This window comes from Pomacea canaliculata, linkage group LG3, assembly GCF_003073045.1.
Source record: "Pomacea canaliculata isolate SZHN2017 linkage group LG3, ASM307304v1, whole genome shotgun sequence".
Classification (NCBI taxonomy): Eukaryota; Metazoa; Mollusca; class Gastropoda; order Architaenioglossa; family Ampullariidae; genus Pomacea; species Pomacea canaliculata.
Genome location: NC_037592.1, coordinates 31,977,079 through 32,262,974, shown reverse-complemented (window position 1 = coordinate 32,262,974; position 285,896 = coordinate 31,977,079). Strand labels below are relative to the sequence as shown.

Sequence of the window (285,896 nt, the reverse complement as noted above, 5' to 3'; positions counted from 1 at the left end):
GTTGACCCTTTGCCTATCTTATATTAGTAAAGTTTGGGTAGCTTGTCGCTATTGATACTAGTAATGAAAGTATATTGTGCCATAGTTCTTTAGGTGGGTTGGCAGTTATTAAGGTTTAGCGAGTGCCAGTCTGTATTTAAAACGTTTTAGTTCTTCTTTTTTTGTTTTGTTTTCATTGCACTCCAACAGCACATGTGAGGTGCTAAGTGTATACCCACAGCCACATGAAGGAGGCTCTTTACATCTTGTTAGCCTCATTCTAGCTATTTTGGTTTGTTCAGACCTCTTCGACTTTAAGAACATCAAAGTGTGACTAGGCTGGTCGTCTAGTACCCTTACCTTCATTTTTGTATTCTCTTCGCACCTTATTTTTAGTGCTGGTTTTATGGCTATTCTTCTATCTGCTGGTGAAATAAGGATGTTTAGGTTGGTGACTTAGGGTTTTTTGTTGTTGTTGTTTTTTTGTTTTGCTGCAAGTCTTCCTAGAGCAGTGGTTCTTAACCGGGGTTCGATCGAACCCTAGGGGTTCGGCGAGTCGGCCTCAGGTCAAGACACACCCACAACTCGTGATGAAACTAAAGAAGGGTTCGGTACCTCAAACAAGGTTAAGAACCACTGACCTAGCGCATCATGTTCCGTCAGTTACCTCCCTCTTATGTGCCTTCCGTTACCTCCCTTGGGTCCCTGTGTCAACCTATTTTCTCCCTCCTACCTCACCGCCTCACCGGGAGGTACTGCGTCAAGCGCCGTCGTGGGTTCCGCGGAGCAAAGTCTTCTGTCGCCGAGCTTTAATGTGGATCTCGCGTGCCGTGAGTCACACAGTGACATGTGCGCCAGTCCTCACTCACTCCCCTTTTCCCCTTTTCCAATCTTTCCTTTTCTTCGCGTCCACCTTCTGTTCCGGTGTTTGCTGCGGAGAGTGTTTCAGCCAAACAGCTTCCTACAGCGCCACCTACAGTCCTGCTGCTCGCAAGAAAATGCAAGAATGAGTGTCGCGTAACACACTGACGACTTGTGGAAGGGAGAAGGGAAAGGAATAGAGGAGAGAGGGAAGTGTGCGGAGATGCGGAGAGAGCAGATGGACACTGGAAACATGTCCTTCTTGGAGGCGGAGCTGAGAGTACACTAAGGTCAAGTAATCAGCGCAAGGAGCATCGCGGAAACAAGGTGAGCGATACAATCCGTTTTTTTTCCATCCGTCCTTCCCTCTGAAACTCTGTTACTAATGTCAGCTTGTACACACAGAAGGGAAGAGGCTGGAGGAGAGAAAGAAGAAGAGAAAATAAACAACAACAAAAACGAGAGGGTAGGGAGAGGTAGAGAGAAGGAAGGGAGGAAGAAAGAAAAGAAGATGTAGGACCAGCAGTCCTCGGCACACATTTATTTAAAGCACAACCTTCAAAAAGTCCCGCTCCCCAGCCGCACATTTATCACGGAGGCAAATCTGCGCAGAAAGTTGTGGCAGCGGCCCGCTAGCTAATCAATTGGTAGGCGCGCTTATTACGAGCATCCAAGTGTTATGCCAGGGGCTCTCGGCCCTCACTCCGGCCGCTGGAGTGATTATGCTGTAGGCAGGAGGGCTCGCAGCTCAGCGCCCCTTCTGGCAGAATACATTTCCTGAACAGAGAGAGAGACAAAAAAAAAAAAAATCAGCAGCCAATGTTCTGTAGCATTTAAGTTTCGGGCAGATTTGCTTCCCTTCTTTTTTTTTTCCATCCTAAACTTAAAAACTCACTCTATTTATTTATCGGTTTGGTCCATTTCTAGAAACGGGATGTCGACGAGAACACGTTTGATGATCCTTTTTCCCCCGCGAGATAAGACGATGCGCCGTAAGACAGGAGAACATCATTGTATTTGGAAGAAGACGGGAAGACAGGAGGACGATTAGGCGTTGAGGAAACATCAAGGATGTTAGGGGATGACAGAAAGATGGTAGCGCAGGTGACGCGTTGTCATCTTGTCAATACTTCTGACTGACCTTTAAGCCCCTCTCCTCCCTAAGGTGTATTTTTGGAATGTTTTTTTCCCTTTTACATTCAGGCAATGGACTGTAAACTTTCTTGTTTAAGGCATTGCGATTCTGTGTATCATGTTGGCTGTGTGTTCCGCAATCCTAAAATTTGGTTATGTTTATGTTTATGTTTATGTTCCATATGTTTAGTGCGTTTATCACTGTGCCACAATCTGAACCTATCTATATTACCTCTTTTGCAATTTAAAAAACTGCTCTTCTCACTTCTGCCACGGTGAAATATTTTGTTAATCGACTTCTACACAACAGTCTAAGGGTATGTAGCTCTAGTGTTCAACAGTCTGAAGACATTACCCAAGTCCAGTCCAAAGGTATTAATCTTGAGTCCAACAGTCTGAAAGAATAGTCATTATATTGTCATGGTTTCCGACAGTCTGAATGCATAAGGCTACTACTGTCTGACACTCTGAAGGTATAATCTTAGTGTCCAACAGTCTGAAGACATTACCCAAGTCCAGTCCAAAGGCATTATTCTTGAGTCCAACAGTCTGAAGGAGTAGTCATCATATCCATGTGTTAAGAAAAAGTCGTAAAGTTTAACACTGTGAAGGTATTGTTGTCATGGTTTCCGACAGTGTGAATGCAAAAAGCTGCTGTTCGACACTCTGAAGGTATAATCTTATGTCCAACAGTCCGACACCACTGCCGTATAGCAACCAACAACCTGAAGGCACAGCCCGTACGTGCAGCAATTAAAACAATCTTTTTCAGGCTTTAGCATCCTTCACCTGCTTGAGTCTGACAATTGTCCAGAAGGACGGAGACGCCGACACTGTTGAAGAGCAGGTGGCGCCACTTGACACTGACGACGCGAACGAGACCGTCACGCGCAGCCCAGACATCCCTCCTCAGCGTGACGTCATGCTCGCTGCTGTCCGACTGACGGCGCTAATGAATCAATTTGCTCGGCAAGTAAAAGGTCCCGCCACAAGTGATGTTTCTTTACATGGCGATCGAAGAAAGGCACCATGGCGACCACAGACCCGACCGTGGTGACTGAGAAAGAAGGGTGAGACGGTAGGGGAGGAGGAAGGAGAAGAAATATCGGGGAAAGGGGGTTAGGCAGAAATCGCTCCGATTGTATCAGCCCGCGTATACCTCCCATCTGCAACCACCCTACCTTCAGATCCAGCAGTGTAAAAAAATTTTTTTTTCTTTTGAGCGGTAGGGTGGCATAAGACTCGATCGAGAGATATAGGGTAGAGGCTGCGCTCACAAAAGGGGGAAAGAAAAGCTCGTTGGCTCTCCCCGAAGAAAGTTTGTCTCAACACTTAGACTGTACCGACTGTTCCAGCTGCGCAGCAACAGCTCTTGAAGCAAAATCGATGCGACATCGCCGGCCACCTCGCGGTCTACTTTTGCAGAACCGCGGTCTGGAACAGGATGGGTAGGCAATGGCCACGAGGCGCTTCCCCGCCCGCAGCTGATTGGCTGGCGCTGACATGCGATTCACGCAAGTTGCTGAAGTAGCCCACCCAGGAGGGAGCGTCGGTCCCGGCTTGGCCCCCCTTCGTCGGACCTGGGCCATTGGACAACTGTCTACATCGGAGTTGCACCCGCAAAGTTGTCCGTGGTCCACACACCTGCAGTGACCAAGACTCCTTTTTTATTATTATGTTTTTGTCAAGCTGCTTCCAGAGACTTTCTTTTCAAAGTGTTACTTCATCTTATTCACGGTGAGGACTTAACTTTTTTTAAAAAAATAATTTTTAAGTGAATGTTTTGTTCTAACATTAAGAAACTGTTTTAATTAACTCGAATTCCTTTCAAAAAACTAAATTAATCTACAAGAAAAGTCTGGTTTTGAAAGGTTACGATTCAATCGAAGGCTAATTATATATATTGCAACTTTGGTTTATCATAATATCTGAGATTATTAGCATGAGTAAGACTGCAGTTGCAATGTTAACATGGCGTAAGATTCTCTTCCACGAACAGTTGTGAACGTTTAGAAAGAAGTCACTTCAAAGGGACAGATGCAGTAAGAACATCAGTCTCACTTGGTTTTCTTGTTAAACACGCCATCAAAGCATGATGCTTGTTATGCGCTTGTTTACCGAGGGCCCGGAGAAAGCTGCTTAACTACACAAGACGACGACAGTTGCTGGTGGGCGTGCAACCAATGGTGTGGGTGTTGGCACACCGGGTGTTTCAGCTAAAGTAGCTTTTCTCCATTTGGGACAAAAGTGTTGTTATCAGGTTTTATTTCTGGCTGACACTTTTCAATTATGGTTGTGGAGGAGAGGGAAAACGAAGAGGAAGAGGATTGTTTGCTGCATCAGTTTGCAGCCTTGACTGAACGAGAAGCTCTCCATCGGTACATAGTCTTTTTTTTATTTTCTAAACTGTTTTCATTTTCTCCAGCCTTAGACGACGTCCATGTCGTTCTTGGATGTCGTGGGTCTTTTTTTTAATGAGTATAATCTTGTCTTGGGGCATGTCTAACAACTTATGACGGTAGTTCTCTTCTTTATTTCCTAAAGGGGTGTGTGTGGAGATTTTCAGTTCCTGAAGGTGGCCATCTTTAGATTTTTAAATGAGGGTTGGGGGAACCTCTTCAGTTCTTTACGAAGTCGCGATGTCCTCTATAGTTCCAAACATTTGTTGTCTGAAAATGGCTCAACACAGTCTTTCTACTACTCTTTTTGTGGTGGTGGTGGTGGGTGGGGAGGGAGGGCAGAGTTCAGGCCTGTTCTGTCCATTTTCATTTCTGAGGCAGCAGACGTCCCTAGCGTCAGTCGCTGATTTCTGCTGCAGACACCGCGCCATCTCGGTTTGGCTGGAGTCAGAGGCCATTCTATCCTTCTTAGTACTCATGGTCATCTTGGTCATTGCTACGGACAAAGCGATTTTTTTGTAGACACAACAGTCTCTTAACTTTAACAACCCCCGCCACCACCAAAAAAAAATCGACATCATCAGCAATGTTGTATTATCAGGAGAATTTTGACCTCGAGCTGGTGGTGATGATGACCACAGAAACACAAAAAGTAATGGAAAAGATTCGAAAGAAACAGACCTTATGCAAGTTATAAATATTAGAGTAGAGAATATGAACTGTGTGCACTTCATTATTCTAAGCAAATAATTCATTTGGTTTGTAGCAGGCAACGATTCATCACAAATACACGAACACTGCTGTTTAATTTATCAATAATCAAACACCTGTTTGCTTAAAACACAGAAAGATACTACGTTCTGAAAAGTTTCTGTTGGTTGGTCGGTTGATTTGAAAATGGGATTTGAAGCTGCAAAGAAAGGGGTGATAGTGATGAAAGATAAAGAAACCGGAGTATGAAGGAGGAAAATCAGGCGTGTAAACAGGTTCCGAACACAGGAGGCTCGACCTTTCAAGTTCTTCACAGCTCGCACCATACGTTAACGTGCTAACGCGATATCATACATTCTTTGCTGTTTTAATGTTCGATGGCTTGGCGTTTATAACTACAATCATAATTTACACCTTACTGACCTACCACTAATTGTTGTGTTATTTATTTAGGGCCCAATGAGGTTTTTTTAAGAGCTTATATTGACAGAGAAGATGTCAGAATGATGCTAAGGATGGTGATGACCACAAGGATGTGCTCTTTCTTCAAGATGGTTTTTGTGTGTGTGAGGGGGCAGCTACACGATAACTGACTAGGTGGCTCTTATTCTCGGATTCAAAAGTCGTCCAATTTAATAGTTTTCTCGCTTTCCTGAAGCAATGTTTCATAGGATATCTTCTATATTTATTCTACCTTCCACAACACACACGCAGTACATGTAAGTGTCGAATTGTACATCGTCGTCTATCATCGATTGGGAAAATTGCGAATGGATACACGAGAACGAACCACGAAAAGTCTTCGAGACCGGTTCATATTTGCGGACTCACACGAGAAAACTTAAAGACCGAGCTCGGATTTCTGGACGTAAAAGGTTAACGTGTCATTCACCTTCCTGTCGCGCGCAGTAGTCGCCTCAGCTTCTCTGTCAGCTTCGTTTCCGTTGGCGCGTGGCTGCTTCACGCGACCGGTCTGTTAACAGGATGCTCTTCCTCCTCCCTTGGTCCTTCGTATCCCCTGCCCCCTCAACAACGATGAGACTGGGAAAAATATCCAGGGAGGTTTTTCATCCTCCCTCAATCTCCCGTCCTTGTCTACCCACCCCCATGTCTCTTACACTGTACTTCTCACCCGCCTCCTTCCCCAGACCCTGTCACCTCCTGGGTCCTTGCGCCGGCAGGTCACGTGGGTGGTTGCGTGCACTGGCCTGAAGCTACCAGCGGCTTTCGTCATCTTTTTTGTCAACAGTTAAAGGCTAACCCGAGTACAGGATAAATTTAAAAGGCTGCGATTGGTTCATTAAAGAGTACGGGTTCCCTAACCCTGAGCAATTAACTCAGTTCGGTTCCAGGGATATATTATTACCCGCGGCTTTGCAGGAGTAGAGATATTGTTTTGGCAATTCCTGGTTAACATGTGTCCACAGAACTGACATTGAGTCCAACCTTAAATGGCGCCAGAATATACCACTGAAGACAATGCGCATGCGTACACAGGTCTTTACACGGTCATAATCTGTCTTCCTGTCTTCAAGATTTTATTCCAAGTTCTCGTGACGCCCAGCGTGAAGACACCTGCCTAATCCTCAGAGCAGGAGGTCCGTTGGTGTTGGTCATAGCCTCGTAAGGACATCAGACATCTGCGACAAGCGCCGTGTTCTCCCACCCCTCTTCCCTTATTTGTTTTTCTTTCTTCATTAGAGGACAGGAACTGCCGATTATAATCATTTATTTAACAGTCTACAGTGTATATGTTTATATTGTAAATTTAGCAATATGTAAAAGGTATCAACATTATATCATGTTTGACGAATATGTCGTTCTATGTCCATCAACCTATTCACCTCTTCTGTCCACTTTCTTTATCACTGCCCATGTGCCTTTCCCTACTCTACCTCGACTCCATTTGCACGAACTTTTGACATGAATGTTTCTCTATTGACTAGAAAGTCGAATTTGGTTAATCCTTGATGTTTGACATTATAATTTGTTCAATATCTGACATTTGCTTTAAGTCTCTCTTCTTCCATCCCTTCATCTCTTCCCCCACCACATTTCTCCCTCTCGCGCGAGTGTTCCCTCTTTCTAGTTCTCGTTGCCTTAGCCCTGTGTATCAAGTGTAGCAAGCAGGCTGCAACGATCTGCCTTTTAGGAGTTCATCAAGGCTTAGTATGTGTTGTCTGGTCAAATGGAATGACAGAGAAGCTTGCTCGTCTGTCTTCCTCTCAAGTCTGGATCACTCGCGGTCCTTATCTCTGACCACACTATCATGTCCTAACATCTTACCCAAGCAGGACTTAACAAGGGACTTAATGTCGGATTTTATTATCCTTATTCTCAGACGGATGATTGCACTTATTTATTTATTTTGGATGCTGTACACCCGTGAAACTTGGTCCTTGGCGTCTTTGCTGGAGTTGGTAAATTGCCAGCGCAGCTAAATCTTACCACGATGACATTCTTTTGTAACGGCTTCTGAAGACACCCGTTGACTTCAGTGACAACAACATAGTACAAGAGTTGTGCCGACCACCGGACACACGCTAACAATTGTAACAAAAGTTTGTCTAGGATGTGGCAGCAGTGAACTTTTCTAGATTCTCTGTACACAGGACGCTTCAGAGGAAAATTACAAAAATATATTTTGTGTCTTGTGACGGATGTTGTCACGAGAAGGCTTTTGTAGAATGACCTGCTTGCTGACCTGGAGCTGTTTAGCTGAGCCACGCCCACAACTGACGATTCCGAGAAAGCTTTAATCACCAATAATGACATGTTTTCTTTCGGCGCATTTCCTCGACTTTCGAAGGCGAAACACGGAATATGAAAAGAAAGCATCAGCCACAGCAGAACTACACCAAACTTCATCACTTGTCTCACTGTGGAAACAAATTTACAGGCTGTGGCCACTTCAGCATCTTTCACTCTTGTGTGGAAAGCTGTCCAGGCCACCCGTGATTTTCTCCTGCTTCTCGTGAAGCAGCTCTCCTCACTGTTCAATGCCACTTCAGACATTTTTTTTTTATCTTGATCCTTTAAGCATCCCAGATTTGACAGTTCTGAGAAGGTCTTTGTTTCTTTTGGCAGAAATATTGCCTGGTGGGGCTGTAGCTTTGTGTAGGTGCACATGGAGGTCGGGTACTGGGTACATGCTACTAGCTTACAACTTGAGTGAAGAATCATGGACGCAGTGAGACTTTCGGATTTTCTTTCATTAGAGAGCGAGAATTGAGAGAACCTCAATTAAAATAGAAGCCGAAGGATGGGTGGGGTAATAAGGATGTTGTTAAATGAAATTGTGACATTTTATTCATCTAATCTCTTGATTGATACTTAAATATGTTCTTAGGTTTTTGAGGCATCACTGAAATCTGAAAGCGATGCACCCTGCTTCAAAAGAAATAAAAAAAATTAAAATAAAATAACTCGACGGTATATTTAAAAAGGGAGAGATAAAACTGTTTTGACACATTTCAGTATTTGCCATTCTTAAAACACTTGCTAAAAATGTAAAACATGTATCTTCAGCCATGTGTCAAATATTACACACAATAAAAAATAAATAGGAAAGTACGAACGACCAAACTAGCAAAAAGGAACGAACGAACAAACGAATGGAATAACGAACAAAAAATAAGTACAATAATTTCGATTATCTAAAGGGAAAAGGAGAAAGAAAAATTAAATTAATGAAGGGGATGCAACTTTGGAAAAACAAGAATGTTATTATCAGGTCTAGATTGTCTGCCCGTCAGAGATCATTATCATTATCTTTTTATGTCCACAGGGAGCAGTCATCAGCGCCAAGAGCTCGGCGGGCCCAGCCATCTTGACATGAGATGTCTTGAGTGATTTCAGTGGCAGGACTACAACTTCTTACAAAATGCTCGTTTTTCTTGCGCGATCAACGGAAAAACAAAAAATCTTGACATTCAAAAAGCAAGAGGGGAACAGTTCTGGCTTCTTTCTCCATAACAAAATCTTGGTGGAAACAAGCAGAACGGAAGTAGGTCTGAAAACAAAGCGTCAAGATTTGAAATCATGTCATATTCAAGCTAGTCAGTCCATCTGCAGAAAAGAGGTTTTCTGCGAAGAGGTTGCGCATTAAAGAGCATGAATTTTTCATGTCATCCTGTCCAGTAATGGACCCTTGAAACAACGTTGGTCGTACATAATGCAGCTTTGAGTGCCTATGGATTTATGAGTTCTGGTGAGCAAATTATCACCCACACGCTTTACGAAAACTTTCATTCTATGCACATAAATATTCCAATTGTTCTCTGGAGATTAAGATTGTGTACTTTGATGCCACTCCATCATAGTGTTAAACCCGTTTTCATAATTTGTGTATCTGCAGTATCTCCAATGTGATATTTAAAAAAGTTATGCAAAATCAAAACAAGTTAACTTTGTGATAGGAACCTAGTTTGTCTTCTACTTATTATGACATCAAGACTGTGCTTTGACCTGAAGACATCGTCTCCTTAATCTCATAAAGATCGCCGTACTCACAGGACACAAGTTTCTTTCGTTGGAGAGTGTGAGAATCTTCTAGAAGACTTTAAAATCTCTTGCTACTCGACATTCTCACCTTTCCTTGATGCATTTGACTAACAAGTTCCGAGCGACAGCCGAGCGAACTGGTCAGCACCACGTCACATAGATGACATTACGTTACACGACCTCGACACGGGCTGTAACCCATCTACAAACCACGTGGACAGCGGTGTGGAGACACTGTACGTCACCGACGGTGTTCGTCACTGGAGGATTCCTGACTCTCTGACAAAGATTTCATACCCAGCGACACAGGATCTGTTGTGACAGTAGTGGTCAGACCTGAGAGGAGTTGGTCACACATTTCTGCTGCAGGTGTTTGAGGACTACTGCCGTTGTGGGTGTCAACATGGCGGGGACTCTCTACACCTTGTATCCCGCCATGCTCCTCTTTCTTCTTCCTCATCAATCAGGTGAGTACTGAAAGCGAAGGAGCTGTACTCTTATATCTCTTTACGATATCATTTTCCCTTAATTGTCTTTTCTTGAAAAAAATGGCTACAATCTTTATAAAATTTTTGTTCATCGACAGCATCATCTGGAATGCCAGATCATTGGTAACGTCTATCCTTCTGTCTTCTGTAGATTATTTTCTCTCGATCACTATAGGTTGCAACAGACAACGACGACAACGATGATGTGGTGATGGTGAAGTAGGTGGTGATAGTGGCAGTGGTGACTGCAATCTAAAATTAACTTTTTTGTACATTCTATGCTATTTTTCTTAATTTTTTTTAGAGGGGGGCAGGGTATTGGAAAAATACTTTCTCATTAGCAGTCTGAACAACACAAGAGCAATTCGCTGGATCACAACACAGTCGCGCCGAGGTAGACAATCAGACAACTTGTCCTCGGGCAGATCTCACCTCACATTGTTTTTTTCTGGAATAGGAAACTCGAACCATCTTCGACAAGGCGAAGCACGGGCAGGCTATTAAAAAGCCACTGAAAGATGTATGGCTCAGACACACGCACGTATCCACACACACATACATCGCCAGACTTTCAGACAAACCAATCCAGCTGCCATCTCTTGTCTAGAGGCAGACTCGCGGGCTTCAGATGATAACCTTTATGTACTTCTTGAACCACACTGAACCCACTCATGTACTGAAATGTCGAGCTGCAAAAAAGAAGAATTTGTTTTGATTGTCTACCAACAATGACGACGAGGTGTAATAATAAAAAAAGGCACAGTCACAAGAACAATCCAACCACATTTTGACTAAGTTCTTATTATTTATGTTTCAAACAAAAAATTACATTTTTCTTTTAGAAATTTCCAGAGAATATGCTTCTTCCATGGAATTTAAATTTCTAAGTTGATCAGTTAACAAATTGACGTGTGAACTCACAAGTTAGTCCGACTTGTTGGATGGGATTCAGTTATAAAAGGTGCTATGAACTTTGTAGGCGAAGAAACTGGGAAAAGATTCAGGCCTGGTTTTTTTTGCCATGGATTGACATCAACTACATAGGCCACAACATACTTTTAAATGATTAATGACCTCCTTGATGCACGTCGCCTGAAAGTCTGCATCCCGACTGGCAGCGACATGCAGCGAACTAGCACGAGCTCAGCCGTGCAGGAATCACACTGTCTTTTCTTTTTTATATTTCCTTTCTCTCAGCTTTTTTTTTTACATTCTTTATTTTGTATTTTGTAAAAATTTCTCTTTGTTTCTTTCTCCTTTTTTCTTTATTTTTGCCTTTTTTACTTTCTTATACTTTGCTTTTCTCTCTGTTTCTAATCTTTTCCACGCTTGTTTCTTTCATGAATAAATACATGAGTGAACAAACGAATACGACGAGCAGGTTCCCGCAATACTTATTTTGACATCTGCCCCTTGCATTGTGTGCTGATGGCTTGTTTACAGGATTGTGTCTGAAATTTCAGGAATCTCGCGTCTCAGAGGATTATCAGTATGACAAATTTTGAGAATTTTTTTTTTTAGCCTATCTGAAGGCCGAAGATCATGCAATGTTTGGAGTAATGTAACTACGCTAAAATATAAAATCATGATTTAACTGGTAGCACCTTTTTATCAAAGTCCACGGCGTGGACCAACACTTGACGCATGACGCACTGATTTGTGTAGGCAAGTCTCCTGTCACGTGATCTGTATAACAGTTTAGTCTGCTTGTCACGTGATTTTTACAAGATTCAAGATTCTTTATTTATCTTTATTAATATACTGAGGGGTATTGAGATATTACAATGTATATTTATTCACACATTAATGTACATCTCTCTCTCTCTATCTCTCTCACACATACATTTCACTGGTCGGTTTATAAAATCTAATATATTAAAACCTAATTTTCTATATCACTGACTCTCATTGTTTCGTTCTTCTAGCCCTTTAATGTATATCTGCGTATGTAATCAAATAATTCAAAGCGTATAAACACATGTAAGCTTTTGTCATGTAAAGCTTCTGCCCTTCTCGTTTTAAGTCACAGATGCTTATACATACCCACTCATATATATAAAATCTTTCTCGCACACACATTAATTCTTCTAAGTCGCCGAACTCAGTAATAATTTTAGAAATCGAGCTAATCGATTTTATTTTTTTGGAGTTAACAACGAATGGAATTTCTGTGCACTAGAATGTGATAAATTATTTTTACGTTGGTCAGCAAATTTTTATAATTAAATAGAAAATGAAATTCATCCCATACATCATTAGTGCTGCGAAGCCTTTCATTTCTAGGGATCTCAGTTTGCCTACATTTATTCACTGAAAAGTAATTACTCGACATCCTAAATTTTATTAAAGGGAGGTAATTATGGGAGTATTTTTTTTTTTTTAAAGCATAAGTTTCTAGTGAAAAGATACTTTTGACTATTGTATAATTTGAGAATATTTGAAGTCTAGTTCTTTTAGCAAACTCTAGGGATACTAGTCATGAAGGGACCTATTTTCTTCTGAACCCAGTCACATAATCTATTTACGCTTTTATGGTTTATTTATATTCCATCTTGCAGAGTTGTCTGGACAATATTTAAACACCAAGACTTCATGATATTTCTTTCATGTAAATTTAGAAACATTTTATATTTATATACAACACTTGAAAGATTATTACATTTATTTGCAAGAAATAATTTATACGAACGAACAAACAAAAACAATAATAATAAAAAAAGACCAACAGATCTGTGTGACAGTTAGATCTGCTTGTCACGTGATCTCTATGAAATGTCAGAACCTACTCGCTTGTGGTGCACAGATATATGTATCTTTTGTCTAGAGAAAAGTGATAATCTTTACTTGAGAAAAGTGAAAAATTGTATTACTTATTTCATCGTAATGATGGCTGAAAAAATGTTGATATTGTTTTTAGCAACTAAGTCTAAGAAGTTTTCGTTAAACATGGCGACACCACGGCACGACCGTAATGTTGGACTCTTTTTTTTTTCTTTGCTCTTCTGTCGAGCTTCAACAGTTTATTCTATTTTGGATCAAGTTTTGGCAAGTTTTGTAGTTTGAGCCACACAGTCTCTCTTTTAACTTTTAACTGCTTGCTATTCCCATCCCGTGAGGTCTGTCATAGGGTCACGTGACGCAGAATGAGATTACGCCGAAGCAAAGTTTCAAGAAAGAGTGCATGCTGTGCATTTTGTCTCATGAAAACGACCGTATCTCTATTTCATTTTTACATTTGCTTTTTTTATACTACAAATTGAACTGATCGCCTGTACACGCTGAAATCGTCTCACTGTTTCCAAAATCTTGAACACTCTGACTTCGAAGTTACAGTCCCTTTTTGTTTATTCGAAATGCGCAAGATTCCTATCACCACCGGCACCACAAACAGCTCCATCCCTCCATGACCATCCCAGCAGCAGCAGTCCTCTCAGCCGGCACCAATAGAGCTGATCGGAAAGGAGGCGAAGAATCACTGGACTTTTGATGGAGAGGGGTGTGGTGGTGATGGTGGTGTGTGTGTAGGGGGGAGATGTCACTGGCTCACCCCTTCATGGCAGCAAATGGAGGCGGGCCTAATTACATTGAAGTGTCTGGTCAGGGAGCGAAACAAGAACGCACGAGACAAATTTTGACCCCCAGCTACACGTGGGGTCCGGGCGGGTGTTGTGAGGGAGCGGTCTTTGCGGGACCTCAATCACACTCGGGGCTGAATGACGTGGACGCTGCACCCCCTGCTTGAAAACTGTTAAGTGTGTATGTGTGTGTATGCAGGATTTGTATGCATGTATGTGTGTGTATTCTTCATTTCACTGATCACATATTTTTCTTGTGATAAAGTTCGAATTTCCCACGACATACTCACAAGTTTTTAACTGAAATAACTTTTTTTCTTGCTGTAATTTTGACGATGGACTGTTTACCTGCTGTTTCCGCTTTCCATAGAATATCCGAATTAGCTTTTTAGCGGAATGCCTCTCAAGTTGTGCAATTATGAAGAATTAAGAATTAAAAGAATTCGGAATCAAGAATTAAACTTCCTCTTATGCCTTCACAGCAATGTTTTCCATCAATACTCATCACGCCTTTGGAAGTCACATCAGAGTCAGGGCAAGTTATTTTTTAACGCCACCAAACTGTGTGCTCCAGAAACTCTTACATGTGTCTCGAGTAATGTATCACAGTATCGCACAAAATACAAAGAAGAAAAGATAAAAAAGAAGAAAGCAAAACATGGCCCTTCAGATCATAGACTGTGCAAGATTACAAATATTCTCGCCTTGTGTTCTTCACGTTGACGATTCATGCGACGAATGCCGATGTTAATATTGGTGTCTACTCAAGGCTGACAGCAAATTATAATTACAGAAAAACATGAAGAAACAAAATGGAAGAGTGGAGAACAACTATTTGTAAGGTCGTCTTTATCACTCTGACTCTTCTCTTATTTTACCTTAAATGTTTTTCTCGCTAGGAACATAAGACATGCGCAATGGACGCAGAAAGCCCATCCTTTGCTGAAACAAAGTTAGCTCCCCTTGTGTAGCCCCCAACTTCCTTTTTGGCCGAGCTGTTTGATAGCTTACTTCAACCACATCTGACGATGCTTATTGATCTGTTGCCCGAGCATCTCGCTATTTGTTGGCGCCTCATTGCGCTTGGATTCCACGCCGATTCCTCACTTCGACAAATCTTGTCAACCACCACTCCTGGTAACCTACCCTGCGCCAGTCCCGCTTTTTTCTTGTGCTTTTCCCTGTGCCCTCTCTCTCACACTTTGAAGATGTCAGAGTCTGCAATGTAACCATGACTGATTGTGGCACAAAGTATCTGAATTAACGTTTCTTAGGACGGATCGGTTGCGCGGTGGTTTTGGCCAAGTCATGCAAATCCCAAGAAAGCAGTTTTATTGCCTGAAAACGGTGTGTCATCCATGCGGGATCTGGGGAAAATTTATATCCTTCATGTGTAGAGCGTGAACAGCACACTTGCCACCGTCCAGCAATGCTTTAGCCTAAGGTCAAAGGGTAAAAGTAGTCGCGTTTATGCGTCAGTCAACGAGAGTAAACGAGAGACGGAGAGAGAGATCAAGCTTGTTAAGGGAGAGAGAGCAAAAACGCAAATGTTTGAAACATAAGTACTTCAGTCTCAGATGGTGATATCAATGTATCATAATTTTTTCAGAATTAAAGCCGCTAATGATTTAGCAAACTATAATACAAAAACGTTTAATTTTAGGGATAAACCTTCGAAGAAGACAAATGAGCATGTCTGCTGGACAGTCAGATTCGCTGAACTCCCAACGGTCGGGTAAGGAGGGTCAAAGGTCATGTACGTTTTCTGTGTTTTTTGTAAACACATACAGGCGATGAGAGGTTCAGTGTTGAACCATTTTATTCATCTTCATCCACCACTGGAGATGCCTTGAGAGTAAGCCGATCTGAAACTCATTTACCTACTGTTGTGTCAACTGTTATGAATGTCGGGCCTCAGTCTGGTGCCATGTTTGAACTGTCATGGCTTTCTGCCCAGTCGGCGACTTGTTGAGAGGAAACACCCAGGGTGTTGGGGGGAAGGTTCGCAGGCAACGAGCACAGACTGGAGGTACTGTGATGCTAATCTCTGCTGCCAGCGTAACTTTCTATCAATAAATGACGAATGCATGTCTCAGACGGATTTCTTATCTTTCAGTCCCTGTCCCTTCACGGGCCTGCCATCTTGAAACATTCATCGGCCGGGAGAAGAATTTGCGCACAGGAATCAGTGTGTGTTGTGGTTGGGCGGAAGTAGCATCAAACACCGAGAACAATATGGAAAATGTGAACTTAGTGGAACTGTGTGTTTGTCTCTCTCTGTAGCTATGTATGTGTGTGCGAGAGTACGTCCGAACGTGTGTGAAAGAGAGAAAGTATTGTCTATACAAGTGATAATTAACTGTCTTTCTTTTGCTTATTTTCCTATTTATATTGATGAACATAATCTGCACTGCTTTGGTCTTGAGATCCTTTATGAAGCAAACATTGTCATGGACTATCATATTCATCCTTTCAGACCCGTTCTTTAGCCATGTCCTCACAGAACGGAAGGAGGGCTGTAGTTTTATCGGCAAATGGCTCGAGTTTTTTTTTCCCCTGAGTCATCCCGTTAGTGCTTATTATTTTGGGCCCTTAAGTTTGATTTTCATCAAAATTTTCCCCGTCTTCTATCTTCGGCGTCCACTAATCTGAAATTTCTTTCAATAAAATCCCTTTGGAAGAAATGGGGGCATAAACTATAAAAAAAAGTTGATGTAGCCGTAGCACTTCAGTCGCGCGTGTTTGCTAGTGTGTGTTCTCCAGATTAGAACAAGAACCAAAAGCCATCTCCACTGAGTTGTTTTTACCCACCACGTGTGTTCTGCCGTAGGGAAGTGAGCGATGTCTTTTTTTTTTTCAAACTGACTTGAAAACATCATTAGCGAGAAGCTGGAGAGAGTAAGGATGGTACTGTCACTGTCCTTTTCTCAATTTAGAAGCATTTAGACTAACCCCCTCCTCCATCTCCACCACCACCACCACCACCACCACTGCACCACTACCACCACCACACCACCACAACCACCACCACCACCACCACCACCACCACCACCACCACCACCACCACCACACCACCACCACCACCACCACCACCACCACCACACACCACCACCACCACCACCACCACCACCACACCACCACCACCACACCACCACCACCACCACCACCACCACCACCACCACCACCACCACCACCACCACCACCACCACCACCACCACCACCACCACCGCCACCACCACCACCACCACCACCACCACCACCACCACCACCACCACCACCACCACCACCACCACCAAGAGCACCACCACCACACCACCACCACCACCACCACCACCACCACCACCACCACCACCACCACCACCACCACACAGCAGCAGTCCCCCTTTCCGCCGGGCATGTGGTACACGGGGTTATCACCCAAACCGATCTGCCCTCTACATCGCCACGCTAGGTTTCGAGGTCTGGTAATCAAAGTTCTGCGACAAACTTTCTTTTCACGCTCCGCTGAAATCTTGGCGAGACGGGCAAGCTAGCACTTACATCTCACCATTACCGCCATCTTGATCATTGGAGAGATTAAAGACCCTACCGCGAGCTGCACGTGAAGTGAAGCTCGAGTCTGCTGGATCCTAGCCCTATCATCAGCTTGTTATAAAAATGCATTGTGGGTTTTTTTCAAACTGCTTATTTTTTGAGGAAGGGAACGCACTCGCGTGTTGACCTGTATTCTACTTCCTGTAGAGGCCAGAGCCAATAGAAAGAGAGCTTTGCTTTCAAAGTGAACTGACGTTTGTGACGTCGACGGCTCACAAAATGACAGTTACTGGCTGGTAGAGACTTTCCTCAGTCTATTGAAGTTAAATCCCTGAAACTAGCAGATTCCTTTTTGAATTGGTATCTACACCGGGAAGGTGCCTGGATTAGATAACATAAAGCTGATGTCATTTTTTTACTATCATTTTGAGAAAAAGGCCATTTACTCTCTCTGTACCCCACCTCCCACACACACACAAAAGCAGATTGTTCCTTACTTGGACAAAAAAGAAATATACAACACATAATATACCATTTTCTATTCAGCCACTTCCATGTGAACTTCCGGAAATTTAAAAAAAAAAACGTCTCTGACGGTCGCAATGAAATTATTTAAAGATCGCAAAGTTTGTTATAAAATTCGAATCAAAGAGTAATATGGTTTTCGTATGCTTATTTAGAAAGGTCTAGTTGATGATAGAACTTTATAATGATCGTAGGATTAACTTTAAAACTCCGTTCCAATGAAGTGACAGAAATCGTTACAGTCTTGCCTTCTACTTCTACTACTACAACTGTTACTCCTGTTACAACAGATGCTGCTCTCACCTCTTAGTCTTGATATATCTGTGCATTTTTGTTATGTATTTTTGACTGTGCTTTAATTGTGACAGTAAAGAAAGAGAATAATGAAAGTAAGTGACCTTTTGTAATTTATTCTTGTAATAAAGTCTGCCTCAGCGGCGAAAAGGTTTAAAGACTATACAGCCACCGCTCCCCTTTACTTCTTTTTCATTATAATTAACAACAACAATCTGTTGATTACTACAGATGTTAAGCTCTCACGACTGCTCAAGTGAATTACTGAATAAAAATATCAAAGACGATTGCTGAATATGTTTCAGTGGCTCTGGGGTCTTCGCCATGGCATGACTGGTGGTCGTATGAAGGAATAAGTGGTAAGTATAAAACAAGTTTACTAAATATATACATACTACAATACACTCGATGGTAAGCAGATATACCAGGTTGTGCACTTTGATGAGCCGGCAGTCTACACTAGGCACAGTCGTAAACAAAGATGCCAGACTTTCCACCGGAATACAATAGTGATGACAATGTTAAAGGCAAGTGTACTACAGTAAGCACAGTAGCCAACCAGTCCACAAGTAATTTTCAATAGTTTCCAAACCAACTAAGGTATGGCTGTTCATTAGTGGCTCCACATTAATTAGCTGTAATGATTTAACAGTATTTTGTTTATCAATAACAAAGCAGAATGCTGCGCCTTCCCTGTTTTGTACAAGTGTGTTTATTTAATAAAAGAACACACAAGATAAGTTTATTAACTCACATCATGTACTTTCCTTTTCCACGAAAAGAGCAAATTAATTGCCTGCCTTTGAGCACAAACGAAAAACACACCACGTGTCCTTTCCCTGCTGCACCCTTCAAGTTTTCTCAAGTTGAAATCTTTTATATTTCTACCTGGCTCGAAGTATATGCAAGCAGTGTGAGATCACGGGGAACGTTTATAAGACCGAAGTCTGGTGTTTCCAGCAAATGTTTGGTTAGTTTATACTTTTGTCTGATGCTTCATCAACGAGCAAAGGGCATGAACATAGAAGCGTGTGTGTGAGTGTGAGAGAGAGAAAGAGTTTCCTCCTTTCTTTAGTCTTTAACATTTACAAATATTGCCTGAAGGTGGATGGTGGTTAGACGGGAATTTGTTTAGCTTGGGATGGTATTAACCATTCTGACATTATTGCAAGAAGACGAGCGTTTAATTAAATAGCCTACAGCAGCAGCGGTAAGGAGGACTATGCCTGTAATGTTTACATTCACTGAGGTGTAAACAGGTCATAGTCACACAGTTTACCCTTGGATGTCTGTTCTAAATATTTTTAAGTCTTTAGAGTCCCTCACTTTTTTGTCTTTTCTGCTATTTAAAGCATGTTTGTTATGGAGGCCTTGTGATTACTGATCTGCTGTGACTGAACCTGTGTTTGTTTGAATGTTTTTACCTTTGTGTACGATCCGTTTCACATAAACATTTCTTCTTCTTTTCTCTCTGTGTGACCTGATGCGTGTTTACTCGCCTGAGCGCGGATTGTAAGAACGCAGAAAAGAAGATTTCCCATGTCGTGCGTGGGTTCCAGACCATCCTCCGCCCAGGAACCTCTTCCGGTCCGTTCCGTTACTTTGCGTGGGTGTCTCCCTTGACTCCTTGTCTCCCCGTGACGTCAGCAAGCAGACAGTTTACTGATTTTGTGGTGGCGTGTGCTCAGTCTCAAGGCAGTTTCAAGTCGAAAATAACCGCTCGTTATGTCACTCAGCCCCTTTCGGGCTTAGCAGTTATTATTCGCAATCCTTCTAGTTTGTGTCTTGCCTTACTGAAAATATTTGTTTACAATTGCAAGTTATTAATAGTACAGGAAGATTGAAGACTGATTTAAGAGGGTGAATGTTAAGGGGGACAAACAAACGTGTATTAAGTGGTGTGCATGTGTGGGAGACAGAGAAGGGGTGTCATCATCATGCCCGTGTCAGTGTCATCATCATAATCATGGTCAGTGTACATGTCCTCATCAGTGTCGTATCTTTTCATCGTGTTATCTCATCATCAGCCAGTTCGGTCTACTGTTGGATGTCTGCTCTTGTGCATTATGTGTATTGATTGTGTTTCTTGCCTCAGACACTAGGGAAACTGAAAGAAAAGTCCAGCATTCTGTTTTCGTCTTCAGGTCCAGATTACTGGGGAACCATCAACCCTGAATGGGCCTTGTGCCACAAGGGGAAACAACAGTCGCCCATCGACATCGAACCCTCCCGTCTCCTGTACGACCCAAACCTCAAACACCTGAAGATAGAGTCAACATATGTGAGTACAAACAGTTTTAAAATACAACCTGATGACATACATATAAACATGAGGAAGAACAGGGGTCAAGGGACAAACAACCAAGACTACGCCCCTTTCCCAGACATGCACACGAAGTGAGAGATATGACAATAACAATTCTTTATGTCCGAGGGTGGTAGGATAAGTCTTTTTTTACGTCTTGCCCTCGCCATAAAGAAGAAAACTATTAAACTGCTCGACTGTGCAAGAAGAGAAAGAGAGAGCGGAGAAAAGATAGAGAGGAGAGAGAAGGAGTGGGACGGGGAAACATTTTACACCTTTGAAGAGATCGAGTGTGTGAAGGGCCACTACGGTTGTTTAAATATATATCAGTCAGACTATTCTTGCTAAGCAGGTAGGAAATGTAATAGCAATTAAACGTCCAGAGCCATCGCAAATATGTTTTGTGGGTCTGGGCAAACAGATGCATAACTTGCTGTATTCTGAACATTCGTGACGAATTAGAACGTGTAAACAAACGGGCGTCGGCACTACACTTCTCTCTGATCCGCTAGGTGGCCCCGAACTTTTCTTTTTTTCCTCGTGCACGACACGTTAGATCCTTGTGCAACTCCATATCCAGTTCTGTGCCCCTATCCCCAGATCTTTTCAATCCGAAAAGCTCCATCGCAACGATTGGCTAACGGAGTTTCTTGAATACCGTCCCAGGTCGAGTACTCTCTGACCTTATCCATTTCCACTACCCTTAAGTCAACATTTATCTCTTTTAATTTTTAGAGACCTCCCACCTCCCCACAAAAAACCCTCCATCCTTTCCACCTGCAGTTCCACAGCCGCACTTTTCCTTACCAGCTCCCTAACCCTGTCCTTTCTTGGCGGTCATCCCAACTCCCTCCTTCTCTCTCTCTCAGCCTATCCCTGTACACGATAGCTGTGCCTTTGCTTGCCATTGACCCTTCATCAGGTTGTAAAGTACAATGAGTGAGTAATTGTTTGCTCGATTCCCGACCCCAAGTAGCTCTCCAAAGCCTCGTTTTCAATCAGCGTAAGTGCAAACACCAGCGAGCATCACGCAAACATGGCGCCGCTTCGACAGGCCCGCCGAGATGGATTGTGGTCTAGATGTGGGCATCCACGATATTTCGTCTTGGTAAAAATTACTTTTTCTTGTTTCTAGCCAACCTTTCAGAAAAGTCTGAGAACTGGGAAGATAAGAGCATCTGACCCGTTTCCCGTTTCTTGGCGAGTTGTGTCGTCGAAATCGTGAAACCCTGTCATGCACGCTATCCCTTAGCTCTGTCTTTAGATGTCCTGTAGTTCTCAGATTTAGCTCTGTGAAATGTATTGACAATAATAAGTTCTGGAGCTGTTTGACTGTCTGACACCGGAGACAGAAAATTTAGCCCTAAAACCTGCTTAGTCCTCTACATGCTTCTGCAGTAGCTTTGCTCATTTGCATGTCCATGAATTCAATGTTCAGGGCTTTGAACGGTCAGTGTTGAGCTCTTCATACAATGCAATACATCTTTATTATTTATCTTGTACGTTTAGAACTGATAAAGAAACTCTGTGGAGCTAGCAAGAACTATTGCTAAACAACATAAGTCGCATCTACACACCCGGACAATTAATATACTCTGATGTTTTCGAACACTGACGATACACAGGTGTGACTTGTTGACAGGTTTCACACGATTATGTCACAACACACAACAATTAGACACACAGTCTGTGACCTTTAGTTTTAACTTGCTTATGGTCACAACGATGACTACACATGTCTGTACGAACTTCGGGTGGATTTTGAGTTGTCGCTTTTCTTTGGCCGGAAAATTTACTTCAGTAAAACGAAGCTGATGCACGAGATTTACAGAACGGCTGTCGAGAACTGTTGCTAGTCAATAGATTTTATATATATATATCATCCGCTTTATAGCGAACAGATAGTGCTTTTCCGTGGTTGTCCATACGTTTCTGTCTGTTGAACATCAGACTGTAAGACTGTACCCGATCGGACTGAGTGCCGATAGTCTTTCTGTCTTTTTTCACTGCCATAGTTGTGCGTGGGAAATGCTAAAAAAAATATATATAAAAAAAAATAGTACATTTGGTTCCTCAGCCTGAACATCTGAAAACACCAACAACTTTCTTTTAAAGATGAAATCTTTGCGATGTCCCTTTCCCTGCGTTTCCTTTTCTGTGCGATTGTGTGTACACGTTCTGTGAGTGAGCGGGTAGTGATGACATAATCTTGATCGAAAAATTTTGTAATTAAATCACTACTTTAGTCACAAAACCTTATTACTAAAGTCAGCTCTATGAAAAAAAAAGAGAGTGAGTTCAACTGAAAGAAAAATATTACAAGGTTTTGTAGTAGAATGAAACTCAGACAACCCCTCCCTCCCAAACTATGGAAGACCCACCCGCGAGGCATAAGGTATCAGACAAACCACTAAAGGACTGCAAAAGTAAACGATGGTTGGCAGCGGACGTTGTCTGCCGCTTGCGATTGATTGTCTCCCCTGCTGGTGTGATTGCTTTCCGTGTGCCGCCTGCAGGGGAGGCGAGAAGCTCCATTTCTCACGTCACCCACGACCCTCGGCTCATCAACATGTCCAATGTACGCCTCCCTACCCTTGATTCCTTCACTCTTTATGGTCCCGCTCTTGACAGTGTCCTTCAGATTAATTTGCGATCTTCCCCAGGGAGACATGCGCAGGGTTAAGCTACTGGGTGGGCGGCGGGGCCTGCAGCTATCACCATACACGCCACTTGTGTGGACATATTGTCACCCAGTTGATTTTGCCGGGATTTATTGTGCACTCACACGTAGATATCATGGGCTTTAAGTCGGCTTATATGAATAATAGGAGTAGAAAGATCTTAAAAATAAGTACAGACTGTCAGATACGCAGGTTTAAGTCCTTTACTTAATATCAAGACACAACAAACATGGATTCAAGTATTGAAGAGTTTCTGGTTCTTTCGTGACCAAAAGCAGCGAAATTTGATCTTGTGGTAGGAAGAGGAAAGTAATTAACTTTGAAAATTCTCACTAAGCCAAAGAATACATATTGGATGGCCAGTTCAGTTCTTTGCACTCTTGCTCACAATCTTTGGTATGAGAGCTTGCCATCACCACCATCGTCGATGTCTTTTTTATTCTCTTTGTCTTTCATTTGTGGTTTTCCTCTTTCTTCCTCACCCTGTTGACCTTTGGCATTTTGCTTCTGTTGTGTCACCTGGTGCAGACATTTTCTGCGAAAGATGAAAATAAACATGCACGGATTCATCCGCCGCTGTTTCAATTGAACTTAAACATTTTTTCAAGTGCAGATAATCGACTGGCTCGAGCCCAATGACCCCGTGTTTTGACAGGAACCGCGGTGGTTATGTTCACATGTTCATATACCGACATTGTTATGTATTCCTGGTCTCTATGTTTACAAGCAATCTTTGTTAGGTCCATATATCTTTGTAGTTATTTCACATGCCATATTTATAGTTATCTTCACATACAGTCTTTTTCTTTATGTTCACATGTAGTCTTTTAGTTATGTCCACACAGTCTCTAAGATACTTTCACATTGCATCTTTGTGGTTATGTTCATATATCATCTGTACCTGTCAGCCATGTTGTATTCACTATGTCTCTGTAGACTTATGTCTGTTGACTGCCTGTTCACAAATCAGCCGTTGGTTACGTCACGTGTGAGTCTGACGTTCACAAGTCTACCTTGCGGTTATATTCACCTGTCAGCCTTCTAGATCCTCCGAGTCGACGCGAAGGACAAACGGTTGAAGAAGCACATCGATTGACAAAACGTTGCTTGATACCATAAATAACTAAGGATGGGCTCTGTTTCTGCAGCAATGTCGAAAAGGCATTCGCAAGGGAGCAGGACGTGGTTCCCCTCGTTAGCCCAAGCCTCGCGTGATTTGACCAATCAGCCGACACAGCCTGTCGAGCAGCATTCCAAGACTCCCCCAAGTTTCCCCTTTTCTGGTAAAAAAAAAAGCAGCATTTGTGCAAAATCTTTCCCATGGAGCAGCTTAAGTGATAATATGCTCTCCTACACCAAGGGTCCTCTCTCTTCAGCGCCAACTCTCTATTCTAAGCTCTTAATAAAAGGCTGGCGAAGTTGTCGAGTTAATTTTAAAATTCCGAGAGGAAGAGCTTCATTAGTTCACAGATGTAAAGTATGTGTTTTTAATCCTTTACTGTAATCCTTTGACTAATATAGAATCAAAGACTTACTATTCGTAACATTATTCGATTGGCATAAGTGTAAGAACACGGGGAAGAGCTATAGCCTAGAAGTATGGACGACAAGCTTCAGAAACAAGCGAAAGGAGAGAATGTCTTTGTTCATATCTTCCCTCTCGAGTCCCGAGACCACATGAAGAAAATCCGAGAACTTCCATAGCTGATGATGATGACGTCCTTCTTGCGAAATTGTTTGTGACAATGGACGATCTAAAACATTTAACACACACTTAAAGAAAAAAACTTGAAAACATTTGATGCTTTTGTCTTTATTTATACAAACAGACTCTACGATGGTCAGTAATTAACCGAATCCTGATTTTGTACTTGTTTGCTGTTTGTTGCCTGCTACATATCAATTTGCCAGAGTTGATGCTGCTGGTGGTGTTGGTGACTTGATTGATGATGAGGGAGATACAACAGTGGAGAAGGTGTGAAAGCGACTCCATCACGAAATTCTGAAGGAATTGTTATTATGTGCGAAGTACGCAGACAGATATTGTGGCGGTTTGCCAGTTATTTCACTGCCACGAGAAGCTGCGCAAGGAAATAGGAACCGACCGATGAGGCTAGAAGACCAGCCACAGACAACCCTCGGCTGACCTTCCGGACACGAAATCCCATCACAGATGACCCCGACTAGACCTGGTCCAAGTGTGTGCGGCTTTTTGTAGCGGCCATGAAGCCCTAGCCCACTAGATTTGTAGGAGAAGACACAACCCAGATGAAGACACAATCGCTCACTCGGAGCGTGTAAACTCGGGTGCTCACAAGACGGGTAGCGGGTACTCCGGAAGGAGCGGAAAACGAGTGGACATGCATTAATACAATTTATTTTACAATTAATATCTCACGTCCATGTTTAGTATATCTTACAATCAGTCATGCAGTCTAGTCTTCTGTCTTTCAGTTTACCTCTTCTCTGCAGACATGAAAAAAAAAACCTAACCATTATCAAAGTTACCACTAAAAAAGTTATAATGAAAAACTTTGTTGACTACTTTTTTGGCCTACATGCTTCATGATGAATGGTATCTTGCTGTCTGCATTGATCAGATAACTCTCTCTCTCTCTCTGTTTCTCTCCTCCTGTCTCTCTCAGAAACCGGCGCCAGGGCAAAGATTTGCCCACAGGCAACGAACGTGAACGGAATTTTTCACCAGCAGTCCGCCCATTTCAGAAGAAAAATGGTTGAGCGTATGCCGACTGGCTGGCATCTCTGGCTGCAAACGTTGATCGAAAAAGGCGATAGTTTGACAATTCAGGGGAGATAAACTCCGGGGAGGGAAGTAGCCAGTGATCTATAGCCAGTCCAGCGTATTGTGAAGATTTATTTAAAGTTCTGAGGGACTGAAAAAAAATTCACAGTTAAGTATCTAGAAATCAAAGTAGCATTCAAGAAAACCTAAAAATGAAACAAAAAAAAAGTGATGATCCTCCGCTAGGCACAGGATCAGTCATGGATGATAAAATAAACTTCAAAGCTAAATATTTATAAATGAAAATTATTAAAATTTCTGGAATATAATTTTGAAAACTAGTTCTTCATGTAGTTCTCTAGTTTCTGACACAATCACTGCTAGACTTGTCCTTGGAGCAAGCACATCTTGCTAGAAGTTATTTCATCTGACAACCCTTAGGGTGATCTTGACGACAGTCGTTCGAAGTTGAGATGTCCTGTTGGGGAGGAGGGGCTGAGCAGCTCTAGAGTGTGCTTTATGTTTGTTTGTCTCATTGGTTTGACTTGTGTGTGTGTGTGTGAACACTCAGACTTCTAGGGAAACAGATTAGTTAATATCTACATTAACATGTCATTGCAAAGTTATGCTTATTCTTGACAATTACTATTGTTCGAGTTCATGAGATTACTATTTTATTAGAAAACACCTAGGTTGTATTTTGAAATACTTGAACTTTTTCCACAAGATACTTACCATTTGTATATCTGTCCAGATTTTTCTCTGGACATCTAGAATTCTAGACCGTTCTTGACATACTCTAAAAACGAGAAGCCAGCAGTTCTTCTCATCCTGAGAATGTGACTTTCTTTTTCGTTGTGTGCATAATTTATTCCCAGTGGACTTTAACTGGAAGAAGAAAATTTCTTGAAACGAACTTTATGCAAATGTGTTTGTTTAACCGATTTAAACACGCGAAATAAGGGGAGAATGCCGGCACAGAATAGACTTCTAAAGGGTTGGATGCCGAACATTCTCATTTCTCCCATCACTGAGCTAGCGAGGATACTCCAGTTACGAAGTAATGAAGAGAAGAGTGATTGAAGTGACTGGTAATGCAAGAAGAAGAAAAGAATAACCATGGCCAACGGTTGTAGGAGGTGCTGTGTACTAACCACATTTTACCATTGTGGAACATGCATCTGTCACCACGTGACCCAGCTTTACTACAAGGACCTCGGCCACCTGGGTCATTACAGCTCTAATGGAGTAGACTGGCAAGTCAGCTGACACGTCCTCTACATCATCATCCTCTTTTATTTACCACTTTCTTTCGAGCGTTCTCTAACATCGCCATCGGCGAAACAAGTCCCTAATTCATTATTTGTGATGTTGCAGATGAAGGGCTTGTTGAGGAACACAGGTCGTGACATCACGGTGGAACTACAAGGTGAAGGCTACAGCAGCATCAACATCAGCCTCGGTCCGCTGTCCTACCGCTACCGCGCCGTCAAGCTGCAGTTCCACTTCGCCAACAAGGACACCAACGGCTCCGAGCACCGCATCGGCGGCACGTCATTTCCGGTGGAGGTGAGCAAAGTTTACTGGTCAAAGGAATAAAGGAATGAAATGATCTATGAGGATAGAAGGCTCGCCTGGGGCGCCCTCGTGGCTTTCTTTAGAACCTGGGGTGTCGTATGAGATGCAAGCAATCTGGGAAAGTGAGCAGGCAAGTATTTACTCAAAGATTCTTGTCTCGTTGCCTGGCGACAGATGGCATCAGGAAAATACAGTTTATATTTTTTCCGCATCATTGCCTAAGTGTTAATAACTAGAAAACATAAGCAAAGTAAATTACAGTCGAGACCATAATAAACTGAACAAAGACTGGCACAAATTGTTCGTCAGTGCCATTTTGTCGAACGCATATACGGCAATAAAGCATTAAAGGCAATAATACAATGCATAAAAGCAAAGTTAGGAAAGTTGTAGTAAGTCTAAGACCTTGTCTACCTTCACACAAAACCTTTTACTCATACAGCCGTTGACCTCCGGAAGTGTTCTGTGTCTCGAGTGCAAGTTCGTGGCTGGGGTCAATCCAGAAGACAGATTTAAACTCGACTCGTCTGCACGTGCAGGCCAGAGCCGCGGAGCATTTACAATCTGAGAAAGCCAAGGAGACCGTAATAAAGTGACAGACGCCATATTTTTATGACCGGTTCTGTTCTCTTCATCCCGCGCAACGTGCTTCCCAGGATCTGCCAGAAATCCCGGGACCACGAAAGGTCCCAATGTAAAGCGCGCCATCACACCGAGACAGACCAGCCAGAAGGCGAGGGTATTTGTTTATCCCCCCTCGACCCCGACCCTACCCCCGACCCTACCCCCGACCCTACCCCTTCTCCAGCGCCGGCGGAGATCGAAGTTAATCCGAGCGGCAAGACTGTGCGTCGGCGATTAGATGATGCAGGGCTTCCGCTCGTTTGTTGGAGCCGGCCACAGATCACGTGACGTGACGTGGGCCAATCTCTGTGGCCGCAGAAAGCTCGAACGTTAAGAACCGTTATGACCTGGGATTGACTCGTGTTTTTGTCGTGGCACAGCTTATGTGTTTTCTTTCACTTTTGTTATGTTGTTGTTGTTGTTGTTGTTGTTGTTGTTGTTGCGATAGTAGCGACATGCGGAAAAGACGGTTTAGTGTCTGTGTTTTATTTGTGTGTGTGTGTGCTTGATGTGCTGACAGAGAATCGAAAGCAGCCCGCGAAATGAGATGTTTATCGACGACGAAAAACAGTTTACAGTCGACAGATGACTCAATGAGCGGGCGCGGTAAATTTGAGCTGTTCGTTTTCTCTCCTTACTCCATTCCAGTCTTTAGAGTTGGTTGAATGATAATGTTTCTGTACTGTCAAAAGGCTGCAAGAGTAACATGTTGTCATATTCAATCCATAGTTATCTAACAGTTTTTATTTAAAGTTAACGATAGATAACTCAATAGCAAGTGAGAAGCAAAGAGAGGGATAGGCTAAGTCTGGGAGACAGAGTGATAGAACAATAAAGAAAGAGGCAAAAGATAACAGAAATAAAAAAAATTGAAGCATGAGGGGTCAGTCAATCGAGAGTCGGTTATTGAATAAGCTTGCAATGCTAGTTGGATATCATGGAAAAAAAGAATACACACACACACACGTAGGGAACAGAATATAGGATTCAACAGCCGCCTCATCTCTTTGTGTATGTGTGCGTGCGCGCATGTGTAATTAAGCTTAATTTGCAGTTTCATGTGTTCGTGACTAGATGTGCTGAAGAATGTTTGTTTACAAGGCTGGTAGCTAAGTGATGGTGTGAAGCGCTCCCATCTCGCTCTCGAGTCTTGTATTTGTCTGTGAGAGAGCTGGAAAGGGGAAGACGAGTGCGAGACTAACGGGTCGGTTAGACAAATACAGCAATAGAAAGATGGACAAAAGCGGAAACAGCGGATGGGTGATGTCGATGTGTGTGTGAGAATGCATGGGGGGAGATGTTTACCCAGATTAGTATCTTGTACTGCGTGTTATCCAGACTCGAGAAAAAAGTATTACACCCAAGTCGACCTTTAAGTCGGTATCTCCAGCAACAGTCGACCACCACTGTCCTTCCTGTAACTTGGGACAACAAACTTATTTCATCCACGACCGCGAGGTAGGGGTCACTGGCGGTAGTCTTCACTTCAGCTCGCATCTTCTTTTAATCTCTGGCATCAGTTCTCTCCTCTGATTGCACCTTTGAGGGAGGGCAGCCGGCTGTTTGCCTGCCGTCTAGAAGTCCTTCGATCTGAGCATTCAAAGTGATCTCGTAAATCTAGTGAAAACAAATCGACTTCTTCTGGAAACGGAAAGCGCTGGGTAAGAAAATCCATTTCCAGTTGTCTCATTACCGACGTTGCATGTTTTGGTTGAGGGTCTGGCGCCGGACGCTCAAAGACTAATGTTTGTTTACCAGCCTGAGAATCGATCCCCTTACAGTTACCGTGGAGGCGTTAACTCTTTTGACGCTCACAGGCGGCGACCACTTGCTGACGGAAAGATGAATGAATGATTGACAAACGGGAACCGTTTTCAAAAGATAAGAGGAAATGTCTGATATAAGGCGGCAAATACAACTCACAAAAGATGATTTGGAACCCGTCTTAAAGGTGTAGTATGGAGTAAAACTTTTTTTCTATCACTGAAACGAGCTCAGTTACAAAATACACTTTCTAAAAAAAATGTGGGGGAATAACTTACCTTCGGTCTGAGGGTGGAGGTCTAGAATTATCACAACACAAGGAACGAGGTCCAATCCATATTGGCTTTGACAAAGAAGAAAAAAAGATGCTTTGCTAGTTAATGGCTGTTGATGTATGCTGAGCAAGCTGCTGATGCTGTCAGGTAAAGTAGTCCAGCCCTGTGTACAGATATACCACGTCTAGAGAGAAATGACTTGTGCCGGAGGCGAGATCTGAACCTGTGGCCAGTATCCCCGCTGATAGACCTTTTTCTCATTTTCTCACGGGACCTCTTCGAAAAGAGAGGTAGAAAGATATGGAAAGACAGAAAGAATGAAAAAGGGAGGGTAAGATCACTTCAAACTGAATTATTTGTTTGCTGTCGTATACTCATCAGCTGAGTTATTTGTCTGAGACGACACGCACGTTGACGGAATTGTTTGAGGCGACAGTCTCGTTAGCTCAATTATTTGTTTTGGCGATGCTTCATGAGCTGAATTGCTATCTGAGGCGCCTGGCTGATTAGCTGCCCGATCAGGTCCTACGGAAATTTTCCGAGACCTTACAATTAGTTACACAGAATAGCTCCGCAGCAACATTCACACCCTCGCCCACAAACCAAGATGCGCTTGTTAATTGTTCTCTTCTGAACACATACATGGAGTACTTAAATGCACGAATGTACAAATACACAGATACGTTCTTACATTATCGAGGACATTTTCTTATTAAAAAAATCCACAAAACATCTTCTGTGGTTTTTGAACATATGCAATGTACACATGTACGTGCATGCAGCAAATGTTCAAGCGGCGCTGACACGCAGGCTAACAAAATGTCATTTTGTCGTGCTAAATCTCCCCAGACATGCCCGAAATGAAGTTTTCCCGGGAATTATCTCACACCCAGGCCAGTAACCCGTATGTGGGGCAGACAACCGGTGACAAAACTATTCCCGCGAGGTGTCACTAGGTTTGTGTGCATGACGTCACGTGCAGTAAGCTGCGCCGAGGACTTGTGTCGGCAGCTTCATGACCGCCCGCCATACAGGCTGCAGCAGGAAATCTTTCATCCGGGCTTTTTTTCTTTCCTGTAAATGTCTTTGACACGTAGGTCTGCTGGGAGCGAGCAGCGAAGATTGTTTCTGTGCGCTCCATTAGTGTGGAAAGAGCCGCTTGATGAGGTCCACTTGTGTCTTGGGGCTGGCGACCGTTTGTGGAGGAAGCAGTCAACGGCAGTGTAGAGGAATGTAGAGGAATGTACTCAAGGAATAGGCAGATGCTTTGCAAGAGATCATAGGCGGTTCATAAATGACAGAAGGTGATGTGACGACAAGATGTCGGTGTTCAACGGACCGTGTCCTCAGCACGAACAACCATCCGCAGTCCAAATATCAAAACACCATACAAGCCCATTATGAGTAAGGTTACTGGAAATCTGATTCAAATATCAGAATGATAAAAAGACCACCAAATACACGTAAAATGGCGGAGAAGCGAATAATAATAATAATAAAAAAAAGATCAGGAGAGGAGGAAGAAGAAGACGATGAAAAGTATGTTTGCATTGTGACTTATGCTTTCGGCAAGGTTTCTCTGCGAGGCCGTGGAGTTGGACACGTAGTCAACAGATTCTCTCTCAACTCACTGTCACAAACAAATACTTTCCGGGGATCACTCGCCACGGCCACCTCTCGTTGTCAACAAACCTCAAGGCCGCTGAATGAGAAACCCTTCTTAGTTCTGACAAATCACGATTTTTCCGTGTGCTTCCAGCATGGAGAAATATAATTCTTAAAAAAAAAAAAAATGTCGCATTTTTCTCCAAGGAAAATTTATACACTAGTTTTTATTTTTTAGATTATCTGTTTCTAGCAGGTTTTACATAAAAGCTTGTTGTCCATGTTCCATCCATCTTTGACGCAAACATTTACTGTCAGACAAATTCTCCGGATCTTTTGCATAACTTAACAACATTTCATCCCCACCCACCCGCGTCTTAAAGAAGCTGAAGGAAAAAATAAAAAAAGGCAGCCAATACATCCTCGTCCAAACGGTCCGCCCTCATCCCCTCATCCCCTCTCCCCTCCCCCCAGCAAAGCATTCGTTCCGACAAGTCTGACAAAGCGGCACCAACGGCTTAGTGAATGCTTAGCTACGCCTGTCTCTGCAGTCGATATTTTCATGAAGTTATCAGAATTTCCTTAGACTGCCAGAAAGGATGCGAGGAGGTCTTCGTGATGGGGAAAGGCCGGTGTGGGGGATTGGGGAGGGAGGACGACGAGTAGGAGGAGGGGGAGGAAGCGCGAGAGCTTTTCACGAGACGTACGTGCAACTCCGTGCAGCGTCGTCGAGGCTGCGGCAAGGTCTTGACGCATGCGCAGAGATGGGGTCCAGGGCCATCAGGAAGGTCAAGAGAGGACGAAGACCAAGCCTAGCAACGTTCTCATGTAAGGTTGGCAAGGGTGGGGGAAGGAGCTGGGCTGTCTGCGAGGGGATATCAGCATCAGCAGCTGGAAGACTACACACAGACACGAAGGAAGGATAGAGGACCCCAAGATATGTTGGCAGTTGAATAAGGTGGAATTAACAGAACAAAGTGGCGAAATATATGATCGGGAGTTATTCTTATAATTTTTTCTATACCTACTGGACAAGGCGACCAATTATTTTAACTGTTTGGTACCAAGATTAATGTCCCAACGCTGTTTTTGTGCGAGTAAATTTATGTTGGCTACAAAACATAGTAAGAGGGATTCTCTTGTTCTTACATATTGGAGTTATAAGATCTTTAAACTGTGCCCCTCATCCTATTATTTATTTTTTATTTAATTTTATCACTGGGTGTGGTTGTACATTTAGTCTCAGATCCTGCCCTTTGTGAAACCTCTTTGTTTTGAAATCATCTGCCACTTTCTCGATGTCCGCAGGGAAATATGCTGACTCAACCACCTCAACAAACCTCGGTAAACGGAAACACATTTTGGGTCTCAAGCGGAAGCAACAAATCACACGACTGTCCATCATTTTTATCATCTCAACATTCGCTTCTCAGAATCGTCATTCGAGCGGTCGTCAGCAGTAGCCAGTGTTTCGAACCTCACTTTACAGCGTTCGACCTTCCATCGACTCTGGACTTTCGTCCCCATTACTCCTTTCCCTTCTCTGACCACTTCCGGTATTGGTCCCCGTGGAGGGGGATTTATTAAGCTGGACGCGGATTCAATCACAACAAATCTGCGACGCCTCTCTCGTCCCCGCCGTCTCCAGAGAGGCGACAAAGGGCAATCAGCAAAAGAGTCAACGCCTCGCGAGTTCTCTTTCCTGGGTAATGGTCACTTTGCTGGAGGTTGCCGGGGCCACTGGGGGTTAAGGCCTGACGTCTCATCCGTTTGTTCCAATAGGGGGATGCATATAAAAACAAGCCATGTCCTGCGCATGCCCGCTGTTAGTGTTGGAGGAACGTGAAAAAAGCAGATCAATGGTTTGTTTTTAAGTCCGTCTGCTCGCAAGGGAGGGATGTTTTAATAGAAAGTAGGAGAATGGACAGAAATAAAAGGTTGATGTTCAGTTACGCTGGCACTAGAGAGAAAAGTTGATGAACACAGAAAGTAATATTAAGCAAACAAGGAATACAAATAGAAGAAAGCAGATCGTTTGGTTCCAGAAGGAAGGGGAAAAGCAGAGATGGAGCGAGGGAAACAAAGCAAGAAAGAGAACACAAATAAGAGAGATATAATAGAAACAATGGAAATATTAAATAAATATAACACAGGAAAAACTGTACACAGATAAATCCAGAGTTAGGTGAAATTTCTCACATTTTAGGATGAAGATAGACAGTTATTATGAGACAGTACAGATTATATATATATTGTAAGATAGAGTATAAAAACGACGCTTGTACAGATTATATCTATAAAATATACACAATAAATAGGTAATCCAAAAGAAAATTCAAAACGTGCATGGAAGCAGGAACTAATATCACTAATAATATAAAATTTAATAGATATATTAATCGATTACAGAAGAATGTTTAATTGCGGTTTTCACGTTATTGTTGTTGTTGTTGTTTTTTTTTTTATTTTTAAGAGGTAGATTCCTCCAAAACTCGTGCTTCAAATACACGGCACAAGAAAGCGAAGAGAGACAGTAGTACAGTCTTAGCCCCACATATATATTTTAGTTTCTTCTTGCCAGCCGCGACCAAGTGGCGCCATTGGCAGGAAGAAGTAAGCCACAGGGGAAGCCACCCTCGCCTTAATCTTGATTTGCAGAACTCACGCCAGCAAATCGAATTTTTGTTTCCAGGTGATTACCCAGTTAACTTGCTTGACCGTGGCTTCTCTCGAGACGAACCTTTCTGTGATCCGAATGTTTTCCCAGATGATCTTATTTTGCATGGAAACTAAAGAAAGGGCGATCACTCTAAAGCGTAGGGCCACGCCAACTCCAAAGCATAGCGGGGATTAGACAACAGCAATCTGAGAGTAGGTAGACATTCCAACCTGGGACTTGTGCAAACTTATAGAGAAAATTGGCTTAACAATGAGGGACATGTAGACTGTGTGTGTGTGTGGTTAATTCTAGTTTGATGGGTTGGAATGTATAAGGGAGGAGAGAGAGAGGGAGGAACAAATGCCAGAGGGTCGAGAGCACAAGAAACCTGTTGACAAATAAGTGTTAGACAGTTCTTGACACGAAGGTAGTCTTGGAAGTGCACGGAAGTGCCAGACATACATCAAAGACACATCAATACAGTCCCTCATATAATTGTCAGGTTCCCATGTTATTTTTGAATTTATTTGCTTTGGAATTCAGATTTTGTTGAACTAGAAGTTTCTGTCTTGATGGCCAGACATCTCTGCTCCACAGAAGCAGCATTCTGTCTGCGCATGCTCGTAGTATCCGTGGTGATCCTATCTCCATCGGTGACGGCGTTGACGACAGTTGGTCTTTAAGGCTGTAGATATATTATGATAATCGTTCTGTCCGCCCCTATAAACTCTACAGCAAACAGAAACCTCAGCAGCATGCATCCAGAACATTGAGAAATCCTCGACAATTAGATTAACCCTTTTTACGGTAAAGTTGTGCTGCACAAACAGCGGGGCGAGGATCGATTGAATGGCTTTTCGGCGGAGGAGTTAAGATTCATCCGCGCGGTCAACAATCGCCTTGAGAGTGGGACTTCTTTTGTGTGCTTAAAAGCAGGCTGCCTGGTATTTTTCAATCAGTGTTGGCATATGTTGGGTATCGTGATGTACATCTTTCTTACCAATTTTTTAAAGCAGCGTTAGAAAAGTGTAAAGGGTTTTAGAAACTAATGACCAACAGGAAGTGAGGACAACATTAACACAAAGCACGAAAATTAAGTGCCGCCATGTCTAACAGGTCTCTGCTCATTTCTCATTGTTTTTCTTTTTAAACCAGATTCTTGAGTTCATTTGATTCTGTAGAATAGTTCTAAGTTTGTAGACACGAGGTGTGCAGCTACCCGTGGACTGCTGGCGGTCTACCGAGACCAACTTTCAGCCACACGCGAAGTTGTAGAATGGAAGGTCTCGGTGAACTAGTTATAAGTTAAATAAATATTTAGAATCTCTGAAATAAAATGTAAACTTTCAGTTTTTAAAAGCACAAGACAAAAAAAGACATTGAAAATTTTGTTTTAGATTTTCTTTCTGTCGCTCGCTCGCACGCACGCACGAGCACACAAGCACACATATTTAGTGATGGAGGAACAGAAGTAATGGCTAATATAATTATGACGAATGAACAGTTCATACTGTTCTGTATATTTTTCTTGATCTCTTACTAATTTTTTTGTAGTAGACATTGTTGTTCAGTGTTCATTCGTTCAGAGCAATGGTGTCTTTGAGAAAATAGTTTCTTATGTCATCTGAAACCGAAATTATACGGACACAATAGTGCCAGCGTAACAAATAATTTGTTCTCGAGAAATGATATCGAAAAACTAATATATCATGGAAGTATTTGTAGCGAGCGCTCACAAGGGTCTCTGGACTTGCGGACAAGCGTTACGTCACTGCAGTCCGCTTGACGAGTATGGCGAGCCGCTGGAGGCGGTCCTGGTCCACGTCTGGCTGCAAGATACGAGCCCTCGCCAGATATGTCGCAAAAATCAACACCCTTTGTAAATTAAACATGGCTTCTGCTGTATCCTCCCATCCCCCAACCTCCTCCCCAAGTCTTCTTCACGCAGCCTCTTGCACCACATAACCCTTCCCTCCCAAAGTCAGGCATCGTCGATGAGGACGGGCTTGCTGCTCCTTGTCACGAGGCGCCTGCGGTGCTGCGAGGCGTTTGATTGGTGGAGTGATGATGTCACAGGGCGCGCGCATGCGCACGATCTACAAGGTGGACGACGGACTACATGCTTGCACAGCACGTAAAGCAAACACGGAGCCGCGCAGTGCTCGCGTCACCAATTTATCTGCCGTCACCGTTAGCTCACTTTGAGGTGACAGGTCCTCCGAGATTACAGCGAACTCGGGCAAAAATCAGGATGTTAAAATAACAAGAGTGGTCGAAGGTTGTGGAGTTGTTCTGACAGACTCTTTGATGTTTAGTTTTATGCCGAGAGAGAGAGAGTGTGTGTGGATGTCTGTCTTTCTGTGTGTCTGTGTGTCTGTGTGTGTGTGAACGAGTGCGAAGAGGCGATGGCTCGACTAGATAGGATCTGGCATAGTCATACGATCAGGTTCGTCACCTGTACCTGTACAGTCTGTACTAATCTCCGATCCAAGAGTAGGGGGGGAGCGGTATTTATCTTTCGCATAGGGTACAGCACAGCCCTGATCTGGCTCTGAAAATAATATTTACAAACAATTAGAGCAAAATAAGGAAACAAGTAAAAATTCGACAATATGCAGCAAAATGGAAACTGAACAAATACCTTTAATAATTAAATATATGTGTGTGTGTGTTTGAGAGAGAGAGAGAGAGAGAGAGAGCTACTATAATTTGAATAATGGTAAACGAATTTGAAAAAGCTTTTGATTTCTATTAATTCCTGTGTGTTCATGTCACCGCATGTGTGAAGCGCTTTGAGCCTGCCTTCGTTGGCGGGGAAGGTGATGATATCAATAAAGATTATTATTGTTATAAATTTTGATAGTGTAACTCCTCACACACACACACAGATGAGGGGAGAGGAGTGAGTGATGTCACGTGAGCTCGTCTGTGTGCAGATGCATGTGGTGGCGTATAACACCGACCTGTACGATGACTTTGCTTCTGCCGTCAAAGGGGTCAAAGGTATCGCCGTCATCGCTGTCTTCATGCAGGTAAGAGTTGTCTCTCTCTCTCTCTCCTTCCAATTGTCATTGTCTCTTTCCTTCTCTCCATCTCTCTCTTTCTTTCTTTCGATGAGATGAGGCCAACTCCAGAACCCTTCTAAATATTTTTTTTTATTAACCAACACTTTTGTACATATTCACCTTCCACTCTCCTTTGATATCTTACCTTATGTTCACTGCTAATTATTCTTATAGTACTTAATTAATTTAATTATAAAAGGAAATTTTTTAGCTTATTTTACCTCTCGTTAATAAAGACTTGTCATTGTCTAACCTGAGTGAAACAACCCCGCTAACCCCTTGTATCAAGTAAGCATGCAGTTCCTCAGGAATAACACATTTGGTACATGACAGAAATCCTGTCGACACCCTTCTGTGCAATTGTGTGTGTTTGTGTGTATGTGTTTGTGTGTGTGTGTGTGTGTGTGAGAGAGAGAGGCTGCGTCTGTATTGTTTGATTAATTGTCTGGGTGGCTGGTTGGTCACTGATAGACTGACAGTTTTAGTCTCTTGGTGTGAATCGTTAGCCACCGGGTGGCTTTCTCTTTTCATGCTTTCCACACCTTTGTGTGTATGTGTGATATATATATATACTTTAGCCGATTGATAATGTTAAAGTGCATTGTGCGTTACATCATCGTTATCATCTTCTTTCTCTACAATGCAGGTCGGCAAAGAAGCGAACAAACCATTCCAAGAGATATCTAAAGAGATGAAGAGATTACTGAAAAAGGGTAAGCTGACAATACTTTTTTCTCCTATTATTATTGATATATTATATATCTGGTTAAAGAGAATTTTAAACATGTCGTTTCTCTTAACTGTGAGCGTCATTTGAACGAACGGTAACAGTAGTCACAGTCGTTGCCGCTGAACGCCACATGATCTACCACGTGGTCAGATACAATAACACAAGAAGCTGGCAAAAACTGTTTTCGATTTCTACCACATGGTGACGATGATACCGACCATACCCGAGAGGTATCCACTTTGGTACACAGAGGATGATTACGGGAGTCCATTTTCTGGAGAGAATCAGCCGGTGACCTGTGAAGGTAATCAGGTAATTAGCAGACGACAGGGCTACTGTGTTTTGTTTGAATTTTTTTTTTTTTGAGCGCACGTTACTGGGTAGGTGTTTCAGTCCTGTATACCATGCCCATGACAAGTGATAACTGTTAAGCTTTGCTCTTGACACAGATGACAAGGTCATGGTTTACCATCTTGACCTTAACCAGCTTCTCCCCAGCACGGAGCATTACATTACCTACGACGGGTCATTGACATACCCGGGGTGCTATGAGACCGTGACGTGGATTATCCTCAACAAGCCAGCTATCATTTCCACCGATCAGGTATCTCACCAAAATGTCTTCACTTCTGCTTCTCATTTTCTCTCTCTCTTTTAATTGACACAGACACGTGACCGGCACTATATTATGGTTCCATGTATCATCGCCGGGGGACAGTGGATGGTGTTGTCGATGTGCGTTGATGTCGTGCAGAAATATGTCAGTGAGAGAGGAATTGGGGGCGTGGGGAGAAGGTTATGTTGATTCATACCCACCCTGTGGCTGTAGTTACAAAACGAGGGTAAATCGTTCTCCCCCTTTAGTAACATGGGTAGTTCATACACAATTATCTTGTCTCCATATTTATTTTTTAAAAATATGTCCAGGCACCGCAAATGTACCTTTACCCAACTCCCCAAGTTCTGTAGTTCTAAAGCAGTGGCATAGATGTATTGTGTGTGTGGCTTTGATTACAGCGTGGTTCTGTGGGTATTTGGACCATCACACCGATGACAGGAAGTGACAAAACCTTTCTACGAGTGAAGTGCTAAGTCTTGACTTGAGCAGCCTCAGACCTTAGACGGATTTACTGGTCAATATACGGTCAGGGCGAGTGTCTATGGTTACAAGATAATGTCTATGGTGGGACAGAGGTAGTAGTCAGCGTCCTGGTGGCGGAAGGATACATCTGTCAAAGAGTCCAGACCTGACGGCACCGGCCAGGACGCCATAGGGCAGGAGCCGGCGAGGTTAATCAAATCTCGGGCTTCGGCATTGCGAGGGTCCCGTCGTGTTCACTCAGCTCTCGGCTCAATGATGACAAACGCTCAGCTCTCGATACACGACTGCATCACCACCCCTCACCACCACCACCAACCCACGACTACACCGTCCACACCCCGACACACTCCTTTCCCCGCCCACTGCCATCCCTAAATAAGATTCCAGATTTCGTTAAGTAAAGGTTCAGGGATTACGAGTAACAAAAACCCTTGCTGCGCCTATATAACACCCTTCATTGCTCTCGTCACATCTGACATACCCGTAAATAATTTTCTGCATGCAAAATAAATAAATTACCTACTTGAGCACACGTTACAGAGTTCGCCGCATATAAAAGCATCAGAATAGTTCAGGACTTACACGAAACAGCGATTTCTTATGTTCAAACCTTACACAGTGTACCCGCCCTCACATCTCAGCACGTGCACAGACACGTGGAAGCAGCCACACTCATGTCCTTAGTGAAATTTAGGGGTTGGAGGGTAGAGGATGGGGTAAGGAGGAAAAGTAGAGAAAGTAGTGCCCCCCATCCTCATGATCGCTTCTCTAAAATAGGAAAACAATAACAGCTCGATCTTACTGGTTGATTGGTTGATGTAGTGGAAAAGTGCTTCCACCTTGAGGTGATTTCGCACAGCTGAAAAACGTGTCCGTATTCGGGGACAATTTTTGTACGCGGAGCTATCATAAAGAATAGAGACTACATGTACAGGAAAATGGACCGGGTGGCTTGGACTCTAGTAGGATTGTTAACGTATTTGTAAATCAGTTAAACTGTGATTGTGAGCGCTGAAGTTTCGGGCTGCATCTGAAACAGTTCATGGTTCGTATCTTAAGAGGGACAGGGTGGGGGGAGTCTTTTTGTGGTTGTGTGTGCGCACGCGTGTAAGTGTGTGTGCACGGCTCTCGTAGAGTATGCTGCAGGAGTCCACCCGATTAAATCAATGAAGGCAAAACCAGGGGGCGCCAGTTGTCGGCAAATGTAGCGCCTGTGGACAAGGTAAGCGGCGCATCAGTGAGGAGACCCGCGTATCACCGGAGACAAGAGATCCCAATTTCCTGCCTGTATCAAGTGCGGGCCGAGAGGTGTAACACTAGCACACCGCCAAGTGGACATAACGGCCCTTGGCGCTGCTCAAGAGCTCTCGGATATAGCGAGAGATGGGTGGGGAGGCGGATTGGGGAGGGGTACAGCGGCGAGAAGCTACAGACATGGGTGTAGGGAGGGGAGACGAGTTGTGGGAGGTAAAGTGGGGAACGAAGATGGGTGGGAGGGCAGGCACCATGTGACCAGCTCGCGCTGAGACAACACTCAGCATGTCTCTATCTTCTACTTCCCCTTATCACCCTTCTTCCCTCCCTTACACGTTCCCCACCCACTGACTTCCCTCTCCCCCCACACCCGCTACCCACACTTCTCTTCACCCCCTCTCCGTAGCTCCCCGTCGACGAAGTCTTCCTAAGGAAAAGATCGATAAGGGGACCTCACGTTAGCCTCCCGCTACTCTCCACGCTTTGGACGATGTCTCGTCGACCCAAGCACCGAATCATTCTCTCCCCTGTTCGTCCCCTCCCACCCCATTCCCTCCCTTGAATCGCAACCCTGGGTTCAGCCTGCTTCACAATCCGATGTTGGAGTTGTTTCTTTTCCTTTTTATTTTTTTGTTTCAATCTCGAGCACAGGGAAGTGGGGGGTGAGCACAAGGAAGGGGGGTGAGCACAGGGGGCGCTGATTACTTAAGTTTGAATCCGGCTCCCACGGGCTTGATTTGTGAGGCGTAGAATTAAAAGCGAGGCAACTGTTCGCAATTCTTTCCGCTCATAGATCCCAACGAAATGTTTGTTGACGATCGTAAACATCGCATAAAGAAAACTGCCAGGGTTGTGGCCCTTGACTAGAGGGATCGAAGTATTGAATTCTTGGCAGGTTACGATTGGCTGTGATTACCGCAATAACATTACCGGGACAAGGAGGAAGGGGCTATGAAAACTTGGGAGGAGCCTGTGACATTTCTCTTCTCTTTCACACACACACACAACCCTCCACACACACACTCCGCCCGTACACACCACGCACCTCTACACTCACACACCTTCCACACACACACACTCCACAAATTCTACCCACACACACACCTCAGCACTTACATACACACTCTACACTCGCACACAACCTTCATTTTTTGGTTCATCCACCCAAGATCAAAGACTGGGAGGGGGAGTGCGAAATCGCATTCCAGTTTATCCAGCCGAGATCAAAGGTTTCTTTTTTCTTTTTTTTTTTTTTTTTACGACATCCAGTCAAAATAAACAGTTTTTAAAAGCAAATTTCTTTTTATTCTATTCCGTCGAGATAAATCGTTCAGGAAAAAAAAAACAACTTGCTGATAATGTGTCGTCTGCAGCTGTCGTCGCTGCGCGTGCTGTACAACGGACGAGAGAACCAGGCCGAGCTGCGGGTGGCTGTGAACGCCAGACCGATCATGCCCCTGAACCATCGGGTGGTGAGGACCAACATCAACATGAAGAAACGGGTACATGCTGGCTGATTGCGTCTGTTTATCTTAATACAACAGGAATGGGTGTGAGCACGAAGGAGGAAAGGTTGGGAGGGGAGGAGTGCAGCGACTTGAAGGAAGCATAAACAGAAACAGATAAAGAAAAAAAAAATGATTGGGATAAGATATGGGGACGACATGAAGAAGGATTTAAAATCACGGGACACCAAAGGAGGAAAATGGAGACTGAGCAGGGGGAGAGATATTGGTGTTGTACGCCGAGCCAGAAACTAAGGGTATATCAGGACAAGGGTATTAAGGGTAGATGTGTGGTGGTGATTAAGGGTAAATGTGATGTGTGGTGGTGCTTAAGGGTAAATGTGATGTGTGGTGGCGATGAAGGGTATATGTGTGGTGGTGATTAAGGGTAGATGCGTGTGCAGATGCTGACATGAGTGTGTGACGATGTTCAGATGTGTGCGCATGCTTGATGAGCTTCATTGACATTTTGATCATTAACATTTGATAAATGTCTTCATTTCCTCTGCTTCCTGCCAGTCGAGACTGTGTTCGATGGAGAGAGAGATGTTCTATCAAGGTGAGTAGCCTTCACTCTCCAATAACATATATAACGTACAACTTACATAGAATGACACGATAAACGACATACGACATCATCATCGTCGTCATCATCACCACCATCATTGCCGTCATCATTACTCACGTAAGCTGCTATCGTAGTGGGTTTTTCCAGTGTAACCCAAACTCGTTTTTATTTTTCTTTTCGACAGTCAACGAGGCGTACCTGAAATCATGACGATGCACTGCACTCTCGGCCTGCTAACGAACCAGAACAGGGGACGGCTGCCCCTGTCCAGCCAGACTGGTGGTCAGACTCCTGTCTTGAGCTACTCAAGTGCCAACACAATTTTCGTCGTGATCTGCTTTGAACTTGAAGAGTTTGCTGGAACTACGTTAAAATAAAAGCTAGATAGAAATATTGCTGTTATACCGTCAACGCTTCCATTGAAAGATAACAGCTCATCCTAGGGTAGTATAGGATCACGTGACCTGAAAAAAAGTCATTTATCTTAAGACGTTTTCATTTGGCGCGAGGGAGCGGGTGGTCAGCAACACCCAGTATGTGATCTGACTCACCTGCTATACCCGAGACAAAGAAGCATGTTTTATTTTAAACCAAGCAAAACAAAATTCACAATTACAACTACGAGAAAAAAAAATCGAAACAAATATTGCTGTTTGATTACCCATGGACTCATTGTTGAAATCCATGCGCAGAACAGTTTATCTTCAATACCTTAGCTGTAAGAATTGATGTGGGCAATGATCCGGTCAGATTAACCGATCTGCGTAATCCAAGCAGGTCAGATAATCTGATCTGCTTCACCTTGAGGTCAAAGCAACTACGGCCTTACTTGTTGTTAGATTAATCAACCCACCTGAGCTGCGGGCTTAGCAGACAAACCGACCCTCATTACTGGGCGGTACAGGTGCCCATACAGTCGGTCACATGCCAACTGCATTGCCAGGCGGTCAGAGGTGGACGCATTGACGTCAGCCAGGTGAAAGGAGCAAGCCCTCGGTGACATCAGTGCTACTTGTTTACGCAAACCAGTGCTTCCAGCGCGCGCAGCGCTCACCTTTTGTCGCCTTTCTTTCTTCTCGTCCAGTCTCATTCAAGACGCCATGCTCAAGAGGTTTGCATGAAGAATAAAGCTTCTCGCCACCTTCTACACTCTTTTCATCCATGCCAGGCTTTGTGTGTCTCTGCCGCGACTATTCAGCTCGACTCCGCGGTCTGGCGGCGTCTTTGTGGAGACCGCCTCGCTTGACGAGGTCCTTAGAAACATGTCATCGCATGGCGGTCCGTAGGTCAACCAGTCGCAGTGTCAGTGCAGGTAAACTTGCAAATATCCTGCAATATCGTGCTAGATCTTCTTTTTTTTTTTTTTTTTTAACGACTTCCATTGGGTGTAAAATCTTGAGGTGTGACACGCGAAGTGACCTGTCGGGACATGTTGAACACACCTTCTCGTTGAGCCGTGTCGGTCGAAAGATAAAAAAAAAAAAAAAAAAAAAAAGGGAACACGGATATGGATGTATATTTGTGATAAGGGTGAAGGTGTGTGGCAGTCAGCTTACAGTTCATCAAAGCTTACAGCCAGGTAACTCAACTGAAAGGTGAATCCAGGACAGCGGAACAGGTGTCGCCATTAACTACAAATATTCCAAAATCCAAACCATTCGTGTCCAGTCAATGACACATGCAAACTTTAATAGACCTTGTTTCTAATCCGTCAAAGTTCGTGCATAATTAGTAATATCAACACACAAAATAATGTTTGTTATTTTAAACATCTTAAGCTCCTCCTTTTCGAAAGACCAAAGACAAAAATATTAGAAACTCAGATCATAGACTGAGATAACAACATTGACATAAATCACCTCGCAGAAATGTTTTGTAGCTTCGTAAACAAGATTCAGCCTATATGCGATAGTGGATTGTGTAGAGGGGTGGTTAGATAGGGGTGGGAGCTGAAGCTTTTGAGTCTGGCGTCTTCCTGTGTTTATGTCGTCGACCGTTGCAAATGATTAACTGGCGATTGTCTCCGATGATATGTCATCCGTGCTTTGCAGACATGGGACGAACGGTCTGTGTTCCAGAAGAGCGATCAAGCCTTCTAACATATATTTTAATTACCTATTGTGACTTGTACTTTGACATTTCTTGTTTGTTAGTTAATATGATTGTACTATAGAGGTATTTTGTGTACAGGTTACTAGCAAAGATTGTTTTGCTTGTCTCTTTGTGGCAATTCTTTTATAAAAAGAGAATTTCTTTAAGCGTTTTCTGTTAAAATGTGTCTGAATACCTGCCACAGCTTGAATTTTAAAAAAAAGATGTTGCTGTAAAATAAAATTTTTCTCTTAAGAAATAACGCAGCTCGTTAATCAGGAGAGAGAGAGGGAGAGGAAGAGAGGAAAAGGTATTACTCGGTGTTTAGAGATGGCTGTCACTTGTGTGTTTATGTTGTCTGCGAACGTGTCTCCCTGTGTTTGTTGGTCTGTATTATTATTATTAAACTCCAAAAATTTTTAAAGTAAACATGTAATTGCAAGACTAAAACACGGATACACAAGCATGCTACAGACTGACAACGACACAGGAGTCAGTGACACAAACACAGGGACTTGGAGACATGATGGCGGGGGAGTCGGGAAAATGCAAAGCAAAGACATTAAAGACAAAATGTGGCCGGCCCTGTGTCTGGCGTCCGGAAACGTGAGGGAGTTTGGGGGCCATAAAAGGCATGCTTTTCATAGCTGAATCATTTCCCTTAGTTTCAACTCACCCTAACCATCATCACACGGAAAACAGGAGAAAGTTTCCAAAGTTTATAGTGTCTAGCATCTAGCGACAGACATTGTTCTAGTCTGGACTATCTACTCTCAAATGCAGTGAATCCACAAAGACTACTTGAGATGTAAGAACGAACAGTTAGGAAAGCAGGCATGAGCGAATGCTAAACAACAAAGAAAGCAGGGGTTCAAACTGCAAATGTTCCAACTATAAAATCCAGTTACGGCTATCAACTAAAGACTGTTAACAGATGATAATCATGGACATGGATACGCTTCTACAATAGATATTCGAGACACGAGGATACCGAAGTAACAGTAAATTAAGATAAAAAACACTACACCAGGTGCCACACACCGCAGCTGAATCGGGCTTAAAATTATTTTCTTGTTTTCCCTCTCGCTGTAAGAATGCCAGTGTAGTTGTGTAGTGTCTGTATGATTTTCGTTGGCCTGTGGCAATTCATTGTCATAAACGGAAACACGGAGAGATAGCAGGGGGCAAGATCCACTTGGCAATGAATATTCATGAGGACAACTACCTGTAAGGTAGCTCCGCCGGTGTGAAGGTAGGGCAGTAGTCGCTTCTACCTGTGCAGCGCTATGTGTCCACCTGTCGGTAGCTATGGCGTCCGGCCATTCCACCCGGGTGCTCGGATGTAAAAACAGGATACACAGGAATGTACAAGTATTCAATCTCAATTTCTTGGATATAACACAATCTGCGGTAAGACACAATTTCTTTGTCAACCATACTTGTCACCGTGTCTTTCATTTGCTTACATCTCATCTCATTTTCCATTTCGTCGTTCGCGAAGAACATTTACCTTATGAGAAAATAAATTATTTTTGTTTCCTCAAAATTTTACCGTTACTTTTGATGCGACACTGTGACAATGTAGCTCGCTGTGCTCTCTTGTGTTCTTTTTCTCGATAGGCTGGGCCCGGACAACCTGGATTAATGTTACAACACGGGGGTGACACAAGATAAGGGGCTGGGCGTTTTCTAGAGAGCAATAGTATCTCACCTTTCGTTACCTAGCATGAATCACCTGTGTACAACACACACACAGAGTTTTTTAATTGTTGTCCTCGCTGATAATTTTCACCCCATACTCAGCTATAATTTTTTTCCCTGGGTGTTTTTGTCAGTTTATCAACGTCATCAAAAAAAATATTATTCTGTTTACTCAGATTTAACACGGACGAGAGATTTCATGGAGGTGAGTTGGCATTGTAAATATCAAAACCACTCCTAAAGATAGTCGAAGAAGGTAAACCATGGGCATCTGGCAGAGATCATTTTTATTTCTTTTTTTTTCCCCTCCTACTTTTTTTTCTTTCTTCTCTGTTCTGCTACCAGTAACTGTGTCACCTTAGTCTCAAAATAGTGACCGAGCTGGAGTAAGTCCTTCACCAGTGAATGTTGAGAAAACATTGCTCGATGTAATTCTAATGTCCATCAGTGGACTTATTAGTGTGACATTTTGCTGTTTACTGCATCCTATTGCCAGCAACTGCAGGTCAGCTTCTTTTTTCGCAAACTCTTATTGCTGTATGTCATTCTGCAATGTGTTTTGTGTGTGACTGCTATCTGAACTGTCTTAAAAGTCTCTCAGACACTATTTATAGCCGTACTAAAGATGTCAACAGGTGTTTGTGGAGTCGGTGGTTGAAGTAAGAGCTGCGCAGGTGTGACGGAGGTGTGTGCCGCGAAGGGAAGACAAATGTGTTCAGATCAGTTTCTCCCTTGTAATCGTGGTGGGGAGGGAGAGGGGTGGTTTGCTGGGTGGATTGTTTTGCTGGATGTGGAATTGTTTTATTTTATATCTCGTCGCATGTCTTTCCGAGGAGAACATCTTTCGGGTGACAGCGAATAATTAAGGGAGGCTGGAAGGATGCATGGAGGGACTTATGATGATGGGAGAGACAGATCGGGAGACATGCGGAGTGACACGGTGTAGATTCTGTACTTGCTGTGTTGGATACCTTTAACCTCTCTACTATTCCAGGGGCGACTGTGGGTTTTTCCCCCAACTGGTAACTGCCGTGTGTAGTTACTGGCTCCAACAGTGTGTGGTTCTCCCTGGATCTGTTAATATCTGCTTTGTCTTTTACTCAACTACTGTGTGCTGGATTTCATCTCAATTTTGGATACCTCAGATGCCAGAGCGCCTGTGAAGACCTGGGTATATGAAATTTAGTATTTATCTTCTCTTGGCTTTGTAAACTCCATATATCTTTCTATAAAATTCTATAAAATTCACATTCCTACCATAACTCAGGGGCTCTCGTGCCTTTGTGCAGTGACCCCTGAGGCTTTGAGTAGAGTTTGTGCATATAGGCATTAATAATTTGTCTGGTTTTTCTTTTTTAATTTGTTCAGTAGTTATATTTGTGTTTAGACAGCCTAAAGGCAGTTGTTTGTGTTATGTGGAAAGAATACGCGAGTGACATGCGATGTAGGACACCAGCAGAATTCCTAGCAGCGCCACAGTCTCTCTAGAAACACAATGTTATTGACATTATTATTAATGGCAACTGCTTTTAATTGATAACTTTCTTCTTCTGATATCATGTTAGAATTGTTAAAGCAGAACACCAAAATTTATAAAATAACAAACAAACAACCAAACAAAAGATAATGGGAAATTCCTAAATATAGCAGCTGCTTAATCAGACACCCCTTCTCCTATTTTCTGATTTTAAAAAATCGCACCTGTTATTAAAGTGAAAAGGACGAGCAAAACATCGAGCGACCGGCCAACATTTGGACATTTGATGATGTGGAAAAATGACCAAAATCCAAAAGAAGTCTGGAGATATACAAACACTTTCTCCCTGTCAGCCCTGTGCCACTTGGCATTCATGCCCGCGCACTTCGTGTCAGCAGACAAAGGGTTCGGTGTCAGCTGTGGACCGGCACTTTGTCATCGTGTGTGTCAAACACATCTATCTGGCTTACTTTCCTCGCTGTGCTTGAGTTGGCCCGTGAATGGCTGAGACCGTGAATGTAGGGTTTGTGATTGTGGGGAGGAGAGGGAGCGGGCAGAGTATAGAAACTGGACCTCACCGCAGGGCGTCACAGGGTATTACAGACAAGCCAGTTCAGCCATCCAGCCATTCAGCCATCCAGCCCCTCCTAAGCCCTGAAAAGAGAAAGGTTTTGTTCGGCGACCCTCCCCTCCGTCTTTCCATGATCGAAGCATAAAGAGTGACCGCCCTTGTGTGCTCAGGCAAACGAAGTCCAGAAAGTGGTGTTCGCCATCTTTGTCGAGTAGACGGGGAGTCGTAAGGACAGCTGGGTCAGAGTTCATTATGAACCTAAGCTGCAGGATTGTGTCATGCAGTGCGAAGACGACAAAGACACAGTGTTGATTTATCCACTACGAAATCTCTAATAATTCTAGCAAAAAATTATATTCGAAACGAAAAATTTATTACGGAGGGGAGAAAGGATTGGGTTACAAGAAATACTTTATCCACATGACTCAATAAAATCATTGAGAGTACTGATACAGCAATTCAAAAATAGTTCAATGATGGTAAATTGTTGTGTGTTTTATTTATTTATCGTTTATCTTATTTCATAACACTTAGTGTTTTCTTGATTGTGTTTATGCAAGTAGTGGTAGCGTCTGTAAAACATCCATTGCTCCAGCAGGTCCGTTACACTAACCTATCTATAACGGTTCCAGCTATACTTTTGGGTTGTCTTTGAAAGGATTTTTCCGAATAGCTGAAGGTTGAGAATCCCAGAAAGAAGACCTAGCTACAAAAGAACAGAAACAAAAACATGTTATCTGATATTCTGAAGAACTATGTGTGTGCAGATCCCTGAACAAAGTGAATCCACTGGCGTTTGTAGACGGTATCTCTAGGATATGACAATGTATACAAACATCATCTGAATGTTGAAGAGAACTTTCAGCAACAGCACATTGTGTCCTGGTCTCTCTTCTTTTGTTTTCTTTTACCGAGGATGGCATCTTTTCGAATTCAGCGTATGCAGACGACACTAGTTTTAGAAATGCTACCCTTTCATCACTTCCTGTTTTCTCTTAAGAAAGAAAGATTAATAATATTTTTCTTGCCTCTTCTTCATAAAATACCACCGGAATATGTTTTGTGATGCTTTATGCTGTATTTCTAGTAATTTTCGCTGGGCGTTTGTGTTGCTTTTTAACTTTGCTCTCGTCAGTGATGATGTCCATCCTTCATGCGCCTTCGTTGTCCTTCGAGGATGTTGGTGTGTGTCTCCAGTGGGAGGTTGTACAAGTCGTTGCCATATTCAATCCATCGGTTAAATATTCATTTTTTTCTGTGAGAAGATGATCATTTCTGTCTTCTGCTGACCAGTATTAGTGAGGGCTTAACGCAACTGATAGGCCCTCTTGTTGCCCTCCCGTCAGCCACCCACCCTCCCGGCTACCCTCTTCGTCCGTCTCGCATCATCTCTTCTCTGTCAATTTTCCTTATCTGCCTTCATCCTTTTCCTAACATCGCTTTTTGTCTTTCTGTATTTGTTGGCTGGTTTATGGTTACAGGTGTGAAGCTTATCTTTATTGTACTTCTCGACATAAGTGTTTCTCCTTGAGATTTGGTGTTCGAGACATTAATAAGTGATATTGAAGAAGTTTTTGAGCGTGTTATGTCACCACTTGATAAGCTCTGTAACCTTTGAGAAAATAATTATGTTCTTAATGCATTCCTTTTACTTCATCTCCTTGTTGTGGTTGCTAGCTCTTGCACCAAAAATTGAATTCAGGGATCTATAAAAACTTTTCATCTAACTTAATTGAGTAGACTGCCTGTCCGTATCAGTCTTCCAGTTCCTACAACCAGTCTTTTTCAACCAGCTTTCAACTTGTTTTCGCTACATCCCTGTAGGTCTTGCTCAGTTTGTAAGGGAACGAGGTCTTGTCGCAGCCTCCACAAATATCACAGGTGGGAGGAGTCACATATTTGTCACTGTCAAGCACGTAACACATGCAAGGTAGTGGAAAGGGTGACGGGTTGGGCGGAGAGGGAGGACGGAGGAATGGGATGGGTGACTTACAGTGTGAACATCGCCAGGACGTTTGTCGTTCAGTTCTATGGAATGAAAGAAAGCGAGAGATCCGGCTGATTTTTAATCACTGTGGGAAAATGTTTTGAACATAAAACTAGCATCCGGACACAAATCAGACTGCATGCCAGCAGGTTTATCTTCGTTGGTTTTTAATGACAACAACTCTCCGAGTGAACAACATGTTCTTGTTGAACCCCATTTATAGTTCATTATACAGATCTTTCCTGTGCACCACTGAATTCTCTGTCTGCTTTGCTGCCTTGTATGCAAATTCTTTTATGCTCTCTCTCTCTCTCAGTATGGGTGGAGGGTATTTCATAGTCTACCATCTTTTTTTTTCTACTACTATCCTCGAAACGGAATATACGTCAGACTGATTTATGTTCTGAAGCATACATTAACCGAGACACAAAAACATCGAGTTGATCTGTCGGTTCGGCTGAACAACGATTTTGGGACTTTTCTTCTATCATTCGTGTATTTGCATCCTGTTTTGCACGCAGCCTCACCAAGCAACTAGGTCAAAGGTCACGAACATGAATGTCATCCAGGTGCGTGCATTGACTGTAGGTGTTCTTCTGACCACGTGCACAGTTTCTCACCTGCTTACCTTGAGAATTTCATTTTATTTAATGCTTTACTTACATTTTATTAAATACCTGGCATGAGACACCACTTGTGTTCTGTTGTGGTTGGTTGCGATGAGGAGAGTTGGATGTTGAAGTTTGTGTGTGTGTGTCACACGATTATTGTTTTGTTTATACATTGCGTCTAGGGTCCTGTCCCACAGGAGCAATTTCTTTTTCCATTTCACCTTATCAGACCTCAGTTTGGGGCTGAATGACCCATTCGTATCTTATGAGGCGCAAAGGGAAGAAATCGCCTTTTATAAGGCCCAATGTCAAACCAACAAATGAAATAGTTGAAAAATGTTAATGACAGATAAAGCACAATCATATTTAGGAAACTATTAATATTTTCGTGTTTAATTCATACGGTGTTTGGGTTGTAAAAGTTGGGAGCCCTGTAGGGTAGATTCTTTCTCTTGTCGCCTGATCACTTATTCACTCAGGTAGGCAAATATAACGACACACCTGTCGTGAGCCTCACTCAACATGTCGCCCGTGAGAGTGGTTTTGCACGCACGTGGACACACACGTAAACACGAGCAAACCCTATTACCTTGTGTACGGTCAATGGAGAAAAAATGCCACAGGATTTTCTACAAAAAAACAAAACAAAACAAAAAAACACCACTTAGGCGGACGTACGAAAGAATAATTAGGCCAATAATTAATTAGGCCTTACTTCCTGTCTACCGTGAAAAGACGCGAGCTGAAGTGGTATAAGCACAACTCAAGATCACCTTAGTCACAGGGAACAGTAGAGGGAGGTAGAGGTAAAGACAGATAACAGAAACAATGAGTAGACAACATCCAAGAGTACAGCGGAGAATTCGTGGTTGAGTTGTATACACAAGTGTTTTGGAGTGAGGATCTCAGAAATGTAATAACCATCAGCTGGTGGATTTTATAGGAAATACTTTTGCAGTTGTGTTTGTGGCAGAGATGTGCTGGGAAAATGATAGGTTATTTATTGTCAGTGTGTAAACAATAAGAAGAGGAGGAGTTTATGTGAGTAAAGATTAGCAAGGCTCCAGATGGATTCTGTGCGAATCAACATGGAGACATTTTAACACCTTTTCAGCATTCTCTGGATTTGTGCCCAATCCCGTCTGCTTGAAAATCGTCTGCCACTTCAGAGTTTTTGCGATGGCTGATGTTGAGTTTTAAAATTTTGTTGTCAATGTTTTCGGGGCCCTCTTGTGTTTGTTTCTTTTAGTTGAGTAAGTGTTTGGTACACCTCCATTACACAAATTGGGAAAATATGTTAACGAGGGTTAACTTGCACAAACCTTGTAGTTTATCTCACTTGTTTTCTTGAGTGACTACTATCGTGTATCTACTCTGGTTGCAACACCTGAAAAATATTAATATGTTTAATATGTTAACAATAACATATATTGTAATTATGTGTGTGGAGGGTGTGAGTGAGAGAAAAAGATGATTTAAAAGGCTAAAGAACAGCTTATTTTTAATGACTAAATCTTTCTTTGTGATCTTATTCAGGTTGGAAAATGACAACGCCCAGGAAATCCATGTCAGTCTGTTGCTGCAGTAAGTTCTATAGACTAGCAGTAGTAACTCAGTTGATGAATATCTGTCGCCACCACCACCAGTGACGCGCGCTCAAAGCGCTTTTACAAAAAAACACGGATCAACACGAACACCCTCGGCCAAGTCAAATAATCCTCGCTATATTTATGCGTGTAATCCTCTGGCACTTAACCTTTTATTAACCTTTGTTACATTGTTACATGCACTGACTGTACTGACGACTTCGCTTAGGCCTCTAACACAAAACTGTTTTCTGACTCTGGTGACGGCAAAGATAAACACGAGAAATTTGAACTTATATAATCCATCACCTGAGTTTAAGGTTTGATGTTTTAAAAGTCTGTCATGATGACGACGACGACGACGACGACGATGATGATGATAATAATGATGATGATGATGCACGGCAGAGATGCGCAGGGCGTGGCCAGTGATCATGCTAGTGCTGGTGCTGTTGGTCTCTACCGAGTTCTTCCTGGGTGGCCTGAGTCTGCTGACCAGAAGCAAGGCAGACGTGAACGTGGAGCTGCAGGACGGGTACTCTGACGTCAAGTCTCTCATCGACTTGACGCCGGGCCGTGTCGGTAACCGGGGTACGTCTGGCCAGGTCCAGCAACCCGAGCGGAAGGATAACCTCCCTGCGGGTACAGGCGATGGTTTCCCGAGGGCAGGGGTCAAAGGTGGTGCAGCCAGCAACAAGAGGGCGCAGCCAACGTCGGCAGCAGTTTCCTCGGGGAGCAGCAGGTAAGTCGTCCACCACCTTTTGACTCCCCTGATAAACAAGTACCCTAGTCCTGAACAAACAAGTGTCCCAATGCTGGATGGGCACGTCAGTCAATACGCACGCACCAGCCCAGTGCACGTACACAAAGACTCACTCACACACCACCATCCACGAATCAGATCACAAGAATTTGATTAAATAGTAGCGGAACTTGGCCTCAGGGAGCTGAAGGTGCTAAGGGTCAGCTTGCTGGATTTTTTTTTAAAGAGTACACCATGGAAGTAGGAATTCTGCATAATTTAGTTATTGGAGAAATACACCCAAAGATAATTCATTCATAACCAACATGGTGATCTTGCCTCACCCTTACTTTTGTGTGTACCTCAGGAATTCCACGTCGAAGGAGCCTCACGGAAACTGGATTGTGGTGGATTTTTCCAGCAAAGATTGTCCCTCCCGTCAAATGTTCCCTCCGGACTGGAAAGTTCTGGTTGTAGGACGCGATACACCGCCCTCCGGTTGTGTGTGAGTACATGTGTACCCGGAACAGTTCTTGGCCGGGTGGTATGGTCTTGGGCAAGGATGGGATGGTCGCTAGTTGATTTTCTCCATCCGGCTTTGCCACAAACCTAGGGACGTGGCTTATCCACGCATATGAAGATGTTGTTTCTTTTGTGTTTTGTCACTGAGCACCTGTCATTTGCGCTTTTTAAAATCTCTCGTCAACTCTCATGTTCATTAAAAATAATACTGCATTTTCTAACGAATTTCCTTTGTTCATTTTCACAAAAGATCGTGTAAATTTGTAGAATTCTATATATCATACTGCGCTCAAATATGAATTTAAAACATTGCTTTTTCATTTTGTTTAACAATGGAGAATAGAGAACCAAACGTGGATATAAACGAACGGGGGTTGAGGGAATTCATGAGTCGGGAGGGGCAGGGTATGTGAAGCAAAGCAAAAACTGCAACTTGTCAGGGGAGCGAACACATTTCTTTAAAACATACGCTCGCCTGCTTTATAAACAATTTAACAAGTGGCAAACGCTTCTTTGTCTTGAAGTTAGTTTATTATTTTTGTTGTGACTAGCTCACCACTGTGCACAGTTTTTAACCCCGCCCCTCCTGCTACCCGCAAGAAGCCCTCACCGCTGGAGAAGGTGGCGTGGCAGCTAAACAAGGCGTACCTGTGGGCCATCACTCAGGGGGCTGAGCAGCTCCTGGACTCGGACTGTCTGGCAGCCTCCAGCGATGCCCTGCAGATCCTCAGCCTGGACTCGACGACGGCAACGGGGCTGTTGTACAACGCCACCCGCCACTTCAACCCATACGAGCACTTCGGCGCGTGGGGTGCAGTATCGCGCGCTCGGCACGAGTCCCGGAACTTCACCTCGTCCTGGAACTCCCGCCAGTACGTCCTGCGCGACTTCACCAACGTGCTGGTCAAGCACGGCCTCAGCGACGGCGCCCACGACATGGTTCAACGAGAGCAGTTTGTCGCTGGTGGGGAGCTGGACCCCAGCGACATGAGGTGCGTGGGTTTCCATCAGGTGTTGCTATGTGCATCCTCCTGTATATCCTGGACAAGAGACTCGCTGACCAACAGATGCGAGGTCATATATCGACACCCGATACATATAATTTATAGTTGCATGCAGTCAATATAGTCGTTCGGTTTCCCCTCAAAATAATTCGTACTGATAAAAAGTGATTACAGGCGTGTCAAACTTTGAATAAAAACACAAGAGTCTATGTCGGTAGTGACAGTCTTTGTGGTAGTTATTGTAGTAAATATTGAGGTATGGGCTGTGTGGTCTGGCGTGCATGACGGGAAGAAGGCGAGTCACATGTACGATGGCTTGAAAATTACTCCTTCACTTTTCTCCTTTCTTTCTTAACAGTTTCGACTCGTCGGCGCCTCCTGTGTTCATAGGTCACGAGACCTACTCGTCAGCTATCTCCCATTTCACCATGTATCACCAGAAGGCCTTCTGGGGCCTGCTGTTTCCCTGTCGGACACTATCCCTGCGGTGCCGGGTCATCCGCCAGGTCATGACCCAGCGCATGTTCAGGGAGCTCGACGCCTTCGCAGGCTTCTACCGCGTGACGACCACAGTCAGACCGCGGCGTGTCCGCCTGCCAGGTATGTTGGGCACACACCTGCACAAGCTGGAAGAGGATGTGAACCGCTGGGTGTGCCGCAATCAGGCTTCTTTCTCCGAGTGCTTTGCGGATTTGGCCAAGGTGCTGTGCACGCTGGACGACCTGGACTGCGGCGACCTGCAGATCGTGGTCACGTGGCTGAGCGACCTGAAGGCTGCTGGACTTACAGAACCTGCTCGTGTCACCCGTGCATGGCGTGGGGTCCGAAAGACTGGTGAAGTTACGGTAGCCCTGGGTAGTCTGAAGTTCAGTCTGGGTAGTGGGAGACAAGCCACAAAGCTTTTTCTTCAGACCGAGCTGGTCCAGCCGCTTCAAGCTGCGTGCAAAGGCAGTGACAGCGCCCAGAGCCTGCCGCCTGTGTCCCAGTGGACTTCGCCTGTCTACGACGACATCGTGCTCGTGGTGGTCTTCAACTACAACAAGTTTCTGCTGGAAAATCTGCCTTACCTGGAAGCTACGCACAGACCTTACTTCAAGTAAATTGCATCTTTTTCTGGTATCTGTCATGTAAGCCCAGTCCGATCTTAAATATCTAACTTGTATGTATTCAACTTTTGAAAGCTAGCCTACGACACACAACTGGTAAATCTTTTCTTTCACAGAACTTCTTTTCTTTCACGATTTTCCTTCCTTCCTTTTTGAAGATTTAAACAAAATGGTTACTTAAAAGTCTATTTAAGTGTTATATTTCGAATGACTGAGCTAATAGTATTTCCAAAAACCGAGAGAATACACCCTACCATAAAAAAATCTGCCATCAGGAGTGTTTGCATGGATATGTTTCAGCCAATAGGACAGCTTGGACCACATGTGACTTAGGTGTTTCGGTTAACATTTGGGATGCCACAGTTTTCTGTGCATGGCTTGTATCTCGAGAACGAACAGTGTTTATTCACTCAGATTTTAAGAAGTGGCATTTTGTAGTGAGCGCAACTCAATGATTTGCAAACATTTTGGGAGCTCTTTTGGCCTTTAATGGACGAAGTTTATATCGAAATTATTTGTTTATGTTGTAAGGCATGAATGATCCTTCTCCTTAGACATATCGTGTACTGTATACCAAACGTGACGGAGATGATCGAGGAGCAAACCCTGCACCACGTGATACTGATCGAGGGTCTCAGCGTGGCCTGGTACTTGATGTACGAGTGTCTAACCAACGCCGCCCGCATCAACCTCCAGGTAAGCTTAGAGAAAACGATAACGACTTTACATAAGCAATTGGACTTGTTGTCGAGGACCTCTCCCTCTCCTTTGTCATGCTGCCTTTATGATTTAAACCCTGACACACTGTCTGCTTTCTGCCACCAGGGGGTGAGAGGCTACCTGCAGATCGGCGACGACACTTTGCTGAGCACGTGGACGCTGCGGGACCTCCCGCTAGACTCGATGTGGATCCCACAGGGCACGTCCACGGAGCGTGCTGCGAATGCCGAGCACCACTGGAAGTGGTACTGGTGGTCCAAGCCACATGGCCGTCCTGGCGTCGTGCACGCGCTGGCCGAGCTGGAGGCCCTCAGCGGGCTGCTCAAGCAAGAGAAAGGATTGGTCTGCCCCTCCTACTCCAATGGTTTGTCCTCCCGCACCAACGCTAGCGCCTCCTGGAGGCTGACTACGAAAGGCCAGAGAACCTTCTCGGATTTGCTCCATCGCGGCAACATCTCGCGGCCCAGGGAGCTGCCTGGGTCAGGGAGCTGGGCTCGACCTTCGACTGAGGACGCCACCCGGTTTGTATGCAACTACTACGGTGCCAACCACATGGCAGGCAAAGTGGTGCACCGCGCCGTGGACCTTTTCTACGTGCCGCAGACCATGCGGGACTACTTCGTGGCCTTAGCGCGCCACTTCATGCGCCATCAGGTGCTGATCGAGCTGGCCGTGCCGGTCATCGCCAGCGGCCTGGATGTCAAAGGTGGGCAAGTGCTGCACGTGAGTGTCAGCAGCCTGTGGAGCGCCGCCCGTGACCGCCCGCAAAACTTCTACAACGCCAAGAACGTCTTCCTGCATCCCTTCAAGATGCACGCCCAACTCTCCCAGCAGGACGGTAAGGACTTCTTTTGCGACGCGTACCTCGTCGACTTGTTTCGCAAGGACTGGCGAAAGCGGCGACCAGACTGAGGTGGATGGATTGGGATAGGAAACAAAGTCATCTGTGAAACTCTAAGCCAAGTACACATGTGGGCTTACGTGAAATCCAGGAAGTTCGACGGGTATAAACTCGGTCCTCTTCAAAATACCACTTCTGCTCATGTCGTTATCTTTATAAGAGTTGCACGCAAAATAAAGAAGGAAGAGGTACCGTTACATTCCATACACAGCGGCATCTGTGGTGTCCGGACGGAGCGAATACTTTCACATTCCACACCTGGCAAAGCATCCGATGCTTAGGTAAAAATAATGACAGTCCACGCATGGCCATGGTCAGTGCTTACTTCCTCAAGTATCAGACGCTTACCTTTCACGTGTAGCAGCTTATCGTCAGACATCAGAAAGCAACATGGAATCCATTTGCAGCCTGAAAAAAAGATAACTTGTCTTAATCTTACCAGAACAATATCACATGAACATTCCGTAGAGTGACAGGAAATGCACGAAAATAATTGCTTTTGTGGTCAATTATATTTTTGACGATGTTTCGGGGCGGACAGGTGAGTGAATGCATAAGGTAGACGAAATAATTAAGGCAAAATCGAGAGTCAAGTGCCAGAGCCTCGGTTTCTCAACCGTCATGATGTTAGACCAGACCTGGGCAAACGCCGGCCCGCGGGCCGGATCCGGCCCGCCTCCTGTCTCTGACCGGCCCGCCCGCTGGCCGCCCACCAGTAAATATACTATATATACAGTATTGGGTAAAACTGAGTTAACTATATTAGTCCGGCCCTCTAGAACCATCCCAGTTTCTCATCCGGCCCTCTAGAACCATTCCAGTTTCTCATCCGGCCCCTTGGGAAAATTAATTGCCCACCCGTGTTAGACCCTCAACCTCCGAATCCCTGCCGCTCGCGATTGGTCAAACATTCCACACCCTTACTCCAATCATTCTCTTACCTAACTACGACGGATCACTACCTGACTAGTACATGATGGACAGGTGGTCATTCTGACTTTCTTTTCCCGCCTACTACCACCCCCCTAAAAAAATCACTTTCTTCCCCCTTCCCAGCACTAAGACAAGAGGGAAAAGAAGCCCCACAAAGTCTGGCTTCCTGTTGATGTATATATATATAAACTACACAAACGTGCCTTGCAGGTCTGCTATGTCTGACCAACAGGCTAGGATACAATGATTGTCGGCGTGTTGCTCTACCAGGAGTTGTGTTCATGGAACGATCTGATTGTTCAGTGAAAGTTCTGCCACTCCACCAGAGGTTGGAACTGAGCTTCCAAAAACTGTCATAATAGCGTTCACCTACTTTTACAGAGCTTTCTTGACATATCGAAGATTGCATACAATGACAAAGACAGTGAAAGCATCTATGCTGATGGCATTCACCTGATCTCAACACGATTGGCCACACTAACCAGGAACGCAATGAACATTTTGCTTTGAGACCAGTTTCCATTTATTAGTATTATGTCTGTGTTTTTATTTTTTAAGCGCTTTGAGATAGCTTATGATGGTGGGGTGAAGCGCTGTATAAACTGACTTCATTATTATTGTGATTCAACAAAACAAGAAAACAAAAAATATCGGCTGTCCCACAGGATGCAGACCTGTATGTCTTTCGATTTCCTAATGACCCACTCGGTCTACTTTGTCTTGCAACATCTGTTTGTTTGGGCTTGCTTTTGTTTTGCTTTTCTTTTTGGCAAAGTCTTTCAAATATCACTTTAAAATCTGAATATGATACAAGTGATTTTACAGTTATCAGCGTTTGCTGTTTTATTTTTACGTCTATTTGGTTTTTGTTAAATACAGCGAGTTGTTGAATATGTCTTCTGTATCTTATCGTTGATTATACAAAGGACACTAATTGTTAACATCCATGGATAATTACCACGACACTGTCTTGCATTCAGTGACAGTGCATGTGTGAGTGTGGCTGTTTGTGTTTGTTTGTTTAGATATACTTATATAGCCTAATATAGGCTCGAGTGTTTGAACGTGTGTCTGTGTGTTTGTGTGCGCGCGCCTGGAGAGATTTGCGATGTATTCACAATGAAGTGGCTTTGAAGGGATATATCGAGTATACACTACTTTTAAAAAAGGCGCTGCTCCAATTAACTGATTAGTGTTTAAATACGTTTTGCACAATTAAGTAAGTTTCATCTGTAGTGCAAACTACTAACCTCACACTGTGCAAGACTGTTGTCACAAAAAAAAACAACTGACAACAGAACGTGTGAGAACGCTTTCTTTATTTTATTTTACGATTTCGTCGTTCGCTTGTCTTGCTTGCAGACCTGTTTTTACTCCTCAGGAAGCATACTAACGATAGTACCACTAACCTAACGATAGTCTTGAAATGTCAAGAAGGTCTGTCATCAGGGATAATAACATTAAATGACGAAAGTCCAGATTGTGATAATGCAAAGTATAGTTTCATTAATGGCGTCTGTAGTGCTTACATCTAGTCACCAATTTCTCACTAGAATCCATTCAGTGCCCTCCTCCTAAATGTGTCATTATTTCTGACGACCGGCCGGCGTTGTCTCCGTAGGTCATAACTGTCGTCTTGCAACAGAACTACTCAAGCTGCTATCGCATTTCTTCCCCCGACTATACGGCTAAATCAGTCTATTAAATCAGTCAGCAATAAATACCTTTTTATTTCTTCAGCTGTTGCTTGCAACAGCTTCGTTTCCGAGTGGTGGTATTATCGAAAAAAAGAACGTTTGACCCTATACAGTACAGCTGACCCCATGCCTCAGCGCAGCCATTCCACCTGAGATTTCTGCTTACCTGCTTAGACGCCCCTCGCTATTCGTTGCCCCTTCACTACAGATTTTCAAGTTAGTTGAAATACAGAAAGAAAATCTAGCGTGCAGTGGTGTGCACATTACAGCCAGAACCAATATACTTACCTACTGAGCAGTGAATTATTTTGAAAGTTTGTTACTTACTCAGGAGGTTCATGTGTATGGTTATAGATGTGTGTGCGTTGAATGTCGTGCATGGGTATGTCTACGTGTTATGTTTATATCGCTATGCTCATACTATCTTTGTAGGTGTGTAGTGATTGTGAGCAAAAGAAACATTTCTGTCTTGTACAGACAATAAAGTTTGATTTGATTTGACCCTCCTTGCACACTTTCTTGCTAACATCCCTGTTTGTTTTGCAAGCGCCCCCAAGGCATCATTTTAACAAATTCGTTACCCTGCATTCTTAGACACACGTTTTTCCTGCGTAGTGTTTTTTAATTGCTCTTTCTTAACACGCACAATTTTTGACAACATGCGAAGACCTAGGAGATATCTGATAACCTTCGAACCAACCGACACGGAGTACACACTCTTGCTCCTACGCAGTTTATAGAAGAGTTCACAGCTCACATCCTATCCCTGTCTCACTGCAGCAACGATTATTTATTTTAGGCGTTATTAGTCTTGTCTTTTCTTTTTCGCTTTCGAGAGCACTTTGCTTGGCCTTTGCGTACTCCATGCTAAGAATCTTCATGACCTGCGCATGCCCTATGCCGCGCTCTCTCATCTTCACGACTGAATAGTGAGTCTTGACGAAAATGGAAAAGCGGTTGATGGCCCTTGAGTTCCTGACACTGTAGGCGCTCGGCTCACGCCTAAAAATGCCGGACTTGGACTGGCGGCACAGCGCGTAACGGCTACCGCACTGCCGACACGAAGACATGTCCAGTGATCTGGAGTGTCGCCCAACGCTGAAACCACAGGGTCAGCTCACAACAATTTGCTCTATGAGAGTTTTAGCCTGCTAAAACACACACACATTTATATATACATTTATATATACACACGCATATTCATATGAACACACACATACACTCACACATACTCTCAGATATACATACTCTCATAAATAATTTTCAAATCGATGTTTAAATTACCTATGGAGGTGTCATGGACAGTCAAAGGCAAGTAAAGTGCACAGGCATATTAGCAACATTTTTAAAATTAAAACCAAGACTGTCTCTATGAGACGCTTTAAAAAAAAACCTTCACAAGAATACCAAGGATAACTAGTAAATATCATTTTAAAATTTAATAGAGTAAGAAGAGAGATAAAGACTCGGGTTATCTGGGACATTCATTAGTCGAGGCTGCTGTTCAACGTGGAACTGCTGAAGAAGCAGCAGAGCGTAAAGAAAGGAAAGAGCAGCTAGGCGGTCAAGGGGAGACCAGGCAAACACACCTGATGTTGCAGTTAGTACAGACGTAAATATATTTGGTAGCCACGCTGTAGCTGTGCAAGCGACTGATAGGCGGCAGCTCTGGCAGACGCTGGTTGGCCCAGTCTGCCCTGTCAACACAAATATGCACTGACCTGTCACCAGCCCCTCGTGTCGCCCTTGATTACCTCCACTATCCTACAACGCCATTAAGGTACCAACATTCTAACATGCCTTCTCCCGACAGGCAGCACGACTAGTACAGACACAACGCCTCGCAGACACGTTATTACTTAGTGGACAATCATTAACATGCATGTATGTAATCTCCTGTTTTATAGATAAATCAGTTTGTCTACTAGTATTACATGTAAGGTCAAGCATACATGATGTCTCATACATAAAGAAAGAATAAGTGAATACAGTCGGCCTTCAGCATCCGTGGGTTTCACTTTCGTGGTTTTGATTATTCGCGGGTTTGCTAACAATAATTAAATGGGAGTTATTTATCAAGCTTTGCGGCAACTGCTGAAAATCACAGACTACTTGCGTAGACTAGAAAATACAAAGAAAACAAAATAATACTGCACCCTAGCCCTTGCGACTTCTGAGGGCCGACTGTATTAGCCAAGTCTCAGTGACACTAGAATAGTAGAGGACCGGCTGTACGAAATTTTAACTCCGAGCCTCCGTGACAATAAAGGGTCGACTGTATTAACCTAAACGCCAAGCCTCTGCGACACTAAAGAAGAAAAACTGTTCGGGTTCCAATGTATAATTAGGCCTGTTCTTAATCCAGTAAAGATTGCATTACGTTCACAATCCATGACTGCAATCCATATTATAAAAGTCATCTTCCGCTAAAAATGTGAGAGAGCAAGGACACGCCAGTGCTAAACTCGTGTAAATCCCTTATCCGGTCTATGTGCATACAGGGCGCCTCCAACCAGTTAAATGCCATTACTGACAACTAATCGCTGCAATTTTTATTGTTTCCCATTTGTCGATGGTTTCCATCCCATCACGTGGACCAATATTCTAATACCTTTATATTATTGCTATTACTTTTGATGTCTCAGATTGAATGATTGCTAGTTTTACAATTTCAGAAAGAGCAATACTTGGCAAAAAAAAAGTCAATAAAAAGTAAGATAAATAAACGCGCAAATCAGTAAAATTGTAAAAATCTTAAAGAGATGTATGACTATAAAATAAAAAAAAAATTAACAACCATAGCTTCCACAAAGGTCCGTGGCCTTGTTTCTCGCCATTGATGACCCAAACAGCTGCGTGACACATCTCGTGCACCAGCGTATCGCGAACCCGCTCTGCGGAGAAGAGTGACAAAAGCTGATGAACATAAACCCTGTGTCCATCCTAAGTCAACATAACAGCACCACTGCATTAGGTGGGAATCATGGAAGTCAAAACACTGTTTAGAGTAACAAGAATAAACTCGTGAATGGAGAGCTTAGAAACAAACACGCAAGATAAAGGACATCCGACCATTAGCAGCACAAATCAGATTATATAATGAAAGTACCGTAAATTTCGGTCTATTGAGCGCACCCACTGAATTGTTTTTTAAATCTCTACTTTTTCCACAAATAAGCCAAACTGGTCTATAAGCCGCATATATATATATACAACTTGAAAGCTGCATCGTAGGCATTTCGTCTCGTTTTCGGCATGAGCGGTGTGTGCTTCCGTAACTGATCTGGATGCTTAAACTGCTTTGATTTTAAAATGTGAAATAGTTAACGGCGTTAACAGTGAACACTTTAACATGGGACTCATAAAAAAATTAATCGGCATCTGAAAAATCAAAAAAAAAAAAAAAACCCGCATCGCTGTTCAAGCCGCATGGGTTTAAAGACCAGCTTGGAACGGTTTGAGTTTCTTTTCAGATATCAGTAGATATAGGCGATATAAACATAACTTGTAAATGACAGTCTCCAAAACCCATCCGTTAATTAATTATCCGCTACGATTCGCACATGTGACCAACCAGTGCAGGTAACGGTAGTGTTGTCCATAGGAATGGGAATCCCATGGGAAACGTCCCATGGGATGGGATGGGACAGCACACATTTGTATTTCCCATGGTAGTCGATACTTGATATTGTAAAATAAATTTACGCTGAAATTTGCAGTTGCGTAAGTAAATTATTGGAAAAATGAACATAGATTTCCACTGCTAAAAGCAAGTGCGAAAATTGTTTTGGCCGTACCAGCAGTGTTGTCCATAGGAATGTTATTACCATAGGAATCCCATGGGATGGGATGGGATGGGATAGGCATAAATTGCCATGGGATGGGATGGGATAGAAAATATGTCCCATGGACAACCCTGGGTAACGGTGTACTACGTCACGTTAGTGAACCATTTACAAGGCTGCCACCAGTCAACACCAATGAGCGACAGACGTATCCATGAGACAGGCACATACCTGCTGTGTCGCACACCTTGTTAGAGAGTTCGATTGTTACTGTTCGCTTTCCTCCATTCAAATGCAAGACGCACCACCCGGCGGTCCGCAGAAGCCGGTTGTTCCAAGTGAGATCTACGTACCTTCGGCAGCTGAGAAAAACAGAAACATGAACGGTTTGGCTGTAGGTTGACCCTTCACGGTCTGTACACTTGGCTTATTCAGTAGACTTGACTGAAGTACTTGTCACATGTTTTAATTACAAACCAGTTGCGTGACAAATGAGTGAAAAATTGAATTGAATGATGAAAACCTCATCTACTTAAAAGACATAATTTGAAATTGATAGAAACTAGACTCTATCTCTAGGAAAGAGTTGTGAGCTGTGCACAGCATACTTCGTGCAGATCATCAAGTCAAACCATAGATGTCTCCGACACTTTTTTTTTTTTTTTTTGCACTGACATTGGTGACCCACCTGTTTAACGCAAGCGTTTTTGTTTAACACCCACAAGTACGCTCTGCCTGGGCACTTACTGCTTCATTCGCTTACTCCTCCACGCCCAACCCCCACCATGCAGTGCTAGACTCCCCCCCCCCCCATTGCACGCGTGCATCACAGGCCGAGCCTTCGTCTTTCTCACCTTCGAGTTAAAGACAGTTTGTTGAAATATCTGTAGAGCTGCCGCGCAGCTTCATCTCTTCTGTCAGGGAATAAATGTACTATTCTGCAAGTTGAGAAATAAATCACACATCAATAATAAAAAAAAATTAATCAAGTAAGCCTTTTCTTGCCTTGATTTCATTTCTGGTTGTGAATGACAGTGAAAATTGGTCGGCCTAGTCTTTTTTTTCGGACCTCTTGCATTAATATGCTCAAACAAACAACAAAAATGGTTCGAGTATAACCTTGTCTGATCTTTAGTATTTTCGTGCTATATTTACAGTATGTATCCATTGTCGATACCATCCCAATATTACCGGTCAAATGTTGCTTAGCGGTAACAAGTTGAATCTTCACAAATGATTCCTAACCTTTCGCGATAAAATAGGCATTTCTGCAAGCACAGTTTGGTACGAACTTATTATATTAACTATTTAGGTGAAGCAATTGATGAAGTAAAAAATCGACACTCACTCTATATCTCTTACTGGTTTCCTGAAAAATTTGTAACAAGCAGCCACTCCGGGCTATGCAACAATAAGATCAAAGCATGCGAAGGAATGAGGATTTAGTGCACCTTCTCGCGTTGGGCAGTCGTAGGTGATCAGGGACTTGTTCATCCAAGGACTCGAGGAAGGTGTACCGTCTCTTATTCTTACTCCCACAACTGCATAAACTCGTTTTCGAAGGCCTGCCCTCGACATAGGAGCGATCGTGTATATCCACAATTGAAGGCATGGTATTTCTGAAACATGGATCTAGTGTTATTTTGCTGGAGACCTGGAGTTATCTATTAGATCATTTCTATCTACCAAAAATTACAACTAACCAAGTTATGTTTCCTTCCGAGTCGATACTAGCTAACTGTTTGACAGAAATGGAAGTAATAAAACATAACCACGAACTTGTATGACTGCAGGGCTTCTGCTAAGGCTAAATTCTTTGGGGTCCCAGGGACCCCTTCTTCAGATTTTTAAGGGGTCCCTGTTCTTCGCCCAAATTTGAATGGGACCCCATTGACGAAAACTGAAGGGGTCCTCCGAACTTTTAATGCGCACTGTACGCAATTTTTTGCGGAAGCAGAAGCCCTGGACTGGACTGCTGGCAAACGATTTTTTTCCAGTTAACTACTAAAACGAGGCAGTTGTGCACAAAGCTGTTGGTTTATTCACATTTCAGATTAACTACTAAAACGAGGCCTGCTAGTACAAAGCTTCCAGTTTAGTCATTTTCTTTGTTTAGGCTTGTCGAGACTAACAGCAGAGAACTTCGCAAGAGGCTAAGCGTTGGTCTTGGCAGACAGACAGCAATCCACCTATACACAACTGCCGAGCGTGAACTTTAACGAGCCAATCTTTTTCGTATATTCTTACCAGAATCGGAAATCTTATTCTTGTTTCAGGGACCTTCAGTCTGCAAATTAAACGAAGATGTGGGCTAAGCAAAGTACTTTTAAAAAAGAAATGCACGTAGCTAAAAAGGCGCTAAAAATAGTGCAAAAAGCACTCATACACATGAGCGGGTGAACGGTGACAATATACATGGCACTTTTCACATGTCGACCCTATGCTGAAATCCCCCTTTCCCCAGCATCTGTCGAGACTCTTGTCGGTCTTATTTTTAAGAGGGCGGGTGAAGATGATTCGACTGCGTTTGGATTATACTGTGTGGGACAGGCGTTTCATATAATACATTTTACCAGAAATTTAGATATATGTCAAGAGTTCCGTCGCCTACAAAAAAGAACGTTGTAATTTAGAGGTTAACTGCAAGCATACAATAAAATTTCATCTAACTTCTAATCTACAAGTTACAGACCTTTAGATAGATGACATCGTAAGATCTAGCATGACTAAAGCCTTTAGTTGGCGAATACAGTGCTTGAAAATTGAACACGCAGGCGATATTCTGCACTAGCAAGGCTTCCCTTATTCATATTCTTACGACAGGCTCATTCTGAAGGAATCCATAATTTTTTTTGAAACCACTGCAGTGATCGATCATTCGTTGTAGTTTGAGCCTGCCGCCATTAACTTTATGAAGGGAAATAACTTCTATGCGGCTTTTGTGATTACTGAACTTGAACACAGAAGAAAACATACGGCAATTTAAATCCCTAAATGCTATCAAGAAAGAATCAAATGAAACATTTTAGATCATGCAGTCCATTAGATTTTGGACAGAATAGTCACATAAAAAGTGAATTCTAAGAAATCTGTCATATTTTAGTTGATCAAATCAGCATTACTCATCCACCAATCTGCATAATGCTAGTCCATTTTCAAACCTTTTTGATCGTCTATCGACTAGTTCCCCTGTTCGTCTTCCTCAACAGATTTAAGAAACTTAATGGTTACTGTTCCACCCCCTTCCCCCATCTTCACTCCCGATTCCTTTTTTATTACTTGTCTGCATGGTTGTTCATCCTTCCCATACTGCCCATGCCTCAAACGCTGAGAGTATACTCCATGTGGCGTGATCATACGATCTATAAATCACATATTTATTAATATTACTAAGATCATCTTACCAATCAGCTAAAATGTGTAGGACGTGTCAGTCATCCAACTAGTGTTCCTTCGGCTCATGGTTAACGCGTAGCAGAGCTAAAATACTTTTAACATAGGAATTTACTGGTACTGTATTAATGTGAACTGACTCTGAAGGCTCATATTTATACATATTCACACCATATTTTCCGCGTCAGTTTTTCATGTTACACACAAGTGTTTCAATCTCACAAGTTTCTTTTACACAAAGTCAGGTAAGAATTTTTAATGTACTAACCACAAAACAAATTCTGGTTAAGAAAATATAACAAAGCAATACATTTACACATAGAGAGAAAAAATGAATTGACTATCAACAAACACCAGTACAAAGTATAATCAAACAGTGTTTTTTTAAGTTTCCAAGATTTTTAAATCAAATTCTTATTTATGATTAACGTCTTAAACTTTAATCCCATGATGCAGACGATATTTGATGCATAGCAATTTGTCAATAAAACAGAAAAATTCAGATTTTATTTTTCTCAGAAAAGTCTTTGCTTAGGATGTTCATTATCTCTTTGTGAGATATGCCTTTTTTCTGTTTTTTTATGATCCCATAGTGTTCTTTGACAAATAATGCAAAACGGCCTGGGGTGCGTGGAGTTTGACCAGGATTGGTAACACCTTTAGGCATTGATGCCAGAAAGACCTGAAAGTGACCACCACATCGTCCGCAGATGGTCCTTTTGGTATCCAATGATTTTGAATGGCGGCCGATCCTGTGCAAATGTTCCAGAAAACACTGAGATCAGAAATGTTTTTATAAACTTGACCTGTGTATGTTTAGGTACTGATTTTGAAAATACACTTTTTTCACAATGTGCTACTCAGGGATTGAATCAGCTAATGTTCCCCTAAGAACTAAGCATTATATTAGGTTTAAAGCTGAAAACGCAAGCCTAAATAAGATGTGTAGCATGCTAAGGTCTATGTTTATGCAAAAGTATAGAGGCAAAATATAAAAGATGAACGTACTGTTGACCACATTTGTCGCATTTGTAGATAAACTTGGTGCTAATCTTGTAATCATGGCAACGACCAATTAGGGGTATTTCTGGATGGCTTTTCCTTGCTCTGCTTGCCCTACAACGCCAAAGAACCAATAAATTAATCAGCAAATTTTAAAAACTTTTCAAATGACTGAATAGTGTTTAAAAACATTGTTCCTACTGAACGTTCCTTAAGTCTTTGTTTGAAATGGTTTTTGAGTCTGTACACTAATATCACACCATTCTGTTTACGGTTGCGGCGGATTCGAATTAGTTGTCTCGATGTCAGCATTCATAAAATCATAGTAAAGAGAAAGCTTCCTCAAAATGTTAATTAAACAGGTTGGAAGTTTAAGAGTAGCAAGGGAATTCAATAATGCTAACTGAGAAGTCGTGTAGACAAACTGTAAAGTCATAATGCAACATCTGTAGCGAAAGTGTTGGTGAGAAGGTTTGGAAAAATTAAAAACTATTATAAAAGTAAAATTAAAAGGGATTTCGAAAATATAAATCAAGACAAACACAATAATAGATAATAGATACTAGAGGAGAATCTAAAGTGAGGCTAAGGTTCAGAAAATAGAAAACGAACAGCAATAATTAGATCTAAAGTAATGGCGGAAAACATAACCGTTTCCACAGAAACAATAAGCAATTCAATACAAGCAGTAAAACAGTAACAAATGAAAGTTTATGAGAAACAAATGCAATTTGTAACTGAAAGAAATATATGGATACAAATAAGCTAAGACCCTGCACAAGAAAGCAGAAAAAAATCACTGGAGAACAGCAACTCAGCCTGTCATGCCTAGCCTCGTTTTCCAATATCACAATGCCCACAAGAAATCGAGGACGGCAACTTGGCACTCAGCAGATAGGGTGTTTTTCAAAGCCAATTTGACTTCATACTGCTGCCTGGACACTTTAAACACAACAAGGCAACAACAAGGCCAAGACAAAGACATACCCAGGTGCTGACAAAAGGTATCGACCATGACCTTGTCTTAACGAGTCTGACTTTGAAGCACCACGCAAATATTTCCCAAATTCCCTTTAATTAGATGGTCCAAAAACAAAACGTTAAAATCTTCAAGGCCAAAATCAGCAGTGAACATGGTGGACTCTGATACAGACACCCTTGCTGCGAACATTAAAGACGTGCTACTGTCAATAGCCCAGAAAGTGCTGAGGTGAGAAAGAAGAAGTACCCCTTGGTCATGAGAAATCTCTGTGACCAAAAAAGGGCCTTGCAGAAAAAGAGGAAATGCAACCCAAAAGCAGCTTCCAAGTACAAAGTGAATTATACCACCAGGAAAGGGATAAAAGCAGCTAGTGAGATTGAGGGCAAATGACAGATCATAAAGGAGGAAATGAAATGGGGTAACACCATAAAGGCTTACCTACTGCTAAAGACCCTCACCAAGACAGGTCAGCATAAGACAAGTCTTTGAAAACTAGAACCTGCGATCCTGTTGGCCTACTAGTCCTTCAAAAAGAGGTCAGAAGAGCAACATGCAGTTAGAAGGGAGGAAAGTCGCCTGGAATTGGCAATGTCCTACCTCAGCTGCTCAAGCAGGGATTGAGATGAAACAACAAAGGCACTTACTTTTCCATGCAAAATTTGGGAATGCAAAGAATGGCCAAAAATATGGTCACTGGTCACATCCATTCTAAAGTTTAAAAAAAATAAAAAAACAAAAAAAAAAAACAACAAAAAACAAAAAACCATCAAACAGTGCTAAAACTGCAGAACCATAAGCCTGATCAGCCACCCAGATAGAGAAGCATCTTCAACATGAGCGGGACCTTGGTCACAACTTCACGAGGCACGAGGGGTTATGGCAAGTGATGCAAAAATTCAACATTGAAGAGGGTATTGTTCAAGCCATTGAAGCCCTGTATAAGAGCTCGATGAGAACAGTGCTTTCTATAGTAGCTGTCTGTCAAGGGTGCCCCCTATCACCTGTACTGTTCAGCATCTTTTAGTAAAACATCATGAAAGAAACTCTCCATAGCCATCACATTTTCATTTCCATTGGTAGAAGATCAATATGCTTCCTGCATTTTGCAGACATTTGTCTAATAACAGAAACCAGCTGATTGATTGGTTGCTTACGTTTTACGCCGTGCCAGCAATTAAGGCTATATCACGGCGACAGAAAGTAATCTTACCTTAAAATGTTTAGGGGAAAAAAAAAACCAATGATATAACATCTAAAACAATAAAAGCCAATACAAGAAGCACGCTGTGGTCCAAAAACACCACGGTAAGTAGGGTTTCCAGGGTGAATTTTCAAGTGACATTGGATAGCATGAGTTTCAGACGACGGAGAGAAAGTGGGGGCTCACCAGCTTCTGTGTACACACTTTGTACAGGAGTGGTGCGGAAGGCACCCAGACAGATGCGGAGCCCTTGATGGTGAATAGGATCCAGAATTTTGAGGTAGGACTCTTGAGCAGAGCCATAGATGATGGAACCATAGTCTAGCTTGGAGCATACCAGGCCAGGATTCAGGCGAAGCTGAAATGACGAACTACTCGGAGAATGTCCAAGGCTTTCTGACAAGAAAGGCGTAGAGATTTGATTTGAGCAAGAAAAAATAGTTTATGGCCAAAGATAACCCAAAGGAATTTTACTTCCTTGACCACTTTGAATATCGTGCCACTGACAGAAATTGATGGATCAAACATACCTCATAGTTTACAAAAGTGGATGAATTCGCAGGAGAAAATCTGAAGCTATATTCTGTCACCAATCTTTGCATACCGTTTACGCACAGTTGAAGGCGGCGTTCAAGCCATGGTAGGAATCGACCCCGAAGAGAGCAAAGTCATCTACATATAACGAGGCCTCCTGGACAGACAGATTTCAAGATTTAATCTTTGATGTTGGTGAAAGAATTTTGCCCTGAAGGACGCCCATTTCCTGTTCCTGAGGATCAGACAGGATAGACCATATAACCATATATGGACTTGAAAAAGGTGGTGCAAATGAAAATTCTTGATGAAGTGTGGCATATGACCCCAGAAGCCAAGGGTATGAAGGTCCAATAGAATACCTTGCTTCCAGGTAGTGGTGTATGCCTTCTCCACGGGTGGTCCTGCACAGCAAACGCGTGGGGGGGGGGCCTAAAGGAGGCTACAGAGAAAAGAGCTATATCAAAAGAAAGGCATGATGGAAAGAAGGCAGGAAACAGATTAGTGTAGACAGAAGATAGGAAAGATAAAACTGTAGTATGACAAGGAGATGGTTGGTTAGAAAAAGAGTATAGGTGAAAGGGTCAGTGAGGGAGAAAAAAGCATAAGAGAAAGGGATGGGCCAGCTTAGTCACCCAGCCAGAGAGAGGCTGGGTGTTCACCCCTGGCACGAGAACCCAGGCCCGTGGGGGCAGACACCAGTTGAGAACTGCAAGATCCTACAACACACTAACAGTTTAAATGTATATGAGAATGAAGACCAGAACAAATTCATGGTCAGTCGCAATGACAAAGCATCTCTACATGAACAGAGTACAGTTCAAAGTGGTAAACGGTTTCAAGAACTTGGGAGCCACTCTCTCCAAAGACAGCAGTTCCATAACATATTTGCATTAGGATAGCAGCAGCAACAGTGGCAATGGCTAGGCTGAACAAGGTCTGAAGCAGTCATAACATCAGGTTTACTATGAAATACAGTCTATACACATCCTTCATAGCAATGATCCTGCTTTAAGGATTTAAAACGTGGACTCTGCTTGTTGGACAGGAGAAGCCAGGATTCAAGAACAAGAGCCTGAGAAGGTTGCTCCTGATCTTTTACAGAGAAAAAAACAAATTATTTTGTATAAAGCATGATCACCACACTCATGACGCCAGGAATCTCTTCTGATAAAGGGTCAAACAGTGTAAACTGGTCTGGCTTGACACTGCAGTGACCAGGGGCAGTAGTTATAAAGCAAGGGTAAGTCTTTGCCCTGAAGCAACATGGGTAACTCAAGGACAAGGGTCTTCTAAAATTATCAAACGGTATTTAGACCCCACAGATGTTTTACACATGGAATAGTAGATGTAAAAAGGTAGAAAAGGCACCCTTGGGTAAAGTAACATGAAGACGTGTCTATGGGGTCTCAACAACACTTTTTAACTTTGGAAACAAGACTTTTCCTTGAGTTCCCCATTTTGGTCCAGGGGAAAGATTTATCCTTGCTTCATAATAACTGCCCCAGAGAAGAACTAGTTTATGAACATGAAAGAATGGACTGGTCATCCTGCGCATGACCTGCTCACCATCACCCAAAGACAGGCTTGAGTGACCTTGTCAGCTACAGTCTATCCATGTGTTCCAACAACCAGTTCCCCTCAAGAAACCAACAAATGAATGGATGAATCATACCATTCTGCCACTGGGTCTCGTAAGTAAACAGGAGGCTGAAACCAGCAACTTCTGTTAATATGAATTGGTTTAAATACTAATAACCATACAAGACAAATTTAAAGCAGATATAAGTGTACACGACCCTTACCATACCAGTTACCACAATTGAACATTTATTGATCAGTGGATTGCATGTAATAATAATATGAAAAAATGTAATTATGCTACTTATGTATGCCAAATGGACTGACCAGTATCGCCATAGTGGTCCATGGCCTTCGTTTTTCTCATGCACCAACCACACAGCAGCATGACACATCTCATGTATCAGTGTGTCTCGAACTCGCTCTTTGGTAACAAAACATTGATGATAAAATGTAAGGTTTAATGTCTTCTAAAATTGTATAATTTCTCTTATTATTAATTTCTGAGATTTCTATGACTAGCTTGGCAGAAAGAGCCTTAACACTCAGACTCAAAGCATCACACAAGCCATGGCTCCAGAAAGATACAGAAGCAAAGTGCTAAGAAAGCACCTGGTTTGAATTTTAAGAAAAAACTCCACTGTATAGCTCTAATCATGATATTAATAATGATGACAACAATGAAGTACTTTTATTTAGCGCTACTCCTACTAAGGCTGAACACACTTTACAATCCTCAGATACTCAGACTTAACAAACATGCATAGATAACAGAAAATGATATTCCTACATACAATTGTGCAAATGCACAAACAATTGCATAGCAAAAACATATGAATGTATATGTTATATAACAAGCAAATAAAGAACTAGTTAAGAAAATGCCAGACAAATGGAATACATTTTAAGCTGCTACTGCATTTCTCAGCACAATGAGCAGTGAGTTCCAAATACTCATGGCAACAAAAGTGAAGGTACAGCATCTAAACGATAAGACGATCGGGAATTAGTACCACAATGAGTTTCTCTGCTGCAGAGCAGAGATAGTGGGTGAGATGCTAAGTAAGTATAGAAGCTGAGGCAGAGAGGACTCAAAATGATGGTAGCCAAGGATTACCTGCTGTGTCACACACTTTAAGTGAGAGCTCAATGCAGGCATAATGCTGGCCACCAACACGTTTCTGCTTGCAGCGCCCTGCTGTCTTCAGCAGCCGCTTGTTCCATATAATCTGCATATTCTCAGGCAGCTGGAATAATCAGAACAGTTGAAGTTAATGACAAGAAGAAGAAGAAAGTAGAGCTCAAAGCACTTTACATAAAAACATGCATACAGTACAGATGGGAATCAAATACACCGTGTTTAGTCTCTTTCATTGAAACATTAAGCACACAAAACTGGAGTGCCCAAAGAAAACCATGGACAGGTGTCACATTTACAGAGGGATAAGTCACAACTGAGATTCAAACCCAATTTTAGTAAGTGTGGAACCAGCCAACCAACCAACCCAACCCAACCAAACCAAACCAAAAAAAGCGAACAACTGTTAGGCTCTTTTGGTCATTCTAGAAGGGTAATCCTCCTATACTTTTAATGAATAAGGACATTTTTTAAAATGTTTTTTACCAAGATAAGGCGATTAAGCATTTTGTAAACATTTAATTATGCATTTTGTGCAGCTTTAAATGCTTTCATTGGAAGATGAAAATTGTCTCTTCTCACATAAGCTCTACACACACACACAGAGATGAATCTGAAGTATTTGAACTAACTATACTACATTTACCAAACACCTATTTTACACTGTGTAGTAGATGCTGCAACACCTGCAGTGGGTAGTCAGCTCAAATCCATGTGACAAGCAGGAGCTAATGACTTAATTACTTTGCTCTCAAAATACTATGGAAAGATTATTTACCTTATTTTCAAAGACTGTAGAATTGAAGAGTTTGAAAAGCTTGGAGGAAAGTTCCTCTCTCCGCTTTCTAAACTGGGACATAAAACTGCAAAAAGAAGAGTAACATTCTATGAACATCTTTCTTTTTTAACATTTACTAAGTATGTGTCAGCAAAATTCCTAACCATTCACTCACACAATCTTATAAATAGATGACATTAGATTTTGAGTCCTCTTTGCATTTTTGTTGGCTTTACATTATTTTTGGCATTCACTGTTGGACTGATTAGATTTGTGGTAATCATCTGTGCTACCAAATTGTGATGTCTTTTGGCCTGCAGTGGACCTTCCTTGCTTGTCCTTGAAGTCAACTGTTGTCAACTGCCCAGTCTTCAGCTATGGCTTAGGCAAAAAGATTTGTTACAATTTCTTTCCTTTGATTGTGGACCTGATTCTAATGCAATGTGGTCCTATTAAATAGATTGTCACTGCAGTAAGCTATGCTTATGTCGACCACTGTCATGGTGCTCTAACAAGAGTTGTGTTGATGGAGGGACATTTTTCTCTGCAAAAGTTAGGCCACTGTACCACAGATTGTGAGTTGAGCTTCAGTAAAAACATCATAACTTTCAGAAGCAGAACACTTTACTGATTTAGCATAGATTCCATCCAATGGAAAGAATGCACACTGCATCTGTGCTAATAATAACTTCTTTGCTTTTATTATTATATATTATTATTGTTACTAATTTGTGTGTGCATTTATTTTTGTAAATCCCTTTGATAATGAGGTAAAGTCCTACATAAATCTACATCATCATCCATCATCCCCCCACCACCCCCATCATCATTATTATTATAGAGTGTGATGTTTGTGGCAGGCAGGTAAAGGGTAAATGATAATTAGGGAACATTAGACAGAATCTAATCCTTGTCAAATTTAGCAAGCATACATCTGTGGTCTGTTGTTAGTATATATTACTCTGAAACATGTTTATTTTCTACGCTCTAAAATGTTACTGGTGGCTCCAAATGAAAAAAAAAACTCCAACACAGTGCCAGTGGCAGCATACCCCTACTATGCAACAAATTTTGATATAATTTTTGAGAGCACCCCATGTAAGACTGAAAAGAAAAGAGGGGAGCAAGAAAGATAACTGGTGGGCGGCTGGCACATACATTTTCCCTCCCTTCACTCCAAACACCATGCTCCTGTTGCTAACCATGAACTGTCAGCCTGTCAAACTAAAGAAGGGCATCCAAAGTACAAGTGGTTCACTGTTTTGCTTTGTCAATGCCAGGTATGCATAAGCTTAACTCAAATAAAGCAGTTTATCAAAAGTTGACTTAAAGTCATAGATGGAAGAGTAAAGGTTGATGTACCATGTCAAGTGTAATCTACATAAATGCAGATTTACCTTCTTGCTTCAGGATGGCATAAGGAATCAGGAGTTTCTGCATTCAAAGATTGTAGGAAAGTAAGGTGTCTGACAATACCAGCACTTGTGGCACCAATCCGACTATTAGCAGCATTTTGTGCAGCTGAAATACTGACAACTGTGGATTCAACTCCTGCATTGGTATTGGAGAAATCTTTGCTTTTTGATTTGATTGATGTAGAAGGAGTGAACCACTGAGATGAACCTGCCATGAAACTCAATCAATGAACATATAATTCCTGGAAAATACCTGGGACAGAAATTATATGTCAAGCCTGCAAACCATTTTTAGGCTGGTCAAGCAGAAAACTTTCTATTTTGCATTTTGTTAACATGTGTGCATGACTGGCTCTCTGACCTTCAGTTTTTAAGCTTCCATAGCGAATAAACATGCTTCAGTACATGAGATGGCTTATCCATTTGTAAAGCTTTTAAAATGGGTTACATGTTCAACATGAACTCTAGCCTGACATCTAGGGGCAATAATATAGCAAATCACATTAAAAAAAAATCATACACAATCTTAAAAAGTGCCATGTTTGCATGTCCCACTTCCAGGATAAATTTAATTAAATTATGACTTAAAATTAATGTTTGGCTTAAGACAAGAAATGATTTGAAAAAAGAGAAATTAAAAGTTGTGTAATACTAGAATCATTTGTCATGGACATAATGAACATGATATTCACATCATATTATTCAAGCACAGATCAAGAAGCTGCATTATGCATTTGACAATAAGCAGGTTAATGAATGTGCATACTTCTAGTCAGAAAATCCAATAAATTTCCCATCAATAACAGTTGTACCTTCATCAGATGAAGTTTTGCTCCATGACTTTTTGACATGCAAAGGGGTTGAGAACGTATCACTGCATTCGTCACTGCTGGTTTCTGTATCTTTATCAGCATACTCTTGGCCGCTATCATCCTCACTGTCGCTGGATTTGAAAACATCGCTGTAAGAACAATCACCTAAGTTTTCCTTGCTCACTAGAGCAGATTTCCTGCAAGAAAAAGCATTTCGCTAATAGAGACATTTTAAACAGACACAACACATACTTCAGTATTTCTAATCTTTAAAAAGACACTTTATACAATTGGAATCTATTATTGTTTTCCAAAGCCCCTTGAAATTCTATGAAACTGAAGAAAGCATAGCTTCTAGCAATGTACTTCTCATCCAGAAAAAACAAAAACAAACTTAAGAACAGTGTACATCTGATTGATGTCTGTACTATTCCTTCAAGGTAGGCAGTTTTAAACAGATCACTCATAGATGGGGAGCCTGCAGACACCCATACGCACATGACTGATTGTGCACAATGCTTGGCTACAATTCCCTTACATGTTCTTCCCTAGTTACAAACCCAGGCACTCGGTCAGCAAACTCCAGCTTGTGTGTGAGGTGACCATGGAACTCTTCTTCAGATTCAGACAAATCCGAGTCATTTACAATAAAATTGTCCATATCATCATCTGCATCATTGTCTTCGTCTGCTACCTGCTGCATTTGAGATCGGTTCTTCTTGAAAACTGAAAATTGTAAAAGCCTTATCAACAGGGAGAAGTGATCTACTCAGCAGAAGATATAAAGAAATCAAGCAAGCGAGTCTGACTGATCTTATTGTATCATGTACCAAAAAGAAGTTTCTTGTCCCCTGATTTTACATTACAATAAATTTGCTGCTTTTCCACTGCATTTTGTAAATTACTGAAATGTAAATAGTGTTAAGTTGTTAAAAGACTACCACCTCTTCATAATAATAATAATGATAATAAAAGATCAAAAGCAGAATTAACGTTTCGTTAATAAGAGTTTTAAGTCTGAAAATGTTTGTGAAGCCTTAATTCCTTCACATTTATCTTAGAAAGATGAAGCCCCAAAAAGAGTTACAATGTCAAGATTGCAATGATCAATGACAAATGTTTGTTTATACATGCTTCCAGAAGTTCATCTGCATCTTCATCACTGCTCACACTTATCCTTTGCCTCCAGCCATGTGAGCTTGTCCTAAAAACAAGAATATGTTAACGCTTGCATGCATCACTACCACACCATTTTTTTAAAGAGAAAAAAAAGTGAAAGATTGTTTTATTCCAGGATGCAGACTTTTTGACTGTATAAGGGTTGAGGAAGTATAGCCTCTTGCTCCACGAATTTTCTCAACTCACTGCAATCACTAATACTTCCTTGGTTCTAAAACTGATGACCTTGTGACCTTAGTGTATGTGTGTTCTTGTTTTTGTAAAGTGCTTTGAACCCTCCTTGATGGTGGAGAAAGGTGCTACAGAAATCAAAATTATCATTATTTTCTGGAAAACAAAATATCTACTAAGACATTTAAAAAAAAAGAAACTTTCAAAATTACAACAATGTGGAAAACTTTATAAAAAATGTATATTAAAAAAACAGAGATCTGACTAAAAAGAACTATACACACAAGATGGGAAAACGTTTATATCAACAGTTTTTATCATACTTTTTAAAGTTTATAATCAAAAGACATCCCACGGTTATTATTTCTGTCAACCAAACATACCTCATGTTTTCAAAGCTTTCCTTGTCAACCATACTAGGCAGAAAAAGGTCTTCAGTCACCTCTTCATCTGTTTTGCCAGACCGGGTGCTGATGTTGATAGTATCTGCAGCGGTTATTTGTTCATTTATCCGACTGTCTGAGGGTGATTCTATTCCATGCAGCAAGATGCTGCCCAGTGAGCATTTAGATCTGTTACACTCTTTTTTTAGGACATCTGAGACACCACATACGTCAATTCCATTCTGAGTGAAATAATTTGAATCAGAACCAAGCCATTCAGAGTTGCTCAGTTCCTGACTTGAAGAATCATTTTTTTGTTAGCTTTGAGATCCTCATGGAGTGTTTCACCATGCATTTTTTTATGGTTTGATAATTTTCTGACTTCTTTGTCATTAGTCCAGAAGTCCTGCTTAGAGTGTTCACAGCACAAACCATGACCTGCTCTTTCAAAGTCAGGGGAATGATTTGAACAAATGTCCCTTAGGTTTTGGGTCTGCTTCATCTTACAGCTGTTACTACATTTCTCAGCACAGTCATCTGAACCAGGTGTTGATTCTTCCATAAAATCAACCTGATCCATATGTTTCATGGCATCCTCACTTTTTACTGTCTCACAAATGAAACTTGTCTGAACAGATACATCCACAGCTTCATAAAATGACACCTCTTCCTCCGACATTAAGCAAGTTTCATACTGAGAGTCTATTTTGCTCTTCACTTCTTCTTCTGCTGTTTGAAACTGAAGTTCTTCTGATGCAATGGAAGTATTTGGTTCTAAGATATTCTTGAAATGTGAAGGTTCATCTTCCTGAAGTCTGTCCTTTTCATGTACACAGTGAATAGTTTCAATATTTTGTGGACTTTCATTGTCAGTCTTGGGCAAGCTGCCAGGAGAATATTCTTCAGATCTTAGAAAAAATTGATTTTTATCTTTAGAATGGTTATCCTGCTTTGCATGCTCACATGGGTTGGCTTTGCTCTGTTCAATAGCCAGATATAGTCGGAAGTTCTGCTTTGAATCACAGGAAGTGCTTTCTAGCATGTCTGCTTGCATGGATTCCAAAAAGGGAAGGATGGACTCTTCAGCCAAGCCAGCATCATTTGAAACAGACATGGTTTTTGTTGGGAATGCCCATTTTGTCTCTTTAAAATTTATTTCTGTCTCATTTGAATTGTCAGTGACACATTGCTTTTCTCTAGCATGGATTTCTGAAACTGACAGGTCGTATCTACTTGACTCTCTCTGTTTTGTCTCAGAATGAAGTGGGGTTGATGTTCTTGTAACACAAGGTACATCATTTACTGCTTCTTTTTCAGATTTAAGTACAAGTCCACCATTTGATAACTCAGCCATTTTCAGACTAGTAAGATTTTTGCTAAAAGATGCAATATTAAACTTTCTCTGAGAATATCTGCCACACTCAGATGCCAATCTCTTAGACTGTTCGCTTTCAACACTTGGCATGTCATTAGGTCTTTCTTTCATATACTCAGTGTTTGAGTTAAACTCATCATGTCTCCTTGTGTTACATGAAACATTGTCCTCGCTTAAAACTGGTGTCATTAATGGTGGAAGGTCATTTACCTGAACTTGATTTTTATGGACATCATTATCTGAGTCATCCGAAAAATCAAAATTAATCCCCAAATTTGCTAATGTTTTGTTCTGAGAAAACTTTCCTTTTCTTGATTTTGGCTTATGCTTTGGCTGCAAGGCAGAATCTGGAGTACCTTTCTTGCCTAATGTCTGTACACACCCAGTAATCTTCATTGCCTTGTCAGTCTGATTTCCTACCAGAGCCTTCACTGTGGCAGTCAAATTCACAGACTTAATACGGCAACCAACTTGTGGCCTTGTTGGACCAAAATGTTTGGAGTCTGGGTCAGGTTCAAGTACCATTCTGTGTCCATCTTCTTGCTTAGTTTTATTCAATCCTTGACAATAGTTATGTTTAGATGGCTTCTCTGTCTCCCTTAAACATGTTATATTTGAAGTTAGCACATTTTCCTTCCCTTGAGATAATATGGAATTCAGGAAATCTTTATGTTTAAGTTTAGAAGTCACTACTGCTGATCTGTTTTTGTAATGCTTTCCTTCTGCTGTAATTTGTGATGTGTGATAATTACCCAACATTGTGGAACAGATGTCTTTGTCAAATGATTCTTCTCGCTGGCTACACTTTTGTTGTGTAGAGTAATTATTTTCATTCCATCTTGAGGGGGCAGGGTATTCTGGGTTGATAGATTCATCATCTGAACTTTGGGAAAAATCTGCTAGATCCTGAATGACTCTCTGGAGTTGTTGCTTTTTCTTTTTACCCTCTAGTGGAAGTCCAGTGGAGAATGGTTGCAATGATTGGTCCATCTCAGAAAGGAATATGCAACTGCAACACAGGAATTCAATGCAAAATTCCAGACACATACATCAGTAGCATTAGACTAATTACAGAATGAATTATTTCATGATTGAATGATTGCAGATATTTATGTGTCCACATAAGCACAGAATGGTGTTTTCAAATGCACCAGTCACGTTCTTCTGTCTACTTACATGTTTAGATTAAGTAAGATTTAAACAATACAATAGTTACATATTTCTATCTTTTTATTGAATTACATTGCTTTGAAAATAGTAATCAAAACGCAAAAATTCCAAATGGTGAAGACTGAAGATATTTATATTACATGGTCTCACGTTCGTCTCCAGCTTAAAAAAAAAAAAATCACAATGTTCATGCTGACATGTCGTTCTGATCGCCTGCCGTTTTCCTCAGTAAATTTTACAACACTCATTACTGCTTATGACATAGAATATCTGTTTTTCAACACTTCTCATAGACAACAAGAAATAACTTACTCCAGGTTAACAAGCTGCCGTCAAACTGAATGTTGAAAAAGCGATCGAACTTCAAGCACAGTGTCGATAAACATTGAATGAACAATGCTTGAACTGTGTAGTCACTACATTTAAAATTTACACGAGCCTTATTAAAGGAAATAGTCTTTGTAACATGCCAACTCACGGAATAGCTTATAAAAAGCAAGTTACGTTTTAGGCACACATTTATTTTAAATTAACCGCCGTGGAGCGAAACAAGGCGCATAACTCTTGTCGCAATCGATAACCCTGGTCGGCCCAACCCAGTGTCGACCAACAGAGCAAGCGATACAAAAACAATCATATATGTTAAGCATTATGGTTCGTGACTATTTATTTTATATTGGACAAAAATAAGTTGTTTAGAGGTACGTGACGCCATGAGCCTCACCTACCGGGCCTAATTTTAACCAATGGAAAACAACAAGAAGAAGTAAATTAAAGCAAGCTCGACCCCTAAAATGGGCCGGAGGGGGGGGAATTAATTTCAATATGTTTGTTTTTCTGGCTATATTTGTTAAAAGTATGTGGTATGAACTGTCCATAAATGTAGTATTAAAGATAACTGCTTATCTGCAGGTTCTTATGCAATTACATATTTAGTGTGACGTCTGATGGGTGTCATATGCGAGGACAAAAAAGTGCAGCGATTACTCGATCGATCAGTATTGCTATCAAAGAAAACCCACAGCACTGATTCATTAATACTGTTCATTCATAAATTTCAAAGTGAAATACTTAGCAACAGCCTAGTGCATTTAAAGCATATTTAAAGAAGGATTTATTTTTGTCCCTGTAACAACCATGTATCAGATACAAAAATTTCTTTTTTTTTTTTTTCTCAAGTGTTCCACTCTGCCGCAAGCACCAAAAATGATAAAGCACTACTTATATGTTGCATGCTTTTTTACACGTGTTATATTCCACGAAAAAAAAAAAAAAAAAACAAAAAAGACTTTTTGTCCCACACTCCCATCGGGCGTATTATCTGAAAGGTTTACAAGACTTATAAATGACGCTTATAAAAGACTTATATAAATGACAGAAAAACAGATAGCATATGAACTAAAAAAAATAAATAAATAAACAACCGTACTAAACGAAGAATAAAATCAAATACAGAAAACACAAAGAGGAGCAAAAAAAAAAAATAAGAACAAGAGCTGAGAGTAACATGATATTTCAAAAGGGTGTGAAAAAAGAACTTGCATTATATAGGAAAGAGTGTTAATTAGGAGTAATGTTTACGGAAGAGGTGCGTTTTCAGTGCACATTTAAAGGATTCAATAGTGGGTATAAAAAGTGGCGGATATGGAAAGGAAGAGAGATTCATTGTTTCAATGCAAAATAACTAAAAATCCTGTGGCCATATGATTATCTTTAATTCGTCCTGCCAACAGGACCTTTTGCGTTTTAGCACGATGACCAATAAGGAAAGATATGGTACAGGAAAATCCGTCTGACATTTTGAAAGGAAAGTCAGCCAGCAATGACAGCGTGACAGAAATACCTTTATTTTAAAGTAATTGATAACAATCGCTTATTCATGCCATGCCGCACACATCGTTAGCATGATACTTTTGTAACGATACACATTTTATTGCATCTTTTCTCAACCCTATTCACAATATCCCCCCCCCCCATCTCTCTCTCATACACATACACACGTGTCAACACTTTGCCTGAGTTAATATGTACACTGTAGTGATTTCTCTCCTAAAGCTTCTATTGACGTTGAGGCCTGGTGTCCATCAAAATGTTTTTCCCGCCTGGCATCGATCCGGCACAAGCTTGGACGCGGGGTACAGACTGAAGAGCACTTTGTGTCTGTGGTAAGAAGCCGATGCGCGAAACAACTGGTCAGTACCGTGAAGCCTGTCCAGCAGCCCCAACACGCCATAACAGTTGTTGAACCTGCAGTTAACACAAGATGTTCCTTCATCCATTTTTCCCCACACCCATCACATAAACATCCACTCGTTCTCCTATGTGTATCACTTGTCTGTAAGGGTGTGGATGTATTCGTGCGTGCTTTCATGTGTTCATATGTTTACACAGAATCAATTTTTAATAGCAGTAGTCTAAACAACTTCTAATTTAAAAAATACTGCTTCACCTGGCACCTTAAAACTTGCAATTTTCAACCACTATGACCATCACGAAGAAATGTCTTTAGAACTACTAGGGAAGATCGCAATGAATTCGTCTCTGTTACCTGACTTGCTCGAAAGTTCAACTGACGTAAGACTCACTTGAGGTGGTGGAAGTCGTGGAACTCTGGAGAGGACATGAAGGGGAAGTGGTAGCCGCTGTGGTGAATCACGGTGGTGACGATGACAATCCCCAGCCACAGCCACAGCATGGCTACATGTGCGCCCATCAACAGCGGGCCAGCCACCGCCGGCACCAGGTTAGCCAGCACGTGTTCTATGGGGTGGGCGTAGATAGCTACAACTCCTACTGGCGCCGTCCATTCATGGTGCAGCTTGTGGATCTCCTTGTACAGAGCCGGGTGGTGCAACAATCTACACAAAAAGAATGGGGTTAAGTGGGTAAGTCAGGTGCACATCAACATCTACAACTATTACCATCACTGCTTCTACTATCACCAACAGCATCTTAAATCCTCCTCTCTAGTGTAACAAATAAGAGTGAGGTAAGATCTTTTTGAGAATATAAAGATACTGCAAAAAACTATTAGAATGAACCAAAAATGGTGTGTATCGGAATGGATGTCGTTGGATGGCAGGAAGTAAAGAGAGATGAAAACGTAACAGTACACTTTTTTGTCATGGACATGTTGCCGAGAAAACTGCTGACAACGTCCTTAGATGGGTGGCATAAGCGAATGCATTTGCAAGCGTGTAAGCACGGGCGCACGCAATAGCCACATTATGGGACGTGAACGGTAAACCTACCTGTGAAAATAGTAAAATCCTATCTCCTCTACCGCTACAAACACAACCATTTCCATTAACGCCCGTTGGTACGAGGGGAGAGACGATGGTTCGAATCCACACCCTCGCCAGACCAGGGCCTTGTAGAGGCACAGGACAAAGGGCCCGCCCACGACGGTCTGGTTAAACAGCGCCACTCTGATCGCCCTCAGCAAGGAGTCGGAAGACACCTGAGAGGGATCGAAAACGACTTACAACAGTCGCCAGCACATAAATATTAGCTCCAAATGTTTTTGGCCCATTTCTGCGGGTAATTTAAGATTTAGGCCAGGCAACAACACGGCGATTTTTTCCGTTCAGGTGGGAGAGACATATAATTATCTACCAACATCCAAAACATCCATCTTGCTCCGGCTGACTAAACGGAGAGTGAATGTTGATTGTTATAAGGAGTATCGAATTTCGTACGAAAACGCATTTTAAAAGGACTGTATAAATATGACTTCTCCTCGGAAAGGCTCACCGGTCTATTTTTGTCTGGCTGCACCTTGTAGCGAAGGAGCACGGCTGGTTTTCCAGTAACATCCAAGACTATAAAGAAAATATTGATCAGCCAGAAGACTGCAGATGTGAACACAACTGTTCCTACAAAAAAAATGAAAGTATTAGGTTAAAAGTAAGTGAAAATACAATCACTGTATAAAAATTTCCTTCCCCCTCCCCCCAACCCACTCAACCTTTGTTTAAACGTAAGCTGGAAAAGTGTACTATATTAAATTTTGTTATTTTAACTTATTCCTGCTGAAGAACAAAAAGTAGCCGTGACATGAAGTCTCACCTGTATGCTGAGCGCTGTTCGCGTAAGCGAAAAAACAAAAAAGAAAAATCAGCTTTAGGCTTACAAACTGTTTATTATTTTTTTTTATCCCACTCTTAATTATTTATATATGATCGTTAACAAATGTAGGCAATTGATAATATCGGCTTCTGTATAAGACAACGCGATGTTAGACTGAGTTTTTCTTGGAAAGCAAACGAGAAATCCATTTATTTGCACAGGACCTACCCACAACACTTGTGAAAAAGGCGTCCCTGCCGAAGAGTTCATACACGCTGTCCCATTGTCGCATCCAGACATTTGGAGAGAGTCCAGCCAGCTGCTCTTCAGAATCCCTGTCACAAGAAAAGACTACCTTTACCTTAGTACACTGCCATTCTTCACTTTCGTGCAAAGTGGAACAAATTATGAGACACAGAAACAGGAGCAACTTTAGTGATGTAGTGGAAAAAACAAAGAAAGATTGAATTTTGTTCTCTGACGATTATTTTGTTTTCTTCAGCAGCGGTATTGCTAATTCCTTTTTTTTGTTCCTCGTTGGCTGAGATTAGAATCTTGTTTCATCTTGAATTGTATTCATGTGATGCGTTCTATGATATTTCTGATTTTGTAACGGTCTTCGTTTAGCAGGTCACCGCCATAATTCTGGTTATCTAGAATCTAGACCAACGTCTGCTTCTTATAATTAGGTATAATCTTCATGCTATTGCTCACTCTATAAATACTGTAACAGTAACCGACAAGTTCGCTATAGTGCTCTTGATTCTTTTAAACCTTTTTAGCTGAGTACTTCAGAAAGTGGTGAAAGTGCATAAGAAATCCTTTGAACTCGAGCCTGTTCCCCAAAGGTTATTCTTCCAGACTAGAAGAGCGTATACCTTCAATTGAAGATATTATGAATACTGTACCTCTCTTTTGCATTGAACTGTTCCTCTCGGTTACAAACATGTACTAGTTTTCAAGCAACTCAGTCACATTGTACTGACAAATTCATTGGCAATCTAACAACAAAGTCCGGACTTAACATGTTGACCGAAGTTCCAATACCCCAAGGTTCACTGTGACATACGCACTCAATTTGGTGAATTGTTCGACTGTATCCGATTAAGATCAAGGTGGCGCCGGGTACAAACTTCTCTCAGTTCTATATCCTCCACCGCTATAGGCCTCTTCCAAACAATAAACCAGCCATTGTTTTCGAGGTACTTACATGGTGGCGTCCGCTCAGCGTAGGCCACACCGCAGGAATGCCACGCTACGTTTCAGCGACGTCGACGACACCCTGCGCCAGTTGTACTGGCCTTTGGTCAGGCTTAACTCGTCACACGCTTACATTAATCAGTAAACGACAACATCCCTTTGATCATGAGCGTTTGCGTGTGTGTGGTGCACACGTACTCTTGGCTCGGTACACTTGTCCCAAAATTTTGACCGACACGTCTGTGTCAACCTGGTGATAACCCTTGCATAGCGATACCCTTTTTTTAAAACCCAAAATACACCCGTAGTTTCCGACTGCTGCGCGTGCAAACCTTGACACAATATCTGTGTGATAACACATATATGATAGAGACCAGTAGGGTGACCGATAATTTTGACTTTCTTTTTTCAATTCTCTACCATGATTTTTTAAATGCTGCAAGTTGTGTCGAGACGTTTCTTCAAACACAGTATTCTTAGTGGTTTGTCCACCCTAAGCTATGAAAAACATAATTGAATATACTGCAAGGCTTGTATTAAGCCAAGGTCCTCCACCGTCGTGCAATATACGGTGGGATTTTGTCTTCTTAACTGAAAGGTCTGGCATAACACATGCTAGAGCTAGTCCCTAGAATGTCTTGTACATTATCCTAAGCCACCCAAAACCTCATCTTGGTCCAGATAGCCACAGGAAAGCGTCAGGTGTCACACAGTAGGCCTCTGCAGTGCAGCCGCCTTACCTCAATGTGCTCCAAGTACCCCATACATATCCTTCCTCAGCTAAGGTCTGTGTTTAGTACCTTGAGGAAAGACTGCTCACAAATTTTGTCTTCAAACTCACATTAAAGAAAATGCACACACCTGATCGCTGAACTGAGAAGTTAAAGAGACAATTAATTTTGCAATATCATGTCAAAGAACAACTCCGCCAAGGACGGTCCCAAGCCCGGCTGAAAAAGGAGGAGGGTTGGGCGTGGGGCTAGCACCCCCACCCCGTAAAACAAACCCTTGCTACAAAAACATCGACAACAGCAAAACAATGGCCAACAGTCCTGGAAGAGGAAGGGCCTCCACCCAGAGGGAGTATGACGTGTTGCGGTGAAAGCCGATCTTCGGAAGCTACAACACCGACCACCCTTCTATCGACCAGGAAAACACTTTCCATGGGCACGTGGAACGTGCGAACTATGTTCGAGGCAGGAAAGGCAGCCCAGATAGCAGCAGAAATGCGGAACTACAAACTGTCACTCCTCGGACTTTGTGAAACTAGATGGACGCAGTCAGGACAACAGCGATTGGCAACAGGCGAGCTGATCCTCTTCTCGGGGCATGAGGAAGACGGCGCACCACACACAGAGGGCGTAGCGTTCATGCTGGAGAAGGAAGCACAGAAGGCGCTTATTGGCTGGGAGGCAAGAGGTCCCCGATTCATCACAGCGTCCTTCTCTACAAAGAAGAAGAGACTAAAGATGATGTGATCCTGTGCTATGCCAACCAACGACAGCAGTGAAGACGTCAAGGAGCACTTCTACGACGAATTGCAGAGCATCCTGAACAGACTGAGTGACAGAGACATCAATATCCTCATGGGAGACTTCAATGCTAAGATTGGAGCAGACAATACAGGATATGAAGAAGTGATGGGGAAGCACGGTCTAGGAGACATGAACGACAACGGGAGCTGTTTTGCTGACATCTGTGCCATGAACAACTACGTGATTGGTGGAAGCGTGTTCCCACACAAGAAGATCCACCGAGCAACATGGGTTTCACCAGACCATGTGACAGAGAACCAAATAGACACATATGCATCGCAAAAAAGTTCAGAAGATCGTTGATGGATGTCAGGGTCAAGAGAGGAGCAGATGTGGCGTCCGACCACCACCTTGTGACAGCAAAGCTTAAACTAAAGCTGAAGAAGAACTGGACAGACCACGAAAGAAGAAAAGCAAGATACAACGTGAACTACCTGAAAGACCCCAAGATGAAAGAAGAATACAAGACAGCAGTCCACAACAGATTTCAAGCACTCCAAGAACTACTTGACGAAGAGACACCCCCAAATATCGAGACCCAGTGGAACAACATCAGAGAGTCTTTCAATACAGCATGCGAGGAAGTCCTTGGAAGAAGGAAACCAAAACAGAAAGAATGGATCACACCAGAAACACAGAAGAAGATCCTCGAAAGAAAGAGAAAGAAAACTGAAATCAACAACAGTAGAACTAGATCGGAGAAGGCAATAGCGCAGAAAGAGTATAGCACAGCGAATGCCGAAGTGAAGCGGAGCATCAAACAAGACAAGAGGAACCACATAGAGGAGCTAGCAACAGAAGCAGAAGAGGCAGCAGCAAGTAGGAACACGAAGAGACTGTACGATACGACCAAAAAGCTGACAGGAAAGATTAGACATTCAGAGAGACCAGTCAAGGACGGAAGCGGCAACACACTGATAGGAACAGACCAGCAGCTGAACAGATGGGCCGAACACTTTGAGGAACTGCTCAACCGACCACCACCAGTAAATCCACCAGACATCGAAGAAGCAGCGAGAGACCTACCGATCAACTGCAACAAACCAACCAAAACCGAGATCAGAAGAGCCATAACACAACTGAAGAATAGTAAAGCCCCAGGACCAGACGAGATACCAGCAGAGGCACTGAAAGCCGATCCTGACCTATCCGTCAACATGTTGCACAGACTGTTTGAGAGGGTTTGGAAAGAGGAACAGGTCCCGGCAGACTGGAAAGAAGGACATCTCATAAAGATCCCCAAGAAGGGGGACCTCAGCCGATGCGAGAACTACAGAGGCATCACTCTTTTGTCCGTGCCTGGCAAGGTCTTCAACAGAGTCATACTGGAGAGACTGAAGGGCCCAGTGGACCAGATACTTCGAGAGCAGCAGGCAGGCTTCAGACAAGACCGATCATGCACAGACCAGATAGCAACACTGCGGATCATCGTAGAACAGTCTATAGAGTGGAACTCGCCTCTCTACGTCAATTTCGTGGACTACGAGAAGGCATTCGACAGTGTGGACCGAGAGACGCTGTGGAAACTGCTGAGACACTATGGCATCCCGAGGAAGATCGTCAACCTGATCCGCAACTCATATGAGGGAATGACGTGCCGAGTAGTGCATGAAAGACAGCTAACAAGAAGCTTCGAGGTGAGGACAGGGGTCAGGCAAGGCTGCCTGCTTTCACCGTTGCTGTTCCTGATCGCAATCGACTGGGTGATGAAGCAAGCCACCAATGAAAGGCGAAATGGAATCCAGTGGACTCTGTGGAACCAACTAGACGACCTTGACTTTGCAGACGATCTGGCACTCCTGTCCACAGCCACCGACAGATGCAAGAAAAGACATCAGAGATCCAGTCAGCCTCGGCACAAGTGGGGCTACACATCCATAAGGGCAAGACCAAGATCCTGAAGGTCAACACTGACTGCGAAGAGCCAATCAGGTTGGATGGGGAGCCGCTAGAAGAAGTCGACACCTTTACATACCTCGGGAGTGTGGTGGACAAACAGGGAGGGACAGACGCGGATGTAAAGACAAGAATTAACAAGGCAAGAGGCGCTTTCATAAAGCTTGGAAGGGTCTGGAACTCTGGGAGCATAGGCTACACGACAAAGATCCGTCTCTTCAACTCCAACGTCAAGTCAGTCCTACTATACGGAGCAGAGACGTGGAGGACGACCAAGGGCACAACGAAGAAGATCCAAACGTTTGTGAACCAGTGCCTGCGCAGAATCCTCAGAATTCACTGGCCAGAGAAAATAAGCAACACCGACCTGTGGCAGAGAACGAAACAGCAGACTATAGAGGAGGAAATCCTGCGGAGAAGATGGGGTTGGCTAGGACACACCCTAAGGAAACCAACATCACAAGACAATCGCTGACGTGGAACCCCCAGGGAAAGAGAAAGCGAGGAAGGCCGAGAAACACCTGGAGACGGGACCTCGCCGCCGACACCAAGCTCACCGGATTTGGATGGGGTCAGCTGGTGACGGTAGCCCAGGACAGGAGGCGTTGGAGGGCGGTCGTCGATGGCCTATGCACCAGGAGGGGCGAAGGGCATAACTAACTAATGTCAAAGAACAATGAGATCTCCACAGCTCCTCGCTCTTGCATCACTCTGCTACTGAATCATTTTAAGGGAAGAAATATATTTCTTCTTTATCACTCTCTCAATCTCTCTCTTTCTCTCACATACCCACACATCTGAGGAATATGTAGACATAACTTTAATATAAGTAAACTTCAATACATTGAACAAAATTGCATTGACATTGCAGGACATATCTCAAATCTAGGTAAAAATTCTATTGCCAAACAAGTAAAATTGACTAAAAGATTCACTGACTGACAAAATCTAAGCTGAAAGTACACATTTTAACAAATTACTGGAGCAAAGAAAACAGAATCATCCACACACAAATGCTCTCTCTCACACACACAGACAATTATTGGTACAGAATGGTAGGATGTTTAAAACAAAGCACAATTTTGATCTACACTTTGACTTTTTAGGCTTTATCACAGCTCTGCCTTATTTAATGGAAATCGATCTTATCATAGTTATATGGTACTTTCTGTTCAATGTTAACATTATATGGGGTTTATGACTTCATAAAAATGTTTGAAACATTTATAATTAGCTTTTCATTTTAAAATCTTGTCATGACAGCCCTATTTCACTGCTTGTCTTTCATGCACTTCTGTTTGATAGACCTTTGTCTAAACAGACTTGTTTAAAAACTCTCTGAATTAACATTATGTAGTGCTAGTCCCAAACCACTTGACATCCAGAAGTGTGCCATATTTATCCGGATTACAGCACTGGCATCCAAACCCAAAGGAACTCTGTTTCAATTCTCATGTGGTGCAATGATTAGCCTAGTCCATCCAGTTGTCAGGAATGAGTGCCTGACTTTATAGAATACTTGAAAGGTAAGGTAGCAAGGGAAAGAGATGGGCACTGCTCTCACAAAATGTTAGCCACACTCCCCAATGACCAAAAGGTTAGGGGTGACCTTTATCTTCTTTACCTTTATGTATCAAAAACCACAGTGAGCTCTGTATCAGATGAAATCCAGAAGTAAGACTATAATGATATCCTTACATCAGGGTGCTAACTAGTCACATGCCACCTGATACCAGCTTAATACCAGTATCTCAATAACTATTGTATGAACTATCTTGCCACCCAACTGACAAGCCAGCTGCAAACTCATGTTCAACAATTTGTCACCACACCAAGAACCCAAGTAACACTGCACTAATTTATCACAAATTATTTACCAATCGTAGATAAGCAGTACAAAAAACAAAAACAAAAAACACAACCAAACAAAAAAACCCCCAAAGACATGACTCTTAGGACACAACTGCAGGCAAGGTTTTTTTACATTTAGCTTTCAGCCATCCAAAAGGCTGAATGTAAACACAAATTTTCAACAGGTATCAGACAGACTACAAAATTCATTACAGATAAGAGCAAACTAAAAGGTCTGGTCCCTGAAGTAGGGTGAAACATTACAGACCATTGCAGTGAAATAAACTCGTGTAAGCAAATGCACAGCGTATAACAATTTGAATTTCTGGAGTGGCTCAATCCTAACAAATTATGAGCAAAATCTGTGATTATTAAAAAAAAAAAAAAAATCAACCACAAAGATCCTGCATTCAGATTTGCCAAACTACTGAGGTGAAACAACTGCTCACTGGTTCATTTAGTTTATGATTTGTGCTGCTGTTACAGGTTAAAAAAAAAATACCTTCTATTTTACAGTTATCTGCATTCTACCATCGAAAATGTAGTCATCATAAAGCTACACAATTTGGACTGAGATAATGACAGGATGTTAGCATTTGGGACAGATGTTTATGCCACTGACTGGGCCAACAATTAGCATGTGCATGTATGTGCATAGTTTCTTGAGTGGACATGCAAGATAATGTAAAGTAAGCTATGTTTGCATAAATGTTTATGTGTCTATTTCTATATATCCATGTGCAAGCTGAGTGTCAAGTTTGCTTTTCACTGGTTCAGGAGACATTTTGTCTTTTAGTAAAAAGCATTTTGTAAACATGCTAAACCAGGTTTTGGCTGGGGTACCGAGCTATATAATAAGCTCATTAATTTTTAATAATAATCTGTTTTTCAATATCTTCCAAGACTACTATTATTCTGAAACTATGCAAACTTGATTTGTGAAATCCTCCACACCAACATAAAAGCATTGCTGTTCCTTGAAAAGTTTTCAGTTCAGATCACAAAGTCTTTTGGCTGAAATAAGCGCTGTTACTTCTTTGAAAGCACATTCACTACTTTTTATCTTGAAATTTTAAAGCTTAAAAATTTCTTCCCCAAGATTTTTACACTCTGCTTCTGTTGTAAAGCAGGTATACTTATGTTTGTTTTTCTCTGCACTTTTCTACAAAAGCAACAGTCAAATAGAATTATAAATGTTATAAAACAAAAATAACAAATAAAACTAAAAACAAACTACAAGAAACTTAAAGTTAAGTACTGGTGAATGCCATTCACTCAGACTTCTTCTTGCTGAGTGTGTCTGGAAATTGCTGAGAAACTGGGGTAAGGCCTAGAAGCAGGAAATGACGTTCATAGGCCTTGGATGCACGGAAAGCATTGTCTGTGCCATGAAGCCGGTCCAGAACTCCCAGAAATCCATAGTTTTGATTAAACCTTTATAAATGAAATATACATATTTCTGGTTTCTCTCAGAAAAACAGAGGGGAAATTGCAAGCACGTATGGCATGCACACACACACACACTACATGTAGAACTAAAAAACTAATAGACAGGAGTGCAAGATGTGACAAGAGAATTAAATAAAATCAAGAACTAAATTATACACTCACAAGCAGGTTATATGCAACATGTTCTCTCTCGCTCTTTGCTTAGAGATATCTAAAAATTAATTGATTGCATATTTATGAATTTAGAACACGTTTTCTCTTTATCAACAGTTCATTTCATTAAACAACTTTGGCAACATAATACTCAAATGTGGCAATTTCTCCAAATTTTATGAGGCAGCTTGCGGAGGTTAAAATAATTACTCATCCACGGTATCATTATGACTCACTTGAGGTGGTGATAGTCATGGGCTTCTGGTGAGGGCAAGAATGGAAAGTGGTAGCCGCAGTGGGCAACTGTAGTTGACATCAGTGCCAAGGCAAAAAACAACCAAGAAGTTGCCAGGTGGGATCCCAACAGTAGAGGCCCCATGGCTGGTGGCAGTAGGTTAGAGATGCAGTGCTCAATGGGATGAGCATAGATGCTGACAATTCCTATAGGAGCAGTCCACTCATGGTGCATTTTATGGACATGCTTGTACAAGCATGGATGATGCATGAGCCTAAAACAGTATGTTTTAAAGGATGCACTGATAAACAAAATGCTGTTATTTATCATGGGAATCAAATCAAACTTTATTGTCTATACAAGGCATAGTCCAAGACAGAAATTTTTCTTTGGCTCACAAGGCAGCAGGATGGTGGTAAGGACGGCTGAGGTTGGATGTTTGAATTAAACTTAACATTAACATATCTCATTTAAAGATTATATTTTTAAGGTAAACTGCACATGAAACAAAAATGCCTTTTAAAAATGATTACACCTTTCATTCATCACATTAAAAATCTAATCTTCTTCAAAATTAAAAGATTAAAAAAAAATAACATGACCACTACCCACCCAACCTCCCAAGGTAATAAAAACCCGTTACAATGTTAAACAGTTTCCCTGAAATGTGTGACACTGGCCCTGGGTAACTGAGCATGTGGGTTTAGGGTTATATGTTTAACTCTGTACTGTAGTCTGAAAACCCATGTGTTAATATATAGATATATATGCAGGGGAAAATATGTAATAATCACATCAGCTGTTGCGGCCCTATGCTCCTCAGAGGAGCAACAAGGAATAAACTAAACTACAACATCAGCTACACTTAAAATAACACCACACAGCTCACAAGCCCCTATGCCTACTCTCTTGCACTTCAAAACACTTTAAATTACACTACAAATTAAGAAAAAAGGTATTTATTCAAGTACACGCAAATAAAGCATAATATTTACACATTCTCTTCTTAGGATGTCTCAGGACCATCAACTATTTGCACTTTCAGATTCTACACATAGTTAATATTTATTGTTACATCACCTGTGGGAATAATAGAAGAAAACTTCCTCTACAAGAGTGAAGATTATCAGCTCCATCACAGCCCAGTGAAAAGTGGGAAGATCCTGAGGCAAGACACTGCAGCCACGCCACATCAACAGCCGGTAGACACACACAGTGAAAGGTATACCCACCAGAGTCTGGTTGATCAACACCTGGCGCACTGCTTGCCACAGTTGGTCCTTAGAGAGCTAGTCAACATATCAAACCTTGGTAAGGAGGTGGCAACCAGATGAGAAACTAGGATGATTGCTGTTATGACAGTCATGGCACTTGCTCAGAACTTAGATTTTGCACAGCAACTGGTACAAAATAATGACCAGTGATCATTGAATTTGGTCTACAGAAGGAAAACACAGTGAATATCAGCCAAGGAGTAGGAAAGGTATATCATTAGTTAAATATAATTGGCTGATCATACTTACTGGCATATTTTTGTTTGGCTGAATCTTGTAACGCAAAAGCACTGCTGGCTTCCCAGTCACATCCAAAAACATGAGGAATGCATTGGAAAGCCAGAACACCAATAAGCTAAAAACTGTGGTACCTGAGGTTTAGGACAGATAACGAAGCAGTCTTAATAGCACTTATCTCTTCAACATGATTTGTAAATTTAAAAAAACCAACAACAATAGTAAGTGTTAAGGTGACCAGACTTTTCAGGAGTGAAAGCGGGACATGTGCCGATTGTGGTGCTGTCACTGACAAAGAGCACCGAAAAAAGCAAAAAGCAGGGGAAGAGGGGAAAAGGAAACACCAAAAGGCAGTAAACTAGGAGACAAATTTAAAACTGATCGACATTTTATGAGCAGACGGGACACGCCTAAATCGGGACGTGGTCACCTTAGACTAAGTGAAAACAGCCTCAACTACCTCTAGAGCTTTTAAAGTCAATTATGTGAAAGTACAAAAATAAATGCAACTTACCAAAAACTCCCAAGAAAAAAGCATCTCTGCCACAGAGTTCATAAATGTCTTCCCATTTCTGCTGCCAAAAGTCACCAGAAGCACCCCAGAATCTCTGGAGATGCCTTCAAAACAAAACATATCATGGAAAAAATCTTCCTGGATCTCCACACATCTAATGTCAAGCTTGAAATGTATAATAATCTTACTAATTCATAAACAGTGAAAAAATAGCCTTTTGTAAATTGTTGCAGAAATACATTTTAGGAAAGAAAATGGTTGCTTAAGCATACCATGGTTTTGCAATGAAACACTCACCATGTGATGCTGTTTCTGGCAGCAACAAACAAGAGAAGCGCCGTGCCTATCACAAACAGGCACTTGCGCACTGAGTCCACAAGACGTAGTATCTGCACCATTCTTGCTCTTTCAACAGTACTTTTCTAGCAATTGTGGAAGTAGCCTGGAAAAAGTATTTATTAGTGTTAGTAAAAAAGAAAAAATGAAAAAAGGTTGGTAAAAATAAACAAACTAACAAACAATTAATCTTCTCTGACTGTTGGGTGTGGAATAAAACGCTTGCTGTAGCTATATATCATCTTTTCTGTTTCTTTGTTATGTCGTCTGGTGCAGCATGATAGATGATAGCAATTAGTTCGTGTGTGTTTATGTAGTTCGCACTTGAAACAACAGCACAAGCAAACTTAAAAGGAGATCGATCTTGAGTGTAACTTTTTAAAAAGCCCTCACAGATTTACCCTTCTACGCTGATCGTTTGACTAACCAAATTAACATAGACTTTGACCTGAGCTATTGTTAATGATAATAATATTATATTATTCACGTGCCGTAGTTTTAATTTTTGGAAATATACAAATAATTTTGCGATTAAATACTTTAACATTAGTCGTTAAACAGCTTTCGATACGAATAGCCCTAAATGAAGCAATATACCTGTTTCGGTGAGAACTGTTCCACTCAAAATATGCCGTTGCAATGGTAGTCACAACAGTCCATGTGACTACGGACCTGAATACACATTCGTGATGCGACCGAGCATGCAACGAAAATAAAATAAACCTTACGTCACAAAGGGAGAGACAAATATAGTGCTCATACTATTGGATTATTTCCCTTGATAATTATCCGTAGTGACGTAAGAAAAAAAAATAGAAGAAAACTTCAACATGTCTATCTACTTACAAATGTTATGACTAGTCACATTTTCATATTAAATTTACGTTCACTTTTGCCAGGGCAGGAGCAATCGATTATATCTAAATTATTTTCATAATAAAATCATATTGATCACGCAAGTGTTACTGGTGTTTGTGTGTTTATCGGTGATCATAAACTTACGATGCGAGGCACAATTAAAGTACCGCGCTTTATGTACACATAGAAAGATAAAAGTTTCTTAGTATGACTGAAATTTTAGTTAAGTTTTCGGTGCTGGTGCTGCTCAAGTCATGTGCATTTTCCGTCCCCTCTCATTCTGTTGCCAGCCAATTATTTTCTGAACACATCACTGTCAATCTTGCACTCCTTTCCCAAGAAGGCTACGTTCCTATAGCAACCTTACTATTTTCGTTTCTTGCTATATTCCACTTGCAGACGACTTTTTTTCAAGTTAACTACTAGAACGAGGCTACTTGCTACAACACTAATGTTTAGTAACCGTGGTTTAGCGAATTAATTCAATGGCTGTCAGCAAAGTCTTCTTTATGGGTGATTTGAGAATGTGTATTTGCCAACGCCAATTTGTATTTTTCTCGGTTCAGACTTTTGAACAGCATAGCGCAGTGGCCCTAACTGCACTGTTTCTGAAATGCATCGTGTTTGAGTGGCACCTTGCTAGTTCAATATTAGTCAATCCAATGACATTTTTCATGTGTGTGCCTACGAGAAAAAGAGATCACAGAAGTTTGTAAGCAAAAAGTTATAAGCCACTTTCATCCACTGCTAGAGGAATGGAAAACACTCTTTTTTGAATCCTGCATCAAATTTTATTGCATTCTAACCACAAACTAGTAAGTACCTTAGGACAACAATTTTCAGTTTCAACATTTACGAATATTAGATTTTTAAGCATGTATTTACAAACCCTCTAGCTCAAATAACATAAAACAACTAATGAAAAAAGAGTACCAATTTTTCCATATCATCTATCTTTAAGCAAAGCTGCTTCTTGAATGCATTATTGAACGTGATATAGACTTTCATTGAACACCTCTTATTGGGTTTTACTGGAAAATAACATTCTCTATGGCTAGAGTCCACTTTGAATTGTGAAAGCACTGAGTGACACAGTGAGCTACAGTGAAACTCATCATTGTGAAATGTATTAAGTCATTTTAACAGATGCACTTTGACAACAGTAGTTGTTTTTTTTTTTTTTGGCTTCTAAATAACTTTATAGTGGAAAATTTCTTAAAGAATAATGTGAAATAATGTGTATTATATTAAACTGACATATTTATTATGATTACACTTAACAATTGTCAAAACATATTCAAAAACAAAGGACTTGGATAGTGCACAAGAATGAAACTCTTTAAACAAAAAATGTGAGCACACTATCAACTAATTGGCACACTCACTGAAGCTGATGTAGGATGCCAGAATTATTCCCACTATTTATAGTCTTCACAAAAATTCTTTTTAATCTAAAAGTTTTTACTTTCTAGCCAACGTTACTTTTTGCATATATTCTTGTTTGATGCATATACTAGTGGTGGGTGGGGACAGTGAACACCTGCTTCGTGTTTCATCAAAACACATTTAACTGAACATTAAGAAGACTTGAATGATAAACAGAAGTTCTATAAAATACACTCATTTTCTTAGCAGTCCTTGCACTTCAGTGGATGAACTGAAATATCTTTCTAGCACTGTGTCCTGATCTATTTTAATCAAAACCAGCAAAAGGAGAAGCATAGCTGTGCATTCAATACAAATGTCCTTCAGAGAAAAACCCACCTTTTGTTATTTCTTATTTTTTTCAACCTAAGACCTAATATTAGAAAGCAAATCATTTTATCCTCTTTGCCTAATATACTTAAAGGCATTTAACACCATAATATTGAAACTACTGTTATTTTATCCTCTTTAGTCAAGATATTTAAAGGCTTGTATACCATAACATTGAAACTGCTATTATTTCATAATTCTAACCATATTTTAAAGCTTGGCTTATTGAGAGGAAGTGAATACTTATTTTTAGATATGTACTATTTGAACACACCATTTTAGGACAGAAGAAATGTTTTCCTTATCTTTTGTAAACAACTGTGACCTTTCACAACCACATCTTTCTAAACTTATTCCCTAATGATGACTCAGGGCTCATTATAACAACAGATATATATATAACACACACACTAGAGTTTACTAATATCAGACAAAAATGTATTTGATGAATCAACAGAAGGACTGATACATAAACTCCACATACAAATGTAAATCTTATATTATGTCTGATACTTCTAGTTGAAGAAAAAGAAACCATAAAGCAGATTTTTTTTTTTACAAACAATATGCACAATATAATGTAAATACACATACCCATGTTCTTTCTTATACAAGTGTTTTTTTGTACACACACACACACCCTCCACTCGCCCACCCACTTCCTGACACACAGTTCTCTCACCCTTTCACTGGCTGGGAGGATAAATCTATTGCACTATGTGGTCACTATTTACTGCTGTGTACAACATATACTTGTTTAATACACCTAGACTGATATTTTAAAACATTCCTCACAAAAACAGCAAATCATCGGACTACTTAATACACTGAAATGAACATTTAATGAAAAAAAAATGCAACACCCATGAAAGGTAAGAAAGAGGATAAAGAACTGTGGCAAGTTTTAAAACCTTTTCCTGATAGTTGTCTCTTGATGGAGAAGGAATTAAAGTAGAATTCTCACAAGAATAATTAACAAACTTCATCTCACTAATTAAAGGTTGTTTTGTTGCTGAAGTTAAAAGATATGTTAATACAAGTAGAACTTTTTATGTTTTCAAATGTGGTTTAATGACAAAATGGGGGTGGTTGCGGATAGCTGAATGGTTAGAACACCTCAGCAATTAAACTGCAAAAAGTATCTCTTTTAGATAGTGTGTTTTATAGGAGTTTATGTTGGTAATATTACACCTTTCATTCAAAATACACTCATATACTCATTTTAATCTTTGCATTATTGGGCTTGCAATAACATTAAGAAAATCTCCATTAAATATGCTGCATTACAAGCGGTATGTGGGATTTTTCAATTAGTTTTTAAGTCATCAAAAAGGTCTTTTGGAATGTTTGCTTTGATGCACTATGGCAATTCTTGATAGAATTCCACTTTGCAGAAGTACAATAGACTCCTTTAATCAGAAGTCAAGCAACTGGCCAATAATAATACTTCCAATAAAAATAAAATCAATTTGTAGTAAAAATGTAAGTTCTAACTGATGATCCTAATGCAATGTCTGCCCACAAAACTCTCTAGCCTTACTACAGCAATTTTCTTTTAAGTTACTTGAGTTAAAAAATATGTTAGTTAAGTTCCTTAAGTTGAAAAGTTTATTAACTGTCATTTAATTTAAGTTGCCCACTGCATTCATAAAGCAGTTTTTCTAATGAAACTGTGTTACAGTAAGTTTGTCTTGTCTTAATTTACTTTTAATCACTGTTTTTCGTATAAATATCAAGTCAATATAGAGTTTAAGTTATGGTAAGATGTAGTATGGGGTATAGTATTAGGTCTATTTTTAATATCAAGTCTCAAGCAACCAGAAACTACATTTATCCAGGTTCTAGCAATCCACATGGATGCTGGTTAACTGAGAATCTACTGTATTAGCAGGTATTGTTGAACAAGACTCAAAATCTTTGCAATGCATCATGACATGACACCAAATTTCACCATCTTCCAAAAGAAAGTGGGGCTGTAAATCCTCTCGCAATTACTCTGTCATCTAATCACTTGAACATTTTGAATCCCATATACTTTTCAGTATGTTCACTTAATAGATGTATTAGAGAACTTCATGACATCATAAAAGAAGTAATGACATGGCATAAAAGCTGACACAGAAACTAAAGAAACCAGCGCAGACACTTTATATGAAGACATTGTGAGTAAAGAATGCAAATAACAGCAACCTCTATAATGTAACATATTGCTAATGAATGATGGTTGCAACAGCTAGCCAGGGTTGATTATGAAAAACTATTAATAATTTTGTTCCTCCTTTGCTCATAGTATAAGTTGTAGGCTTTTGAAACAAAGTGTCTAAAGTAGCTATTATACATTTCAAATCTGGAATGCAAAATGGACATGTTAAACAAGACCACAATTTTTGTGCCACCGTATGAACCTCTAGCATGTGTGATGTAATACGTCTATAAAGTGATGTTAAGACTATTTGGAGTGTAGAGTCTACATGTTACTACATCCTGTCTACAAAAATTACTGGGACTATGCAGGAAAATAGCTATTTAAATTGCTGACCAAATGAAAAACTGATAATGGGGAGATAAATGCAACCAAACAGGCAAACATCAATGGCAGACTGTTGCCAGAGATACAAAAAGAAATTGGAGAAAAATGTCAGCTGCTTCAGATATTCTGAACTTATGAAATTCCGCACAAGTCAAGGGAGATGATAAGAACGTTGGATGCATGTTAATGTTAGCCATTTACAGCTGCAACTAATAACTAGTTTATATTGAAAATCCATCTTTGAGGTCCACCAACATAATCACTAAAGTTGAAGAGTCCTCAGTGCCTAGACAAGGTGGGAAAGAAAAATCACGTATGGATTATGAATTTTTTTATTTTGTGAGAGGAGACGGGCAATGGACCTTCCAAACAAGCAGCTTATGTAACGAAGCTGAAATGTTGATAAGCTGAATGATGTTATAAAAGATTTTTGTCTCTGTTAAAAAAACTTAACCATAGGTTACCTCAAGCATAATAATGCCGAGTGGCACATGACAATCCTTACAGGCTGTGATCTGTGTAAAGCACATCACACAAAAAAAAAAGCTCCAGCACCAGGGATCCCAAGTGTACTCACTTTCACAGACACCTCATGCTCAGTCTTATGAATAACATGTACGAAAGCAGCATGGGAAAGATTTGTCTGTCAATGCTTGTTCACTGGAAACTTTCAAACACTTCTTGTATTCACAACATCACAATTTTTTTTTCTCATCACATCTGCAAAATTTTCTTTTTCATTTTTGACTGTCCATGAAACAGAACAAAACTCCTGCAAAAACAGAAAACCTTCTTTTACACAGGATCAACTAGGAGGAAAGTCAATAGAGGGAGAATGCCGCAACATTTTGAAGCAGGGTTTGCAGACTGGAACGGCTCTTCGAGAGTGGTGGCCTGGCAACCCTGTATTTGTGGAAATGCACCGTGTACAAAAGACTTCTCCACACCTCCAGCAGTGAAACTGAAAAATCATCAAATAACTAATAAGCATGAACATTAACTTTTGATTTCTTAAAAAAAAACTTAGGTAATATGATGAAAACAAGTCTACCAATTAAATAAAAACTACTGTTAACTACAACTACACAAGGGTTCCAAGATAAGCATAATAAAGTATGTTTTTGAACCAAATGAACTATAAGTAGCATAACTGCTTAGTTCTGAGTACTAAATCAGAAAATATATTGTGGCTAAAATATTTGTAATCTATAAGCTTAATGTTACTGATGCCTACTCTACCTTTTTAACATAGTAGTCAAAAGGAATAGCACAACTACAGGTGAAGACGCTTCGGAATGATTTCCACTCAACAGCCACACTCTTCATCTCCAGGTCCAAAAAGTCATCTGTAAGTGTTTCTGTACTTGGAGAGTGGGTAATGGAGACATTATTTTCACATGTGGTTTCCTCAAATCCTGACCTTGACAGCTGTGACCCTGACTCATCAAAACCGGATTCAGAGTCACTTCTTCCATGACTGAAACCAATCTGCCCAGAATTATCAGCAAACTGTATAAAATAAAACTGTACAAGTTTCAAAAGACATGTATGAACCAAATGCAGCCTTTCCCAGTAAATTTAAGATCTGGAAGGAGCTATTAATTTTCATTTAGTCCATTATTTCTTTGTTCTACCCATTTATCTTAAGGTGTAATGGGATTTTCCAGGCACAAAGGACAACAATAGTGGTGAAGAAAAAGATGTGCTTAATATACCCTGATGACCAGCCATTAAACAGAAAAAGGACAGAGTAGGTCTTTGGCAACAGTGGGATGTTATCTTACTCAATACACTCTATAGGTATACTTATCATACTTATCTTAATCAGGGTTAGCCGAAAAGAAATGTAGTAAAGACACTTCATGTTTCCACAATCAAGTCCATTACTCATAAAAGTCCATAAACTCATTTTGATGAATAAAAGAAAAACTATTTCAAAATAAGTAACTCTACAGAGAATTTATTCTGCTTTTGAATACAAAGGTTTTTTCCCTATATTAGTCAAAAGTTTCCCAAGAAGAAAATTTTCCAATTTGATGTAAGCAGTTAGTCAGCAGCAAATGTTATAACCCTACTGAAATTGGTATTTTGGCACGTCAGGCACGTTGGCACGTGAGTTAATAACCATCACAAAAAGTATCCACTTAATCTCAGTGCTGTTGTTCACTGGTCTAAAGACAAGAATTATTGAAATATTCTAGTTTAGCTCTTCTGCTTAAAATCCATCCCAAATTTCAAGATAGAACACATTCTCTGTTTTTAAGCTTGCATGCAAATGCATTATATATATATTATGAAAATTTTATAACCTCCTGGGGAAAACGCCCATTCAGCATGAGATCAACCTCTAGGGAGTTGGTTGTGTTTGAATTTAGAGTCAGGCAGCTGAGGCTATCTTCAGGTGGACCTGTTGCCATGTCTGACAAAGACTCAACTGATAAGAAGCCCTGTAGTTTTCGCTGCACAACTTCCTCTGGCTTATTCAGCAATTTGCAAAGTTGCTTGATCCGCTGTAGACAACGAAAAAAAAAATCAAAAACAATTAAAGCAATCAAATACATCTTCTCTTACATGATCACTAAAAATACTTTCAGAAAAGCAATGATAGTTGGCAAACAAAATGAACAAGGTTAACAGAACAACCATCCTGCTAAGAGAAATTTAAACTACTTGCTTAAATATTGGTATACATCATGAAGACTGGAAAAAGAATTTTACACCAGCAGCACAATACCTCCGTGCAAGTGAATCATACTGCAGAGTAACTAACTCTTGATAGCTGTAGCAAACTGGATAGAGTACAATGTGTTTTAGTTTGTGGTAATCCCCATGTTGATGGTTTTCAGAATAAGCTGTCTGCACACTCTATGCAATCAGCATTTATTACCATTTCAAGCTGTTCAATATGCTCCATCATGGACAGTGTGTGATCAACAGTTGTGGCAAGTATATCCATGATGTTTTCACGAGGGTGGATTCCATTTTCAAACCGGTTGTACATTCCACGCCAGAATCTGCCATGACCAAAAGATGGGAGTGTATTGGTGGAATTGTTAACATCCGTGGATAACATGATGTTAACATTCATAACATCATTTGGATTATTATGTCTTATATTATTATAATATGCCAATAATCAGATGATAAACTGCAAGTTCTCATTTTCTCTTTCCATGGGTGTGAAAGACAGACAGAGAGAATGTTGATGAATGGGAATAGCTGAAAAGTTACTTGACTACTGCATAATATCCAATACTGAGAGTGTATACATAATCTTGAACAGTACGCATTTACTCACTGACATTAACTGTGTAATTCTGACAGTTAACATAAAGTGAACAAACGTTGCATGACTATAGTCATACAGGGCCCAGTTTGTTAACAAAGCACAATTTCTGCCAGAAATAATGCTTAAAAGAGTACAAGGATAAATGGCTAAACTAATTTTAATAAATGTTATAGTAAAATGAAAAGTGCTTTTCTTTAAAAAAAAAATATTGTGCTGTTAAATATTCCTGTAAAAGCTTAGTCCTATCAAGCAATCAACCACCATGTCTGCTAATCTTCATTCTGAGTGTTGTGAACCTGGATACTTACACCGCTACAGCACTACAAATCACAGCGGCAAGTCAAAAGACAGTGAAATATGAATTGAAGGCTAGAAATGGTTAATTCGATAGTAGAACTGAGCCCCAGTGACTGCATCTATGCCTATGGCATTCAACTTTTTCTCAACATGAGAACACAATGAGCTCTTTATTTTGAGTCCATTATTACAAATATGTCTGTGTTTATAATTTTTTTTTGTAAAATGCTTTGAGCTAGTCTTTCATGGTGGGATAAAGAGCAATATAAAGTCACTTTATTATTGTGATAAAAGTTTTACAAGACCAAACATACAGTATAACACAAAAAAATCCTCATAAAACAAACCATGCATGCATGCTTTAATCGGACTCTTTTTCAATCCAACCAAACACAACAACAAAAATGAATTAGCACATACTATTTTACAAACTGTACACAAATATAATGAATGCACTATAATTAAAGGGATGCTGTCTTAAATGTGAGCACCTGATGTATTATCAGAATAAAAACTGGCTATATTCTTGATAAACCTATTTTATACAAATCAAGTCATAGAAAATTTGTTAAACCACAGATGTGTATAGGTGGATTGCTGTGTGTCTTGCGAAGTTCTCTGCTGTTAGTCTTGGTGAGCATAAACAATGAATGTGACTAAACCGGAAACTTTGTACACACCTGTCTCGTTTTAGTAGTTAATCTGAAATGTGAATAAACCGGAAGCTTTCTACACACCTGCCTCGTTTTAGTAGTTAACTGGAAAAAAATCGTCTGCCAGCAGTTCAGTAATACAAGTTCGTGGGTTAAACTTTTCTATGAACCATGCGTTAAACACAATCTTTACAATTCATTTTCCCACAATATTTGGGTCTCAGGGAAACGCTGGTTTACCCTTGGTGATAAACATGCTTATATTTTGTGTCACATTGAAACCTATAAACCTATCAAAGGTAAAGCCACTGCTATTCCTAATCTCATCACCTCTGGCGTTTCTTCTAGGAAGAGATTAATAATATGAAAATGGCTGAGTAAAGGGCCTGGAGCTGGAGTCATAAAGTAGAATAGCCATTTCACAGACTGATAAGTACAATTAAAAGCGACACCTGCCAGTCCCACCATAAATGGTAAGATCCCATAGCTACGTGCACTATTACCCAAAACATCAAGAATGCACACACTGCTTAAACAAAAATATCGGTTAAACACAGAAACATACATTACTTTCTGTATTAGAAACTGTTAAAAAGAAAGAGCAGTGAACAGCATTTTCTTACTTTATTGATTGTGGAGCAATGTTTGGTTTCAGAATGGCTGAGGTGACTTCGTGATCTTTCTTGTACAAGGGGTTGACATATTCTCGCACATGCCTATGAATGTATCCCCATAGCGAATATGTCCTTTCTGATAACCTGCATCAAACATTTAGACTTGCAACAAAAATATCATGATTGGACGTTTGAGAGTTTTGTGCCCAAGTATATGTATACTGGGAGTCTGGGGGAAGGAAGCTGGCGATGATGTGTTCGTAAAGGCTATTTTTAAATGGGCAGTGTTAAACTCCAAAGTGTTTCAAAGTTGCATTGAACTGCCAAATGTATTGGCAATCATCTCTGGACATGGTACAACAGGCTAACTTAAGTTTCACCCCAAAACCAACGGTTTCCTCTGACCTTTACACACAACTCTGCCAAGATTGATCAAATGTTTGACAACATTTTGGTAAGAAAGGCCTTTCAAAATTGAGGCAAAGATACAGAGTGATATGGAGTTCTGTGAAGAGATATTCATGGTTTTTTAATACATACATCAATAACAATTATATTTGTAGTTTTTTGCATGTCTGAATCAATGCAAAAAGCTTTTCTAATCACCGTAAATCTAGCCGATCCTTCTCACAGTTGCCGATGAAAGTGCCAAACTGGCAGGAGTAGGCGTGGTCAAAAATTGTGAGAAGAAACCTCTCATTAAACTGGAAGCAGCAGGGAAACTGCTGCATTAGTTGCCAGACACAATCAAGGAACTGAGCGAAGACTGGAGACACCTCTTTGGCATCCACACTGTCTAGATAACCACATCTGTCAGTGAACTTGTGACCAAAAGACAACCATTCCTTCTCTATAAGTGCCTGCAAGAGCCAAAACAATAATTGTAAATATTTAGAAACATTTTAAAAAAGCCACAGTAAAAACACCAGCGCACTCAAGGTTTTAGCAGAGAACAAGCATGCAAACACACATTAAGTTTGTTTGTTTCGTGAGCATGAAATTTGTGCAAAGTTTAATGAAAAACAAGTACATGTATGTTTGCATGATGCTCGTATACACACAGCCCTGCGTACAGCTATATACATAAACCTCTTCACTAATAATGAAACACCTAGAACTGACCATAAATCCAGGGACGGTGCGGTAGTATGGATCCAAGAGAAGGGAAGCTAGAGAGCACACCTGCGCTGTTCTGTCCCAGCCATCAGAACAGTGAACTAGCACACTGGTGCCCTCAGATATTGCCTGCAGGACAAAAGAAGGTTGTATGCCATAGAGGAACACAAGATTGTTGGCCTCAGATATTCAAATTATGCCCCTAAGAATGAAATGCACATACTGGAGTGGCAGTACTATCAATGCTGTATAAAAGACAGTAATGCAAACTTACAATATTATAAGACTTACATTGGCTATGAATACACTTGTTTCCAAAATGGCTGCAATGTGCTTTAAAAATCCACTGTTCTCCAGTCCTGACAGGAAGCCACTCATAGAAGGGTTTTTCAATTCACAAACTGGAACAGATTGCACAAAACAAAAACATGACAGCTGTTAAAGAACCCTCACCTGGAAAGAGAGAAACAGCTAGAAACTCCAAGCAATATCTTGGATATTTTTTAGAATATTCTAAAAAGATAACAGATGTTCCCAGAGATAAAATAAGAAAGCATTTTAACACGAAATATTTCAGCATGCCTTTTAGGTAATGACTATCTTTACCTTCGACCAGCTTTTGAAGACTGCTCCTCATTATGTGAATATTCTCAATGCCCAGGAACTGAAATTTCATGTTAGCATAGCAGCTCTCATTCTCATAACCCTTGCCTTGTGCTTTGTTGATCATGGCATTGATCTGCATAAAGAAAAATAATAAAATGTTTGAGCACAAGGATACATAAGTATGGTTGGCTGCAGATGATCAGATACTGACACCACTTGTTCCATAATGTTTTAATGGACAAGTAAGTGAATTTTGAGACTAAAAATACCATTTTTTCATGCTGTGCATCAAGCATAGAGATAATGCATGTCAAATGGGCAAGTATCCCTGAAAATTTTACGTCAGGCTATTCACAGCATTCTGCATTTAAAGAATCAATGATACTTCACTTAAGTATATATTTCTGACCTTGTTAGCAACTTTAAGCTTGCAGTTCCCATGCTACAGTCGGAAATAAAACATTTTTGTATACTGTAAAAATGTTCACAAAAAATTATAAAATATATAATATATATATTAAATAAATCTACTGTCTTTGCCAAGCCTTTCCAGAGAAGATAAGAAATGTTTTTATTAATTTTCAAATATGTTTCCAGCTTCACATTATACACTACCATTAACTCATCCCTTCCATCTCGCTGCATAAAAGCATCTAGCCTTTTTAAAGTTTGCCCACTTTATCTGAATTCATTCCTCTTTATTAACTGCTAGAGAAATTCATGTGTGCATTTTAAAAATCCAATAGACTGATGAAAACGAAATATTCCCCTGCCTTTTCCTTCTAAACCACACTCATCTCAGTGTCTTGATGCAGTTTTCACTAATGGCCCCTGAGCATGTTTTAATGTGACCAGACAAGCAGAACCTGACAAGAAGCAAAGGCCAAAAGCACAGCCTCCTGCACTATCATGTTGAATCAATCTGGCCTGATGGCCACATCCTGTTACCTACTGTCCAAATCTCTTAGAACTAGAGATTTTAAAATCCTTTAAACAAATGTTTTTTGACAGATCTCTTTTCAAGGCTCTTTGTACTGTGAACTAAGCTTGATACTGCTTCTGCAGTTTCCCACACTAAAAAGATGATGAAAAACAAATAGCCAAGTTTTCTTTCTTTTTTTAAAATATCTGATTACATTACTAAATATTTTTTAGAAAAAAATATATCGCTCTGTAAGTTTATTACACCTTACTATATAAACAATTTCATAAACATCATTAAAAACATGTCTTTCAAAAACAAGTCTAAAATAGGGAGAGATTGCCACTCCCAGCCACAGCCCCTGCTCCTACCACCATCTTCCTTCCCAATAAAACAAAACTAATCTGGAATTGCCCTTTTGGATAAATAAAGTTGTATTAACAAAACAAAAAGCTAGACATCTCCGTTATGTCAGATGAAAATTGGAATGATACCACCTGGTCCTCAAATTGAAATTATTTGCAGTTTTTTAAAAAGATTATTCCTGCAGCTACAACTTTTTCCAAAATTGCAAACCCACTTCAAGCACTAGTAGCCCATTTCTGTATTTCTGCTACACCAAAATGCTCACATCTTTGAAGCTGCCTTAGCTAGTGGCAGACTTACAAATTTCTATATTACACGATGTCTGCACATTACTTGTGCACTGATTGAGGCCATGCACTTTATTTAAAGGACGAGTGTGCCTCTTTTCTCTTATGACCAAGAGAAAGTGCATAGTCGATTTGAACACCAATGCCTGATGCCTGAGGCGCATCCAATAATTAGTTCAATACCTGTGTGATGCTGCATACTTCCCCCAGCTGATTTAGCTGTTATATAGCTGGGAAAGGAAAGGCAGCTAAAGTAAGCAATGCCCACACACACAAAAAATCAATCAATAAATAAAAGAATAAAAAATAAGCTGGACCCAAGAAGAAAGCAGTCTCTAATGCCTCACTATGTGAAAAGTTAAGGAACCAACAATACCATTTCTTATGATTGAAATGCAAGTAAACTGAAGTAAAGGGTGAAAAAAGGCTTTAAAACACTACTATCTTGTGACACAAGTTGTGATAATGAGACAGTGCAGCAGATTTGGAACAACAAAATTAGAAATACAGAATGGAAGTTAATGTGTCACAGCATTAAGCAAGTCCATCTTCAATCTCCTCTATCATAGATGTCTCACTAGCAAAAGGTCTGTTCATCCCCCTACTCCTAGCAATTCCAGGCTCTTGTTTCAATTCCCACTTTCTTTGATTGAACTACCTCCTTAGGATTACTTAATCAAGAAAAAGGTATGTATTCCTCAACAGACCAGCTCTTTATTTTGATTGCTTCCTTCTTAATGTACAACACAATTTCAAGAAAAGCTTTATCCATAAATCCACTATCAATGAGATGATGACACCAGGACTAAACTGACACACAATTCAATATGATATTTATTCACTGAAGGTTGGGGTTGAGCAACAAAGATAAAGGCAGTTAGGGAAAATTATTCTAACTATAGTCATCTGTGCTTCTAAAATTTAAAAAAAGAGAGAAAAACCTGCCATTCTTTTAAATAAAAGAGTGATCCAGAACAGAGAAAAAATTTCAAGCTACAGCTAATTTTAAATCAGCTCTGCATGCTAAAGGGAGATATGTCCTTCTTGGGACATAAATGCTTAATTTTGTAATGAATGTTAAGTTGACCTAACCTTTGGCCTTGTGTCCACGACATACATGAAGGAGGACTTTGGGTTGGATCTGAGCACAGCATCCAACAACTGTTCATCCTCCAAACACCGTGCGCTAAATCCCGACAAAGGCTGACTGCAACGAGTCACGGCAGCCTGCCATTCAAACAGAAACAATAAAAATGTTGCTGAAAACTTATTACATCATGTAAGATACTTGCCCTGCTTTCATATTTATTTTATTTTATTTTATTCAGTGAGAAACAAACATATACAAGAGACTCAGGTAACAGAAAGTTCTAGACAGTTTATACTTCATTTAGTCAAACTATAATCTGTCATCATAAAGAATGAATAATGATAACACTAATGATAGCATAAAACTAATTAATAAGTATAATGTTGTGTCTCAGCACAGTAATAACAAGCACACAACACAGGTAAGCAAAATATTTATATTCATGGTTGTCAGAAATCGTTTATGCGCCACTGGAGGCCAGCTAGACCCTCTTCAATTTACCTATCGGCTCTTCACTTTATCTTTCAGCACCCTGAATCCCCTTGCTCCTATGCTCAGATCTTTGTAGACTACAGCTTCTATGTAGACTTCAACACCATCATTCTGCGGAAAGTCTTTGATAAGCTCTCAGAGTTTAGTCTCTCCCAGTCAATGTGCTTCTGGGTCCTTGACTTCCTCTTGCACCATTCCAAAGAGTAAGAGTCAAGAATTGCCTCTCTAACATCCTCAGCACAGGCACTTTTGGTTTCTGGGTTCCATCTCCAATGACCTGAGCTGGGAAATCAATGTGGTTTCCACTATCAAGAAGGCCCAGCAACATATTTACTTCCTCCACCAGCTGAAAAAATTTGGCATGACAGGACATTATGGTCCAGTCACCCCAAAACAGAAAGTCCTACTCGACTGGGTGGCGTGTGCAGCTAACTGATGTACTGGCTATGATCTACCCCATGTGGGTACAATCTACGCCAAGCACAGTGTGGTGCAAGCAGGGCGCACAAGATTGTGGCAGATGGTTCCCACTCAGCCAATGGCCTGTTCTGGGGTCATGTATAGACTTTTCAGGCCCTGAACTTCCCAGTTGAGATATAGCTTTTTTTGCTGAAGCAAAAGCCTTCATGAACTCTGCCGTAGCTCATGTCAGGACAAATACTAGCTGAATGTGCCTTATGCAGTCTGTGAGGCAGTGTCTGTGCCCATGATAGAAAGGGAGTGTGGAAGAGAGAGCAAGCGAGGAAGATGGATATGAATAGGATAGGCCTGATTATTTTTGTTTTGTTTTGTCTCTTCCATCACCAAGTCACATTCCAAGTTCAGTGTTGCTTGGCCAATAAACAAATTCTTATTCTTCTTATATCAAGTGACTGAGACATTCAGTCCTCAATGAATGGCAAAAGTAATATTTATTCAGCAGAGACAATGAAGCTCAATGCAAACAAGAAGTCTGAAAAAAATGTTTGTCTTTGATATTTGTGTGAAAAAGGTATCAATACAATAAACAAAGTTTCACCTAAATTATGGCACACGTCATCATCATATAAACAATGTGGAAGCTCTCTGTCTATCAGGAACAGTGCTAGCAAAACGCATGCCACTAACAACACCCTCCTTTTCTTTTCTCCTCCCCAAAATCGAAAATATTAAGTCTATCAAGAATATTTTTGATGCTAATTACTTCATTACATTCTAGACTTGATCCAGTGAGACAAACGGACAGGATCCAGAATATATTCGCATTCTTTTCTGACACATTGTTGACCATCCCTGCAGTTTTCTTTGCTGGCATGGATGATCAGCTTCATTGATTCTCCCAGCTCTGGTTCTAACTTCAAAGGCAACCTCCTGGAGGTACCTCTTCATCACTGACGGTAAATTACAGCCCAAGGAAACGAAATTCAGTGATTTTTTTGCTATTCCAGAGAATGACCTGGGATGTACATCAAAGCACAAAAACACAACCTATTTTGAAAGAGCCCTCTAGTCAACTAGAAAAATACTCCATGGAAATGTCAATCTTAAGAATGAACGAACACACACTCACACACACATATATATGCATGTATGCACACACGGAGTGAGATTTCAAGTAAAAAACCAAGAAAGACAGAGACTAGTCAAGGGGAAAAGAGACAGAGAAAGTAAAGAGGGAATGCAAACTTTATCACATACAGGCAAAAAGTTTTGGTTGATTTTTTTTCTCATTTGTTACCATTTCTTCATTTCATGGCAAGAGTTGCATGGCCTTCTCATGGCCTGGTGATACATTAGTGATTGGTTCTTGTCACCGATAGAGTAATGGATCAGCTATTCTGGATTCACATCTCATCTCCTGCATGCTGCTTTTTTTCTACATACAGCATGTTTTCATGGGCTGGCTGCTTTTACATGATAGAGTCTTAGATGCTGGCTAGGTATAAATACTAATCCCATTTCTTGCAAGCAAGAAAATCATTCATAAAAATTCTCATGAAATTCCAAGGTTAAATATAGGAAGACATCAACATTCATAAACACAGCCCAAATGTGTAGCATCTTACCTGGTTTTCCCTGTGTAAGTAGGATAATACAGGCAAGCGGCCACGACTTCGAAACTTTGAGCTTCCCACTAGCATTGGCGTGGTAGCCAATGTAGGGACATAGAGCAGGCTGGGATATGTATCACAAAGCTGAAACAAGCAAGAAGAATCTCATAAAACATATAAAGCATTACAATCATTCAGAGGGGTCACAAAGTCATGTTTAGATCTCCTTTCTAGTGTTTTTAAGGCCCCTTGTGAAATTTTTACCTGTGGTAATTGTTAATACTCATGCAACTGTTACCCAGAGACCAAAGAATTTTAACTTTTTTATTTTTAACCTAATATACACATATACAATTTATATTTACCCAATTGCTTACATCTTCCCTGTACTATGATGACAAAGGTGTGCCTTTCTGATGCATACATGACAAGCAAACACATGGCACGTCTACAAAGTCTCCATTTATTTACAGTGCCAACTAATTTCCTTATCTGGATCACTCACTTCATAATTTCTGTTTAGATGTGAATGCGTCCAGTGCTCAGAAGGACAACCCATACGTAAGTATTCTGACTGGATGTCAAACATGCCCCATCCAAAACTTTTTTCCCAACTCTCTGTAGCAGTGAAGTGGAATGCATACAAATTCTCAATGCTCCCTTAAACAGCAGAAAACAGAAGAAAGAAACTTTCAGGAAACTGTAATAATTTTAATTACCTCACCTCATCCCTACTTTCAAGAAGTGAAACTTTAGAGAAAAACAGTTCAGCAAAATATCTAGTTTTATTCCTGACACAGACTCATTGAAGGACAAAAATCTAGCTTTAACGATGTTGGTGAATCGCTTTTAGTCTTCTCATATGTATGTGTATACACTTAATCATATTCTTGCACTTTATACTCTGACATAAAGAGACAATGAGTGAGGTGCATAGACGAACACCCCTATATACACAAATCTTCAGTGTATATACTTGCCAGGTCTAGATAACTCCTGTAAGGTAGTGTAGATATCATGGCAGTCACGTTCACGAGGTAAGACAAAAGTGACACACATGAAGTTCTTGCAGCGTATCTGTAGGGGTGAGCCACCTGGGTACAGAGGCTGCTTTTCTACCTGTGCAATATGCATATGTTGAATCTGAAACAAGAACAGGGTTTTTCATGTTCACTTTATTTCATCCGTCTTAGTGTGCTTAACACTGCTGGTGTCTGGAAGGATTGCCTGATAAACTATAAGCAATAAACAATAGACAAAAAAAAAAATCACCCACAGAAAATAAGACACATGCACCAAATATGCAAGCAAGGGACAGATCCTGGTTTCCAAAAGACAAATTTTTAAGAAAACAGAACGTTTTTCTCACCAAAACCACTAGATGCGACAGCATCTGGCTAGTGCCTGAACATTCTTCTTAACAAATTTGGGTAAGAATAGCACATCAGAAAAAAAAATTTAGTATACATCCAGGGTTCTACCTGATCCATCATAGGGCACCTTTTAAAGCCTCACACTAAATTTAAACCAACCCGTAAATTAATATTAACACTGACCTAATTCTCTCCCATTAACATCCCTGGATTTTACACACACACATATATGGGATTTGAAAGTAGACTGATATAACGTGATGTCATGAAATGGCACTTTTTTCCTCAATTTGAAAATTTGCATGCTGAGATCGTCCACATGTGTGAGGTGGAGGTGATAAATTATTCTCATTGGAACTATGGCACTGCAGACTGCCTGAGAAGAGTGACCATGGGCTCAGCTAACAAAATTAATGTAGCCTCTGGATTTCGATTCCAAACAATCTGACATGAGGCAGCGAATTTCTGGTCTCATTTCACTCACATTAAAAACCCGGGGCATCATCCACCGTAATTAAGTGAAAGGAGGGGCAACCATCTGTCACGAGAATGCAGCAGCTTCCAATCGGCTTAAATGGACCTGGAGCACGTTGCATATTCGATGGTACACATGACCATTCATTAGAACGCTCCCCAGTTGCCATTTGCCCTTCACACTTGACGGCCACTTTTTGTGTAACGACCTGTAATACGAACGCTTATGAAGCTCGGCTCCGAAATCGATCTTTGAAGTACGCAAGGTTGGTGGTGGTGGTGGGGGGAGGGTATCTATTTTTAACATCATTTCTGACTAATTATCAACGCTTGGGAGCCGAAATGAGTAAACAATGGAGCACCGAATGATCTCTAGAGTTCACTGACAGGTCACCGCGAATGCTGCACAACCTGCACAGCAAGAAGAAACCTGAAATTGATTGGGACTCCAAGACGCACCATGCCTCTCAGGTGTCTGCCCTCGCTAATGAACGACTCGTGCAGCATCAACTATTTTTACGTCCATCACATTGCTCAGGCACGAGCGCGCGTGAAGACAACCGTAACAGGCTAAACTGCCATGAAAGTAGGGATCCCTGCGGGCTGTCACACCTAACACCAACTTTTTACACTGTGTCCTCGTGCTTCCCATCTTGCTCAGCCCCACCCCCACTCCCTTTCACCCTGTTTGCAAACTTGACGTAAGAAAGAGCAAAAAGAATACTCGGGTGCAATCGATGGAGTGGTTGACTGAAGATAACGAGTCCACCCGCGCGTGAAATGACGACAGCCTACGCTCGACGACCGCCCAGGGCGCTCATCAGTTCAGGGAGAGACCTGAATGAAAAAACTCCTGCCGGCGACAGTCAACACCGGTATCTACAGCGGCAATCTGTTCATTTAGCAATATATGTAACCATCACTAAACTGTCCGCTGTACAGGGAAATGGTTGTACATTACGCTTGAAATTAAGCTTAATAACGAAGTCAAAACAAAAGCCAAAAAGTGTACATTTCTCCTTAAGTCTTAGAACATTCAGCGCAACAAAGTCGCGCTTAACCCTTTCTATTAATTCACTCTTCACACGAGGTGCAAGCTGTTATTCAGAGCTGGGTACCCAGGTGGTCTGATATACGAGATAAGTTTCCGGAGATACAAAGGATAACCAGAATACATCAAGCGAAGACGCATCGTCACGCCTCGTGCATCGAGGTCCCGGACTGCAACAAGTCACAACCTGCATCAAAACAGGAACTTTGTGCTTTTACAAGACCCACAATAATCGCAACGACGACGATGACGATGATGATGGTAACGACGAAAATGATCGTGCTGTTTCTTTGTGATCAATATCTAAACCTGTGCTAAAATCTGCTGCCGACGGCTCCTCGCCACTCCCAGAAGGCAGGAAAAGGAAAACCTTCCTCAAGGACGTCGTCGGGAAATTGTCAACAACAATTATTAGTCCATACATTCGGCTCTGGCCATTGAGAAAAAGGCAGTGGCGCGGAATTTACCCAGCTCATCCGTGCCAGCTGTCAGCCAGCCCTCTTGTATGACTGATGCCAAATCGATTTGGAGATGTGTGTCCCTAAATGACAGGGAGGCTTCGTAAAGTGTGGCAGCCGCCGCCGAGACGTGCGAGGACGAAAAACATTGCCATAAACCACAGCCCACCAAGAAGTTTTAACAGGCTGGAAGGGGACTGTCTGTCTGCCTTGAAGGTGGATGAAGATATAAAACATTGCAGGCTTGAAAGGCTTCGTTTGAAAACAAAACAAAAACAATTCTGTGCGAGATAGGTAGTTATGGCAACGTTCGAGTATGGTACTGACAGACGCGCAGAGAATGTCTGCATTGTGTACATAGGTGCACGGTTCTGAAACAGCATAGAAATTATTCTCATCAAAGTTTGAGGCTTAACCTAAGGCGTTGTTCAGTGCTACCCGTTGTCTGAAACAGCTCCAACAGTAGCTATTCAGTTGCCTACTGAATGACAGAATGGCTCACCCTCAGCCATCGACAAACGTTTCATCCGGCTATGCCGTCTGGTCACCCCCAAACCCAGCCACAATCCACTGATGTCGAAAGTTTTCTTGGGAAAGGATTTTTATTTTTAGCTGTTTTCACCTCATATTTTAAACCCTCTTTCCGCGCTCTCTCTCTCTCTCTCACACACACATTTATTGGAATGCTCCTTAGGTATAAAACTAAAAACATCCGATCGAACCTCTATTTATGTCAAACATTTTCGACGTCCTCGCTTTCACCTCTATAAGCTTATGAAACGATGGTTTGTTTTAGTGGAACAGCTTGAGGCTTTATACGCTAGGCTCAAAGAACAACGTGGTCGACTCAAGATCCGAACCCAGGACAGCTGATCTTCACTGCTGATGACAAACACTTTACTAACCGTTACGCAGACTGCCATATGAGTTGTTCTCCCGTAAGGCATGCATGCTGGTATTGATATCTTCAAGAGCACACAGAAGTAGTAAAACGGATGAAAACAAAGATGACAAACAAATACTTCTTATCGTCTTTTAGCAGATGATTCCTCGATGTGACACATCCTTAACATGCTGTACTGTAATGTGGAAGTGCCAGTGCCCGGCCATTGCTCGATACTTCTACCTTCCAGTCATCATTACAGTCACAAAACAGAACGGCATGCTTATAGTTCTAGTATCTGTCTAAATCAAACTGTCCCCAGACAAAAAACTTCTTTTGGTTACTAATCTCTGAGGACTGGACACAAACAAACTTCCACATCAAAATATATTTCCTCACGCGAACATTAATTAACTGCTAGAAGACGGAGGAACCCTCGAAGGCTAGAGTGAGAGCAAATCAATAGCTGGCTGTTAACGACGCCACAACCTTGGTGCCAGACATAAATCTTGATATTAAGCCAAAAATCGCTTCTAGCTACTCCCTCTTCTCCTACTCTTGAAACTCGACAATATCAACTACTTTAAAAATAATATTTTTAAAAAATCCTCATAATTTCTGTTTACGAGAAGCACGGTGCATTCCACGGCCAAGATGGTAAATAAAGAATAATGGAAAGAAGCGAGAAACAACGAAAAGCTTTACTATTTTTTTTATTTAATCTCTAACGAGAGATCCGTGCGCCGCGATATAATCAGAAGCATCAAGCCTGCTCCCACGAGAAAGAGGACTACAGGCTACTGCATCAGACATGCTGATCAGGAAGACAGCTCGCAGAAATAACAAGGGGGAAAATATAGATCACTGCAAAAAAAAAAAAAAAAAGGTCAGTGCCCCACCATGTCTGTGAAGCTGTAAAATGTCGATGTCAGCTCTGACCGTCTCAAGTCAGGCAAGTAAGCCATAAGCCTTTTACATTAATGCTTTAACAACAACAGCAACAACAACAACATCGATGAAAAGGTCAATTACAACACGCAAACAACGAGGAAAATAACCGCACATACATATAGACATTTGCCAACTGGCTGTTGCCTACGTTCATACAATCTTTGCAATCAAGACCTCCGCTGTCCCCCAGTGGATGACTGCGAGTTACATGACTTTAGGATAGGACAGTGCAGCGACCGTTGCATGGCGGTTGGCGCCTGACACAGCGACAGAGAGTGCGAGGCCAACCTGGTGAAGTGGCTAAAGCGGGTCAGGCATCAAGTCGAGGCAGTCATCGGGACAAGACACGCTAGTGGTCGATGCCGAGTTCGGCGAAATTCACCGGATTCAACGAAATTCGTTAGAGGATCGATTAGCCGTGACTAGAACCTGAACATCTGGGAGAAGGCAGTACTCCACTAGAGAGAGAGAGTAAAGTGAACGATGCCGAAACACATTAAACAAGAAGGATGCACTACAGATAGCATCACAAGCACCAGATAAATATCAGAATAAAACCTGTGAAAAATAAAAAAAAAAGACAAGGGGTTTTCTTAATTGCAGCAGAAGATAGTGACTTCTTGTACCCTCGATCGCACCGAGCCGTCTTAAGATCGAAGTAGGGAGATCCGCGATCAATATCAAACAAAGAACTAGAAAGGGGCTCCAAACCCAAAGAGAAAAGATTCCTACAACAGTCTGTGGATAGTTATCATCACACGTCGAAATCCCGACATACTGGCATTACCCATCTTGTATTTGCATGTGTGTGTATATTGTAACTTGTGGGTGACAGATGACAAAAAAAAAAAAAAAAAAAAAAAAGAAAAAGAAAAAAAAAAAGAGAGACCTCGAAGCTCTTTGGAGGCACGACATCATTAATTTGGTGTTAATTGCTCAATCTGCCACACAACTGATAGAGGTCGTTGTCAGGAAGACAGAACCCTGGCACTGCACGAAGCCCCAAGAAAACTCCTTTTTTTTCAACCTCTCAACGAGCGTAAATGCATTCAGGCGACAAGTGCTCCCCCTTAATACGATGCTTAATTTATGTCGACGTGGTGCCTCTGATTGTGCCTGGGGACAGCCGGGCGAGACGGGACCACCGAGATGGCCGGAAAACATCGGGCGCTAAAGTGGAAAGTCGATAGCGCGTGGGCGACACAACAACAACAGCAAGACGCAGCACGGTGCTGCACACAGCGTGACGTGCTTCATACAGCCGGCGGCTGTGTGCAGCAGACCTGACCGCCGCCAGTCCCCGCATCTGCCAGTCCAAACGCCCTAATGACTGCCTGTAGCATCCACTAAACACACTCGTCAGGGGTTTTTGTTTTTTTCAAATCATTAATCCGGCCTTGAAGTAAGAGACCACATTTAAAGCGACCATAACAATATCCATCGCGTACCCCCCCTCAGGCCCCAGCAAAAAGCAACATGTCTTATATAAAATAAGAAAATGTACAAATGTAAGAAAACACGTAACTTGTAAAATGAGAAAATAAGTTTATGACCAGAAGCCTCTAAGCAGTTCATTGCACATGTTACCATAGTGAGATAGCCTTAGTCGCTGACATGGCGAAAAATGCCGCCACGTTACCCACGATGGAAACACTTTCACTTTCAAATCAGCCACTCAAGAATGCCAGGGTTAATAGCCATGGAAACCACGACCCTGTAAGAATGGTGTGCTTACTAAAACCAAACGAAGGGACAAGATGGGCGTGCACGCACGAAAACATGTGGCATCATGTAGTATCTGACTTGGTCCTCCATCATGCAACATTTTACACATGTCACGTGTCAGATTAGGAACGGGAAATGTTCCAATCATAGATTTTAAAAAATTCCCACTAAGAAATTATTGATCTTTCCCAATTCTAATTGCAACTCCAGGGTCTGCAGTATTAGTGCTAAAGGGAAAGAGGCACACCTTACAGTTTTATTATAAATATTTATTGCAGAGCTCGAGGCAAGTGGACGCGAACCAGAAGCGTGATTAATATCACTTATTTCAGTGCTTCGTGCTACTATCATCATGCGTCTCAAAAGTTTTGTAAAGCTGTATATTGATACTTCTTGAAACGCGGCTATGGACATGCTAACAGATCATGCATGCTCTGGTGTACACGACAATTTGTGAAGTGATCGAAAATTTGCTCAGCTTCATCTCAACAAAAAGCCCGGCATCAAATGATGATTTTGTTATCAAAACGAGGTGTAGGAAAGTAATATCTCGGTTGATTTTTTTTTCAACTCCTTTTTTTTTAATTACAGTGAAATCAAGAAGAATCACTGTGATAAAAATGTAATGAGCATATACTTCCAATTACAGCTACAAGTATAAAGACAGAAAACATGTTGTATGAGAGGAAGACATAAGAGAATCAAACTCCCCATCGCTAGTGTGTAAATGAAAACAGTCTGAAATGTTTAAATGGCATTAAAGTGATGCATTGTTCTACCCACTGACAGAAAAAAATCCAATTAAGCGAACACCAACAAAATTAAACAAAAACCACACACAAAAACGAAATAAACCAAGCCTAAAAATTAAAAAAGACTTATTAAGAGAGGTACCATAACACATTAAGGAAGCTTTGTGAGGAGATAAAACTTATAAAAGTAATCACAATAAAATAAAAAGGTCGACGGAAATGTTTAAGTTCCTGGTCGCACCAGCTCCATTTCCCCCTGATCGTCTTCCGGATTTTTATTTTCCAATGTTGCTGTCTCGTTCGGTAAATGTTAAAGTTGACGATTTCCACCCATCGTTCAACGGTGTTAGAGTCGCTGTCGCTGACACATTCCACCCATGCACCTCAACACGCGCGAAAGCAAACACGAGAGCAGACTGAGCTGCTAGCCGATCCTCCAAGTGCATTCTAAGTGTGCTACTCTCGTCACAGAGCAAGTGGGCTGACAATAAGGCCGAGACAGAAGTAGCTCAGACAGATAACAAAGCACAGGACCAGAAACATTAGGGCGGCTAAAGAATGACATGGCACAAAGGATTTGGCAGAGAAACAATGGTGTGACACAAATGGAATGGTCGGAGAAAGAATGGTGCTACAGAAACAGGCGGACGGGGACAATGGATGAGCGAGGAAAGGAGAGATAATGGAACACGAGCGCATACTTATTAAGTAGAAGTTCGGTTTGATTATATACATACATGAACAGTATGTATTAAAATGTGTTTGTAGCAAAATCAAAAACTATGCGCAGCAGTAAGACAAGAGCCACAGACCTAACTATAAGCTTGACTACCCGTCCATGGCTGCCATCTTGACACTTTTCGTGGAGGTTCAGGATGAAGTGCCAGCCGTCAAAGACGAAACATTGACCGTAAAAAAACAGATTAATGATAAGAAGAACGCACAAGCCCGGGGTCTTCAAACTGTCTTGGACAAGGGCCAGAATATCGATTATTTCCTCATTCCACAGCAGAAAATCGACTTCAAAATGGGTTTATTTAATATTTCTGAACTTTGCTATTTGGTCAAATTTTAACAGTTAATATTATTAGCAGGCCGTCAGCGACATAACAAATGAAATGTCTACTAGAGGAAACATGGTAAGGATGAAAGCGTGCGAGGTCCGCGCTGTCACGTTTCAATATGTTTGCAAACAGTTTCAGCGCAGGTGACTTAACACCTTCCGTTTTCCCCCGACAATGCGAAAAGCTAGACGCCGGGATTGCCCTCTGCTCACCCAGACTCCAATGGTGGCTACTTTGTACTAGCGCCTAAATCAATTTGCTAACAGCCCTGTAAAAGCGAATAATTTGTCCGTCTGCAAACAGCTACTGGCTCTGTCGGTGGCTAATCTGAAGGTCGCCGAGTTAGCGAAGCCTGCTCAGTATATCAGCATAACGTCCATTACGACCAGTGGATCGTACCCTGAGCTACCCGCTTCATGTAGACCTGACACAGAATCAATCAAACCCAGAAAAACAGCCAGTGCACAGCAACCCAAAAGTAGATTCACCGATGTCTAAACAATGGCGCGACTGCTAGGATGGTCGCAGAGCCCGATGAAAATAAAACTTTCCTGCGCCATGACATTGAAGATGCATCTTCTCCTGAAATTTAGAATATTAAAGTATGTTCTAAATAAAGAAGAAAATAAAAGAAAATGTGTTGCTTAACGGATTCTGCGTCAATTGGCTACCGGAATAACAACGCGTGTGCCATCTTTTTTTTTCCCCTAGTAGCAGAGCACTCGGTGCACCGGTATAGGAAAAGGACTTATTGACCAGTTCTGTTTGATGTCTCACAAAGAACGGTCTATGCACATGTCTACAATAGGCGCACGCTCGATGCTTGCTCTAATCGCCTGTCTGCTGATACTTGTCTGACGTAGTCCGACGTTTCCTCCAAGCCCGGCCCCCACCACTATCGTCCTCCCTCGTCTGTACCAGTCGCTCCAGCACAACTATATCCCTTTCCCTCAAAGAGACCCAGCGCGGAGAGATTCATCATGTTTAATGCACAACGTCTGCATAGCATCCAACAGTTTTTTCCCCATGACATCGGAAATAAGATTTTTCAGGCCTGTAAAAGCGCTCAAAACGCGATACTTTTCAAATGAACAACAATGTATAATAATCCGACTGAATGGTGCAGTAGTTCACTTATATAACAAGAAATTCGTTACAATTATTTTTATCCAGAGAAGACAAACCATTTACAAACCGCAAATGCCAAGTGGTAGTGCGGTGGAGGAGAGGGGTAAAGAAAATGTTCCATTCTAATGCACTACCTGCTGCTGAAGACTGGCTCATAAATTTACCCGCCGGCAAAATAATGACCAAGGCTAGAAGGTTAAATTGCACAATACACTGGCAAGAGATGCAAATAAACTGGGAACAGCAAAAAGGACAGAAATAACCTACAAGCCGACGAAAACAAAGAAGACTAAAATGAAATAAATAAAGGCAGTTGTCAAAAAGGAAAAGCGTGAGATATTTGTACAGACGAGTGTCATATTTGTGATGTCAAGGCCATTTTAAATTTATAGTAAAAGCGTTGCTGCCTTGTAGTAACCGTTGCGGTGTTCGTGTTGCCAAGCTCGGCTACGGCACGCAAAGATTCTGCACGCACGCCACTGCCATCGCCTCCACCACCAGCTACAAAGCAACACCGATTCCTACGGTGTTCATACATGCAGCCTAAAAACCAGAAACAGAGAAAAGATTCGATTTCCACACATCACGTTCATAACAAAAGGATGCGTGTCTGATCCGCCACACTGAGTGCATGGGTTCTGTGGACTCCGTTGGACGTGCCTGCTGCAACGTATAGCTACGTACCAACATAAAATGAAATTCGCACTGCACGCTAGAAAGTAGCACAACATGCTACTTATTTGTACAGGTTTACGTCGACAACAAACCACACACACATAAAAGATGGCTTACCCACGACTCCTTCTTGCCTTCGTTGTCGACAAAAATAAGGTGCGTGGCCGTCAGGTAGAGAGTCCCCACGGAGGGCTGGCGAGTGCTGACACGATCCTGCAGCTTCACATTTTCAACCTGCCAAGACATGAAGCACAGCGCACGGTAAAACTCTTACATAATAAACATTTAGTTACTACTGGACCACATTTATTTATTAAGCATGAAAGTTTTAAGCATTCATCTGGAGGCCAGTTGCACTATACAGCGTATTTTAAACAGTTTTAGGCCTTAAATCTTATTTAATCAGCTTCAAATATTCAGAAACTGGGATTACACGAGTCTAACTCATTTGATGTTAAACCGCAAGGAAATTTCCTTAATGCAAATCGCTTTCGTATGGCGATTATCTAGGACACCTTTTGAAAAGTCCACACCCCGACGGTCAATTTAAAATTAAATGTTTGGGCCGGAAGTTAAATTTGTCAAGGCCCTGATTGAGCCTGTAAGTGAAAAACCTTTGAAATGGGTATCTGACATATTGGTAAATGTAAAGACGTTAATGGCGCAAATATATATGTGTGTATGTGTGCACGCGAGCGTGAAAGAAAGAGTCCACAGTGGGGTCACTACTTTGACATCTACAGGCAATAGTTGTATCGGTATCGGTTGTACACCCACAATTATGAAGCCCATGTGATAAGGTCATGCCACTCACTGTTGGATTGTTTTCCCACTAAAATCTACAATTTCAAGAATGAAACAGTTCACATGAAACATCTCATTTCTTGTATTAAAATCTTTTCCTTTGCTGTGGTAAACAGATGTAGCGAAAAATCTAGAAGAAGGAATCGCCCAACTTGTTTCTGAAGAACCGTAAAATATCCAGAAGACTCACCCAACAACTTCCCTGCCACATTCGCCATGATAAACTAACATTTAACTCCGTGGTCGTTGTTATTGGAATTGCAGTGATGGAGTGCTGTTTTCTTAGGGAAGAGGTAATGATGGGCTAGATACATCATTCACAAGCACAACTATTTATTTATGCAAAGTTATCTCGAGCTGATCAATTTCCAAAACGAGCTATGTTGTGTTGTGGACAGACAAAACATTAACGAAAGAAGAAGCTTCCAATTTCCATATATAACTATATATATATACTATAATCTACGTAATGTACGACCACCGATCGTAGGTTGGTCGTTCGGATTTTTGTTCGTGGACAGTCTCGTGTCTTTCAAATCAGCATCCTTATTCAAACATGCATTTCTCTCCTAAATCGGAAATAACCAACAGTCGCGTTACTATTGACAACAACGTGTTGCGTGGCTAATGAGAAATCCTAAGTTGTTCTTGGACTGATGAGTCCTCTTGTGGGTCAGGCACATAGCAAAAATTGTAAAACGTTGATTCGAAAAGAGGTACCATACTGACTTCGGGTGGGCACATCAGCCTCAACGATAAAATACCGGTCTCGTTCTGGGAAAAAGTGGTTTCGTAAAACACCTTTACACACGACGCAGAAACCCACCATAATTGAAATAAAATAAATGACTATTACACCCCGCTGAATGCATCGAATGTTTGTGTTCTATATGTTAAGAGGATAATACATACAATGTGTCTGTATGATTATGATACACGCAGGGTTTTACAAATAAAAAAATCAAGTTATGGACGCTGATCAGTCACGAAATGTGACAGGATGTGCTAGTTCTTTTAGTCACATCTGTTAAAAACTTTCCACAAAAACTTGCATTTCAAACTACTCTCTCTTGACTCTATGCGTGAAACAGTAACCTCCAGTATTATAAGGACAACCCCGGGCAGCCAAGATGATCTGTCTTGATATAACTGTGTCAAGTACTGATAAAACGACTTCTAAGTCGAGTTGAAATTTCCTATACAGAAAGTGTCTTGATGTACAGAAGTTCCTACTAACCGAACAGAAAGACTCGCGGATCCAGACAGACAGAGCTACGTGGAGACCATGCTAATGCAGCTGTTTGCCAGTCGTGACCCGTTCTCCAAGGACGGATCGTGTACTCCTAGCCCTGGCATCACTGTGAATAGGTGGTCGTATTTAAACACAAAAGACTGATGCTTTGCTTGTGTGGGCCCTTTATGACTTATTTATCTGTCGGGCCACATGAATCTGATGACAGGTTCTCACGCGACATGGCCACCGAGAATATATTTATCCCGCATCGATTCTTCTGGTGAGTTTGGCGAACGTGAGAAGAGACTAGCACATGACCCTCTCCCAACCTCAGTAATGAATACTTCGGTGCCAGGAAATGAGAGCAGAGTTAGGACGACATGAGTGACTGTCACGAGTAAACAAACACGAGGGTGGTCAGCTCGCATGATTTATTCAGTGTGTAAGACAAGAGTCCGCGTACTAGAAATCTCACCAAAGGTTCTCAGCAACGATGACGAAGTTCGACGATTAAAAAAGCGAATTGTCCACTCTATGGACAAAGCGTCTGTGGGCGGAGTCTTATCTACCACTCCAACATACCTCTGCGATGACGATGTCCACTCTTGAAATCATCAACAAGAAAGCCTTACCTACTATCTCTTCTGCCCCCGAAAAGGTAAGTTAAAGTCATGCTGCCAGTGTGTATTCCACAAAGAACTATTCCACTTCTTTTACCTGTGCACTTATCGAGAGTATCCCGTCGTCCTAAAATTCTTACAGCCTTCGGATTCTCTTCAATAAAATTTGCGATCTGACCCAAGCCCCGCTGTTCATCCATCCTCGCTCTCGTCGCCTCCGGTCAAATCCGCGAAATTCTTCTGAGGGCTGTAACTGAAGTGCCTCTAACCTCTAATGAAATTGGCTGTGCCTCTTCATATCAGATCGATCTGGCACTTTCGTCTTTCTGCGGAGAATGCATTGCATACCTCTTTTAAGCAGTTGCCAGCACTTGTAAAAGTGCAAGCTGTTTTGGTAGTGATGCTGCAAGATAACAAGTGCTTAATTAAAATTCAGTGTGGTTAATTTGGCAAGAATCAAAGATTTATTTTCAGATAAATCGAAATATTTTCATTTCGAATGACGAAAACAACTCCGCTACGAAAAAGAGTATCTAACAGGTAACAATTTTTATCACCCATCTGTATTTCGGGGCTGTGTTTGTCGAGCAGATGTACATTTAGAGTTTCCCGCCTACCTATCCACATCATTTCAGATACAGACACTACTTAGTTCACCTCCATCCTCTTCCGCTCCCTTACGCCTGAATTCCTCGTACCAGACAGTGCATTTGGTCAACGACCCTTTGCTGTCTCCGGTCCACTCACCGCGAACACAACACACTTCCAGATTCGTCAGAAACCCAATCTTTCAAAACATTTCTGAAATCTGTTTCTTATGCCATAGCCCTGACATTCCCCGACAATCCTGCTAGGGATCGGCTGTACACCTCCTCTTAATACCTGTAGCCTTGTCATACCTTCTGTCGGCACAGCTGAGATTATCGAGATTATCTCCTAATATCCCAGGTCTGTGCTTGTTTCTTGTGATCCCGGTTTCCAGTTTCCTGTGACCCCGAAAGACATCCGGTCCACAGCTAACCCTAAGGTAGTAATGTTATCTCTACTTCATGCCTACAGCCGCTGGAGTAATTTTACTCTTCTCTTCAGTCTATCCCCCTAGGTCTCCAGCCACTATACTTTTCAAACCACAAACATAATTATGACACTTATAGATGCATAACAGAAAGTGCAAAGTCTACAATTTCAGCCATTCGACGTCACTCGGCAACAACTCCATTTAGGAAAGAAGTAGAAAGGATCAACAGAGATAGGACATTGTAAATAGAACTAAATTACCAATCAACCTCTCGTAAAGAGCTCCATTTAAAGGCACAAAGCTCTTTTATACACACCATTAAACTTACTGGACAGCAATTCCAAAAAGTCGGTTTCTGACCTTAACGTTCGTTTACGCAAACCACAAACTTCCCTTACTGTAACGATTGCTGCGTAACATTGCTGATGGGTTTGAGAATTAAGTTACACGGACGAACAACGATGTAATGTATGGGCAAGGTTTGTCTAGAAATAGAAGCCCTCATCAGAGAACACAAACCTTTCATTCAATGTTTTCTACAGAGCTTCTCCAACGTAGAAACAGTGCGCAGCGATTACAAATCGAGCGGAAGACCCTTGGGACCGTAGAATATTAAACTAGGTTTATTAAAGCATTCTGTGTATCCCTGCTAGGGAGTTAGATCAAGATGCCAACATGTTACACATTTGGCAAGGTTAAAAAATAACCCAGAAAGTCGCGTGATAAAGGTAGCTGCTGTGTGGTAATGATCCAGCTAATAATAATAAAAAAAAAAGTCCTGCTGGAGGACCGAAGCAAACAGCGCAGCATCACATAATGCCGCAAGATGGCAAGCGAAGAGGAAATATTGTCTCTGCAGTTCTCAACACGTTCAGGCTGCCGATGATGTTGATAGAAGTGTTTGAACAGTTTTCACGGCGGAAGTCTATTCTAGTGCCAACGGTCTTTGCGCAATTTCTCCGCAGCGACACGGTCTACATCTTTTGTTTTCTACCCTTTTACTTCACACGTAAGGATCTGCTTCAAACGATTGCCTCAAATCTGTTTCACTGAAAAGTGGGGGAGAGGGGAGTGGAACGGCCTGGCCCTTCAAAGACTATTAAGCTGTCCTTCATCAGCTGTTAGAACTATAAGAAATGAAACACAGGTCCTAACAATGACCAGCACTTTCTCTCCCTTGCTGACGTCACAGAATGCCACAGCCTTATCACCGCCGTCACAGCCTTTATCTTAGCGATGACGTTCAAAAAGCATAATCTCTGGAACTACTTTTTTCCCAGTAAGACAAGACCTGGTCGATACTTCTCATTTCCTACTTACGCCCCGTGATATCGCGCATTTCACAGGCCACGCACCACAAATAGCCACACTATTCAATGAAACAAACGCAAAAGAAGTCCGCTCTCGCTAGTCATTTATTACCCAGCAATTACTTGCTGTGGATTGGATTCCCATTTAAATTATTTACTCATCCGTCAAATGAGTTCACACATTTCAATGACTCTTGGCAGAGAGGAGAACAACTCCGCGATCCATGTAAAAAAACCCTTCCCCAATCTCTGTCTCGCGTGCGCGTGCAGAATCCACAGATCACGCTAGCGCCCAGCGTACACATACCCGCATGCATATATGGTAGGAACACGCAGCGAAACAGCCTGATGTTGTCTCTACAGATTTCAGCTTCCTAACTGAAATAAAGATCAATTTAAAAACACCAACTACAGCTCTCTCTCTCGCACACTAAAACGTAATGTAAGCTACATGTCTGCGAAAGAAAACAATTTTACACGTGCAAAGGCAGCGTGGAACTTTACATGGTTCACCTGAGTTTAGAGATTTCCAACAGCTCTTTCTCAGATAGCATTCAGAAAGCAGCGGAGACTTATATATTTTGCCAAGGCTTCATTGCCTGTCTTGCTTCTAGCGGAATCTGACGATCCAGGCACCGAAGGGCTTCACGGAGCTGCTGCGATACCGAGTGCTCTCCTCCGCGACGCTCTCCTTAAATCATCACACTCAAGTGCCATCGATTGATAAACTAGCGCCACCGATGATTACTTCTCGCCACCCTTTCATTTTTAACTCGGCACAGACACCGTTTCGGTTCTCGATAATCGATATCCACGAATTCCAAACAGTAAAGTTTATTTCAACGCGGCAAGGGAAGACGATCTGACTTTCTGTTTACTGCTCGGTGGCCGGTGCTCACGGCAGCAAACACAGCAGACAAACCTTAATCTCGATGTACACAGGTCAGCCAGCATCTGGAGCTGAAAGCTAAATGACGAGCAGACCATTCAGGTCATATCTTGCATGCGGGGCTTAATTGATGTAAGTACAGTGGAACCTCGGTTAACGAACTTAATCCGTTCTGGAGAGCTGTTCGTTATCCGAAATGTTCGTTAACCGAAACAATTTTTTCCATAAGAAATAAAGGAAATAGATTTAATTGGTTCCCAGCTCCTGTTGACTTGCTAATATTTGAAAGTTACAGGTATTTGTTTTAATGAGAACAGTTATAATGCAATATAAATGGAGTTAAATAAACATAAAAACATTAACAAAACCATTTAAACATCAGAAAACTTGCCGTTTTGACGGCGTGGTTGGAAACAGGTGTGGGGAGGAAGGGGTGGAATTACTGCTTCCCCTCCATGAGCACACGTGACATTATAAAATCGGGGGTGACTTCTCTTTCCTGTAGCTTTGAGGTTAAAGGAAAAAAACTTGTCCAGTGTCTGTTCCTTCTGTCTTTTTTGTAAAACTCTTCGGTAATACGACATCACATATCCGACAGACCTTAATACTTTGAAATCATTTCCTTTTTTTGTTGGCCGCTTCCTTGTCATTACCTCACTACTATTAATTGCTCTTAATCTTCTTTGGAGCCATGACTGAGGATTATCTTATTAAAATAAAGCACAACGATCACTAAATAAGAAGAATGCTCATAGATAAAGAACGACCGATCGTAACTGTGTCTCGAGCGCGAATGATGACATGCTGGTCGGTCACGTGTGGTTCACGTGGCTGTTCGTTATCCGAAATTTTGTTCGCTATCCGAGACAAACTTTTAGCGAAATTTTTGTTCGTTAACCGAAATATTCGCTATCCGAGGCGTTCGCTAACCGAGGTTCCATTGTAATGGCTCAATGCCCACTGATTTCTACGGAGACTAGCTTTGTAAGCCTTTGAGCACACTTTTATAAAACAGCACAAGCATTAAAATGGCGAGCATTAAAATATCATGTTGACTTCATTGTGCCTAGCAAATATAATCAACGTACAAAACGACTAAACGAAGTGTTGTCAGTAAGTGGTAAGTGTTCTTTGCAATTGTTTGTCATCGGAGAAGTCATTAGAAAGAACAGATCAAGAATGCTAAGGATAAACCTCCGATTGAAACAAGCTGTAGACAGTTTCTGTTGCCTCGTGTCAGAAAGAAGCTTTGCCACATTGCACATGTTTCACTGCGCCGTCGACGTGCACAAATAAGAAACCGGACTATATAAAAATAGCGTTGTGGAAGAAAGGACCGTTAGTCAACGGATCAGCTGATGCTGTTGACGTGAAACAAAATGTCCCGATCGAGAAACACAGTCCAGCACAACAAATGGATCACGACAGGTACAGCAAAGGACTCTAAAAATCAAAATTAACTAAAATTTAAAAAATCGAAAGAAGTCCAGAGAGCTAGTCCTCTCAAACCGGTAAGGCGAATGGACATCACTATTTTTTCCCCTTTTGTTACCGATGGCAGAAGAGAGATGATGAAGGATTTTTGTCTGTTCTGGGGAATAGGATGTATAAAGTACTACAAACAGGACGATAACGCTATACTACATTATCCCCTCAAAACAGAGCTTTCAGAAATGTCGGAAAATGACAAATATTTTTAAACGTTCCATGCGTTCATCATGCAGCACAAACTGAGGCAAAACACAAGAACTGTACATACCACCTCACTCACACGACGGCCTTTCTTAAGCTTAAGCCTTCGCCGTCTCTTTAACCAAGGCATCGTTCTCGAGCTGTGCCGTGAAACAGTCTGCCAGCATCACTATCATCACTTGGATATAGCAGCCACTGACATCCTGATTACCGTTTAGTCCCCTTAGTTCTCAACTAAGCCTTCCGACCCGAGACCTTTGTCCGATAAAACCAAACGAGGAAAATATTAATCAATTCATCGTACCGGACAATATTCTGCCACACTTCCCGCTGAATATTTTGAATAAAACGATGTTACTAGAGGGGGTCAAAACGCTAGCTCTTCTCCAACATAAAGCATCAGAGAGGTCTACCAAATATCAGCCAATTTCGCAAAGTTTATCAAGAAGCGAGTACAGGAAAAAAGTTATGGAAATGTACAAACTGAAATGATAAAAATAACTTGCAGTATTCGATTCTCTTGCTGTATGACAGCGCGAGTTGGCAACAAGGCCAAATTTAATCTCGTCACAAACAAGTCGGAAAAACAGGAAAACACGACTTAATGTTTTTTCTATTGGACAACACATTAGACACTAAACGCACTTCGCGGTGGATCTGCTTGTTGCCATTATCACGTTCTTTCATTGCTAGTCATAATCAATTTCCACACTAAACCATATTTTCACTTTTTACGATTATTTAGTAAATCACAGCATTATCATTTGACACCATCTTGTGAAACTTTTAAAATTAAGTTTGGATAACACATTTAGGTACGAAGTTTTATATACACTATGTCTTTCTGGTATATACAATTTAAGTTTCACTGTTGTGTTATGTACGGTGCTGGACGAATCACAAGCTCAAAGGGGGGAAAACCGGTTACATATGCAGTCATTACAGATCATAAAAACATGCATACACAGCAACCTGTCGTGTACCATTCTTGGAATCTGTCTTAGCTTCATTCACTCAGTAATAAAGTCATTTCACTTTGCTTTTCAACTACGCGGATTAAAAACTCTTCGTACCTTCTTACGGATGAAATCTTCTTTCGCACTTTGACCCTGGAAAACGTTCCCCATTGTCTTGGTCATGGGCGGGTTTTCTGTAGTAAGGTCGGTGAGAGTGAGTCTTAAATCCACTAGAGACCGGCTGACCCACGACCACCAGGACAGCTGACTCGGGGTGGAAGTTGGACTGCTTGGGAATGCCAGCATTCAGGGACCGGCCAGACACACCCAACACTAGAATGGAATAACAAACAACACTAGCAGAGGCGAGGTGAGTCAGTGGTCATGATGTCTACCGGGCATTCGTCATCTTGCCGCAGGAAAAATAGACAGCCATATTCATGGTGACTCCACTGGAGGCGGGAGGGAGAAAGAAGGACGCAAAATCGCCACTCAATTCGTCTACTCTTCTACGAGACACTGAAAGTAGAAGAATCTCGACCAGTAGTAACAACAGAATTGATCAATAATTTTCAGCCTTCTCTTCAAAGCCGTGTCTTGCGTGTAGCCTGGTATGCTGGGGGAACACAAATTTCTAGCAGGTCCCGTTGTCTGAATCACGTGAAGCGCATTTAAAGCCCTGAACAAGGCTTGAAAAATACTGGATGATAAGGCAATGGTCCACCTCTGGCAACTCCTTATCCTTCCTGAAGCAGTGTTGTACCAGGACTGAACTAGTCGGGCGTCTTGACAATGCAATCGTCACACCTCTTTTTTTTTTTTTAATGTTTGTCTTCTATCGTGGACAATTCTCGAAACAAACACACACACAAACCGAGGTTGCTCGCTGGTGCAAGCCTGATGCAGCACGTGAAAAGAAGACGATGCGTTCCACGGACCGCTAACCGTCGTCTGCTGCTGCCACCGCGGCTACCGTGGCCGGGGGTTGGGCGCGAATCGAGCCAGTAGCTGGCAGGCAGGGTTGCGATTGCTGTCTGATCGATGAGCCTGCCGCCGTTTCTTGCTCAGCAAAACCCTCCCAGCGACCCCTCCCCTCTTCTACAGCAAGCTCTTTCTGATGGAAGACATGGCCCTTGGACGATGATGACGACGACGTCAAGAGAGAGAGAAAGGATCGTCCATTCATCCGTTCTCATTCACTCGTGATCCGGCCGGCCAGTAACGGGAGGCATACTTCACCAGTCGCGACTTAATATTCTCCCCCAGTGATACGGCAGCAGCAATTAATCACGAAGGGTTTACCGGTGTTTGGTGTATGCCTGAGATCTAGTCTGGTTGCAGCGCGAAAACACGGAGGAAGAAGAGAGAGATGTGGTGTTGTAAACCAAAAAGTACAATTGATATATACGTTATATAGCACCATGTTTGTTCTGCTCAAGGTGAAGGTTCATTTACATCAGTAAATCAGTAAGACATAATCAACTTAAATCAGCAGAATGTGTCAGGTAGGTGGAAAATGTGGGGTGGAGGTGAATAGAGGGAAGACGCAGAAAGACAAAGCCAAAGTTCCGAAGACGACGATCAACAGCAATAAAACAAACAAACAAACAAACAACCCAAAACAACAACAACAAAGCAAAAACACACTATATCTAAAGGTGCTATATGTGCCAGTACCGGCAGCTTCCCTCAAAACGAGAACCTTCAGAGACACCATTGTCACTCCTCCTACACAGACATGCAGCTGACACCAACGAGCGTCTGAGTCAGAGAAAAATGACGTCAAACTTGCTTGACAGATCGTCACAGCAGGACGTCAAACTGGCTTGACATGTCGTCACAGCATGACGTCAACAAACGACTTTCACACAAGCACTGTTCTACAGACGACAAGCCCAGAAAGGAAGGAGCCATTTTCCTATACTGTCCTGGTCAATGATTTCCATAATTTTCTTGCAATGAAAGGGAAGGGAGTATAGACAGATTTTAGCGATAGGTCTGACAGCATCATTACGATAGTTAATGCTGCGGATCGACTTCCAGGGCCCATGGAGGCGAAAGGTGTCATGCCATCCTGAAGCGGATCCCGGACGGCACTTGGCGTCCGATATAACAGGCGTACTCGGTTTGATACCCATGTGGAGTAAAGACTCCCCTCCACACTCACACCCCTCGATCCAGCAGCGGGAACGACCACTTGACTCAAAAGAGGATTTCGTGGAAGTCAGGCAGAGTGAGGGAGGAGATGAGTACAGCCCTCTCGTAAAAAGCTAGACCCAAGAAATGTTTTCTCTAACAATTCACTCCCCAACGACCTAAATGCTAGGGGGACTACCTTTACCTTAATAAACCACATACATGTACATCGGCAAGCAATTCAAAGCGGTTTCACACCACATGAAACACCGCTGTGCGTGTCTGGGCGACCCTGATGAAATGCTGCCGCCAGTCAGGCGGAGATTAGTGACAGGGTAAAGTTCGTGACACTGGAGCTGACTCCAGTTCCAAAGAATACACTCACACAGTGTGTGTGCAGAGCCAGCAGTACAGACGGTCAGCATGACGGGAGATCCACCTAAAGTTCACTCCATCATGGCGCACACGGGTAGGGCGGGGAACAGAAGACAAAGAGGAGAAATCGATGGCGGTTAGTCTTCCTATCTCTGCGTGTGAGCCACCTATTCGTCCATCTGGAATCGCAGGATGTGTTGTGTTGTGTCCTGTGGACGATGTCGCTCGGACACCATGCACCTATTCATGTCATGATTCGAATCACCAACTGCAAACGTTTGCGTTATGAGAAATAAGCTGCTTAGTTTCAACTGTATCTAGAATTATCTCCACTCAGATTAGAGCAGTTTCCACATCAGTTCCTTCGCTTTAGAAATGAAAACCATAAAACTTCCTGGTCCTAGCACATTTTTACTGACTGACACCTACAGGATTAAATCCCTGCCTTAATTAGCTTAGCGAACCTGGCTCAGGACGATCACCGATCAGCGTCGATCCGGAGTCCCAAACGCCGGCTCGAACATACATCGCGAACTAAGGTCTCGGGTGGAGGAAGTTCCCACAAACGTGCTGCGAGAATCTATTCACTACTAGTCCGTACTGACTGAATTCTCATGTCAAAAGAAATCAAGAAAGCATTAAAGTTTGATATAACAAACACCTATATAGTACAAAGGCAGCACGACTAGCATGTGCAGAAATACTTCGCTAATGGCGATGGCAAAGATGCAAACACGTTAAAAAATGGCAAGTCTAAAGCAGGGGTAGCCAACGTGGGTGTACCCTAACGTTGACCCTGTGGGTCGCCCGTGGAGCATGTTGATATCTGTCCTGTCTTTACTATCGCATATATTACTCAGCAACTTTGTATCAAACAAGTAGTTTCTTGTATTACTCAGTACCCTTGAAGTAGCTCGCAGTGTCGAAAAGGGTTGGTTACCCCTGGTCTAAAGTAACATAAACTAACAGTAACATGTGTAGGATAATATAAAGCTAATATTATGAAAGAAATGAAAAACATTGTTCGGGTTTCTCAAGTGAGAAAACAGGCTAGCAGAAAGTCGTCCGCAACATTCTTCACACGTTAGCAGTATAGTCATCTTCACGCGTCTTCTAAAGGTTTGTACCAATAAGTGATTTGGGGTAATTAAGAAGTGGAACCTAAATTAACACAAAACCAGTTTGTTGCAGATCGGGGTTTTAAGCCTTTGACTGCCCAGTTACGACATCAATTTTGTTTCCGTAAGCAAACTATATATATAAAAAATACATAATAATCACATCAATATATATATATATATACACACATCAATATATATTTATATTTATGCATATTTTCTTCAGTACAAAGGGTACCTAACACGACCGCCGAGAGATAAAAAGAAGAGAAAACATTCGACGTGGAAAAAGGAAAACTCATTAGAAAATTCCTGGAACCTTAAACAAATGATACATTCCGACTACAAACATTAACCTGGCGAAATCTAACAGAAATCGGACCTTCACTCGTCTGTGACTGATAAACAAGGACAAGGTTCGCCGAAGAATCGATTTAAAAAAAACAGCCTTCGCTGATCGCCGCACGCGATGTTAGAAGAGACGTGGGACGCAATCAACGAATCGCAACGGCCCAGGCGTTAATAATGCAACCTTTCTCTGCTATGAAACGTGGCAGAGCTGCTGGTCACAAGGTTACCCAGTGATGGGCAATGCAGTAAAGCTCGATTTCGTTGCAGGAAGTAACAGGGAGCGAGTTTATCACTGTGCGGTGTTGGCTGTTCATACATTATACCACAACAGGCGACAGACCTAAGCGCAAAATTCTATTACTCATCCATCAATGAAATTGCTTTAGCAAGTGTGGACGCGTATTTTACATACCGACATCACGCAATTAAAAAGAATTTATTAATTATACCCGAAATATGTTACAATTATTCACATTTTTCATATTTAATAACGTCAAATGAAAATGACAGTTATGTGGCATTCTTGTCTAAAAACGTGGTGACTGATGTTTTTAATGTTTTCGAAGTGATGGCTGAGGGAGCGAGAAAGCACGAAGTAAGCATGTGAGAGAGTCATCGGAACGAGTTGATCGTGGTTCTTTTCTTACAGCACGGAGGCGATATCAGCTGTACGCCCTGTGATTGATTATAGTAAGCTCTAGCGACTTACGCATTATTGACGTGGCGTCCGCTCTCCCGGCCTGTGTGGAGAACTGGGGCCAGACAGAAACACATTTGTGGTTTGTCCGCGATGCGCCCATTAGTTTGAAACATAAAATAGTGATCCAGCTGTCGAGTTATTTAAAACACTGAAGATCATTCCAGTTTAAAGCAAGAATGATAATCTATCCCTAAATATCCCTATAGAAACGGGCAGTCCCAACGCTATAACGCACTCAAAAATGCAAGAGTAATACCCCACCCTGCCCAATCTTTTTGCGCTCTTTGTGATACTTCTAATCTAGTAACGTTGAAACAATCATCTTTGTTTCCAACTAATAAAAGTGGGAAAAGCCAGACTTCCTTACAATATATATTCCGTTCAGCACCAACGTAAAATTACATTCACTATTCAAAAAAGACATTTAATCCTGTTTGCCTGAAAGGGTTGATCAACAAAACAGAACTCCACATGGCCAATTTTCCAGTTCTGCAGAACAATGGCTAACAATAATGGCATCATTTAACAAACTGCAGCTGCGGGACCTGTCTTCATGTTTAGCTGTCTGCAGCATTGTGGACACAAATACGCCTCCTGGCTCTATGCAGTATTTTCACAGCAGTGTTTACTTTGAGCTTGTCGTTAGGCAGCCAACACTGATAAAGTGAATCAGCATCAAACGAGGGGAAAAAACCCACATTATTAAAAGTCTCTCTTACACACACAAACGTGCGCGCGTCACAGTCATTGGAAAGACAAAAATACTAGCACAGAAGATACAAATAGCCTTGGAAAGTAAGTGTAACTGATCTCGGGATGAACTCGCCTCAAACTTTAAAGGGAGCCAACTCGTACTAAAAATAATTGAGCAGCAATGAGTTGTTACCCCTGTTTGATAAAAAAAATTAAAATTATGTTTTTTTATTTCAATTCATAAGTTTCAGTAAGTTCTTTTTCTGAGTAGGCTGTAATATTCTAATAATTCTGTCGACTATCAGGAAACAAAGCATAATGAGTTAAAAGATATATGCTATGACATTATATGCTATTTATTAATTGTAAAGTTCAAAAATCTCTTAGATAAGGACTAATCATCCCCCCCACCAACACACACAAACACAAAGCACATTTACACATGTGCACATTGTTATAATTGTATTATCTTTCTTAAAATCCTGTCTACTGTGTACATATTCAACTTTGCCTCAGTTTCCCTGGAATGTTCCACAAAAAAAGACATTAAATTAAAACAAAACATGATAACCATTGGCTTACGTGTATCGGTGTAAGAGAAACATTTGTTCTGCATGTTCCATGTTATTGTTTCTTTGAACATGACCCTGCAACATGCTACTATCTTTGCTTGCTTTCTTGTATTTTCATTTTTTCTTTCTTGACTAGAATATGTGCTATTTAAAATCTATAACAACACATTTTAAAACAATTTTAGTTTTGACACTTTTATAAACAGTAATAGCACTTCATTTCTTACAAGATTGTAAGCAGATACTATAATAGAATCATGTAGAAAACAAAGCATATACAGCTATGGTCAGTCTTTTCTACAGTATTAAAATAAAATTCATCTTATATATTCATAAAAAAATTAATTTTGATAGGTAAATTTGTAATCATTTATGAGTATTACGTTTCTAATAATTCTTTTCTAGATGGAATTTCTTAGAATCTTCTTGACAGACTTCAAAGGATCCAAAATAATGCTGCTCGCCTCATCTGCAGACAATCTAGATATGAACATATGACACCTATCATAAGCTCTCTTCACTGTCTGTCAGTCATTAACTGTATAGCCTACAAACTTTCACTTTGACTTACACTGCCATTTCTGGCACTGGTCCTCGGTACCTCTCTAAACTCGCTCTCATCTATACACCCACATGACTTCTTCGCTTATCTTCTAACACCAAGCTTCTGCTAGTCCCACTGAGACAAAGTTGTATGGACAGAGGTCTTACTCCTACCAAGCCCCATCAATGTGGAATGGATTACCCATCAGCCTTCATTACTCTGATTCTTTTTACCACCTTTAAGTCCAATTTTGAGACACATCATGCAGTAGGAGAGCTAATTAGCTATGCATATCTGTATATAAACATGAAATCATAACCTTTTTCTGTGCACGGTGATGCTTGTAGGATGCATCTTGAGAACAGAAAGGGGGTATCTACCCAGATTTGGGGACATAGCATCTTGCACAGAGTTTTACCCCATTACTAGAAAAAAAAGGCACCCAACTAGACCTTTAATGAAACATACAGTGCTCATATGTCTGTACTTGGCCTATAAATTATGTATAAAGCTAATTGTGTTCCATCTGGGGACTAAATATCTTTTGTCTTCTTGAACAGCACATCTTATCAAGTAAAAACTCCACAGCTATACATTTTAACACTTGCAATTCTACATCACATTTTTTTTTTTTTTTAGCTATAGGTAACCCTTTAACATATATACCCTGTACCTAAAACTTTTTTCCATAAATGCTGTCTTACAGAAGATATATGTGATAAGACACATCTGCAATGGCTGGTTTGTTTGATTCAAATTAAATCCTCCAGAACAGATCATTGCCTTTCAGATTTCAGTGCCCTTTTTTTATGATTTAATATGTTGCACATTCTTCTAAAATTAATGAAAATTGTTGCACTTAATGAAGTTCTTCAAAACTGGTAATATTTTCTATTAATTATCAGTATTTTCAAATCTTTAAACGCTTTTGATACTGTGATAATAAATCATAACAGAATCTTTAGGAAATGCCAATTTCTGTACATTCCTGTTTTGTATATGCAAGGGAATCTGACAATTCTAGAATGAATGTAAACTACACTAGCACTAGTACTGATACACCAACATAAGCCCTTGAATTCTATGTGTTAATATCATTAACTTAAAAGTAAACAAATATGATGTATAATGTAAATAAACTGAGAACTTTGATAAGTTTGAACAAGTCATGAGACTGCTGATCCCAGCATGTAATTAGCAATGTCAAAAAGTATGATTCCGGCATCAAAAGTAAACACAAAGGTTTCATTTATGTCAGTCAAAAGTTGCTACAAATGCAGGCCCACAAGGATGTCATCCTAATTTCAGCAAAAATTCAAATTCAAATTTCTCGTTGTAAGTCTTAAACATCTCTAAACAGATCAACTGAAATACCTGAAGTCTAACCCTAGCAGCATCGGAAACCATAAGCTCAAGGGGTCCACCAAGTTTGTCTTGATCCGACTGTGATACAGGGGGTCAATCTATCGCAATGCTTGACTCGTCTTGCATGCCGCTGTCAGCGCATGCGCACATAAGCCAAGCTCCACGCTCGCCGAGGCGAAAACAGAGTGCGGGAGATCATGCCCACATATAGGGTCGTGACCCCTAACAATGGCAATGACTCTTCGCCATGGCGTGCTACATACGACCACATGCGTGCAGGCAAAGCCGCCATTTTCAAATGTGTGAGTCTACACTTTTCCCAACAGAAAAGCTTCTCAAGCGGTCAATTTCTATACTGATACATGTGTTCGACGCTTCGATAACAGTACGTATAATTTTTATACTCTATATTAACATAGTTATTGAGATTTTAACTACAGAAATGTCCAAATTTAATGCAGAATATCATTCTAAGAGAAAAAAGATTAAGAGTACACATTAACGCAATAAATGCACAAGTTTTCCAGACAGAGGTAGAAATCGTGCTCAGCAGTTCTGAACGCTTGCATTTGATAATTCTTTAGCCGTTAGCAATGGAGAGAGATTTGGAGCTGTCAGAATTTCCTCAAATTGCGATTACGAAAGTGGAACGTAACAGAGCTTCGACAGTTTCCGTCTGTTTACTGGTACGATAGCGTTAAAATGCCAGGTTTCTTCGGGCAGTATAATATTTTTTTCTCTTATTTATTGTGGGTTTGTTTTTTTTTTTGTCTTGCAAGTCCTGGGCTGTGTGTGAACTATGCTGATTATTAGGCTCATAACATTTCATGTTTATTTGTTCAAGAAGCAGTGTTTGTATGGTAAAGGATTTTTGGTGTAAAATGTACTTGCTTTGTCACATATTGCTGATAATGTTGACAGATTTGGTCCTTTGGACTCTTAACTCTGCCTCTCAATTTTATATTTTTTTAGGCTAGCTTAAACGACTTTTCAAACACCAAACTTCCACTGCAGCAGCTAATTAAGAATATTTGTCAAAGAGCAGCATAAGGATTGTGTTCCCAGTGGTGAACCAAAAAAAAACTTATATAGATAGCCCATTGACAACTGATTGTGACTGGAAGTATCATTTCAGACAACTTTAATGGTCTTTTTCAACAACAAATCATAATAACTGCATAATGGTCAATAATTTATTTTACTGTTATTCTAGATAGCTGGCTGCTGGCATTTTAAGATGAAAGTGGTCACAGGGTGTGCAACTTCCCACTACAATCTATTGAACCAGATGCAAGCTTCATTAATTAGAGCTATAAAGCTGATTCCTCATGTCCTATGCTTCCAGTTCTCCTGCACAAGTCATTAAGTAAGTGCAATTTACTTTTTGATTCATAATATTCATAATCCTTGTGCAGAAAGAAAATTTATGAAGCATGTGACCATTAATGGTCAAAATGACTTCTATGTTATTGTGTGCTGCAGATTTAAGGAAGGAGAAAAAAAGATAATACCTGAACTGTTTGAACACAATCATTACACCACAGATAGTGTAGCTTTTGTTGTGATGCTGCACTATAAGAGTGTGTTATTATTATACTTTTGATCTTGATTTGTGAAATCTTATTTGCCTTGTATATTTATTTCCATGCAGGTAACTACCAAGAATCTAGCTGAATCTGCAAGGGACAAAAATGTCGGAGGTGGAGAGTGATGACAAAAATGCTCCCACTCAACCCAAAAGGATACGGATAACTCCGATTAGATTTCGGTCTGTTTTCATTTCCTCTGCTTAATTTTAGGGAATTTTTTTTTGGTGGACATCATGTAGGGACACAAGGCTGTGTCCTCTTTCTGGTAAAATAGCATACAGTGATAAACAAGTTTTGTACAATAACAATAAAATGTTCTTTAAAAAAATGTTAACAACCTATCAGCAGCTGACAGTTTTAAATGTACTAAGCTGAAAAAAGTTTATGCAAATGTATTCATTTGACACAGGGATGCACAGCTAACAGCGAAGGAGAGAAGGATGCCGAGGAATCACTATATGCTGACCATTCAGTTATGCAGCAATGTCCACCACCATTGCCATACTCTTTGCCACTAGTGGTTGGCACCATCTCAAGGTGTCCCCAAGTAGCAGCTTTCAAAAAAGGACTGTTTTCACCTTTGCCTTCACACCCCCAGCGCCTTCCGATTCCATTGTCTGGTTTTCAGCCTGCCAGCATAAAGACCCATAACCCCTTGGAAGGTAATTTAAAAGCCATTTTGTTTATAATCATTTTAGCTTTTTTTTCTTCTTACCCTTGGCCAAGAGTTATGAACAGTGCTTTTATGAGTTAAACTGGAAGCGGAAAATCCCAGCCTTTTGCCATAGTGAAAAAATTGAAACAAATATGGATCACATATCAGATAGATATGACAAAATGGTAAAGATTAACCAAAATTAATGGTATTTTCCAGGCATTGTGAACTATAGCAAAGCTAGAAAAGATCATTATTTTACATGTTTTCTGCTATTGTTTCTTAGGTTAGAAACTAAACTAGAGAAAGTTGGGATGCAACAACTGTCTCTTCTGGAAAGAGAATGAAGAATGATACAACAACCTTAAAAGGATGTTTACATGGATGGAGGAACAAGAACAGGAAAGGCAAATGACACGGGAAATCTGCCAGAGGGGTTCCAGTCTCGCTTAACAATCAGCAGAAGATGTAGAGAGTCTTGAGGGAGATATGAAGACAGACCCATAAAAAAAGGACATGCTTGGTATGTGCTTTATTCTGATTTGTTAGTAGGAGGCAGTCAAATCTTTTTATCTGATTCCCTTTAAAGGTTTCCATACCCATACCATTCATTGTATAAAACTAATGACATGTTTGCAGTACTAAAAAAGTAATAAAGGCATTGTTATGGTGGCATTGATTAGAGCAGATAGTAAATTTTCTGTACCCACTTTTGCTTGGTTGTATGAAACTTCCTGAATTGTTGCTGTCTTTTTTTTTGGGGGGGGGTGTCTTTAAATACTAGTTGTCATAACAGGTATTATAATGTTGCCCACTGCAATTTTTTTTAAAATGATGTGTATTTATTTTTGTCTGTTTTCAGGAATGCCATTCGGTGATGCGTCGGGCTTCACATTAAAGCATGTAGTGAGGGGCATTCTATCTGTGCTATTTTCAACTGAGTTGGCCTGATCTTACAACTTCAATGGGACTCAAGAACCACCCCTTCATTTTACAAACAGTTCAGGGTAAGGATTTAAATATTTGACTCTGTGTGTGTGTGTATACGGTACATTAATACATGCCTGTCATAAAATAGGACTGTTTGGATTGTTTTTCTTTATCTTTTTAGTTATGAACCTTAACCTTTGACTCTGCTAGGTGCAGACAAGAATTTTCATGAGTCATAAAAAAAAAAAACATGACAGGAAGATAAATCAGGCCTGGAGAAACTGTCCCTACCTCATTTTATTGTGATTGAATTACATTGCCAAAATAAAATATGGACACATGTTTACGCAATTTCTAGTGACTGTAGTCTTTAATCAGCTGGTTAACACTGTGTAGAAAGGAATTAAAATGACAGTTTATAGACATCTTTACAGTTCCCATGTATTGGGATTGTTTTTGAAATTAGAATTTCCAGAGTTTTTCTGCCTATAGAAATTCTAACTGAAAATTCAAATGCAGTTCCACTTGTAGTTCCTTTCTGTTTATAACGCTTTAAATTTTTATGCCACTTTACATATCAGTATAATTTGCTTGTACCTCTTTTTGTTTCACATTATATTCTGGATTTTTAGGGTCAGTAACCTACAATTAAGTGATTACTTTTTTTATGCAGACCTCATATTCTTATATTTGTTCTATTTTTAGATGCTGCAAGAAAAAGTTATCCTGAAGCTACGGATGCTGACTTGCATGCATCAACTTGGTTAGCTGGTGCTAGGGATCAAGAGAATGGCAGAAGGAAAGGGTTGAGCACAGCCTATACGTCAGTTAATTGTTCTGGGGTGGAGGACAAGTAAAGCTGTGCAACTTTCTACCTACAGTTGTAAAATTCTTGTACATAAACCTGCATATACTAAATCTGGATTTATATAATTATATAAAAACTGTGCTGTGATTATTATTTACTCTAACCCATTAATTTATCAATGAGGATATTTTTCACCCGATCCAATAAGAGATGTGTTGTGGTAAATTCAGAATCATTTATATGTTTACAGTTCTTTTCTAATACCTTCTAAAATTCTTGAACATAATTGTGTTTTCAAACATGTGTTTGATGGTTTCCTTTTCTTAGTGATAAAGGTGCAATTTAAAATTTTAATCTGTTTTAAAAGATTGTAGTTAATACCATAAGCTGCAATCCAACCTAGAACCTTTTATAGTTAATTTCATGACTTTGATTTATTTTAGAAATGTCTATTAAAGCATCACTCTTTTTTTGACAGCAATTCAGTTCATACTTATCATTTGATATATTGTCATAGATCTTTGAACCTTTTCTTTGGGAAAATGTAATTAGTGTTAAGGAAACTGCAATTTAATTTTAATTGTTTTGTCAATGGATACATGGTTTGCATCGTTCTACAACTTATAATTAAAATAACGAATGTTGCATTAATATATCAAGAGGAAACATCTTTTATGTATGCAAACAGACAATGCTTTAAAAAAAATTTTATATATTTTTAAAATTATTTTTTTTTATCAGTTTGCTTTTTATCCTTATTTATGATAACATTTTTACCTTGATAAATGATAAATTGTTTATGTATACAAATGAGACAATGCTTTAAAAAAAATTGTATATTTTTAACATTATTTTTTTATTAGTTTGCTTTTTATCCTTATTTGTGATAATATTTTTACCTTGATAAATGATAAATTGTTTATGTATACAAATGAGACAATGCTTTAAAAAAAAAATTTTATATTAAAAAAAATTTTTTTAGTTTTGCTTTTTATCCTTATTTTACCTCAATAAACGCCAATAAATAACAAATCATGTTTGTTTGTTTTTTTATAACATTTTGCACTTTTGTGCACTCTTTTGCTGCTTGTTATATATATATAATTATTGCAAAATACACAAATTATTAATCCATTTGATATTGGTATTTTTTTAGGAATTTTGGCATGTCTTGATTTAGAAATATGTAAATCAGGATATGCCGAAAATCCCTAAAAATACCAATAATCTGAAGATATAAATAGTGGGATATATAAAAAAAAAAAAGATGGGACGTACCCATGAGCCAATCAGGGTTGACTAGCGGTCACAAGGGGGAGAGAAGCGTCCCACGCTTGTTTCACAGGTAAAACCGACATGACCCCGTTGTTACGGCCCGGTTTCACTTTCGCTATGGGTCGGACGCCATTTTGCCACATGGCCCCCGGATACTCAAGACATGTCCCCCACCTGTAGCCAATATTCCTTTGCTGCTGGGGAAAAGCTAAGGTAATAATGAAGAACGACAATAACATTTCCTACAGGGAAAAAAAACCTTACCAAATAAATCACTGCTCACCTTCATTTCACGAAACATTTTTATAAGAAATCGACAACATGGAAAGAAATCATTTCTGTTACATTATCATAAAATGCCGTCTACGTAGCGCGTTCACTGCGACAGGGGCATAGATTACCTTGCCCACCAGCTGACACTGAAGCACTTCACACTCACCGTCGAAAAATGGACATTCCATTTTTCAGAATAATGTCTCAATGCCCTCGGAAGACAGATAAAACAAAATAAAATAAATAAATAAATGGAAAGCTCACGTGCAAGACAGGAGCAATTTATGAGCAACTAAAATGTTACCTTCGGGGTCTTTATCCTCTCCATGTTGACGCTTCCTCAACACAGGAAAGGAAGCAGACTACATATCACGGTTCCTCCCATCACTAGAAATTGATTTCAAAACTTTTTTGAAAAGTTGTTCATAAAAGGAAGTAAAAAGACAAAACGTGTGCATAAAAATAGATTTTTATTAAAATGTTGAGTAATCATCATGTTTATCGAAAGTATTGAAGAGTGTTCAACCTTGACCTTAGCACCACGAGGGAAAATGGCGTCAGAAGTAAACGTCGGTCCGAGCGTCGGCAGTGGCGGGTATTCAATTATTTAAATTTTATGTTATTAAAATACGTATATTTGCACACTTTTAATCTCTTTGCTTAAATGCAATAAATGAGATTATATTAATTGTGCCATATTTTCAAAAGACCTTTTGATCTCATTATGATACGAATTTATGTATGATGTTGAATAATAATAAATAGAAGATTTGTGTCTCGCACACTGACACTCGTAGTGAGCATGCAGGTTTGTATTGGAGATCTCAGGCCATCTGATGTTGAGGATGTGTTGCAGACATCTGTTGACAAATGTCTTAATCTTGTTGGTGATGGTGTTTGTCACACGCAGTGTCTCAGATCTTTATAGAAAAACTGACTTTACGTTTGCATTGAAGATGTGGATTTTGGTGTGTAGAGATAATGCCTTGGAGTTCCAGACAGGTCACTGGGTCTGGCTTTCCACAAAGACCATTAAGTGATACATAAAGCTGTCAGCATTGTGATAGACCCCTCCCACCTGTTAGACCATTGCTAATTGCCACCCTCGATCGGCCACAGATAGAAACAACTAGTCGCCATAAAGAGTGCTTTTGCCAAGTCCTTTTTACCAAATGCAATATCATTCTTGAACAGGACTGGAAAATAAACCTTGGTTTTCTTATCCATAGCACACAACACTAAACATAATGTTTAAGTTGTTTGAATGTGAATGTAACCATGCAGTTGATTGAGGATGGCTTTAGTTGTAGTAGTCTTATTTTTATGGGAGCTAGAAAATTTCTATTCCTTTTGTGGACTGAAATAGACAATAAAGAGGTAACTATTTTCTGTTGGTGCAGATTTTCGTTTGGTACCCAGTCATCTACACCTGGTGAGTACAGGCAAAAATCATGATAAATCCTGCTAAATGTTATAGTTTATCTATTCTAAAGAAACAAATCAACACATTTGTTGTGAATGTTGCTGCTAACTTATTACTGACATCATTTACAGTGATAATAATACATGTGCATACTGTTTTGTATTTGATAAGAGTGACATAGTGTGTCCTTTGCATGGATTTTTATGTTTAAACTTTACAAAAGTTTAAATGGAGAGGGTGGAGAAAACTTCCTATGAAATCTTGGTTGTGAAAGGTGATGAACTGCTAAATTAAATTAGCTTCCCTTTTGGAACTAGATGGACAGTTTTCTGGCAGCTAGATGGAGCTAATTTTGAACCTGCAGCCCTCTTATTTCTAATGAAATTATTTAATAATTTCCTACTTCTACAGCTTTTGGATTGCAAACACAGACAGCTGCTAGTACATCCAATTCAGGACTTTCCTTTAGTTTCACACCAAAAACAGCTGAAAACACCACGGTTTCTACCTTAAATGTTCCTGTAAAAACTACTACAGCCAACACAGGATTTTCTTTTGGATCGGGTAATTACTTTTTGGAGAGCATCATCTCTCCACAACTCGTGTTTTATCATTTGTTCTTTTGCTGTCAGAAAGGAAAACTTATCTTTTACTGGCATTTTTTAAAAAGAAAAAGTTGCATTACAATAGTGAATGAAATAAGGAATTTTTGTCTAATTTTTCCTGAAATATTACCCATCCAGGAATGTAATTTTTTCATGGTTGGGGTCAGAAATGAGATTAATCTTTTCATGCCAGAAACTTTTGGCCCTCCCTTAATATAAAGATAAGTCTTCCATTTTTCTTTCATTCCACCAAAGCCATTTTTGAGAACTTTTAAACATCTACAGGACTTTCATTTGGTGGGGCTCCTGCTACACAGTCTGGCACCTCCAGTGGCTTGAGTTTTGGATTCACGCCAGCCACCTCAGGAATCACATCAGCGGGTTTGACACTTGGAACAAGCACTACCACAACAGGTGGTTTTGGTGGATTTAATTTAGGTTAGTAGCCTAATATTTCCTATTTCCTGTCTTCTGTGCAGAGGTGACTGCAAGAAGAGAAAGCTGTCAAATTACATGCTGATAAGGTGTCATCCAGTCTGCCCATGTGATATTGCTGAAAATGATAATTTGACCTCTCTCTCTAATTCTTACTTGTTACCTGTAAATATAAAGAGCTGTTTACTCAGATTTTGACACTTTGAAAGTTAAGACATAACCAAATAAAACATATTGATATAAAAATAATTGTTCACTTGTGTTGACCTTTAAGTGCTGGTTGCAGCCTTCATGACATGAGATATTAAAATTTTAAGGCAATCCATTTTTTTATATTTTAAGAAATATTCGAATGTCAAACTAATGTCAGCTTTATGTTCTCTTGACTTACCTTTTAGCATAATTTCTTCTTTGGCTTTTGCTCACTTCAGAAGGTTTGAGGTCTTTAATATATTCCAGCCTTTGTGTATGCATATGCATATATGCTGAATATCCTACTAGTGCTGTAAATTCAGCTGCCTTCGCTGCTACATTTTTTTTTTCTTCCATTTGGTCATTTTCATATCTTTTAATTCCTTCACACTTTTGTTATTTATTGTTTGTCTGCATTTCTTGTCTTTGCTTGTATTTTTATGTCAAACTACATGTCTTGTGTGCCTGGATTATGCTAGAAACTGCAACTACATGACATGTAAGCAGTAAATTTGACTAGAACAATGCAGAACATTTTGTTCCTGGTGGCAGGATATGAGTTCACTCTTGATATTTTTTATTCTTCCTACTGCTTCAGGAGGAATTCCTTTGGCATCAACAGCAATTTCCACTTCAGCAGGCAGCATCTTTAACACTGTAACTACATCAGCTTCTGTGACCGGCCTGGGTGGTGCAGACCCAGCAATATCTGCTTCAAATTCAGGTGAAGCATGTTTGTTGCTGCTCAGATTCCATAATATTTTTAAAACATCATAATGCTCTTAATGCAGAGATTCTTTGCTTAGTAAGTCGCAATCTAGTCAGTTGGTATCTGTTTCTAAATTTCACATCAGTATGCTGACAAACTGAATTGCGCATGTATAACTTGCATGGCTGGAATGCATGAGTGTTTATGTCGCCTTTCCATGTGTTAATTATAAAGCAGCAATTTCAGATGAGCAGGTACTCTAGGGATTGAAACAGTTGGATTGCTAGTAAATGTGTAAATTTAGAGAATTGATGCCCAATTTTACATAAATCTAGTACCAGTGACAAAGGCCAATTCTTATGACAGACTACACTCAAGTTCCATGGTTAGGGAAACTTTTTTGAGTCCCACTATATCTGCTACACACACATACATATGACTTTTAAAGAAGTGTTTGTAAGGCTGAATAGTTGTGTCATAAAGCCACTTGAAACTTGATGGCCTATGGGTTAAAAACTATTTTATGTCTAAAAAAATAAAAACAGAAGAAAATCAGATGGTTGAGCTGGGTTTTGACAGTAAAAGTTTGCCTAGATGTTCGGCATGAAGAGCAGGCATAAAATTAACAACCTACATTGTGTTCAGTCTACCACATTTTCCTTAACTTAGTGCCATCACATTTTTATGCAGCATTGACAAAACATAGATATAAGGGTCTGTCTGGTCTTAATTTTGTCCTGCTCGAAGATAAACTAGAACAGTCATCTAAATTTTTTTTTTATATCCCCTAGGCATATCTGGAGGAGGTCTTGGCAGTGATGGCAAAGCTTTAAAGGAAACTCTTATCCCAGATCAGCTGGTCTTAACAGTTGATGACTTGCAGTAAGTAGATTACAGTACCACAGTTAACATTCAGATGTTCCCTCTGGCTTGAAGACTTATAAAAAGTCATCAAGAAGGTCAGATTTGCTAGTCAGACCTGCTAAGTTAAAAAAATAAGCATTCTTTGAGAAAGTTTTATTTCTTCAACATCATTTTTTTTTTTCAAACCCTTCTTGCCTGTTGTCTGAAAAGTCAGTTTCTCAGCCTCTGCTTACATGTTGCTGGCATCAGTTTGACCAAGTTTGACTTAACACTTATTTAATATCATGTAGGAAGTATGTGAAAGAAGAGAAGGCAGTCCGTGAAGACATTGTGCACATGTCATCAAAACCATGCTGCGTGTTCAGGAAGACATTGCTGCTCTGAGGCAACTTCTTTCTGTTGTCTCCAATGGCTTGCAGCGCAATGCCTGTACACTGGAGAAGCTGAAAGCTGAGATGACAAAGGTTATCTATCCCTGATTTACAGTCCTTAACTGTTAACGATGTGAGGGGGCTAGCTCTCTATATTTGTGATTTTCTAGTTTGACTTATTATGAGTTTCATGCCAGTTATTTGATACATGCTTCTTTGCCATTCTGCTGAACTGTTTGCTTGACTGTGTCTTTTGGTTTTCATCTTGAGTTTTTGATTATCCCATCGACTGCTTGCCTCCTGTATCTCACCATAATGGTTTCTTTGCCCAATTTATCAGCGAGGTCACACAGATCCATGGACTAGACTATGCTATTGACAAGTGTGCATTGATCTGTTTTTATCACAGATTAATGACTTCGTAGATCTGAACCACAAGCTGTAGAATTAACTCCCAAACATCTTAATCTGTGGAAAGATGCTCCACCAGTCCATTTGTCATTTTTGATTATTGTGATCAGTTGAATTGATTTAGTGCTTTTGTAAGAAAGAAATAAACTTATCTTCCATAATATTATTTTCTGCAGAAGATTAAAGCAGTGTTTCAACAGTTCATGATGCACCAAACCAAAACAATATATGAATGCATATGGATGAAAAATAATGACAAGTTAAATGTATTATATCAGTGGATTTGCACTCTTTCCTTTCTGATGGCCTATGAAGTAGTGGTTTTTTAAGAGGCATTCTGCAGACAAAAAATAAAAGAAAAGACTTGCACCTATTTGATCTGTTCTATGACTAGAACTAATGTGTGGATAGGAGCAACTTCTGGCTAAATATTGTTCATCCACATGGCATTCTATATACAACATGCTTGAATGTTATATTGTGTGTGTCCCTGTTTGTGTGTATTATTCTTTGTAGAGTGCCATGAGGATACCCATATGGCTGGTGTCAGAAGCTATATACGTTAACTTTATTTATATTATATTCACTCATTTTAAAGCTCTAGGTTGATTCCTTTTGCTTTAGATCAACTAGACCTGATGCGTTTATAGCTTTTTCTCTCATATTCTGACTCAGATTATTAGAATTTTTAATCTGTCTTTTGCAGGAGCTGAAGAATGCAGAAATGGCGCAGCGGACAAAAGATATACCTCCAGGGCTGCAGTATGAAAACACAGCACCTAATGAGTAGGTGAAACATTTTCTTTTTTTTTTTTTTTGAAGATAAGTAATACAGATACTTAATTTAAAGCCTACAATTTTTCAGAAGTGTTTCAATTAGAAGTTTTAATACTCAATATTTGCATTATATCCCGTTAAAAAAAAGTACATTTTTATAATTCTTTGGTTCTGAACAGGTATTTTGAGCAGCTGGTTGAGCAGTTTGAAGGCCGCATGGTTTCCTATCGGCAACAGATCGAAATGCTGGAGAATCACCTTGCTGTACTTCACCAACCAGCCCGCAACTCCCCAGCAGAAATTTTCACACTTATCAAGCGCTTGCATGAATCTTTCGTAGCCTTGGCTGCACAGCTGCAGCAAGTTCATGAAGCCATCAAGGTAATTCAAGAGACACACTGAAAATCGGACAGCTATCATTAGTAGCTTATATATTTGTGACATTTTCAGATCTGCCAGGTCTTACTCTCTTACCACACCCAAGTTTAATGTCTGGGTTAACTTCGGAAAAAGATGGAAGTTCATATGCTGCAGGAAGAAATAAAAAATATGTACATAAATGCCTTGGTGTGTTTCGCCATAATCTTCTGTTGGAACACCATGTGTTGTGCAAATTAACCTTGATTTTATCAGTGTAGTGAAGACATAAAAACCAAACTGAACAGCAAGAAGATTCTCTGGATTACATAAAGATAAAGGTCCTTGTGGTCCTATGGGGAAAAATTTTGTGAATTCCTTGGTTGATCTCATTACACATTTTTTAATAGCAGCACGTTTTTTTATAGCAGCTAACCATAAAATACTGTTTTCAGTTAGCCTGCTTGCTATTTGGCACTATCTGTGATCCTCCTGTGTAGTGCAGTTGGTACTTTTTTTCATATTTTGAGGATGAGGAAGAGGCACAATCCATTTCATGTGTTGGTTATTTATACTTTTTTGCAACAGGGTCAGAAAGAGCAATTTATAACATACCGACGAGTGTTTCATGGTGACACAAAAGACATTTTTCAGTCCACAAAGCCTGTTTCTCGGCCTTCTCAGCGTCGACTTGTAGACACGTCTGGTCCAACTCCTTTTCCGGGTGTCGCTAACCCTGCTGCAGCAGCAATGGCATCCATTCTAACCAAACAGCAGCCTCATGGTATGTGGTTATGACTTGTTGATTTTGTATGGGAGCAAATTCACAAATACATGTTAGGTAGCACTTAATTTATTTTGGAAAAGTTTTTTATTTTTTCTTCTTTTTCCCTACACACCAATCACCCCCCTCTCCCCCCATCCCAGTCCTACCACCTTATTTTAAAAAAAAATTCATTCTGAAAATAATAAGGCAGTAAATGCATGTTTTGCACTTTCTTTTTCCTTTGACCTGAATTTGGATAAAGTGATAGAAAAGATTAAAGTTTGTCTCTGTAAAAATTCAAACCATAGTCTTCTCTCATTTGATATTTTTGTAGGACCCCCAGTGGCTGGCTTACTTAGGACTGGCTCAAGTTCAGCATGGCCCAGCACCGGGGGCATAGGCTTGAGCAGTGGACTTTCACACTTGGGATCTAGTTCAAGTAGTACAACCATTCTAGGACAACCAGTAGCTCAGGCAAGTGCAGGATTCTCCTATAGTTCTGGCATTGGAGCAGCAGGAAGCAGCAACAGCAGCACCCTAACCAGCACCCTCAATTCCCTCAACAACACAGCTAGCACTACCCTCAATATGTCTGCAGCTACAAAGCAACCTTTCATGTTGCAGAAGCCACCTCAGGGTGCAAAGCGAGGGAAAAGATAACTTTGGATTTTTTAAAAATTATTTTTCCCTTCCCTGAAAGCACCAGTTTTTTGTTCTTTTTAATTTGATGCAAGTATGTTGGTTTACAGATCAAATCTTGGGAAAAGGATGATCGCTGATTGCAGATTGTAATTGCAGCAGATGAAAATGATGTTTATCTGTGATGAATGTCTGCCTTTCTTATATAAGAATTTTGTCTTTACATTTGTACCCAGTACATCTGATTGATGTTGTATGACATGTTTGACTACTTTCAAAAGACTGACTTTCATCCAGTGAAGAGCATTACTCTTTGTTTTAATTACAATCAGTATTTAAATATAGCTTTGCTATTGGTGAGATATTGAGTAATCATGAATTCAATTTTTCAAAAATTTTTAAAGGTCTGCGTGCTGTGGATCTGCACTTTTTCAGTTTATCATTACTTAAACTGCTATCATTAATGTCTCTCAGTCTTTATTGTCTGGGTAAGATACCATAAAAAAACCCTGTTTTTGGCACACAAACATTTGACAAGATGACATAACAAATTAATATGACTTAAAAACAGTATGGTATTGTTATATCTTTCACAGCTGTCACTTAAAACTGTTGTCATTGTATGTCCTTTTGAGATGGCTGCTAATGAAAAACCTCTTGTACACATTACTAAATGCTTATGGCACTTTATATCATGTGCCAGAAGGTAGCTGAATCCTGGGTAGGAGAGGGCAGGTGGGGTCAGCAGTACTCTGGGTGGCCTTGCCTTCTGACAACATGAAAATACAGGTCATCCCGAGAGTGGCTATTTCATTCTGATTTGTATTGCGTGCCATGTTCACACCCTTTTGCCAGCAAGCCACACTGGCCATAATGAGCAGCCTGTACACTGCTCTAGCACTCCCATGCTGACATTGATATTTTTGAGTTTCTGCTGAAGGTACAGTTTTTGATGGACCTTTTTGTAACATGGTCTATGTCAGAGCCTCCCATCAATAATGTCAAGGTACCCAAAGCTGGCAGCCTTTTGTCCCTGCTGTGTCATTGATAGTGACTGGAATAGCAGATTTGTACCTTCTTCTATAGTGCCCGACTCCAATGGCCTTCTCCTGTCAAAACAGTACAAGCTGCCTTTAATGAAGTCTTGCAGGACTTAATACAAAGTTGTTTTTTATTTAAATCAACCTGCTACATAGTTGTAGCTTTGAGTATGTGTGCTGTGATATGTAATATGATATCCATGTATTGAAATAAATATTTGTACTTTTATTTGTTGTTTTTAGTGGAAGTAAGTGAATTCAGCCATGCTATTCTTGGTAACTGTTATTTTTGTGGTCAAGATTTTGTCCAAAATACCCGTAGCACTGGTTAGGTGTTGGTGTTTTATGGGGAGGCTGCAACTCAAGACTACCGTAGGAAGCTTTGTTCCCGTATAGTTTAACATTGGCAGCTCCATATTTTGGCACCATTGCAGAATTGTGCCCATTATTTGCAAAATAAATTCTGATAGTTCAGAGCGCAAAAAAGGTGACATTTAATATTATGAATTGCTGCCATTTCATATATTGGTGAGCTTGTCAGTAAGTCTATCTTGATGTGCTTCCTAAACTAAGAGAAATTTCAGTAGACATTTGAAGAAGGTACTCATGCACAACATCCACTTCAAAGACAATATAAAAGCACAAAACCTTACTGATATTTATTTACAATAGTACAGCTCATAAATGTGGCTATGAATATGCTTCACTGGCATCACCTGGAAGCTTTTAAGATTCACATTTAGATACTTCTAACTCAACTGCGCCTATTCCTTGAAATGATACTTCAAAAATAAGTTTTCTTTTAAGGGCCAGCTAGGAAATTATTAAATGTTTTAGAAAAAAAATCCTTCAGTATTTATTTACATTTTTCCAGGATACTAGACAGGTTAAACCAAGTAACAGTCTTAATACACTGAACCCATTGATTTTGAATATTGACAGCTACTGTGTCAACAGGTGATGACAAAGGAAACATGAATTTTAATGACTGTAGACAGCAGAAGCTAGGATATATTGTGTGCCGTAATAAAACAATTTTGGCTTACAAGAAACTAAAAGGAAAAATGCTATAGTTACAAAAATGAAATAAGTAGCAGTTCTGTCTTGTGCAAATAATTACCCCACAAAAAAGAGATGGGCTAATATTAACAAATGTGCTTGAAATTGCTATGCTGTCACATTCCTATGCAGACCTCTAAAGGCAAGCCTGTGACCTTTTGGTCTTAGGGCAGTAAAGTGTTAGAGCCCTCACTGATCTTAGGGCCAGCTTTTGTGAGGGTAATGACCATCTCTTCTCCCTTTCTGCTTTACCTTCCTCAACTCTTTATGGAGGTAGGTACCTGCTCCTCAGCTAGAAGTACGTTGCATCAAACCAGCTAGCATGCATGTCTTGGATGCCATTACTCTAGCCATCAGAAAAAAAAAAAACTTACAGGCCCAAACCCTATACAACACCAAAGATCATTCAACATTATTGCATTTACTTTCACAATCTGTGATGATTTAAATTATCAGAAGTTCACAGTTGTGACCAAATCAAAATTTGGTAAAAAAAAATTTTTCAGTTTACTTCTAATGAGCGAGCCACTAAATGAACGGAAAATGGTGCACTGAAAACCTCCACCTTTCTTTTTAATGATACTTTTTTTTTTTTATACTCTGAAGCAGATGAAGTTCAACATAGATACACAGAACCACAGCATCATTTGAAAGTTCTTGATTTCCTTGCCTGCCTTTGTAAAGAAAATTTTTATTCCCATTTTAAAACTTTGGACAAGTCTGCAGCAAAAAAAAAAAAAAAAAAAGATGAAGTCAGAAGGGTGGACTCGAACAGTAGGCTGGACTACAAGTTTTACCAGGCCATGTTTAGCAATGTCATGGACATATCTCTCTCCTAGACTGTTTGCAGATAAATTTTTTTGTGTTAAAATCTAGAATGAGTCCAAAGAACAAATTTGCTCCTGGTTAAACTGTCACCATCAAGAAGAAAAGCAGACAATGTGAACTCTCATGTTGGTGGATGTACAAAAGCTCAAACTTTACGATCTGTTGTTTTCAGTTTATTCGCTCTAATGTGATGTGAAGTGAAGTTCAAAGGTTTTTGCCAAAATAGAAATAAAAAGTAACTAAGTCATAATTTATTATGTGTCTATTGCCAATTTAAGAATATCTTTAACAAATTTATCACAGTATTGTGATATTAAATTAAGCAGATTTAAACTGCTAAATGGTTCAAGAGCTGACAGTCTACAACTTTGCAACAAGCTAAGAGTTGATATCAGCAAGCAGTCCAGATATATATGCCCATGGCAAAATTTTAAAACTGTAAGATTTTGATTTGATTTTAGGTTGTTTTTTTTTTTTTTTTGCATACCTCATACCTCAAAATGATATATGCTGATTTATCTGCTCTAGTTTAAAAAGCCACCATAAACTAGTGCAGGATATGGTACATCCCAGCATAAGCAACAGAACATCTCCACTGTGGTTTAACAAAAATGTTTTTAACTGATGAAATGCTAAAAGTCTTCAACATGTCACCTCAGAACTTTTATGCCCTTAATAATATCACAACCCCCCACCACAGCCTTTCTTCAAACATCACAACGATGCAATGGCATAAAAAAATTGCACAAAACTTATTTATAATGTGCAAATTCTAGGACATACACATATAGTTCATAATGTTACCTGCAGGTTTCTGCAATGCCCATAAGTTTACCATTTTAATGAAGGGTTAAAGTACTCTTCCAAAGTATTCCAAAAATGCTGGACTGGTCAGAAATGTTTCATAAAGCTTTACAGCCAGGCTACAGGATCTGAAGATTGCTTGCAGATATTCATGAGCAGGTTAGTAGATTAATCAGCCCATGATAGATGTCAACATCTGCAAGATGATATTCTGCATGACTCCTTTAACACACCTGAGATAAAATTCCCAGATGTCCCACTGCTGAACTTGTACGACACAAAAGCTGGTGCTTTGGCCATAGACTAAGACAGGCTCTTGTTTACAGCTGACTGCAAAGCAGCATGCTGAAGAACGGGCAGCAGCAGTCGAAAAGCATCCTGAATGTAGCCGCAAGCATTGCTGGCCTGCGCACAAAAGGACACATAGGAGCCTAACAGGAACATGATGACAGCAAAAGTTATTCTCTAAAAATTCAATTGAGACAATGTATATGTGGAGCTTATGCTGATAAAATGCAATGAAGCAGGCATGCGAGTTGTGTTTGATGTATATGCTATGACAGTTTCTTTAACCCATTCTTCATTCTGAGCTGATAAAAAGCAACATCCTTATAAAGGTACCCACAGTATACCAGAATGGCTTACACTGTTAGAAAACATCTATAGAAGCTAAATGCTGACAATCTTCAATTCTTTACAGTATGATAGAATATACTGAGTCTAAAAATAGCTTGTTGAGTGCAAAACATTTTAAAACTTGAGACAACTCACCTCCAAATAGATATTTGTAACCATGGGATTCACTTCATCCGCGATGTTTTTCTCTTCCTGTCAGAAATACTGACACTACATTACTCATGACAAGAACTCATGTGTGACAAGTAATCAAAGAAGTTGAGGACTTTCTGATGTGATCTCTGACATGAAAGTGACAAACACGCACACTCTAGCATCTTTCCCTCCCTGTCATATTCCTGACGATTTGGTAAAATCTGCATAAGCTAAATGTGATGGGCAGTCATGCAGGTAGGCAAGTTTGAAATTTACACATACATGTTCTCTAAGCAACACAATTATGTAGCCAGGATCAAGTGGTTAACTTTGTCATCTTTGCTACATTACTTTCATCATCTTTTGTGTTCTGCATCAAATAAACAGAAAGATTTAGAAATATTACAGGGTTTGTCTTGAGTAACTGTGAAAGGCAAAATTGTTTCTACGAGTTTTCCTTCCAAATCTTGTTATTTTGGAAACCCTTCAGCTGCACAGTGTTGTGGACGGCAGTTATGGAAGAACAAGCTAACCTACCATTAAAACCTGTCATTCATCAAAAATCTTCCATGCTGAAATTTGATTTGATGAAGACACTCACAGCAATTTTGTTGAGGCACTCGGAAAATTTGGTAGCAAGGATATCCACCTCTGTCACCAACACCTGAGCCAGCCTGCAAGTGAGCATGCTAGTATCAGCCACATCAGAGAAGAAAACTGTAAACACAAAACTCCCACATTCACTATGGCCTTAATATATATAAACTGCACAAGCACTTGCATCCCCCAAAAATAGAAATGCATGGAAAGGGGACAATGAAAGAGGGGTAACCAGATCTTAAGCAGCATCTCACCTAGCTAAGCTCTTAGCTCGATGAACACAACTCTTCTCTGCATCATTCTGCAACAAAACCAGCTCCCCAGCCTTGTGAAATTGCTCAACTGCTTTGGCTGTCACTTCTGCTAGTGACTGGATAGCTCTTTGCTGTACCTCCTAAACAAAATGTTTTCTGTCTTTAATACATCATCCGCTCATGATATTCCTTATCTTTCTCCTTGCTGCTGATCATAGGACAACTGATTTTCATACATAAGAAAAGTTTACAGTTTCATCATAGCAAAATATAAAAAAAAAAAAAGTAAAAACAAACAAATAAAAAGAAAAAAAATTATGGCATTCACTCATCACACGTGCTATTCTTTTGCTTCATTGCTGCTGGCCATGCTGAGTGTGTTGACCTCAGCTAGTCTGACCAAACTGACCACAAATGTGTAACAACATTTTGCTAAGAAAGAAAGCTTTGAAGCAGAGAAGCATCTAGATTACAATCATGAACAACAAACCATTCTTATACAGGTCCAAAGATCTCTGAATGAAACAAGTGGTAATGGTTTCACGAACCTTGACATCAGAGATTTTACCATGATCCTCATGGGAGTAAAAGTCAGCAATCCACTGTCGTACAGATTCCTGAACCTGTTACAAAATAAGTATCAAAATTTAGCTGACACTGACACCAGATTCTTATGTAAAAATTTTGTTATGAAAGACACAGCTTCTGCAAAGGCTACATAAAAGCATATTTTTAAGCTATTATAGGAAAAGCTAAAAAGTGGCAGACAACTCATTTACCTGGTTGAGTTTGTCTGGGGTTGTTCCCATGTGGAGTTCAGAAAGATTTTCTGTCACCAGTTTGCTGAAGTCATGCTCCAACTCATCTGAAAGAAATATACTGACTGTTAAATACTGGGAATTTAATTTTATTGTGCAACAGAGACTACTAGAGCTGCATCAGACAAGGATCTTATGTCATGTTCAAGTTAGAAGCTAGCTTGTTAACAATAAAGTGATATAACATGACTCTTGTTAATTATAAGCATGATACAACTTGAAGCTTGTTAACGATAAACATGATATAACATGAAGCAAACAAAAAACAAGGATGCTGTGGGAGTGGAGCTGGAATGGGAACATGACCAACATCCAGAGCAAGCAGCTGCTGAGGGAAACCTTGCACAATAGGTGCCTGCAAATTTGTTGTTTGCCTGAAATCCTGGAGTAACATCATGCTTCCACTAGCAAACTCTTCTGCTCACCTGCTGTCTCCTTCTCTTGTACTTCTCCCAACTGCTGAAAAACATCTTTGATCTCAACCAGATGTGGCCGCACTAACTCCAGATCATCATCTGCCATGTGTGACAGCAAAGACTGCACTTTTCGTTCACTCTGGTTGGACAGCATTTCAAGAGCTTCCAAATGTGCAAAACCTTGTAAGAAGAGAAGCACTGTTTGTCTTAGACTTTTCAACAACACATTTAATAGTATTTAATATCTCTAATCTAGCCAGGGATTTAATTCACAGAATGCAAAAAAAGCTGTGATACATCATTCAGCATGCAAATGTTTTATTTACTCTGAACTAAATTTATTCAACTTTCAATATTGCTGAGAAAATTTACTTCCTAGTCCATAAAAAAAAACAATGCTGATGTTCAGAATTTGTCCAGACTTTGTCATATGAATAAACCGAAACAAAACCATATCTAGATCTGCAGGGGATTTCTCAAAAATAAGAAAAGAAATAATGTAGTACCAAAAGTTGGCCTACAAACACTTGGCCACATATCTTGTTGGTTCATTTTACTTAATAATAAACACTATCTAGTTAATATCTAGTATGCAAATTATTTCTACCCAAGTTTTAAAAGTTTGCTTGTTTTGCCTTGAGCAGCATCCATGGTTTAAAAAAAAAAAAATTGAATATTAAAGTGATATAATAAATATTTCACTTGTCAAGGAAAGTTAGTATGATGTCTTTTTTTAAAAAAGAATTCTCTCTTTTTATCTTTCTTTTACACTAAGAATGATCAACAAAACTGATACTCATGTTGAGATTGTAAACATCCTTGTTACAAAACATGAATGATATGAAGGCTGCCAGGCCAAAAACAAGTTCCTTTCTGTGTGTGAAAATTAATCAATAAGCCTGAAGTACCAACATCAATAACACTAAGCCACTTTTAAGTAAGGTGTACAATTTATGTATCAATTAGAATATAGAATATCCACATTGTTTTTGACTTTTTATGGCTGGCTTATGTTCAATCTCTTTTTTTTTTATGAACATGCTTTATTGGGTTAACTAGAAATAACATATCATCATGTTCTGCTTCTTCTTGCAATCATATATTCTACTTCTTTCAGTATCACCTTGATTATCTTCAAACAAAGCTCCAAAGTTGATCTTAAGAGCTTCTTTGAACTCTTCGTCTAGCTTTGCCTGCTTCTCTGCCTGTTCCTGGGCTTCTTTTAACACAGATGACAAGCTGGGTTTCTCTCCTTGAAGGTGCAAAAACTCTCGCGCTCGCCGCAGTCCTGGGTCATGTTCTGTCAGGGTGGTGTATGTCTTTTTACCAATGGTCTCAAGGATATCCAGGCCTCCTGCAGCCAGAACTTCTGCCTTTTCAAAGCCAGAGTTCATCAGTGACTGACTTTTGTTGACCAACGATTTGCCCTTCAATAAAATTAAAAATGGTGCATCAAGCAAACAGTGTATACAGTTAACTTAGTCATACATCAATGTTTTTTGGCACTTCTTAATAAACACCATTACAAATAATGCAGATGCTAATAAAATTTATTTAATCATATGAAGAAGTGTTTTGACTCAGGCATTGCTAAATTACTATGTGAACTGACTTGGATCAGATACACGAGTGTTTGTGCATGTATGTATGTGAAGAAAAACAGGCAATTGTATAAAAGTTTGACTTTTAGAAACTGAAGACCTCTATACCTGGGGATTGTCCCCAGTTTGCATAGTTGACTAAATATCCCCAGCTGTATTCTAGTACATATGTGATCAACAAGTATCAAAAGTGGTTGACATATTCTAAGTAACAGTGCACTGCAGCACTAACAAAACACTGAAAGGTTTTATATTCACTCCTAAGATGCAAAGTGGAAAAATCCAAAAATGTCCTTACCATGGAGGTGAGGCTGGACATCCCCCAGCCTGAAAGCCAGCTACTCTTTTCCTGCACTTCCTCTTCAAGAAGACGGTTGCCTGCCTGTACCTCTGCTCCCTTTTCATTCTGAACTAGTTCTCTCTTCCCTTTATCTGTGCTTTCTTTTTCACATGGTTGCGCTGTTCCTTCTACTGTATAATAATAACAGGATTTTCAAAGCTCATTGTGAGCTAAGAAGAGACAAGCTCAATGCACTGTGCTCAGAGGAAAAATGAACCAACAGTTCACAAACACACAAGTAAAAACAGTTAAGAGAATCAAAACAGCCTAGGGCAACAATATATGCAACCATCAAAGCATTCAGATGTAACCATCATCAAAATCAAAAGAGCACAGCCTGCGATGCTTATGATGCAAAAGTCATGAATTTCTTACATCAAACCAGATAAAATCCAGAAGACTAAAATTTTCCTTTTAATATTTTTATTTTAATTTTTTACATTTCCACTGAGGTATTTTCGTGAAATATTGCAGGCATCATTCTCACATAAACTAGGTTCATTTGGTCAAAGCAGGGAGACAGTGGATAAAAAGGAAACAGAATTTATGAACATATAACAATCTATGGCTGTAAAACTTAAGTTTTGTTTGGTTCCTGAGATGGTTCGTGGGACTTGTGTATATAAAAAAATTCTATAATTACTAGGGAGAAAAGTCTCTTTTATTATTTGTATACCTCTCTCAGCGCCATTGGGTTCCGAGGCTTTTTCTACAGCTGCTTCAGCTTGGGCAAGCTCCTGAGGATCAGGAACTCCAAGACTCGACTCTACGGTGTCAATGATAGTTGCTAACCCCTCACCTACATCATCATTAGTCTCATATTAAAATGAATGACATTCATTCTAGCCTCAAAACATGTAAAATATTATTATCTGTTATTTAAATCTTATGAAGGATTATTGGTCAACATTATTTCATGCAGCTCCATGCACAGCTAAACTTTGAACTTTAAACTTTAGTAAATCTAATTATAAATGCAAATAGGATATAATATTTTTGTATTAAATGACAAATGAACAACTTATTAATCTCAATGGTAACAAAAAGTCTTAAGTCTTAGTATATGTGGTCTGGTCTGCTTTGTAATTATCTGGATCGTGGTTCAAACAGAAACCTACCACAAAAGGAACAATGCATAATAACATTTATAAATAATACTAACCAATCTTGAAAGTTGAGTAGTCATCCATAATTTTTACCACAAGTGCATGTGATCCAATTAAAAAGGTGATGCAGGTTCAAATATGAGTAAAAAATTAAAACAGGAAAAGTTTCATCTGAAAACTAAGGCAGGCTTTACGGTATTATATAAATGTAAAATGAAGGTCTGTGCAGTAAGAAGGTGCTTACCAACTTGAGAAGTGAAAGTCTCCAGAGAAGATGTTGCTGCATTAATAAAGGAAGACCCCCATCCCCAACTCCAGCCCTCATCACTCTTGGCATCTGTTTGGCCCCCTTCGTCCTCTGCAGCCACTGCATCACCAGCATCTCGTGAAATCACTTGCACTGATGGGTTCTCTGACTCAGTTTGCTGTAGTTTAGGTTGAGGCTGTTGCTGCGTGTCTCCTGCAGCTACAGCAGAAATTTCAGAATTCATCTCATCTTCTCCAGAAACATTCTCTGGAACAGTGCCTTTCATTGGTTCTTGTACAATATTTCTAGAAGAACTAGTTGTTACTTCCTTACTATGTGTTGTACCTATTATTTCCTTGAGAGCATTGGCAGGGGCTACTGCAGGTTTATTATCAGTGCTGTGGTCTTCTGAGCTGAGGGGGTGTGTGGCCTGTGCTGGCTCTGATACTCTGCTTTTCTGTTCTTCCAACACTTTTTGACGCTACCTTTCGCTGTTTCACCAACTCGCGGTGTTTCTTTGTTAATTGATTCTGCTTCTTTCTTTTTCTGCTTTCCTTGCTTATCACCAGTAGATCGTTTTGACTGCTTTCCCTTAGCAGATGAAGGTCTATTTTGCTCTCCCTTGGCACCTTTCTTGACTGCAACGCAAATGTTAAAAATTATTTTCAGATTTATGACATACCTATAAAATTACAAACACTGGAGATTAATATTACCAGCAAGAAAGTTAAACTACACACTCATTTATAAAGTTTGATAACACATGAGTGCTCACCTGGCTTTTTTCCTTTGATTTCCTCACCCTCTTCAGCACTGGCAAAATCTTCTTCGTCCGAAGCAGACATATTGTTTAACCCTTAAAAAATGAAATATACAATAATGAAAATGTTCAGATATATATCTGCTTTGGTGTGGGTTTTCTTTGTCCGTTTTATCAACAACGAATAATCACGATTTTGTTATTTATATCATTAGACATTACTATTAATAAAAATGAATAAGATAGATGAATACTTCGGATAATTGTTTTGATAGCAGTTAAATACCTAAAATAATCGCTTAAGCAGTTAGCTCTAGCGTAAAAAACGAACTTCTTTACATGCGAAACCGTCAGTCAAAAGTTGTTTCGTTCCACGTCAAACTTGGCCGGAAGTCTGCAGTTGTTGACATCGGAAGTGCTTTTCGAAGATTCAGATTGTTCGAACGTGGTGAAATATCGAAGCTTAGTTTAGTTTTACTTATACTGGTACATATAAGTTTAAAAAAATAATACATATGTGTAATCTTTACTGTACTTGTTGTATAGTAGTTGTGTAATTATTAATACGTTCATCTACATAGCTGGAGCACGTTTGTCAGCCGTTGATCTATTGTTGAAGACTTTCTCAGTCATGTCGGCATACGAAGTAAGTACTTGACTGTCAAATCTCTACATTTTGTATTGGACTACAATTATTTTGATAGACTTCTTTTAAAATTTGAAATTGTATTTTTGTTTAATAAAAACACAAATAGATGTCTTCGGAAATCTCGATAGAGTCGAATTCTATAAATGGCATTTACATTTAACTACAGTACCAGACTGGAATACATTAATTTGAGTTCGACTTGTTTTCTTTCGTCCTGACATTACTATTAATATTGCTAATATAATAATAAATGAACGGAAACTGTTACGCACGCACCCCCTTAAGTTTCAGCTGATTAATTGTTTTGCAATACCTATGAGTGTAGCGTAGGACCAGAACGAGCTATGCATCGCTTCATGATATAATGATTAGGAAAAGTTCAGTGGTAGATGTGATTTCCCACACCTGGATAGATCCAGTTTACAGTGTTATTGGCAACATTGGCAAAAGCATTTTTCACTGAAACAGTAACCCTCAGGAAAAGATTGTTCTTTTCTCATACAATAATGGCATGCCCTACCTGCTAATTTAGTTTGCACTGAATAACATATTATTTTACTATTTTTATAGAGTACTACATGGACCTTTTATTGTAACAATGCTTCAGGTTACTTATAGGATGTGTACTTTCAAAGCCTGAGTCATTGGGAGAGCAAGGACCATATGTTGTTGAGACATCACTGTGTACAAATGTGATCTCAAGATTTTGACCTCTGTTTTGTGCATGGTGATGCTTGTAGGCATCTATCTTGTGAGTGGTAAGGTGGTATTTGCCCAAATTTTGGGAAACAGTATCTTGCACTGAGCTTTACACAGTTATTGGGGAAACATTTTGCATCCCACTCCTTTTTAGTATACATTGACATACAGGGCAGCTATGATGTAGCCCAGTCATTTAAGTCATAGAGAGTATCATTTTTAAGTGTCATTGTAAACTATATTTCTTTAAAATAATTGTTGAAATTTTATTCTCCAAAGAGTTTATTCTGGGACTTTACCCATATTCTGTATAAGAAAAAAAGTCGAATTATTTGTCCAGAATCCAGTTGCTGATCACCGCCGCAAGTGGGACAGAGAGGAATATGAAAGACTGGCGAAGGAGAGACTCAGCCGTGAAAATGAAGAACCAGATAAAGACGTTCCAGTAAGAAGAGAGCTACTAAAGCCACGAGATTATAAGGTAATAAAATGTTAGACTTTATGAGTATCATGTTCTCAGAAGTTAATATTTTTATGCACCATGTCCATTCACCAAGAGATTGTCTTTGGGCTTAATTTGCTGTAACTTGAGTGTACTAAGTGTGCAACATCCCTTCCATATTTGTAAAATACAACCATTCAGTATGCTATAAAAGAATGTCTAGTGATATTTCTACTGTAAAGACATTTCGCCATAAACTGAAGGTTGATGTCGAACAAGAGCTTTTATTATTTAATAACTTTGTAGGTCTACTTTGATGATCATTATACACATGTCAGCCAGTGAATTGGCAGCTTAGTCGGGAAAACTTGGTAAATAGTTAAGTGCAAATAAATATTTAATCACATAACATAAAAGATGGTTTGTTGTTCCCAGGTTGATCTCGACTCCAAGCTTGGAAAATCTGTTGTTATCACAAAAACCACTCCAGCATCCCAGCAGGGCGGGTGAGCAAAGAATTAGTCATGGAAAATAATTTTCAGGTTAAAAAGTAAAGCTTTTTTTATGAAATGGACCAAAACAGATAATACACAAGATTATAAAGTTTTCCTCCTATTTGTTTTTATTTTCATTTAAAAGTTGATTCAAATGACTGGCATTATACATTACTTTGTTGTTCAGATACTACTGCAATGTGTGTGATTGTGTGGTCAAAGACTCCATTAATTTTTTGGATCACATCAATGGCAAAAAGCGTAAGGATGTTTCTTTTTATACAATTAAAAAAAATAGAATTTGATTATTTACTTTTTTCATTTTCAGTTATATTTACTGTTCATTATGTAAATGTGTTCATATTTTAAACTAAAATTAATAAAATGATACAAGTCCATTAAATCCTTATTAATACTAGTTAATTGTTGCTTTATAATAGATTCAAGAATATTTCATATAATTTGATCTTCTGTTGTCCTTAGAAATGACTTTCTTAGCATAGAAAAAAATTATTGAACAGATCAGAGAAACCTGGGAATGTCTATGAAAATTGAGAGGTCTTCTCTTGATCAAGTCAAGCAGCGGTTTGAAATGAACAAGAAAAAGAAGGAGGAGAAGAAGAAAGAGTATGATTTTGAAGAACGAATGAAAGAAATCAAAGAAGAGGTAAGGAGATATAATCACGAGTGCCTTTCATCCAAGAAGGAAGGTTAAACATCAGATTAATTCAAATTTTAACAGTCAGTAATATTTGTAATTATTAAGAATAGTAACTGAATGTTGCAGAAAGTGTGATAAATATTGTGTAAGGTTCAAGAATTTTAATATTTACATTACATTTTTCTGTGAGCAAACTATCCCCCTTGACAGCAGAGCATTTACAATAAAAATGAATATATATATCTTATAAATTATGTGGCATACTTTAAAAGATCATTATTTATGTGACATACTTTAGAAGATCGTTATTTAAATTTATTAATTACAGATATTGGAAAACAGCATTCTGAGAAACAGACCTGCAAGACCTCACTGATGAATTGATTTATCTGACTGTAAAATCAGATTTATCTACGCATATAAAAAGATTTGATCATTGTTGAGAAAAATAACATTCCTGCTATTATGAAATTGAAGCATTTGCTTTCTGATTTTTTTGTGTTTGCAGATACTGATGATTTTCTTTAAAAAAGAATCTTTCTTGTAACCTCTCCCATTTTAGCTGACAAGTTTTAGCCAAATAAATTTATTTTTCAATTTATTTTTTATCTGGGCAAGATATTTCTAGATCCATGATCAAATCGTATCTTTAGAAAACAAAGCTTGAAATGTTGAAACTATACTTGAATCTTGATCTTCTAATTATGCTTGAGTTCTATATTTTAGCTTCTTTTTCCTACTTATGATCATAAATTTATCATTATATTACATTAGTGTTTTCAGAGATAGGAATTTGCTTGACATGAGTAATTTGACATGTCAGCTCTATGAATTTCATATGGAATCATTTGGATATCCTTGGTTTTAGTCTGATTATTATTTTAATAAACTGATTTATTTTAATTATAGGAAGAGAAGGCTAAGGCTCACAAAAAGGAGAAGAGAAAAGAACGGAAAAGGAAAGCTGATGAAGATGATGATGCTGATGGTGATCCTGATATGGCTGCATTAATGGGTTTCTCTGGCTTTGGATCTTCAAAGAAAACAAAGTGATCTTAGCATCATCATTGATATTTTATTGTTGTGCTGTTATCACCTTATCATGAAAGCTTTGAAATATGTGCATGCCAGAAGCAGTTTTCTGCAAGTTGGCACAGAGTCCGTGTGTGTTGTTTTGGGGTGCAGATGGTAGATGGGTGGGCAGGTGTATCTGTGGAGTGGGCAACAAAAGTAACAATCCCTTGATTGAAATAAAGTCTACTACTATAACTCTTCAAAGAAGTACTTGTCTATAGTGTCCAATTATAAATAATTTTTAGAAGAGGATGTGCATGTGCAAAAGCTTTGTATGTGAAGGGGATGCATGTTCATGTATCATGTTTTTATAAGTGCTTGATTTTTGCAATCATAAGACATTTTTGCAGTTATAAGACATTCATGAGGAAACTATTTTGGAAGCTAGATGTTCACTGAAGATGTATGAAGAATTGTAGACTTGAAATTGTTCATGAGACATGAAAATTGCTTGAAAGAATAACACATTTCAGACTTTTTAATTTAGCCTTTAGGCATCGAGAAAATGCTAATCATTCTTTAATTTAAAAATTGTTCCACATTATACAAATTGGGAAAGAAACATTGCCAAAAGTACTGTAAAAATTAGGCTGGCTATAAATTAAAGAAATTATATTTTGACAAAAAAAGTCATCATTCTCAATTTCTCACATTTTATTGCAAAATTTTCTTCATATGCAAAGATTAAGTGAATTCTTAAATATTTCCTCAAACCAGAAAACCTCAACTGTTATTACAACTTTGTGTTTAAAAAACAAACCGAAAAGTTTATGTTTTGTGTTCATTAATAAGCACTCCTGTGAAAGGAAAAATTAAATCTTTCTGATGATTGTGGCTCTTTTGCCTCACATTTCCTCTTTACGATAACCTTGTACTGCTGTCTTGAAGTAAATACAATTGTGTAATAAGTCAAGGTATCATGGAATTTTAGAAAAAATTATAGGAGACACATCACAGGAGACAGTTTTTGATTGAAATTTCTTTCATCTAGTCCATAAATATTGAAGACAACAAGTGTTAAAGACACATGTGAAATGACAAAAAACTAACAATGCAAATGCTTGTTTACATGAAGTCTCCATCATCCAGTACAGGAAACTGAGCATCCTCTTTACTAGAAATATATCTGGAAATTAGTGAAACACTTCATAAACTCCACTGGAAATAATCTGATGCTTTGAATAAGAGTAACATTTAAATATTTTACCTAAGAACTTAAATTCTTTACAGAAAAAAATTTGAACTGGGTTAATATTCACAAGAAGTTGGCCAATCTGAGAATTGTTGTAAAACTCACCCCAAAAGCTGAATATTCTAAGGCAGATGGAAGATATATACTTACCTTCTTGATTTAATTAGTGTTTTTGGTTCCTCAAACATATTACAGAGTATGTTGTCCCTTTTAGATGGCCTTTTTTCAACTGTCTTGGCCTGAATAAGGGAATTTTTAGATAATGAATAAGGTGGTGTAGATATATATTTCTGAAGAAAGAAATGTGCAAATTTGTAGCCTGTAACTGAAAAATTCATTGCCCACCTAGTAGAAATAAGTACATGATTTATTAGGAAAAGGTGGTGGGAGATGTTTATAATCCACCTTTCACATACAATGATCGCTGCACTGGCAAAACAATATGTATATATACAAACTTTTGAGTATCCATAGGTTTGATAAAATTTTCAAATATTAAAGTAGGTCATTACTGGTGCTGCAGTATTTGTCTATACAGTATTTGATTAAGTAAATTTTACTTATAAGATTGGAAACAGAGAAAAAAAAAGATCACTATAGATTTTCATCATTTTAAAGCTGAAGATATACTCTTTTACTTCGTGCATTACCCTGTCAAAATATTTTCACAAATTTCTGGCAGAGAAAAGCTGAAATTTTTAAAGCATAGATCTTCACGTTCTGATGTACTCACCTCAGATGGTTCTGGCTGAACCAGTGATTGACAGGATGTCTTGCAAGGTTTTAGCTGATTGATAATCTTGAGCAAGATACTTGACTTGTCTGTCTCTAGTTCTTTGTTGTTCAGTTCTGAAGGCCCTATCAAGTCTTCCATCTTCTTTTGGAATTCAGAAGGAAAAGGTCTTGACTGGGTGTTTTCATTCTTTTCAGATGGGATGATGTAGGCATCTGTAAACTCACTCAGAAGTTGACATCTTATCTTGTCTTGTGCCTTATTTCTGCTGTCTTTGTTCTCTTCAGATGTAATGCTATTTTTATTTGAAGTATTTCTTCTCACGTGAGATTTCTTTGATTTACCAATAGATCTAGTGCCAGATGATAGAATGTTATCAAAGCATGTGATTGTTTGCTTACTGAAACTTAACTGTTTAGAGTTTAGCTTTGTAACATTTGCAGATTTCCTTGGGTTTTTTTTTATTGCTGTCTAACCAGTTTAGAGGCATATCATTTTCATCAAGTTTGGCTTCTTTTCTGCCAACAAACATTTTATATTCTGCCCTTTGTTCATCATTTTTGCTTGTCATCCCCTTGTCTTTTGAATGATCTAGAGAAATTGAGAACAGAGGTGGGGATGATATAGATGTTTGTAGGTATGGCATCTCTTGACTTCTAAACTTTGATAATTTTTTGTAAGAACTTTTCAGACAAGTTTTAGTTTGACCATTTGATGATCCATATATGCCAAGGTCTTTGGCTGGCATTTCTGAAGACCTTTTTAATATGGTGGTAGGAACAGATGATACTGAAGGTCTTATTAAGCTGAGATTTTGATTTCTGATCAGAATTTGTGTTTTTGTCTCTGATTTGCATTTTCTTTTTTGTTGAATGTTTAACAGGCCTGATACATTTTCTACCAGATCCTGATGATTTTTTGGATGAAATTACCACCTGTGTATCAGTTTTTCTCTTAGATTTTTTCCTACTTAGGGGAAGATCTTCTAGAGGAAACTCATCTTCAAATAGACAGAACCTCTTTTCTCCGTCCTTGAGTTTGCCACTAAGTACACTGCGAAATTCAGGTGGCAAAGTGTCAAAAGCAGCTTCTTCTTTCAGTCTTTCAGTTCTCTGCTTAATGTTTGTTTGCAGTTTTGGTTTTTGCTTATGTGAAATAGATATGACACCTGTGGGGTCAGTTCTTGTGTGTTTTTTGTAGAAATAAGATGTTCATCATTTGGATTAGAGCTCCTGTTACTATTGGTTAACGAAAAACTGACCTTATTTGCCAGACTTGTGGAGCTGTAGTTTGATGCTGCAGTGCTAAAACAAACACATGGAAAATTTTTAGTTCAAAGACTATCATCTCAAAGAATAGTACACATGGTGTGAATAGATACACTTATGCATTCTCATCACCAGCTTAATACATAATTTACACATATAGGTGTTCCCTTAAACCTTATTCAGCTTGAACTGATTTTATTACAATTACACAAGAACAAGAGAATAATTGTTTCTTGGCACATTAAATATAAAACATGCTCATAAAATAATGGTGATGTACACCTGCAAGAAAATTCATGTATACACATAAATGAGTTGACACATTGCACATATATACATAGAAATGCATCACAATGTTATGTATTTCTCAGTTCATACCTAATACAACCAGAAAGTTACAATACCAACCTTTCTTTTTCAATACTTTTCTCTAGATTTTCCATCTGAACTACCACATCCGGAACTTGTGCAATAAAAATGGATGACTATTATTTTCTTGACTTGGAGTCTTCAGAATTGATTGCAGCTGTTCATCAGTTTGAAAATTTAAAGAACCTTTAATTTTTGGATTCAGTGCCAGATTTGGATTATGTGTCTCATGTAGATTTTTGCAGTGGTTTGTAATGGATGCAGACAGTATAACAGAATGCTTCCTTCTTGACTTTATTTGTTCAGACTTTGGCTTGGCTTTTAAACTTTTCTCTGATAACTGAGACTTCTTCCATTGTTTGAAGAGCTTTCCCTTGATTTGTTTTTGAGGAAGAAATGGATACAAAGTTTTTAGGCGTGGCTCATTAGCCAGACAGAAAGTTTTATAAGTCATTGTATCAGTCATCTCTCCATTGATAGCATTGATTCTCTGATACCATCCTGGAACAACTCTAGTTATAGCCATATTTATCTGAAATTTAAAAAAAAAAAAGTGCAACGTAAAGCCAGTTCATTGTGCATAGCATACAAAAATGTGCATGGCCAGTAGGAGTATTCAGCTATCCATAATTATGAACATAAGTCATTTTCCCCAGGACAAAATTGTCTTGTTTCCACCTCTTGGACACTACTTAATGTTTCTTTACCACAGGGCACCTTTGTCACCACTTTATAGCTATAACTACATGGGGTAAAACAACACCTGTAGGGTTTGGACTGCTTTATAATTTTGGAAACCAAGATGCTTGTCCTTGAGTTACCCATGTTGCCCCAGTCAAATGACTTACCTTGCTTGATAACTACTGCCCCTGGCACAGTTTCTCATTTTTAAGATGCATTATGCTGTGGTATAGTGGGGGAGGGGATTGGGAGGTTACCTTACACTGTGCTTCTAAAAGGTGTGCAAAATGACAAAATATACAATAATATTTCTTTTTCTACCTTGTCAACAGCACTGAAGCACAGATAATTTAAATATTTAAAATAAAGTTTTTACAAGTATAAAATTGCCATTCAGTCAACTGATGGAAATAACCTGAGCTATGTTGCAAAACCATATATAAGTAGCTATTTCAGAGTATGAGGTGAAAATGAGTAAAGTTTCCAAGACTGATACTATAGTTCTGTTGTCTAATTATTTTTTACTTAAAGTTACTTTTGTGTAATCCAAAGTTGTTAGAGTTTAGAAATAAAATTATTTTTGTTTCTATGTATTTGAAAATATCGAAATTATTGTTTTCTTTGACACCACATAACAATTGTTAATTTTCAGCAAAAATCATTCATCAGTCCATCTGCTTCCAGAAAACTAATTGTTCCCTTCAAATGATAGTTTAGTTAGCATTATCTTCCTGCGTCAATACATTATACTGTACCGTATATTATTAGAGCGAACAAAGTAAAGTATCTAATCGAGTGCAACCAACTGCATGTATCCTCTAGTTGTTACTTATGTCTGGGCTCGTTTTTTACAGTTTTTTCTTCAAAATTTGAAATTCTCAACCCAAAGTTGTTGTGGGTTTTTCTTTTGAGTATTTTTCAACTTATTAGCAATAAAAGCATTCATTATTTATAAATTATCAAAAACTTTTAATTTATATAATAGGATAAGAACACTACACACAGTTAATAAGTTGCATAGGTTCTCCGTAATATTTAATTATTACCCTATCGGAGTTCTGCGCTTTCCGAGAGCTGCGAGTTGCAGACGACAGATAAAAACTCGTTCCATCTCGCGCAAAGCGAGAATGGTGACGCCATTAGTTGCTATCGCAGACATTGGCAGCTAATGGCAGGCTGTTGTCTGTAGGCGTGTGGTTGCTGTGCGGAAAAAAACCCCACAAAAACAAGCGGATATACAGCATGTTAGAATTGCAGAATGGAAGGACTCAACAAAGCTGAAGATTTTGACGACTTTTTCGATACACCTGGTCGTTCTATTCATGATGGTGGACTCTCGGATGATAGCCAGACAGGTATCCACACAGCTACCTACTCAAAGCACGATCGGCATCAGAGGAAAAGTGTGTCATCAGAAACAGATGGGAGTGCTTCCGAATCATTAACAGAAAACGCAAAGAAAAAGAGAAACCGAAGTCCTCATGAAAGTGATTTATCGAGGAGCGAAGGTGGATCGGCAACAAGCACAAGCAGTCGATCTTCCAGAAGGTTTCGCAGTGAAAGAAGAGAGTCAAATCAATCGAGAAAGAAAGACGTTCGTCGTCCAGCAGTAGAAGCACATCACCGAGAGACAGCCTTTCTGGTCGACGGTCTCGCAGAGAAAGAAAAGATTCAAATAAATCAAAAGCAGAAAAAAACAAACTCGAATACCCCAATTCTAGGGGTGAAAACTTATCATCTGGAGATAGTCGATCCGGTAAGAATGTCCGTATAGAAAGACGCGATTCGAAATCCAACGCAGAAGAGAAACTCGGATCTTTGGACTCACATTGGAGGGAAAGTCTTTCATCTACTTGTTCCAGAGACAGTCGATCTGGCAAAAATTCTCTCAGAGAAAATAAGAGATCCTGTTTAGAAAAACCTACATCTTCCACTCATGCTGGTAAATATGTGAACAAGCCTAAGAAACGAAGCGAGAGCTCTAGTTCAGTAACATCCAGCAGCTGTTCTGATGATTCAGACAATTCAGATCGAGAACAATGTTTCATCACAAACAAAGTGGCAGAAGTGAAACAGCAGGCTTGGGTTAAGGATAGTGGGGATAGCAGTGCTCACAGGTATTCAATTGAAAGACCTAAAACCGCAAAAAGAATGTGTGACTCGGACAGTGATATGACTGATGTATCACCAATATCATCTCCTCGAGATGGTTTTTTGAATGGACATGGAGAAAATACATCACACAGCAGAAGCCATGAACCTAAATCAGTTCACTTTAAAAAATACAAACCTGTTTCTTTGAATGAGGAAACTACAGCACACAGAGATTATGCAGACAATGGTAACGCTATTGATTTGAACATTCTTATGAAAGCTGTATCAGAAATTGAGAAAGAGAAACGCGTAAAAGCTCAGACACGTAGAGTAATGTTTGAACCAGTTCAAGCAAAATCCTGTGGAAAAACCAACTACACATTCAGCTGTGATGACACTGACAGAATTGAGAAAGAAAATAAGAGGCTTTTGCAAGAGATCCTGAAATGCATGCATTCAAATTCAGAGAAAAGGCAACAAAAAGTGGCAGACCCTTCAATCAAGCGGTCAACTCTGACAGCATCAGCTATAAACAGGCGGCGAGACCAGAAGAGAATAGAAAATGAAAATTTGGTAAGCATTTGTTCATTTTACTAGTTCTACTACTACCATTTGTAGTAACTCAGATTAGCATCAACAAAACATTCAATTTGCTTAAATGCTGAACAATAATATATCAAAGTGGACACCACTGTGATATTTGTATTCACAATTAAAGATCACAAAGCTTAGTAAATTTTCATCAGTGATCACACTATCCACTATAAAACATTCAAGGTTGGGGAAATTTATGATTTTCTTGAGCTTTAACAACTTTGAGTATACATTAACCTGAATTGGACAATTATTCCTTAAATGCTTGTAGGCGGGGAGGAAATCACCATGTCACTGGCTGGAAAAAGATATCAAAATGTTGGTAATGGCTGTAATGTTCTTAATTGTCTAGCAGAAATAGCCTACCCCAATATTATTCTTGAGGGTGTTCTTAAAAACACGTGTCTAAAATTCATGTTAACGACTACTTTCAAGGCAGATAAAAATATTTTACCTTTAAAAGTGCTGCTTATTCATAACGTTCGTAAAGTAATTCCAGTGCTATTAGTATTACTATTAGCTCTTTGTACATATATCTGGTATGTCTAAATGAGGTGCCAATTATTACCTTTAACTGTTGACAGTAAAAGATGTTGGTGTAGGTGAGAAGTGTTCTGTTTACATATTGCATGTGTTCAACTACAGATTTTTGTGGTCTATAGTTTACTTGTTGTGTTAGAGTGAGTTTACAAAACCTTAGCCCTGATGACTGAGGTTGGTCAATATGTAAATGAGAGCAAAAATAGCAGGCTGGAACTGGAAAGGCCTGTTATCATACTTCTATGGCTGCTTTAAGTGGTAGGTGTGGGTCGTTGCCAGGAGTTAACATTGTTTTGAGTATGTCCTGAAGGAGGTTGCAGGATTGATTCTGACATCTAATTTGGTGATAAGTTGCTATGGCTGTCTTCTCGCTGGTATTGCAGAATGTGATTTCAAAGATGTACTTCCTACTCTTTGATGTATAAAATTAATAGAATCAGTATTTATTGTATGATCCTGTTTGGTTGCTTCTTGAGCCCTGATTACTCTCTAGAAACTGGTTAAGTGCTAGACTTAACATTTCTGATTTGGCAAGTTATTCTCTGCATGGAGTCCTAGCAGCAGGCCTTTAAGCTTTACAAGGACATGGTTGTGCTGGTGCTGCTAAACAATTTTGTAGAGGAGGGATTAGGTTTTGAAAAAAAAAAAATAAGGATCATCCCCTAAAGTCACCTTTCCCAAGGTCAAACTGTAGGGTAAAAGTTCAGCCTTTGATGTTATAAAGCAGTTTTGCTGGATGACAAAGCAGTCACTTCCCAGTGTATTTCATGAAAAAGCAGAAAAAGATTTTATTTTTTTGTTTAAATTATTCTGTTTGTGTGTGTATATACATTTAGAAAGTTCTAGCACTTAAAAAAACCCACAGCATTGCAGATCGAAAGTAAAAGTATTGTTTTGTAATTTGACTTCTTTCTACAAACAGGCCTTTTTAAAGCGACTCCAAAGTGTCAGACCAAGCAAAGGCATATCTAGACAAGAGCAGCTTCATGCTTACAACAGCACAGTTCTGCATGGTGTTCCCATATCTGCTCTGCATCCAGCACCATCTTACAGGACTCTGCACAGTGATCGCTCTTCTAACTTCAGCATGGCAGACAGCCTGGATCATCGTACTTACAGTCAAAATAGTCTGCGAAGTACTGCATCATTATCAGTAAGTTCAGCTTCATCACACCAGAGCAGCAGGGCTGGCAGTCGACCCACTAGTGCAAAGATGGCAGAACGACCTCCTTGGAATGACAGATGGTAATATGGTACTCAAGCCTCAACATAAAACAAAGCAAAACACAAAAGAAATTCCTGGATATTAGTGTGCTATGGTTTGCAGCAGTGAATAGCCCTGTCTTGAGTTGTGTCAGTATTGCTTTTTTTTAAAAAATAAATCTTTTAGACAGTCTACTTATATTTCAAGCAGACTTAGTACTATATGACATGGATTGTGAAAATAAACTCTAGAAAGGAGGCAGATTTTGACTGTCTTGCAATTTATGTGTATCGCAACTCCCATATAAACATGGCTCTTATCATATTTTTATCTAAAAGAGTTGAAAGACAAACTTTACAAATTTGTTACTTTGCTACACATTTTTTTCCAACTTACCAGTTTGGAGATATGCTTAACATGGGCAACTGTTTTTATTTTCTTTGTCACATTTTCATTTTCTCAAAATTGTGAATGTTATATAATCATATTTCCTTCTCCATTTACTCTGGCTTTAGAGATTGTTAATGGCACATCGTATTTGGTAAAAAAAAAATTGATTGCTGTACAATTCTTTTGATTATTAACTTTAATGCCCATGTTCTTTTACTGGCTTTCAGATCGTTCTTGCTGTTCTGTAATCAATTTCAGTGTTTTCAGCATAAATTATTGTAACTGGTTGTTAAGCCCTTAGAATTACGAATCTGCATCATGTCATCTAGTACTTTGCTATTATTTTTACTAACTGAAGGATCTCCTGACTTTGTCAGAATAGAGCAGAATGAAACAGGCTAGTATCTAGAATTTCGGTGATGTGAAGGTTTTCATTCATACTTTGGAGTTTTCAGAATATTCTGGCATGTGCCTTAATCCTTTTTTTTTTTTTTTTTTTTTTTTAAAAAGAAAGGAGGTATAGATGTATTTAAAAAAAAAGACAATTGTGCATCTGTTGATGTATAAGGTCTGCGCTTGTTTGAATTAAGAAAATCTCACTTTGTTGATGCAAAAGGATATTTTTATATACTGTAATTCTGTCTCAAAGTTGCATTATTGCTCTTTCATACTTTCATGTGAATGAGGTTTTATTTCTGTAATGCACTGTTATTAAGAAAAGCAAATGTTCTTTGATATACTGCTTGCAGTGTTGGTGTTGCTTTGGATAAGAATGCATTTGATGGAAGTTTTACCCAGGCCCACCTCTTCTTCCACTCCCATCGCCTCTATTAAAAAAGAACTCTTCTTGTATCTTTGAGAATTTAGTGTAAGGTGTGCAGTAACATTCTGCAACATGGAATCTAGCTTCCAGTTCTTACTGTACATTCAGTAGCACATGCGCGCGCACACACACACACACGTCATAAATAAAACAAAAAATATCACAGTGGAAACATGAAAATAGGTGCAATGCATTTTTAAAACAAGATTTCACAAATCCCTGTACATATACATCAGGCAAGTACTGTTCATAACAGATGAATATATATGTATAAGTGCATTCACTGCACAAAATAAGCATTCATTGCACACAATTTTATACAACTTCCAGTAAAATCTCCCTATTAAGACTAGTTACAATCCATAAAGATCAGGTCATAACAGAGAATGGTCCTAATAGGGAAATTGATCAATCTGCTTTCATTCCACAACCATGACTTCATATACTATAAATTTATATTCATTTATGCTGAAAAGTGCACTAAATGTATTTTTGAAACACGAGTTCTGTAAAAATATCGCCGTAGAGCACAAACAGTACACCACAATCTTATTATTATAAGTGTGTGATTTCTGCAAAAAGCATGATCAAGTGATGCATGCCTGGAGACATTTTTTTCAACACATGATTTCTGCTATTAAAAAAAGGCAATAGCCAGGAATTGTAAGTTGTATTGGGGAGGTCTCTAATAGAAATGTTTATTTAACAAAATTGTATTTTTGGGTCGTAGTGCAGAGGTTTTATAGTACCTTATCTAAGATGCTATGCTGTTTCCTTTTCTTTGGGGTTGGAAAGGATACAATGAATGCAACAGATATGATCATTAGCAGTCTTACCACAGTAGTATACATCTTGTGTTTTGATCATTGTCTACAAATGTTGTGACCTTCATACTAAGGTTTGACACAATTATAACCATGCAAAATTATGACACTTGATTAAGGGTGCGATCTATCTTGGTCATGATGCTGTGCATTATAAGTTTCCATTATTATTATTAAGCACTGGAAGACAACCATGCTTAACCTGAAAATCTTTGAGTTGTTTTAACTGTGTGATCCTCAACATTCCAAATCGACCCTTTCTTCAGATCCTGGAAGAAATTGATCATCAAGTTATATGGCTTACTACACAGCTGTCTTGTAATCATGAAACATTGGCAGAGTATGGAGGAAAAAAGTGACATGAAAGAGTTTTGCTTATATTTTGATGTTAGTATAAACGTATTTCGCTAAATTTTAGACTTATTTGTTATTTTAAAAAATCAGTAGGAAGGATATCTTACTTTTATGTGGATGTTTGCAGAACACAGTTTTTGTCTGACATTATCACATGCATCCAGTATGGGAGAAAACAGCTCTCTATGAATTTTTTTCAAATTATCCTGTGGTTGATAACCATGTTTTTCTGAAAAATAAGAAACCAGCATATACTAAAAGCAAAACACGATAAATTTTAATAACTATGATGTAGGTAATTTCTAGTTAAAGTCTATTTGTGTAGACTTAAAATAAAAATGGGCTTATAACAAGATTCCTTTGTATATACACAGATATATATCCTTCTTAACTGACATTTTCATTACTACAAATTTTCGCTAGAAGTTTTAACTGGATATCCAAGAGTAAATTTGTCAGCCTATGAATTTTTTGGTTCAGGCTCACTCCATTCTTCTGTCTTAGCCTGTCAGTAGAGAGGGGTGTCCATGCTCAGTTGGTAGCAATATACTGAAGCATTTACATTTACAGACCCCACCTAATGACATCTCCATTATGTTCCACCCACCCCTTGTGTTAGCAAGTGCTAATGTTTTACCAACTTCCTGCCATAACATTTAGCTTGTGGGTAGACAAGAGTCAGTTGATTTGAAAGAAAAAAATTAAACATAAAACATCAAACATTTCAAATCAGCATAGTACTAGTGTAAATGACTATTGTTGTCGCACCTAAAAACTCCACTACGTGCTTCGAATCAAGAGCACAATTTCGTACATGACCTCGAAACTCTGTAAGCGTGTCCATGGCTAACTGGAATTGCTGCTGAGCTTTTCTATCCTCCCTTGTCTGCACAGATACAAGCCTACATCAAATTAGATGCCCATCCACAGCTTTCCACATCTGAAACTCCATTAACTCAAGCCTTAAACACAAGTAAAACCATGCATCAAACATTTGTTTCGCTGCTTGCATGCATGATTTACACCATCACTCACCCCACCTCCTTTTTCATAGATATAATTTTGTATGCACATGTAAATGTGTTTGAAAATTTGCCCACACACAGTTACAGTTCGGTATTTTATATCACAATCATTGTGCCAGTCATTGTACATATCCAAACCTTGTTGCACCCCATGTCTAGTCCAAGCTGTGTGAGGATGCGTTGGATGTAAATACTGGCAGAAGCAACAGCAGCAGAGCTGCCAAGGACAAGGCTTTGTCCACCAACTGGCTGCCAACATGCACCACGTTCTGTTTGCTTGCCTACTCTCAGGATTCTCGGCTGCAGCAAAAAGAACTATGAAAATAAATATGAAAAGTCTAACACAACATTATGCTTTTCATCTGCAATTCTAATGTAAATAGTATTATATTGCTGTGGGTAAAAGCTGATTAAACCCATCATATGTGCTTAACGATTGCATCTATTTAAGGTTATACATAGAGTAAGCCTGCGATTACAGACTACAAATTTAGGAGTTCACAAAGTAAGCGATCACCTCAGTTTTGTATTGCATGACCTGGTTCAAGTATCCCATCAAACTGAGGACAGCATCCAAAGCACAGGGGGTGTCAAAGTCATCTGCAAGTGCCTTCTCCACTGCTTCTCTGGTTACATGAATTCTACCAACATCATCATTCACATGTAGTGAGATGAGCATGCAAGGGGTCATATGCACACACGCACACATAAAAAATCTACCAACATCAACATGGGCGTTCACTCACATACAGACATACAGGCATCCACAGCAATGACCTTTGCCCCACAAATAGAATTTCAAATTAGTCTTTTTTTTTTTTTAGGGGGACGCTTTTCCTCAATTTCTTCTCACTTTATAAATATGAGGTGTACATTTTGGCTTTGTTCTTCTGATGCAAAGACCCCCAATTCAGAATAAAGCATCCGGTCCCCAGTGTTTAATGCAGAATACAGTCTTTCACGCAAATCGGAGAAACATGAATTTCTACACAACAGTAATTGAACTTTAAAACTAAATAATAATTTGGTCAAAATAACTGTTACAATCCTTTGCCATTGATATAAACAATAGATAAGTGATTAAAGCTGATAATGCTTGTTACCTTTGATAGAGTTCTGGCTGTGAAATGTTTGGACAGTCAAAGCATCCCTGCATGTAAGCTTCACACTGACCCACTAAGCTGTTCAGCTGATTCATAATGACAACAGCCTTTTCCATTGATTCGCTGCTGAATGCAATGGCTGATAAATGGAAAAAGACAAAAATCATGACACCATCTCTCATGTTTTACCATGCCCCTGCCAGGCATAAAAATGTTTACAACATTTAATACAAGATTCTGCAACTTATGTCAAACCATGAAGTTGAGTTTAACAACAAAAACAAATAAAACTAAATCCTCAAAGCAAAAGTTTGAAAATTTGCTATTATTACCTTGCAAATAAATATGTAAATCTCAGTTTGCACTCACAGTTTCTGTAGTGAGTTAGAAGACAAAGCATGCGGAATTGATTAGGTGTGTAGTCCTCTAGAAGCTGAGAGACGCTGATAGTGTTTTTGAGCGACTTAGACATCTTTTGTGTATCTTTTTTCAGATGCAGATGTCCTGGATTATGAAAGTAAATGGAAAAAAATTAATACAATTATACAAATTAAAATTAATATTAACACCATAATTAAAATATTAAGTTTTGATACTCAAATTACAAATTTAGGGCAAAAACTAAACATTTTGGTTAAGTTAATGTATAGGTCACCTGCACAAACACAAATGCACACGTTCACGCAAAGATGTTCTCACTCTCTAAACATATTCTTTCTAGTTTGTACTCATCATATGTTCTTTATAAACCAAGACTCTTGAGTCATGTCACTGATAATGCAAAGAATTTTGAAGCTTGAGAAACAACCAACCCGGGTCAAGACATATATATGAAAACTTCAGGATCAAAGCAAGAACAATGAGGTTTAAGCTTCATGTTTTATAACAAAAATATGACAACAAATTTTAAGCAAACTTTTAATCAATTCTTGTCCAAGACTTAAGATATGATGAGGTACTACTGTTGTCTCAAAACAATATTTAAATACAATACCTGTATGCATCCAGTAATTTGCCCATTGCTGACAGCCAAAGTACGCCCTAGACTGGGCTATTTCATTTTCATGGTGAGGAAACATCAAATCCACACCACCAGTATGAAGGTCAAAGTTTGCTCCAAAGATAGAACTTTAAACATAATGAAAAAAACTAAGAAAATATCACATCACTTAAATTTTGCATGCTTGAACATTTTCACAGAAATAACCATAAAATTTTTTCAAAAATGCTCTTTCTTTCTTGTGTGCATACAAGCAAGTATTCATGTACATATGAATGCTCACACTCACATACACAAAGAGCTGGATGGAAAAGGGCTTCAAAACCTAGGCAGAGTTCACACTTTAGGGAGAAGAGCTTTTGAAAGATTTTAAGTGAAAGAAAGCCAGAGTAACTATGGAAACCCTCAAGAACCAATCCTGCAAGTAGATGCTTTATCAAGAGAAAAATAATGAGATGAATCCAAAACTCTCTCTCTCTCTTTTGATACAAACTTATAGTGCTATGGTCATGTCACCATCCTCTACTAAACAGTAACATTTAGATTTATGTACATATGCATGCTCACACTCATGCACACACATGAAGAGCTAACCTTGCCATAGCTGAGCACTCAATGTGCCAGCCTGGGCGGCCATTACCCCACGGTGACGGCCAAAATATTTCCCCTTCTTTAGCACCTTTCCACAAAGCAAAGTCTGGGGGGTTTCTTTTATATTGGTCACCTAAGTAAAGAAAAAAGTCATAATCTTATCAAGTCATAATAAAAAAAATCTGCTATTCAATGATAAATGCAACTGTATTCTTCAGAACAATGGAAGGCTGTTACTTAGTTTGGATGGCAAGGTGCTTTAAAACCTATGAAGGAGAAGAGCTTTTGAAAGTTTTTTTTTAAAAGTAAAAGAAAACTAAAAGCAAAAGAAAACTAGAGTACCTAAGAAAACCCTTAAGAACCAATCTTGCAAGTAGGTGCCCTATCCAGAGAAAAATAATGAGGTGAATCCCAAACTTTCTATTTTGATATCAACATATGGTGCTATGGTTGTGCTACCAGATGCCACCATCTCCTACTGAACAGTAAGATTAGAGTGATAAGTACTTACTTGCCTCAGTAGAATCACAGACAACCTGTCTCATCTGACCTTTATGTCCATACTTCAGCACATCAAAATAAACACTTCCTGTTAGCAAACAAAAAAAAAAAAAAAGGGTTAAAAATTCTTGATAGTAACACCTCCTTTAATCACATCCTCTATGTTACTGGTCTTCAACAGGCCCTGAAAGGGGCATAACTAAGGTGTCTGAATATGCTTCCTACTAAAACTGGTAGCTAGGGTAAAGAACTATACTATCCTGTGTTACATAAAGCATGTCTAAAGAATTGCGACAACTCTGCCTGGAACCCCTGCCGCTCACAAGCCCGGAGGAAGAAGGAAGGAGGAAGGATGGGAGTGAGACTATCAACCCCACCCTGTAAATCAACCCCTGCAGCAAAGATGGAGGTGCAGATGAAGATGTAAGAAGTTGAATAAATAAAGCCAGGCTTGCATTCCACATCCTGCTACCTATCTGGAACTCCAAGGCACTATCTCTACACACCAAAATCCACATCTTTAACGCAAACGTAAAGTCAGTCCTTCTAAATGTACAGTATCTGAGACATGGCGTGTGACAAACACCATCACCAACAAGATTCAGACATTCGTCAACAGATGTCTGTGCCACATCTTCAACATCAGATGGCCCGAGAAGATCTCCACTACAGACCTGTGGGAAAGAACCAACCAAAAACCTGCCAGCCAAGACATCAAGGAGCGGAAGTAGGGCTAGATCGGTCACACCCTGTGAAAGCTGGCCGACAATTTAACAAGACAAGCTCTGGGCTGAAGCCCATGGGTGGTGCAGGGTTGGGAGACCCAGAAAGACATGTAGGAGATTGGTCCACAGGAAGGCGGAGGCAGATGGCATGACATGAACCCAGCTGGGAAGGGATGTCCAGAATCGGATCCAATGGCATGGTGTAGTTGCGGTCCTATGCTCCACTAGGGACGAAAAGGAATAATAAGAAAGAAATGTGACAGATATGGCAGTGAAAGACTAAGAAAGAAAGTCATCATCTAATATGGCTCTTTAGTGATGATGATTGATGATGATGATGATGATGATGATGACAATAAATTACTTATATGGTACATGTAAGCCCACTGCATTTGAACAAAACAGCAGCACAAGAAATAGTACATTTGTCATTTCATCTTCCCTTCTTAACAGGGTGAAACATACTTGTAGTACATTCTTACCATCTTCTGTAACATATGCAAGACCATTATTGATGATGCCTTGGATGAACAATATAATGTGCTCCATATGATCTGTTACTCGAGTGAATGTGGTTGGTAGTGACACATTTAAGGCCATCATATCCTGGAAGAACTCCATCTCATATGCTCTTGTCAGCTCTGTGATGGTAATTCCATCCTATGGAACATATATTTATCCCATTTGAGTAAAACACATTAAAATCTCCTGAGAGCAAGACAAGTTGAAACCAGTATTGTAGCACAATATGTATGAAAACATTCAATACAATATTTTTAAAGGCTTTTTTTTTCTTGACAGGTCACAAACTTTTACAAGCCTTTTATTCAACAGTACCACATACTCTCCATTACAGTCATTACTATTTTATTCCTATGGTATTGTATTAGTTTTAAAAAAATCACTGGGTTAACTCTTACATCACAAGTTGGATAATTCTAGGAAAAAATATGGATAAAAAAAGCAAATATATTTAATATATCAGTATTTTATTATACATACAGGAAATGAATATACTCATCACACGAACACCAATCAGCTTGTGTTGTTACTGTCTTCACTTTAAACACAGTTGATATAACTTGCCAATGCTCACTTCTTTTGCACGCTTTATGATCTTGTCATCAACATCAGTGATTCCCATGACCAACATGGTATCAATGCCAAACACATTTTCCATGATACGTCGAATGATATCGAATCTTGTGTAAGAGCTTGCATGGCCAATATGTGCACTATCATAAACTGTTGGGCCACACATATACCTAAAAAGAATCAGAACATGTTTAAAACATGTAAGCAAATATGTGATTTATGTCCTTTGTAAGGACTACATTCGGAGGTGGCTGCAAAAAGCATTTTACATCAAAGTTGTTTACCAAGTAACATGTGTATCTTCTTAAATAACCAGTCTGTTCTCAATGTAATGTTTAAAAAAAACAAAATGAAACACTGAAGGTCTAAGCCTACTGGCTGCAGGGGCAGATGACAAAGGGGGAGGGGGGATGAAATTGATGTTTTATGCCAAGTCAGCAATTAAGGCTAGGGCAGATGACTAGAAGTGGTTGACTATACCTATAGCATCATGTGGAAGGCACAGCCCATTATCTTCTGTCATCTATAACTTTCCACAGATGAGACTTTCTAGATAAAGATCTAAAGAAGTTTGGAACTGAAAGTCAAGGGCATTAATCATCAGGCAATAGAAGTTCTCTGAGCATTTGAAATCATTGGTAAAGAAAGAAAATTATTCTTTTAATTGGTTTTTTCCTCAACTTATTAGTAGCTTTGTTAATACTTCCTGCTCCAATAAATGATTACTACATCTTCGTCAAAATTTTATTTTCAATCTGTATTATATTCTGTATTCCTTTCCCTATTATAAGATGTAATGCTTTTTTCTTCTGATAATTGGGTAATGGAGCTCTTTGCAAGATACTAGTTCCCAAAATCTGAGCGATTAATACTCTTTCATTCTTGTGATATATGCCTACAAACATCACCATGCACAGAAGGAGGTAAAAATTGGGATATCACAATATGTATAATAAACTCCCAGCTCTCTCTCTCAGTGGCTGAGGCCTTTATAACATACAAGTGTTTCCATGCACTATCTTAAAATCTGCGTTGACATTTCTTTTTATGCATGATGATCTTAGTAGGCATGAACCTCAAAAAGTGAAATATGAGTATTCATCCAGATTTAGGGAAATAGTATCTTGTTCCAAGTTTTACAAAGTCATTAAAAGAAAGAAGTTTGGATCCCATTAGTCATTAAGGTTCTGCTTCTCATATGCAAAATAAGGACGCAAAATGATAAAACTATACATGGCAAATGAGATTGCTGTTAATCTGAATTTAAATATTTTCAAATATGTTTCAAAATCATGTGCCATTAATGAAAATTTCAATAGCATGTTGCAAACCGCTGTTTAGTCATGCAACTTGATCATTTGAGTCCTTTTTAATTCATTATAAACAGCATCAATATATGCTTCTATGAAATCTGTCTACTTTTGCTTTGATGCTATCCTCACTATAGCTGGAGGACAAATCTTGAAGAGTCTCACCTAATACAGTTTTTATTTAATCTATACATTTTATCTTCACTAACATTGCTTTTACATACCATCTAGCAAGTCTATTTTCAGTCAAAATGAATGGCACTTTCATTTTCACAATTGGGTGCCAAATGACGATGCCTGTATCAAAACCAGGTGGCTGATCCCAATCGCTTTTGGTACCAGATATGTTGGTAGTAGCGTGCGTTGAAAATGATGAGATTAGTATTCTGTGTGAGAATGCTGGTGACGCAGGTACCTTCAAATGTCCCCTTGTTTGACATCGAGTTTCGTTTATGCTTCCTGAGCACCGTATAACACTAGAACCAATGTAAAGTCGTGAGTGACAGTTTCTCAAATGCGCTGCGTTCCCAAGGGTGCAGCATTTATAGTGGGTTCTGAATAGAAATTGAAGCAAAGTTCTGCCCGAAACTGTCACTCTGTGACTATCGCGTAGAGAGTTTTGGTAAATCAATGACGGTCTCAACATGAACTGGTTATTTCGTAATACAGATTTCATTTTTGTATATCACTTTATCAGTTTGGATCAAAACGTGGACAGCAAATGAAGAAAAAGGTAGCTATGAGAGGTTTGTTTGCGACAACTGTAGCTCCGTGCATTAGTTTCATGCACAATACGAATTTCACCGGAAGCGAAGGAATTTTTTTTCCTTTCGGGTATCTTGATTGATGTCCCTTACCGGAAGCAGACTTGTTTGAACGTAGAGAAGTTGTATGTTGTTGTTTCGCAGCAGAGCAAGATGAGTGTGTTGAATCATACGAATCACGCGGCCGTCGAGGCACTATGTGCTGGTACCTATTTAGAGAGTTACTTAGATACTATGGAATCTCTCCCAGATGATCTGCAGCGCAATGTCACGATGTTGCGCGAGCTGGACATTCAAGCTAAAGGTAAGTGCCGAGGCTTTGTCGATGAAGTTTGTCAGCTGTTTCAATAAGATTGAAAGGATTACTGAGAATGAGAAGGTGGATTGGACAGAAAAAAAGGAAGAGTGCTCTGAAAGTTAACCTCATACGTTTTGTTTTTACCTGATTTCGAATCATTACTTGATTTCCTAAACTCGGGTGTTATTTTCAGTTTGAAGTGGTCGCATGGTGTACCTCATCATTGACTCAATCCATGTAAATGAGCAACTACAACAAATACTTTCAGTCATTTTAGGGACACCGAGGGAATGAAACAAAACGCCCGCATTTGCTGTTGTTATTGCAGATGCAGAATCTATGTTGCCCACAAACACTGAAATGACATGAACTAGTACCAAGTACCAGTTTTGTTTTTTTTTTTAATATATTTTTTTAGTGAAAGCAGCAAGGGCACATGCAATGCCTGAAATTGCTCATATTTCTCAGATTAAGTGATTATTTTTATTTCAGTTTATTATCTTAATAGTAATGTTGTAAGATGTGTTAATCGGAGATCAACTTTATCATAAACAAATTACCTTAATTTCATTAGGTCACTTCCTTTATTTCATGCAAAAAAGTGTTCAAAGTAAAGCCATTATATTAACAAGAAGGGTGAAAAGAAAATTTGTGTTAAAGTAAACTTGAAGAAAGTATATAAAATAAGTAAAGAATGCAGGCAGAATTGTAGACACCTAGTTTCAGAATGGTTGCACAGAATAAAATAAATGTGTTATGGAGTTATAACAGAAGAGGCTTACAAAAATGGCAGAAAATGTGTTCAGCTTTACGAACATGTTCTTTTGACAGCGTTGTTCCATGCCAGGTTAGAATAGCATTGATAGTGATGAAAAGTTCATGCAAGTACACTAGCCTGTATAAGCAGTCTAGCAGATAGTGTATTTTATTAGCTGTCTAGACCTTGCCTCTCTGGTATTAGCACCATTTAATATACAGATACTCAGAGAATTAATTTTTTAAATCTTCTTTGGAAAATAATTCAGCCAGGTTCTTACGCCATTATTCTTTTTCATATAATAACAAAGCAGAGAACAGTGAACAAAGAAATTGGTGTAAAAAATTCTGGATGTTGCATCTGTCATGTGCAGGAATACACATATGTGTGTCACATGTTAAAGATGATGTACAATAATTTTATTGAAAATATTTCTTGAAATTTCATTTACTGTGTTGTACAGTGTTTATAATATCAGTAAATCAAGTATCAGTCATTTGGGTTCTCTAATACCCCGGTGATTAAAAAAATACAATTTTATATGCTTACTATATATATATAAAGCAGTGGGGGCACAGTTGGCAGTTGCTGACAGTTTATAGTAACAATGAACGCATTGACCTAGCAACTTATTGATTTGTTTTTCATCAATTGGCAGAATACTTGCAAGATCTTGAGCAACATTGCACACTGTTCTTGCAAGGAACGGGTACAGATGGAGGAGCACCCAGAAAAAAAAGCTTTATCAGTACACACAGAGCTCTTGTCAAATGTCAAGAGATTGGTGATGAAAAGTTGGCTCTCCTTTCAGTCATAACAGAACATATTGAAAATCGCACACGTTTGTTGGAGCAGACTAGGGAAAACCTTGGTAAGTAGTCACTACTTTAGTTTGATGCTGAGATGTTAGGAAATACGGCATCAGCTCATTATCTTGTCAACAGTTTTTCACCACCCTCTTGTAGCTGAACAGATTTCCCACAAGAGTTATCCTTAACTATAGATCATGTATCCTACTTGTGTCACCACTCTTACCTCCCCCCAAACAAGAGATTGGTTGTTTTCGGTTAATGGTGGAGAGATAAAAAGACTGTTGTAGTATTATGTAAGGAGTTCAGCCAGGGAGGGTACTTTATTTTTCCTTGCAGAAATCGTTCAAGCTAGTCTACTTGAAATGAAAAAAAAAAGAACTGTGGTAGATGACTGAATGTTTCAAATGTTTTATATTTTTTTAAATACAATATTATATACTTCAAATCATTGTCAACCTGTGTTGTGGCTGAAGATGTACACTCAATTCCAGATAATTTAAATATTCTTTATAGACATCACAGGAGTAAGGAGTAAATATAAATAATAAAGTAAATGACATAGCAAAGGTAACAACTTTCTTTAAGTCCTGTAAGAAAGAAAGTAGTTATATTTGGTGTTTTGCCATACATGTGTGATTTTTTTTTTTTATCATGCACAGAGCCAGGCTCCACACGAGAGCAGGAGAAGGAAGAAGTAGTTGTTGTGCGTAAAGAAGTTAAGCAGCCTGAGCCAGAAAGAATAGAGAAGCCAGGTGCCAAACGCCAGCGTCGGCAGAAAGCAGGGGAACCTCCACAAGAGGATACAAAGGTCAGCACAACATACTTGCACCTGTCAAACTATCTCCTTGTGTGCACACATACCTTTTGAACCCAGTCCTCATTCTGCTCCAACTCCTAACAATTAAAGGTTTTATGTGACAAACACACCACATTTTTGAGAACATGCAGTAGTTGAGTAAATGTGATTTGGTCCACTGCAGAGAAAATTATAGCCACAGATTAACCGATATAACTTTGTGTAAACTGATGATCTGACAATTTATCTATGCATTTTATTGCAATTTTTATTTTTAAAGTGTACTTTTATCATTCAGTTGTGCCATGTGATTTCTTTTCCAGCAGGAAGAGAAAGACAAAGGAACAAGTTCCAAGAAAAAGAAAAAGCGCAAGACTGTGAAGAAAGAGCGAGATGATTCAGCGCTTGAATTTGTTATCGACCCTAATGAACCTACTTACTGTGTGTGTAATCAGGTTTCCTATGGAGAGATGATTGGTTGTGACAATAATGACTGTAAACTGGAGTGGTTCCATTTTAACTGTGTTGGACTTACAACAAAACCCAAAGGAAAATGGTATTGTCCAGATTGTAGAGGAGACAAGCCTACTGTGAAAAAGACTGATAAATGATCAGTCCACAAATATACATATGTTTGTAGATAGGTGAGAGAGTGTGTGTAGTCTATGCTTTCCTTCTCTGTCTGTCTTCCATCAGTCAGACAATCTGTGTGTGTGTGTGGGGGGTGTTTGTGTGTGTGCGCACTTGCATGCATGTGCATTTGTTAGAGACAGAGTTTTGTGTGAATATGATGGAGTGAGAATGAGCAAGATTAATGTGTACCTGTGTTCAATTTTTTTAAAACTCATGGAAGGCTTTATTAACATTAAATACAATTAAGATTTTATTGGATATGTCTTATAGTCCAGCCACTTCAAAAATGTTAATGCTTAATCATTAAATAACCATTACCTAATTACTTTTACATTAAGAGGACAGTAAAATTAGTTTTCTACATCTGCAAAATTTGTTAGATCACTCGAAGGTGCTAAAAATGTTCAGATTATTTTATTACTGAAGTACTTTAGGCTACAAGCTGTAAAATGTTTGTAAAAGTCCTTCCTCTTTTTCTAAATTTCAAGATGGGGTAGCATTGTTTCTTTTGTGGATGTCCTGTGTGTTTAAAACAAGGAATTTCAAGATTTAAGAGAACCAAGCTACTTTTAAAAAAAGTCTTTGAAAAGTGTTCATATACATCATGCCAGGGAGGGGTGAACATTTCAGTTTAATATGTATTCATACATAAAGTAAAAAATGAAAAAATGAAATACTTAAACTTTGCCAAGCAAATTAAAATTGAAGCCTCCTGCTGACACCAATTTATTATGATTTATATGAAACTTTTCATCGACAGATGATGAATGTAATGAGTGTATGCTTCCTAGAAGTTATTGAGTGCTTCACACAGTCATTAATCTATACCACATCAGTAGATTACATACCACCAGACATATTTGTTCACATTATAGTATTGAGTGGTTGTGTCTGTGACATTGTTGGACTTGTTAGAATGTCAGAGAATGAGATGTAATGCTGGTATTCATAATAAAATATATACTGACATGTTCACTTTTTGCTCCGTTATCATCATTCTTTACTGCTTATTCTGTTACCATTTATTGTGACAATACCGATTTTACAATTGTAAATGTGGAGAGTAAAGATGTTTTACTCTTTATCTTTAAATAAGCAAGAAGTTTGTGTATTTATCTATCTTTACATTATCTGGTGGATGTTAGTACTGGGATGAACAGAAAGCTGTATATAAAAGCAGATCAAGTACATATCTAGAAATTTAATACATTACATTTGTTACATGATAAAGTTACTTCTCAGGGGAAAATATGTCATACATGGTTAAAAGAAGAGCAAAGAACAGAAAAAAGTAAATATATTTATTTCTGTTCTTAAATAATGCAAAAATGCACACATATATGCAAGAACATACACCCACCCATCCCCCAACTTTAACATCCACAGACAAGACATTATGCTTTTTGAAGTTTGAGCATCATAAACATCCCCCTCCCAAAAATCTTAAGACATCAGAATGTGAAGCTAGCATACCACTGTGTTGCCTCAGGAAAACCCCAAGGTCATGACCACAACTGCCCACTTCAGAGCTCATTAAACAGACAATACTGACTACACGTTTGCAAACAGTATGTAATTAATTTAAGAACAGATGCTGGGAATTTTTTTATAAAATGTGTTCCATACTATCACTAATATTGCTATAAAGGTGAAATAAGCTAGAATAAAAAAATATGACATAAACACCTAAATCTGCCAAACTTGCCTCTATAAGCATCCACTAGGCTGACACCTTGAAAAAACTTGGTGCTAAACAGGTGGAATATCAGTATAAGCTTCTGGGTCATCCTGTGGTCTTCCATTAGGAAAGAAATCTTTCCTACCAAGTGTTTCCCATCCATGAAATGTAAGGGATTCAAGACCGAGCACTGAGTTTAAAATGTTGAACATTTTTAGGCTCTGCTAAACCAGAGAAGTAAATTTTATAAATATCAATGTAACTTTAATTATGATCTTTTTCTGATCTCACACTTGTAAAAGTATATCACTAATGTTTGAAAACCAATAATAGTTGTTAGCTTTGATGTCTGGTTGATTACAAAATCAGCAGTGTTGTAAACAGCGAGTCATCATGTTTTTATAGTCCAGATGTCAAATCATGTCTGCTGTTTTGTCACTCCATGCTTTCTCAATTTAAAAGGCTCAAATTAGTATAAGTTCTGCAAAGAGGTATGTTTTTATCCAGATTTGGCCAGAAACTATGTAACTACCAGCTGAGATCTATTGCATGAGAAACATTTGAATGAACAATACTCACTGTGCACCCCACTTAAGTCACAGACTGGCATTACGTAAGTCATGAACATGAGTCGAGAAAAGGAGGGGAAAAAACTGCAGGAATCTTCACCTGTTATCCCCTGCTATTCAGCCCAATTCCTCTGCATAATTTGTGTGTGTGCAGGGGGTGTGGAAGGGGAGTTTTACCAAAGTAGATGGATATCACATGCATTAAGCAAGTGTTTGACCCAGTGGATTGTAGACAATTTCCAAGTTTGCCCATTTGTAACAAAAGAAAAGGACATGCATAAACAAAGCACTGTCATTGTAAATCTTTTTCACTGTTTCGTACAAACAACTCCGAATACCATAAGCTTTGAATTTTCATATAGATAGGTAAACACAACTTAGGTGTTCTTAATCAATTTATGATTTAAATATAAATCTCTTGCAGCAATGACTCTTCAAGCTGTTGTAAATATAAGTGTAGAAAACCCAATACCCAAGAAAGATAACACAACCAGATTATAATTGAAATTAATCTTTTCCCTTAGAGTATCATACTATTAAGAAAAATATGCATACGATTGTCAATAAAAACAGCATATTCCTGCTAATAAATTATTTCATGACCACTCTAAAAATCACACTTTTATAGGGTAAACCACATCTATTTATCATTAATGAAAATACAATTTTCTTTTAGGTAACAAGCAACCTGGCCACTACCTCTATTGAAATATTATAAAAGTTAACTTTACATCTATTTATTAATGAAAATACAACTTTGCTTGGATAACAGGCAATCTGCCATTAACCTCCATTGAAATATTACAAAACACATGATAAACACATGAAGTTTAACACATGAAGTGAAGGTATTGTAAAATACGTGTACCAGTTTCAATCAATATCTCAGCTAGCTGAAAATAGATTCATTATTTTAGAGGTAGACAGCACACTTGAGTGGCTCATCTTCACAGTGTTAACCTCTGAGATAACATAATCAGATGCTTAGAAACTGATTTTCATTATGCATGATTTTCTAAATGTTTTAACAGAATGAATATCAACAGCTTTTGTGTGGTCAATAATCTGTAACTAAGGCAGTTAGATATACACAATGTATATGCCTGGTAAAGATACAACACAATCCTATTCTATGTGTTATTTTAGCTATATAATATTTAAGTATATAAAAATATTGTAAAATTATGAAATCAAATGAGTAGGGGTTGAGCACACAACATGTATATACCACATATAGGCAGACTTAATTAGGTTAGTCAGCCAAATATCGGGTGGTTATATAGCCCTAAAATTAAACCCCACATTTTATCGAGATCTACAAAATGAGGCATCAAGAAATTGGACAGCTCCCTGGGAAATTTGCTGCCTTTGCTAAAGTTCTGGAATGCTTTAATGCAACACCATTTTCTTTTTGTTCAATGTGTCCATTCAAGCTTTTTTATCTAATTTTCTTTATCGGGTAGAGTGACTGCATGGACCAAGTATCCTGTCTGTCACAAGGGGCGAGTGTTGTGAAGAAAGGCTACTTCTGGTGTGATCGGAGGTTCATGCAACATACTTGGGGTGGACCCCCATTCTTCCAATCCTGATTCGGGACAAGCTATCCGGTGTACAAGACGACGAGAAAGATGGGAGCACTGGCTCTTTTCCAACTGTGTCAGCACCATCACAACCTGTCTGTTAAAAGAAAACCTAGAGCTCAGCAATAATAATAACCATAATCATTATCATCATCATCATTATAATACATCGGAACAGTTCACAATGGAAGCTTCAAGTGCACTTCAATTATACTGAACAAGATACAAATAAAAAACAAAATTAGAAGAAACACGGCACATTCATAAAAGTCGCTAGTTATGCAAGGTATTCATAAATGAAATGTCACTTGACCTAACTTAAGTGCCTATAATATTTCATATAAAAAGTGGGGACACTGGGAGGTGGGAGAGTAGTCTACAATGATTTCATGTCTGATTAAAAAAAAAAAGCAATAGAATCCACTTGAGCGATGGAGTGACCACAGTTCACAAAGGCCAATTGTATGTAACAAGCTCATGAAAGAAATAGTAACAATAGTTTTGTAGGACAGTTGATGCATACACTTTCCAAGGAAAGAAAAAAAGATAGTTTTGACTGTTTCCATGTTCACAAAATTCACACAGCACAGCACAGACATGAATTTCAAAAAAGAAGATTTTAGACTGAGATATGCCTTTAACTAATTTCAAATACAAAAGCATTTCAAATGGAATTGTGTGTCCTACCTGAAAAAATTTACAATTTTTGGAAAAGGACAATGATAAACACAAAAAAGATCCCAGACAGTGGCTATTTTTCAAATTGCAGGGGAAAAAATTGCATGCACATGGATGATGAAGAAGACAGCTTTGTAAGACTGAGGAAAAAATGGCAGCAAAATAATGAAAATACTTCAGCAAAGCAAAGAAATAAACCTTAAGAGTATTATATTCTGAATCTATAATATTTAGTTCCCTTCTTTTAAGCCCAAGTAAAAACAATAGAACAACAATTACCTATGATGTGGAGGTATCACATCTTTCGTGACCAGAGAACCACGTGTAGAGACAATGTTGAAACTGTTGGTGCACTCGCAGTGTATATGTACAGCCTTTGTTTCCTGTCGATTCTCAATCACAAACACCCCTCCTGCCCAGCCCCCCATAAGAGAGTATACTGTCACTCCATTTCGGATCTGTTGAAAAAGCATACATACAAAAATATCAACTATCTGGTTTATTACAACTATGTCCAGAATCCTACATAACAATTACTTGATCTATCTCAGGGGTGGGAAAAGTATGGCCCATAGATGTCTTTGGACCAGGCCGTCTGCCAAAATGTGAAGTACACGTTTTCATTATTATTTTTTCATTCAGCAAGGTTAATTTGAATAAATTTTATCAAGTACAACAGCATTAGAAATCGACAGTCTGTAACATTCTAACAATGACAAAGTATACAGATAACAAATAACATGGCTGACATGTTTGATCTAGTTGTTAGAGAGCATGGGGGTGGCTGCCTTCAAAGGAAAGGCTGGTTTTAAACTTTTATTGTGAGTGAATTTTAATAGTTTCACTTTCCACCAGCGGTTCTCAACCTAGTATAGCCATTGCTGATTTTGCAGTTGCAATCTTGATGCAGATATCTGGCATGGAACTGCTGCGCTTAGAGAGGGTGGCTCCCAAGTATTTGAAGCTGTTTACTTCTGTCATACATTGCAGCTTCAACTATGGCTTTTAAGATTTTTGCAATATATAGGGTCTTGCAGCTTCTCCAAATCAAACACACAAACACATACAACAGCTTTCAACAATCACCCTCCAATCTGTACCTCTTCAGTCTTTCCTTTTTTGATGGCCACTTGGATGATGGCATCAGCCAAAATGTTGTCATAGTGACGGTTGCGGAATGTGCTGATCTCCTCCACCAGGAGTCGTTTGGAGCTGTGCAGGGACATTGTATAGTGGTGCACAGATTTTGGCAAATCTGGTGCTGCAAGTTTAATTATAGGGTGAAATTCAGTCGTAGAAAGAAAATGTTCAAAACTAATCAACAGTTTTTGAAAAAGAAGCCAAACATCTGAAGCACTACAAAGCATGTTGTAATAATGTCTACTATAAAAAGTGGACTAGAAGGCTGTAGCTGATTAAAAACAAGCAGCCAGATAAAAAAAAAAAAAATAAACGAATCTGTACAACATGCTTCCCTGTGTGGAGGCAAGCTTTAAAAAAACAAACAAACAAAAAAAAAAAAAAACGTACAAACAAAACTGAGAGCAGATCATACTATGAACAAACATAAACAACATACTGATGACACAATGGCAAACATAAAAGATGTGTATGGATGAAGAAAGGGAAATGAGGAGTGAGATGAAGAGACATGGCTAGAAGGAATAGAGGTAAAGACATGGCTAAAAGGGATACAGGTAAAGAATTTCAAATGGTGGGGCCAGGAAGGAGAAGCATATTCTGAATTAATCTTGTTTGATGTGTGGGACAGAGAGCAACAGCAAATCACAGAGACTGAAGGGTGGTAGTGCATCAGTAGCTCAGACAAATTTCGCTGTAAGTCAGAACATACGTAAATACTGTACTTAAATAACATACTGTAAGCACTTATCCTAACACCTATCCTAACACAGTAAATATTAAAAAACACATATAAAATACGTTTAATAATGAAATGAAATGCGCACCAAACATGAAGTTCGTGTTACGACATTTAAGATGCAAAACCACTTAAGTCGAAACAAGGCTTTAAAGTTTAAACAGTAAATGGGAGATGTGTCGTAACCACGAAACATTGTAACTTGGGGCTGACGTAACCCGAGGACCACCTGTATAGTATGGTCAATTTGACATAGTCTAGCTTGAGGGCAGTGGCATGTGATTCAACATTAAAGGTCTTGTTCCAGCACTGTACAAGAGCTCAATAAGTGCTGTATTATTTTATAAATAGGAGCTTTTTCTTACACAACAGTGGAGTGCCCCCCTTTACTAGTACTGTTCAATATCTTTTTTGAAGAACATACTGTGAAAAAAAAATCTTCATGCTCATTACCCTCCATTTCCACTGGTGGGATGCTCTTATGCAACTTGTGCTTTACAAATGACATCAATTTGATGGCAGGCACCAACAGCAAGCTGCAAGATCTTATCAACAAACTGAAAGATAATGTGAATATGTCTGGAAGGGAGACAGGCACTGATGAGAGCAGTCATGCATAATATTAATAACAACAGTAAAGCAGAGATTTAGATCAATATGCAGCTCGAGGAGGTGAACAGAATTAAGTATTTGAGAGCCACTCTTTTCAGATGGAAGCTGCACAGCAGACATCCACATCGGGAACTCAAAGAAAAAGTTGTCTTCATTGTCCCCATCCTTCTGTATGGTTTGTTGCCTGCCAGACATTTTTCTATTTCTCTTAGCGCAGGGGATGCACACAGCTGATGTCTTTTTTGCAACGATATTTTTATCTGGTTCATGAGAGATAGAGGCCTTTCTTGTTGACATGCATTTTACTCTCTCTCGCTTGAAGCCAACAAGTCGAACTGTATGTGCGCCTCATTCCACGTGAAAGTCATAGAGTCCAGGACAGTTATTAGGACTTAGTCTTTCGACTGTCGCTACGATTATCAAGGATAAAGATCGCATCCTTGAACATGTTAAAGGATCTGCTCCTGTGAAAGCGACAGTGATAACAAAGTGTACTGTATTGCACAATATTTTACTGTACTTATGTTTACTGATAATTATGAAGGGTACTGTGTTAGGATAGGTGTTTGGATAGGCTAAGTGTTTGCAGTACTGTACTGTTATTATGGTATAGTATTGTAAGAACGTATGATCCGACTTATGTCGAAATTCGGTTTACAACACCGCGTAAGAACGAATACTGTCGTAAGTCGAGGACTACCTGTATTATAAAACAATCATAATATATACAACTTCTCACAAGGAATACTATAAGGAACAAAACATAAGCTTCTAAACAGAACACTTTCCCTTTTTAATCAAAGCATGAACTATCATTATCTTACCTACATTCCAATGGTTGAAGGACAGAGGAATAACAACATACTCTCCTGCTTCCAACATGACATTGCAGCCAACAAAACAAGACAGCTGACGAGGGCTGTGGGCGACAAGATTGCCAACAGCAATATTACAGTTGTTAACTTCACGGCAAACAAGAAGGCACAGGTCAAGAGGTGACCTGTTTTTTGCATCAGATCCTCTGCAATAAATAACTCACATTTAATTTAATCAAAACCTGAAATCATAGTTTATTCTGTTCACTCCATAATTTTACTCTTATTATTTCTTGTTTTCGTTTTGAATTTAGATTTGAAAAGTACACATAAAAATAGTCTGTATCTACTATTTTTATAGAATGACCTCATATAAAAAAAAAAAATGCAAAGAAAAGGAAGAACCCTGCTTCTGGTCTAGCTGTGCAGTATGAAAGAGTAAGGAAAAAAAAAACCTGATTTGTCTCCCCTGACAATAAAAAAAAAAAAAATACAATCTGATAACAGATGAACCATCACAATCTTGATTCAGAGTAAGCACTGACCTTTGCTTGCATGTCAATATCTTATAAATAACTCGCAGTGCATTAATGTGTGTTTGTGGTAGTAGTTAAAGCCTTATAAAAATCTATACTGTTTGTTTGATCCCATCAATTATGAAAAAAACATTTATTTCCAAAATGACTTGTCAATAGACCATGTTTGGCAGTTGTATGTTGCCTTGGAGCCCGCTTATTTTTCCTTACTGAAGATGTTACAGGTGGTTCCAAATGAGAAAATATTATGAGGAGAAATTGGGATATACCTGTCCTATGCAAAACAAATTTTCATGTCATGACCTGAGATGGTATTGATGATAAAGAAAGGAAAAGAGAAGGTGAGGGGGAAATTACAGTGAGTGATTTTAGGCAAAATTCAAAGCAGCTAATCAGTTAGTTCATCTTTATGTTTATTATATGATAAAACACCAACAGAAGCATTCAACCCACCTCATTCCTTCTTGAAACAGACCAAGTTCAACTTCTGTTGTACTAAACACTGTTAACTTCACTATCTTCATGGAGTCCTTGGCACAGGATGGGAATACTCCATGTATCCGAGACTCATGGTCATCTGGTCGGATCTTACAGACGTCAACACTGTCAAAGTATCTGGGAACATCAAATCAAGAAAATCTGAGCCTGCACTAATGATCAAACAAAATGTAAGCAATATATGGCCTATTACACATACTTTTTCAAGGTGAATAATGCACATAGGCACTAAAATACTCAATTCAGCATCAGACTTCTTCTCCCACATGATTATTTGTTAGAGATGGGAAAAACTGATTAAGGATTAACCACTGCAAACTTTTACCTTTAAGTAAAATAAAATGTTTTTCAGTCAGTCGTTCATTAGTCTCTTCATTGGTACTGGTTGTCGATGTGGCAGCTGACAAGGCCTGCCCCTTCTCAGGCCTGTTTTGGATGAATGTGAACAGGTCTTGCACAGAATGACCAGTCCACTTCCTCATGATTATAGGCCCATTCTTTCTGTGGCCACCATGGCTCTGACCATCCTAAAAAGTACCTTGAAGGATAGTCTTCGACAAAGTGTTGTGCCAGGTCACGTGGCCAAACCAGACCAGCGTATGCTGCTTGACTGTTGCAAGTAGAGGTTTATGGTCCTAGGAGTGTGGTGACCATACTTAGTTGATGGTTTTATGTTCCCTGTAAGAGAGCCATAGCAGCCTCCTCAGATATTTGTTCTTGAATGCCTGGACTCTCCTCTCTCAGCTGAGTCCACACTTCACATCCATAAAGTAGGATCAGTACCATGATGGACTTGTATAGATTGCACTGTGTAGTAAACCTCATCCATCCTAGCCATTGCCACTGTTGCTGTTGCAATCCTGATGAGGATATCTGTTGTGGAGCTGCTGTTTTGGGAGATTAGCTCCCAAAACCTGTTTACCTCTTTGTGCCATACTCTGTTCATGTAAATATCTGCTCTGCCATTACTAATGGGAATGATTTTGCTCTTGTCAGTGCTGGTCTCCATTTAATGTGTTAGAACTGTCTGTCAGTCTATTGGTAAAGCCTTGCAGTTCTACTGCAGTGCCTACTATCAGATAGATCTGATCTGTAAAGTGTAGGTTGTAATCACCCTTCCACTGATGGAAATGGAAGTGTGATGGTCGTGGAAGTTTTATGCATGATGTTAAACAGCACAGGTGATAAGGGCCACCCTTGATGGATGCCCACTGATGTGTGAAAGAAAGCTCCCATTTGATTATCCAGTGGTACTGCGCTCGTTGATGCAGTAACATAGCGCTTTGATAACCACGATGAGACCCTCTTCACTGTTGAATTTCACATTCCATGCCAAAGTCTCTCATGCCAGACTCTGTCAAAAGCCTTTTTTGAAGTGTATGAAGTAGTTATGTTTTGTCAAGCTTTGGGGGCATTCATGTGATTGTTATTCTTACTTCCAAACGTAGATTTTTAATTAAAAAATCAGGAGTCAGCATGTATGAATTATTTTTATCAAAACCACTGGGTTGCAATATGCAAGAAAGTTCTTACCGTAGCAGATCACCAAAAGACATCCAGAAAATGCCATGCTGGTCACCATAGGCCATAAGTTGATGCCTGGCATCAGCACTGATTGTCTCCCATTTGCTGGATCCATCACACCAGTCACCCTTCCATGAAAACCAACCCCACGGATTTCGTAGTCGAACCAGCCTGTACCGCAAAAAGCAACAGTTCAGGTCAGCATCATGATACAGCACAACACATACGCACAAGAACACATGTAAACACACCTAGGCATGCTTTAACAGAAGTTTTTGAAGCCACCACTTAGCCATTTTACCACTCACAATGTCATGTATGCTAGCACAGGAGATGACTGACACCTACGTCCTCAGTTTTGAAGTCAAAGTAGGGCACGAACTAAAATAGTTCAAGAAAACCAATTCATGCAGCATTGTCAGTTTATGCAAATTCAGTGGCAGGACATTCCAAATACTGAGACAGAATTGCCTTACAAATTCCAATCTGATGGCTAGCCAGCTTCAAGCAGAGCGAACAAGGGTCTATCAACTAGTTTGGGTCATTGTGTACATGTGTAGTGCATTTCTTACTTGTTTCCTTCTACATCTTGAACATCCAGAATTGAGTAAGCATGGCGACTTCGCAAGCCCATCTGTTTAAAAAGTGACTCGTCTGATTTCATGTTGCCTCCACCACATGATGCACCCATTAGAAATCTAAAGACAAAAAAAAAACAACAAAAAACCCGACAACAAACCTCGCCTCAAAAACCAAGGAGGAGAACAAGTATTTTACATTATGAAATACTGATGTACCATTAAGCACAACTTTGTGTACTAATTTAAAATATCCTAGTTCAGTACAATTTTTATATGCCAAACTCTTTAATTTGAAGACATTCATGGCATTCAGTGAAGACATTCATAGCATTCTAAAGGTTCAGTATGAACAAATGAACAATTTAAACTTTTTGTTGATTATGCCATCAGCCCATATCAAGGAGATGACAATACAGTTTATACAATACTAGCATATTCGATAACATACATTGTAAGTGAATTACATACACCATAGGCATATATATAAACACACATACACTATATAAGAAAAAGAAGCATATTTAATCAGCAAAGAATACATTTCTTATCACTTTGATCTAAGACAGACTGACATAAAATGCACATAACACTTGTATAAACATAGTCCAATACATGTATATGTCAGCAAACAAATGGAGAGGGGCACATCAAAAGACATAAACAAGACAAAAAAATCTGCACAAAGCATATCTGAGAAGTGTGGGTTCTTTGTTGTATATAATGATGTAAGTTTTTTAGCACACCATCTCAGCTGAAGCCAGACTTTCCACACATTACAAAAACAAAAACACAACACAGACAAAATTCCTGTGGCTTTCTCTGTGAAGTTAATGGGAATGCAGGTTGTTCTTCTGCCAGACGATTTTCATAGATCATAGTTCTATACCACCTCCTATACACTGTATTCAAAAATGGTCAAAATATAAAAAGTAAAAGGAAGCAAAGATTGTGAAGAACTTAGTTGCTGTCCTGCCAGTAACTGACCTCATATCTCTACTGCTCAGTAGTTTTGCCCAGATCAAGTCTGGGTCCACCTGACGAGCCTTTTGTTCATCAGCTGCAACACATAAGAAACTTGTCTCTGAGATTTGATTTTTTTAAAAACTTGGTCTTTATCAACAGCAAATGTCAGATTTTTATTGTCTCCTCAGATCTTTTGCATGTTTAAAAAAAAAGACCATGCAGATATATCCAGAACAGAGTAAGCGACTGGCCATTTTAGCCTGGCTGGTGTTGCATGCCAGCCAGGTGATACTGAGATTTCCAATGACTTTGATTGTGCTCTATGATCCAGAGAGAAACTTCCTGTTTAGCTCACATAAATTATGAAGAATATTACTTGTATCTGAATTTGCATTAAAATCTTACCCAATGTATATCAAAAACTAGACTGGAAGCTTCCACACCGGAAGATAATCAACCCATCTGATTTTCAAGGTACCTATGTTACATTATTGCACACACTCCCTATCAATTGATGCAAAAGGGGACATCTCTTCTCCAGGAGCTCTACCTACCCATTGGTTTCTACTAGCATTATTAATAAAATAGTAAGTTATTTATGCAGTTTGTGAATAAATAGTTGATGCAACATTTGTAAGTTTACAGTATGGTTTTATTCTAAAAATGTAAAATGCTAAAGAAGTAAAAGAAAAAGAAAAACCAGATGTACACAAAGGGATATAAAACACACACACAAAATAGAACCCTGCTCACCCTGCAGAGGTATGCTTTCACAAGGTGCACCAGTGAGTGTGGCCAAGCCTTCTATACACTTGCCAGACACCAAGGCTTCATAACAGCCATGCAGTTTGGCCATTGCCTTCTCAATGAGAGGTACCCACAACTGCATCCTCCTAGCCTATACGACCAAATGAACACAAAAACAGACAAATATTCATGAAACTTCATACAGCTTAAGAACATGTTAACACACTGATGTTGTACTCTTTTTTTTGTGCAACTGTGCTGAAACTCTATTATAGCTTTAGCTGAAAATTTTCAAAATAAGTTGCATTCCTTAATTGGTAATCAGGATGATTAGGCTAACAAAAGTGTAGTTTTCCAGCCTCCATGGCATCTACCTGATAAGAGTTTTATGCAGATGGCTTAGACTTAGAGCAAACGAAACATTGAAGTCTTGGAAAGTCATAAATGAAGCAAAAGATGGAAGTGATTTATGATTTGTCATGCAAGATTCTGCTTTTAAGGATGTATGTAGTGCCCATGCATAATTTGTGCATGTGTACATGTTTGCGAGCACCTGAAAGAGCACAAGAGGAGTTGGTAACCTATTTAAATTGACAATTATTATACAAACAGTTGAAAGTCAACTACACAAAAAAACAAGCATCTATTAACAGATGACACAATGGCAAACAAAACTAAAAGCATGAATCAAAAAACTAAAGAATGAGTGGAATAGCATAGTAATTGTACATATTTCTTAGAGATAGGTTTTAAGGCCAGATTTAAAATTTAGATACAGTCTAAAGAGAAAAAGGCAGAGAATTCCAAAGAGCAGAGCCTGAGAAGAAGAAGTATCTGCTGAATTTCTCCAATTAGATGCGAGGCAGAGACACAGCACAACACAAGCAGATCTAAGAGGCGGACTCGAGCAGTAAGGCATCAGTAGCTCAGACAGATCTGCCAGTGGAAGGCCATGATAACAACAGCAGGACAGCGAGGCAGTCTTTGTAATCCATGCAAAATTAGACTGGCAACCAGTGAAGCTCACAGGGTAGGGATGCTCTACTTTTTGCTTATAGAAGATAATATGTGACATTATTCTGAGCCCTTTGAAGACTGTCTAGTTGGTGGCTAGGGAAAATAATGAACTTTCTAGAGAGTTGCAGACATTCTGGTGTAGCTTGTCATTGAATTCTTTTATCAATATCAGACTTGACACAATGATAGGATAGTGGGAAAAAGCATCTAGAATGTTATGTATGGCACTCTTAAGTTTTCCAATTTTTTTTAGGCAGGAGAGTGGCAGAAGACATTTCTTAAAAGTTAAAACACAAATAAACTCAAAGTGACTTTGTATGAGTGCATGCACAAACTGTAGACTGTTAAACAATTCTTTCAAGAACACCAAATATCAATGGTTGGTTGGTTGTGTTTTGTGCTGTACCAGCAACTATTGTTACATCATGGCACCAATATCAAATACTATTCCATTGTAAACAAAAATCAAGAATATAGTCATAGTGCAATATGATATTGTAATTTTGTAATGCACATATTTCCATGGCGAAGATACTCATTGTGTATTAAAAAAACAACAACCGCCCATGATAGGAAAGAGGGGGGAAAAAAGTAGGATAGTGTGATAAGAAATTGTGCTGCTCGGCTAGTGAGGCTGACAGTACAACTGTTTGAATGCTATTCCACTGTTCAGCAAAACTATGAAGTCAAAATACATGCACAAATGTTACAGCATATTATGCACCAATATGTTGGCAAACGATCCTACTGTTTTGTAGAATTAAAACCAGTAGCATAGAGGAGAGCAGCATGCAGATTCAAGAACATGTAGCAGGATGCCAATGCACACTTCATTTTTAAAATGTCATTTTTATGAGGGAAACGCCGGTGCCAAACTGATATAGAAGCAGCCAGCCCTGTGATGCCATGTGCAAGAAAGATAGCGTGCCCGAATAATTTCACTCATAACAGAAATGATTAAGAATGTGCCATTATAATTAGCTCTAGCATATGAGATTACAAACTAGTTATGTAGGGTCTGAGGATTCACACATTTTGACAGCACTACCTGAGAAAACACTGGTCGACGAAAGGCATCACAAGGCATCAGGTCATCAATCAGGACAGTTGTCCAGGTGCCATTTTTGCAGAGGCGTACTTGATACACACCTTCCTTGCAGTACTCCCTTGTCAATACAATGCGTTCTACAAGCTTGGGGTTCTCTGCCAGCACTGCCATAGAACTCAGGAACCTACAAGACAAGAGGCTTAGTATGCAATACAACCAGTGATCAAGTGTTCAAAGAGTTAAACCATTCAGTTAGTACATATACCTATAACTATAGTAACATGGAAACCCTAACAGTAAGATCTCCATTTGATGATGTTGCTTTTGTTATGACAAGCAGAAAGTATTTTGACCCTATGAAGTTTAGGAAGGGGAGGAATGTGGGAAATTCAAAGAAACATACACAAGCAGCATGATTACATTAACTACTGACAGACTTGCAGTTAAATGGTATAAATCACTATATCCGGCCCAATAAAACTTTTGCCCACAGTGCATATTTATCCCCACGTAGGGGCATTTCCCAATCTTTTTTTCGATGGACGAACATTTCGATTCAGTGCTCCGACTTACGATGAGGCCGGACATTCAGAAGTTGGTTTCGGGAAACAACTTCAAATATTAAGCATTTTTCGTGAAGTGGCCCGCGACCCGCGACTGTCCGAAATGAATATGCATCACTGCCCATGACTGCATTCTTGTACCATCAACAGAGATAAGCTCATGAGGACGATACCAGAAGACTGGATCTTTGCACAATGGTTTGGATGGGTCCAAGCTCAAAGATGATGCTGAAGGAGGAAAGGAATCATCTACAAAAGCCTCATTATTCTGTGAATTAAAAAGAAAAAAAAATCATTCATGTATCTTGTGTATGCATTAATGAACACTTGTTCCTCTCTTTTTGGTCTCTTGCAGACACATACAAACACATGCAAATTCTGAAACTCTTTAAAACAATTCAGAGATTAATAGCTCTTGAAGACTTCTGGGAAGATAGCATGTCACCATTGAAAGGCATTATTTATTTTATTATTGTACAGTTGTCCTTTTCTCTTACATTAATTATTATATAAGTATAACTGATTATTAATACATTTTATCTGCATAAATGTCAATAAGCTCTTCTTGTGGCACTCTCCTTATGTATATATACCACTATACTGTGAAATGCTGACATTTCCATCTGAAACAATCAGCAGTTAGTATGGCAGCCTTCATAAGCCTTCGCTGCCTAAGAAATTGTCTACCTTTCCCACTATCAGACAAGCTTATCACAACCACAGTGAGTGGCTTCCCAAGTAAAAACATTGCATCTCCATCACAGATGAAAAACTGGCTAATACAACATAATCCTCTAAGTACTTCTTCAAAAACTAGCTGAAAACAAGCTTACTGTGAGTAAAATCCCACCACTAAGGGTTTGACATCTAGCACAATGAGGTTCAGCTACTAATAAGAGATGAGGCAAAGCAAAGCAGCCAAGCTGCTCGAGCTGAGAATGAGCAACAAACACAGCAGTGCCAACTTCAAGACTGTCATGTATCAACACTAGCAGGAACATGAACACTAAACCTTTTTTCCTGCATTCCACACATTGGCATCATCTCACTGAAAGGAAAGCATAATTACTTCCACCATCACAATATATGCTGTCTTGTCCATCTGTGGCTGGATGTTTGAGATTTTCTTTGACTAATCTGGTTTCCTCCCTATTCTCCTCAACCATCACTCCCTTTTTTGAGTAAAATCCCCTTTCATGGATGGACTTTTCCAGCAAATAAGGTAACTAACAAGCCCAAAGTTAAATAAAATACCACATACTTAAAAAGATTTCATATCAATGGCGAGCATACCTCTTGACAAAATGCAATGATAGAATCCCTGCATTCACTGGCTTCCTGTTCCAGAAACTTCTGCAGATCATCTACCAGTAAGCTCTCCTGTTGATGTAACCCTCCCACAGATCCTGACCTTCCTGAAGACATCAGTGGATCCTTAAGATGAGATGTAAGAGTGGGATATAACTGTTGACCAGATGGCAAATATCCTTTATCAGCTGAACACCTGTGACATTTAGTGCCGCTCTGATTATTAAATTTGCACTGACCACAGCACCAAGATGCTGATGATTTGTGAAGAGATGCATCAGTTGATGACTTCTGTTTAAATCCTCTGCAAGCACGACACCTGTTGATGCTAGCTGCGTTGACAAGCGTACATTTAGGGCACTTCCAGCTAGTTGTTTCCCAGCCAGGCTTGCCAGCTCCACACATGGTGCACAGCTCCACTCTGGCTGGATTTTCATAAGTGCATTGACTGCAAGACCACTGATGATCATCACCATCTTCAGTCTCTTTACACTTAGCTTCATCCCTCTGCTCAGATGATTTCAAGTCTTCTTCAGGAGGGCAAGAAGGTTGGACACGATGAAAGTACTTGACGGAATCTTTTCCAAGCTGAATAAGACTGGTGGCAGATGCAGATTTTACTTTCTGGGGTTGACCACAGGATCCACAGTTACGCTCCCATGCAGGGTTGCATCTAAAAGTGCATTTGGAGCAGCACCATTCATCATCTACATCAATGGGGCTGGTTGCTGTTCCATCTGTCTTTTGGGCATTATGGGAATGAGGACTACGAGCAATTACATCCATATCAAAACCTGGCAAAACACCATTGATTGCTTCTACTGGTGGTGGACTCCTGTGACCCTGTTCATCAATGTCTTCTGGCAGATCACTAGGAATGTTGCTAATCCGTGGACTTTCGCACACACTACATCTGCTCTCTTTCTCTGGGTTCCACAGTGTGCAACGACGACAGCGCCATGAATCATTTGGCAATATGTCATCATAACCCCCAACAGCAACTTTATGGTTATCTATGTTGACTGTGTTATTTTTATGGATGTCAACACTTTTAGAAGCTCCATTATTGCTGTCTGTTGTTTTTCCCTATGAGGATGCTTACTGCTGCTGGCAGAGGGCAATTCACCATTCCTTTCAAATGCTGCTGAATCTAATGGTTGAGATTTTGCTGTAGAAGATAATCCTCTTGCATTCCCACACAAACTGCACTTGGTATCTCCATTGTTATTAGCATTTAGGCAGTAATGGCAGATCCAAATTTTCGGTTTTGAGCTTTCTTTTGAGTCCATTTCTCAAGATGATACAATTAAATGAAACACTGCGAAAAAACAAAAAAGAAGACCAAAAATTACTTTTAAATTTTAAAAACCTGATAACATTAAATTGTTACAAACTTAAAAACCAAACTTGAAACTAATCTGAAAGTACGACAATTAAAAGAAATACTTAATTTTTCCTTTCATTTTCTGTTTTGTGTAATCTATATATGTAATACGATTCACTAACCAAGCAACATATCTCACATCACAGATTTAGATCTCTTGCTATGAATCGTGTATACGATCTATGATTCTTAGCAGTAATTTGCAAATCCGGGTTTTACATAGTGACTTTAAAAAAAAAATTTGCAGCGTATGTCATTTACTACTACATGTATGATCATATTGAGTTACGCAACACCTGCGAGTGAACAAGTTAATCTTTTATTTTGCTATTGATTCAAGATATAAATTTCAGTATTCTATAATCTTAATAATACAGCATAAATAATCCGATAGATTATACGATAATAAGTTAGTGAACTGGTGAGTTACGAAACTTACGCGTTTTAAAAATCAGCAGACGACGACATTCTTTAGTTGTCTGCAAAATTCACACATCTACAATAATTTGCTGCGGCGACTATATCCATGTCCATGTTTATGACAGTTACATATCACTTGAAACGAAAACAGACTACTGTACTTTATAAATCATGATCCTACATCAACATGAATCAGCCCAAATGTACGGAGTTGTATGTTTGGTTATTTACAAATCGCAACTGTATTTTGATATACGATTGGTTACAAATACCTGAAAGGACCAATCGTAGTTAAGATGACTACTTGCTTCGGTTCGGAAATCATGATCTAGAACTATGGACAGCTAAAACTTCCTGTTCCCAGTCTAACGAAAAGAATGATCACGATCAGCGTAGGAATCACAGCGAAGTGGTTTCCTAATGTGCTTTCTGAAATTAGGAGATAGGATAAACAACAAACTGAGGGCCATGAATAAGCTAACAAATATTGTTCACTCTGGATGGATGACCAAATCGCCTCCCGAACAAAAGCTGCAAGCACCACTGAAATTTCTTCGCGCGGTGAGTAACAAGTTTGTTGATCATGCCTGTAGTACTTTAGTATCAATAGAATTTCCTGATAGCTGCCGATTTCTTTTCCTATTTTGATTTTCTTAACACGCCCATTAACGTTAGCCATTCAAAGATGAACTTTATATATATATAAAAAATGGCTGGTCTGTTTTTAGGTAGTCTGATATTAATCGTTTGACTTTCGTAAGAAGACGTAGATTTTTTTGACCTCATTTGCACACATTCCAGTGCACCCTTGTATATTATGTTAAAGTGAATACGCTCCTCATAAAAGGCTAAACATACCTTTCTTCGTTATCATTTTACGTGCATTGATGCGTGCTTAGGTGTATGCATACACAGGCATTCTTGTAACTTATACACATTTATTTATGCTTATGACAGTTTGCACCTATTACAAAAATGTTCCATGTTTATGTTTGCATTTTTCTTGTTTTTTTTTTAGTTTTGACTTTGAAGGAATCACTGAATATGTGCATGTGACCATGATGAATACAGTTCTGTAAAGTGCCCAAGTTTTTTTCTAATTTGCATATCATGAAAGTTAAGACATTAAAGAGTAAATCTGTTTCCCTCTCTCTCTCTCTCACACACACACTTTCTCACTTTCCTGATATCCTCTCTTTTCCTTATTTTAGATGTTTTGTTTTTATTGATAAAATAATAACACTTAAGAGTGTAGCCAAAAAATATTTAGTTTGGGCTGAAAGATTTTAACCTACAAGAATCCCATTAACCCAACATGTTTGTTGTAGAAATAAGAAAGCGTGTATGTAAAGGAGCAACATCTGTTTTTATCCAGCATGTTACGGCGTGCTGTGGCATAAGGTGTTTGAATACAAACTAGGCTGCTGAATCTTCCTACCTTGCAGGTCAAGGTCATTGTTGCGTACACAAGTGTACAACAGCAAGGAGTCAGGCTTTGATAAACATGGGGACCATTTTTTAATTTGATAACCAGCTATGTCAGTACTATTTTATTAATGGCACATTTACAGAATTCAATTACTAATGGGATCATACATCATGGTGCTCACTTAAAAGTTGGTGTCAAGAGCTAGACATTTGCCAGTCCAGATATTAAAACTGTACATCTGAAGCCTCTGAATTCATATTTATACAGATTACACTTATCTTAAAAGCTAGTGAGATTTTTATCTCAACATATCAGATAAATTTCCGTAGGAAGGTCTTACTTTTTAAAGACCTAAGCTAGAGAAACGGAAAACTGGACAAGCCAGCATATTAAATAAAGAATGCAAAAGAATAGATATTTAATTATATAGACTTTGATTAAATAAATGTATAAATAGATAAGTTTAAGATATGAGTACAGTCACTTCAATCCAGGTAATAATCTTTTTAAAAGACATCATTGTAGAATATTACTTCCAGCATGCAGTGGATATAACCCCACAGTTTGCTGAACATGGAGAATTGGTCATAAATGTAGGATACATTAGAGATATTGCTTTCTTATGTGCTTCTCAACAATACTTCTGGCATCAGAAAATAAATGAGAAGATGATCTTTTATGATTGGGTGTGCACATTGAAGATAATGATGACAATAATAATATTGTTTTATGTTAAAGAGCACCTTCCACACCAACATTAGCAATCTTAAAGTAGCATAAGGACACTGTGTGATATCAATTGACATCAGATGCATCTAAGAAATTGACCATCATTCACATCATTTATGATCATAACTCGCTCTCTCTTACACAAACCTGGAGAAAAAGAGGATGGTGTATGTCAAGGGAATTAAATATCAGAGTATTTATCAAGCAACATGGTGATACTTATAGATGTATCTTGAATGAAGGGGTGTTATTCACTCATATTCTGGAAGAATATATTTTTATTAAGCTTAGCCAGTAATTTAAAAAAATGTGCATTGCTAGACTGTGTCATTGTCTCACTTTTAGTATTATTTTTTTCTCTTCCACATTTATGCAGATGTTTTTGTTCAGCTTTTAAATGTTTTCGTACCTTCCATTGAAAGCATAAATGATATCTTTTTATCAAACAGGAACTTAAATCACATTCACATAAAGCAATTTGGGCTCAGTCATTGCTACTTTGCATTGACGCATATATACTAAACAGGATATCCGGATACAGAAGCAGTTGTGGACTTGTTGTTTTGCCTCCTCCTTGTACAGTTTAAAGTAATATAGTGGTGACAGGATAAGAGTTTTGTCAAAGCAAGAAATTAAAATAGGTATATCATAATTTTTTGGCATGATCATGTCTATTATTATAGCATATAGCTATTAAAAAATTTGTCATCCAAGTTTTTGTTTTCAATTCATCATGAACACAAGGTAAAATATTCTCTAACCTTTCATCATATGAAGCAGTAAACTGTAAGAGATTTGCTGTTTAGGGTATAGCATATGGTAGGTGGAGCACAAACCCTCTTCTGCCACCATTTACTTACCTTACTGAATCAGATATACGTGTGCTGGCTTGGAGAAGTTTGTCAATCACAGGTCTGGGCACACCTGCAAGCAACTTTCTGCTTGGAAGCTGAGTACACTAAAGTTTTTTGGGGGTCTGAAGTTTCCTTCTGTGGATTGTGTCAATGGTTTTGTGTTGAGTGTCATTCTGTAGTTACTACAGTGATGTCCAGTCACTAGATCATTTGTTGCACTGAATTTATCACTACCCGGAGAGCACTACTTCTGGTTTCCTCTGAACTCTGGTTAACAATAACAGTGCACATTAATGTAGTGTTAAGAATGGGACTTTGATGCTCCGAGTAAAATACCATACCTATTGTTTGCAGCATAGTATTCGTGTGCTTATTCATTTAACAAGCCGTGTATAGGTACACACTCAAGAGACATTTATTACAAAAAACAATGGGAGCAGTTGCTGAGGAAATCATCTATTTAAGACACAATCATCATCATCTCAGCCACTACTTCTGTTTAACTTCCGCTTTGTGTTATCTGTTTAGGCAGGTGTGGGCAGGTCTCAAAATTCTAAGCTATGTGACCGGCTGGTAACATCAAAAACCCACGCCATGTGTTTACACAACAAACTTGGTGATAATTGAATGGACAACAAATGAGCACATAATGGCGTTCGCTTACCAAATTTATTGTGTAGAGTGAAGCTGCTTGAATTTGCTCACAATAAAACCAGCCTTTTCTTTGAAGGCAGCCACCCCCAATGCTCTCAAATGACATGTCAGCCCTGTTATCTTTGTACTTTGTGTTACAATGTTACAAACTCCCAATTACTAATGCTGTTGTACTTGATAAATTAAATTTCAATCAAATTAACCTAGGTTGAATAAAAATATTAGAAGTGCACTTCACATTTTGGCAGACAAGCCGGTTCGCAGGCCGTAGTTTGCCCACCCTTGGCTTAGGGGCTTGACCCCCATCACTAACAATCAAGCAAACAATACTTTCCCTTGTAACCCACCTTTTTCCCTTCTGAAGCCATGAAGCTGGCATGCTACCACTTAATGATGCCAACTTTCCTAATTCGTGGCCAAAATGTCACTACTTTTATACTCTCAGTACTCGTCCCTCCTCAACAACCTTCAACTTCCACTCATGGAACTTCACATGTTGGGTTGAACCATGGATGTGTATAGGTGGATTGCTGTCTGTCTGCCAAGACCAACGCTTAACCTCTCGCGAAGTTCTCCGCTGTTGGGACGCAGGCGAGCCTAAACAAAGAATGTGACTAAACCGGAAGCTTTGTAGTATCATGCCTCGTTTTAGTAGTTAATTGTGAAAAAAAAATCGTCTGCCAGCAGTCCAGTAATACAAGTTTGTGGTTGAACAGAATGAAACGGGCTTTGTTTTCCCTTGACACCCGCACCTTCACCATGACGTCGATGAAAAATCAGGAGCAAAAGTAATTTTGCCTTTGGTCGATTATAAATGCTCATGACAAAATTGGGGCTCCCCTCTCTGCCGCAGGACGCGGTGGATAGTGGGATGTCGGCTTACATGCACGTCGTGCCTTAGTGCGCTCGATTGAACGTCTTCGCATTGTCAGCCATATCTTTGCTCCATAGCTGTTGTGCAGATAATACTGTCAACTTGCTCATCTCACCTCCACACCCCGAGCCCCCAATCCTGCCTTATTGTATTAAGTGGTACCCTGGCTTTAAGCGGATGCGTGCATTATTTCCCTCTTACCGACGGTGAAATGTGGACGCACCAGTGAATACGCAGGTATACACGCGTGCCAGTGTACATGCCGCTGCTTGCTTGTTGAAGGATGGCGATGCTTACCTCTCCTACCCCCACCAAGGACGTATACATGTATAGGATATTCGTGCCCCCACAGACTCGCATCCCCACCCCTACCTTTCTGTTGCCTGACGAGCGCAAGCTTTGGACGCCGTGGAAAAAACGTTTACATGCCAAGAATCGTGGATGTCGCCACGTCGTCAAATCACATGTGCTTGGCGTGAACCTAAGTCGACTGTGGAAGTCCCTGGAATCCCATCAAGCCACACAGAACCCAACATGTATTAGGTGCAACCATTAGAAGGCTTGCACTAGTAAGGTTAGCCTTCTGAAATTACAATACAGTTTCAGTGAGAGTCATACAATATGTTGTGATACTACAGAAACAGTCCTTTTGTTCTATTTTTGTAACCGAGCACACTTTACAAGCACAAGCATTTCACAAATGGGTCCATTGGGATTAATAAAGTTGGCCATTGTCATTTCTCCACATGGTGTCCGTACATGTATTTGATTATTCACGCTGCCGCTGTGAATCTTCGCACTCCAAATCCCACGAGTACACTTCACACACTTTTCTTTCATTGACATATTGATGAATGGCAACCGTTCACACATGCACTGATATATCCCTCTCGACAAAAGTCCACATAATAATGTAAAAACGTGAGAGTCAGTAACATACGGGATATTCATTGGTTAGAATTTTATTTTGTAATCACCCTAAATGCCTATCGAATAATCTTGAACATGTCGCACGAGCCAAGTGCAGCTAGTTTCTAGGCTATCATATTTTAACAGTTTTCGAGGCACTGGGACTCGTTAAGTGAGGCTTGAAAGAAGAAAAGTGTGGGCTAATACGGTAAACGTTAACAAGCCAGAGCTGCTATTGCTAGCCGTCAGTTTTTTTTTCCGGTTTAGAACATCCTGACTCTTCAGTCAGCGGCGGGCTTGTTATTGACCGGATGTCATGTGATCCCTGTACTCTTGCGCACGGCAGTAGCCGTGTTTCTGCCAAGCGCGATTTCCTGAAATAGATTGTGGGTAGCAGTGCACCCAAAATCTTGCAGATTCATGGAGGCTGGTGCGTCGAGAATGGTTAAGCTTCATACAGGTGTCTTACTGTGGTAGGAGCTACCATAATAAAGAATATAATGCCTGGATTTTTTTTCAAAGGGGAGGAGGGGTATATTCTTTACCTTTGTCGTTTCTGTTGGTGTCATGGAATTTGAAGGTACGCGGTCATCCAAGTGTTTGTGTTGTGTATGTGTATATACAGTCTTTGGTATTGTTAAGGAAGGTATGTTTCTGTCTTAAGGAGGGCATCACTGTTTCCCTTCGTCCCGCAGTCTCAGCCTAAAGTTTTGAACAGCTCTAAATCGTGTTATAGACGCAGGAAGAGGAGGGGTCTCCGGTGTGGCCACAAATCAGAGTTTGATAGAATTGTGTTCCGTAAACTGGCACGGGTGGGACTCTTCGCAGATGCTGTAGTAATAAGAACTGTGCTATTGGTTTGTTTGTTTTTTGTTTTTTTGGGGGTGGGTGGGTCGTACGAATGCAGTACCTTGGCAAGTAGTTTAACTTTGTTGCAATGAAAACGCGCTTGTGTGAATTACTTCTGGACAATATTGTGACTTGGGTATGTTGTGGTGTGTGTGTGGAGGGGGAGGGGGAGCCGGGAATTACGATTGCCAACAGTCGCAAGGTCTTGATGTAAGCGACTTGACCCCTCTCCTAGAATCAAAGCTGGGTCAGTGTGTCAGGCATGCAAGGGAGGGCATGTAAAGTCGGTCGCAATGGTGGTGTGCGTTGCTCATGTTGGGGGGTGGGGGTGGGGCGGGGTGTGTCTGCGGTTGGGTGTCGTGCGCGTCGGTAGATGAAAGACGAAAGCTTATGTCCTGCAACAGCTTGACTGGCTTCCGCATGCGAAGCCGTTGGATGGTAATAGGCGCCTAGACTTTGTTGTGTGAAATGTGCTGTTCTTTCGTTGGTCAGCCGTATCAAGAGTTGGGGGTTGTGATTTACAATACGTTTTGTCTGCTTCTGTTCCTTTGTTTAGAGCTCCCATAAGTAATAAACCAAACAAAATACAGTCACATCTCACATAACTAAACATCTATACTCAAACCCCTACAGCGGCGATTGTCAAAGGCACACCATGAATGCTCTTACGTGCGTCGGATAAGAAAACTAGGTACGTTTGTCCCGTTAAAGAGTGCGATCGCATTCGGAAGACTTGGCGACCGGTTGCTTCCATCCACGGCCAGTAACATTTAGTAGTGATAATGTAGCGGATGAGAGGGCCCTATGATATTGCTGGCAGCTTATAACCGCACAATGCTGGTGTATAGAGCACCTAATAGTCTTTATAGTCAGGAATCTTGCAGGAAATCTTGGCCACCTTCATCAAGAAAACTTCATCTTTGATGTAAAGGACACAGAGCCACACAGATCGAATGTTGATCAGGCTGCGATATTCTGACTCGAGGACAGTTGATGTGCGGTGGTGTATATGGGATCACATTATTGCAGACGTCATTGTCAGCAGTGGTGTATACACCTTATAAACCAGGTGGGGTGTCGTGGTTTATTTACCGTGATACAGACGCCATGAGCCAAGGGTTGTATATTTGCCCAGTGACACAAGTTCCATGTTTAAGAAGATAATTGTTCAGTCGTCATCTGTTGGGGAGTTAGTAATCGGGGTGTAGTAGTTTTATTTTCTTGTGCTTAGGGAAGAAGAGATGTGTCAATAGATATCTAGACCTTGGTACAATGTCTGTATTAACTCATCAACTCCGCTTGTTGCAGTGGTTTTAAACTTCCTGGTTAAACTTTCTCAGCACCTTCCGGGTTTCTGAAGTTAAAGGCAGCCACGTGATGTAACCCGTCTTGCCACAAGGAAAATTCAGAAAATTAAGCATGAAAACTGTTAGTAGCGCACAACATGTTCTACTCCCAATATTTCCTTCTAGATTTGTATAAGACGCCGACCAACCGAAACCACAGCATTGATTCACCCCTATGCCGCATATCACGACTCCGTATGCATAAACTGCTGCATGCTTTATGAAGTACGTTTAACTTCACCTGTTGGTGATAATCGTCAACGTCTTCTGTCTTTTACTAGAGAGTTGGGAGAGGGAGACGTTAGTAGGGGTTCATTTAAATCACATCATTTCTTTCTCAGTTTCGCATCTAAGGGATGATTAACGAAATGGCACGGGCACGGACTTCTGGGCGTTAGCGCCTGTCATCCGCAGCGCCCAAATGGGTATAGGACACCTCTAATAATATCCTGTCAGCGGGCAGGCAGGCTAGAGTGTATCATCAACCTCCGAAGTGACAAACTGGCGTAGAATGTTTCTGATGCCAGATCGGCGGCAGGCAAGACAGATCGCTAACAGGGTGGCCGACTTCCTCGCTGCTGCACTCCAAGCTCTTCAGAAGTTTGGGTGCGAGCTGTTAGTGCAGTTACTGCACCCGGCTTTGATCACTCCCCTCAGTTGTACTGCTTATCATAGTCACCGTGTTGTTGACTAATGATGTAACTTAAACCGCCTTTGCTCAAGTCGTCAACGGTTGAGCAGGTTTTTGCATCCTTTTCGAACGGCATTATTTTTCACCCCCTACTCCTTCTTCCCCACCCCCTTCCCCCCAGACAGCGCGTGTCAGGAGGTGCGCGTGGCGAGAGCTCCGTGGACGGCCAGCTCAAAGGTGATTTGGTGGCGAGTGGGTGAAGAGTGTTGGTGGTGCGGGGAGGGGAACGACAGGGAGGACAGAACAGTAGCAGACATTATGAGCAAGTAGCTAAAATAAGAGGGGATGCGAGAGAAAAAGGACCCCCCTCCACCCCGACACACACACACCGTGCAAGCACTTGAAAGAACTATGAAATCTCACGAAACCCGCCTCTAGCTATTTCGACGCCCAGTTTACACGACGACACGAGGTGGCTTCTGGGAGTTTGCGGAACATGGACATGATTAGGGGCTGTTGTTTTAGAACGGCCGCCGCCGCCGGCATGGGTCGCCGGGTGCACAGGTATCCCTGCGACTTTGTCCCTCCCACCCCCTCACAGCGCAGGCAGCAGTCGCCCCACACGGACGCGCTCCCGTCATCAGCCCGTACAGGTATGAGAGCGAGGTAATGGTGCTACCTAGTGTGCATGTGCATACGCGCGAGCGTGACCAAAGAGAGAGACTGACGCAGGCACAAGTAGTGATTTTCACCTCCAAGAAAACTCAAGTGCCAAAAAGTAATTATTAATTAAGTGGTTGGGCGGTGGAGGTGTTGAGTAGTAGTCCTTGTAGGTGGTGTAGGGGGTTAATAGGGTGGGCTATGAGAACAGAAAGAGTGTACAACTGTTGCTTAGAATTGTTTTTCAGCAAGGAAGCAGAGGAAGGGAAAACCACAAGAAAAGACTTACATTATAGATCAACACAGTCCAGTGTAGGAACGGTGTTTACCTGTTCCACATTGCAAGTCTTGTGGGTCTGTAGGCGTTTTTTATCACTGTGTGTTTCAGCCATACTCTTTGAAAATGTTTATTCTAAATAAACCTGATGTCCAGCAGGGTGCATTCATTGATATGCTAGAATTGCATGCTGCATTCAGCAATGGTTGGTGATCTACAAAAAAACATGTGGCTTAACAAGTTGATTGGATCACATTTTTAGATATGTATTTTTAGTACAAGAAAAGCAGTTATAAGTCTAGTCTGTGGGTGGTGGAGGGGGAGAAGGGTTTAATCTTTTTGAAAACTCTTTGCAAACCTTTTTGTGTTTGCTTGTGTACATGCACATCCATGAGTATGAGCCATTGCACTTTCTGACAGTGATAATATAGATTTTGCTTGGGATGAAAAACGTGTGTTCTTTTTATAATAGTTTAACTTGATTCATAAGTTTCTTCTTGAGCTTTTCTTCTCAAGCACAATTTTAGAACTGAGAAACCCAGAGCTTGTCATTGTTCACTTATTTTATCATATTTTTCACTGGGTGTCCTTTGTTTTTTCAGTCAGTTACATGTTTAGAACTGCCACAGTTTTAATGCAACATCACAGATGCATTACAGTTTGGAATAAAGTACATTGATTAATATTGCAGTAAAAACCCAACTTAATAGATATAATCTTTTATGTGACATTATGTTGACATAGATATCTGCCACCTTACCAATTGAGGTTTTTCTTTTCCCCACCCTCAAGAATGTGACAGTATATGGAATGAGATTAGTAATAATCATCTTTTTTTTTCAAAAACATTTAGGTGATCTTCCTGAAAGTGTCAAAATTTGTGTCACAGAGTTGGGCAAAAGGCAAAAAGCAGAGGCAGATTGGATGAAACACTTTTTGCCCAGTTTCTCACATAGAAGAAGATCCGTTATCAGTCAGTGCTAACAGATTGTCTCAAACAGACATGAAGCTGCCTTTCTGTTCATTGAACATTCAGATGGCAGTTAGCTGATAATTTTTATCTCCAACACATTTGATGTTAAATTTTGATCACTTCAGTGACTGTAAACAGGATGCTTTAGATTAACACTAACAGCACCATCTTGCTTATCTGACTCCGCTGATGTACTTGTCCCCATTTTAGAGACAAAAGCAGCAGACAATGACAAATAAGCCAGAGTATTACAGAGCGAGCACTATGTTGACAAGAACAGCAGTGTCATGCAAACTGAAATACAAGGATAGCCATTTTGACCATGCTCAGTTTTTGTGAAGTGTTGTAACAAAAAAGTCTTCATTGAAATCCAAAGCCTCTCATAGTGACACCCAGTTTAAGGGGGTGTGGTGATGCCTCAGACTTTGATCAGAAACTTCCACGTGGCAGACAGGAAGTGAGTTCAGTCTAGTGTGCATACTAATGAACTGACAGCTGCAGGAAGCAGGAGCTGTCAGCTGTGACCTCACCTCCTGCCTTCAAGACTAGGCCAGTATTCTTCCTTGCGTAGAAGTAGAAGAGGTAGAATTCCAGCTAATTTCTTGGAAAGTTACTAAGATTAGAATGTTGTATAGCTGTTTTATGTCTAGACTGTCTTTTAATCTGAGTGGCAATAACAAGTTTTTTTTAAAAGGACTTATTGTTGTTGGTCTTGCAGACAGTCAATTGAGAATCAAAAGTTATGGTAGCTGCTGCATTACATACGTATTCAGTCTTCTTTGTCACTTGGACACTGGCTTTAGCAAGGTCACTTTTAATCATCCAGATCATTTCATGCTGAGAGTTAATGTGTGTAATAAAAGCTGGTCATCTTAGTGTTTGTGAAATGTTTTCAGGATGATTTAAGGCCAGCCCTAGGGAATGTATAAGATTGCATATTAAGATTAGAACCTTTGATACATTAAAGATCAATGAGTTCCTTCATGCTTGTATATTTCTCTCTGTGTCTCTCTTTCATCATACACACACAATATTCCATTGGAAGAGTTTAGTTTCCCCTACATCTACATGATTAATAAAACTCTTGAAATCCAAAACTGCTTACTAATTTTTAGTAACTATGCATGTTTCAAAAAATGTTCCAACCTCTGTAATTCTATGCAAGGACCAAATATTGCTGTCTCTCTCTCTATCCTTTAACCTTTTTTTGTTGCAGCCTAGTTCTGTGTAGTGAAGCCAGAATTGATATGGCTGCTATGTGATTAAGCTATCCACAGCTACTTTCTACAGTACACATGATTATAGTTTCAAAAAATATGCTTTTTCTGTCATGCTTTTGTGTGTGCAAGCAAGGGAGCATGTATTGAGGGGCTTGTGTGTGTGAAAAAGAGAATGTGAGTGTGCAAAATGTTGGGAGGGGGGGGGGTGGGTGGGTTGGTGTTTTACGCCGTGCCAGCAACTAAGGCTATATTACGGCAAGCAGCCAGCCCTGTAAACAGAACAAAATGTTGGGAAGCCTTTGTCCACAGCAATGATAGCTGAAAGTAATGTTTCATATTAATATTTCTGACCTCATTTCCTAATTACAGGCATTGAATATTGCTAGTGAGGCAAATTACAGTAATTACATGTTTTCCCGTGTCTAATAACTCTTGCATGCTTGTCTCTCATCCAGCACTCTATAAATGATTTTCTGAAACACTTCATGCTTTATTTTGGCTTTATGCTGGTTTGTGTTATTATTTTACATAACTGGTGAAATAAATTTGCACTGGTACATATGTATCTGAAGGCAGTAATTTTAAAGAACCAAAATTATTTTATTTCTATGATGCATTAGTGAACTATTTTTATTCCATTGAAATATTTCCAGTGATAACCAACAAATCAGACAGATATCATAATCACAAATTAAGCAGTCTGTATTTTCCTGCCTCTCCAGTGTTAATATTAGCAGGGTTATTCACTAAAGAGGTCACATTTGCCAGATTAATGTGCCTAAATTTATTTGCTCCTGCATCAGGGAAGATTATTGTGGGGGTGTAATGAGAAGGAATTGGGAAGACTCTGTCATAATATTCCATAAACCTTTATTATTGATGGCTGAAATATACTTAAATAGTATGTGTATAGCTTTCATATATATATAAATTTGTGCAATGTTTTTTGTGGATATCACAGTGAATTATAGTGACTTGTCAAAGGGATTGTTTCCAAGCTTAAATATTTGTGTTTTTAAAATATTTGAAGAAATGCTGGTTCTGTACCTTGTTTATTGAATGTGCATTTAACTTGCTACCAGCAAGGTTGCTTTTACATTTGATCCACATTTACATTCTCAGGAAGCCTGTTCAGCTATGTATCAGATGCAAGAGAGTTATGCTCATTTCTCATCCTTTGATGACTTGTGCTTGAATAAAGCATGTCACCTTGCTTTTTGTCTGTGACTGTCTCTCAGCTGTTCTAATTACTCTGGTTTCAAGCTGCAGTCTGAGATCATCACCACAGCATGATTAGAGTACTGTTAGTTAAGAGTAATGCAAGATGTGTACATGCAGTGAATCTTCTCATTCTTTCTGACCAGGAAATGTTTACAATGAGCATTTTGTAATATGAGTGATCCTTGTGTGTCTGTTTGGCAGAAATGGAAGGCCCGATTCTTTGTCCTTCACAAGCCCTCAGGCAGTCTGCCGGATCACTACGAGCTGAGCTATTACAACTCAGATCAGTGTACCAAGAAAAAAGGATCTATAGACCTTGACCAGTGTGAGCAGATCATTGAGTCACTTGACTCAGAGCAGTATCCATTCCTCCTTGCCGTGAAGACTGTTTGCAGAGGAAAGGTAACTACTAAATTAAGTTAATAAAGTAAACTACTAAATGAATAATGGTAGTGTGACAAATCAGATATGAACATATACACTTGATGCTGAAAGTTACGGGCAGATTTATCTGTATATTTTCAGGTACGAACTTACTATCTTGCAACATCCACAGAAGACGACATGAGCAACTGGGTACAGTGTCTCTGTCGTGTGTGTGGGCTTAAGCAGGAGGATACACGTGAGTTTTGATGCGAATATGTTACTGCTGGAGTGATGGTTGTAGTCACTATCATAGAATCCTTGAATTGCCCTCACCTCCACCTTCTGGTTAGAACAGCTTTATTTGGCAGGGAAAAAAATGATCACCTTTGATTGTCTGCAGTGAAATATTATATTGATTTTTGAACGTATTTTTATTTACAAGGTGTTTTGCTTCTTTGATGAGTTCATTGCATTAATATTTTCTAGTTCTTGCAGCCAGTTGTAAATTTTTTTTTTATTTTGATCAAGAGTAAAGATTGAAGAAGTGGAAAGGTTAAAAAATATTCTAACTGCAGTTTTAATTTGTATCTGATCAGAAATCTATCTACATCGTAAGCATATCATTAGAAAATACACCCTATTTACATATTGATGAGGACAGAGGTTATGAAATCAATATTTTTCTGTTGGCTTGATAAGTAGTTTGATTTTTTTCTTTTAAGTGCTTAGAAATTATTTTCATTTTGTACTTGACTGTCAGTAACTTGATGGAGTTCAAAAAGTATAGTTTGGTACATGGTTTGTTAGAAAGGGGAAAGGGACCTTTTCCACCTTTGCATACCTTGATAAGCAGGTGAGATATTTGTTGCAGCTACAGATATTCCAGATAGTCGAATGAGCATGGTTAATGAGCTGGGTGTTACAAGCAGTGGTACTGTTCCAGTTGCCAGCCCTGGCAAAAAATCCTCTGGTGACTTTTCCTCGCCTATCATCACACAGCCAACTGGCCATGACTTCCCTTCCAATGGTTCATCATCTTCTCACTCGACTTTGCAGTCCCCGGCAGTCTTGTCCACCTCTCCCCAGTCCTATGTGTTGCTGAATGAATGTACAACTGGGGATTCTTACAAAAGAACAGAGAGCATAGATAGTGTTCCTGAGTACCAGGCACCTCCCCCTCCACAGAAGGTTGGCCGCAGCACACTGGGCAGCAATGCCACTACCATCAGCAGCAGTAAGACAAGTCTTGACGATAATGTTTTTGATCCACATGAAGGCACCCAACGAAGGTCAGTGTGTGGCAATGATATTTATGACCATCCACCACCCTCTGATATTTTGCACCCGGTTCCACTGCCCTTGCGTGAACGAAGTCCCATTTCCACTCATTCCAGCGTCAGCGAACGACCTGACTCAGCTGATTCAGGGGGCTGTCGTCTTAGTGACAGCTATGATGTGCCCCCAGCAAGGAGGAGCCATGACTCACATTTACCGTCCACAGCATTGCCTACTCCACCTCAGCGACCACCTAAACCACATGGTGTGAGTCAGTCTCCATACCAAAATGTGGGTGGAAGGAGTCCAGTCTCAAAGAATATCCTGGATGTTGTGCCTAGTGCCCCTAAATCATCTGGGAACCTCCTTAGCTATGATATCCCTCGTACAATGAACATTGCTCCACCCAGAGAATCAGCTGGTCTTGATTTTGCACCACCACCACCGCGGCATATTCCATCAAGACCAGGTAGTCATGCGTACCTGAACACGGTTCCTGGCCTTGGTGCTGCCCATGGTGCAGTTGGCGACTCTTCACTAAAGAGGGCTGGAGAAAGCAGCAAGGGAGTCTTAGCAGACTTCATGGACAGAGTGCCACCAGTGCCTAGAGAATCTGATATGGGCACTGGAGCTCAAGACTTGTACAAATCTCCGCCACTGCGGCCAGCACGCTCCGAAACCATGCCAAGAACACAACCATCTTCTACAGCCTGGGGACCTTCAGGACAAGTTGGTAAGGGAAGGTTGTGCTTGTTATAAAAGCTAGCAACATGAGTATGTGTCTCAGAAATTGTGTTATGAAGGCTTTGTTTAGGAAGACAGAAGAAACTTTTGAATGAGGTGATCTGATTGGGTTGTGAGAATAAATGAATGGGCACACTAGTGGTAGAAAAAAAACAACTTTTTTTTTTATTATTAGACTTGATATGCGTATATGTGTATGTATGTTGGTGTGTGCAATTGCCTGTGTGTGTGTTGTGTACATACAGTCACTGATTGTTTCATCCTCAGACCAAACCAACCAGCCATATTGTTCCACAGCCTTAAGCGAAATCTTCCCAATTATGTATTGTCTGAAGTAAAACCACATCGTCCCAAGACCAAAAGCTAAATCGGCCCAGGTCCAAAAACAAATCAATGATTGATGACATAAGAAGCTATTAACGTCAAATATTACCAACAGAGGGATATATTGTTTTAACATGAACAGCCCCCTATTTCAAACAGATTTTTTTTTCTGAACCCTAACCCTTTGCTTATAATAATAATATTGTCATTTTATGTTGCACATTTCTCAACTGCAGAGTAAAGGCAATATGTTTAAAGTCAAAATGCAAATTCAAAATGAAATGATAATCTATAATTTAAAAATTGTTTAAAGAGAAAATTGCATTCATATACACCATTGTAAGATATGATTTCCGCATGCAGGTGGCCATTTTTGTTTAGTAAAATGGTGGTTGAACTTATTTGTTTAAAATAGGCAGCTGAGTTTGCATATGTACAGTGTTAGAACAGTATATGGCACTTTTGGTATTAATTGGTTAGTATCTTGTGTCATTGGTGATCAGTTTGTCTTTTGGTCTTGGTATAATTTGGCTTTCGGCGTTGGCAGGATATGAACATAGCTGGGACGATGTGACTTAGGCTGGTATGGAACAGGTTGAGAGAGACAAACCTGCATGCAAGGCATCACCACCATCTGCTTTGCATCTTGGTGATAGCTTGTGGAGTTTTGCAGCTGTCTTGAAGCCAGTAACATCTGGCTAGAATAAGAGTAGGGCAAAGCTCTTTTTTCCTGATGTCCCTTTTTCACGATTTTTTCACCACAACAGAATCCATACCCGGACGCAACAGGGTGTCTTCTAAATACCGCAGTGATGATTGGAGCATGATCTCTGTTGTGTTTGTCTGGTCTTGGGTGGGGTTAAATGGATATGCCCTACCAAACACTTCTGCACTAAGTGCAAGACAGCCTACAGGGGTGATAACCTGCAGCCTCACATACTGCCATACTACAGGCCATAGACCAAGCACCATTCTCCAGAATAACTTTACCAGACCACATAATAATGAAGTGAATTTATAGAGTGCTTTACCCCACCATCAAAGGCTAGCTCAAAGTGCTTTACAAAGGAAAATATAAACACATAATAATAGTCAAAACAAAAGAGTTTGTGTTCTCATGTTGTGAGGATGAATTCCACCAGCACACATGCAGTCATTACAGCTCAGTTATACTACTAGAATATTTATCTCTAGCCTTCTCCACATTTTGGACAGTCTTGGCAGCTGTGATTTGTAGTTGTAGTAATATCATTAGTTATAGTACTGGTGGTGGCAGTAACAACATAACATTGTCCATTGTTGGGGTACACATTACTGTCATGTATGTCACATCAACACCGTGACAGTGAAGAAAATAAATGAAGCAGAAGGCAAGATCATAGATGTTAGGGGTTCGAAATGTCCAGAAACTTCCTACCACTGCAGCATCAAGTCAACTGCAAGGACTGGCCACTGGATTTTACTCGACTAAGCTCTTGTGGGAATATTTGGGCTGCCAGCCATAAATCACCCTCTGCCAGCTGATCTTAACCAAATGTTACTTTTTCTTTAGTGAGTGAGTGGCAAATGATTCTGAAGACACTGATTCAGTCCTTCGTATAGATAGATGCTTTTGAGTTTATATGTACTGTAGTTTTCCATATTTTTGCCATCAAAATAAATTTTTTCAATAATTATGTTCTACAAACAGTAGGGCTTTCATTTTTTTATGTCATTTGGTTATGAATGTACAGTTATTTTTTTTATCTTTCTAGCTATTGAGGCAGAACAGCAAATATGGAGCACAACACGCACAAAGAGTTTCAAGCGAAATGCTGAAGTGAGCCGTTCACCTCGTCCTGCCAGGTACTCATGCTTTTGCAACAGCTGTGGCATTATATCAGTAACAATTAGAGATGGGGGGGTGGGGGGGAATTAGAGATTTTCCAAATAAGAAATGGTTGTATGTCATGAACTTTATTGTTATAGTATGTCATACTAATAATGTTAACAAAATATTTTCTCAGTATCATTGAGATAGAATATGTGTGTGTATATGTGACCCTCCACGATGAAATGAGTCTTAAATCGCACAGAGCAGTTTTGTGCTAGAGGCCCCGAAAAGTGATAGGGGTCATTTTTGTGCAGTTTGACTTTTCTTTAAAAATGGATTCCTTGGTTATTTAAACTATCAGGAAAATACACTGCTTTGTTAAAATAAAAGTTAGCAATGGACTTAAAATACGTTTTAATCGAGGTACCCTACTGATATTCATACCGATTTCAGACGAAATTTAAACACTATTTCGATTTTGTTCCCCAGTCATAACCCCATCATGTTATACCTTGCCAGAAGGCCCGGAGTCTGTATGTTTAACTTCTTTAATAAAAATTTCAAATATTAACTGATCAAAAGATTTGTCTGCAAAAGTTTAGGAGTAAACAAATCTGGTCGGACATCTCGACGCTATAATCTTTAAACCCGCTTTTCTCCAAATGGCCGCCACTGTACTTTCACTCTTCAGATGTTTATAACTCACTCAATGATAGGACTAGAAGAACAACTTTTGTATCAAAAGTTAAGTTAAGTTCAGATTCTGTACTTTTTAAAAATATGCAATTTGGCAAATCTCAGATTTCTAACTTAAGACTCAATTTGTCGTGGAGGGTCACGTGTATATATGTATATGTTTTAGACCGCCTCCACTGGAACCACGTCGTCCTCCACCACCACATTTAACAGGAGTTGCATCCAGTTCTGATGATGACGATGTGTCAATTGATGGAAACAATGTGAGTTTTAAGGTCTTTTATGCTTACTGCTAAAATAGGGGCTGACTGATTTTAAAAAAAGGATTTGTTATTAAAGTTTATTTCCAAGTAAGTCTGTGTGCATGCGTGCGTTCCTGCCCCAGAATGTGTGAGTGGGTATTTTTTTATAGGGGTCTATGTAATAGTTCCTTTTTTTGTGTTCGTGGTGAACTTGAACAGCAGTACCATGAATTTTCAGCAAGTGTTTTCATGAAGATTATTGGTAATGACTAATAATAAAATAAATATAATAAGTAGCAAGGGGGAAAATAGTCTATCTTGAGTTAGACTTTGTGAAGTGGCAGAAATATCATGATTACAAGATAAACACAAATTTAAGGAGCAAAATCCAAAGTGGGTTCAGTTTAATACTTTATATGTGTGCGTATTATTATTTTTGTTTTGAATTTTCTGTGCTTTGACTTGATACTGGAAACTTGAACATGACCTTTTTCATCTTACATCCTCTGGAAACAGGCATGCATCTGGTCTAGAGTAAAGGCATTCTCTCTCTCTCTCAATTTCTCTTCCAATTTTATTTATTCATTTTATGTGCTAACATTTGGCGTTTGGTCTTGTTTCTAGACCCATCATGACATCAGTGTAGTTCGAATGAGCTCTGTTCCTGCTGCTCCTGAGCGGGACATGGAGCCTGAGCTGAAATACCTTGACCTTGCTCTTGAACACCCAGAACCTGGCCGTGTGCAGCCTGCTCCTCATGTGCATGGCTCACAAACTGAATATCGTGAAATAGACTTTATCAAAACGAAAGCCCTTCAGGACGTCAAGAAAGTTCGTAAACTTCATGGAAAGTAGATTTTATGGGACTTAATTACACATTCATGGTTTATGATCTGTACAATAAGTCTTGGGCCTTAAAGTGTGTATATTTGAGGATGTGTAGCGGGTAAAGGCCTAGAAGAGTGTATCTTGTGGATGTTTTCTGCAAATGGCGTTGTCACAAAGACCTCAGTATTCAAATATTCAGTGATACTAAGTGACACTTGTTTAAGTCAGTTCTTGTAAAGATGATGACATGATACCATCTTTCGTCTGTTATTTTAAGAAACTTTTTTTTAAAAGTAGAGTTGCTTTCGTTCATGTAGTATGCACCCTAGGAAAACTGTTAATTATGTTACAAGTTTTGAATTATAAAAATAAAAGGGAAGATGTTACAAATGCTTGGGGCTTAGGAGGATCATGGGCTCCATTAAACATGCATAGAATATGGGTTTGTCATGGCAACACGTATGTCAAGTATTTTTGCTGCTTGTTCTCAAGAAAGTTAATTAAAATTGCAGCTTAAATATTGGTATTTACTATGTCTCAAGTTTACTATGTCTTGTTTGACATTGCTTCTATCTTTGACCACAGTCAATTAAGTATGTGGAATCTTCTTGTTGAAGGCAAAAGTGAATGGAAACTAATTGTGTGCTTACAAAAAAGAATTTTTGATTAGCTCTCTGTAACCAGCCAGTCATTTGAGGGAATCAAGACAATAGGCAACAGCCTTAATTCATTTCTTAAGCAGAGTTAAGTCTGCTCAAGCATACCAATGTGAATTTCCACTTAGCTGAAATGAACTTACAATTAGACAATTTTTGAATTTATTCATGCACACCAGCTCAGGATCTCTTGGTAATGAATGTTTTAAAGCCCTTAGAAACTGCTGTTAATGGATGTATTTACTTTGGCTGGTTCTTGGTAATGTGTTACAGTGTTACACCAGTAGTTCATCAAACAACAATCTACAAAAGCAACAATTGTCTTCGTACCTTCTATTTATTGGAACATTACTTGTATGCAAGCTTTGATGAGATAAAATAATATATTTATGAGCAAATTTTCTTCATCAGAAGAGAAGAATAACAGATAAACTTGACAAATTTTATTCTGTATAGATTTTAGGTTATATTTTTTATGGGAAGTGTGTTTTATTTTTAGCATGGAGCTTACTGGGAAGATAAATGACTCTTCTAAGCATACTAAACATCAATTATCCCAGATTAAGGAAAGAATTACCCAACATGTAGTCATGCAATCTGTTACTGAATTCTATCATTTGGATAATTTGTTAGACTTTAGTTTTGAATGTTTATAATCAATATTGCAGTACCCATGATGTTGAGATATTAAATCTCTTCACCATTAGCCTGTGTTCTCTGTTAAGTGTTCATGCAAGGCTCAAGACTCGTTAGGAAATGGCTAGTACTGCAAAATGTGAATATTTGCTTTTGATGTCTTCCTGATCTTTTGGAGAGATATGCAAAACAATGTGTTTTATTTCTAATGGGGAAAAAAGGAAGTCAGTGATTTACTTTTGGAAAAATGTCTTTCCTATAAAAGATTTTAGAATGTAACAGAAAACAGGAAGAAACAAGATTAGGATAGTGAATAAGAATATGCTTTCTAGTATGTTAATGACATTCAAAGATACCCAATGAATGTCATCACATCATTAACTGCTTCCATTTGTTGCAGGACATCTCCCCTTTAACATGTCTCTAGTTTGGGTTACTTCTAGAACAGTGGTTCTTAACCGGGGTTCTATCAAACCTTAGGGGTTCGGTGAGTCGGTCTCAGGGGTTCAGCGGAGCCTCCGCCACGGAGGTCAAGACACACCAGCAATTCGTGATGACACGAAAGAAGGGTTCAGTGAATGTGCATATGAAACTTGTGGGTTCGGTACCTCAAACAAGGTTAAGAACCACTGTTCTAGAAGATAAATGATCAGTTCTCTTTTCTCATTTTTCTTTGATTCCTAATTTTTGGTTAAAAGCAGAACAATTACAGTCATTAAAGAGAACCTTAGGAAAAAACACACTTTGAACACTACTATAAGCAGAATCGTATGAAGAAAAGAGTTGAGAAAAAGAAAGTGAAGATCATTTAAAAAAAATTGTCATACTTTAATTTATAATTTTTTTTCATATAAATTCTGTACAGTGATGGTTGGTTCAATTTTTTTGTTTTGGAAGTAGTTATATGATTAGAAGTCTAAATATGTAGGCATCTGCATAATAATAATAAAGTGATCAAAGATCATAACAGTAATAAAGATTTAGTGTTCAATTTTTTAAAGTTTGATCAGTTTCATCATTTTTCTGCTATAATAATACATAGATATTATTAATATTTGTATGCTGTTACTCATATTCATAATTGTTGTAATGTAGTTGGTGGTATCATGTGTAGTTTATGCTTGTAGATTGTGTCACATAAATTATGTATATACTACTTTTTGGAGGGTTATCTCCATTCATTTTCCTTTAAAATATTAAAGGTTTGGATGCATGTTTTTTCTAATTTATACATATATTTGTATATATGTGCAAATAATTGCATATATAGGTATCTCAAAACTGAAGTTACAGATACTTGCATAATTTAGACTGGGTACGTGCTAGATCTGGCTTATGAGTAAGCTGCAGGTCTAAACAGAATTTTAAGACTAACCAGAATCTTCTTGAATGAATGTGAATTTACACATTGCAGATGGGAAACGATGTGTGTATGTAATAATAATATATAATATATATGTAAGAATCAGGCTGAAGCTAATGTTCTACGTTGTTCTCATCTGGCTCTTTTTTTGTAGCCAGAGCTAAGCTAACAATCGTGAACACAGTTTTGAAGTCTAGCAATCAGCAATTCATTTTGGATAAAGATCTCAATAATTGATCTTAAACTGCTGGAGTACATGAAAGAGGATGGTGTCTGGCAAGAGTATGTACCATATGTACATTTAAGCTCTTCTGTTTTTTTATTTTTTTTTTTTCACGTTTCCTTGCAGTTACCACAATGAGGAGTGAGCCTGGTAAATAAGCATGACTCGATGCTTTTGCTTGATGTTGGGTAGAAAATTTTTAAACAGGTTATCAAAATGAAAGAAGGCTTGTAATAATAAAAATGACAGGCAGAAATATCATACAAAGGGTTGTGCCTACCTATTTTCATTTATGAAACTTCAAGACATAAAGAAGTAAGCATCATTCTTTACTTCAAAAATATAGCATTTCACCATGAGTTAATGTAAGCAGACTTTATCCAGTGTCTAGGGTAGGGATGGGCAAAGTATGGCTTGCAGGTTTCACCCATCCTGCAAACAAACGTCTTTGGACCAGCCCATCTTCCAAAATGTGTTGTTATTTTTGTTTGTTTTTTGTATTTATTTATTTAATCTTAATTTATACAACAGACAAAAGTACAGAATTAACAAATACTGCAGCTGACATAGCTGATGAGTTGTGAGAGAGCATCAGTGTTAGCTGTCTTCAACGGAAAGGCTGGCAGTAACTTATCATGCAGTATAATTAATCATTTTGGTTAAATGTCTGACCACTTTCACTGGCGTTGTGATAGGCCTCAGACACAAAGTGTCATCAGTACAAATCGAAAACTTTGTGGGCTTAGCATATTTCTGTTCTCTTCCCAAAGAATCTAATAATAGTCATAAGTTCATTCATTGTGCAAAAGGTTGCAGTTTTGCACAGTATCATGGCAGTTGGGTGACTGGAAAAAGAGAAAGGTTGATGGAATGTCGACATGGTATTTTTTCACTGATATTTGGAATAAAGTGGTATGCTTAATTTGCCAGGAAAACACCCCAGTTTTTGAAGAGCACAATCTGAAGTGACATTTTAACACAAAACATCCAGAATATTGCAGTGCACTCTGAAGAATCAAGGGCAAAAATGTTGTGCCAATGGGTGGAACAGTTGAAGAAACAACAAAATATTTTTACCGAACAGAGCAAATCCAGAAACAAAAGCAAGTTTTATTGTAGCTTATTGCAAAAGAGAACAGGGCACTCGTGAACAGTGAGTTCCTTAAGAAATGCATGTTTAGATGTGACTGAAATCCTGTCCAGAGAACTTAAAGGAGTTTGAAAATATCAGTTTATCTAGGAAAGCAATAATGTGCCGAATAGAGTTCAAGGAACTTGATTTTCTGGTTAAATGATAACTGGTATAACACAGGAACTGCTTTTGATAGAGTCGGTGAAATACTTTACGACAGGTGAGGATTCGCTTATGAAAGTGAAAGGGTGCATCAAGAAATGAGGGCTTCCATGAAGAAAATTGAGAAGTGTCACTACTGATGGATCTCAAATTTAACAGTGAAGAAGATTTGTCTTATGACTAGAATTCAGCAAACTGTTCATGAAATATATCAAGACCAGTCTCCTTTCTACATTGCATTATGCATCAAGAAGCACTGTGAAAACTTATTAAATATTAACCATGTTGTGAATACTACAATGAAAATTGGAAACTTTATTCGAACATGAAGGCTCAACCACTGACAGTTTATCTCATTGTTGGAGGACATTATAGATGATCACAAAGATGTTCCCTACAACATAAATGTCCAGTAGCTAAGCTAGGGAACAGTTGCTAAGAAAGTTTGGTTACTCTGAGAAGAAATAGTTCAAGGCAAATGCTTTCCATGAATTTTGTGATCTCTGTTGCCATGCAGATTGTGCCTTTCTTGTACATCATGGACCATCTGAACAAACTCGGTGTGTAAAAATATTCTTGTTCAAAAATTATATTTTGCTCTGGCTGCATTTGAACGGAAACATTATCTCATTTCAAACCAACTGAAGGAAGGAAAATGTAAACACTTTCTACCCTGAACTCATTGACAGTTGGAGTCTGTGAAGCAAGAAAATATGGGAAAAAGTTGAGTGAAATGTGACGGGAATTTTCACAAAGTTTCAGGGATTTCAGAAAATCAGAAAGTTAAAAGTATTGTCAAATCCATTTACTATGAACATGGAATGTCCACCAGATAGTTTGCAACTTGAGCTATCAATTTACAGTATTGAGAGATCCTTTTAATTTTGAAAATGTTTACTAATTAAGAAAACATTTTTAAACTTAAAAGAATTTGCCTAAAGAATGATGATGTTTGCATCAATGGTATGTGTGTGAACAGGCATTTTTGGGTCACAAAGCTAAAAGACTTGCATCGTAATTAATCATTTTGGTTAAACATCTGACCACTTTCACTGGAGTTGATGGCCTGGGACACAAAGTGTCATCAGTACAAATCGAAAACATTGTGGGCTTAGCATTTTTCAGTTCTCCCCCCAAACAATCTGATCCTAGTCATAAGTTCATTCATTGTGCAAAATGTTGCAGTTTTGCACAGTAAGTTAGTATCGTGGCAGTTGGGTGACTGGAAAAAGAGAAAGGTTGAAAGAGCATTCGTGCATGACAGATGAGAATTTTGCTATAATTCTGGAAATTGCCGTGTGACTAGAGACATTGACTAGAGGTTGAAAGGCTTATAAGCAAATTTAAACAACTTTTTTCCACATTAAATTTGGTGTAAACTCCATTATGTACAAATTTTCTTTTTATCCCATTTTCACTCTGTTTGTTATGTAGTCACGGTATAGGGGTTTTGGTATACCAGAATTTTGAGACTGGCGTACAAAAAGAGGACTTTGCCTACCCCTTGTCTAGCGTTTATCTTCATGTAAAGTACAGTAAACTGGAAAGCACTTTAAGTTTTATGGAAAAAAACCAGCTGCATAATGATGAAGATTGTTGTGACTGGGACTGCTTGTTCAAGTGAATTTCCTTTGTGCCAATAAGCGCTGCTAAAAAAAAAAACAACCAAACATAGCAACAGAATGGAATGACAGATATTTTTTTACATGGCTTTTAAAGCAACTTTTTTCATATCAGCTATGCTGGTTATTATCCCTCATGGGGTACTTTTTTTTCTTGCAGATCATCCTTTCCTCTTTACTGTGACATTAAAGTTTGACTCAGACTTTGTTTCATGTCGCTTACACTTCACAAGTTTTACGTTATAGTGAATAATAAAATATTTGAATTTGTAGGGGGCATTTCTTTCTATGCTCAATGTGAATGAAAGACTATAAATGACGTGACAGTCAACCATACATAACAAGAAACAATTCTCAGCAAATGAATGACCCCATGACAACATAAAGTGTATGGATGAAGATTAAAGAACTGAGGAGTGAGTGGAAGAATTTGCTTATTAGCAAGTGAGTTAGGCTGTACATTTTTGTCTTGATCTTGAAACAAGGAAAAATAAGTTATTTTGCAGACAGAAATCCAATGAAGAGAGTGGGGCAACCAGGCTTGCCACTTTTGAGTGGATTTTAGTGTTTATGATGTTCAGATGTTGATAAATGAATATAATATAATAAACAAATTCGTAAACAAAGATCTCGAGTTGTGTGAAATTGGCGAATAAAAAGAAATTTCAGCTAGCTTCCATGCTCATTAACATGGCCTCAATTAGCTGTCGCCATTAATGCAACACAAGAAATTAAATATGTCCTTTCACTGTTCATGCCTACTGCATATCTTCAGTCTCTTGTTAGTACCATGTGTTAGATTTGAAAACTTTGGGGATCAAATTTTTTTTTAGGGAAATGTGGGAGGGAATAATATTTGGATTTAAAAAAAAATTCTCTCCTCTAAGTTCCGAGCATTTAAGTTAGTTATAAAAAGTTCGTAATGTATTGTTTATTGTTTATCATTTGGTTTTTTTAATTGCATACCTTCTTTAAAATTATTCTGCAATGGGAGCTTCCTCTGAAAGGGTCAGGCATCTGAAAATGAACTATTGATATTATTTATTACTAATGACTGAGATATTTTTGTTTTTAAATGCCTAACCTGTATCTTTTATTCGTATTGATACATGTTTGTGCACATTTTTAGGACTTCAAAAAATCATTGAAGACAAATGAAGCAAGATACCATTATTCTATATTCTAACATCAGTACTCTTTTGATATATCTGTTTCAGTGAGTGATTATGAATACTGATTGTTTTTACGCTAACCAGTTTCTGTTAACTAATTCTTTCTATGTTGCTAGCTAAGAAAGAAATGTTAAAATCTTTTAAAGACATGTACATTTTAAAATTTCACTCTGCTAAACATACAAAATTCAAACAACTTTAATATTACTTGCCTTTGTTTGGTTTTGTTTTCATTGACTGGATATGCCTGAGTATTGCTTTTCATGCCTGAATGGCGGATTGTTGATGGTCGTTGAATGGTGAATATAATTGAATAAAATTGTGCCTAGTATGTGTCGAATAGAAGCCTTATTAATACTGATAGCTATTATTATTAATATATGATGCGAATTGTGATGAAAATTTATTTGTGAAGTGTTACACTTCCACATGTTTATATTTTGAATTATCCTTTATTTTGATAGACAGCCAATTCGACATACTTGACCCCATGAGTGCAACCTGTTAGAAAACCATGTGCAGCATAGCTTGCTATTTCCTTGTGAACTGGATAACTAGTTGCAGTATAATATCATCAAATATGTAAATAAATTCTGGTGTATATAAATATAATTTTTTATCTTCAGTCTGTCTTACACATTATCATTTGCCAGTATAATTAGTTTATAAACTAAGAATTATTCTCTCATTTCTCCTGTGTGTGTGCGCTTGCACACTCTCTCACACACAATTTTCATGTATTTTTCATATTTGCCTTTTGGTTGAAGTCAGACTTTCTTTTAATCTGTGTGTTGTGTATGTGTATGCAAAGAGAGGTGTTTATTGGACAGCACTTGTAAGGCAAGATTAAATAAGGAAGAAAGATCTGTTGGTTTTTGCTGGCAGCAATGCTAACAGCAAGTTTGAGTTGGAAGGGGGGGGGGGCGGCATTTACTGCATTACCTTCTTCCAAAATGTTAATAAAAAAATTTACCACTTTAAAATTTCACAGTTCTATATTTTAAGACATTTTTCTGACATGTTATTGTCATGTGCCAAATAGTTAACGCCAAAATTAAACTATTATTTGTATGCTTACAAAAGGGAAAACATCAATTTTTTTTAAGAGTGAAAAGAAGTTATTTTTTTAAGGAAAAAATTTAGGGGATGTAGATGTTGGAATGCAATTTAAATGCTAAACCTTTCTTATGAATATAGGTATCTTTACATCATATAAGTGTCTGTGTAGAAATGCCTACATCAAACTTTTTTTTTTCCCAAAAAAGGACCGTATCTTTTAAAAAAATGTAGTCATCCAGCACTTAAATTCACGAGAAATGGCAAAAGACTAGATGAGATGTCTTCAGTGTTGTATGTTGGGGAAAGAATCTCTGTCACTGTATATAACATCTGATTTTCTCTATAACAATACTTGAACCTTATTTATTTCTCAATTTGCCATTGACTCCCATATTTAAATGCACAGGACAGTCCATAACTGACCAAAATCCAGCATTACTTTCTGTAAGTTCACACTTGTGCTAAAATGTAGGTTTATAACAGACCACAAAGGAAGTGGTATTTAATTTACTTTTGGTTATCGAAATTCAATAGTAGGTAAGCTGATTTTCCTCTGAGCAGCATGCTTACATTCAGACAAAAAGAATCACTTCACTATCATCTTTATTCTTAAAACTGGGCACAGAAAAGAGCTTTATTACATGGCAGTTGACACAAGCTCATTTTGTATTATGTTTATAGCAGTCTGTTTAATTTTTTAAACTGCAATATCTGTACCAGATGCCCAATCTACAATCTTGGCTGCTACTATATCTAGTGGGCATTATTTATGCATTTTGATTTGCATTTCCACTGTACCCTGTCTCTTTAACACTAAGGTCTGAAAGATGACTCATTTTTTAATTTGAAGACTGTAGTATCTACAAGCAGTCCTCAAATTCTTCATCATAACTGCTGGTGATTTTTTGGTTTTGGAAACATGGTGCACCTTCATGAATGCTTGTAGCATCTTTTTGGTTAGTGTATGGTCATCTGATCAGATGTGAAGAGCAGGGGTGTAATGCACTTTCTCTGTAGCTGGCATTTGTTTTGTGCTCTGTTACATTTTAAAATAGCTGTCATATCTGCTGTGCATACTTTTCTTTTTGTTGTAAATTCATAGTTTAAAGGGAAACCTGTACTGCAGTTTTTTGATAGCTGTGATTTGCTGCTGTCGATTACATGTTCGAAACTGGAACAGGTATATTGCTGATATTTCCTATTAAAGAATTTCTTAGTCTTTAATGGTTAGGCCACACATGGTCACTCTGCTTGTAAGTTTTGGGGTCTGCATGTAATGGCCAAGTCCTTATAACTTGTAACTACACTGCTATCACTTTGTAGTATGTGTGTGTTACACAGTTTTCTAGAAATGTTCTTAGTTTGCCTTGTTTTTACAACCCCTTCAAATAAAAGGACAAATGTTTTTCGTTTATGCATGCTGTGATGCATGATTAAATATATGCATGATTATGTGCAGTGTCAGCAAATCACTAGCAACACATGTCAGCATAAAAAATACTGATTTTACTGATGTTTTCTGGGGCTTTTGGTGCACTTTTTCCTTGCAGGGCAAGGTAGTATGGCTCAAATATTACTTTCTCTTATGTGACAATGATGTATGAAATGGTAAGCTACTTCTAGAGCAGGGGTGGGCAAACTTTTTTGTTGCGAGGGCCGCATTGCTGGGTCATGACTAGTCCGAGGGCCGCACCTTGTAATTGAATACAAAACGACGTAAAATCGCCAAATTGTAAACAAACGCATTTATTTAATAATGAGCACATGAAATATGTAACACTGTAGGAATAAATATAAAACCAGAATGAACAACTTAACACACACAATTTAATGAGAAAAATGTTTTTGAATACAATTTTGCTGAACAATTCTTTTAAAATAACGGAAATGATTGGCCAGCTGCCTTTCTTCCACTCTCACTTCTACAACTCAAAGGCCTTGTACCACTCAAAATACACTATTATCCTGTCCCAGTCGAACGTTCCAGAAACCGTCCTTTGTCTGTTCCCACATGGTTACGCAAACGTAGTCTCAACCTTTATTTGTCCCCCTCCTCCACCCGTGGGACCAGACTTCCTAGTCTTGTTAAGTGTGTGTGTCCACGTGTCGAGGGTAACTGTGTGTGGGTGTGAGCGCGCGCGTGTGCGTGCGTAAGTACGCTGCGACGGTTTGTGTGTGAAGGTGGGTACGCACGCATACATCCCCCTCCCGCACTCTCTGGTCACGACCTTCCTAAGTTGGTCAGCCGCTTCGTAACTCAGGTGTAACAAAGGGTTCACTGGTTACCGGCGAGACAGTTCAAGGCCGGCCATTACGTACGCAGCAGGCGTGGGAAGGGACTAAGCGTAACTTGTTTTCGGTAATATTTTTTTTGTGTTGCCAAAGGACTTCTGCGGGCCGCAGAGAACCACTTGGCGGGCCGCATGCGGCCCGCGGGCCGCTATTTGCCCACCCCTGTTCTAGAGGATACTAAAATGTTTGTTTCCAGTTATATCTCTTTATTATAGACATTTTGTATTAGTGTTTTGACAGGTGACTCCAGTCATTATTATTATCAACTATTGTTTATTGGAAATTAGCTTTCACTGATTTAGCATCTAAGAAGTTACATTAATAATTGAGAACCCATTCAGAAGTGTCCAGGGATAGTTTTTATCAGCATGTGTTTAGCTGCTTGAATAATCATTGCATTAATGTGTTCCATGCTGTCTGCTGATTAAAACTAATGAGTTAATACAGACTGAATTTTTGTGTGTTGTATGCTGAATTTTCATTGTATTCAATAATCAGTTTTTAAAGAATTTGCCATTTTTCACCCTGGGATTTTGTACCTTGGTATATATACATATTCCACTTACCAGTCAGTATTTTTTTTTTTTTTTTGTTGACATGATAAGGAGTCTTCTTAACTGGCACTGACTGGTCAACGCTGCAGTGACAAACAACTTAGCAAAATAGTTTGGTAAAATGGCCCCAGCATGTACCCAAATTGCTTTGTCATTGGTCTATCAGAAAATGTATGATGAAGGCAAATGTGCTTATGACTATGGTTTTCCTGTGCAAAAACTAGGCCAAACTGTGTATTCTGCTTAAAAAATCATAAAAGCCTAACACTTTCATTTATGCAAAACTTGTTATAAATATGCCTGCCAAAATAATGCTGCTATCTGTTATTTGTTCATTACCAGTTCTGTACTGGAATGAAGTATGTTATCAGATTATTCCAGAATGCATTTGTGGGTAAGAGGTCTGTCTGCCTTGTACACATTGGGGTGCTGGAAAAGATTAAATAAATCAGTAGCATATATTAACAAAAGTACTCTGTAGTGTTTACATGAATGTATCCTTTAGCAGACTGGACCCACTATTTGTTCCATAATGCTGACAACAGTTGTGTTAACTGGAAGTGACTAAAGGTCACACAATGTCTATTTGATAGCAAAGCTATAATCTGTTAAAACTTGTCTGGAAGTACATATTTAGTTTTTATATGATCATATCTTTCATTTTCTGATACCTAGTACTTATAGCTATTTAAGATTCAGGTAAATCAGGTATGCTTAGGTAGGTGGGGTGGGAAAGTGCAACTATTTAAAAATTAATATGATAACCCTTTTGTTATCATCTTTCATTATTAAATAACATACAGATGCATATGCAAATGTCACTTAGATTTTTTATTTTTTCAGTTGCAATAGTTTTTTTTTTTTAAACTTTGGGATGAGAGGGTGTTTTATTAGCTGTGTACACATGTGAATATGTACAGAGTCTGAACTGTTAAGACAATAGTCATAAGAAAATAAAGACTGGGGACAGTTTGTTGAGTTTATCAGTGCAGACCATGTGGCATCTGACTTAAAAAGTTTACTCTTCACATAAATATCAGCTTCCTTGTTCTGATGAACATTGCAACAGTTATCACTGAGAAAGAACGAGTTGAAGACAACGAAGGTGATCAAAGATGTGGAACAGAAGACTATACCATTCGATGGCTCCAATATATGCTCAACAGCCAAAGAATGAAAATAATACTGGATGTGCATCCAAGACTTCATTTTCAAAATAGACCAAAAAACTTTGCTTCTTAAGAAATTTGCATGTACAATATATTTCAGGTAGAATTCCTTGTATAAATTACATATATATGACAACTATATTTACTACTTACCTGGGAAATCAGTTTTACCATGTCATTCTCTTTCCCCTATAGATCACATAAACACAGAAAGATAAATCTGTTTTTCAATTTACACCACAATTTATCATTTACCTGCCACGTACGTGTTGAAGATGAGACTAGATTTAGTCCCTTAAACATCAGCTAGTTTTGTACATCTGTACAAAATTCTTTTCAGTAACAAACGATAAAGCTTGTCAGTTCCTTAATTTCATTTATACAAGATATATGTATATTTACACATTCTGCTTCAAACAACAGGCATATACACTCTTCCCTCCCACCCTCCCTCATACGTGCATATGCGCACATACACACACCTACCGTCCTTAAAAAAGTGACATGCCCATGCTGGTACTCGAAGCTCGGTACCTCCTCAAGCTATACGCCATTCATATTGATATCTGATTTCCCTGTTAGACAGTGTTCGCCATTATTTTTCCTCTTGTCCGAGCTGATTCCACCTCATACGCGTTCACACCGGCGGCGAGTTTGTAATAGTCTGCAACCCACTGCCTGCCATCAGATCGATGTCGTTGACAAAGCGAAAGTTGCTTAAAGGTCTCTCTTCCACCACCATACACAACCCCCGATGGACTCCGAAGTGTAGTGCTCATGAAGCACATCTCGCAATATTTTCTCAAGATAGACGCTAACAGCACCGATAACAAAGACCATCCTGGGCGAACGCGTACCGTCACTGAGAACAGCTTTCTCACCATTCCACCGCGAGCTCCCAGTTAACTCTTCAATGTTGGCTTTCTGTATCACGTAATACAGCCCCTCACTTTCATAGTTGCCTGCTCTTGTCGAAGTATAATAGTTTTGATAGTGGGTAGCAGAAAACAATATGATAAAAGCCAACCGTGAATTAGCCCACTTAATGCGAGAGTCTGGCACGGTTTGTCTGGTTCTGGCTTGTCCACCTTTGTGCGCTGGCGGAGAGAACACCTGTTGACTGCTACATGTACTATATAGTCAAGACCTTTCTTCCAGAGGGGAACTGACAAGAGAGGTGGAGCAGTTTGAGAGAATAAAGCCATTTACACTCATTTCAACTGTAATGCACAGCTTGTGTTTGTGCAACATATTTTATATGCTTAAATGATATATGGACAGACTCCCCTTAATGCTAGGAAAAAAGTTATACTTATCAATATAATTAGTTTAAAACAACAATAATGTGCTGACTTCTTTCCCTGTGTTTGCACAATATATATTTTACGTGCTTACACAGTTATACAAACTATTTTCTAGGAAAATGTTTCCCCTATTTCTTTTGTGTTTGCGTGTGTGTAAGAGAGGGAGAAGGGTGGTGGTGGTTGGCACACACACAAATGAGCCATTTTGTCATTCATCAATTTAAGTACGACTTCAGATGATGGGCAGCACTGATCAAACGACACCCTCGGTCAGACGATCCCGAATGTTGATCAAGAGATTATGACGATTGGTTCACAAGGTCGAGAACTCTATAACAGAACCATCGGTGCAGAGCATATGAGTAGACGCCTTTCAGCAGACCACGAAATCTGTCTACACAGATCGAGGTGCTGCCGTCAGCGAACCGCCGATACGGGCACACCACCAGACTTGTGTGCAGACGTGCACCGCTGGACAAATTAGCGGCATTTGGGGGAAAGTCATCATCATTCACGAGTCCAGATTCACAAGGATGGCTGGCAACGAGCGCGTCCAGAGAACGGTTCGTCAATGTCTGCATTAGGAAGCACGACCGGCATGTCGGTGGTTTGTTGGCGTTCTTGGGAAAGATCCATCTTCATCTCGTTCGTGGCACCCAATGCTGAAACGTGACTGTTTGGCCCTATGGACAGCACTTGTGCGGTTGTTACATGTGATGTGTTGAATGAGAATCTAAAAGATGGAGAAGTTGGGGTGGGGACTGAGGGAGCTTAAGCAATTGTTACTACAATTATATTTTCCTAAACGTTCTTCAATGCACAGAATTAACTTCACTCAAACACGATGAACGCCACTGCGCTGAAGTCATGACTTACTGCAGAAACTATATAGGCGGAAGAAACAATTTATAAGCAGCGTACGTGTATTGCTGTTATGGGGAATGTGTCCATTCCTCTTTTTCTTGATGAAGCATTGAGATCAAGTATCTGGTGAGGGACGTATATTTTTTTTTTTGTAATGGTCTCAGCTAAGGGAAAAACTTCGGTAGCCTTCGGAAACGTGACGTCAGCGGCCTTGTTGACAGTCCGCGCTAATTAAGCCACATACTTTAATTGTAACCTCTACTCTGACACGTTGCTCGCGATGTTTTCTAATGCAACCTACTATTTTAGTTTGACGTTGTCTTGGTTGCTTTGGGCGCTCATTTATTTTACTGTTACCTGTCATCAGTTTTAAGCCTTAGCTATTTCGCCTGTCGCAATTAACTTTATGCAGCCCTTCAAGTGTTTAAAAGTTGTTGAACTTATATATATATATAGCTATTACAAAATGTACTAGAATTTTATTTCGCTCATTAAGGGATACAAAACACATGCACAATTCGTGCTTTAAGTATAATAAAATATAAACATTATAGGTCCTTTGGGAACATTAAAATCATTTTTTGATATATTAATTAATGAAAGCCCCAATTAACTATTACTATAGGGACTGCTTCTCTGCACACTCAATGCAGTATGCACGAACGTGATAGAAATCTGTGATATAAGTCATGCTACAAAATTTTCCATCATATACATATATTGGTGGAATATTTTTTCCTTTATGATATCTACAGATTTAAATCTAATTAATTAGCCTCGATCGCATGTTATATATATATTAAAAACTGTATTTATCTCCAACTCTACACAAATTCTTACGATTTCAATCTTCTAAATTTATGAAAAGTCTTTAAAGAAATTATATCTGTTGCCCAGATAATTAGGTATCAACACGTTAAACGGACGTGTATACTACGAGTTCTTGGTATCAACGCTTCGAACTCTGTTTATACAGTCAAATCTCCCTACTATATGCCACCCCGCTACTATGCCACTCTCGGTATTATGCCACTTTTGGTCCCGACTATAAATTCAATGTAAAAAAAAATTTACTATGCCACTCCAGACTCTCGCTACTATGCCACTTTTGTGTGATTGTTAAAAGACACAAGTTGTAAAATTCCGCGCAGTGCTCGATTATTATACTCTATGGTAGTGGGACATCGCAGTTAGGTGGGATGGAACATAGCACGCACACAGGGAGGGTGGAGGGTGGCGATAGGGGTAGGTCGCTGGCCGGGTGACAGTCACGTGACAGAGGGAGAGCGAGACGGTGTCGACTAGCGACATGATGCAGGTGTGCGGATGTAGTTGGGAGGGGTGGAGGATGAAGAGGTGAGGGGGAGAATGAGAGGAGACAGCTAGCGCCAGCCAACTATTCTTGAGAGCTTTAGACTGACGGGTAACTTGAGCAAATAAAGCCGTTTTTACGAACCCTCCGTATTATGCCACTCTCGCTACTATGCCACTTTTGCTCGGTCCCGGTAGGTGGCATAGTAGGGAGATTTGACTGTACCTACTTGAAGTTCCCCGTGTTATGCCGCCGAACTCAGGAAATCTTCTGCCTAGAAATCATAGAAGTGTGTGGCATTAACTAAAGAGAGAAATAACTGCTCCCGTACTATTAAAAAATCGAAATGCTCCCTTCCGTCGCGACCAAGCATCATGGGGAACACTTGGCAGACGTGTCGATACTAGTGGGTGTGTGTGAGTGCGCGCATAGGCGGTAAAGTGCGTATGAAAGACGCTGGAGAGGTAAATGGCGATTTTTTTTCATGTACAACAGTCTGAAGTAGTATAATTATCAATTTCTGTAATTTAGCTTGTTGTTTGATTTTCTTCGATAGAGTAAATTACTGCACCAGAAACAGTTGAGTCGTCCACGACGTGTAGCGAAGTGTGTAGGGTAGTAACAATAATAATAATCGCTATGTTAGAACTGGAGGGTCGATCGTAATTGCAATGATTTCAGCTTTTTATGCTTGCCTTCCCAACATTGATAATGTAGAAAGTAACAATGCAGTTTATTGCTTTCTTTTTTTTTAAATAGAAAATTATTTACACAGAACTTATTCCAACCCATACAATGGGAGGGTTAGGTCAGGAAATCAGATGCTTATCCTTTCAAAATCTATGGATTATTAATATACCTCCTTAGCTATATGCATTAAGAGTATGAAAGAGTCATTTTAACATGTATAGAAAACTTCTACAACTGTGTGACACATAACTGTTATAAAAGTGTTAAATGTTACAAGAAGTAAAGAAATTGAAGGCTCTTTAAAAAAATCAAAGCATTTACATGATACTTATATGAAAATTTTGCCAAATTTTGTCAAAAGTTTGTCCATATTTGCCCAGTTAGGAACTATGGATGGGCCTTAAGATATTAAAAAATTAACATAAATATATGTAAATCAATATCTGCAGAAACTAAATGAATTAACTAAATCAATACATGCATAAATTAATTATCCTCTCACACTTTGCAATGCTCTTGCATGTATGTGCATGTATGCACACATACTCCTACCTACACACACCTGTACTAAACTACACTTGAGGAATAAATTTGGGCTCAGAGAAGAAACTACAAATCACCAGCAAATGTATTTGCAGATTTATCAAAAACAAGTGACAACATGAGACGCAACTCTATAACTTTGCTGAAATACCTTGTTGGAGGGGCAGTACTGCTGATTTTGGGACCTTTCATCTTCAAGCAGATCCTTGGAAATCGTAAAAATGGAGTAGAACACTTTGTGAAGGCCGATAAGGACTCTCTGAAGGGAGATAATGAAAATGTGAGTAGCTCCCCTCACCCTCCACTGTACGAGTTTTTTTTTTTCCCACATGCATTATTTATATAACAAATGAAAAGAATTAATTACACTGTGAGTGACATTTCTTTGTTCATCAATTTTAATTGCTATGTGTAACTTTCCCTATTTTTCTGTACTTAGTCTGTCTCTTCTCTATAGATATACAATATTTGTAAAAAAGAGACTTGATTGATTGACACATTTTTGTTTTGTCTGTCAGTTTCATATTGATTTTTGTTTGTGGCATGTTCTCCCCTAATCCCGCTCTCTCTCTTCCCCCAAACCCCCATCACCCAACACACACACATTGTTGATAGAGACAACAGCTTCTTAATTCAATCACATTTAGAGAAGCCATTACCCAGTATCATTCTGAAAGTTTGTGCCTGTACTTAAATAAGAATAGAGATAATATTAGATTTATCCTCTAATAAGTTATTTTTTAGTAAGTTGATTGAGTATTGATAAATTATACCCCTTTTGTTTTTAGTTAATTCTGTATTGGCAGAAAGTTATGTGAGATAAAGTGACATAAAGTTCAGTGTACTAAATTAAGCACCTAATTGTAAGTTCTGATATAGTTCCTTGTGCTAATGCTAACTAATAAGAGATCAGCTGAAGCATACAATTTTTAAAGCATTGGGATGATCACACAAATAGCTACATTGCATGCATTACAGAACAAGTACATTTCTGCCAAGACAAAAGATATCAGTGTTACATGGCTCATGTCCACACTGGGATCACTGCACATTGAGCGTATCTCTGCGATGCGGAAACTGGCGCATTATAAAACAACATCATCATCATCACAGAAACTGGGAGAAAATTTAGGTGTTCATTTTCCTGAATATTTGTATGATGTGTAAAGTACATTAACTGCACGTAATCTTTATTATTGTATACATTGTGTTTTCATGATGTAAAACAGAAGGAAGCCAGGCATTTTTTCCAATCCTTTTGATAATTGAGTTGGATAATACACGATGTGTGTTTTCTCTGCATGCGGCATCTGTGTCGTGGCTGGCTGCCTTGCTGTGATACAACCTTAGTTTGCTGGATCCTCATAAAACACCAATTCCCACCACCACCCACACACCCCCACCCCTGCCCCACTTACATGATGTGTAAAGTTTTTAAATGCAGACAGAGGAGACAAGTGTTAACATAATATCTGCTTTAGTTGCAGTGCTGCAGAACTTTACTCCTTTGATTATTAAGTGCTGCATAGGGACTGAAAGACTTATATACAAGTCACCATACTTGAGCATGGGGATTTGTTAAGAAAAACAAAATCTTTGCATGAACAAATTCTTTGTCCAAAAAAAAATGTGTTGCCATTTATGCTGAAAGGAGGGAACTGAAGGAGAGAAATAGGAACTGTAACTTTGTGGTTTGCTAAGTGATAGCCAGTCTATTGATTACTACAACATAGGTGATGGCAACATCTGGAAACCATAAAATTTTCACTTCATCTGTGGATTGAAAAGAAGATAAAAGGGATCTCTATGATGAGTTTAAAGTGCTTTATTTAAAATTAGTTCTCTGTAATATTCTTTGACTACTTTCTTTATGCCTGTTGTATGGACATGAGGTTTGACCAAACTTTTGAAGATTCACTGATAAAGATGATATCACGTTTAAATCTCAAAATATCATAAGTAGCTTATTAGTAGCTTATTCATATTTATAGCTTCATTTTTTTGTTTCTAAAAATGATTAAATTTTTTTCTATAGGAGTGCTCTGGATTGTTTGAAAATAATGGAATAATTTATTGTTAGTGAAAACATTTCTTCTCATATCTATTTTTACTCATATATTTCACTTATTTTTCTTTTTATAGTTTCATAGAATTATAGGCAGAGATAAATTGTGATGTTTTTAGCAGTGTCAGACAGCATTCATAAGCATAACATCCTACACAAGCATTAATCATTGTAAAACACTTTAGGCTTTCTTAAAACATCAATATATACATGCATTGATAGAGACTGATTGCATCATTTTCAAAATCGTGATATAACACTGCTGTACATAATATTTTAGAGAGTAATAAGTAAAGATTATTTTTGGGCAGCTGGTGGAAGCAGTGGTAGCAAGAGATAATGACAATAAAGATTTGGATAAAATAGACTTTCATGACTACAAAGCTATAGAAATGGAGAAACTCAGACAAGGTGAGCAGTGTACATGTGGAAGCTGTCTGATGCTATAGAAGTGCTAAGATCTTAAACTGTAACGATGAATCTGTGTGTATGTGGAAGAGTGTGTCCTTTAACCACAAGATAGATGTGTAAGATATATGTTCTGTACTTTTATATACCATTTAAAAGATATTTGCATTGGTAAAGGAATATACTGAAGAATGCTTGTTAAGGCAGCTAATTATAAATTAAAATTTATTAGGTTCAAGACTTTATATTAAGTGTGTAATTTTTTACATGAAATATTTAGACAAACAAGTATGCACCCCAGTTGATGAAGATTAAGTTTATAGATAGTTTTCCTTGTAAAATGGCTTTTAAATTAAAATTACCATGACTTGCTTACACTACAGGCCCAGGTGAACAGGGAGGTGCATACATCTTGTCACCAGAGGAAGAGAAGAAGAAAGATGAATTATACAGAGTGAATGGATTTAATGCCTTTGCTAGTGACAAGATTTCACTGATGAGATCACTGAGTGACATCAGACATCAAGAGTAGGAAATTCACAGTACACTTTCTCATTCTCTTACACATGCATGCATACACAACACACATTTTTGAGAATGAGTATGTGCAATGCCTCTGTGAGTGACAAGATTTAACTGACATAGTTGCGAAATGACAAGTCTTGGGTAAGAAATACATGGTTTTTGTCATTTGCAGCAACAGCTTTTGCAAATGTATGCATGTGCAAACAGTATAAATAGACTTTAAAGCCTTTACCAGAACTGAAGTATCACTGAAAAGTATGTATGCTTTCCATAGGTAGCAAATATACTTGCTTATAAAATAAATTTTTCTGCAATATCAAAATGAACTCACATGCACACATGTAGCCATTCATACATATATCGATGAACACCTTGCCTTAGACATGCAGACAGCTGTATACAGACACATGCATGAATCTATACACATGCTTAGATGCAAAAGATAATGTATACACACAAACTACCATGCAAATTTATGGAGGTCTGTGAATGAACATAGACACACACACACATATACATACATATAAACTATCATGCAGGCTTCTAGACATCTATGTATGAGCATAAACACGAGTTCTTTTCTTTTTGCCTTAGCCCTCCACACATACTCAGAAATTACACTCTGGACAAACACTAGATGGGTATAGTTTTGAGTCAGATGAACCACACTGATGAGATATGTTTAGTCAGATAAATTATAATAACACATGCATTCCAGATAAAAAATACATTCTTTGAGAAGCAGGTGATGGGGAGAGAGTAATTGTACAGACTGCAGCCCTACGCTCCTTGAAGAGTAACAAGGAATAAACTAAACTTTACAGATTGTCATGTTCTTTATACAGTTGCAAGAAAAAGAAATATTTGAAAGATCTACCTTCTGCCAGCATTATCATACCTTTCCACAATGAGCATCTGTCCACTTTGCTTCGCTCAGTTCACAGTGTGCTAAATCGAGCGCCTAAGCACTTGGTGCATGAAGTCATTTTGGCAGATGATTTCAGCAGCAAAGGTAAAAGTCTTTCAATATTTTTATTAACATTAGTCAGCATATTCTTACTTGTACTTTGATATATTCCATGAGTTTTGAAGTTTTTACTCACACATGGTTATAATTAGTATGAACTACATTTTTTTCATATTCAGAGGCTCTGATATATTACTTGTATTAATTTGCTTTGTTTCCAGATATTGACAAAAAACCACTAGATGATTATATCAAAGAGCACTTTACGAATGTCAAGGTCGTGCGTGCGCCTAAGAGGGAGGGGCTTATCAGAACTCGCCTCTTGGGTGCCAGAGAAGCCACAGGAGATGTTTTGATTTTTCTGGACTCTCATATTGAGGCAAACATTAATTATCTACCACCATTACTAGGTAAGAGTATATTTATCAGCTTATGCATATGTGGGATTTCACCTTAACATATTAGAGGTATAGCGTACTTTCTCCTCTTTTGAAAATGTGAGACTACAAAATTATCAATTAAAGAAAACTGATAGACAAGGCAAAGTATATCCTATATGTATCACTTTCTCACTCACACACACATATGCACACTCCACACATACATATATGTGATTGATGCAGAGGATAATGCAGTCCTTTTTTTTTTCTGAAGAAGAGTCAGAATGAGGTTTTTCTGAAGATTCTGCAGAGTAAAGCTCTTATTAGTGAAGTAAATCATAATTTTTTGAGGGACAGGTAGGTCTTAAAGATTTGCTTTCAGTGTGTTGTTTTATGTGAAGAATCATCGTACTCTAAAACTGATATAAAGAGATGCTCTAAAATTTTATCTTATCAATGATCCTAGAAGTATATCTGTGCAAAAAAAAGATGTTTTAAGATTTCAGACAATTGCAAATAGTGTACAAGATTAGGAGATGTTATAATAACTAGTTGTTTATTTTCAATTACGTGTACATTTTTGTCAACCTATTCTCTCACTGCAATAATTTTTTTGTGTCTGTGTACAGTAACATAAAATTGCTGAAAGGCCTAAGATATTTCCCACCTTCACAGGATCAGGGTTTTATTTGCAGAACCCATTGCTGTTGACTACAAAACTGTGGTATGTCCTTTCATTGATGTCATTGACTTTGAAACATTTGCATACCGAGCACAGGACGAAGGTGCAAGAGGTGCATTTGATTGGGAGTTTTTTTACAAGCGATTACCCCTCTTGGAGGAGGCTAAAAAGCATCCAGCTGAGCCATTTGCGTGAGTAGAGTATTCTTCTTCAGTATGATGTCCACATCTAGAAGAGAATACATCTGTTTATAAATCATTATATAGGACTATTTTGGCAAGGCAACACACTTGTGTTAAGGATGATGACTTGTTAAATTTGCAATAGTAATGTGTTTTGTAAGAACTGAAGTAGTAAATGGCAGAGATGTGAGATCTGATGCTAAGATACTACTACAATACAATCTGCCCACACCCCGGGTAGTGTGAACCAGATGTTGCGAACATGGACTTTTAAAAAAAGAAATCACATTAAGCCAGATATGTTTACAGCTGATGAAACCAAGTACAATATATCTGTAGGAGCCCAGTTATGGCTGGAGGCTTATTTGCTATTAGCCGGAAGTGGTTTTGGGAGCTTGGTGGCTATGATCCAGGCCTAGACATCTGGGGCGGTGAACAATATGAGCTGTCCTTCAAGGTGGGAAAATTTTTTTATGAAAAGAACATAGTGATTATTTTTGTTTTTTTTAAAAAATGTCTTTCTAGTTCATTGGTGTTCTTTGTTCTCTACTTATACCTTTTCAGAATCGATGGAAATTCTGTATTATGTAGTCTAAAGAATAGTATTATGTGTCTAAAGAATGTGTTGCTGCAATAGATATTCCAAAACTTCCCCTTTTAATTCATTCAATACGGACAAATCGATGCAGTTGAGCCATTCACATCTGCAGGTGCAAACTTTATAAGAAGAGTTAAAGAATCATGAAATTTAAAAAAAAAGTTTCAACAATATTTTGAATTTGTAATGGTTTTAAGCTTGTTAGTATTTTTAGTACATGTACTTGCTTGTTAGTATTCGCTAACATATGAACAGTTTTATCACAGCAGGGTACACTATTATTTATTCCTTACACAGATCTGGCAGTGCGGAGGCCAGATGGTAGATGCACCATGCTCAAGAATTGGCCACATTTACAGAAAGTTTGCTCCTTTTCCCAATCCAGGTGTAGGAGATTTTGTTGGGAGGGTAAGTATAATAAACATGGCATTTTATGCCAGTTTGGATACAGCACAATTAAGTGAATAAATTTGATTTATTTTTGTAATACTAATAATATTGTTTTTGTAGATTAACATTCTTCACTCATTTATTTTGCATTTTATTATTTTTTCTTTATTCTTGATTAATTATGCTTAGAGCTGGGCAAATATGGCAGATGAATGCAATCCCCTTAATATGATTTGGTATTCATGACACTTTTCTATTTGTGGAAAACAGAACTATCGTCGTGTCGCAGAAGTCTGGATGGATGAATATGCAGAATACTTGTACAAGAAGCGTCCGCATTACCGCAGCATTGATCCTGGAGATCTAACAGAGCAGAAAGCGATACGGACAAAACTGAGCTGCAAACCATTTAAGTGGTTTATGACAGAAGTTGCATTTGACTTGCCCAAGTACTACCCACCTGTGGAACCTGAACCTTTGGCTGACGGAGAGGTGTGTTAAGAAGTGTGGCTGCTGTAGTAACTGCAGCTGCTTTTATTTAATGGGGGGAAGTAGTAGCTTGTTATTAAGTGCCTATTTATTAAATCTTCACCTAGATTTTAATGTAGTATTTTCAGATAAATGATATGTATTTCCTTTAGATGTTAGTGTTGTGATCACCATCTGGAATTCTATTCTTTCTGGTTCAGTGACTGTTGTTTTTTCCCTGTACATGCAGGATAGCAGCCAATGCATCAAAAAGGTAGAGAATTTAGAAGAACACAAAAGAAGCATAAACATGCTGTCATTAAAAAAATGTTTTAGGGATAATTGAATGACACATTTTTTTAAAGATGGAGAAGAGAAGAAAACACGTTTTGAAATTAGGGAGGCTGTAGCAAGCATTTCAACCAACACTAAACAGCTCAAGGAACTAAACTCATATTAAGCAAACTTTTTTTGTATTATGTGATGAACTGAACTAGATAATTTTAGTTTCATTGAGTTATGTGGAATGATTTACCGAGAAGCACTACATTTTAGAAAGGAAGAACAAAAAGTAATGTTCCCTGATTTTTCTATTTATCTTATGTGCTAGTTTTATTTAATGATTTATTTTTGACAGCTGCGGAACAAAGCCAGTGACCTGTGTGTGGATACTCGGTTCAAGGGTGCAAACGAACGATTTGAACTGCAGAAATGTGTTAAAGATGGTGGAGGTGCAGGTGGTGAACAGGTAATCAGCAAATACCTATTTGGGCATTCATCTTCCTGTCATCAGTTTTTGTGGTGGGATTGTAAAAACAACATATTTAGAGCTGATTATTAATAGTTTAAAGTGAAATGAAGCAAGTTGCCATGGTTATAGATAAGATAAGATAAGATAAGATAATACTTTATTAATCCCTAGAGGGCAATTCAGTTATTGAGTTATTGAGTTATTGAGTTATTGAGTCCTAGCTGCAACTACTTTTCCCACTGTGCTAGGGGATGCTTGTGTATACCATCTTTACATACCTTATACCAAAACTCTCATCGAAATCTTAACTAATCCTAATCACTATTGCTTATGCATTACCGCATTAGATGTATAATTCTTAAGCTACAGGAAAAAAAGTCAAAAGAAATGGAAGACATACAGAACAGAACAAAAAGAATCAAAATGCATGCATATATTTTTTACAAGTACAACTGTAATGTCAGACATGACTTTATTTCTACCACTATGCTACAATGGCTTGACATCTTTATGCAGTTATCTTTGTTACCCATCCTGGTGGGAAAAGTAAAGTCATGCCCTGGCTTCTTTTAGCATTCCTAAGTTTTAATATCTTTTTACACAGCAGTTCTGCCATTCAAAAGCAAGAACAAGAGTAAAAATGTGTCATGGATTTCTGGCATCAAATATGCTTGTACATTTATAAACTGCCTATATATTTGACCTCATCAAATTTATGTGCATGACTTTGTCAGCATGGCCAAGAACAGATCTGCTGTAGTACTGTTCTGTTGTTTCTGGCCTTTAGTTACAGTAGAATATGCTTTCGCCTATCAAAGATTTATAAAAAATACTTTGGTGAAGAAGAAAACTCCATGAAATGAGGCAATGGAGTTAAATATTATTAATATAGACACCTAAGAATCATTTGCCATCTTGACATCCTGCCATCTTAAAAACCACTTTATTTTATTTCAGCAATTTGAATTTTCCTGGCACAAAGACATTCGACCCAAGAAACGTACCCTTTGTTTTGATGCATCTCAATCTGTACCCAAAACCCCAGTTATTTTGTTCAGCTGTCATGGGATGCAGGGTAATCAGCGATTCAAGTATAATCTGGTGAGTTTGTTAAAATATATTTTCTGGATGTTGGTGATTCACTTTCCATTTTAATATTATAGAAGTAGTAGTAGTATAACTATTTCTGTTGCCCTGTAAAAAGTTATTTTTTTATGCGTCTACTGGATATATTGGCTACTTCTGACAAATGACCACAGTAGATGCTTTCTTTGTCTTACACTGATGCTGGGGAGATGGGAGGTAAGCATATTTATCTTTGCAAGCCATGATTATCATTCATTATTCTTTGTTTTATAGTACTGGTTAAACTCATTTTATTTCACATATGATGAAGTTTATTTGTTTTGGAGACCTTCTCTAATTGTGTGCCACTCAATAAGATGTATATCAAAGCAAGTAGAACAGGAAACAACATATTTCATCTTTAATTTCATACACAGGACACATACCAGCTGTTTCATCCAGTAAGTGGCCAGTGCTTGGACTGTGATGCTGACAGCCATGAAATTTTTATGTTTCCCTGCAAAAGTGACCGCTTGACCCAGGTGTGGATCTTTGAGCACATCAACACGACTGCTGTGCGAGCAGATTACTTGTTACCACTTGATTGATGAAACTATTATGAAACCATAAAGGGCGGCGAAGGTCAAGCATCTTTCTTGCTGATTTTCTCCCTTTATTTGTTTATAGTCTTACTATGCAAATATGGACAGATAGTAAAGGTTGTTTTTTTTTTCTTTTTTTTTTGTTTTTTGTTAAACCATTCATGTGTGTTTTGACATGAATGGCTTCACTGGTATTCTTTTATATCAGGGTGCTTTTTACGATATGATATGTGGGCATATTTAAAAGGGAAATGCTGCTGTTAATGATGCCTTTAGGTCTGATTGCTTGTGATGAACTTTTTAAACAAATCTGTGTGTTTGTGCGTGCATACTTGTGTGTATACATGTGTGTGCGAGAGAGAGAGAGTTGGTGAGGGAGATACCATTTCTTATAAATTGGCCTTTTTGATGATATGGTCTGTGTTTTTTGTTTCAAACACTAATCTGCAATTGTTGTATGTGTGTCGCATGCACACTGCAGTGTCATGAGCACTTTGTTTTTGAGTGTTAATGTGTGCACATCTATGTGCATGGTTGTTTGCATTTGTAAACATCATTTGCAGAAATGAAAGAGTCAAGCTTTGGGATTTTGTAGTTTTGATACCTATATATGTAGCTAGTCAACATTCAATTGTTCACACAATTTTTAAATTTTTTCTATAGATATTTGGAATGTTTTAAGTGATTTATTATCACATCTGATAACTATGGGGAAGGAGAAATCCAGTCAGTGTAGTTGGATATAATGTTTGTATTTTGTCAGTTGATGTAAGAAAAATATTACAACCATTTTACAACTGTTTCATTGAATGCATGAAAGATTATTTGAAACTTCTACTTTACAGCTTTTTCTGGTGTGTTTTTAGATGACATATTTGCTGAATTCTGTTTTATTATTTTGAATATTTTAAAATATTTTTTTTAAACTTACTTGCCTTTTGTTAAAGCATGTCTACTTAGTGGCTTAATGTCATTAATGCAAGAAGTTTTTGGTATCTTCCCTTGAAGAGTATATATACCTCCAGGCTCACTGTCATTGGTGTCACAGTTTCTTGACCTCTTCCCAAACTCCCTAATTGGCGTGTTTGCTATGCCTCATAACTTTAATTAGTTGTTGGTTAATGACTGAAAGAGGAAATCTTTGTAAATGTAGATGCTATTGACAGTTGCAAACTGAGTGTAAAAAAAAAATGGACCTATTATCCTAAAGACCCTTCTTAACTGTTATTGAATGTTTCACCAAGTTTTGCAGAGATGTCTATGATCACAGGAAACTGAGTGTAGATTTGGGAACTTTGGTCAACATGTTAAGTCCAAGATTGTTTGCTAATACATTTGCCAGCATAATGGAACTTTGAGGCACTTCAATTTCGACTCTTTGCCCAGTGCAGTCTTAGGACAATTGGGTTGGTTAAAGACCTACCTGATTCATCCAAGTTACAGATTATGATAAGTAAATAATATAAATATATTCTGTAAATTTCAGCGCCTGAAATACAGCAGTTTATTATCTAATTTCAAAGTTTTGCAGCTATAGTCAGTCGTTTTTGTGTGAATCGTTACCACTGTGACTGATTTGCAGATTAGTATGGACATAGCTGCTCATATACCAAGAAAAAGACATACTTTCGCCCACACAAATTTAAAACAAAAATGGAGGAACAGAGGTATATTTTGGGGAATGCTGTTTTAGATATTTTTTTATCATTTACTGTGTGTGAATGTTACCAGCAACATATTGTGTCACCATGGCTTGAAAGGTTGAATTTGAAGTACATTTATGAAGATAAGGTTTTTATGCAGCTGCTCGATATTGTTAGACAAGAAACTCCATTCGTCTGTATAATAGGCATGGACCTTGGAAGAAGAGTACTTTATGGTACCTCCTGGGTAACATTCAGGAGCTAAGTGGCGTTTGCATACAACAGAGTACTGCGTAGGTGCTGTGAAGTCAGCTCTACACGAATGAAGCTGATCCATTGTCTTCTCAACAATTAATCCTTTGGGAATGTATGCACACTAATTTGGTCATGATGTTTTCCTGGGCATTCTACAACAACACAATAGTCTTCATATCTATGCTTAGGCCTTCATAGTTCAGTATTTTCTGGGCAATTTGTATCAGCCATACTGTGGTCAGCCATGATTCCACCAGTTCTGATATCACACACGATTTCGGTCCGAATTGAGATTTGAACAGGCAAGAAAATTGTTTTTATTTAATTTCTTGAGGTTTGTGTTTTTCTTGTGATTTCATGTTTGATGCATTAATAAGTGATATGAAAATAGGAGTTTTTGAGTGTGATAGGTGTCACCAATCAGGTAGGTCTTTAATTAGTCCAACTGCTATATGTCTGTGAAGAGCAGACCTTCTTGTATGTTTTGTGTGTTTATTTATCCAAGACATCTTGTAGTAACAGTAGTATTAATAATAATTTATGATACACCTCTTTATGCAGCAGTTCATGGTACATACCCCACAAAACCACACACACATATCATTATAGACATTCAAATAAATTAATTACATCCAAATGCCATACATCTATATCCACTATATAGTCCCAATTAGAGCGTCTTTCTCAGAGACCTCATGAATCATTGTGCTGAATTTGAGCAAATACCTTGATTAGCTTCTTGCTATAGCTAGAGCTGACCACAAGTGCTGCATTCTGCTATGTCCATATTCAAAATAACCATGATTTTCTAGGGGTAATTTGGTAGGAGAGGTGTTTGTGAGGTTGGAGGAACTGCTAATCGCAAAGTTGGAAATACCAAAACTGGACTAACAACAGAAGGCTGACAAGTCTGGCACTGACATCCCTATACCAGCAGAAATTGTGCATCTTTCATTGTTCTGTGCACTAGTTCTGACTGTAAAAACTTTTAGCTTGTGGCTTTTGGTGAATTTTTTTTTTTTTTTTTTTGTGACTTTTTAAGAGCTAGGGTTAGTTCATATTACTTACTTCTCCAGACAGTGGAAAATAGCTGTTGCCAAATTGTTCAGGTTTGATTTTTTTTTAATTATTGTTATTGGGACTAAATGACTATTGTCTGTTATAGATGACAAAGTTGCTCAGAATGTCTGTTCAGAGTGTTTCCTCTAACATGATGGATTCCATGCATTTCTGCTCAAGAGTTCTGTTGCTGTTGACTGACAAGTGCTTTTCTTGAAGCATGAATAATTCTGTTTGAAGATGTGATTTATTTCCTTACCAATATTACCATTTATTTGAAAGGCAAGAGTCATGTGCTGGCATTAGTTAACTCCTTTGGCATCTGCCTGTTGTATATTTATCCAATTTGCATCTGTGATATTCCAGCCACTGTTGTTAAAATTTGTTCTGAGAAGATGGTGACTTTAAAATTTAATTAACTGATCCAACTTTCATGTAGAATAAAAGGCGAATAATATAAAAAGTTTCATTGATAGATTTTCCCCCTATAAATTTCCTTTCTTCCTGAAGGGTTTATGTTTGTGGATGTAAGTGCGTAAGTTTCTTTTACAGGGAATCTATTTGCAGTATTTAGAAATTGTTTCATGATCAAGGATAGTTGTTAATGCAGGAACAATAAATCACACCATGTGCTTCCAGAAATACTAAATAAGTCTTTTTGGAAGATATTTGTCTCTCACCATGAAAGTGTCATGTTGATACTTTAATTGTCATTAAACTGCACTTAAAGGCAAGAAAACAACAATGCAGAGTTAAGAAGTGCTTACAGATTCTAAGATTATAGCTGTGTCAATTTAGGCTAGTTTTTTTCTTTTTTGTTGCTGGAATGAGGTTGAGAAGGATTAGCTGTTGAGTAGCTAGAGAAGTACATTTAGAAAAGTTTCTGGGTTGGAGACTATTTACTATGATTTGCATATATCACCTATCAGAAAACATTCTCTTCTATAGCACTACTTTTAAATTGAGTTTCTTTTTGATTTGGTTTTGTTTGTGTTATTTGTTCTCCTGCCTTAAGAGCAGTGTTGTTGTACTTTTTGAAAAAAGGGTGCAGGAATCCTAGCCCTTGTCTTGCACAACCACAATGTCAAATAGCTTATAATTGTCTGTGAGGTGGATGTTATGCATGCATTTTTGTGTGTGTAAGTGTGCATGCATGCAGAACACAGACATGAAAAATTTGCCATTTAGTCTGCTTTTATTTGTTAATATTGAAATTTTTTCTGTAAACTTACAAATTTTCTTGCATTCTCTTAACTTTTGTTAACTGTCTGTTTAGGAACTTACTGAACTTTTTATTGTACTACAGAGAATGCCATTGGTTTAATTCTGCAGAAATGCTTTGGTTACAAATGTTTTAAAATTCAAATGTTCAGTTTTGCTGCCCATATTTAAAAGCAGAGCCAGATAATCTTTTTCTCCACTTTTTACACTTACTAGGGGACTGCGGAAGTCTCATATGACATGTAATAATGTGTACTTTACTAGTTCATTTTGTTGCAGCCCTATGCTCCTTGAGGAGTAACAAGGAATAAACTACTAGTTCATTATATATAGAAAAGCCTGTCCATGTATGTGTTGTGAGTGAATATATCTTGCTGAATTTTATCACAATACTATTAGTGAGTGAGTGTGGCTTTCTATTTACCATATTTTCTTTGAGGTGAATTTTTTACTATTGCCATTCAGTAGCATGGTGTGAAAATAACTTTGAAAACTCAATGTAAATGAGGAGCAGCGAAGGTCACAGGTATGAGAAGGGAGTCCTGCAGTTATGTTTTACTGCATACATGCTGTTTGTACAGATCTGATTGCCTTTAGTCTTGTATCTATGCAGATTCTTAATTGACTAGAAAATTCTTATTTGACTACTTACTGCTACATTTCTATATTAAGCTAGAATATGTAACAGCAGAGGACATATAAATAAGAACTCCCCTAACCTATCCCTCCCCTTTCAGTTGTTTTGGGGGGTGGGGGAGAGGAGTGGTGGGCATGGCTAATTTCTTAAAAAGTTTGCCATTTTTTATTTGCTAAGGTCAATTTTTTTCCTTTTTCTTTTATACTGTTAGGGCAATAACTCATCCATTTGTGCTAGTTATTTGATGTGTAATTTGAGGCATATTATACACACCTGTAGAAATAGTGTGCATACTGCTTCATTTCAGGAAAAAAACTGTCCCAAAAAGTGCTTCTTAAGAAGAAATGTACTCTGGTTAGCACACTTTTGCCGCTGTGTTGAAGGAATAGCATTCACATCTGTTATCAGACACAGGACTTTTTTAAGAGTTCAGAGATCTATAAATTTCACCTGTATGGTATACGTTGCTTTTTTTGTATGTCAGTTGCATTCGTATGTCAAAGATGGTCTCAGTCTGTTGGTGCACTTGCTGCCTTAGGAAGCACAAAACTACACAAGATCTGTCTTACACCTTGCTGCCTTGGTTTAGTATTAGAAAATTCTGTTCAGCTCATGGATTAGTCTGGCTAATTCTGTGATCAGCTTTTCTGTTGGTGTTGCTGTTTATATTATAATCTTACGATCACAATGGTAGTTACCATCTATACAAAGGCAGCTGAAGCAGTTTTTGGCAGCTGCAGAGTGAGCCATTTAAATTTCATGTCACCTTAGATTATAGAGGTCTTTCTTCCTGCAGAATACTATGATTGAATATGTTTACAATGGTCCACACTAGGGGGAAATCTGGGATATTAAAAATAAGGAAACAATATTTATGATTGTTTGAAAGAGGCATTTCTTACAGTAAGGGAGATCATTCTGTTGACACAAACACATATATACACAAGCATAAAATTTTGATTGACTTGGTAAGTTTTACTGTGAATTTTTTAGCATTAAAATGCAGAAATCTAAATGTGAAAAATATATGAGTACGTTATTTTTGTTAAATTCAAACAGTATAAACATGCCAGCTCACAGCATTAATCCACTGCAATAAGAGGAAAAACTGTTCATGGTAGTTTCATCCTTGTAGGGGTGCCCAGTAGTATAGTGGTTAAAACTTGCTTGTGACCACCATGGTGAGAAGCTCGGGGTTTAGATCTCATCTTTTAGTTATTTGCATCGGTTAAAATTAGGTCTAGCGGATAATACTCGTGGCAAGTGTGATGCATTTATAAACCGAGTAATGCAACTGTTCCAAAACTCTGGCCAGTTAAACTTGAATAAATATCACTGCCACCCTTTCACAACAGTAATGGTGATCTTCTGGGATGGTGATTGTTGCTATGAGTTGACAACAATCACATGATATAATTTTAATATCAATTGTCATCAGTTTTGAAGTTCAGAGTAATACTTGCTATCATTTCTTTAATAGACATTGCCTGCCATCTTCCTAAAGTGACATCTTCAGGAGGAACTCCCCGCGCTCCTTGTCCCAGTGGATAGGTGTTAGAATGCAGTTTCAAAACAGCCATTTAAAGAATTGATTGGAATGTAGACTAACTTTATAAATGTAACGGACTTACCTATGTGCTGTGCTTTGATCTCTTGGATTGCTTCTAAATACATCTGCTTTATAAATTGATTTCATATGCGTATTATGTTACCTCCATTGCTGTTACTAGCAGTTTGAGGTATTTTTTGTTTTGGTGCCAAATATAATAGCTAGTAAATGAAAGGTAATCAGGGATGGCAGATGGGTTTGCACATTTGTAAGAAATGCTGAATAATCAAACTGTAGATTAAAAGTTGCAGTTTCATCTTTTAAAAAAATGATTTATTAACATGAAATCCTAATGGAAGCATATTGGAAGTTATATTGAGGGCTATAAAGTGTGGATGTTGAACTGCTATTCATAGACAAAGATTCGTTCTGTTTACAGGAGCAGAATTCAGAATTGTTTTAAATCCGTACACTGCAAGTATCCATGGTACATCATCATAGTGGAAATATGTGTTTATTACTGTACTTAAATGGACATCTGTGTTTTGATGCACGAAGTATTATGTTTTACATTGTCTTTATTGCTTCTGGTTTATCTACTCTTTAGGTCTTCTGTGAGCATTTTTTTTTTTTTTTGTTGAATAGTTATTCTTGTTATATCTTATTTAATCAATGCATTCCTTTACCTTGTTCACAGTCATGCGTCACGTGGAAGAATACTGAGCAGTTGCTTGTTTGTATTTGCAGTTATTAAATCATTTGTGCCTGCCTTTTTACCAAATATACCAAATGAGCTTGCTCTTTTGTCCAATCATTGCACAACATTGAGTAACAGTGAAAAGGCATTGCAGAAAATGATTATTTTAACTTGTTTCTCATCAAGCAACTTTTTTTTAAAAAAAAAAAGACGTAGTACTGTGTACAGTTTCCTATTTTATGATTGTTGTTAATTTTGTTTTGCTTAGATAACACTGTACAGGAATGAGGGTGAATTGAAGAAACAGAGTGTGCTTATTACTCCAAGGGTATAGGGTAATAAATGCATATTTTAACAGCGAAATTCGTCTTTTGTCGGTATGCATACACGAGAAGGCTGCGGTAAGGAAGCGATTCGGATGACAAATGATTAAAAATATTAAGATGGGATACCACTTTCTTATTTAGCGACAGATGGAAAACGAAAGAAGTTATATGTGGCCACCATTTCTTCTTTCCCATCTTACTTGAGTATTCAGGCGGCTTAGCATCTAACGTTGCACCAAAACAGGTAAAACAAGTCTTTCTTGCTTTCTTTAGCTGTGCAAAATCAGAAATACACAGCAATTCTGTATTTTCCTCTCAGACTATAACTCACTTCAAGATTTCATTATTTGACTTCAACGATATATTATCTGCATTGTTTTCATTTCTTGCTACAAACTTTGCGCAATGCACAGGTAACTTCTCACCTGTATTTCACCTGTCGTCTGCCACACCTGCGTGGTTACTTCCCCGTAGTTTCCCTCAGAAGCGCCCCTACAGTCGGAAGTAGAAAATCGTTCAAACTGGGGCTACGATCTGCAGCTTTGTACACTTTCGAATTAGAAAATGTAATAAGGAAGAGGTCATTGAGCTCTGTAAACCTCGACGACTGAAAAGATGGGTAGGTAACAACTGTGTGATATTATGTGATATCGTTTTTTTCGCAGGTGAAATTATTTAATTGATTAACAAAGGGCTCACGGAAGACTGAAAATATGACCATGCAATTACAGAATATTGTGATTGACTTCCGTGGTTTATAAGACATGAACTTCTGACTTTAAAAGTTAATAAAAATTTCTCATTATAAAATAAAAATCTTCTTTTAAAGTATTTAAAATCACGTTGCTAATCTATTGTATATTTAAAAAACAATGGGGTATGAGGGAGACAACGAAGAAGATTGATATTAACAGAAATCGTGCAAAGGGGAAACACAAAGTGGGAAAAAGAACAAGCGACCTCAAATGGTTGAGATTAAATAAAATTATCCACTGGCCTACCTTAGTACATGCATTTTTCGATTTGCTTGCATGATAGTTAACTAGAAAGTGATTTTAAAAAACTATTACAAAGACTTTACTCAAAGCAAATCAAATGCAGGAAAGATAGATGATTCAAGATTCTAATGGAAATATTTACAAATCTGTGTACATTTATTTACTTTTTTCCTAGGAGGATTTTTTGAGTGCGTTGGGCGGACGCCCTTTGGGTCATTGCTGGCATTCTTGATGGTGATCGTCGGGGTTGGAGTGTATTGTGGAACACTATACAGGGCTCTCACCTTGGTCATTGAAGGCATTCTTAATCAGCTGTTTGGCTTCAGTGTTACATGGTAAATTATTATTTAAAAAAAAATTCATCCACAATGGTTACAGGTCTATTCGACCATATTCCAAACTCATTTTGACCAATGATATGAGTCAATTGCACCACTGGCAAGAAGGACTTTGACTACTGACCAATATAGGATAATATGATGTACAAGGAAAAAAAAAAAAAAATCTGCATTCTGATTTGTTTTTGGTTTTTTTAAAATAAAATGTTCATTTTCTACTTAATTTTCACACACTCATTTGCCATTAAGTGATCTTAACCAGAAGTACTAACCTAGTCATCACGACTTTCTTTCCACCTTTAAGTCTAAACTCAAGACACATCTTTTCGGAACAGTGTCTTCATTATGACCCTGTCCTGACCTTTGTGTGTAGCATGTCTATATTTGGTGTATGAGTAGGTGTGTTTGTTGTAGAAGTGTGTATGTCTGTTATTTGTAAATATTTTTCCATGGCTGTTGGTTATTTTGTTTGCTTTGGTATATCATTTCTCAATGCTTTGAGCATATTATTGGAAAAATGCATTATAAGTGTTCATTATTATTGTTTATAAAATTCCCTCCTAATTTCGTCACCCCTTTAATATCAAGACAGTATGGTCAAGCAGAATCCATCTCACTGCTAACAAAATTGACTGAAGATTATTTTGGCACAACATATATATATATCCACATCTAGTACCAAGTAGCATGCTACATAGTCCGTTGACCTAAACCCTCTCATTAAAATATTAGCGCCTACCACCACTTACAGTGAGGATTGGCTGTCCTGGATTGAGATTTTGGGCATAAAACTTCATCTCCTCCCCTTCTCATTAAAACGAGCTCAAATTAGAATTAAAGAATTGAAAATAAAATAAAATTTGTATAGCACAGCTGTATACACCTACTGTATAACTATAGGTATTTAGTTTCACTTATAACTACCAGAACCAACGCAGAAATGCTGTAATGCAGAACAAAAAGACTATATACAGTATATATATATATAACCTGTGAAATTATAATAAGGCCAAAAAATTGTGTATAGGCTCAAAATGATGCTTCATCTAGTGTAATCTAAAATTTGTATTACTAGTTTATGTTAAATTAAATTGAAGCTTAAGTTAAAAAAATGTTTTCTCTTTTATGTGTAGGCTGGAAATTATACGAGTCATGTTTGTCATCATAGCAGTTGTCATGGGCCTTTTTGCTATTCTTCTTCTCATCTTTGGCTTCCTGGCAACAGGAGCCACACGAAAAAATGTCTACTCAGGGCCCAGGTGCATTATGGGAGGCAGAATTTCTGCAGGATTTGTAAGTTGACATTAAAAAACAGGTAGCAATATACATTGTTGTAAAAGTTCGTTGGCAAAAAAGTTTTCAGTAAAAAGAACACACCTGACTTCAATTAACGTATGTCCCATTGTTTTGAGAGAGTGGAGTGAGAGAAAAAGAGAGAGATGGGGTTGTGACACTATATAGGTGAATGGAAGGGGTTATCTTTATTTTCTAATTAACAAGGGGTTTATGCATGTAAAGATTTTGGATTGGTTCAAATTTTCTTAAAAGTGAGAACATTTAGATAAGATATCCTACATCTGGTGTTCTTTTAAAGCTCAATTATTTGCATACAAATAGAGAACAAATGTTTATGTACATGGCAGTTTTCATGTAACCATGAATGTGTATACAAGTTCATGATGAAACTAAACATACTGAGTTTGCTAATGTGTAAGCATCATGGAAAGAGTGAAGGCATTTAGTCTTTGTCACATTGTCAGATAGATAAAGTAAACGTTGTGATGCATTTGTGCATCCTGTGTCTAAAGGTCTAAGTTTTAGCCATGAAGCTGCATATGTCAGTTTGGACTAAACTTTTTGAACATCATTACAATTTGTTTTAAAAATCATGTAGTTGCAGATAAAGGTTTGCTGAGTTTCTTCTTCATAAACGGAAGTATTGATGGAATCTTAATTGTGCACAACATGTTCATGTGGCCTTTGAATTTTTCATTTGGTAAACATTTAGAAGAGAAGAATGGTTCAAACATATTGCAGTTCATTACAGAGTTGTGTGACAGCCTGATTTGTTTTTAGTTAATCATCATATCCTACCTGCTATGTGTGGGGTGGATTGCAATCGTCTGCATCAACCTTGTGGCAGTGGTAGGTTATGCTGCTACTTCGGCCATCTGCTCGCAAGAGATCTACCGCCACACTGCTCAGGAGCTGACTGACCTTCACTATTGCTTTAACATCACCAGATTTGGTAAGTGATCTTTATTTAACTTCTCAGAAAATTAAATACTTAGAAAAAAGCTTGAAAAGAGACTTGATTACTATACTTGTAAGCAGGTAAACTGGATTTATACAATTTTAAAGTAACACTAGTCTCCAAATAGTAAAAATAAGGCTCGCTGATTTTATCTGGATTTTGTTTTGTAACAAGTCTGCATATGAAAAGGCAACTAAAAAAAAAATTTCTGTTCCTTCAAGGTATTTATCGCAATCTCAGTTACTCCTCCACAGAAAGTATTCCAGGGTCAGAGACAATTTGTGAACACAGTGAGCTTCGGACTTTGTGCGACAGGGTAAGAATAGCTTTATTTTCGGTTACAGTTGTGATCTGAAATGAAAGACTGCAATTTAAAGTTTTTTTTTTCATACCAGTAAGTATTGAGAATGTTGAACTGAAATAAAAGTTATTTTGAACATTTTGTAGCTGCTTTATGCTTGCTGTTGAGTAGAGAAACTACGCCTTTTGCTGATTTTGACTGAACTTGTTTTAGGTGACTGAAGCAGGACCTTTGTTTTGTGTCGCCTTTGGAGCGTCTGTGGTCATTGTATTTGGAATGGTAAGTTAGTAGATGGGGCCATAGTCTCGATAAATGTATGCAAACCTTGTACTCACTGTAAGCTTATAGCAGTAAACGGGTTGTTTCTTTTAAATTAAAACTAGGTCACAGTTGGCTTTTCGACAAGTAGCAGAATTTCATGAGGAAAATATTTGATGTACAAGGTGTTGCCCAAAAAATCACAGCATGGGAAAAAAATGGCTTCAGGAGAATAAAAAGAAAGTTGCCCTATCTTAATACCTCAGACCCTGTTTTTATTACCCGCTAAGATCTCCACGTTCTATGCCCCATAGTCACATCAGTGAACTTAAATGAGGGGAATCGAGAAGGCTAGAGTGATAATTGCTGCCTGTTCTTTTAGATTCAATATCTGATCTGCCTGACTGCAAACTACACTCGCATCAAGATCTCCAAGGAACTGACTGAGTACAGAGATGCTGTGGAGATGGAGGAGCTAGAAGTCAATCCCAGCTTCATTCAGAAAGGCCCTCCACCCTATCTTGGTGATACGCATTCTTCTTTAAGCTAGTTCTTTAAAGGGAAAGGGCAGATGATGGCCACATCTAATTGTTGTCTTTAGTAAAATAGATTTGTGCAAGGTAGAGTGATTGCTCTGTGACTAGATGTATACAGAGTGATTGTAAAGTGAGTGCTCACAAAATTAATGCTGTAATGTATGATTTATTTGTTGTTAGTGGGCTAAATGTGTGACATGATTGGGGTTTTTTTGGCACTTTTAATGGAGGCTTTGTGAAAGACATTTGTTTATCTTAAGTTGGCTGTGTATTAAGTGGACTTACAGATTTCTGTGTACAATTTATGAGGATAACCTTAAATAATTTTATAAAATGTTTTATCTGTAGATCTCATGTTTTGTATCCACATTTCCTGAGCACATATATTAGAAATGGAACTATGGCATGTGTAGTGAATGAAAAGTGAGGAAATACATGTTTTTTAGACTTTCCTTGGCATAAATTCCTGTGAGAGAGAGAAGTGGAGGGTTTATATATACTGCATTATTGACTTTTGAACATTCCTTTCAAGGATTTCCACCAGATTCTACAAGGCAGCAACATTTATTGCCTTTGAGGAGTTTATTTGCTTTTTGTGTAATCATTTAAATCATTAAAAATGTTCTAATTAGTATGACCATAAGTAAGAAACCATCTTACTGTGCTTTCTTGAAGATAGCATTGAATGTCATTGGGGAAATTTTCTGTTGAACAAATCTTCATCTTGTGTGTTACATGAACAAATATGTAGTAAATGAGCATTTTCATATGGTTCTTGAGAACATTAGAACAAACTATTGATTCTGTTTCCTAAACTTGCAAAGGGTTGTAAAAGATACTATTGCTCATTTTGGCATCTTTTTTCTTGAAAATGTGTTTAGTAGGTAGTAAGTATTTAGTCTATATTCTACTACATTGAATATTATGAATTATACATTTGCCTTGCTGTATGTTTGTGATAAAGAAAGTAAATATTTGGTTTTGAGATCTTATGTGCCTTTTCATTGCATAATTTATATTAATCAGCTGTGTAGTTTTTCTGTTCTCATGTGGGAAGTAAGACCAAGATGGTTAAAAAAAATACTGGAAGGATTACAACCTGTTTACAAGTATTATACATATCTTTAATCTCTCTTCACTGAAAAACTAAAATTTGAAAATAATTTTATAAGCAAAATTATTGATACAATGGTGCCATTGTTGTTTCAACACTTTGACCTGTTTAAGTTTCCAGTAAGGGGAAGATTCCTTTGTGAAAGAACCAGTCTCTGTTAGTGGACAGAAACAATGCTGTGGCTTCCAAACATAGAGATAAATATATTTGAGAGAATCTAGATCATGTAACTGGAATGATTTTTTTTTTTCATCTAGGCAATTGACTATGTAGAGTTCATCTGCAACTAAATATTTGTAATGTGTATTTGTTAACTGACAACCTCTTTTGGTCTTCATGCTTGTGTGTGTGTGTAATTTTTTTGTCTTTCATATTTCCAGACTCATTAGGTCATCTCTCATGTTATTGTCTGACCACTTCTGTTTTAGTCAGGTTTTTTTTAATCTGCCCTATTGTTTTAGACATGTACAGATGTTTATTTTTAAAAATTAATAATTAACTTCTTGATTTCAGTTGTTGAACATGTACTGTGCTAGGAATTACTTCAACTATAGGTAGGTTACTCTTACCCCACCTGTTGTCCTCATGAGCAGGATTTAGTTGCTGATGTCCTGTAATCACTGATTTGCTGTATGATAGAAAAATTATTTGTGCAACAACATTGCAGAAATCCTATTTGATCCTAATAGAAAATGTATTAACTACAAGTTTGCTCATAGAACTGATGTGAGCAACTGATATATCAGACTTCTAATTGGTTAAACTCAATGGTTTAATGAAAGACAGAGGGATGCAGGAAGGTAAAGCAATGAGGGAGAGGAGATGTGCACTGCCGTCACTAAAAGCTGGACGAGAAAAGGTGGTCTCACCTCACTCCTCGACATCAGAAAGGTTAGGGGAAGATCTTTACCTTTTTTATTTTTCTCATAAATTAGCAAGCACCCGTTTGAAAATCTATCCCAGACTCTATCTCAGGATATCTGACACATCTATATAGACTTTAAAATACTGTGTTTATATTTTACTGTTTTACTTTAATTACTATTTTCTACAAAAGTCTTGCTGGTGTATGTCCAAAAGCATTTTTGTTTCTTTGGGGAGGGAGTTTGAACAGAGGTTTACAAATAAAAATAGTAATGATGAAAACGATTGTCTAAAGTTGGTCTTGATTGATTGTCAGACTATATTTTATAACTATTCCTTTTGATCTCAAGGACTTATGTGAGGCTGGCACAAGAATGATGAAGAAAAAGAAGTCTATGTTTCTTGTAGATTGTCAAGAAACCTGCCTATTGTGTTCAGCAGTTCCTTTTCTGTGTGGTTGTATCACAGGCATTAATTCTTGCGTGTGGATTGTAAGCAATCGGAGTGTGAGAATAGAAATACTATCATATAAAATATTTTAAATGTAGAATATACGTTATGGAATGCGTGGTTTGACCACAGGAAGCAGATGAATATGAACTTGTCTGCAGCATGCACATCAAGAATAAGTCCATGCTTATGTTTCATTCAACAGTCAAAGGTCTATATGCTAAGAATTATTTTAGGGTCCAAGGTTCCTGTAAAATATTGTCAAAAGAGCAGTTTGAGACAATGCCACCATAGGCCCGCAAAAAAAAAAACCCACTTGGAGATGGTGCAAATGATCACACCTGGTGTAGCGCTTACATGGTGAAAGCATTTGCACTCCCAGCTGTGATGTCACAGTTGTGGGTGTGGTGGGGAGGGAAACATAAAGGGAGCTTCACAAGACAGAAACTGTAAACACCCTCCCCATCAAGGCCGAATAACTGGAAGGTTGGGGAGCTGACAGGTTGGAGGTTTGGTGGTGTGGGAAAGTGACTGCCTAACAAACACCTGAAACCACAATGGCTCACAGAAAACAAGTCATGTCCGGTGCACAGAAAAGACAGAAGAATGTTATGGATATACAGCAAACTGTTAATATAATTTAGTTTGATGATATTTTGGAAGGTACAATTTTATTGATATGCGAGTCCTGATCAGACAGCTGATTCTATCGCCACCAGGCAGAAAGTAAAGACTAAACCACATTAAAATGTAAAAAACACATGGCTAGTGCATCTATAAAGGTCTATTTGCTGCATGGTGTCTTTCACAGGAAAGGATCTTGAGAGGAGTCGATGGAAAAGTGGAAAGCAGTACAGGAAAAACAAAAAGGCTAGGGGCTTAAAAAAAAACCAGTCTAGGACGATGACTATGATAGCAGTAAAAAGAAATATCAGAAAACAACACAGGAAAAGAACCCCGAATATACAGAGAGGTACCTCAATTTTTAAAACAGGGCGAATTTAAGGGACATCACATAAGTTATGCAAGGCGAAGAGATTTGGAGCTGAGGTTCCAACCCTTCTGAAAGATGAGAAGGGTCAAGAGGGCAGGTTTTGGGAAATGTGACTTGACTTAAACTTTTCGATAACAAGCAGATTTATGCACTGTGTGTGGTGGAGAGGTGAGTGTGTGTGGGTGGGTGGGGAATGAACTCTGTGGTAATACTTTTGTGTAATGACGAGGTCTAGCTCATTAATGCGAGGCTGCTTCGAGGGTTGTGTCAGCAGCATGCAGGTGCAAATACTTTCAGGTAATAAGTGACACACTTTATAATAATTACAGTTTTTCAGAGTAGTGCATGCCACAATGACTAAAGTACAATTAAATGCTGTCCCGCTTCGACAATCTCAGAACGACTTTAAAAACGACCTCTCCTTGAAATGAAAGTTTGTCCAACATCTAAAACAGCCTTTGTGCTAATTATATGAAATCATGTAAAATTAATTTTAACATATACATTGAACCTAATTTAAAAAATTTTGTTAAGTATTTTGCATTTTTATTTGGTGCGTGTGTGTGTGTACATATATAAATAAGTACATATATACATCTCTTAACTGGAAATAGCTGAGGAGTGATTATGCGAGTTCGTTAATACTGGATTGACCCAGCGGCCGACAAGGTTATATCGCCATTCAGGCTCCTTGTGAGGGTTGGGAAGTAGGTTTTGCAAGTAAAGAATAGCCCACAAACATTTGTCACCCAGTTCTTCATCTGTCCACCTCGGCGTCCTCCAAGCTACCGCGAAGGAAGGACGAAGGTTTTCTTGCCAGGTCACGTGGTCATGTTGCCTCGCTTGAAAGGGTTCCTGAATCCTACCCCTCATGTCAGACTCGATCAAATGCCTTTTTAAAGTTGTGGATGAGATCCTGCTGGTGTTGAAGAGGGTTTTTTTTTCTATCAGTATTCGACAGCTGAAGCTCTATAAGTTGTTTTCCTGACTGGCATGAAGCCAGACTGTTCTTCTTCGAGAGGTTCCTAAGCGGTGGTGTTGATGCTGCTCTAGGCTGCTTTCAGAATGACTTGGGTAGATGGTTAGGTATATTGTTATGCAACTTTGTCACGGTTTGTTGTTCCCTTTTCTGAAATGTTGATTTGACTTTTGAACTGCAGTGGTTTCCATTTGTTGCTCAGGTCTTTGCCTTGATCTTCGTTTGTCATCGTTGACTTTGACTGTGAAGACATTGTTGTTGTCTTCGCATTGTTCTTGTTGATCTGGATGTTGTGCTTTACACACAATCATCATCATCAATCATCAATCAATCATCCATCATCCATCCTCATCCATAATCCATCCTCCTCCATCCATCATCCCGTCATCCATCATCGCGTCATCCATTATCGTCGTCGTCATCATCATCGTCGTCGTCATCGTCGTCGTCTCCTTTTTGATTCTTGGTGTCAAGAAGGGAGACACTAAGTAATGGGCCACTGAGCCAGACTTCGAGGTGTTTATCCTGTCAGTCGGTGCACAAGCAGTTTTTTCCCGGCGCTTACGTCAAGAAAAAAGTCGATGATCGCTTCTTCGTAAACACAGCGGCAACTGCAGCTGCTGATCGAAAAGTCTTCACTCACGAATTCACATATAACTGTTCAAAACGACAAATCAAGGAGTGCTTATGATCGATTGAGAGAGGCGCCGAGCATTTTTGTGTGCCGTGCTGCCGTGGCCTGTTGTGAGATGTATTTACATATGTTCTTAGTAATATTACATCTACATCACATTGTTTATTGTCTCTAGGATCGTAACTGTGCGAGTAAATCATTTCGATAAGTTTGGTTGTTCGTGCGGTCATTAGAAATGTGCTCAGTCGCTCACATGTTTCCCATTTAAGAAATTCAAGAAGGAACTCGAAGCTATAATTATATAGTATTACAAGCCTTCAACCAGATTTCTCTCTCTCTCTCCACACACACACATGCATCTGTACACTTTCAGGATAAAAAAAATAATAAAAAGCTGAATAATTTCATGCATAATAATACACAATTAACCCGATCATACAGCGAAAAAAGGACAAAATTTAAATCAGATTTAATGTCTCTAAGACACATTTCATACAACAGTCAATACGGTCTGATAACAAGACTTAGAAGAAATGAATTTTACTTACAGGATACAATTTTGTTTACTTACAAAACACAACGATACGCTTAAGTGAGTATTTGTTACACACCGTTAAACATGTTTACTGGTCCTGATGACTGTCATTACTAAGTGAAGCGACTATGTCCAAAGTATTCACTCGGCAGCACCAAGCTCTCTTGTTTTATGACTGATTCAGACATGATTGTGCCACACAAAAGTGATTTTCTGAAAATTGATATTTTTGTCTTGAGAGCTTCTAGCATCGAGAAATAAAGAAAACGATAATATAAGTAGGCCTCGAGAGAAAAAAGTTATTTAGGCTTATTGAACAATACCTTAAAATGCTTCTGCACCTTGAAGATATGGGGCGATCTATTATATCCATGCTTCTGTGCTGGAATGGCAGCCAGTATACAGGCACTATAAAGGTTAAAGTGATGACACTTATTGACAGTGCAAGGGTTAAGGAAAGTGGAACCTAAGAAGTGAGGTTAGTGTGTCTCCGAGGTGAGGTAATGCAGTGTGGCTTTCAAGTTATACCAGGTAACAAAAGGTAAGAGGATCAAAGAAGCCGATTAAAGAGCGAGAAATGCATTTAGCGACGTTTGCAACGATGACGGGGCTTGGTCTCTATGACTACGGTAATGACTGTGCTTGTTTATCATGGTTGTAAACACGCAGATTTGTATACCAGTGTTGTTTAGCCTTCTTTCAAAGCTGCTTTGATGTTGAAACTGGACCACCTGTATCTGACTAGTCACATGCTGATAGTGCACGAGCGCTGTCTTGTAGTTTCTCAACAAAGCTCTTTGTTTTACACTTTTTGTTTTCATTTCATGTCCATCAAGTTTTCATTTGTCCCGCTAAATGGCATTCAGCATTTGAAGCTGCAAATGTTTCATGAAGTTCTTCTTGAAAGGCAAACTGATCGAACCATCTCCTTCATCAATAGCAAATTCCCTTTCTTATCCAAGAGGATTTCTTTAATCAACTTCAAGTCACAGTTTAATATGCGGACAAAAATTTGCTCCTGAACAAACAACACAAATCCCAAGACAACACACAGACATGACATCCGACACAGAGATGTTCTCATTACTGACGACAATCTGTCACTTTCTCTCTCTCTAGCAGACGAAGATCTCTCAGCAGCAGACGACACTTCTCCAGTCTCTTCCGCAACAGACGGTTGACAAACAACATCATTCAAGACTTGTGTCACAGGCTACTCTGAAGACACTCCCCCCATTGCGCCGTGCAAACTTCAGACACAAAGTAGTTCTGAGAATGTGAGTCGGCGACGTGCGTGACGAATGTTCACTTTTCATGCTTGGATAATCGCACTTCTAACACAGTATGGCTACTCTTATACACAGATGGATCGAGAAAGCAAGCAGAGGGGAAATCACATTGTTTGCCAGTATATGCGAGGGATTCGCCCCAGTTCGATATCCGTAAGGCGCAGCGAGCTTACCCCAGTCGACCCAACTGTCAGGAATGGGTACCTGACCCCAACGAGGGTTGAGGAAGGTAAGACAGCCAGAGGGAGAGAAGATGGCATCACCCTCGCATTAAGCCGGATCCGAAAAAAGTGAGGTCTGTTAACACCTCCATCACCAACAACCGAAAAGATTTACCTTATATACATATAAGAGAGAGAGAGAGAAGTGATTGGTGTATGTGTGTGCGGTGTTCTGTTTTATACTTTCTGCTTTGACTTGTAACTGCTTTATTTGGACAAACCCTTTTGATCCTCAATCAATCAGTCCTCTCTGTGCCGTCTTGCACGAGAGGCGACAACAAGGGACCCCATCTGGTTATGTCTGCTGCTGCTGCTCTGGGGGACTGTCTCGAGTGATAAGCCTCTGCTTTTGAGGTCCTTCTCAACGGTTCGCCTCTATGTCTCTTTGGGTGTCCATCGCAGGGCCATTCAGGGAACTTTAGTCTGAAAACATGCATCACACTTGTCTTAGCTATCGCCAGCACCATTGTTGGATTATTTCTGTCTTGCCTCTTAGCTCTTCATTTGAGATGTTGGACCAGTTTGGAACACTTCTTTCTCTCGATGGAGGCTTTGGTCTTCCAGCACTCCGACCCATAGGACACTCAGGACGTTGCAATTGATGATCCTCATCTTTGTGTGGATGCCGAAGCTGGTGGATCTTCAGATAAGCTTAAGTATTGTATTGCAAAAGATTGATTGGCTTTAGGGATCCTGGTGTTGACCTCTTGTTCAGTCACCATATGCTGCCCAGGTACTCAAATTCTTTTATGTCCTCTGGTTGTGTTTCCGTTCGGCTGTTACCTTAGCTTCATCTGCGAGCTGTTCTAAACACTGTCACCTGTCTCTCCTTCTGGAGGTCTTGATTTCCTTGTCTAGCTCCCTGTAAGGGGCTGCATCCTTCTCTTTCAGCCCGGAGGACTTTGTGTTCACAAATTTCCTTTTTATTTTTTTCTTTCTTCTATCATGCTTCATGTGTTCATCCATTCGGTTTTGAGGCTTGTCCTATAGCCAAGGGTTCTTTTGCTGCTTCTATTGTGGCTTTGTTGAAAGTACCGATCGTTATGGCTTCTGAGGATGCTGAAGTTGTTTCTCAACGCAGTGCCGAAGGCCTTTTTGATTCCTGGATCTGTGAACCTGACCATGTCCAAATTCTGGTTTCTTTTCTATCTAATCTTTGCTTTTCTCGACTTACAATTTCAACTTTGCAAATAATAGGTGATGATGATCACTGTTAACGACCTCTGCTCCTCGCTTGACCTGTATGTCTTGAGGTCATAGGTTCAGTTGCCTGGTCTACTTCCCGCCCTCTACTAGATGAAGTTGTTTCTCTAATTGTAGTTTCCGTAGCATAAAAGTCTTCTTAGGAGTAGGGTTGCTAGCCATACGTCAAACCCTCCTCCTTTCTCATCAGGGCTTGGGACCGTCAATGGAAAGTTTTTATACTACTCCTCTTGAAATAGATATATGGCTGACGTACTGGTAGTATAACCCTGTGTGTGTGTGCTTGCGCTTGTGTGTGTGTGTGTTGTTGACATCCTAAAAATTAGCCGAGACTTCATTGTGGAATAAGATTCGCTCACACTGTACATCCGGCTCACTCGGAGGTGTCCTCGAATCGTCCCATGCAGACTTCGTGTGTCAGCAGGATGATGACAAGGTCCTGTCATTGGCAGCTCTCGTCGCCATCTGGGCGTCTAATATCACATTCACAACCAAGTCACGTCTCTGGTAAAGTATTGACCTCTGACCTCATACGTTCTGTAAGCATTGTGCGTGCAGTACATTACATGAGATCGTGAAGGACCTAAATGTGTAGCCGACCGACTGTCGAGTCTGACCAGAAGCTTTCATCGGAGAACAAGGAAGACGTGAATGTCGAAAGTCTTATCTGTTTACAACAGCGCCCCTCTCCTCTCATCCTCTCTCGTATATCCCAGTAAGTTTTATCTGACACATTGACTTTAAAATATACAAAACTGGACTGTTTTAAAACGCTGTATAGATTGGGCTGTTAAATATAATCTGCATTTGACTTTTGCTCTCTGCCATGTTGAAATGTAAAGGGTCTCTGTGTTGAGACACGAGACCTCGTAATATAATGTAACTTATATATATATACTGTATATATATATCTGGACAACATCTGAGAGCTTAGAGAACCGCGTGGCATTACTTGTACATGAAATGTATCACTGATGAGAGAGAGAGAAAGGGTGCAGGGGACTATATTTTAAGTACAACTACATTATTTCAACTATATTTTACATGACAACAGTAACAGAACGGGTTCATTTTCAGAGACTGTGTCAGCAGAGCAATTGGTGTTGAATTGTGACAATGACAAACATGACCCGTCGACAAGACATTTGAGAGGAGGCTTGAACTTGTTTGTCTATTTCGAAAGGAAGCTGCTTTCCTCTGGATACGATTCTCCTCTTGGCTAGGAGAATAATAAATGGGGAGGAAACCCCCGATAACCAGCCCTAGTAAAAGGTCATCCCCTAATCTTTTCAGGTCATTGGTGGGTGAGGTGCTAGAGACCTTACTTTTCTCGGGCCAGCTTATTTGAGGGCGATGCCCATCTCCTCTCCCTCGCTTCCTTGCCTTCCCCATCCTTCTGTGGAGTCAGCTACCCATACCCGCCATCTGGGTCGACTGGGGAAGTTTACTGCTCTAATTTGACATCTCTCTAACCTCGGCTATCAGCTTCCCAGCCTTTGAACAGGTGTGAATATCCAGAGAAAAATATATGCCCCGAGAAGAGATCTGAACCTTGTACAACACGATCCTCACATCAGTGGTGACTCTGTGCCGGCCCACCCCTGGATGCAAAAATCCTCAACAAGATCCAGCAAACTTGCCTGTGTGATGCATCCACAAATGTTCCTGATATTAAGAGGAGTATGTCTGTATATGATTTGAGTACATTAAAGTAAATAAAATATAGTTTGCAAGCACAAAGAATTAAATTAGCCAATTATTGTTGTTTTAAACTAGATATTTATTAAAAGGCGTACTAAATTTTTTAATAACTATTTAATCGGTATTATGGTTGTGCTGATTAATAAAATGTTGTAAGTCGTTGTACATTGAATCTATGGTTCAAAAAAGTGAAACAGCTTTATTCTCTCAAACTGCTCCATCTCTCCTGTCTTATTCCCCTCACTCAGGAAGAAAGATGTTGACGACAGCAGCAGCCGACAATCTCTCCGCCAGCGCCTCAAATCAAAGGTGGAAGAACCACACACAGACAGACCACGCCCAACTCTTTCACGCATTAATAAGACACTCACTCGTCACTTTTTCATCTTTTCACTTTGCTTCTGCTATCTTCTAAAATATTAATTATGACTGTAAAAGCGACTTCATCAGAATTTACGTCTGTAATTCAGATCATCTCTGTCAATGAAGATGAAATCGTGTACCGGGTAGATGTCGTTCACAGTGAGAGAATGATAGACACCAAGTCACACACATACGCTCGACCCCCTTTTCCGGCTTGACCCCCAGTAAGAAAACTGATGATGGTGATGGGCTATGACTAAATGAGGCTGATGTAACTGAAAGACCTCTCCAGCGTTGTCTTCAGACCATTCACAGAGAAATAAACTCCAGCCGTTGAAAGCAGTCGCCATGCAGGCATCGATCATCTTCTGGCTGCGGTGACAGGGGACTTTTTTTTTTGGGGGAGGTGGGGAGGTGCGCGGGCATTGACTTGGGTTTGCCGACCTGTTCTACATAAACGCACACAGCCGAACGCGCTTGAAAGATAAACAAACCTTGACCTTTGATCTCCAAAAATAAAAAGCCTACACCAAACCCTAAACCTAACCCAAACCCCAATAGCTGTCTTAATCATAAAAATGAAGCTAAGAAGTAAAACGCACCCACACACACAGGCGCTCCACAACAACAACAACAACAACAACAACAACAACAACAACAACAACAACAACAACAACAAAACAAAGTTTTTGTACCAAATAAAAGATCTGTCAAAAAAAAAAAAAAAAAAAAGAGAGAGAACCAGAAACGACATACCATTCTCTTTACCTACTGTAGTCTATTATGCACTATAGCACCTTCGACAAAAGTAGTCACCAAGCTGTTTAAATATTACATTTTCGTTGCACACCATAAAAAATCAGAAGTCAGTACGAGGGGCGGAGGCGGGGAGAAGGAATACACTCGGAGATTTTTGCATGATTGCAACTTGCAGGTGTTCAACTGTCCTCGTGGCTGTGATGTAACCCACTAGAAATCTCATCGTCTCGTTGTTTTATTGATAGATTAACCCGCGGTAACCATTCATGTGCCTGAGACTTAACCTGAGCCGATTTCAGTTAGTTTTTTTTTCTTTTCTTTTCTTGGCCGTGACTTTGACCTAAAACGGGCGACTCTCATCATTCCATAGGCATTCATTCACCAGGGTATTCTCGGGAGATGTCCTTGCCACAGTGTCCTACATAGGGGACGAAACAGTCGTACACATTAGCCCTAAAACAAAATCCGACTAAACTTTGAGATGCACTCCCGCTAATTTCCCCATCAAGGGCGTGACAACGGTCGCACCAGGTGCTTGCTCACCTTGATGACAGCTGCTAGGGAGGGACGCACAGGTGACGAGAGCGATGAACGATGGTAGGAGGCACTGCACAGCCTGAAGTATGTACAGTTGACAAGCATGGACAAGAGACTTGAGCTGATGGTCTCAAGGATACAAACATATGGTCGGTAAACCGCGTATTTTAATTCAATTTGTTTATTTGTAACGCGCAGCATCAGGACCAAGACAGGTTGCACTCTCGGCGCTGACCAGTCACGATGAAAGGAAGACAATGGAAGCTAGGCACAATGAACAAGTGCGGCAATGCAGCCTTGCCATTACATGCACAAATCCGCCGTTTCGGTCTTATTTTGCAGGAGAGAAGATAAGAGGAAATGTAGCAGTGATATGCTGAACGCCGAAGCTGAGGAATGTCGAGGGTGCGCGGAAGTGTGTTGCATGGCGGCTGCACGGGAAAGGTCAATGAGCAATTAATACTGATTCAGGGACAAGGTCACACCAGCCATTGCTGTGTGTATTGTTATGGAATCTCATATTTCAAAAAGTTACCAGTGATCTCTACTGCCTACAAACGAGCGAGAGAGAGGTGTTTTGCTATGTAAACGCATGTCTGGTTGGTTGCATGTAAGGCTCATACACAGAAGCTGTTGATCATCAAGGGGCAGCTGGTTGCCCGTCAAACTTTCCATTACCTTTACCTGACCTTGTCGCTGCAGCTGACGACTTCAGTGTTTCCGTCCGCCTGTGAAAAAAAAACCCCAACCAACTCTTGTTTCCCGACACAAACACATTGTCTCCAGATGCCTTCAGATCCCTCCTACTCAGCCATGACGACGACAGACAGGTCCTGTCCAGATCCCCGAGCAATGGTATCTACTATATTTTAACTGTTAATTGTTTCAAGCTCTCTCTCTCTCTCTCGCTCTCTTTCCTGTTATTCATATAGTTCTTGCTTTGATGCCCATCGAGCACGTGCAGGTGGCTGTGCATGTATCGTCCATCTATCAAAGACACAGGAAGCTAGAGAGTAAGTTCTCGGGCCGTACATACGAACTGGAGGCAAGGTGGGTAGGTGGTACAGAGCACATCAAGAGGGTTTGTGGGGAAAAGTGGGAGGAGGTACAAGGAGCAAAGGCTGTTGCCGGTTGTAGTGAAGGTGGTGGGGCATAAGTTACCTCACGCAACTTTTGTCAACTGTATTTTTCATATCAACAGCCCTAGGTCTCTTTATTCAAGTAAACGATTATATCACGACCTCAGATGCTAACACCTACTGGAATGATTACTTTTTCTAATGTAAGTTTTAAAAAAGTTTGTTGTGACTATTTTGTGGCATGTTTTGGTATCTAGTGATTTTATTTTGTAGTTGATATGGATTATTGAAAAAAGCCTCCTCCAGAACTGCAAACATGCGAAGAAAAAAAAATACATTTTAAGCTGCTTTTCTAAGAATCTCACACGAGCACAAAGCGCTTAAAATACTTCAGAGGAGATAAATTCGAGATGAGTAAGAACTGCCACGTGACTCCAAATCTTCGATGCGAGGAGAATGTAGGCGTCGTTTAAACATGTACACCATTCCTTTATACATTTCTCTGGCTGCGAGTTCTCTTTGGTATACTGCTCACCCACTTTGTGTCTTAGAAAATAATCCACTTGGCCACTTGACAGGCTGTATCACTTTGGTAGCATGTGAGTGTTCTTTTGGTCTTTGTAAAGTACACTCGAGAAATTTTAAAGTAGCATTGTTATGGCTAGCTTGAAGAAAAAAAAAAGTAAGGTAGTGAGTTGTGGAATTGGGGGAAGGGAGAGAGAGAGAATTATATATACAATTAATGTCGCTATATGCGGTCTGTTTGTGCAGGCAAACTGCCAAAAACACCAACAGTAAATAAGTGAAAAAAAAGTCGTAACTTCCACGCCTTGCTTTGTTAATTAATGTTCCACGAAGACTGACCGTGACCATCTTATCGCTTCGCAAATAAACATTGTGGAAAAACAGTGGAACGTGGGCCAAGAGACAGGCCCTCCTGTTTTGTTGACTGATCGCCAGATGCCGAGCCACCAACACCCACGCGGCACTAGTGCTGAGGTAGTGTAGAGACAGTCCTTCAATAGTGCCTGACTTGTGATACTAGGCTGTTGTTGTTGTTGCTATTTACATTTCGAAAGGCACGAGACGCACTTGGGTAGGAGCTGTTTGTTGTAGTCCCAGGTCCCGTCGTCCTCCTCGCAGACATGAGTCTCAGCCAGCGTTTCCTAAAATAACCTAGCGAACGTTTTCTCGGGCGGTCAACAAAGGGGGAGAGGGGGGATATTGCCCCAGAGGTACCATGGATATGTCTAAAATCGGCTGAGAGGCAAGAGGTACAGCACTGTCAAGCGTAGAGCAATCGGCCGATCTAGTCATGCCAGGGAAGACACTCTCGAATGTCAAGGGTCAAACCGTGCACTCTGACCTCTGAGTAGGACCGTGGCAGAGCTAGCTGGTGTAAAGCAGGATATCGATGAAGCTGAGGGAAGTAGGTGACGCTTTAAATACTTTTGACAAAAGAAATACTGTTTTGCGTGCTTGTTGGAATACAGGGGTCTATTTATCAGGTATAAAAGCAAATGTGTTTAAGAATATATAAATATCATATTAAAAATAAAGAACACATGTAGAGATATGATTTATTCGATGCGTGGAGTCTTCCATCCTTCATCTTAAATGGAATCAAACTGAAAGATGCCCACGAATTCCCCAGAATCAGTCGACATCAACAAGAGTTTTCAGGACAGACTTTGACAACAGTAATTGTTGCTGTGGTCATTGCGTCAGAAGAATACGGGGAAGATGAAGCACCAGCTTCCCGAGAAACTAAAAATTTACAAGATTGTGCTTACTCATGTTCATCTTTCTCTCTAGCTGAAAAAAGATGACCTGAAAGCGAACATCTGAAAAAAAGACTGAAACATCTGAGATGAAGTGCTTCTGGAGACCACAGGACGTTTCATGGAATGAGCAGGAGGCTAACATCCACGGCTATAGCAGAGAAATTATATGTATGTCCTCTCTCAGAGAAATGTATAAACTCCTTGACAGTCACAAACAACCGTTATAAACAAAATGATGCAATAATAAACAACAAGTTGAAGTGTCGATATACAATGTGAATTCTTTCCGGGACATCACTTTTTTTTTTTTACAACATTTACAGAATCCAATCTTCTCTTAACAAACAAATTACGACCGCTGAAGACTCCGAGGAAAACTAATCCATGCAACGTCTTACATCCTGGTTCCACCAACATCATCATCGACATCGTCCGCCGTGTGTGTACATCTGAGTGACAAATCTTTTAATTTGCAGAAGGTCCACAAGTCGTTTCTCCGACACGATTTTTCCTGTCTTTGTTGTCATGGCTACCGCAAGGTGGGCTCGCCAGGTGATGGCGTGACATTGAACCAGCAACACCTCGCAGGGTGAAAGTTCGGTCTTCCGTTTGCCGTGGGCGTGAAGATGTCCGCACCTCGTGCGTCACGAGCTCTCGTCCTCGTCACAAACTTATTAGGTGTTCGATATTCTCCCGGTGAACTTTTAGTCGGGAAAGGTGACAAGGGGTGGGCTAGAACTTTCACACCGATTAAAGAAGTGCGGGAGTGGCCTAACCATCGAGTTGTACAAACAATGTCTGCGTGGTATGTAACTTTTTTGATTTGTTCGACAGAAATAATGGGAGCTGATATGGAGACGAAAACAGAATAAAGATCGTTTGTGAGGAGGTGCACACCTGCCAGCTCTTCGTATTTAAAAAAAAATTTTTCTTTCGTTCTTCCCTGCTTTGTCTAACGTGTCTCCTTTGCTGTTTATCATTGCGACTTGTGTCAACTGTAGTGTAGGTTAGTAAATCCTTTATTGTGTAAGTGCATCAAAACAGAAAGCTGTAAATGGGTGAACACTATAACCATAATAACACACCCAATGTGTTTTTTTTTTATTTGGCCAAATAAGCGAAAAGATTTGAGAATGCATTCATACTGTGGGAAAAAATGGAGGTAATTCTAAATCATGTTCTTTATCAACCTCCACTTTTCTTCTTTCTTTAGTTTTTCATAACCTTAATGTCGGAAAAATCGCCTGTTGATGAAAGCTTTACTTCCAATTATGCAACTGGTATAAAATGCTTGTATACTATTCATTAATGTATATATGTGAAAAATATACTGAACTGTTTTATCTAACAAATTTAAAAAAAAAAGAGATACTATTTCTGAAAATCTGCTTGACTAACTCACCTCTGTTCTCGACATAAAATTCTACACCACACACACAAAGAGATAAAACCATTTGCACAAAAATGACAGTAGGTCCTCTAACGACAGTATATTTATAACCTGATGTTATAGCCTGGACAAGGAAGTACATCAATGTACAGTCTGATGTAAGTTCAAAACGTATTTCAGTACATGCTTGTTGGCCTCGCGAATCTCGATGACAAAGGGAAGTTATATTTAGGGAAATACTAAACAGTTTTTGCAATTTATTTGTGCTGAGCTTGGCCCGGTCGTTGAAAAAATTGTGTGCACCTCTAGACCACAGAGTTCATGTTGCTGTGAATGTCGGACAGTACAAAACGTGGACGTTGGATAGGTCAAGGCCAGAGGACACGACGATGGCTGTCAACAGTCCACCTCCGGGATGCTGACACATGGTCACGTGGGTCTCTCCGTGTAGGACAAACAGTTTGCCTTGGTACATTGCCTTGACCTTCTAAAATTTCCTTATTTACGGCGGGAACGATGTGTGGAAAATGTTGCACGGTATTGCAAACACCGCCACGTATAAACCACGTAAACCTGTTCTTCGCTTGTTTTAAGCACGAGCTGATAAAAATCCACAAACTTTTAAGGCCTGAGAAGAAAAGTAACTGGTGGCGATACCCGCTATCAGCTATCGACGTCCTTTTTGCCTCCTACCTTCAGACTAAGTTTCATTATGTACTCTGATTGTATAGGCATTGGACTTCACCTCAGGTCTGTTCTCTATATGTATTTGTATGATAAAGGTTTCACTGTAAAGGTACAAAGATGCCACAGACAAGATAGTGCTGATGATGACCTTATAAAACTCCACTGGAAGCCACTCGGGTAACCTGCCGGTCCCAAGCCCGGATAAAGGAGGGTTGGGCGTGGGGCTAGCAACCCCACCCTGTAAAACAGAAACCGCAAGTTGAAAGTTGCGGCCCTATGCTCCACTGGGGGCGAATAGGAACAGCAACAATAAGATGACCTTATAAACTAGATAAAACAGAAGAAAGCGGATATATATATAGATTTGCTATATCCATATATTTCATAGGTAACAATATGTAGGTTTTATAGAGGTCATATATTACAGATAAATGTATATCTTTCATTGAGTAGCGATAAAAGTTCTTTGTTAGGCAATAGGCTCCTGGTTGTGCAGTATTTCAAAGTACACTGGTTCGTTTGCTGAGATACAACACTTCCGATGTGAAGCTGTGTCAACGTCACCATCAGTGACCTGACAACTGCCACAGTCTCCAAGACCGTAGCACCTACCGTGACTACGAGAACCACGAGACTTTCCATGGCGACGACAACCACAACTGTCGCAACATCAACAGCTGCCGCCGCCACTACCACCACCACCACCACTACCACCACCACCACCAACTAAATAATTAAACTTTATAGGTTATAGGACCATAGAAACTAAATAATAGTTCTTTATAAGACGATGGTAACCAAATAGCAATATTTTTTAGGTTTTAAGAGGACAGCAGCTAAATGCAATACTTAAAAGCGAATAGTAACGACAGCAACTAAATAACAATTTAATTTATAAACAGTTGTTTCCAAAACCTTTCATCGTCTTGACATAGAGTTGATGCCTCACTGCGACATATTTCTCATATTTCTTACTGATGGTTAGAGGCTTTGTGTCTTAATGTGAAAAGTGCGTTTGTGAGTAGGTCAGCCCTGAGACTGTTTCTAGGCTGATGTCAGGAGGTGACCCTATAACCCTTACTTTCTCTCCAAAATACTCCCTTTTTGAAAGTATTTTTGACCTGAGCCTTGACACACCTGTCGCCTTACAACTGCACGACTTTCCGTTTGTACGGAGTTTGTGACCCAAAATGACCATCTGTGGGACAAGAAGATAAAGATACAAAATTTCTAGTGAACAGGCGTCTGCCAAAAGTTCAGATGATTGCATGCGTCCCTTTTACTGGTTTCTAAAAGTACGGAATAAGACATCCGCCACAAATGTACAATTTCATTAAGACAGCTTCCAGTTTTAGGTCTTTAAAAGAAATGGACTAAATTATGAAAAATTGTCGAGGACTGCCAATTTAGATAGACTTTCCTAAACTGCTGAAGTTTTAACTGGAAAGTTCTATCTTTTGTCAAAATCTGGTTAACTCATTGCATGCATCAGTCTCCAGAATGGAAGATGTAAAAATTCAATCTTTTCCACCACTGAGGGCATTGGAAACCTCCACACATGTCACTTGTCCTCATTCAACTAAAATTGCTTTATAAGCATTTATGTTGAAGACGAAATGTAAGCTTACCTCTGAACTGCGATGCAACTTTGGAAAGGTCGCTACCGCGCATGTGCAAACCACACAATGAGGTCACGAGGAGCTTGACCTACTTGGCACTTTCGACTAAAGCTAGAGAGAGGAAAGAGGGAGAGAAAAGAAAAACAGCGAGAAAGGAGACATAGATCAGGGGTACAAAGCTGTCTTTCCAGAAAGATTCATGCAGATGTTCAGCTGTTTACTCCCCTCGTAGTGTGGTCAACAAAGACCTTGTAGCGGCGAGGCTCTGATCGATCGACCCATTGGCACACTGTCCAACGGATCAGCTTATCGAACGGCCAGCTTATTCTTTTGTTGACAAGAAAGCACGCTGACTTAATAACCAAAGTAATCATAAAAGCAGCAAATTTCTGGCCCTGTTCTGGTCAAACTTCTGGCTCTGCTCTTCTGCACCACTGACATCTTCATCGACATGGTGCCGCTGCTCTCCATTTTTTGTATGCAATTTAAAATGGAATTAGTGTTGGCGACAATCATTGTCAACATGCATGGTTCGCTTTTAACAAACAACAATAATCTACCTACCCTTTTCGGGAAGGTATTCAGTTCGATCTCATTTACACCACACACGTGTCCCTATTGTTTGTTGTGATCAGTAGAAGCTAGGAGGTGTCTGTTATTTATAGCCTGGGTCCGTAAACAGCCTGCTAGGGACATTGATTGCAGGTCAGATTGTGTACCAGCAGACGATACACGTTACAGCAATGGCGGCATTGTTTACGAGACCGACAGATGTGACGTCACGGTGTCAGCTGACCAACAACTATCGCTTGTGAATCCCGCTTTGACCTTCCAACATGTTACAGGAAGAAATTTGCTGACGACTGCTACGCCAGAACTGTGTTCTCGTCAAAAGTGGTAAAAAAAATAAAATAAAATAAAAAATCCAGAATTCCCCAGGACATTCCCAGAAAGAAAGCTGCAAAGAAGTTTTATAAAAATATCCTTTCCCACACAGCTCTACCTTACTGCAGTCCTGATCGCGATTCCACTAGAGTTTATTCCGGGCATTGAGGGTGTTTGTGTGTCGAGACACTTGTGCTGGAAAATTTTGTTTCGAGCCTGTACACCGCTGGCTAGACCAGAGGGTGGAAGGTAAATACCTCGACCTTGGAAGTCAGCGAGAGAAGAAGTAGGGAGCAGAAGGTACAGAGGGGATGGTAAAGTTCAGAGACACTCATGTACGCACACACACACCAGAGCAGAAACACGCGTGAGGAGGAGCTGTGATGTTCATGATCTCAGATACGAAAACCAGTGGGAGTCATCGAAAGACGCGAAAAAATCCCACCACGAGCTTCAACTACGTCTACAATACGTCTTTACCACTTCTACCTTAAAACTATGGCAACGTACATATGAAACAAATCGTTTTTCTCTCCCCTCACCCTGTTCCCTCTTCAGAATGATGATTTTCGTTTGGACTGCCACAATCTACAGCTGTCCTTTCTCATTTCCTCTCAGATGATAAGGCTGACAGTATGCCATGAAAAGTCCCTTTGAGCTCCTGACATGGTTACTGTGGCAACATGTCACACGGTGGCTCGTTGACCTTACAGTTACCTCTATTGGTGCTCTCAGATGTGCTCAAACCTTACTTGCCAGATGCTTACCTGTCATGGACACCTGACACCGTATTTTGCTTTTCGGTGGAGGTTGTGTGTTCTGAGTCAGCAAGCTTTGGCCACCGGCAAGTCAGACTGCACGTGCGGCGAGATTGTGCGAAAGAGCGAGATTAAATTATCGGTTTTTGTTTGTTGTTTTTTTTGTTTTGTTTTTTGGTAAAAGAATACATAGAATGTTCTAGTAATATATAATTCCGACCACTTGAACACTTTTGTATTTCCTTGAGAGGCACAAAACCACACAGCTGAGTACGTGTGAGGAAGTGGAAACTGTATTTTCCAGAAAAGTGTGGTGAGCACAATCATTTTGTGTGTTTTCTTGAAACAATATATTGTTGTAGATGGCTTTTTATAGTGTAATTTATTTCTCTTGTACAGAAAGTTTTCCATAAACAAAGACTGATTTATGTTAAGGCAGTGTCTAAGTTAATGTAACCTTTTAAATATTGACAGTTTAGTTTAAATTGAGGCTGAGACGAACTGGAGCAACAGATTTCGACAAGCAGCTAGAGAAGGATAAGAGTCCAATAGTCGGTCTATTAAGCATCATGTGGCAAGGGGTAAAGGGTAAAGGTCGTCCCCAAATCTTTTATAGTACGAAGTGAGAGACCTCACTTTTCTCGGTGTCAGCTTTACCTGAGGGTGATGCCCAACTCCTTTCCATCGCTGCCTTACCTTCCCAGCCCTCTATGGAAACAGGTACCATTCTTCATTTCCGACAGCTAAACTGACTAGGGGAAATTTGCTACGCCACACGGATATCGAACCTGGGCCCATTGGTTCGGATGCCAGTCCTTTAACCACTTGGCTATCCGGTTCCCCTTCCACGAGTACATCAACCACAAGAGGCGACACCTGCAGAGCGGATGTGAAAGGAGTCTGCGAGAGGCGAGGTTGCAATTTTATGGGCATTCAGTGGACGTCTAAAGAACTTTTTTCCCATCGTATTCCATGGGCTGTGCACCCGAAGAAAAAGCTGAACAAGGACTGAGCTGTTTGATTTTTTGTAGCTCTACT

At 39.4% G+C, this 285,896-nt stretch overlaps 19 protein-coding genes across 33 annotated transcripts; 9 read left to right on the top strand and 10 right to left on the bottom strand.

Moving 5' to 3' along the window:
- The first annotated feature begins 619 nt into the window (after positions 1-619).
- Positions 620-43,933, top strand: LOC112560528 (putative carbonic anhydrase-like protein 1). 3 transcript variants are annotated; one of them, XM_025232447.1, is made up of 12 exons: positions 620-1,167; positions 3,330-3,711; positions 8,872-10,054; positions 18,309-18,362; positions 20,148-20,284; positions 27,110-27,301; positions 37,174-37,269; positions 37,949-38,015; positions 38,482-38,636; positions 41,762-41,890; positions 42,413-42,452; positions 42,646-43,933. In XM_025232447.1, the coding sequence occupies exons 3-12, from the start codon at positions 9,991-9,993 to the stop codon at positions 42,669-42,671; spliced, it is 960 nt and encodes a 319-aa protein (XP_025088232.1). In that variant the 5' UTR covers positions 620-1,167; positions 3,330-3,711; positions 8,872-9,990; the 3' UTR covers positions 42,672-43,933. The 3 variants fall into 3 exon arrangements, with proteins under 3 accessions (XP_025088232.1, XP_025088233.1, XP_025088231.1); XM_025232448.1 differs by lacking the exon at positions 3,330-3,711; XM_025232446.1 differs by lacking the exon at positions 620-1,167 and having other exon boundaries at positions 3,093-3,711.
- Positions 43,934-45,673: 1,740 nt separating this feature from the next.
- LOC112559986 lies at positions 45,674-59,309 on the top strand. The gene is made up of 8 exons (XM_025231522.1): positions 45,674-45,962; positions 52,436-52,483; positions 52,894-53,227; positions 53,595-53,732; positions 54,301-54,741; positions 55,112-55,849; positions 56,414-56,555; positions 56,685-59,309. Exons 2-8 carry the CDS (start codon positions 52,444-52,446, stop codon positions 57,489-57,491), a joined length of 2,640 nt encoding a protein of 879 aa, XP_025087307.1. The 5' UTR covers positions 45,674-45,962; positions 52,436-52,443; the 3' UTR covers positions 57,492-59,309.
- A 1,402-nt stretch (positions 59,310-60,711) lies between these two features.
- LOC112559987 (HMG box-containing protein C19G7.04-like) lies at positions 60,712-66,824 on the bottom strand. Its single transcript, XM_025231524.1, has 8 exons — positions 66,588-66,824; positions 66,143-66,182; positions 65,347-65,514; positions 64,750-64,833; positions 64,127-64,257; positions 62,908-63,004; positions 61,700-61,807; positions 60,712-61,208 (listed from the first exon to the last, which is right to left on the bottom strand). The coding sequence occupies exons 3-8, from the start codon at positions 65,505-65,507 to the stop codon at positions 60,857-60,859; spliced, it is 933 nt and encodes a 310-aa protein (XP_025087309.1). The 5' UTR covers positions 65,508-65,514; positions 66,143-66,182; positions 66,588-66,824; the 3' UTR covers positions 60,712-60,856.
- Positions 66,825-67,334: 510 nt separating this feature from the next.
- Positions 67,335-78,596, bottom strand: LOC112560439 (HMG box-containing protein C19G7.04-like). Its single transcript, XM_025232304.1, has 10 exons — positions 78,465-78,596; positions 77,862-77,935; positions 77,292-77,457; positions 76,732-76,928; positions 75,902-76,127; positions 74,505-74,589; positions 73,706-73,835; positions 72,916-73,012; positions 68,297-68,404; positions 67,335-68,040 (listed from the first exon to the last, which is right to left on the bottom strand). The coding sequence occupies exons 1-10, from the start codon at positions 78,494-78,496 to the stop codon at positions 67,788-67,790; spliced, it is 1,368 nt and encodes a 455-aa protein (XP_025088089.1). The 5' UTR covers positions 78,497-78,596; the 3' UTR covers positions 67,335-67,787.
- Positions 78,597-78,712: 116 nt separating this feature from the next.
- On the bottom strand, positions 78,713-81,728 carry LOC112560437. The gene is made up of 2 exons (XM_025232303.1): positions 81,322-81,728; positions 78,713-80,848 (listed from the first exon to the last, which is right to left on the bottom strand). The coding sequence occupies exon 2, from the start codon at positions 80,827-80,829 to the stop codon at positions 78,751-78,753; it is 2,079 nt and encodes a 692-aa protein (XP_025088088.1). The 5' UTR covers positions 80,830-80,848; positions 81,322-81,728; the 3' UTR covers positions 78,713-78,750.
- An 809-nt stretch (positions 81,729-82,537) lies between these two features.
- Positions 82,538-86,942, bottom strand: LOC112559868 (fatty acid hydroxylase domain-containing protein 2-like). The gene is made up of 6 exons (XM_025231330.1): positions 86,288-86,942; positions 85,306-85,412; positions 84,763-84,884; positions 84,261-84,469; positions 83,595-83,867; positions 82,538-83,256 (listed from the first exon to the last, which is right to left on the bottom strand). Coding segments are annotated over exons 1-6 (876 nt in total). The 5' UTR covers positions 86,290-86,942; the 3' UTR covers positions 82,538-83,093.
- A 3,568-nt stretch (positions 86,943-90,510) lies between these two features.
- LOC112560168 (fatty acid hydroxylase domain-containing protein 2-like) lies at positions 90,511-96,510 on the bottom strand. Its single transcript, XM_025231801.1, has 7 exons — positions 96,355-96,510; positions 95,719-95,863; positions 95,422-95,525; positions 94,920-95,041; positions 94,477-94,685; positions 93,398-93,670; positions 90,511-92,993 (listed from the first exon to the last, which is right to left on the bottom strand). Exons 2-7 carry the CDS (start codon positions 95,817-95,819, stop codon positions 92,831-92,833), a joined length of 972 nt encoding a protein of 323 aa, XP_025087586.1. The 5' UTR covers positions 95,820-95,863; positions 96,355-96,510; the 3' UTR covers positions 90,511-92,830.
- Positions 96,511-97,383: 873 nt separating this feature from the next.
- Positions 97,384-145,491, bottom strand: LOC112559501 (myotubularin-related protein 6-like). 3 transcript variants are annotated; one of them, XM_025230810.1, is made up of 15 exons: positions 145,408-145,491; positions 123,314-123,430; positions 113,643-113,805; positions 113,168-113,322; positions 112,678-112,806; positions 110,143-110,277; positions 107,476-107,608; positions 107,161-107,270; positions 106,876-106,998; positions 106,360-106,613; positions 105,763-105,897; positions 103,788-103,914; positions 103,210-103,410; positions 102,140-102,388; positions 97,384-101,861 (listed from the first exon to the last, which is right to left on the bottom strand). In XM_025230810.1, exons 1-15 carry the CDS (start codon positions 145,429-145,431, stop codon positions 101,706-101,708), a joined length of 2,211 nt encoding a protein of 736 aa, XP_025086595.1. In that variant the 5' UTR covers positions 145,432-145,491; the 3' UTR covers positions 97,384-101,705. The 3 variants fall into 3 exon arrangements, with proteins under 3 accessions (XP_025086595.1, XP_025086593.1, XP_025086594.1); XM_025230808.1 differs by lacking the exon at positions 145,408-145,491 and adding an exon at positions 131,837-132,990; XM_025230809.1 differs by lacking the exon at positions 145,408-145,491 and adding an exon at positions 130,831-130,975.
- A 137-nt stretch (positions 145,492-145,628) lies between these two features.
- LOC112559306 (nucleoporin p58/p45-like) lies at positions 145,629-153,921 on the top strand. Its single transcript, XM_025230432.1, is given in 12 exon segments — positions 145,629-145,698; positions 146,504-146,535; positions 146,938-147,090; positions 147,417-147,569; positions 148,357-148,482; positions 149,259-149,349; positions 149,622-149,677; positions 149,680-149,795; positions 150,820-150,899; positions 151,070-151,271; positions 151,836-152,031; positions 152,348-153,921. Coding segments are annotated over 12 exon segments (1,575 nt in total). The 5' UTR covers positions 145,629-145,654; the 3' UTR covers positions 152,674-153,921.
- Positions 153,922-154,336: 415 nt separating this feature from the next.
- On the bottom strand, positions 154,337-163,766 carry LOC112559305 (protein FAM114A2-like). 5 transcript variants are annotated; one of them, XR_003098314.1, is made up of 14 exons: positions 163,636-163,766; positions 163,312-163,392; positions 162,534-163,174; positions 161,860-161,982; positions 161,142-161,314; positions 160,366-160,669; positions 159,252-159,422; positions 158,788-158,873; positions 158,557-158,631; positions 158,009-158,148; positions 157,756-157,828; positions 157,155-157,211; positions 156,617-156,788; positions 154,337-155,471 (listed from the first exon to the last, which is right to left on the bottom strand). XR_003098314.1 is itself a non-coding variant. In XM_025230428.1 (13 exons), the coding sequence occupies exons 3-13, from the start codon at positions 162,820-162,822 to the stop codon at positions 156,687-156,689; spliced, it is 1,593 nt and encodes a 530-aa protein (XP_025086213.1). In that variant the 5' UTR covers positions 162,823-163,174; positions 163,312-163,392; positions 163,636-163,766; the 3' UTR covers positions 154,338-156,686. The 5 variants fall into 5 exon arrangements, 4 of the variants coding, with proteins under 4 accessions (XP_025086213.1, XP_025086214.1, XP_025086216.1 ...); XM_025230428.1 differs by having other exon boundaries at positions 154,338-156,788; XM_025230429.1 differs by having other exon boundaries at positions 154,338-156,788; positions 163,628-163,705.
- On the top strand, positions 163,717-168,031 carry LOC112559309 (zinc finger matrin-type protein 2-like). Its single transcript, XM_025230437.1, has 6 exons — positions 163,717-163,942; positions 164,985-165,125; positions 165,522-165,592; positions 165,768-165,841; positions 166,102-166,247; positions 167,151-168,031. The coding sequence occupies exons 1-6, from the start codon at positions 163,928-163,930 to the stop codon at positions 167,292-167,294; spliced, it is 591 nt and encodes a 196-aa protein (XP_025086222.1). The 5' UTR covers positions 163,717-163,927; the 3' UTR covers positions 167,295-168,031.
- Positions 168,032-168,222: 191 nt separating this feature from the next.
- Positions 168,223-172,727, bottom strand: LOC112559310. Of its 2 annotated transcripts, XR_003098315.1 has the most exons (4): positions 172,605-172,727; positions 169,241-171,409; positions 168,658-168,746; positions 168,223-168,441 (listed from the first exon to the last, which is right to left on the bottom strand). XR_003098315.1 is itself a non-coding variant. In XM_025230438.1 (3 exons), the coding sequence occupies exons 1-3, from the start codon at positions 169,379-169,381 to the stop codon at positions 168,381-168,383; spliced, it is 342 nt and encodes a 113-aa protein (XP_025086223.1). In that variant the 5' UTR covers positions 169,382-169,695; the 3' UTR covers positions 168,223-168,380. The 2 variants fall into 2 exon arrangements, 1 of the variants encoding a protein (XP_025086223.1); XM_025230438.1 differs by lacking the exon at positions 172,605-172,727 and having other exon boundaries at positions 168,658-168,797; positions 169,241-169,695.
- Positions 172,707-177,122, top strand: LOC112559307 (cilia- and flagella-associated protein 97-like). Its single transcript, XM_025230433.1, has 2 exons — positions 172,707-174,225; positions 175,709-177,122. Exons 1-2 carry the CDS (start codon positions 173,710-173,712, stop codon positions 176,033-176,035), a joined length of 843 nt encoding a protein of 280 aa, XP_025086218.1. The 5' UTR covers positions 172,707-173,709; the 3' UTR covers positions 176,036-177,122.
- Positions 177,123-177,373: 251 nt separating this feature from the next.
- LOC112559302 (probable cysteine--tRNA ligase, mitochondrial) lies at positions 177,374-186,444 on the bottom strand. Of its 4 annotated transcripts, XM_025230422.1 has the most exons (13): positions 185,956-186,444; positions 184,423-184,591; positions 183,809-183,986; positions 182,612-182,689; positions 182,104-182,233; positions 181,504-181,637; positions 180,879-181,013; positions 180,510-180,648; positions 179,924-180,047; positions 179,545-179,706; positions 179,150-179,267; positions 178,489-178,610; positions 177,374-178,296 (listed from the first exon to the last, which is right to left on the bottom strand). In XM_025230422.1, the coding sequence occupies exons 1-13, from the start codon at positions 186,405-186,407 to the stop codon at positions 178,225-178,227; spliced, it is 2,013 nt and encodes a 670-aa protein (XP_025086207.1). In that variant the 5' UTR covers positions 186,408-186,444; the 3' UTR covers positions 177,374-178,224. The 4 variants fall into 4 exon arrangements, 3 of the variants coding, with proteins under 3 accessions (XP_025086207.1, XP_025086208.1, XP_025086209.1); XR_003098313.1 differs by lacking the exon at positions 179,150-179,267; XM_025230423.1 differs by lacking the exon at positions 185,956-186,444 and having other exon boundaries at positions 184,329-184,565.
- A 78-nt stretch (positions 186,445-186,522) lies between these two features.
- Positions 186,523-190,883, top strand: LOC112559308 (inhibitor of growth protein 1-like). 2 transcript variants are annotated; one of them, XM_025230436.1, is made up of 4 exons: positions 186,523-186,799; positions 188,209-188,421; positions 189,022-189,170; positions 189,485-190,883. In XM_025230436.1, the coding sequence occupies exons 1-4, from the start codon at positions 186,649-186,651 to the stop codon at positions 189,767-189,769; spliced, it is 798 nt and encodes a 265-aa protein (XP_025086221.1). In that variant the 5' UTR covers positions 186,523-186,648; the 3' UTR covers positions 189,770-190,883. The 2 variants fall into 2 exon arrangements, with proteins under 2 accessions (XP_025086221.1, XP_025086219.1); XM_025230434.1 differs by having other exon boundaries at positions 189,482-190,883.
- A 195-nt stretch (positions 190,884-191,078) lies between these two features.
- On the bottom strand, positions 191,079-207,609 carry LOC112559620 (calpain-15-like). The gene is made up of 13 exons (XM_025230956.1): positions 207,592-207,609; positions 206,373-207,473; positions 205,198-205,347; positions 204,517-204,747; positions 202,458-202,602; positions 201,726-201,798; positions 200,733-200,858; positions 200,170-200,331; positions 198,592-198,753; positions 197,612-197,808; positions 195,397-195,557; positions 194,576-194,754; positions 191,079-193,715 (listed from the first exon to the last, which is right to left on the bottom strand). Exons 1-13 carry the CDS (start codon positions 207,607-207,609, stop codon positions 193,532-193,534), a joined length of 2,889 nt encoding a protein of 962 aa, XP_025086741.1. The 3' UTR covers positions 191,079-193,531.
- An 869-nt stretch (positions 207,610-208,478) lies between these two features.
- LOC112559304 (GRB2-associated-binding protein 2-like) lies at positions 208,479-234,678 on the top strand. 2 transcript variants are annotated; one of them, XM_025230427.1, is made up of 7 exons: positions 208,479-208,752; positions 221,019-221,219; positions 221,343-221,439; positions 222,061-223,191; positions 225,281-225,371; positions 226,202-226,298; positions 226,902-234,678. In XM_025230427.1, exons 1-7 carry the CDS (start codon positions 208,612-208,614, stop codon positions 227,130-227,132), a joined length of 1,989 nt encoding a protein of 662 aa, XP_025086212.1. In that variant the 5' UTR covers positions 208,479-208,611; the 3' UTR covers positions 227,133-234,678. The 2 variants fall into 2 exon arrangements, with proteins under 2 accessions (XP_025086212.1, XP_025086210.1); XM_025230425.1 differs by having other exon boundaries at positions 208,480-208,752; positions 222,055-223,191.
- An 8,271-nt stretch (positions 234,679-242,949) lies between these two features.
- On the top strand, positions 242,950-260,365 carry LOC112559500 (putative polypeptide N-acetylgalactosaminyltransferase 10). Its single transcript, XM_025230807.1, has 13 exons — positions 242,950-243,089; positions 243,954-244,138; positions 246,235-246,334; positions 246,715-246,859; positions 247,702-247,868; positions 248,045-248,233; positions 248,899-249,076; positions 249,407-249,524; positions 249,963-250,073; positions 250,326-250,547; positions 251,161-251,271; positions 252,232-252,375; positions 252,777-260,365. Exons 2-13 carry the CDS (start codon positions 243,977-243,979, stop codon positions 252,945-252,947), a joined length of 1,818 nt encoding a protein of 605 aa, XP_025086592.1. The 5' UTR covers positions 242,950-243,089; positions 243,954-243,976; the 3' UTR covers positions 252,948-260,365.
- A 427-nt stretch (positions 260,366-260,792) lies between these two features.
- Positions 260,793-267,277, top strand: LOC112560265 (proteolipid protein DM beta-like). The gene is made up of 7 exons (XM_025231974.1): positions 260,793-260,947; positions 261,502-261,661; positions 262,798-262,957; positions 263,741-263,912; positions 264,140-264,234; positions 264,433-264,498; positions 264,860-267,277. The coding sequence occupies exons 1-7, from the start codon at positions 260,944-260,946 to the stop codon at positions 265,025-265,027; spliced, it is 825 nt and encodes a 274-aa protein (XP_025087759.1). The 5' UTR covers positions 260,793-260,943; the 3' UTR covers positions 265,028-267,277.
- Positions 267,278-285,896: the final 18,619 nt, after the last annotated feature.

What these genes read in the sequence shown, in the direction of transcription:
- LOC112559307 (XM_025230433.1), top strand. Translation starts at nt 173,710, where the DNA reads ATGTGTGACTCGGACAGTGATATGACTGATGTATCACCAATATCATCT. An exon ending in GAATAGAAAATGAAAATTTG is followed by an intron (nt 174,226 to 175,708) that starts GTAAGCATTTGT and finishes TTCTACAAACAG; the next exon opens with GCCTTTTTAAAGCGACTCCA.
- LOC112559500 (XM_025230807.1), top strand. Translation starts at nt 243,977, where the DNA reads ATGAGACGCAACTCTATAACTTTGCTGAAATACCTTGTTGGAGGGGCA. An exon ending in AATGGAGAAACTCAGACAAG is followed by an intron (nt 246,335 to 246,714) that starts GTGAGCAGTGTA and finishes CTTACACTACAG; the next exon opens with GCCCAGGTGAACAGGGAGGT. An exon ending in TTATCTACCACCATTACTAG is followed by an intron (nt 248,234 to 248,898) that starts GTAAGAGTATAT and finishes TTTTATTTGCAG; the next exon opens with AACCCATTGCTGTTGACTAC.
- LOC112560168 (XM_025231801.1), bottom strand. Translation starts at nt 95,819, where the DNA reads ATGGTGCAGATACTACGTCTTGTGGACTCAGTGCGCAAGTGCCTGTTT. An exon ending in GCCAGAAACAGCATCACATG is followed by an intron (nt 95,526 to 95,718) that starts GTGAGTGTTTCA and finishes TTTGTTTTGAAG; the next exon opens with GCATCTCCAGAGATTCTGGG. An exon ending in TTCTTCTATTATTCCCACAG is followed by an intron (nt 93,671 to 94,476) that starts GTGATGTAACAA and finishes ATACTGTTTTAG; the next exon opens with GCTCATGCATCATCCATGCT.
- LOC112559302 (XM_025230422.1), bottom strand. Translation starts at nt 186,407, where the DNA reads ATGAAATCTGTATTACGAAATAACCAGTTCATGTTGAGACCGTCATTG. An exon ending in TCATAAAGCGTGCAAAAGAA is followed by an intron (nt 183,987 to 184,422) that starts GTGAGCATTGGC and finishes TATGTTCCATAG; the next exon opens with GATGGAATTACCATCACAGA. An exon ending in TGCATATGTTACAGAAGATG is followed by an intron (nt 182,690 to 183,808) that starts GTAAGAATGTAC and finishes GTTTGCTAACAG; the next exon opens with GAAGTGTTTATTTTGATGTG.
- LOC112559309 (XM_025230437.1), top strand. An exon ending in TAAAGCCACGAGATTATAAG is followed by an intron (nt 165,126 to 165,521) that starts GTAATAAAATGT and finishes TGTTGTTCCCAG; the next exon opens with GTTGATCTCGACTCCAAGCT. An exon ending in CCAGCATCCCAGCAGGGCGG is followed by an intron (nt 165,593 to 165,767) that starts GTGAGCAAAGAA and finishes TTTGTTGTTCAG; the next exon opens with ATACTACTGCAATGTGTGTG.
- LOC112559987 (XM_025231524.1), bottom strand. Translation starts at nt 65,507, where the DNA reads ATGCCTTCAATTGTGGATATACACGATCGCTCCTATGTCGAGGGCAGG. An exon ending in CGACTGCCCAACGCGAGAAG is followed by an intron (nt 64,834 to 65,346) that starts GTGCACTAAATC and finishes CTCAACTTGCAG; the next exon opens with AATAGTACATTTATTCCCTG. An exon ending in AAACTGTCTTTAACTCGAAG is followed by an intron (nt 64,258 to 64,749) that starts GTGAGAAAGACG and finishes TGTTTTTCTCAG; the next exon opens with CTGCCGAAGGTACGTAGATC.
- LOC112560437 (XM_025232303.1), bottom strand. Translation starts at nt 80,829, where the DNA reads ATGGACCAATCATTGCAACCATTCTCCACTGGACTTCCACTAGAGGGT.
- LOC112559308 (XM_025230434.1), top strand. Translation starts at nt 186,649, where the DNA reads ATGAGTGTGTTGAATCATACGAATCACGCGGCCGTCGAGGCACTATGT. An exon ending in GCTGGACATTCAAGCTAAAG is followed by an intron (nt 186,800 to 188,208) that starts GTAAGTGCCGAG and finishes ATCAATTGGCAG; the next exon opens with AATACTTGCAAGATCTTGAG. An exon ending in CTCCACAAGAGGATACAAAG is followed by an intron (nt 189,171 to 189,481) that starts GTCAGCACAACA and finishes TTTCTTTTCCAG; the next exon opens with CAGGAAGAGAAAGACAAAGG.
- LOC112559986 (XM_025231522.1), top strand. Translation starts at nt 52,444, where the DNA reads ATGACAACGCCCAGGAAATCCATGTCAGTCTGTTGCTGCA. An exon ending in CATGTCAGTCTGTTGCTGCA is followed by an intron (nt 52,484 to 52,893) that starts GTAAGTTCTATA and finishes GATGCACGGCAG; the next exon opens with AGATGCGCAGGGCGTGGCCA. An exon ending in ACACCGCCCTCCGGTTGTGT is followed by an intron (nt 53,733 to 54,300) that starts GTGAGTACATGT and finishes TGTTGTGACTAG; the next exon opens with CTCACCACTGTGCACAGTTT.
- LOC112559304 (XM_025230425.1), top strand. Translation starts at nt 208,612, where the DNA reads ATGTGCTTTCTGAAATTAGGAGATAGGATAAACAACAAACTGAGGGCC. An exon ending in AGACTGTTTGCAGAGGAAAG is followed by an intron (nt 221,220 to 221,342) that starts GTAACTACTAAA and finishes GTATATTTTCAG; the next exon opens with GTACGAACTTACTATCTTGC. An exon ending in GGGACCTTCAGGACAAGTTG is followed by an intron (nt 223,192 to 225,280) that starts GTAAGGGAAGGT and finishes TTATCTTTCTAG; the next exon opens with CTATTGAGGCAGAACAGCAA.
- LOC112559620 (XM_025230956.1), bottom strand. An exon ending in TGAAAGCATACCTCTGCAGG is followed by an intron (nt 201,799 to 202,457) that starts GTGAGCAGGGTT and finishes TATGTGTTGCAG; the next exon opens with CTGATGAACAAAAGGCTCGT. An exon ending in CTTCAACCATTGGAATGTAG is followed by an intron (nt 195,558 to 197,611) that starts GTAAGATAATGA and finishes TTAAACTTGCAG; the next exon opens with CACCAGATTTGCCAAAATCT.
- LOC112559305 (XM_025230428.1), bottom strand. Translation starts at nt 162,822, where the DNA reads ATGAAAGGCACTGTTCCAGAGAATGTTTCTGGAGAAGATGAGATGAAT. An exon ending in GACTTTCACTTCTCAAGTTG is followed by an intron (nt 161,983 to 162,533) that starts GTAAGCACCTTC and finishes ATGATGATGTAG; the next exon opens with GTGAGGGGTTAGCAACTATC. An exon ending in TTACAAATATCTATTTGGAG is followed by an intron (nt 156,789 to 157,154) that starts GTGAGTTGTCTC and finishes TTTTGTGCGCAG; the next exon opens with GCCAGCAATGCTTGCGGCTA.
- LOC112559501 (XM_025230808.1), bottom strand. Translation starts at nt 132,025, where the DNA reads ATGCTGGCATTCCCAAGCAGTCCAACTTCCACCCCGAGTCAGCTGTCC. An exon ending in ATCTAAACAGAAATTATGAA is followed by an intron (nt 112,807 to 113,167) that starts GTGAGTGATCCA and finishes TGCTTGTTTCAG; the next exon opens with CTTTGTGATACATATCCCAG. An exon ending in ATTGCTCCACAATCAATAAA is followed by an intron (nt 103,915 to 105,762) that starts GTAAGAAAATGC and finishes TGGTCATGGCAG; the next exon opens with ATTCTGGCGTGGAATGTACA.
- LOC112560265 (XM_025231974.1), top strand. An exon ending in TTTGGCTTCAGTGTTACATG is followed by an intron (nt 261,662 to 262,797) that starts GTAAATTATTAT and finishes TTTTATGTGTAG; the next exon opens with GCTGGAAATTATACGAGTCA. An exon ending in GCAGAATTTCTGCAGGATTT is followed by an intron (nt 262,958 to 263,740) that starts GTAAGTTGACAT and finishes ATTTGTTTTTAG; the next exon opens with TTAATCATCATATCCTACCT.
- LOC112560439 (XM_025232304.1), bottom strand. Translation starts at nt 78,496, where the DNA reads ATGGTTGACAAGGAAAGCTTTGAAAACATGAG. An exon ending in GAAAGCTTTGAAAACATGAG is followed by an intron (nt 77,936 to 78,464) that starts GTATGTTTGGTT and finishes TCTTGTTTTTAG; the next exon opens with GACAAGCTCACATGGCTGGA. An exon ending in GGACCACTATGGCGATACTG is followed by an intron (nt 68,405 to 72,915) that starts GTCAGTCCATTT and finishes TTGGCGTTGTAG; the next exon opens with GGCAAGCAGAGCAAGGAAAA.
- LOC112560528 (XM_025232448.1), top strand. Translation starts at nt 9,991, where the DNA reads ATGGCGGGGACTCTCTACACCTTGTATCCCGCCATGCTCCTCTTTCTT. An exon ending in TCATCGCTGTCTTCATGCAG is followed by an intron (nt 37,270 to 37,948) that starts GTAAGAGTTGTC and finishes TCTACAATGCAG; the next exon opens with GTCGGCAAAGAAGCGAACAA. An exon ending in ACATCAACATGAAGAAACGG is followed by an intron (nt 41,891 to 42,412) that starts GTACATGCTGGC and finishes GCTTCCTGCCAG; the next exon opens with TCGAGACTGTGTTCGATGGA.
- LOC112559868 (XM_025231330.1), bottom strand. An exon ending in AGCCAGACAAAAATAGACCG is followed by an intron (nt 84,470 to 84,762) that starts GTGAGCCTTTCC and finishes GATCCCTCTCAG; the next exon opens with GTGTCTTCCGACTCCTTGCT. An exon ending in GGATTTTACTATTTTCACAG is followed by an intron (nt 83,868 to 84,260) that starts GTAGGTTTACCG and finishes CTTTTTGTGTAG; the next exon opens with ATTGTTGCACCACCCGGCTC.
- LOC112559310 (XM_025230438.1), bottom strand. Translation starts at nt 169,381, where the DNA reads ATGGAAGACTTGATAGGGCCTTCAGAACTGAACAACAAAGAACTAGAG. An exon ending in TTCAGCCAGAACCATCTGAG is followed by an intron (nt 168,798 to 169,240) that starts GTGAGTACATCA and finishes TTCTTTCTTCAG; the next exon opens with AAATATATATCTACACCACC. An exon ending in ACACTAATTAAATCAAGAAG is followed by an intron (nt 168,442 to 168,657) that starts GTAAGTATATAT and finishes ACTAATTTCCAG; the next exon opens with ATATATTTCTAGTAAAGAGG.